This window comes from Schistocerca gregaria, chromosome 1 (genome assembly GCF_023897955.1).
Source record: "Schistocerca gregaria isolate iqSchGreg1 chromosome 1, iqSchGreg1.2, whole genome shotgun sequence".
Taxonomy (NCBI): Eukaryota; Metazoa; Arthropoda; class Insecta; order Orthoptera; family Acrididae; genus Schistocerca; species Schistocerca gregaria.
In genome coordinates, this window is record NC_064920.1 from 291,165,968 (window position 1) to 291,389,776 (window position 223,809).

The window sequence follows — 223,809 nt, forward strand, 5'->3', positions numbered from 1 at the left end:
GTGCGTGAGAGGGCATGTAATTAATTTATCACTTTTTTATCAGGCTGAAAGGCCATTATATTACATGACGTAATAGCAAAGTCCTTCTTATAATTAACAAAATAGTCGACTTCTCTTTATTAGTTGCAAGACAACACTACCGGTCGTAATGTGTTTATTACACCAGTTTGGGTAGTGCAGCAAATGCGTTGTTGCCTACGTAGTGGCCGTTGAGACTAGCATCTGTGAATGTCAGTAATTCCTTATAAAGAAGGAAGAAAATAACTGCTTTAGCTGTGCGACTTTGGTGAGTCTGCTGCAATACACCACTCTACGGTGTTTTGTCTGACAGATTATTCTCCCAGAAACATTCTAGTTTTTCATTAAAATTTCGTCTGGTTGAACCCTCATGAGAGCAAAGTAACTACTTACATGTAACGTAAAACCAACAGTTTTAAATTGCAAATGTAAGTAATGCCGTCAATATTTTACTCACTGCCTTCCCAGCAGTACGTAAGTGATATTTCCGTAGTTTCACCTTCGTCCTGGATTCTACCTTTAAAAATTGCTAGCTCCAGCTGAAGTAATTGATAGCTTCCAGAATGAGATTTTCACTCTGCAGCGGAGTGTGTGCTGATATGGAACTTCCTGACAGATTAAAACTGTGTGCCGGATCGGGACTCGAACTCGGGACCTTTGCCTTTCGTGGGCAAGTACTCTACCGTCTGATCGCCCCAAGCACAACTCAAGCCCCATCCTCACAGTTTTACTTCTGCCAGTATCTCGTCTCCTACCTTCAAAACTTCACAGAAGCTCTTCTGTGCGCGAAAGGCAAAGGTCCCGAGTTTGAGTCTCGGTCTGGCACACAGTTTTAATCTGCCAGGAAGTGTACTATCAGCGCACATTCCGCTGCAGAGTGAAAATCTCATTCTGGAAACATCCCAAGCCGTGTCTCCGCAATATCCTTTCTTTCAGGCGTGCTAGTTCTGCAAGGCTCGCAGAAGAGCTTCTGCGAAGTTTGGAAGGTAGGAGACGAGATACTGGCAGAAGTAAGGCTATGGTGACGGGGCGTTATTCGTGCTTGGGTAGCTCAGACAGTAGAGATCTTGCCTGTGAAAGACAAAGGTCCCGAGTTCGAGTCTCGGTCCGGCACATAGATTTAATCTGCCAGGTAGTTTCAATTGACAGCTTGCTTGTGAAAGTTCGTATTTCACTTGGCATAGTATACGTAATCGTTTCACTGGTGGCAAACATTTCCGATTACAGAATCAACCAGTATTATACTGTGTGAGAATGAGGAAAAGAGCGGTATTCCTGGAAGCAGCCTATGACTACTTGTGGTTTACCGGGAAATTTCACAAACCTTCTTGCGACAAAGTGAAACGGAAGCTTTCGCTGATTCCCTCAGACAGCATTGTATCAGAACCGCGCACTGGCCCCGACAGTCCATTCAGCGCCGGCCTGCCACCGCGTCATCCTCTGGTGTGTTACGTATGACCAGGGCCGGTCGCTGTCAGTTTCTCTGACCCTGGAACCGCTACTTCCCACTCAGGTAGACCTCAGTTGCCATCACGAGGCTGAGTAGACCATGTTCCAATCCTCCCACCAGGGACAAGTTCCTGGCAGTTCTGAGCGTAATACCTGCGTCCTCAGCTTACGAGATACGCAGATCCTGTACCTATGGAGATTGGCGAGAAAGTAGATAGCAGCACGAAAAGTTATCTATATAACAACGCATTTTGGAAATGTCTATGCCTCGATTATTCAAACCAACGTAAATTCGCAACCATGTGTCTAAAACAAGGTGAACTTACCTGAAGTTTTAAACGATTCTTAATGCGATCGTGCGCAGTAATCAGCGAGGGTGGTTGGCTAACACTGGTGAAAATAAGAGGAAAAATGTTTGTTTCGTAAACAATTCACCTTACTTATCGACGTAGTCTCCTTTGATGGATATCGACTTGGTCCAGTGATCCTCCAGCTTTTCCATCCCCCAGGAAAACAGGTTATGTCAAACTCTACAAAATTCTCGTTGGCTGCAACTATCACTTCCTCATTTGATGAAAGTTTCTTCCCAGCAAGCCGACGTTTCAAGTTAGGGAACAGTAGAGGTCACTTGGGGTTAATTCTGATGAATAGGGTGGATGGTGAACAAAGCCCAAGTCATGCACTTCGTCTTTGTTATCACTGCTGTATGGGATGGTGCATTATCCTGCTGAAAGTGCACTTTTTGCATGCCAACCTTCGTTTTATTTCAGCCAACGAAAATTTCAAACGATCGAACGATGAAACATAGTAGGGTCAATTTATGGTTCTGCCTTGTTCCAAGTAATCTATAAGGATTATTCCTTCGGAACAACAAAAAACAGTGGCCGTCACCTTACCAGCTGACAAAAGGGTTTTTGTCCTGTTCGGTGCACTTTCACCAGCATTTGTTCATTGTTTTGACTGCATTTTTGACTCTTCTGTGTAATAATGGATCCAAGTTCGATCAACAGCCGCAAATCGGCGTAAAATGTCCCACGGTTTGCGAGAAAAAGTCGCCAGATTTTGTTGAAGCGTTGTATCGGATACGCTCTTCGTCGAATTCGAGCAATCGCACACACCTTTTTGATAGTCAGTGCAGTGGATTACGCACTCACTAAGTGGAGATGCCTACAGTCTCAGCCATCTAGCGAATTTTTATTCTGTAGTCTTGCGTCACCATATCATGGATTTTGTCAATAGTTGCCTTTGTGGCGACCTCAACTGGATAGCCGGAGTGCACTTAGTCTTCAGCGCTTGTCCGAGTACGTTTACATTCATTAATCCAAAAGTAAATGGTCTTCAATGACGATGCAGAAACCCGTAAACTTTATGCAGTTCTGTTTGGATTTTTGCAGTAGTCCAACTCTTTACACGAAAATGTTTAATAACAACAAGAAACTCTGTTTTCTCCATTTTTAGTCGCAGTCGGCACACTGATCAATTCAGATGGCTGCACATTATTGAAATTCTTTCTACGATCTTGTAAATTTACCAGACTTATCAAACCAGCATCGTACGGTGTATTTCCTGTCGACGAATCTGTAGGTAAGAAACTGTTGCAGCCCTACTATTCGCTAATGTTCCTGAGACGATATCTCCGTGGCACGTCCGGGGTGGAAAGAGGAGTTCGTTTCTGCTGTTGGAGCGAAATGTGCTGTGGTAAGTCTATTTCGACACATAATTAGGCTCGAACGTTTACTGGTCTGCTGAGTCGGTTCTTTTTCAGAGAGCCAGATCTGTTACAGATAATGTGATACTGCAGCAGAACGTCGCGATATTCAAGATGAAGATTATTTATACTGTCCGAGAGCATTGTATAGTTTCTTGAAATAGCAACAAGGAAAAGGAAACGAAACGTCACTTCTTGAGTTACTAAACTTAAAAGAAAAAGGATTTATAAATAACTGGCAGCATATTTTTACTTCGATGAAAAGCAAAACAACTTTTATGTAAGCATCAACGATAGTTTGTCTCAGTTATTAAAAACTGGTGTACCTAGTTTTTCACACAGCTTCAAAACTGAAGATTTACTGAAATATTACCTACCTGAGAGTTGTCAACATGTTTTTAGGATGTTGTCTAAAACGATTTAAAGAGAAAAAGTGTTTAGTAAGCAGGTTGCATAAACATTATCGTAGAAGAATAATTTATCCATTTTACTTATTGTTGAGTTCCAAGGCTGTGGACTGCATTACTTTAAGAAATACAGCAACCAGACACATTTCCAATCTCTGTCTTCCTCTACAGTTTTTGCCCTCTACAGCTCCGTCTAGTACCATGGAAGTCATTCCCTCATGTCTTAGCAGATGTCCTATCATCATGTCCCTTCTCCTTATCAGTGTTTTCCACATATTCCTTTCATCTCCGATTCTGCGTAGAATCTCCTCATTCCTTACCTTGGATTGATAAGGTAAGGCGTCGCATCTACAAATGCGAAAATAGGAATAACAAGTAGAATAGAAAGGCAGCTGCAGCGTCCATTTTGCTGTCAATGTTTTAACGATATACTGAAGATTGAAATATGTATTACGCGAACTCAAGATGGGTGAAAGCCCGAAACGCGTGTGAACTTAAATATATATACAAAAAAAGGAACAGGCTGCTGAATTTTTTTTAAAATAACTATTATAGAAGTCTGCACGTCTGTGGAGACGTGATCCTAGGTCTTCTGTTTTAATTTTAGCTTAATGTCCAAAACGTATTTTATAAATACAATTATTCTTTTAGCTCTGGTTTTTGAAAGCATTGCACTGTGTCACGAAGGGTATGGATACATCATTACGTGAAATTTCTAAATGCATATGCAGTCAGCGATAACACAGACAACATGTAAAATAATTCTAGATTATTAAGTTGAAAAATATTAATGCGTAAGGAATACGATAGCTCCTAGAAAAGTTTTACAGTGAAGTCAACATTACTTTAATTTTTGAAGACATTTCCACTACAGTACTCTTTCATCATCCTTATTCACAGTTCCACTCCCTTCACTGTTAGAAAATAGTACTTCTTCCGGCCAGGTTCCAGTTCATATTAAAAAGGCACACTCACGTGAAGCGCGGTCATGGATTTAGGAACCATGTTCAGAAATTTGATACCAGTGTAGCTAAAGTACCATAACTTCTTTGAATAATATGCAGGAACTACGTCGCGATAAAAAATAACTTCTATCAGCTCTTGAGTTTTCTTACGTGAGGGAGCTCATACAGAGCTTTGTTGGCTTCTCAATTTTCTGGCTGTTAACTAACAGAAATCAAAGACATCAAGCTACTGTACTGGTTTTTGGCGTGCAGTACTGCCATCCTAAATGATTATACAATACTGTGTGCAGCAACACTGGTAGTAGCTACTGTTCAATATTTTGTTTTACCGGTATGTAGCTTGTAGCACTAGGTATCAATAGTATTACGATACATAAAAAGATAATTTTAATTTAAGATATGTTACATATTTCTGTCAATTCTGTTTCCGTGGACGCTTTGCTCTACGTACAAAATAGACATATACAGAGTGTTCCGAAACAGTTTGAAAAGCTTGTAAGAGTGTTACAAATTCAAGTACTTGCACGCGCCAACTTGCGGTAACGTGCAGTCTTCTGTGAGTCCGTGAATTGCTATTTGTTCAAATTCTCATTACCAGCTAAAATGTGCTTTTTTCGGAAGTGATAAGTTTTAGCTAGGGAAAATAAGCTACGTTTGTTGGGTCTGAGGAAACCATCTCTGGCAGCCCGCTTGAATTTGCGCGAATGGCTAACTTCAGTGCTAAATAACTCGGAAACGGCGCAACGTATCAATTTTTTTTTCGTAACAACATCCGACCACTTTTAAAATTTGAAAGCTACTTGTCATGTCCCTAACAGGAAGCATCAACGGACCTTAGCGAGTTTGCACTCCAACATAAGAGACGTTTCCCGACTTAAGACGATCAGTCAGTTGATTCCAGAGAGTAGTAGCGCGAGAGTCAGTCATTATCGCTGCCTGCTGGAAAGGAATCGAATTTCTGGTCATTAAGGATTGAGGAGCTAAGAGGCAAAGAAAATTTCGCAGGCAGCAGTAGATTTATATGAAAAAAATTGAATTTATTATCCATTTCAGTTTCGATTTCAAACCTAAATCTAACAGGTTTCTCACAGCAAAACACAATGTCGTGTGTGTACAGGGAGATCTAGCCAACCGTATTTTATGCGGACATTATGGACATTAATGGAGTAAAAAGTCATTCGTCGAACAGCTTGCAACGGAAGAGTGAAATAAGCTCGAAAGTACCCGTATACGTTAGAAACTTTTTGATAAAGCAGTTCTCTGGTGAGTATAAAAGTTTACGTAAGATACAATTCACCAATGCAAATGTTACGCTGTTTTCGTGTAGCAGTCACAACGTCCATCTTACGAAACGATTGCGAACACATCTTTTTCCAGGAAGGGAAACCACAGAACATTTCTCCGGAATTGCTGCACTTAACAGCTGTTAGATCGCTCCGCAGAACACGTACTTCCGCCTTTCGCGTGATACACGAGATGGAGCGACTCTATCACAATGCATTCGGTACCAACTACGTAGAACTATCACTACGAAACGGCAAAACAGCATACAGTCTATCAGACGACGAAGGCGTTTGTGTCATACGAGATAGTTGCCGCTCCGTAGACCAATTTACACCGAATGCTGGATATTCTAAGCAAGTGGTAAGTTGTGATATCCTTCTTCATATCCTTAAAACACTCATCTGAAAAATATTTCTTGACGAAGAAACTTAAGCAAAATGTAATTCCATGTGTAACAATAAAACTCTTGCAATAATGATAATACAACAGTGTTGAATGTGTGGATGCGTATACCAAGTAAAAAAGACAGAGACTTGAAGAAATATTTGTGAGTTGGATACTACTACTACTACTAATACCACTACTACCACCACCACTTTCCAGTGAATTCTTATCTATTTATTTTTTACATATCTATTTCCGAAGAACCAAATTGAGGAGCAAATCTCCATGGTCATGGAAAGTGTCAATACGTAAAATTACTACAGAAATGTAATAATAGATAAAATAAAATGTTTATGAATTCCAAAAAGACGGTAGGATATAAGTTTATATAAACGCTGTCAACAATATAACACAGGAATCAGCTTAATTTTTCAAGGAACTCCTCGACAGAATAGGAGTGACCCATGAGGAAACTCTTCAGTTTAGATTTGAAAGCACGTGGATTACTGCTAAGATTTTTGAGTATTTGTGTTAGATTATTAAAAATGAATGCTGCACAATACTGCAAGCCTTTCTGCACAAGGGTCAAGGATCTACATCTACATTTATACTCTGCAAGCCACCCAACGGTGTGTGGCGGAGGGCACTTTACGTGCTACTGTCATTACCTCCCTTTCCTGTTCCACTTGCGTATGGTTCGCGGGAAGAGCGACTGTCTGAAAGCCTCCGTGCGCTCTCTAATCTCTCTAATTTTACATTCGTGATCTCCTCGGCAGGTATAAGTAGGGGGAAGCAATATATTCGATACCTCATCCAGAAACGCACCCTCACGAAACCTGGCGAGCAAACTACACCGCGATGCAGAGCGCCTCTCTTGCAGCATCTGCCACTTGAGTTTGTTAAACATCTCTGTAACGCTATCACTGTTACCAAATAACCCTGTGACGAAACGCGCCGCTCTTCTTTGGATCTCCTCTATCTTCTCCGTCAACCCGATCTGGTACGGATCCCACACTGATGAGCAATACTCAAGTATAGGTCGAACGAGTGTTTTGTAAGCCACCTCCTTTGTTGATGGACTACATTTTCTAAGGACTGTACCAATGAATCTCAACCTGGTACCCGCCTTACCAACAATTAATTTTATATGATCATTCCACTTCAAATCGTTCCGCACGCATACTCCCAGATATTTTACAGAAGTAACTGCTACCAGTGTTTGTTCCGCTATCATATAATCATACAACAAAGGATCCTTCTTTCTATGTATTCGTAATACATTACATTTGTCTATGTTAAGGGTCAGTTGCCACTCCCTACACCAAGTGCCTATCCGCTGCAGATCTTCCTGCATTTCGCTACAATTTTGTAATGCTGCAACTTCTCTGTATACCACAATATCATCCGCGAAAAGCCGCATGGAACTTCCGACACTATCTACTAGGTCATTTATATATATTGTGAAAAGCAATGGTCCCATAACACTCCCCTGTGGCACGCCAGAGGTTACTTTAACGTCTGTAGACGTCTCTCCATTGATAACAACATGCTGTTTTCTGTTTGCTAAAAACTCTTCAATCCAACCACACAGCTGATCTGATATTCCGTAAGCTCTTACTTTGTTTATCAGGCGACAGTTCGGAACTGTATCGAACGCCTTCCGGAAGTCAAGAAAAATAGCATCTACCTGGGAGCCTGTATCTAATATTTTCTGGGTCTCATGAACAAATAAAGCGAGTTGGGTCTCACACGATCGCTGTTTCCGGAATCCATATTGATTCCTACAGAGTAGATTCTGGGTTTCTAAAACGACATGATACTCGAGGAAAAAACATGTTCTAAAATTCTACAACAGATCGACGTCAGAGATGTAGGTCTATAGTTTTGCGCATCTGCTCGACGACCCTTCTTGAACACTGGGACTATCTGTGCTCTTTTCCAATCATTTGGAACCTTCCGTTCCTCTAGAGACTTGCGGTACACGGCTGTTAGAAGGGGGGCAAGTTCTTTCGCGTACTCTGTGTAGAATCGAATTGGTATCTCGTCAGGCCCAGTGGACTTTCCTCTGTTGAGTGATTCCAGTTGCTTTTCTATCCCTTGGACATTTATTTCGATGTCAGCCATTTTTTCGTTTGTGCGAGGATTTAGAGAAGGAACTGCAGTCTTCCTCTGTGAAACAGCTTTGGAAAAAGGTGTTTAGTATTTCAAATGCAGACTGGATTTCTACCTAGTTTTAACTGAGTAAAATCAGCTAACACCTGGGAATAAGCTGCTATTATTAATAAGAAACGACATTAAACAATATGTATACCGCGAGGCCAATATCAGAATAGCCAGAATAATGAACAGGGCTCAACAAGAGGTTCGCTAACTTACACCACCCATTACCCGAACCGCCGGTTTCTGAGCTCAAAATACACTTAGAGTGTGGCAAAGAGTTATCCCAAAACATGATACCAAACGTCAAGCGAATGAAAATAAGCAAAGTAGACTACTTTTCGTGTCGAACTATCACTTACTTAAGAAACTGTTTTAACCGTCTAAATAGCAGCATTAAGTCTTTGAACAAGATACTGAACATGGGATATCCATGACAGTTTACTATCTGAATACATAGAAATTTGAACTGTTCAGTCTCACTAATCATAATCCGATTCTTCATAATTAAAAGTCAGGTTTTGTTGAATCGTGTGTTAGAAATTGTAAAAACTGAGTCGTACTATGACCTAGAGTTAATTTATTTTCTACAAGCCCTGAGCTTACGTCTTGAACTGCATTATTTGAAACAGTGCCAAAGTTGCTCACAACATTCTTTATACCAGGCTAGTGTAGTCAGCAAACAGAAATATTTTAGGTTCACCCGTAATACTAGATGGCATATCATTTACATAAATAAGGAACATGAGTGGGCGCAGCACTGATCCCTGGGCCACCCTCCTTTCAACCGTGCCCCACTTGGACCTCATGTCGTAGCCATTCGCAATACTGTGGAGAACGACCTTATCTGTCCGTAAAGTAAGATGTGAACCAAATGCAATATTTTGTGATAAACATAATCAAATGTCTTAGTTTAATCCATCCAATACCTCACATTGAAAAGAGAATATAACATTTTCAGTTAATAAACCACTTCTAAAACCAAACTGTACATCTAACAGCAAATTATATAAAACGAAATGATCCCTTGTCCTTGCATAACAGTCTTTTCAATAACTTTAGCAAACACTGCTGGCATAAAACTTAGGTCTAAAATTGAAACTTCCTGGCAGATTAAAACTGTGTGCCAGACCGAGACTCGAACTCGAGACCTTTGCCTTTCGCTGGCAGAAGTAAAGCAGTGAGAACGGGGCGCGAGTTGTGCTCGGGTAGCTCATTGGTAGACCACTTGCCCGCGAAAGGCAAAGGTCCCGAGTTCGAGTCTCGGTCCGGCACACAGTTTTAATCTTTTTGCTGATGATACAAGTATAGTAATAACATCCAAAAACCAAGAACTAAGTGATGTAATTGTAAATGATGTTTTTCACAAAATTATTAAGTGGTTCTCAGCAAACGGACTCTCTTTAAATTTTGATAAAACACAGTTTATACAGTTCCGTACAGTAAATGGCACAACTCCAGTAATAAATATAGAATTTGAACAGAAGTCTGTAGCTAAGGTAGAATTTTCAAAATTTTTAGGTGTGTCCATTGATGAGAGGTTAAACTGGAAGCAACACATTGATGGTCTGCTGAAACGTCTGAGTTCAGCTACGTATGCTATTAGGGTTATTGCAAATTTTGGTGATAAGAATCTCAGTAAATTAGCTTACTATGCCTACTTTCATTCACTGCTTTCGTATGGCATCATATTCTGGGGTAATTCATCGTTGAGTAGAAAAGTATTCATTGCACAAAAACGTGTAATCAGAATAATTGCTGGAGCCCACCCACGGTCATCCTGCAGACATCTATTTAAGGATCTAGGGATCCTCACAGTAATCTCACAGTATATATATTCCCTTATGAAATTTGTTGATAATAATCCAACCCAATTCAAATGTAATAGCATTGTGCATACCTATAACACCAGGAGAAAGGATGATCTTCACTATGCAGGGTTAAATCTGACTTTGGCACAGAAAGGGGTAAATTATGCTGCCACAAAAGTCTTTGGGCACCTACCAAACAGCATCAAAAGCCTGACAGATAGCCAACTAACATTTAAAAATAAATTAAAAGAATTTCTAGATGACAACTCCTTCTACTCATTGGCTGAATTTTTAGATATAAACTAAGTAAAAAAAAAAAAAAAACTTAATCATTAGTGTCATGCAATATTTTGTGTAATGTAATTTCTTGTACAGACATCTTTTATTAACCCGACACGTTCCACATCATTACGAAGTGTCGTATTCATGATCTATGGAACAAGTATTAATCTAATCTAATCTAATCTGCCGGGAAGTTTCATATTAGCGCACACTCCGCTGCAGAGTGAAAATCTCATTCAGGTCTAAAATTATCTGCATTATCCCTTTCTCCCTATTTATAAAGTGGCTTTATTACTGAGCACTTTAGTCGTTCAGGAAATTGAACATTCCTAAAGAAAAAATTACAAATGAGCATGAGAAATGTGTTAAGGAAAGCATCATAATTGTCATCTATGTTATCAGCACTATAGACATCCTGCCGCTCTTGTTCCTTAACAAGGTTTACAAAATTCTCTATTGCCATTGGATTTTTCTTAACAGTTTGTAGGTACATATAACATTTGTTTGAGTACGTAAGCCTTTTAGTATTAAATTTGGTGCATTTTGGTCTGAGAGGCCATTCATCCTTTTACTTACAGATGCCCATCTAATAATGAAAAATGAACGAACATATCGTTTATAGTTGTGCTACCGTTTCCCTACACCCAGCTTCGAAAAATCCACTGTTCGAGTTTTACGTTGAGTGCAATGATGACTCAATCTTTCAACAAACCTCGTAACTACATGTGTTGTCCACCACTAAAATGTTTTTTGGAGTATGGAGTGAAAGCAACGTCTGCTTTATAGTGGGACAATGTTACGATTTTGTTCTTGGCCAGTTTACTTATACAGGATGGTCAAAAACAGCCTGTAAAGCTCGTCAAGAAAATCAGAATCATGATTTCTGCTATTTTGGTCTTGTCAGTATGTTTATCAAGTCCAACGCCACCCAGCCCTTGTCACTGCTGTCCACCATACCAACTAATGTAAAATCTGTTGCAGAACTATAGAACATATTTTATGTTTAAATTACGTCGTATCTTGAGAACGAAAATCTCCTCTATAAAACTGAAGAGCAGTTCCCCAAACAAAAATCATGTGAAACCCAGCTCGCTCTGTTCCTTCATAAGGTTCATAGCGATGTAGAAAAAGGGGGTCAATCGGTCACTCAACCCTTATATTTCACTACCATTACAGTCACTCGTGTGTTTCCTGTTCCTATACCTCTGCAATGCTGGAATTTTTCTGATATTCCTGTCGGGCTCATTTCACATGTATACGGAATGGACTAATATATTGCCTGACGTTTCTAGAAGGTATGTTCTTGGAATTTTGAGAGTAAACCTCCCCATCACCTTTCTAGTAGCCTCAGATACAGGAGCTGACTGGAGAGCCATGCCCATAATGCTCCAAATGTTCTCAGTTGTGGAGCGACCCTGCTAGCAACATAGGGTTTGGCAAACACGGCTACAAGCGCTAGAAACTCTCGCCATGCGCGGGCGGGCATTACCTCGCTGAAATATAAGGCCAGGACGGCTTGCCATGTAGGGCAACAAAACGGGACGTGGAATACCGTCGCCGCGGATGACGACCAAGGGGATCGTGCTATGAAAAGAACTAACACCCTAGACCACCATTCTCCGTTGGTAAGCCATACGGTGAGCGATAGTAAGGCTGGTATCCCACTGCTGTCCGGGGCGTCTCTAGATACTCTTCGCCTGGTAATCGAGGCTCAGTCTGAAGCGGAACTCATCACTGAACACAGTTCTACTCCAGTCAATGAGATTACAGGCCGATGACGTATCTGGAGACTCCCCAGACAGCAATATCATACCAACCTGTCACTTGCCATACCACCAGACAACTAGTAGTTACGGTTTGGGGTGCCATTTATTTTCACAGCAGGACACTTTGGTTGTCATCCACCGCAACTTTACGGCATAGCGGTACGTCGACAATATGCTGCGTCCGTATGGTTGCCCTTCATGGCAAGCCAAGCAAGAACATCGGAGCCCAAGCGGTTCCCCTGCCTAGCATACCGAATGGAGGTCCCAAGTAAGCTTCACAATTTAACGCTGCGTTACACATGTCTGCTGTAGAGGGTAGCGTCAATGACGCTTCTTTCGCGTTTTCAGTCAGTCCTGAGACTACAAAAGCACGCAGTCCACTGCAAGGGACGCTTGCTGTTGCTGCTGTGCCCTGCGTGCATTTGCTGCTTAAGCACTGATTGAAAACGTCAAAGAAGCGATCATTAACAGCTGTTCACTGAAGTGGACAAGTGTACCATAGGGTTAAGCTTTAGCTAACGTAGTCTGATGCTGTAATTTGATATCATGTCTCTATGTTTCTCGTCATCTAATATATTGGCTACCCAAGAAAATGGTATTTCTGTATGTCTGTTGGTAGATGGTTAACACGTAAGTATGTAAATGATAGATTATTTTTAAAATTTTGCTAAATAATTTTGTGATTGATCATGACGGAGCAAAGTTGCATGCTTCAGTGCTAATCATAATAAAATAATAGAAATTCTTATACAAAAATATTACTATTCGGAAAAAGTAGATTGTAGACGGTAACTTGATGATAAATCATTACTGAATACATATGGGAAATTTTCAAAGCCTTAAACAGTACTTAATTTCTGTTCGAGAAATATAATACGAAAGTAATGCAAAATTAATTTGTTAATTAACAAAGAATCTAGTTTTAATGGAAGTTTACAATACAGGGTGTAACAAAAGGTGTGACCAAAATTTCAGGAAACAATCTGCACACGTAGAGTAAGAAAACATGTTGTGTGAATATTAATCTGGAAATGGTTAGTCTCCATGTTAGAGCTTAGTTTTGACAACTCTTCAAAACATTAATCATGTAAGGTGGCATGGTCTCCTGACATTCATTTCTTACATACTCTGTCCTCACAATCGTACTCTGCACATCAAGATGCTTCATTCGAACCCAAACTCGATAAGGTAGAGTCAATTTTGTATGAATTCATGTAAGCAATATGCAAATCTCATAAGTAAATTGCGCACCGAGGTAGAAAAAGTCGAGGCTGGCGTACATAACATGACAGTCACAGGAATATTCGTTCTAAAGAGGAAACCAGCCAGCTGAGAAGACCATACCTTCAGAGGGCTGGGTCAACAACATACCTACTTCGGCCAAAGCGACTGCCCAGAGAGAAGACAGCTTTTGCTGGAGCGAAGGGATAACGACCCCTGTGTTAGAATTAAAAGGAAATTTCGCTACACTATGTGGTAGCGCCCAGAAGACGCATTTTTTCACGGGCCAACTGTGTAGCTACAGAGTTCTCACAGGAGGACAGTATATGCCTAAAGGAGATGATACAGATTTCCGCATTGGTCGACATAAACGAAACGTCGTCCTCCCGTTTAAAAGAACAACGCCTGACTGGCGGAATATTTCTGATGCAAAGAGTCAGAGGAGTGAGGGAAGGCAGAAAATGATATACCTTTGCAACTTTTCTAGAAAAAGGGGCCGTTCTGTTGTCGCTCTTGGAGCAGGAACACGTAACGAGAGTGAGTGTGCTCGTACGTGTACTCAAAGAGTGAGGAACAAAGTCTCTCCTCAGTGCTTCACTGGGAGACCACCTCTGCTGTTAGCAAATCGGAGTGACACTCTATATTGAGCCGCTCCCAATTAAGCGTTGTTCACTGTGTTGGCCGCCACACTTATTGTGCGGTGTGAATACGGAGAGAGTACTAGTTAAACGCCTGCGAGTACTGAGTGGCATCGGAGTGGGCTGGTTATCTGACTGCTGTACCATGCCAATAGTTAGACTAGGGGCGGATAGGAGTCCTTGACTTTATCAAGGCGTAGGGAGAGTTTGATTGGCGAAGGTCAATCCAGATGAAAAAGTTGTGTTATTTGTCAGCAGCAAGCGACACAGGCAGCAGTGGTCGTAGCTCATGGTATTGTGCACTACAGCGTGTGCGGGCCCCATCTTTCCTCCCTAACAGTACTCTCCACTACATTTCTCACGCGAAAGCCTTGACCGTACTTAGAAAAGTTATTCAAGTTGTGTATGCTCGGCTCTCAGCCATTCCGCTGATTAAATAACACTCTTAAAGAAAAGGGAGAAAAGAACCTTTCCATACTTTGTAAAATAATAGCATTCCTGTCCATAAGAGGTAATCTACTGTTCCGAAAAGAACCCGGAAATTTATTATTATTTTATAAGAAAAAGTTTCACTTGATTTCTCAGAATTTTTTGTAATAAGTAATATTTTTCGTCGTTTAATGTTTTTCTTACACTAACTAGCAATAGTCCTGTACCCAACTATCTCACTAGTTATGTATGAATATATAGAATATTTTTGTGTCTTTTCCTTACAGTGGACGATTACAGAAGATATTTGTTGCTGAATGTTTTTCAAGCAGTTCTTGTTGATACATTAGGCGCGTCTCTCTGTTGTAGTGTGAGGTGGAAATTGTTTCTTGCTGGAGCCAAAGAGTACCTGTTGGGTCAATCCAGTGTACAACTCGACAAAATAAAACCCACACACTTACAGAAAATGGCGACCTGCTAGGATAGGTAAAACTGCCAGGATAGGTAAAATAGGTACGTTACCAAGATAGAAAAGTGTCAGAATATATGATAGTTAGGTACGGCAGGTTGCAGCATTTTCATTTTGAAAAACTTTCTTTCATGTACTAAAAGTTATTTGCAAAGATTATGGAATAGAATAGATACAAGTAGTGAGGAAAGTAGAATTGTAAGGACAAGGTCTTGTGTTATTGTGTTGGAAAATTTTGGATTTTTGAGTTTCAGTTGATAGACAAAGATGCTGAGACTCAGAGTGACGCAGTATCAAATAAGTTAGAATTAAGAAATAACATTTTTCTCCCTTTGCGAGTGCACAGGTGGAGATTGGACACTGTAGCAGTGTGAGGAATGTTTCTTGAAAGTTTGGGCATACATTTTTCTACACACTGTGTAGTCGATACCGAACTAACACATTGCATAATTTTTTGTGTGGGATAAATTACACAACGGATCTTTTAGATTAATATTAATTGAAAATTTCTTACAGAAAGCAATGACTTTTTTTAACTTTTAGAACAATATAAATGATCTCGCGGCAAGGTCCACATGGTTCTTTGATGTTCAGTTTTGTCAAAGGTGGTCACTTGATTACACTACGACTGAAATTGTGATGGATCAAATAAGACCTTGTTAATCTAATGTGAAATCTTAATCATCTAAATTATGTGAAAAAGGTGAGTACTCATTCATGATTAGAACTATGAATGTGCGTTTGTTGCTCTGGTATTGTTATCCTAATAAAATGCAGCTGCAGTTTGATTTCACATGAGAGTAACGTTGATTTTTCTTACGATTTAGTTAGAAACAGAGCGCAAATGGAACTCCTATCCCTAACTTACAACGTACGGGTTTTTTCTCGTTATCTTGACAGTTGACTTGGCTGGTTATCAAAACGTATAATGAACCAACTTATAAGACTTCATGGGACAGATCTATAATTCATTTGTTATCAGAGTTCAGTGTCATTCAGCTGTCGCAGTATATTTCCTCACGTACACATGATTTAGTACAGCTGTTTGTTTCTGTTCTGACTGTAAGGAGAAATATATGTGCAATGAGCACGTTCTAACGACATGTACTGTCGCGAGGGCTCTTTTTCGCCTGTAAACAACGTTAACTTGCTTTGTATTCCACTTTATTGTTACCATCATGACGTTCAGAACAATAACATTCAGTTCAATGAATATCATAACATAAGTCGATATTTTGATCTGGTTCCTGGTATTTTTTGGAGTATTAAAAGTTTTTATTGAGTGTTGTTCTCAATATTCTGATGTGTGGTTTCAGCTACTCAGCACACTTAGCAGTGATGTGGTGGGTATTCAAAGATACTGAACAACTTACATTGGATGAAATATTTCTGTTTTAAAAGATACTTCCACAAACAAAGGGAAACCAAACAGCAGTTTGTTTCCATTCATGAAACGATGAATATTAACACAGCAAAATGTTGCGAACCTTCTATCAGACCTCATCTATCATTCCTGTTGACGTGTCAGGAGATGAAACAAACTGTGAAGCTTTATTAATTTGGAATGAACTACACCAGTCTCGTTAATTGCTGTCCGTGCGTCGACATGGTGGACAATGAGTAAGTTGTACAGAGAGCCAGTGTTATGAAATAATGAAAACAAACAGTGAACAAAAATATCTAATTGGGTTCATATTCAGAAAATAATGGCACTGATATTGATTTTAGTTGCGATTGCACTGGGGGCAGTCCCGAAAGGCTGAAAAAGAACGAAAAGCCTCCTTGTATCTAATAACGCTTGTGAAGCAGAGAAGAGAAAGAAAATACGTATATCAGATTCACTTACCACCGGGGCTTCGACCATGACTAAGTCTCGCCTTGTGAACCAAATGTTTTGCCACAAATCTTTTAATGGCCATTAGAAAAGATGCGCCCTTGAAACGTCGAACCTCTCTGGATCTTCCGTGCAACAAACACTCCCCCTTGTAGGAGGAGCTGCCGTGGTAGGTTACATGTATCTAGTTTTTTTCGGAAAGTATTTGATACTGTAGGCAATGTTGATTTGGAACAGAGAAAATCTTGTGAAAGTACGCTTCAACTTTCTTTTGCAGATGTTAAAGTCCTTAGCTTCATCTGTACAGAGATTACTCACGAAATTCACAATACTGTCTGTGCGAAGCATCCTATAAACGGTTGTGTTAACAGTATCGATTACTCGGCAACCCATGAAGATCCGAAAGTTGTAACTACGCACCAGTGCTTCCAAAAATAGCTTATAGAAAGAGAGATTTACGAGGGAAACTTGCTAAATTGACATATCGAGGAGATTAAAGTGAAATTTGGTTGTCCGTGTGATTGGGTGCCAGTGAAATATGAGCTGCTCAACTCAGGTGTTTACAACTGCTCGCTGGGAAATACACGACACACAGTGCGCGGTTCTTAATACTCTGTTGTCGCGATAACACTCTGGAGCGTGATAATATACCATACGGTTGTTTCTCAATCGTTATTTATTTTTTTCTCTCGCCTGCTAGTAATGAGTAACGGACAGCGAACTAATCTGGATGGCTAGAAAAATTACTCTACGCGCATCGACTCGTCGACCTGTACTGCCTGTGTGTGGCGTCCAGTAGTTAACCTGCGTGTTGTTTTTAGGCTGTTATCTCCACTTTTTCCAGCATACAATTCTCTGATACCCATTAGCATCTCAAAACCACGTCGCAAATAAACAGTTAAACTATGAATACGCGCAGAACGAAGTTCACACAATTCACGGACAGGTCATGCACAGAAACTTCTTCCTCAGGGCAATTGACATTTGTGGCAAATAGGGAAGGTATCTGGCCACAGAATTTCTGCAGACTCTGTCATACGAAAGCAATGGCGAGGAAAAAGATAAAAAGAATAATAAGAAACACGGACAACCTAGACATGATGTTAAGCGATTTACTTCCGCTCTGAAAATCACATTACACGCACAGATAAGGCAGCAAAATACACAGGAGGAAGTTTACACGATTCACCGACAGATGGCACAAGCAACATTGATTAATTTAGAATAGAGTTAAATGATGCCAGGAAAGTATCCGCTCACATAATCAAGGACCAGACTCAGGATGAACGAAACTATCTGATGGAACACTTCGATATTCCTCTTAGTAGGCAGGACTTCTCGGGAGTATTAAAAGCAACACAATTAAGAACATTACTATAGCTGCCAAGCGAGGGAGGTCTGGATCTCAACGAATACAATACAACGTCATTCTTCACCAGTACACGTTTCTTGGTCACGGCACTAGTGCAATCGCAGTCGTTTGTATTCTACATCTACATACATGCTCGGCAGGTCACCGTATGGTGCGTGACGGAGGGTATCTTCTACTACTAGTCATTTTCTTTCCTGTTCCATACGTAAACAGAGCGAGGGAAAAACGACTGTATATGTACTTCCGTATACGAAATGTATGTTGGTGGCAGTGGAATCTTGCTACGTTCAGCTTCAAGCGTTTTCTGTAATCCCCTCTTACATACCTAACTTGCTCATTCCATTTCATATCGCTCTACAACGTTACCCCTAGATATTTAGTCGACGTGAATGTCTTCAGCTGCACTTTATTAATACTGTATTCGACCGTTAAGGGACTGTTTATCCTTCTCATCGGCATTAACTTACAGTTTTCTACATCTGGAGCTACGTACCATTCATCAGACCGGCTAGAAATTCTGTTCCGTAGGCCAAGGCATCATCAGCAAACAGCTGCAAATTGCTGCTGACCCTGTCCGTCAGATCACTTTTGTATATAGAGAACACCAACGGTACTATCACACTTCCCAGGGGCACTCTTGACGATACCCTTGCTTCTGGTAAGCACTCGTCGTCGAAGAGAACATACTGCGTTCTGTTACCTAAGGAGCCTTCGAACCACTTACATATCTGGGGAATGTGATCCAAATACTCGAACCTTCCTTAATAGTTTGCAGTGGGGCACCGTGTCAAAAGCTTCTCGGAAATCTGGGATATAGAATTCACCTGTTGTCTTTAGGGACCGATAATGGTTCAAATGACTCTGAGCACTATGGGACTTAACATCTGAGGTCATCAGTCCCCTAGAACTTAGAACTACTTCAACCTAACTAACCTAAGGACATCACACACATCCAGGCCCGAGTCAGGATTCGAACTTGCGACCTTAGCGGTCGCACGTTTCCAGAGTGTAGTGCCTAGAACCGCTCGGCCACTTCGGTCGGCGTGACCGATGACCTCAGCAGTTTGGTCCCATATTCCTTACTACAAATTTCCAAATTTCCTGTTGTTTTTCACGCGTGGTTCGTACGATATCACGTGAGATAAGGGCAAGCTGATTTTCGCACGAGTGAAGCTTTCTAAATCCGAGCTGATTTGCCGAGAAAAGCTTTTCCGTGTGACATAAATTTATTATATTTCAAAGGAGAATATGTACAAGAATTATGCCTTCAACATATGGAAGTGATTTGCAAATGGGAACACTGAGGGTTTTCAAGTACGAATTATTGTAAGTCTCTTTATATGCACTGTCTTCTGCTTGGTTCCAAAAGCAAATGAATTTTCGGTTGGAACCCGTTTGGACACAGTGAATATTCAATTAGATTCACTTAAATGAGTGGAGTCAGTGAGGATGGAGTAGTAGGAGTGACAACGGTGAAAACTGTTCATAAATGCTCAATCTGGAATGTGATGAATATTTGCTAATAAATGAACCCATATTTCCTCAATTTCACGGGCAATCGAACAAGCTTTCCGGGCATGACTCAAATTCTCGTTGTCACTGATGTTTTCCCTCATTTCTTTTGAAAGACACATCAGAGATTACCCTGCAAACCTTCGTATACAAAGAGCTGTTGTGGCAGAAAGCCTGGAACCACAACAGCACGACTTTAATTATGCATGTTTCAGGCAGCTCTACTTGGCATTCATTCTGTTGAGTCACCGGTTCGTGAACGTGAAGCGACGAAGGACGAGAAACACTTGTTCTTCGGGCCCGACAGTCGAACACAACAGTCCACATTAATTCGATGTCTGATGACGTTAAAATGTTCACATGTGCTGCACTCCTGGTGACAAGACACTGCAGGATATAGAAGATACTCTTTCTCTTACTGCGTGAAAAAAAAAAATATATGTAATTTTGGTATAGGTGCACAATAAAAGGATTACTGTCAAAATGGATAGGAGAAACTTGTAAATTTGAATTTGCTTGTTAATTCGTCTAGAAAATTATCGATCCATTTAGTACCTCTGACTGGTGGGTTACGATCAACTGTTCACAGAACTGTACACGAACTCAAATAGAAGTCTAAAAAAATAAAGATAATGCACATATTGACCAATTGAAATATTGTAGCCAACATTAGTGTAGCAACTGGCTACTTCAGTCGGTGCATGGTGTAGAGACTGATCCTGAACGCTGTTTTCTTTTCCACTGAATCATGTTTGCATGTCTTGGGGTATGTGATCTCGCAGAACAATCGATGTGAAGAGTCCAGAAAATTCTCATATTACATTAAGATGATGTGGAAACAGGAGCGTTGTGTGATGAGTGATGCCAGTAAGTTTTTCAGTTGTATTCAGTTGCTTATTATTACTGTAAAACCTAAATGAAAATCGAACTGCATGAAATTATCGTTTTGAGGCAGTAGACTGTCGTCACCATCTGAAAATTGCCTTTACCCCATTCACAAGCAAAATGAGACTGCTCGTGCATAGCCTCCTGACATCTATGGACGTTTAAGGAAACTACGTGCACAAACCCGACTGAAAGCTGGTGTTAGATGTCAGCAGTGTTCCTATTGCTTCTCGTGGCGATGTGCTTGTGCGTAGTCGCAAACATTTCTGGGTAACAGGTGTATCAGTGTTAGGCATATTCTCGGCGTTTAAGTTATATAATGAAAATACTGAGATTATGAAATGTCAAAACCTCTAAATTGCGGGTAAAGATTTGACCAACAATCTTAGCCACTCTAATTTTGGACATTTGAACCCAACAGAGGTAACAATGTGCACGGCAGAATCTGTTTCTGTTGATACAGTCTGCAATAGAAACTGTTACAATAATATATTTGGTGATCAACTTCGCACAGTTGCGGTTCATCATCATGTAGAATCATTTAAAGGACGTATATGCAGTGTCTGTTCTTTCGGACCTGTGTGAACGAAGAGACACCATTTTTATCCAGCAGCCACTACGAATTAAGACACAAAGGAATAACAGATATTGGCTGCACATGGGCGTTAATTTAAATCAATGGGGAAAGATGAAAATTTGTGCTCAACTGGTAGTCGAAACTAATTGGGCTTACTAGGCAGCTGATTTGACTACTGAGCCATCCAGACGCAGGGGTCACCAACGGCGCGGACTATCCTAGGACGCCGCCCCTCAGACTCGAAGGTGTCTAGGCGGGTGAAGGTAAAGTGGGCTTGGTTGTGGAAGTATGTGGCGTAGGTGTTTAAGAGGAAAACAGAGTGGGTGGCAAGGGAAATCTGTTGGAGTGTGTGGGGGCGCTGGAAGGGGTGGATGTTCTGCAGGACGCTGGTGAGGAACCAGATGATGTCTTCTGCTATAGGGGGAGGGCGGAGGGAATTGATAGGGTGGATGGGTGGTCAATGGGGCGAACGGGCACAGTGAGTTCAGGGTTGGTGGAGGGAGCTTGGCTTTGCATTTGGAGGAATAGGTGGGGAGAGGTTCATTGCAGGTGTTGCAGGACGGGGGGGGGGGGAGGCGAGGTTTGTGACACTGTTTAAGGAAGTGGGAGGCTTTACAATGGGGGCAGATGGGTGGGTTCTTGCAGTTTTGGGTGAGGTGGTCATTGTACAGAAGACAACGCTGGCAGCGGTAGGATTGAGGAGGGGAACGAGACGGGTCAACAGGGTGGTGGCGGTTGAAAATCGATGGAGGAGGCGGACTCTTTAAATATACACATGAGGAAACTGGGGCCAGAGGAGTTGTAAATACGGAAGGCGGAGCGGACTACCAGGGCGGGGTGGGCATTTATTTCCACCAACACCGCAGCCTCCGTGACCACGGGGCCTAGTTTTGCGATGATGGCGGTTGGGGCTGATGAGGTGAGTAGGATGTAAGGAATGGGGTGAGGGATGCGTGGGGCCCAAAGGCGATGCGGGGAAGGTGCTGGAGGAGATCAGTATGGAAGGACGGAGAGGGAGACTTGATGAGAACAGAGTCTCTGCGAGGGATAAGTTGGGTGACGGGTGCACTGGGGATGTACTTCCGGATTTCAAGGGTGAGGGTGCGGGCATCCAGGAATTTCGGATCAGGGTTGGCTAGGACAAAGGTATACAGGGAAGGGGCTGGAGAGGAGGGAAGTGGGGTCAGCGGGAGGTGGGGCGCGCAGTGGCTTTTTGGATGAGGGAGTAGAGGAGAGGTCGCCACTGGGCCGTTTGGAAGATTTTTTGGCGGGTGTTGCCTGGAAGGAGGGATGAGGGACTGGATGGATCGGGAGGTGGTGGGAGGCAGGGCCCTCCTGTGAGGCAGTAGTACCAGATGAGAGGGTAGGGCGCTCTGTGGCGGCTACTGTGGCGCGGCGGGTGGTGACTCAGTCAGGGGTAGCAGTGGTAGTTGTAGGGGAGAGAGGGGGAAAGTCGTCTCGGCGGGCGACAGGAGCGGGACGGGGAGTGGGAGCAGGGGCAGAGACAGGAGCAGGAGCAGCAGCAGGTGCAGTAGCAGGAGTGACGTACAGTTGGGGATACAGTGATGGAGAGGAGATAGATGGGGAGGAGACTGTGAGTAGGGGAGGTGGATGAGACGGGTCAATCCCAGAGGAAGCACTCCATGACATTACAGTGGGGGCAGGTGAAGGGGAGGTGTAGATGATGGTGGTAGTTGGGGCGTCCATTACTGCAGGCAACAGCGAACACCGAGAGACGGCGGCAGCGGCGGTGGCAGAAGCGGCGAGCACCGAGAGCCGGTGACAGAAGAAGCGGCGAGCACCGAGAGACGGCGGCAGAAGAAGCGGCGAGCACCGAGAGACGGCGGCAGAAGAAGCGGCCAGCACCGAGAGACGGCGGCAGAAGAAGCGGCGAGCACCGAGAGACGGCGGCAGAAGAAGCGGCGAGCACCGAGATACGGCGGCAGAAGAAGCGGCGAGCACCGAGAGACGGCGGCAGAAGAAGCGGCCAGCACCGAGAGACGGCGGCAGAAGAAGCGGCGAGCACCGAGAGACGGCGGCAGAAGAAGCGGCCAGCACCGAGAGACGGCGGCAGAAGAAGCGGCGAGCACCGAGAGACGGCGGCAGAAGAAGCGGCGAGCACCGAGATACGGCGGCAGAAGAAGCGGCGAGCACCGAGAGACGGCGGCAGAAGAAGCGGCGAGCACCGAGAGACGGCGGCAGAAGAAGCGGCGAGCACCGAGAGACGGCGGCAGAAGACGCGGCGAGCACCGAGAGACGGCGGCAGAAGAAGCGGCGAGCACCGAGAGACGGCGGCAGAAGAAGCGGCGAGCACCGAGAGACGGCGGCAGAAGAAGCGGCGAGCACCGAGAGACGGCGGTAGAAGAAGCGGCGAGCACCGAGAGACGACCAGGCGGCAGCGGCGGCGGCAAACACTGGGCGGCGGTGGTGGCGGCGGTGGCGGGTAGCAGTGACGGCGTGCAGACGGGCAACAACACGACAGGCACGGCTGGGGCTCTTCCACGTCGAAGATACCCCCTGAGAGTAGCTCAGGCAGTGCGAGTCCTCAATGAGGAAGTGAGGGAATCCAACCCTCGAATTGGCGGTTGTGGATTTTTTTCTTTATTGTAATTTTAAAACCTGTACAACAGGCAGGCTGTCAGCAGCGTTCTATGCTGCTCTTCAGCCATAGGATACAAAACGAGAAAAAACAGAAAGATTACACAAAGGTTACAGAACGGTGGGCAAGAAAACAGTTGACACAGAAAGGCAAACACGGAGCCGTTCACACTTGACGATAGTCCACACTTAAAACTGTTAACACGACGCACAAACACGGAAGATGGCGATGGCACAGGTGAACGATGGAGTGCGACGGTGAACACTGCACAGTAAACACGACGGCACACACGAGACACTGATGGCGATGATCTCCGGCGCGCGAAAGTCCACGTAGCGTGTGCGAGTCTGGGGACCTGCCAAGAGGGGAAGAAGGGCGGAGGGGGGGGTGGAGAGGGGAGAACAAAGACGCCAATGACTGAGGAGATGGGAGGAGGAGTAGAGGGATAGGGGAGGGGAAGCCCTGGGGAGGAGTGGCGAGAAAGGGATGAGGGAGGGAGAATGCCCAAAGGAACAGAGACAGGAATAGGGAAGGAGGATAAAAGTTGGTAGGAGGGGTATATGGAGGGAAGGAGGACATCATCAGGGAGGGGGAACTGGCGGCAGCCACCTTGGGAGAGGGTAAGGAAGGTAGAGAGATGGAGACCGGGTGGGACGTGGGAATACAGGCACAGCAACGGATGGGAGCGGGAGAGGATGGGCGAGACAAGCGGGTGAGGAGGATCGAGTTTGCGTGAGGTGTACTGGATCTGTAGCCTCTCAAGGAAAAGGAGGAGGTGGGGGAATGGAATTAGATCATACAGGATCTGCATGGGGGAGGGGAGACGGATGCGATAGGCGAGGCGGAGAGCATGGCGTTCAAGGATTTGGAGGGATTTGTAAAAGGTAGCGGGGGCGGAGATCCAGGCCGGATAGGCGTAACAAAGGATAGGGCGGATGAGGGATTTATAGGTGTGGAGTATGGTGGAGGGGTCTAGACCCCACATACGACCGGAAAGGAGATGAGGAGATGGAGACGGGAGCGTGCCTTGGCTTGGATTGTCCGGAGATGTGGGGTCCAGGAGAGTCGACGGTCGAGGGTGACACCAAGGTACTTGAGGGTGGGGGTGAGGGCGATAGGATGGCCATAGACGGTGAGATAGAAATCAAGGAGGCGGAAGGAAGGGGTGGTTTTGCCTACAATGATCACCTGGATTTTGGAGGGATTGACCTTGAGCAACCACAAGATGGGATTGGAGAAGGTGTTGGGAGCGCTGCAGGGTGGGGGCAAGGGCAAGGAAGGCGGTGTCATCGGCAAACTGGAGAAGGTGGACGGGAGGTGACGGCGGCGGCATGTCCGCCGTATATAAAAGGTACAGAAGTGGGGAGAGGACGGAGCCTTGGGGCACACCGGCGGAGGGAAAAAAGGTGTAGGAATCTGTGTTATGGATGGTGACGTAGGAAGGACGGCGGGAGAGAAAGGAGCCGATCAGACGGACGTAATTAATGGCAAGGGCGAAGGTTTGGAGCTTGAAGAGGAGACCGGAATGCCATACGTGGTCATAAGCTCGTTCGAGGTCCAGGGAGAGGAAGATTGCAGAGCAACGGGAATGAAGCTGTTCAGGAAGGAGATGAGTGAGGTGAAGGAGAAGGTCGTCGGAAGAGAAGGATGGCCGAAAGCCACACTGGGTGATGGGAAGGAGGCGGTGCTGGCAGAGATGCTGGTGGATGCGGCGGGTGAGGATAGATTCCAGGACCTTGCTGAAGACTGAGGTAAGGCTGATGGGACGGTAGGAGGAGACGGCAGATGGCGGTTTACCATGTTTAAGGAACATCAGGATACATGAGGTTTTCCACAGGTCGGGGTAGTAACCGGTGGACAGGACTACATTGTAGAGCCTGGCCAGGGTGGAGAGGAAAGAGACAGGAGCTTCACGAAGGTGACAGTAGGTGACCCGATCATGACCAGGAGCGGTGTTGCGTTTGGTGCGGAGTGTAGCAATGAGATCCTGTGTAGTGATAGGGGCATTGAGTTCTGTGTGTGCAATGTTGTCCAAGTACTGGAAACCAGGCGCTAGGGGAGGGACAGAGGTGTCAGTTCAATTGCGGACATCCGGGAAGAGGGAGTAATCGAACTGGGGATCATCGGGGATGGAAAATACATCGGAGAGGTAGGAGGCAAAGTGATTGGCCTTACTAAGGGCGTCAGGGAATAGGTGATCATCATGGAGGAGAGGATAGTAGGGGGAGGGTTTAGTTCCGGTAAGGCGACGGAAGGCTGACCAGAACTTTGATGAGTTGATAGGTAGGGTGGCATGTCTGTCGCCAGTCCCGGCGTTTCTTGGCCGCGAGCAAATTACGAATGTGTCGCTGGAGTTGCCGGTGGCGTCGGAGTGTGTCCGAGTCATGCACGGTAGAGATGACGGGATTCACGGAGGAGGAGGACGGCCTGTGGGGGTAAGGTAGGACAGTGGGGGTGGATGGCGACAGTAGGGACATGGGCCTTCACAGCCTCAGACAAGGTCTGCTGGAGAAAGGAGGCGGCATGGGTTACATCGTCAGGGTGGCAGTAGGTGAAGGTGTGGCTATCGACCTGGATGGAGAGGATATCTCGGTAGGCATTCCAGTTGGCACGGGAATAGTCATGGATATACTTTGGGGGAGGGTCATTATGAGGGTCGGGGCGGGGGCGACGACTGTCGGAAACGGTGAGGAGGACATGGAGATGGTCGCTACCAATAGGTTCCAGGACATTCACCGTTATGCGGCCAAGGAGGTTAGGGGAGGAAAGGATAACATCGGGAGTGGAGTTGGATTCGGGACGGGTGTGCTGGGGGATGGGGATGAGGTCCCCTTGAAGGGAGGAGAGGAACCGATGCCACCGCCGTAACTGGGCGGCGGAACGACTATGTATGTTGAGGTCAGTGGCGAGCACATAGGCGGAGAAGGTACGGTCAATGTAGGAGAGGAAGTTGAAGGGAATAGGGACGTTAGGGCGGACATAGATGGTGGCGCAGGTGACGGTAAGGCCAGGGAAGAAGAGACTAAGGATCAGGTGTTCGGTGGGGTTGGGAAGGAGAGGTTGTGCACAAAGAAACCGAAATGGAGCAGTTCTCTGATAAAGATTTCTGTCGAGAGGTATACAAAATCTTGTTGGCTCCAAAAATAGTTTCAGTGGCAGCTAATTTTGCTTCTGCATCTCAAAGTAGTATAGCAACCCAAATCAAATCACACAAGCCATACGTAGATAGCAGTAAACAACAACCAATTCACTCATCATCTAGTAGACGCGCAGTTTGCAGTTCAAAGAAAAATCCAATGCGAACAGTGTGGATGTGTTCAGTGTGCAAAGTACCTTTGTGTCTGAGAGCAGGCAAGAACTATTTCAAGAGATAGAAAGAAAATTAAAAACTAGTTATTTCAAAGTTCAACCACCAAATTTCGAATTTGTATACTGAAGTGGGGTGGTGGTTACCTGTAGTGACCACATTTAATGTTAATATTTTTTGTTTGTTTAAGTGAATTTTTAAAAACTCAATGTGTAAAACATATCAAGACAATAAAACAAATGTCTTACAAGTACAAGAAATTTGAAATTTGCAAGTAATTTTTCTTGCCCCACTAGGGTAAATTTTAGTGGTGTTTACCTGCCCCTCAAAGAGTTAAATATGATTCTTCTCACAATTCACATACTCGTTCAAAGAAAATCTTTACTCATGTTAGTCATCTAGAAGTCCAGAAATATATCTCAAGCACTTGGTAGTTTAACAGTTACAACATAAAAAAGTAATATGTAAAGGAACTTTCGCTTGCATTGATCAATACTGCTCTGCCACATAGGTATTTCAGTAATGATTTTAAACTTTTAATTCTGATGAAGCCTGTAGTTATTGCTATTACTATCATTATCAAATCTAAGTAAAATTAAAAATAAAGGAGGTTATATTTAAATATTTTTTCATAACACAGTTGCGATGTTACAAGTGCACTGATTATAGATAAAATATATGAAGTCTATAACTTTTCTTCCGCCTCTTCCCTTACAAATTTGAAGCTTTATTATGAAAAACGTATTGAAACTTCACGATTCATAGATGGTTTTGACCATCACGGGCTTTAATTTCTCCCATCTTTCAGGCTGTATATGCATCCCACAGTAGAAGAACTGGCAGTCTTTTGAGGAGTTCCATGTATCAAACCAATTTTGCACAGCGAGGCCTTGTGCCATTGATAAAAAAAAGAGGTGGTATTCAGAGGAAGCATTGTCTAGGGAATACAGCTGGTTTCTGCATGACTTCCTATTTCAATGTTTCCAAGTACTCGTACGTTTTGACAGGTTTTGAAATATGGGGTCGAGCATCGATTGCAAAACGGTAGAAGCAAATTTGTAGATATAATACATAGGAAATTTGATACATATATTAAGTAAAAAAAGTCCATTGGTCATATATAGTGTGCTCATCATGTCAAATAAAATGCAGACTGAGCAATAGGTACTACCTCTCGAATATGAAATACAATAGGGATAGCATACAATTATGACTATAAAACAGTACATTGCTTTTGTTGACAATTAAGATAATAAGAAAATAATAAGCCAACCTTTGATTCGTTATGCAGAAATTATTCATGAGGTCAATCCACAATGTAGTCTCAGGTCTTGGTGCTGTATAACAATCTTGGTCTTAGTAAATGACAAGAAAGAGTAGTACATCGTAAATCAAACATTGCTTCTCAAATAATATGAGGCATATCTGTTATCTACTTTAGAGTCGATGTCCATGAATCATGCATGACACAGCATCAAAATAAAGTGTAGACAGAGGTGTAGGTATTAAGTACACAAAAAGGAAGTACAAAACCAAAACAAAAAATAATTGTTATGATACAAAAAGTGATATATGTCCATCTAACGGACAGATGATTAGAATTGCAATAAATTCATGTTAGATGTAGACATCCCATGAAGATATGCTTGTTCTGTAGGAAGGTTGTATTCAGTATGACCAAGCTAGAGGATAACCAGTCCTAAGTAATTTTGCACATAGAGTTTCTGTATGGCTTGTACGTGACATTCTCTTGATCTTGCTTCATCTTTTCAAATAATATGCCTCAATTAAATTTTTATGTATAAATGAGCACTTTTACAGGTTGCAGCAGTGGACTGCTGTTAGACTGGAATGTTAGACTGTGTTGTATGGATTGTACATGACATTCTCTTGTTCTTGCTCCATCTTTTCAAATAATATGCCTGAATTAATTTTTTATGTATAAATCAGCATTTTTACAGGTTGCAGCAGTGGACTGTTTACCACAGCACCATTACACTCACCAGCAGTAATGTAAATGGTCTTTTTTGTTTGTGAGAGTTACTATGATGTGCAAATAGTTTGAACATTGGAGATTGTCGTGCAGTAATTAGTTAAGGAACCTCTGAAATATTGCTGGAGTGCTTGATATGCTACACAGTGCTGGGTAAAATTGAAGTAGTGTGTTGCTGACATTGAATGTTTGAGACCCTTCACAAGGAGAAACTGGTAGTATGTTTCACAGTGGATGTCAGATGAACACAGTTTATGATACAAAATGCATAGAGAGTGTCCACATGAAATATGTTTGGAACACCATTGTGGCTGACTGTTACACACTGAAGATAGTGAATAAATAGACTGGATGTGGGCAAGACATGGTGTACGTCTAAAACTGGAATTTTTGCTTGGGCACACCCAAGGAAAGTCGTGCTATGTTGTAAGTGAGCCCAGAAATCAGTTGTCAGTACATCTCTATGGACAAAAACGTTACTGTAGCGCCAGTATCCAATTGGAATGGTACTCAGTGGGAGCCAATGTGGAAGTCCACCTGTCATGGAATCCATACTGCATTGTATAGGAACTGTTGGGAGAGGCCTGTCCTCTAGAGTTAAATGTTGTTCTGCACTTTCATAGATTCAACAGACTAGCTTAAATAAGCATCATTTGTTACTTCTTCCAACAATTTTAGAAATTACACAGAAATATTAATTATCAGCTCTATATTATTTTATAGCAAATAATAAAAAATTATTATCACTTTAATTTGATAATAATTCGAGGTAAAATTCTGGTACTCTGTGACATCTTTTAAAATAATTTCAACACGACGAGTTATAGTACTTTAACACATAACATCACTATAGAAAGAGAACAAATATGATAGTAGTAAGTAGAAACTTTCAAGATATTCCTTATTGTGCTCATTTCCCTTAATATTTACAGGAACTGAGAGCTGAAGTAGAAAGAAAGACAATAATGCCTTAAATAAACTATGACACAAGTTATGTTTTTTAAATACTGTTGTTGAATTTTAATATCAGAGCAAAGTTAAGTAAGTAAAACACTAAAAATAAGTGCGTAATTTCTCTCCTTTTTTCAGATAAGTGTTACTTACAATTATGTTCTTGTGAATGAGATTTCCTATCAATAATCACTGGTTTAGAAAAGATACAGTAACAGGAACCTAGAAAACAATTGATGATAAAGTACTGGACGAAAAGAAGATATTTACGTAGAAGCAAAATAACACAATATGGGTGACATGTAGATTCTGCGAAGACTCATGGAAACCAAGCAATCATCATGATCATCTCCTTCCAATGATTAGGTCCTATAGTCACTTGTTTCAATCTGTCATCCTGATATCTCTTACAAGGTCTACCCCATTCATGAACAAAACAAATAATATTGGTTACGATTAGAGGCCGAAAACTGAGAGAGTACCAGAAGCAACATTTTAGAAGCATCCCACTTTATTCAGGTGAAACTAAAGGAAATAAATAAAAGCATTAAAAATGTGGAGCTACTGACGAATGGGGAAGCTAAGGTTATGAATGAAATTAGAAAGAAGATATGCTCATTGGAAGCTACTTAATATGACTACAAAGAGAGCTACATAAAATTATTCTCAAATGAGATTTTTCTCCAGAGCAGTAACATTTCCAAGTGTATTAGTACAAAACATTACTTGGAGGAAATATAGTGAAAATAAATTCAAGTAAGTATGATATATAACGATTTTATGATTGCACATATATGTTGTTCAGCATAATGATTGAAGACATACCAAATAGTGCCTCCTGTGTTTTCCTTTCTATTCAAATTTTGATTTCAAAGAGACCTCTTCATTTCATGTCGACTTGGATCTTAGGAATAACAAAACAACTGTCTCAAGTACTGAACAAGTAAATAAAAAATAAAAATATAATAAAAATAAATACAGGTAGTTCAAATAGTTCATAAAATATGCACTAATACAGTTGTTAATTAAATAATACAGAGATAGATGATCTCCATGTGTTTTAATGCAAATACTGACTGTATTCTTTGCTTCACTGTCTGCACACATTTACCATCCACTGCAATACAGTTTCCCTGTGAGCATTACTTCGTCCACTTTTTAACCCCATTTAATTTTCACCAGTGTGATGTCTAGCTGTGCTAGGAACTCTTTCAGCCAGTCAGGTAGTTTTGCAAATACAGTGAGAATTATTGTTTCTAGGAAACCAGGAGTGGCTCTTCTCTACAAAGACAGATAGAACTTGTATGCTATAACAGTAATGTTGATATCCAGTACATTAAAAACACAGAAAATAAAGCTAATGTGTAAATTTATAAGTTGTAGTTGCTTCAGTTGTAGTTGCATGAAGTACAACTGCATTACATATTATGCACCCCCTAATTTTATTTAGCTTTACTTTCAAATCAAATCATTTTATTTCTTCTTTAAATTATTACAATGCAGCTGATGCTGTCATACAGGTACATATTACATCCAGTGCGTATGAACAAGTATGTACAAAATATGTGGACATTTTATAGAAAGAACATCAACTGCAGTATGTTAATTAAAATATTTGCACATATGAACTTCATCACTTTAACATTCTAACAGATAAGAGAATTAGTACATAAGGCTATATTTACAGCATATAAAAATTGTTATAGTTTATAGAAAACTTCATTTTTTACCATTTCTTTATAACATTTTTAAAAGCAGATAATGGAACATCATATGCCTATGGAGCCAATGAATTAAAAAACTTAATATCTAAATACTGGTAGCTGTTAATGCTCATTTGAAGCCTAGTTGGAGGTATATGTTTTCTATCTGTCTTGGGTCATGCAATTGAATTGATCTACTTGGATGCATTTGTGTTCTTTTTCCTTTAAGTTCCATAAATAACTGAATATAAATAATGATGGTAAGAGCAGTATTTTCAGCTTTTAAAATGCACTCTATAAGAAGAAGTCCTACTATCAGAAATTCCTAACATGCACCTGGTGGCCCATTCTTGCTTAATAAAGATTTTCCTCACTCTTGGTGAGTTATCCCCAAGCAATAGTTCATATGTTAATGTGTATGGAAGAAAGCATGATATGAAGCAAGTAAAATATCATCACTAACTAAAATTCGAAGTTAAACCTATAAAAATGTGAATCTTGCTAGTTTTGTGAATACAAAATTCATAGGTGTCTCTCAAATTAATCTTGAGTCAAGGTGAAGACCAAGGAGTTCTGCTGATTTATTATTTGTTTCAGTGTTCCATAGACAGAAGAGAAGGATTGATTCTTGACTCATGGATTATAAACCAGTCATAAGCTGCTCTTAATTGTTCTTCACATAGTGATTTTAATGATCTCTTTCCCTGCTATTATGAATGTAGTCTCATCTACAAAAAGAAAGTGATTGGCATTTTACCACACTTCGAAGATTATTTACGTAAATGATCAATGACAAAGCTCCCAATAAAGGTCTGGGTGATAATTTGTGCACCTGATTTGAGTAAGATTCAACGAGAGAAAGCCATTTATTCTCATGCCATACTGCTATAGCTTTTGTAATAAGATTTCGTGATTCACTGAGTCAAAAGCCTTACTAAGATTCCCAAGTGTAGCAAGAGCAGATAAATTAGATTCAAGCGAGTTTAATACAAATAAAACAGGATATTCGACAGTGTTAACTGGAGACAGATCTGGCCTAAATCCTTTTTGAGATTCTGAAAAAAATATTGGAGAGAAATTGTTTGGGCTTGACATGTTACCCTTCTTGTGTAAGAGCAAACTCACTGTTCCTTTTGACAGATTGGAAAGCAATCCTTTTCAAACATGCAGTTAATAAATATGTACAGACTGGCTGCTGTTATGTCTCTTATTTTTTAACACTGTAATTGGATAAACCATAAAAACCTTAAGTTATTGAATTGCTTAATTTTGTTACATATTTCTTGGATTCTTGGACCTTAACTGTTGACCATTTATTAATTTTTGATCCTTTTTGACTATCCCAGATATATATTTGTAATATGAAAGCTTTGTTCACACTGAGAGATATCTAAACTTGAGATAGTTACATTTCAGGTATGACAAAATAATTATTAAATTCATCGGATGCAATACCAACATCAGCTGAAGACTTTTATGGTTTTTAATTTAGCCTATTTTATGCTCCATGGAAGATTTGCACATAATATGGGAACTACTAATATATTCATCCACTGCTCAACATTTGGCACATCTAATCTCTGCCCTGTATTGACGTTTTATTGTTATGTAGTTAATGTTATCTGTATGACAGTTCTTTGAATTATCATAATAAATCATGACTCAAGACCTGCGTTTTTGAAATTTAGGTGTGAGGTTGTAAAGGCTTTATGGCTGAAACTCTGACTTTTAACTACGTTGGTAATCACTGTTTAAGTCTATCAGAAAATACAGCAATAACTTTACTAAATGAATCATCAATATTAAACCATTCAGAGAGTACCACATGCAGTTTCATTTGTAAATTGGTCCTGTGGTCAGCAACATTAACAATAATTATCCTGAATTGTTCAGCCCACATGCAAACAGGATTAATATTATTAACTACAGCTTTTATTAAGATGCCATTATGGTCAAGTAAGAAGTGAGTATCAAAAACCTATACCTCAAAATTATATTTATCAGTACTGGTTATGACATTACAGACAAAGGAGTAGCATGTAGTGTTATCATTAGAACAGAATCTGCCATGTGACATTATCATATTAGGAAATTTGAGATGTTCTGAAGACATGGTTCTGATTGTTGATATTACCAAAGATAAGCATTCTATACTTAGTGTATTTTTTTTAAATTTAAGAACAATTCAATTCTAATATCTGGGGTACAATACAACCATGCAATAATACATTTAAGAGTGGCAGTGTTATAGCAGTAGGTTGACAAATATTTCTGTCATGAGTTTCATCAGTACTTTACATTACAGATCTAAGCTATTATTAATATAAATTGAAGTGCCCCCAAAATTCGGGTCTTGCATGTTTTACCCAGTAAGTAGACTGAAACAAGGTGAAATGCAAAACTACATTTGGTGCTCATGTAGCCAGTGTTCATCGGTAGTAGCTAGATTCAAAGGTTCTGGCTCACTTCCCATTTTCTAGCTCATTCAGTCGTTTCACTCATTCCTTCACTAGAAAATGAAAACTTATTAATTATTTATCTGTCTTACTTTTCGTAATTTTTAATGGATACACTTGATATTTTTCATGAAACGAATAAATACTAATGGATGGATCAATTTTATCTTATATTTTTGGAATATGCAAAATTTTCGTCTTTCTGATCAAGACCAAGACCAACATATTTATATTTCATAACTCTTTCAGGAATTTTATCCACAGGAAATAACGCAGATTTTATAACTAACAGAAAACGCTTTTGATCTTTATTTTTCACATTAATACATGCTTTTTTTTATTTTATCTTGTAATTTGATGCAAGCTGATCCTCAGTATGAATTATATGTCTTAATTCTTTGTAAATCAATGATGCTATTTAATCTCCATATTAATTTGCAAGCTTGAAAATAGCCCATTCTTGATAAAACATTTTATTTATCATTTGTAATTTTATAAATTATCTCTCTTTCATTTGTGAACTTATAGTCTTCTGTCTGGAACTGAAATTCAACAAATGTCTGCTTGTCTTCATTTGGTACTCACAAAGAAGACTGAAAGTTATTTTCAATCCACAATGTTTTCTTAGATTATCTTCTACAGTGAAGTCTTCACTGGTTGTCAGCTATGTAGCATCGTTGTCTCATAGCAACATTTCGATGAAGATGATAGAGACGTATTCCATTAATGATATATTTGTATGATCTTCACTCGACATTCGTTGTAAATGATTTTTACAACAATATTTAGAATTATTTTTCCATGTACACAAGGAATACGATTATTGCTGTATTTTTTTACCTGATATTCATTTAAACATTGTCTACACATCATTCAGTAACCATCATTTGTGTATTTCTGTGAAGTAATTTTATCGGTTGACTTTTCAGTAGTACGATATTTACAAAATTTGGATTTGACACAAGACAGCTCTGCTTGTTATTGAACCTTCTCTATTTATATGGAAAAAAATTATTGGATTTATGGAAAAATAAAATCTTATATGATTAATCTATTCTCCTACATCATAATGATTATTACTGTAAGTTTAATCAAGAATTAATAAATCACCATCAATTTGTTTTGTAATAGACTTTTTGTTCATTCTTTTAATAACTCATCTAAACATTGGACACTTAATTTGTTTTTTAAGCATTCATGTATACACTCTTTATGAAAAATTGATTACAGCTTGTTTTTTTTAAATTTTTGATTTTCATTAGTTAAGCATATAGGACATTCATGTGTTTTAGGTATTTCATAAGATTTAATAAATTTTCCTAAGAGAGCTTCTGATAGATTGTGATTTCTTAAAACTATTTTCCAATGTACTTTTTCTTTTGAATCTATTAAAAACGTTGAGATATGTGTTCTCATCTGATATTCACATCCCAATTTAATTTACCTTGAAATTCTCTCATAAAATCTTCAGACAATACTTGTTCATATGATACATAATCTGAACTTACTATATCGTGAAATTCCTTGTAAAGTATTCTGTTAATATTTGATGATTCAATATATATATATATATATATATATATATATATATATATATATCCAATGAAATTTACCATGAAATGATCTCTTGAAGTAATCAGATAATTTGTTAAGCTTTGGTATTAGATGTTTCCATTCAGGTTCACAAAATAGATTCAACTATCTCATATAATCAACAACAGTTTCATCTTATGTTTCATTTGTTAAATACAAGCCAATAACTGTTTAAAATGTAATTTTTTACACATAACATGAATCACCTTAATACGTTGTTGTTGTTTAATTTTTTAATTAATTCACTTGAAAGCACTGACAAGTCTTCATCAACATAATGGTTATAATAAGATCAAGAAGTTTTGTTTTCTTGTTTTAGAAGAACGTCTAAGTCCTAATTACTTCGCTCTACTTTCAGTTTGCTGAATTTCAGACTATTTACTATTTATTAGAAATAATTTTTTTAGATTTGTAAAAAAAATTAAATTTTTTTCAGATAGCTTTCAGATACCTGAAAATTTAACCATGTAATAAATCTACAAGACAAATATTTCAGTTTACATTTTTCTATTAAGAATATTACCAATAAATGGCAGGACCCAAAAATACTTCTAGTTTCAGAATCATTTGATAATCATGTGTAAACTATATTTGCTAAAAATAATAATCTATGGTCCAAAGTGAAGGATATTGCTGATGTATTGAATTACCAAAAAAGAAAGATGTAGTTTTTAATAATGTTAGTGTTAAAGGTAAGAAAAGTTATAGTTAATTGAAAAATATCTGAAGTATTGTTAAATATATGCATCCTCACACTGTATAAGTAGCAAAATTGGTTTAACTAGGTTGAGACAGAGATGTAGAACAGTTATTTCAGGAAGAGAAACTGATAACTTGATTAATGATTTTGATCTGAGAATAAATTAATGTTTGAGTTAAAGGAAAAAAAATTATTGGAATTATAATTAACTGTTTCAAGAATGAAAAATTTGAAACACAATTTTCTGTTGCAAAGTGCTAGATTGATTTACATTTTCAGAATACAGAACTGCAGATGAATAAGATGAAAATGACAATCAAAATAGAAATACAACAGAAGGAATTAAAACGCAGCCATTTATAAAAGAGCAACTGAATTTTAGATTTATTCGATTTAATCTTACTTAGAAAATGTTTAATATTTATGATGTTATCAGTAGAATACATAAAAATATCTTAAAATGAGTGAAAATAATAAAATAAAATGAAAATAAAAATTCTAATAAGTCGATTATAGATCTAATCCTCAACAAGCTTATAGATAATAATAAGCAGTTGTTAGTGATTAGTGATAAAAGAATCATCTATGGTTTTGCGCGAATCAAGGCGCAGAATTTGGGGATGTGAATGCACAGAAAATCAATTAAAGTCAATTTAAAAAAAAAAAAAAATATTACAAGACATGAATATTTCGGTAGGGTTGAAACGATCCTATCTAAATATATAGAAAATTCAACAAAATTTGTCAGTAAACGTTTCTATATTATGTATTTATGAGATTAAAATGCAGTTCATTGATGGGATTGCAAGGAAGTTCTACCATCTAAGAGAAACCATGGAGAATATAAAATGGAAGAGATAATAACTCAGTTAGAAAATTTAAATAAAATCAAAGATGAAAGGATGGATAGTTTGAGACACCTTTATGATGCATTTGGAATAATAAACGAAAGGAACAAAGAAACAAATGCATTATTACTTCATGTTGTATCTCAAACAGTTAACAAATATTTAAGGTCGACTTTCGTTCTTTTGAAATTATTTGACAATGATTGTGAACTCACTTATTATATTATTAGAACTTAGAGAGAAAATTTACAGGAATAGTTAAACAGAATCGAAGATACACAAATTGTGTAGAAATGTAATGACTTAATTACAGTCTTACTTCAGCAGAGTTATATCAACAAATGAAGGGAATGTGGCACAATCATTTTTATGTTTTGAATTATTATATTCAAGAATAATTGATTAATTATTTAATAAATATAGGCATGGAAAGCTAATTTATATATTCTACACAGATTTTCAGCAAATGTCGTCTCATTCACTAGAAAACTGAAAGATATTAAAAACCAGAGGTGTCGAGCAGCACATCTGTAAAGAAATGAGATTTTATTATTTTAAAAAAGAATCAAATAATTAACATCAAAATTTTAAAATTTTATTCATTATGGTATTTCAGGTTGTGGGAAGTTGCATCCTGAAACAACGAAAATAATTTAATTTTATGTCTTCTGTATGGAAATCCAGACAGGATGAACTTTAAGGTAGCAAAATTTTTTTAATTATATTTTATAATATATATTTTCAGTGGTCAAATATTTGACCCCCGAAAAAAATAACACCGAATAATTTATGTAAAAAGGTCAAAAGTCGAATAACATTACCACTTAATTAAGAATGAGAAATATATTAATTTTATTGAAAAAATTGATGAGCTAATAAAAGTAATTTTTAATAAATGGCACCTATTCCAAATACATCTAATGCCAATATCGCTAGTTAAGCAACAACTATGAAGAATATTTTGTAATTTATACAGAATAACAACAGTATTGTTTATCACAAGAAAGAAGTTAGTATCATAATTGATAAATGGAGTAATTTATGGTTTAAAGGGAAAGGTATTGCAGAAATTTTAGAATATAAGAGTCCCCAAGAAGCAGTTCATGACCATACTAGAGAAGAACATTGTAAGGTATACAATGTCCTAAAGGTGAACAAATTGCTCACCTTAACTCTCCATACTATTTATATTAATGAGTCAGATTTATGTTCATTAATAATGAAATCTAACATGAAGAAAACTGAAGATTTCCAAAACTGGGTAACTGAAGAAGGCTTACATTCAATTCGAAAAAATGGCCAATATAAACTACAATCAACAATTGACAATTTACAAGAATAAAGTTCGGATACACAAAGTGATAAAGAAATAGTTATGTGTGTTCTGAAGAGAAGAAGAGAAGACATTCTAAATCTAAGAGTACAGATTAATGAGAAAGATTAAATAATTAGATAAATAAAACCACCTGTAGTTACACAATCTCAATATATTTACTTGAGACATATGTCTGTTGATTTAAGAAGCACTCAATGATGAATATGATTATTATGTCACTAGAATACAAAGAAGAAATTTACAAAGACAATTATTTGAATTTGTATATGAACGTCCAAATTGTGAAGAAATGTAACAAATTGAGTTCAATCCCTACTCAATAAGTTTATACGAAGACTGAAAATTTGAGGATTGTTTGTCATCTGAACTATCTTTTAATATGGATGACTATACACAAGAACAGTTAAAGAGATACTTAGTCTGCATCAGACTTAATAAATGTAAGTCTGTTTTTAAAGCATTCATAAACAATACAAATAAATAATTCAATTTTCATCAGTTAATTAATTAATGAATATGTAGACTATATAATAATTGTCATTTGGTTAACAAAAGAATTTGCACTGTCATTTTTCCTTTCTTTTTGTTAACCAAATGACAATAATTCTACAGTATACATATTCATTAATTAATTAACTGATGAAAATGTGAATTAATATATATATATATATATATATATATATATATATATATATATATAAAAACTTAAATAAGATATTTTTAAATGTAGTTACCTGAAGATGGCGAAACTACTAAGGTTCTTTGAAGATGCAATTCAATATTTCTCAGTAAATGTAAATTTCTAATTACTTGTTTCATAATTAAATTTAAATTTGATAAGGTCCCATAACGCATCATTTAATTCTATCAACTCAAATTTAAAATCCTCACATGATTCTTAAATTAAAGCAACTTTTATTTGAGTATCAAAACATACTCTATCTTCTGTAATAGAACAGTTAGCAGAATGAATACTATAATCAACATCAAACTGATTTAAAGTTTCAATAAAAGCTTTCATTTAGATATAAAAATGATCTTTTTTTGATAATGATATGCAATCATTTGTTTTTGAACTTCTGTATTTTCTACAGTAGCTTTCAAAAAATTATCACCTAATTGCTTAATTGCTTGCTTTACTTGTTCAATAGCAACAATAACGGCTTTTCCTTTTTTTTATCATATTCAGTTCGAGGTTGGTTTTTCCAAAGCTTGAATTCTTGTTCCAATCCTTCAGTTATGTTTCAATTCCATTTAGCCTTTTTAACAACCTCTGAGCTGTAGTTTGCAAACATTTATTAGAGATGAACTTACCTTCATTTGGTTTCTAGTCATGTATATAAAAAAAAACCAAATTGATCATTGCATCATTTACTACACTTTTTGAAAATTAAGAACTTTAAATCACCACCAATGAACTCATGATAAATATGATTTAAATTTGTCTCATCTTATCTGAAAATAATTAAAATTTAAGATTACCTATAACTAATTTATTGTAATTTTTGAATAAGTTTATATTCCTTCATGTCTTCCTCTAGTAAAATATTCTCTACCTATAACCTGGGTTTCAAGAATGAAGTCATCAATTACTACTACTGTATTATCTAGTCACCGCTCTAATGGAATAATTTCTTCATTATTTTCAATAAAAGCAGTATTTTTTTGTTGTGTTTATCTTCAATTATTTCACATTTTTATAATGTCTTCATATTTTGGTTGATCTACACGTTTTGAATAAACATACAAATGATTAATTTTATTCCAATTTAGCCACCCTAGTGCTAGAACATAATTGTCGATTAATAATGTAGTTTTTCTGCAACCACTTGGTACTATGATTGCACATGGAATAGAATTTGGCAAAAGTTTACCATGTTTATTTTTTGATTTCTTTTCTGGAATTCTTATTTTCAGTTCCCAATCTGTGGGAGTGCTAAAGCAGTCTTGACTAAGTCTCATTTATTTAAAGTCATCTATTCTTAAAAAACATTAACTGTAAAATGTATTACTAGTTGGTTTTATTCTACTTTTTTTAACACCAAATATTACATGAAAAAGTGATTAAAGTTACTGTGATGCAGACACAAAAAGTTTATCAATACAAATTCCTGTTGGTCAATACTGTTTGAAAAATTTAGAAAACTTAATTCTATCGAAAAAGGTAAATATTGGTATTATTTTAAATAGAGTTTTTTGAAAGTGATGTTAAATTATTTAGGAATAAAGACGATCACATTGGTCAAAATTTAGGATTTAACAATCAAATTTTTAAGCCAATTAAAAACTGTCGCTAAAGATGTTTACAAAACTATTCCATTCGAATTCATTATTATAAATTTTAATTTGGCTGATGGAATCTTTCTTAAAGATACCGATCATTTTTATAGAGAAACTAACATTATTGCTTCATTTAAACCTAATGCTGAATTTGGAAGACCAATAATTTATGAACCACATTATCCTGTAGATATACCTGTTTTTGATTCTATTCAAGATTTAGAAATTTCTGTAGCTGATGAAATTGATAATGTGATAGACTGTAATGGTCCTTATGTAACAGTTTTTTAAAAAGGTCTTAATGAATTTTATCCTTAATACAGCAGAACAAAATCGAGAGTTCTCAGTTTTACACATACACTGTGAATGACAAAACAAAAAATAATTCCAGTGCACCTAACAGAGGTACAGAGATTGAAATAAATGTTGGTGATGGATTGCTACATCCGAATAATGCACAATTTTACATGAACATTAGAACTGTTATAGCTAATCCTGATGAATCAGAATCAGGTTATCTAACATACGATGGAAAATCTAATAAAACATTAATCTATTATTATGTGACAAAACTGTTTGTGTTTGTGACCACAAAGCAAGGAAATAATATTTTATCTAGAATGGAACATCCTTTTATTTCATCAAAAGCTATGTTATATTTGGCTATAAAATAAACTTAGAAGGACATATTCCTAATAATGGAAAAAAATAAAGAATAAGAATACTGTATCCATTAGCAATTTTTGTTGTTTTTAAACATTAAAAAGAAATTATGCAGGAAAAATAATTAACAGCAATTTTTACTATGTCTTCTAGTTCTGGAGATGCAGTTCTTAGATGGTCTGAATATAATGATGCAGGAATTGAATTTAAAATATACTTCCTAAGGAAGGAAAAATTGTAATAAAATCGATGACCAATTTGGGTACCAATTATTAAATATGAACCAATATATGAGTTAGCACAAGGGGAAAATATACTGAAAAATCCAAAATTCTGATATCGTTTTATGAACTATATGCTGTGGAAGATGCAGGTTTGAGTGGTAGGAAAAATTTCGAAAAAAGGTATCATGAGTTACTATAACTCAGTGGATTCTGAAATACCATAATTTATAATCAAAGTATCCACGGGTGTAAAACTCAAGAAACTCAAGAATCACACCATATTTTATGTTTGTTACATTACGAACATATCTTAAAAATAATCAGTTATTTGACTCTTCATTATCTGACCATGTTAATCCACAGAATATATGCATGAAAAATGGAAGAAACGAAATTTTCCCACAGGAAATGTGGAATATTAATCATCCAAATAAGCTGAACATTTTTAGCTCTATATATGAATAAAAAATTAGAAAAAGTTAAAGAAATCTGTACAGCTTTTTTGCATTTCATTTTGAAATACTTACAGAAAGGAAGAGAATATAAAAACTTAAAAATCTAATGTCACTTAGAAAATGATCACAATCCTCATATATCTAAGTAGCTCTTTTTATGCAGACGGACAGCTAGATTACAACTTGTAATTATGTTGCAACATGTGGCCTCTAGATAAAGATATTGCAACAGTTTTTGTCTGCGCAAGGAAGGTTGTGTGATGTGTGAGTTTATATAAACATTTTCTTGCGCTGTTTGCGGAAGAGCATTCTCTCGTGCCAAACTAAGCAATTCATAACTTCATTCAAAGATGGCAGTGATGTACGATCCATAGAAAATAATAGGGAAACATATTTCACCTTTAACACGAGTTAATTTTTTAAAATTTTTCAGTATTCACACTAAATTTTACATTTAATTCATTTTGCAACACCTCAAATAAAATATTCAAATGTTAAGAAAATAATTTCTTTATTTCGAAATAAACTGATGAAAGTAGTGCTTTTATAAAGTGCTTTGTCACTCATATAACAACTATATATACAATCTTAGAGGATCTTTATGGTGTCAAAACTCTATGCTCTGTATGAACACTGAAGGATTTTGGCCCTTACCTGACAAAATCTTCGAAACAAATAAACAAAGCAGCAAATTCAGAACTTGGTCTTCCTATAGCACTGTGTACATAGGTTCAGAGGAGTCCAAAAAAGGACAAGATGATGGTTGTTTTGTGGCTTTTAAAATGACTTTTTGTGTTTCCTATTTTAGCAATCTTTAAATAAACAATACCAAACAGCTGAAGCACTTTGGTTGTACGTAGCCTGTTCATAGACTATCAATGCTATAGGCTGTGTTAATATCGCTGACAGGACTCTGCGCTCTTGGCATGAGATTCTGTGTTTGCACGGTCAACCTGTTAGCATGTGGATAGAGAAGTGTATGTACATGTTTTTTTGATGGAGTCTCTGTGTTGGTAGGACAACAATGTAAAGTGAGATAATATTTATTACACATAAATATGCAAGGAATGATATGATACTGGAGGTATAATTAATAATGTTTGGTAGTGGAATTATTGACAACTATATAACTGGGTGCCACATGAATGAGGTAAAATTTTCTAAATACGTTGTTTGCTCTTCGACAAAATCTTTCTTCTGCTAACCATATGCCTCCTAGTAGTTACAGAGTCTACAATAATAAGAATCTTTTTATTTAGCTGGCTGTTGTTGCTACTTGCTGCAATTACTTAAGTTAATGTTATGAAGATTTTGTGAAGTAAGTGGCTTATGGAAAACAATGGCGATTCCACCAGTGGGAAACGTGATTGAAATGAGTTTAGACAATTAACAGAGTTGGAGATAGTATCATATTTCTTTAATTTGGATTTATATTACTGTTAAGATTTCTTGCACTTCAGGACTATGCTTCTGTGTTAATTATTGGAAGTCATTATGTCCATGTATAGCAGTCAGAGTGCGTTGGGGTTGTATATTGTGGGTAATAAATGAATATGTTTATTTTGAGTTGTCTTTGTCAGGGAAAATTCTATTGGTAGAGTGCTTAGTAAAAAAATAATTAAAGAGTTAGTTTCATGGTAGTGCCAAGAGAAATGAGGATATTATTGAATTTTATAAAGAGAATCACCGAAAAGGTGGCTATTGTTGGGTTTGAAAGTAATGTCAAATATTACCTAGAAACTTAAGTTACTTGTGAATGAGGTAGAACTGCAAACAAGCCTTCTTATAAAAAATATTATCTCCAATTCATAAAAAACTTATGACTGCTCAAGAAGAAAGAATTAGGAAAATATTGGATAAGCAATAGATATGTTACCTTACCATAATTCATACTATTTATTTTCTTACATTCACCTCCTATAAAAAATATTAAATTTTATTTTCTTACAAACTTTTTATAAAGAATATTAAATTTCATTCCCTTATGTATGAAAAATAATTATGTTGAAAACTGGTGAATGTGATATGAAAAAATATTCATTTTTTAAATTCTTCTAAGTGGATTATATTAGCTTGATTTGGTAGGTTCTGGGGATGTTTTCATTTGCTAGTGAAGGAACGAGTGAATCGAGTGAGTAAGGTAGGAAGTGGAAAGTGAACCAGAATGTACTGAATATAGCTACTGTTGATACTTCAAATACATTTATTTCCTTCTATTTGTGTTAAAGCCATAGTGTGTATGGATCTTTCATTTCTGCTGTTTCCTTTTTAATTCATTTTTGTATGGAGAGTTATGAATGTGAACTACATTACATGATTTCAGACACCTATATTGTTTTCTTCATGATATGTTTGAAAACGTTTACCTTCATTTTCTGATATATATTGTTGGCAGTTACTGGATTAGATGAGATGTGTTATAATTTCTCTGAATGCTTAGGAAGTGAGAGCACATGATGAGTAATATGAGCCTAATTATAGCAATAATTATAACCAGTCACATATTACCATCTTTAAGTATGTTTATCCAGTGAACTAATTTTTCAAGCCTGAGCAGGTTCAGAGTTGATGATGGTAACAAAACTGAACAATGAAAATTTGCAGAAGCTTTAACATTAAACTGATGGAACACAACTCTTGCTATAAAGTTAAATACCTTTTTATGGAGAATGTCATATTTATATATGACATTCTGCATAAAAAGGTATTTAACTTTAACTATATGAATCTGAGTGTGGATGACAAAAAAAATCTCATAGATATGCAAAAGATAATGTGAAACTACTTCTCTAAAATTTAGCTCTATAAACAAATATACACACTGAATTATCTGCATGTATTGCTTACTAATGTTACTGATAATAAATAGAGAATTCAAAAACGTTACATTGCTGATGAGTAGAGTAATAATGTTAAAGTTCTGTCCAGGTAGAGCAGTATAGTTTCAAATTTTGTGTGAAATATCATGTATGAAGTAGGATCCATAGTCAGTATTCAATTACAGGTGAGACGAAGGCCAAGCATGCTACCTCTTACAGGACTATTCATATTCAAGTACTGCAATACTTAAATGACCTTCTGGTTAAATACAGGTTCACGATTTTACTATAGTCTTATGAACGATTTTAAAGCAACAAATTCTATCACAGAGTTCTTAAAAATACAGTGTAATATTTAATACAAAGATCTGTTCTTGTTAAATAAACCCTGAAGCACAAGATTTCTGAAGTGAAAAAGAAGGCTAGCAGCACTGAAATTTCTTACATTGCTTTCCAACAAAGTAACAGTGCACATAATACAAAATAGAGCAAATTAAATTACAATGATAAAGTTTAAGAAGATTTTAAATGTTTTGACAATAAAGAATTAATATTTACATACATTAAGTATTTGTGTAGAAGAAGACAGATGTAATATGATTGTAATCATGTAGTAAAGAGGCTACATCAACAAATCCAGGTTTTTAAACTAACATCAATGAGATGGAATGTGCTACACTCCACAGCAATGAAAACAACCGAACTTCTCAGTAGAAAAACTTTCTATTGACAGATAGTGAACCAAAACAAGATGTAGTTAATAAATATGTATACCTCCAGAATAAGATCCCATAAAATCCCATATAATTCTTTAACTTGGACATCCCATGTAATCCACTCAAAATTTCAAACTACAGATGTGACAAAATTACTAGAAAACATCACAATATAATTGAGGAAAGGTGTACATTCCCGACTGACTTTCTACAAATTTTTGAAGAGGTAATTAACTGCTTTAAAACAGGTATTCCTCCATCATTTGTTAATGAACTATACACAACAAGAAACCAGAAGGATGTAATCAAAGTAAGACAGAGGAATGTACTCAGGCATAGAAAGTTGAGAAGCCCTGGGATTTGTCCACTTACCAGGACAATTTAGTTACTTTTACAGAAATACAAGTCACTGAGGAATGAAACAGATAGGAAGTGCAGGGAAGTTAAAGCGAAATGGCTGCATAAAAAATGTGAAGAAATCAAAAAATAAATGACTGTGAGAAGGAATGTCTCAGTACTATACAAATGTCAAAACAACCTTCGGTGAGATTAATAACAAAGTTGTGACATTAAGAGTGCAACGGGAGTTTGACTGTTAAATGCAAAGGAAAGGGCGGATAGGTGGAAAGAGTACACTGAAAACCTATATGAGCGGGAAGATTTGTCTGATGTTTTAGAAGAAGAAACAGGAGCCAAATTAGAAGAGATAGGGGATCCACTATTAGAGTCAGAATTTAAAAGAGCTTTCGAGAAGTTATGATGAAATAATGTGAAAAGTATAGATAACATTCCATCAGGATTTCTAAAATCATTGGGGGAAACGGAAACAAAATGACTATTTACATTGGTGTATAGAATGTGTGTGTCTGGCGACATGCTATCTGACTTTCGCAAAAACTTTACATATTCACATACACCTTTTCCTTTAACCCAAATAAATACAGACTCATTTACAGATATTTTCCTCCTGTTACGACTATATAACGACAAAGAAGAGGGCGACACATATGCTGATTTACCAAAATCCTTATTAGCTAGTTCGGAAATATGGTACGTGCAAAAAGCAATAATGTCTTTGTCCACAAAACTTTCAAGTCATGGAACATTTGGTACTCCTGTACCTCCACGAACAATGGCTACAGTTAACCATCCGTTACCATGACCAAATGAATCATTTATAACTAAACTAAAATTAAGTCTGCAACTGCAGAAAACAGCAGGACCATCCAGCAGGGCTTGGGCAGCGACAGACTTAACTGGAATACGATTCTTCTTGTCTCCAGCTGTTGTAGCAAATTCGATGTTCTCGATGGTCTTGTAGACTGTCTGTTTAGATCGGCGGCGATATCTTCTGTCCACAAAACTTCCAAGTCCTGGAACATTTGGTACTCCTGTACCTCCTCGAACAATGGCTACAGTAAACCATCCGTTGCCATGAGCAAATGAATCATTTATATCTAAACTGAAATTAAGTCTGCAACTGCAGAAGACAGCAGGTCCATCCAGCTGGGCTTGAGCAGCGACAGTCTTAACTGGAATACGATTCTTCTTGTCTCCAGCTGTTGTAGCAAATTCGATGTTCTCGATGGTCTTGTAGACTGTCTGCTTCGAACGGCGGCCACACAATTCCGAAAACTGTATGAGGTGACACATGCGAGAATTATAAAACAATCAGTTTAGAAGCTCATTCATACAAGGTGCTGGCAAGAATAATATACGGAAAATGGAAAAGAAAGCTGAGTATATGTTAGATGACGATCAATTTGGCTTTATGAAAGGTAAAGGCACCAGAGAGGCAATTATCACATTGCGGTTGATAATGGAAGCAAGGTTAAAGCAAATAAAGACAAAACATTCATAGGATTTGTCGACTTGGAAAAAGCATTGGACAATGTAAAATGTTGCAAGATGTTCGCAATTTTGAAAAAAGTAGGGGTATGCTGTACTATCTGACTTTCGCAAAAATATCAGCCACACAATTCCGAACAATGTAAGAGGTGACAATGCGAGAATTATCAAACAATCAGTTTAGCAGCTCATTCATAAAAGATGCTGGCAAGAATAATATACGTAAGAATGGAAAAGAAAGCTGAGAATATGTTAGATGACGATCGATTTGGCTTTAGGAAAGGTAAAGGTGCCAGAGAGGCAATTATCACGTTGCGGTTGATAATGGAAGCAAGGTTAAAGCAAATAAAGATAAAACATTCATAGGACATCCACTACGTGTTGAGGATAACAGGCAAACTGGGGACCAGATACATTAACACAAGGGGTCAAATTTCCTAAATTAACGAGGTCATTCATTTCCTTACACAGTCCGAAGCTGGAAGTAAAAGAATTAGTACAAATATTCAAATACCTCTCTTACATGCTTGAACATTGAGATAGACGCACTGAGGGCACGTCTTCTCACTTATCCGTCTTCTGTAACACTCGTAGAATATGGCGGGCACCCAGAGGTCTTCCTGGGCCCCAGTGGAGGGGGTGGTCGAACCACTTGGCAGTGACCAACCTCTCCACCCCAAATCTTGTGACAATGGAAAGTCTTTGACTTTTACCTGCCTGTGCTGTCTCTCTGATCCCCTACCCAGGAGTAAGGTTGGCACTACTATACTACAGAACTACTTCCCAACAAAGATTTGGCCACACTTTACGGAAAGATGTGAGGAGGATTAGGAAAGTTCATGTGCAGATTCACATTCACATACAAGAAATGCATAATACACGACACATGTAAATACGTATTATGAAGCCTGACACATTTCCTTCCACCCGTGCACATGGGTTCTGTTTCACCCGCTGCCGGCCGCGTCGTGTAATAAAATTGGCTGTGGAGCCGCCCTGTTTCTATTTCCCGGTGTGAGCGAGCAGCGAAACCTGCTGCTTATAGAGCGGAAACTACTGTACCGTTACAAACGTAACACTGTCAAATGTTGATATAATCTTTTAGCTCCTTTTGCGATGAAGGCTAGTCTATTGCACTTACGCTGCAGAAGCAGCTGAAAGACATTGTTTAGTAGTCAGTACGACGCTAGAGCTTTAACGTCTAGATAGGCAGCTACACTTACGACGTTAATGTTCTGCGTGCGCTAGATTACATCTGAATTATTGATCAAGTCCAGTAATGGTACACTTTCCAAAGTTTTTGACAGTCTCTTTTTCTCCTACATTTACTACATTAACGCTGGTACTTCCTCTATTGTGTGTATGTCATCCTTTTTTGTTTTTGTTACAATTTGGTATGTATGACTTAAGAGGAGCGTTCAATAAATAATGCAACACATTTTTTCTCTGTCAGTTTCGGTTGAAAAAATGTTGAATTTGTTGCGGGACATCATGGAATATTCCATATTCCAGCTCCAGCCCCTACAGTTTCATGAAGTTCCGATGGGTGGCATCGCTATACGTAGCATTCGCAATGGCGTCTGTAACGGAGGTGTATTCCAAGTAGACAGCTGCCATTAAGTTTCTATTTGCGGAAAACCAGAGCACCGCAGATATTCATAGGCGCTTGCAAAATCTGTACGGAGACATGTCAGTGAACAAAAGCATGGCGAGTTGTCGGCCGAGGTGTCTGTCATCATCGCAACAAGATCGCGCAAACCTGTCCCATATCCCGCATGCCGGCTGGCCACACACTGCCATAACTCCTGCAATGCTGGAATGTGCAGACACTGTCATTCAATGTAATCGACGGAGCACAATCAAACATTTCGCCACTCAACTGGATGTCTGTGGATGTAGTGCTGCTTACCCGACTGGAAATCAGAAAATTTCATTGGACTGTTCTTCCTCATCCATCCTACAGCCTGGATCTCGCACCTTCTGACTTTCATCTGTTTGGCCCAATGAAGGCCGAACTCTGCGGCAAGCAGTACGTGCGGAGATTATGTTGAAAATAGGGTTTTCTAGGAGAAAGAGTAGGAAATAATTTTTTCTATACATAGTTCATTTGTTACCGAAATCAGCACGGCAGGCCGCTCTAGAACTGTTGTTGTCTTTAGCCAAATCTCAATGAAGAAAAATGGTTCAAATGGCACTAAGCACTATGGGACTTACCATCTGAAGTCATCAGTCCCATAGACTTAAACCTAACTATACTAAGGACATCACACACATCCATGCCCGAGGCAGGATTCGAACCTGCGACCGTAGCAGCCTCGTGTTCCACAGTGAAGAGCCTAGAACCGCTCGGCCACAGCGACCGGCTCTCAGTGAAGAGTTTCGGCATTCGTGAGGATACTCGAAAGTGTGTCAATGCGTTAGAAGGAATAAAGTCGTTGATTTACTTAATCCATATCGGAAATAACCCATTTCTTAGGTGAACTATTTTTACTGTGTAACTGCGTCGGTATCTGACCATAGCTATGTCATACCACTTAACTGGCTGCATATCATCAACATTAGAATATAGAGCAACAAAGTCTTCTTCAATGAGAACCTAACATAAAATTTTCTTGACTCTTCTTCCGTTTCAAATATGGGTTATCTACAGCGCTCCTTTCATTCTGTTCTGTAGCAGCTACAAACAATAAAACTTTCTAATAGATGAAAACTAAGGCAGAGCTAGATTCAGACAAGGAACCACTACTTTTAAGGGCATTACATTAACTATTGTCCGTAAAGGGCAAAGTCTTGGTTAGAGTCCCACTCAAGTTCATTGTTTCAGTCTGAGATAATTTTACTACATGTCTCACACCACTAGAGAGTAAAATAAGACTTTCATTTCTGTCAACTAAAATAAATCGAGTGACCCAAAATTACGGCGAGGAATGTCCTACTTGAAGATGTGCCGTGTATGATGCCCTTATTTTGCGAGGGTAGACGTGATAAATCAAGAATACTGTAGATACTGGGATAATGAATATCACAATAGACAGTTCAGTTGAAGAGGAATGGACATCTTCGAAAAGTCTTCAGGCCGTAAGTGGCCCATCCGACCGCCGTGTCATCCTCAGGGAGGATGCGGATAGGAGTGGTGTGTGGTCAGCACACCGCTCTCCCGGTTCGTAAGATGGTTTTCTTTGACCAGAGCCGCTACTATTGAGTCGAGTAGCTCCTCAATTAGCATCACGAGGCTGAGTGCGCCCCGAAAAATTCAATTTTTGGAGAGGTTCTTAATGAATCATTACTTACTATGTAATTTCTGAACAGCAGCCATCAAAATTGCATTTCAGTTGCGGTTAGATTATGTAAGATGGTGTGTCTGTGACTGTTCTGTTACATATTTATGGTGAGGTAGCAATTCCAGCTTGTTTTATGGATCATACTAGTTCATACTTCTCTGTGTAACTTAACAGTTCAAGGCTTTGAGTAACTGGCTGTGGTAGTAGCTCAGTTTTTACCACAACACACACACACACACACACACACACACACACACACACACACACACACACACACACTCATGGTGAGTGACAAAGAGAGAGTGAGAGAGAAAGATTAAACTTTCTTAACTGAAATTAAAATGAAACCGCCAACATTAAGAGTGATAAAGGAACTGCATTGTTAAACGCAGAGGAGAGCGGTTGAAGGAATGAGTACATTGGAAGTCTTTACGTGAGCGAAGAACTGTCTGACTTCCCTAAATAGCTTGACGTAAGTGCCGGGATTGTTCCTTTGAAATTTGATGGACGATTTCCCTCCCTGTCCGTCCACATTGTGAAGTTGGCATTGGCAGATCACCAAATATTTCGCTTCCTTCCTTCTTTCAAAACCAAACATCTTTATCCAACGTAATTTCAGTTTCCTTTTTCACTCACTTGTGTGTTATTATCAGCCACTTGGATGCTTTTGCCGTCAATCTGAGTGTACCAGGGTTTTTACACATATCTTTTGCTGCTGTTTTATGGGTTGGACAGGAATAACAATCTTACAGAATTTCGATGGTACACCTCCAACCTCATGTATTCTAGACACGAGCTTAAGAAATTACTTGGGTCTTAAGTCTTCCAACAGTTTTTAAATTCTGAAGGACTGTTATCGATCCTACCTGCCTTGTTTGGTAGCAAGTAATAATAAAAATAGATCGACAATTTTAACTTTACAGTAATTCAAAACATTCTTCTGGTACTCTTTGGGATTTCTTCAACGTCATTCCAATGTTATGCAGTGCAGTTTTTCCTTCTACCTGTGTTTGCATACGATATTGCCTTTGAATCTGAGATTTTTTTACTGAATGTTATTGTTTGACAGAACATATGGTAACGGAAACAGTTGGTAAGTACATATTGCAAGAAACGGAATACGTCTATCAGAGGTCCAAAATTGCATGCTATGGTTGACAAGTATGGGAGATAGTGTGTAGGACAGAGATTTCCTAACTGGGTGTACCTAAACACCAGAATGTTGAACAGTAGCATTAAAATCGTCACGAGACTACTAAATTCAGAACGTATAAAAATGAAAAAAAAAATGTGATAAAATAATGCAGAACATCCTTCCCTTCGTGATGTATAACCATACCATCCAACACATACAAAACGAAAACTGGGCGTATTGAATTCCAGTAGTTTGTTTACGTAACTTCCAATTAAGAAATTAATGTCTCATTTCTGCTCCAGTACAATAGCGCTCTCTATCAGTCCATGTCTCAACAAATCCATCGACGTGTCGTTGTTTCACTTCTTACAAAGAGATATAATTTACAAAAGTCATCATAAATACATCTACATGACTACTCTGCAATTCACATTTAAATGCTTGGCAGAGGGTTCATCGAACCACAATCATACTATCTCTCTACCATTCCACTCCCTAACAGCGCGCGGGAAAAACGAATACCTAAACCTTTCTGTTCGAGCTCTGATTTCTCTTATTTTATTTTGATGATCATTCCTACCTATGTAGGTTGGGCTCAACCAAATATTTTCGCATTCGGAAGAGAAAGTTGGTGACTGAAATTTCGTAAAAAGATCTCGCCGCGACGAAAAGCGTCTTTGCTGTAATGACTTCCATCCCAATTCGCGTATCATATCTGTCACTCTCCCTCCCCTATTACGTGATAATACAAAACGAGCTGCCATTTTTTGCACCCTTTCGATGTCCTCCGTCAATCCCACCCGGTAATGATCCCACACCATGCAGCAATATTCTAACAGAGGACGAATGAGTGTAGTGTAAGCTGTCTCTTTAGTGGACTTGTTGCATCTTCTAAGTGTCCTGCCAATGAAAAGCAACCTTTGGCTCGCCTTCCCCACAATATTATCTATGTGGTCTTTCCAACTGAAGTTGATCGTAATTTTTAACAACCAGGTACTTAATTGAATTGACATCCTTGAGAATTGTACTATTTATCGAGTAATCGAATTCCATCGGACTTCTTTTGGAACTCATGTGGATCACCTCACACTTTTCGTTATTTAGCGTCAACTGCCACTTGCCACACCATACAGCAATCTTTTCAAAATCGCTTTGCAACTGATACTGGTCTTTGGATGACCTTACTAGACGGTAAATTACAGCATCATCTGCGAACAGCCTAAGAGAGCTGCTCAGATTGTCACCCATGTCATTTATATAGATCAGGAACAGCAGAGGCCCCAGGACGCTTCCCTGGGGAACACCTGATATCACTTCAGTTTTACTCGATGATTTGCCGTCTATTACTACGAACTGCGACCTTCCCGACAGGAAATCACAAATCCAGTCGCACAACTGAGACGATATCCCATAGGCCCGCAGCTTGATTAGAAGTCTCTTGTGAGGAACGGTGTCAAAAGCTTTCCGGAAATCTAGAAACATGGAATCAGCTTGAGATCCCCTGTCGATAGCGGCCATTACTTCATGCGAATAAAGAGCTAGCTGCTTTGCACAAGAGCGATGTTTTCTGAAACCATAGATATATATATTTAGATAAATTTATTGTTAGAATGAGATCTGTGGAAGTTTGTGAAACATCAGATGCGGAGCAACAGTCAAGAAAAGAGTCTAGAACTTCAATAGATACAGAACAAAAATCAAGTAATGTGTCTCAAAGCGCTATTTGTTCCACGCCATTACGTAGTAGCAATAATACAAAAATGAAAAATACTTAAAAATCGAGTTCACATTGTGTAGAGAGGAAGGACGTCCTATGTCAGAATGTGTAGTAAATGCAGGAAAACTTTCCAGTGTAAGTATGGCACCGAATTAATCGCTGCTCCGTAACTCAACAAAACACAAACATTTACAAGGTATAGGTTTGACTGTTTCAAAGAAACTCTAAGAGAGGAGAATCAGTAGAGTTCTCAGAATGACATATGAAACCTTCCAGGGTTGTGAGTGAAGCTCGGGTATTTCAGTTGATAACTTTAATCTGCTCCTTCTTACAGAAGTCCATTGACTAGCTACCCAGTGGAGGAATACTTAGTAGTGTTTGATCTGAAGGATGCATTGCTGGTTTGTGCAAGAAAACAAAATCGAGTTTCTGGTTGCATTAAAAGACGAGCTCTGGAGCACACATATATCTTTCCTTTCTGATTTGGTTGAAATACTCAATCAGATAAATGCTAATCTGCAAGGTAAGGATGCAAACCTCCTTGTCACCTAAGACAAAATGTGAACGTTATTGACGTATGACTGAGGAAACGCAAAATAAAGCAGTTTTGGAATGTTTCCATTGATATCTAAACGTGCATTTAGTAATAAAATTTAACCATTGATTCATGACCATTTAGTGTAACTGACAGAGATCAATATTTCGCAGCACCAGGTGTAAACCAACAACACTGGATAAAAAAACTATTTCGCTCTTCTCTGTGCTTGTGAACTTCAACTTGTTGTAGAGGAAGATTTCGCAGACCTGACGAACAAAAAACCTAAGTATTAAGAATCAGATATACGCAATGCCTGTATGTCAGTTCACCAAGTTTCTCTCACCTATGTAAAAGAGCATTCATGGCTTAGCCGCGGTTTTCCACAACATATTGGTGTGAAAGTGTATTTCATATCAAGACTAATATAAAAACAGTTAAATGTGGAAATCTAAGAAAGTTAGGTGTGAATTTGTCCTACATTCGTGATAACATAAGACAGATTTGCAATGCACGTCAGGCTCACCTGAGTCACTGAATTGATAATAGTGTTCAACTGTTCTGTGTTTTGGAAAGGAGTTTAATTCTTAATTATACTGTATTTGGTGATGAAATATAAAAATTACTTTTTCTTTAAAATACCATTTATCACAATAGAACCTCTTTTATTAACATGCATGAAAGGATGAAGCGTGACATCACATGTATTAGAAGAGCATCGCTGTGAGGCAGTTTGGAAAGCAAGCGTTTATCATCAACGGAAATTTATCGATTTCAGAGAGGAGTGCTTCTGTAGGACAGTACTACAGTCTGTGATCAATGGTGGTCAGTGGGAAAAAACTTACAAAATGAAACTCGAAGCATTTGAAATGAAGAGGTACAGAAGAATGCTTAATTTTGGGTGCACAAATGAAACTCCAAAATAATACATGAAAATAAAAGTCTAGGGAAAATCCAGAACGAATGAAAAGGGGGAGGTACACATCGAAGAGTATTAGGACAGGACAGAGAGCTACTGAAAATGACTTTCGACTGCAATTTTTTTTTCTCCCAAGGTATATGCCCAAATAATGTTTGCCTGTGCATTTGTACAGAACATTTGTTTCAAAATAAATTCAAATATTGACAGTATAGGATTATTAAATGAGTGTTCATAAATGGTCTGATGCGTAAAGACCGAAGACACATGTGAGAGTAGTTTCTGTTTTGTATTTGTATTCGACTTCCGATTTCAAAGAGACTTTTGCACAATCAGTCTTCTTGGTCAGCAGTACATGTATCTCAGAAAGAGCGAAACAAGAAATATATTAGTAAATAAAAGACAACATTAAATTAAAAATTTTATAGTACATTTAACAGAAGTATTTCACATATGTAATAGGAAGTACATAGTGATACATATGACTTGATAATCGAGTGATGTTATTGATAGATGTTTTCTGTGTCTCCACGCCAAGTACTGATGGGACCCTGTGCTCCTTTGGCTGGACACCCTTCTCAATCCAGCTCACAATGTTCTTCCTGCAGATGTTGTGTCGACAACTTTCTTATCCACATATTATTTTTATTATCGTCACGACTATCTGGGTTAGGATCTCTCTCAGCCAGTCTGGTACGTTGGCAGCTACCGTCATTATTATTGTTGGTATGAAACCAGGCATGTGGACTCTCTGAAATGAAAGAGATGAAAGCAAATAAGCAGAAACATGCCAAACAGTATTATGTAATGGTGCATTTGCTACTAAGTATGGCTGCTATTTTTCGAATTAAAAATCGATGTAAACACACTAACGTCATGCAACTATTGTGGATGTGATGCGCCACTGAATCGGCATTTTCTGTTTCCGGTCTGAATTCTACTTCATATCCTTCTTCTGGATAAATTAGTTAGTCTCAGATCCAATTAATCGTTTGCTGGATAAATCGTAACGAGTTATTTCAACTATACGTCACAAATTATTTTGTAAATAAACCTACAAGCTGATCATTGACTAGATGTTTATTTATTTAATGAATTAGTCATTTATTTTAAATAAAAAAGAAGACTTGGAGGTGTCAGTAATTCCTACCCACCACCTTTTACATATTACAATAACAGAAATTTTTCTACGAAACACAAGGAGTTTTCGAGGTGAAACTTTTTCAGTTTATTTTCAAATTTTACTTTGCTGTCAGACATTTTAAAACATTGGGTAAGTGAACAAATATTTTTGATTGCAACGTTATTCGCCTTTTTGTTTGTTAAAGATAACTGTCGTGTGCTGCAATGAATGTCATTTTCTCTTCTGGTATTGTAATTAAAGTATGTGCATCATTGTTCGTTTTGAACTCCTCAGTATCAGATTTCAAGAGGGAATAAATATAGTGTGAAGTAGTAGTCAAAATGTGTAACCCCTTGAAAGAGATGCCTATAAGATGTTCTTGGGTGAACACCACATGTTATTCTTACAGCACGATTTGGACAATGAATTTACACAGAACATTATTCGATATGAGAGTACTGAATGAAAATATGCAAAATATGTCAACTTAGTAATTTGTCACTCCCCAAGATTTGCACTGACTGTCAGTGCAAATGTGACTAAACTAATTTGTTTTAGGAATTCGAGAATGTGCTTTATCCAGTTTAAATTCTTATCAGTGTGGCTACCTCAACATTTTTAATTGTCTATCCCATTTATTATTTTCTCACCATGTGCTACACTTGCTATTCGTTTAGTACCCTTATATAAGCACAACTTGATATGTTGTGTCTTTTTTAAGTTGAGGATGAGACCATCTACTGAAAATCAGTAAACACTAGTGTCACCTGCAAAAAGAACTAAATTTGCTTGTTATATATTAGAGGAGAAATCGTTTACATATATGGGGAACAATACTGGACCTAAGATTGATGCTTAGAGATCGCCATACGTGATTTTTTTCCCACTCAGGATAATATCCCCGGAATACCTTGGTTGATTTATTAAGCACAACTTTCTGCATTCTTTTGGCCAGATATGACATCCATTAGTAAGCTACACCATCAGTTCCACAAACCCTCAGCTTATCTAGGAAAATGTTGATTCATGCCTTAGATATGATACAGAAAACACCAACCAGCGATATATTTTTAATTAATGCTTGTAAAACTTTATGACTGAACATGTAAATGGCATTCTCAGTGGCGTAACACTTCAGAAATCCAAACTGTGATTTTGTGAGAACATGATTGTTGCTCAGGGGAGTATTCTAAAATACATTATTTTCGCAAAAGTTTTTAAAATGATGCCAGTAGTGAGAAAGGTCGGTAGTTATTGACATGTCTCTTACCATCTTTCTTAAAGACAGGTTTAGCAACGGCATATTTCAGTCTTTCTGTAAAAAAATGCTTTGAGTTAGTGATGCGTTACAAATTTCAGATAAGAGAGGGTTATTTTATGAGAACAAATTTTTAATACTCAATTGGAAACACCACAAAGTCCCGATGAGCTTTTCTTCTTGAGAGAACATACAATGTTCTTAATTTGAGAAGGAGAATATGTTGATACATCCATAGGAATGCATTTTATGAAAGTTGTTTTTTCCAACATACTGCTGTGATTTTTCTCTTAAACTGTTTTCCTTTATAATTTCCGCTATATTCAAGAAAGGATTATTAAATATGTTTGCTACCTGTGGCTCATCACTTATAGTCCTTCAGTTCAGTTTAGTAGTGACATTATCATTTCTGTGGCTGAAGACTTACCAACTTGTGTATCTGTAGATGTATTTTATGGTTCAGTAGATCTATCATTCTACCTCAAGAAGCTATATTGTTTTACTCTTCATGCCACTTAAAAAAAACTTTTTACACATGATTCAGGTATTTTTAGTGATTGTTTCTGTTTTAAATGAGATATTATCATATCTCTGTGACATTAACAAATGGGACTGATTTACACAGAGAAACAAAGCTACAGTGTTTTTAGCCCGCTGTTGCCTGTACCAAAACGGTTTTTGGCTCTGAGCACTATGGGACTTAACATCTGAGGTCATAAGTCGCCTAGAACTTAGAACTACTTAAACCTAAGGACATCACACACATCCATGCCGGAGGCAGGATTCTATCCTGCGATTGTAGCGGTCACGCGGTTCCAGTCAGAAGCGCCTAAAACAACTTCAAAACGGTTTACTATGTGGTTTCCCCATACGTCATTACAGTAAAGCAATCTTTATTAGACACAATTTCTTCAGGATAAAATGATTGAAATATTCTGTTTCTTTTACCATTCAATGCTTCGCACTGGATGATTAAATGTCTTGTGATTTCATGATCCTCACCACGCAGTCTACACTTGCGGGCTTCTTCCCCTAGGCTCACCGTGTGTAAGTGTTTTCTGAAGTTCTCATAGCCAGTCGTAAGTCTTGCCGTGTGTTTAACCTGTCTACTTTTCAAGATCATGATTGCAGAACTTCTCTTACAACATGGCTTCATCCTGATTAGCTTCCCATGTTTAGTTTTTCGATCTTATTCCAGCGTTCTGCTTGCTGCCTCCTTAACCAGCAACGTAATTTTGATTTTACCATCACTGTAGTGATGAAATGAGTAATCATATGGCACTGATGGACAGGTGTCCACGCTGGGGAAGTTCGGCCGTCAAGTTGCAAGTTTTTTCAGTTGACGACACGCTGAACGACTCGCGTGTCGATGATGATGAAATGATGATGAGGACAACACAACGTCCACTCTTCAAATGGAGAAAATTCCAAAGCGGCCAGGAATGGAACCCAGGTTCTCTGCATGGCTGTCAGACGCGGTGATCACGCAGCTAATCTTAGTGATGGATAAAAGAGAGGGTCAGCCAATAAATAGAGTTGTCGCTGGTGGTCCTGGCCAGTCTATCAGCTTTTTCATTGAACTGATTCGTGAGTGGCCAGGAGCCCAAGTCAATTTCATTCTGTTTCTTTCCGGTAACCTCACAAAGGATTAATGAGATTCCGCAATGATCTTTGTTCAAGTTGCAGAACTGATAGAGATTTGAGAGCTGCTTGGTTGTCTGAATGAATGTAGATGCCTGACGTCTGCAGCACCTACTTAGATTCTCCTCCGCGCACGCTCTTGGAAGCAGATGTGTCCCAATTTAGGTGTATCCATTCTTGCTGTGTTGGATGGCAGGACAGCAGCCGAAATCCACATAATAAATATTTAAAAAGCTGTCAGCTGTAAATCCATTGCCAGTTTATTTTACAGCTACCAGTTCCAGCGATATAATACGCCATCATCAAACCCTAAACAACAAATTTATAGTAGTATTAACAATATGTATGACATAGAATGAGGTTAATATCTATATATACATGAGACCATATTTGTCACTGATCAGTAAGATATAAGTAGGTTTGTAATACGAAGACACCATATCCGAAGGTTCCACGGGATATGTTTACTATTTAGACATAAAAAATGAGCATTCCGAAGTGTTTAAACTACTAGTAAAGTGTATGTGCTAATTATGCCACCAGAAGGTAAAAATGACAACAAAATGAGTAAACTAAAAGATGGAAGACTAGGCTCACTTTTAGTACATCCTAAACATCGGTTGGCCAATTTTCAAAAATTGAAAACCTATGACTACAAATATGCAATTCATATTGCTTATTCTTTTTCAAAAACGGAGTAAAATCAGTGTCAGAAATTGGAAAGAAGGAAAGGACCTTTACGTTTGAACCATATGTTTTGTTAAAAATGGTTCAAATGCCTCTGAGCAGAATGGGACTTAACAGTGAAGGTCATCAGTCCCCTAGAACTTAGAACTACTTAAACCTAACTAACCTAAGGACATCACACACATCAATGCCCGAGGCAGGATTTGAACCTGTGACCGTAGCACTCGCGCGGTTCCAGACTGAAGCGCCTAGAGCCACTCGGTCACAAAGGCCGGCTTTTGTTAAAAGTGGCAGTCTTCATAGTGATATGGTGTGAAATCAGTAGGGTGCAATTGGTGTAAGGTACAGTATGTTACAGACGGATTTAATAAGAACGATGATTACCATAGGGTATTGTGTACAGTACTCATATGAAGTAAGGAAATAGAACTAAGTAAATTGCCAACAGTATTGCATTTGAAGAAATGCTATACATCGCAGGACTTGTGTTATAGAAGAGATGTAAATGCACATAACCACTATGCAACCAAATAAACAACCGGCTCATGAGGACAATAACACCTATAATGAAACACCAAAACTGGCCCAGTTAGAGAACACTACACTGGGCAAATATAGACCTCATGCCTGGATTAAGTATCTAATTAGTCGGCCGCAGTGGATACACCGGTTCCCTTCAGTTAAACGCTGTCAGGTGTGGCCGGCACTTGGATGGGTGACCATCCAGGCAGCCATATGATGTTGCCATTTTTCTGGGTACACTCAGCCTCGTGACGCCAATTGAGGAGCTACTCGAGCGAATAGTAGAGGGCTCCCATCAAAGAAACCCATCATAACGACCGGGAGAGTGGCGTGCTGACCACACGCCCCTCCTATCCGCATCCTCAGCTGAGAATGACACGGCGGTCGGATGGTCCCGATGGGCCACTTGTGGCCTGATGACGCAGTGCTTGAATCTAATGTGCAAGCTGACAGTCGTATAACTGGGAATCACTACTCAAACCTCATGTTAACTGCAGCAGGTTATGATATATAAAATTAATATAAATCACATAAGATAATAAAACAGTGGCCACTATTTAGTTCAAACTAGCTGTAATATTCAAGGAATGTAAGAGAGCAGTCCAATCCCACAAACAAGGAGCGTCATATGATGATGAGTATGTACATATCTTTCTTTACTAAATATTAACAAAAGAAGATATTCTACCTGTGCATCTATAAGAATTAAAAGTATCAAAGGGGGCACATTATCAGATTACTGGAGTATATCGGTATATTGTATTATTGGTATAATTAACGTAGTGACTCCTATTTCTCTACACTTACTTCATGTGCGGCGTCTTTATCAGGCAGCAGTTGTATTCTTGCTGTTGACGTGTGATAAAGTCGTACATACATACGCAGGTAACGTATGTGCTTGTGCATTAACTTACTACAATGAGAGGCGCAGCACTCTAACTAAACTGTTTTATAAGTTCAATGACTGCAGGAGCCGTTTATGTTTACTGGGCAGCGAAGGAGTATGGTGTGGCAGCAAAATGCTGTGGCAAAGAAACAGCGGCTGGAGGTGACAACTCTCCTGTTGATGCAAGTCGGGAGTCAGCACCATAATGCAATGAGCTTATAGCTGGACTACCGTACACTGTATGGACTCCCCAAGGTGGCTGCAGTCGGTGCAGACGCTTGAGTTGAAGCCAGTACTCTCTTAGAATTACAGGACTGCCAGGTGGTGCCACCCAACGAGATGCCCTGCCTCAGTGGGACTGGTTCAAAGACTAGAACTATCAGGGCTATCTGACAGCTTATAGGCCAGAGGCTTCGCCTACATAACGTTAAGTTCTATGGCGTGAGTGGTTGGGAGACCATGAAGGGCAGGTTCAACCACCTTACAGGAAATGCTACCCTATCCTTTGCGACAGCAGCCACTGTTCCTATGCGAAGTATGATAACTGTGTACATAAATGTATCCATTAAGTGGAGGTGATTGTGATATGTGTGTGTGTCTGTGCGGGAGTGTAGTTTAGTGTCATGTTCGTACTGAAAGTTTAGTATCATGTTCGTACTGGACATTATGAGAAAAGGCACATAGCCTACTCTTTTTGAAGAGCGCCAAGGTACCCTCAGCTCAACGTCCCATCCGACAGATGGAGCACCATGAACAGTTGTAAGTAGGCTGTTTAGGTTTTCTTATTGGTAACGCCACATAGCGCTCTGTATGAAAAATCACTGGCTGTGCTGTGAGCAGTCTGTGGGTAGTTTGCATTGTTGTCTGCCATTGCAGTGTTGGGCAGTTGGATGTGAACAGCACGTAGCGTTGCACAGTTGAGGTGAGCCACCAGCAGTGGTGGATGTGGGGAGAGAGATGGCGGAGTTTTGAAATTTGTAAGACTGGATGTCATGAACTGCTATACATATTATGACTTTTGATGATATTAAGGTAAATACATTGTTTGTTCCCTATTAAAATCTTTCATTTGCTGACTATCCGTATCAGTAATTAGTGCGTTTCGTAGTTTGAATCTTTTATTTAGCTGGCAGTAGTGGCGCTCGCTGTATTGCAGTAGTTCGAGTAACCAAGATTTTTGTGAGGTAAGTGATTTGTAAAACGTATAAGTTAATGTTAGTCAGGGCCATTCTTTTGTTGGGATTTTTGAAAGTCAGATTGCGTTGCGCTAAAAATATTGTGTGTCAGTTTAAGCACAGTCATGTATAATTTTTCTAAGGGGACCCTTAGCTGAGGATACCTCACTGGAATCTTCTGATTTTTTCTTGTAGTTTGTGTAATTAGCGTAGTTTTTGTTTATTGCTAGCGCGTAATTATAGAAAGAGTCTCCTTTGTAGTTGCAGTTTTTCATTGTTGTACAGTAAAACAGTTGTGGCGCGCATGTAGACTTGCACCAAGTCTTTCGCAGCTGCGCTTGCAATTAACTAGATACTATTTTCAGTTCGATGGTAATGTGTTCTCCTATTTTTGCCCTTCAAATTGTGCTTTTCTGTGTTGTCGTGTGAAATATTGTGACAATAATGACGTGTGAAAAACGTAATACTAGGCTACAAAGTAAACTGAGAAATGACAGTGAAGACGAAAGCAGTGTGTTAGCGCCACCTTGTAATGAATTAACTAATGTTCAAAGTAGTAATTTGGTAATTGTGCATAGGGAAATGGAGCGGGCTGCAAATAAAGTTGTAGGCAAGGAAACAATTAGTGAACAGGGAAGCATTATCGATCGATCGGTCGGCAACAGCTCCTCTAGGAATCCGAAATGACAGAACACAATATTGCAAATACTGTAGACTTAGGTTTTGGGTCCTCACCGTTTTCTCAAATGAGTCAAGACACATTTTCTGCTTGTCGAAATGTGAATGTTGCCGGTGAAAATGCACTGCCAAAAAGCATAGAGAAACAGATTCCAGACACTAATACATTATTATTGCAATTAATGCAACAAATGGAACAAAATCAGTGACAAATACAGCAAAAGATTCAAAAGATAGACACAATGGAACAAAATCAGATACAAACACAGCAAAAGCTTTAAAAGTTAGACACAATGGAACAAAATCAGAGACAAACACAGCAAAAGCTTTAAAGGTTAGACACAATGGAACAAAATCAGAGACAAACACAGCAAAAGCTTCAAAAGTTAGACACCACACTTGAACAAACACGTGAAGATTTAACTACTGAGTTACATAACATTGAATCGAAATGTCAAAAAGTCTGTAATGACGTAAAAACACATATTTGTGAGCATTTTCAACCTATTTTTTCGCGGCATGAAAATGCATTACAGAATCACGAAGCAGCCATAAAAGAACTGCAAACTATTGTTCATGAAAATCATGAGACCTTGCAAGCTAAAATTGACTCAGTTGCATCTACCGATTCCGTTACGCAACTTGCAAAAACTCAAGAAAACTTAAAGGACACAGTAGATACTCTGAAAATTGGTACAGAAAGACATATGGAGGAAATTACTTCATTATCAGAGAAAGTTGAACTTTCGGATCAGCTAAATAATTTATCTACGAAGGTAGATGAGAATCTGAATGACACAAAACCGGTAGTCTTTAATGACACAGAAGAGTGCGAACAAATTAGGAAATTCAAACAAAATTAGAATCAAATTAACACGCAACACCAAAGAGAAATCCGGGAAGTACAAGATCAGCTGACACCGGTAATACAAGAATTACATATTTCAGAGGACACTCGCCCTCCAATACAGGAAGAGGGACATAGAAATACGGAATAGCCACAAAATAATAACACAGGGCACTTCGGAAATTATGAAAGAAATTGGCAAGGTACACCGAATTTTGAGATGGAACCGCCGAAACGACCTAACAATGACCGACATGCAACTCGCCGACATGATGATTTTGCCTATAAGCTGTTTACTACACGTAAATTCAAAACATTTAAGAATTCTGGCAGCGACATTCATCCACAAGTGTGGCTTCATCAATTCTCTCATTGTTTTCCTCCCAACTGGTCATTAGAACACAGATTAGAATTTATGTGTGGCTACTTAGAGAATGAACCAGCTGTAAGAATGCGATCGGTGCCACAGTGGAGGAGAATTTTACCATTCCTTCCTCTCAGCATATTGGTCTCAAGTCACACAAGACCGAGTAAAACATGGCATCATAATGATGAAACATTTCGAGCAATCTGAATTTCTCAGTCTTGTGAAATATTTTGAAGACATGTTGCACAAGAATCAGTACCTGTCAAACCCATACAGCCCCTCAGAACTCATCCACATTTGCTTAATCAAATTACCTGAACATTTACGGCATATAATTTTGGCAGGACGTTGCAAAGACGACATTGAAGCTTTTCAGGGACTCTTACAAGAATTAGAAATTGACACTGACAATCGCGGAACGCGAAAACAGGAACACAACAATTACAGGTCACATCCGTCGCAATTCCGCGATGAAAGAAACTATGAAATCTACCGACATGACGACAGACGATATGATCGTAACGACATACCTGAATTGCATCAGAACTGGCGGGATCCAAACAGAGGAGGGCCCTCTCGACAATGTGAATTTGTAGAAGTTAGGTCTCCAAATCCCAATAACGACGCGCGCCCACAAAGAGACAATAGGCAATGACTCATACCGCTGGCAGCCACAAAACGTAAGTATGAAACTGACGACGCAGCTGCCGTAGCTAGTAATTACGTAAAAATGGAAGACATTAGGGACATCTTACTCCAGGAACACGACGTAAAACATAACAACAGTGCATATCCTGTGATTCCCATTACAGTAAATGACGTAAAATTTACTGCAGTACTTGACTCTGGCAGTCTCATTTCACTAATTAGTGAAACAGTCTTTAGCAAATGCAACAAATCGACCGATTACCCCACACTTCCGTTATGTCAGATTAAATTACAAGGTGCAATCGTTGGAAAAAGTGTAGATGTACGCCAACAAACCAACTTAGAATTCTTTTGTCAAAGCCACAGCTTCTCTATGAACTTTCTTATTGTTCCATTATTGTCGACGGAAATTATATTGGTAGTAGACTTTTTGAATGAACACAAAGCAATCTTAAACATTCACGATGCTGAAATAAGTTTAGAGAAAGAAGGTAAGTCAATAGCTTTGAAATTTGAAGATTGGCTCTCAAATCATGACGAGGAAATTAATCGGCTTTACCTTCTGTTAGACAACAGTTCGGAATTTTCTACGGAACTAGAAACTAACAATCACTCTGCAAGTACTGACAGGTGTGGCGATACCTGTAAGACACCGCTAGCCCACGCCTCTCGCGGTGTGCGTTTAACCCCATTTAAATGACGCGCCAAGCGCGCGCCCAGCGGCTGTACGATTAATTAAATAATCGGTGTGCACATCACAGTTGAAATCTCTGGTCCAGAGGGACGTGAGGAGGCTGTGGTCCAGAGAGAGAGTAGAGTCAGTCGAGTCTTGTTCAGTCTTAAGAGTCAGTCGAGCTAGAAAGTGTCTTGTGAAACGATTTATTTTATATGTGTTGTGTTGTCTTCTTCGATGAGTAAAAAAAAAAAAAAAAAAAAAAAAAGGTAAAATAAATTTTTGTGATGTCCATCAATAAGTTCATTCCAGTAAAAATAGAACCACTTCCCTTCACCTTTATTCACCCTTTTTTCTTTCTTTCCTTAAAACAAAACGAAAAACAAAAAATTAGGCGACCGTTTACAGGACGCCAATCTTCGGATTTTACTGGAATGAACTTAACAAGGGCAAATTAACGTAAAATCATACGTGTAGTAATATTTATTGTCTTGTACATTGGCTAAAAAACTGTAATTTTCTCTTTCATGCCCAATATGAAAACGAGAGCTAACGTTGTTTCAAGATTAACAAGATTTCTGCAAGCTTCAACGCAGCGCGGTGAGTAGTGCAAAAGCTTTTGTTCTGCTATGCCATTGTCCAGCGTGCGCCTCCCGCCTATGCTAACTTTTATTCCCATTTCCCATGCCTTTCCCTAAACAAGAATCATACCCTTTGTCAATGGAATTTCTATTATTGTAACATTGAAATTCAACAGTAAGATATGCAGAAGACATTGATATGAGTCAATCCTGTTTGTTACGTCATGTCACCACTTTCAGATTAGCTACGCGAATGCGGTTACAACCACAATAATAATTCAGACATTTTTGGAAATTCTATCAAGTAATAGTTATTACCGTCTAACTATTTAAATTTTATTTATCTTTTGTACTTTGCAAGCCATCGCCATTCTGGGTGTACTATTTGTATCTTTCACGTTTGTTAATTATTGGCAAAAATGGAACAACAGCAACAGCAAACTGATAACGGTGATGCTACTGTATCATCAGCATCCCCTTTCCTAGGCTTTTCCAGCCCAGAATCTATGGAATTTACTGCAGGTGTATCACATCAAATAATACTAAGTAACGAAAGTAATTCATCAGGTGACACACCCAATAATCCTGACCCTATGGAAAACGATAGTAGACGTGGCCAACTAGGGATTTCCTACTCCGATCCTAATTTGCACAACTCTAGTGAAAGGAACAATGATCCAAACATTGATCCGAATCAGTACGGAATTTTAATACAACTTCTTACGCGAAGTATGGATAGCATCCTTAATGAAAGGTTTGATAAACGGGACACTAGATTTGATAAACAGGAGCAGAGTACAAAAGAATTAAACAGCAAAATCGATCAATTGTCTTCTGAGGTAACATCTACTCTGGAAAAACAGGCTAACCAAATCTCAGAACTTAATTCAAAAACGACACAATTGACCGAAAGTTTCAACGAATTGTCATGTCGTGTAAACACTCACGAAAATTCCTTTGTTAAATATCAAACAGTGACAAATTCCGAAATGCAGTCATGTAAAACCAAGTTGGATCAGGTCACGAACGCTCAGGCTCAGGTCAATGATCTAGTTCAGAATTTCGTGCAAAATCAAACCACCTCACAAAATAAAATTTCGATGGATATCGAAGGTATTACTCAACAAGTTAGCGTAGTATGCTTACAACAATTAGAAATGAAAGAAAAAATTTCCCATTTGGAGGAAAAAACAGAATCGCTTTCTTTAGAGTGTAACGCAAACATTGCAGAAAAATTAGTGCACGAATGTGGTATTTGCAACAAGCTCATTGAGCAAAGGGTAGAAACCGCTACAAAAGAGATTTTACACCAGGCCATGTCGCAGGTGCAAACCGAGACCAACACTTTAAAAAACCAAATTTCTCAGTTATTAACTCCCGATTCTAACGTAGTTACTGTTCCGCCTACAACCCCACTCACAACGAGTTCACCGCCTAATTTCACTGTGCAGTTTGTTCCACAGTCTAACAGCGAATCCCTTGCGAGCGAAAAACATCAAACAGAGCCGCTCTCAGTGATCGCACAAAACAGTAATTCTCAACCACCCTTGTGCCATGAAGTTTCACCAGGGAACAATAGTTCAGGCCCTATAGTGCCTGCCGGTATTGTTGACGGTAACATGATTAAACATGCCTATTTTCCAACGTTCAGTTCCGATGATACCCAAGCGGTGCACCCGATTGTTTTGACGGAATGTTTCCGCACAACTGGTCAGATGCGGAAAAGATTTCTTTTGTAAGTATTCTGTTGAGGGGGCGAGCATCCAGATGGGGAGCTGAAATAAAAAGGCAAAATTTAACTTTCAAGCAATTTGAAGAGGCTTTTCTGCAGGAATTCTGGTCAGAACATGAGCAAAAACAACTTCGACGTGAAGTTCACAATCCCGAACCATACAACCCTCGTAAAGAAACTTTGCGTCAATATTTTGAAAGATACCTGGACAAAACACTTTATTGGTCAAAACCGGCCGATCTTGCCGATGTGATTAACACCTTAAAAAGTCATTTACCCCTGCATTACCGGACACAATTAATTGGTGTTCCGGAAACTAACATCAAGAAATTTCTAGATTATTTGAATGAAGTAGACCTTGTGTTTAGAGGAGATTCAGGGAACACTCCACATATTTATAATGCTAATTCCAACTCTCGCCAAAACAATTGCCATAATTTCAATCAAAATAACAACAGCGGTAACATGTGGAATGCAAACCCGCTTCCTCAAAATCAGGGGCAAAAATCACAACAGCCCAACTTCACACAATATTCGCAGCAATCTTGCGATCCCCGATTCCAAAATTCCAACAATTACAACAGTTTTGGTAATGGTCAATTTTACCGAAAAAGTAATAGTAATGGCAACAGACGCAATGGTAGTCTCAACAACAATCAGTACTCCAGAGGCAACAACAACCGTAACCGAAACAACAACAATCAAAACAGACGTCAGGATGGAAGATACAACCCTGGTTATTTTGAGAGAAATTCGCCATATCAGCAGAATAATTCAAATTATCAAAATTCTAGAGTCAGTTATCCACCCCCGCAGTGGGGAAACCCGAACTATACACCACACAACTACAATTATATGATTCCGAATGCACGACACTTTGTACCAACAAACAATGCTAATAATCAGGACTGCGGTAATCAAACTCCACCGAATACCAAACATGTCCATGAACAAAGGATAAATATTATTGAGGTAAGTGATGACCAAAATGCGTCGCCTAATAACGCGGCGGAAAACATGAGCAGACCGGCGTAAGCGCCCAACCCCCGGTCGAGAACGTGAGCACGGCGCAAATAATCTTGCAAATTGTTTTTTGAGATTCCAAGACGGACACACTATGGAACATGACCTTCTTGCTGAGAATAATAAGTCTAGTAATAACGACAAAGTAAAGGTAACGATTCAGGCAACTGCTGTTTTATCGTTAGAGAAATCCATTGTAGAAGTGTTATTCGACACTGGAGCGTCAGCAAGCGTGATTTCTAGTTCCCTGTACTTGGATCTAGATAAAGGTTCTAAACTTCCGACGTTTCCAGTGCAGAACTGCCGAATCATCGGTGCCACTGGAAACAAATCAAAAAATGTCAAATTACAAGCTCTTCTAACTTTTGTTGTTTCCAACGTGCATGTTCGTTATCATTTCCTTGTTGTGGATAATTTAACAGTTCCATGTCTTTTCGGCATCGATTTCTTAAATCAGTATCGAGCCACCCTGGATGTTATTTATTAGCATACCCTACAACACAGAAAGTTAAAGGACTTTACGCCCACCACCACTTAAAGCAGTATGTAAAGTAAGAGAAAGAGAAAGGATGTGCTAGTTACAGCTAAAATGTTAGTGTTAATTGTTAGTCAATGCAAAGAATCATAACGCATTAAACTATAGCAAATCTACGTTAAACATTACATGCAATCCAAGAACTATTTAATCTACGTTATATTTACTATGCTACGAATAATTTGACTACTAGCTAAGGACAACGAAGTTAGCGACCAAACTTACTCCTTAAACAGGCATTTTCTAGAACAGGAAACTATGTACAAGAAAAAAGATTTTATTATGTTAATAACTGTGATGAATTTGAGAGCCACCAGAATGCTATACTATACGCCAGCATGAGTGAATGATTGTGCTTAAATGAGTGTGAAAGAATGAATGTGAATTTTAGTTTATAAGGTAGTTTTTATGATGATGATGAGGATTTCGTTGTGTGTGAGCCAATGATGCCACCACGTAGTATTATTTGATGATTTGCGATTTATATTGAAGCTGTTCTATGAGAAGAAAGGTGAATATTAATTATATGAAGCTGTATGACTGAAAACGATACGTGTGTATGAATACTGATAGATGTTAATGAGAAATGATTCGCCGTGTAGGCAATAAAAAAGGAGAAAGAAAAACTTATTTGGCATGTGCCCTATTGAAAAAACCATTATCTCACGCTTGGCATAAAGAGTTTGTGTGCTCTCCATCGTAACAAACGTAAATTTTGTACATAGGTCATTGTGGAGGAAAAATGTTTATCAGCCACAGCGAAATAAATAATCTGCTTACGTAGCGAATAAAAATTGCTGTCGTTATAGAATCTCATTCTTTACACAGGCTAATTGTGTAGTACCATGCATGCAGGCTGCCTTCGTAAGATTCGTATTCTACATTTACGAAGGTCGTGTTTAATGGTTACGAACTTATGAACTCACTAACATTAACACTATTTAAAAAAATGTTTTTATCCTGTGAAGTAATTTAGGTGAAATCTAGCACTCATTACTTGATACTGTGAGGACATGGACATATGTATTTGTGTAAGTGGGATAGTATATAAGTTATGCAATTTTATGTCGTTCTGTCTGGACCAGAGTTAAGAAAATGCGACTCTCATAAAACAATTGCTAGGATACGAAGTCTCCCGCTCTCTGCTCATGTTCTCGACCAGGAAACAAAAACTACACGACTACCGGTACGATGTACAATTCACGATTACAAGAAAACATACTTTAGTGTATGAGATTTTTCTTTCTCTTTCAGCAAAGTGGATAAGTTTTTGAAGATTTGTGTGTGAAGCAGTACGACGCAGCTGTCTTCGTGGACACAGCGATTTTCTTGTCTTTATGGAAACTAAAGCGCATTCATTTTCCTTTACCTACAGGAAATTCACATATTTATTTTACTACGTGATACTCACTAAAGTACACCTCTTATGGAAGGATCCTATAGTCATTTATTAGTACGTTTACTGACCGAATTTTTTTCAGGAATATAAATTACCGTGTCATTAAGCGCGTATTTACCTAAACATGACTGATTCAACGAGTGAATTAAACCATATACGGTACTCACATTGATTCTTGCAAAAATCTTTGACTGATTTACAGGAAGTGACTGACAATGATCATTGAATCTCTTTTTGCTTAAACAGCAATTCGGATCAACTTTAAAGGATGAAACTGAATACAACATGAATTGGCTTAAAGTCAGTGACACTTGCGCAATGGCAAAGTTTATGATGCATACGTTACGCAAACAGATACACTATTCGTCGCACACATGTGTGAAAACACTACTGTATTGATGAAGATTTTGTAAATATGAATATAACCCAATCCTTCTATCTTGATCCTACTCCCACCTCCTTGCCCACTGCTGGACGATGGATAGTGGGGTAGTGAGGTTTTTGCACTATTCTTTTGTATATTTTGTCCATTCATAATTTGCAGCACTTAGGGTATCTCGTCGAGTTTTGCAGAATTCTTGATGGCAGATGCCATACATTTCAATATTCTGTAAAGAAGGAGATAGTACTCCGTTAGTGCACATGCACAGCAAGAAATAGATGGCACAACCTGAATTTCGTGTACATAAATATATCATGTCATGTCTAATTGTAAAATTTTGTAAATGTAAACAACTAGCAATCTCAATATAAATCTGAATTTTGTAAAGTTTCACAGGACACGACTAGCAAAACATGTCTAATTGTAAGTTTTTGAAGATGTAAACAACTACTATTCTCTATATAAATATGAATTTTGGGAGAGTTTCACAGGTCACGACTAGCAAAGTATTTCAATGTCTATGTAGCAACTTAGCTACGAAGAAGTTCATTTGTATTATGTATATTGAATTTCATGTCTATAGTTGGTAATCATTTTATGTATATGTACATGTCCATTTTTTCTATGTAATTTTGAACTTGTCTATTCAAAACTTAAATGTCCTCTTGTGAAGGCTACACACAAAACAGTCTTACTATGTGCACCTAATATAAAAGGAGAAAAGATGCAAAGTGTAATTTTGCTCAAAAGTGAAGTGTCTGTGAAAATGTGTTCTCAGAAGGAACAGGACGTCGAACCTCCCTTCTGAACAGTGTAAAAAAAAATCAAATAGTGTTGATAAAGAGAAATCAACCAGTCAGGAGTAAAAATATGATAGAAAAGTGTTTTCCGTACAAAGTGATAAATTTAATCTCAAATTCTACGATAAAGTGCAATGATGCGTATCACAGTGATCCCTACCTTGGAAAGTGCTTGGAAGTCTGCGTTGTACGGTCTTCGGATGCGGCTACCAGTACTGTCGTGTCCGTCGTAAGGGGTGGCGCCGCCAGACGTGTCACCGCCTATTATACCTCAACAGCGGACCCGAGCACGAGGCTGTACGCAGTGCCGCGGTGCGTGGTGGATGGACCACTTTATCAAAATTACTGCACTCGTGCATGCACAGCCACTCTTAAACACCAACAATACTGACATGAACTTTGTTGTCATCGACAACTTAAAACCAAATTGTATGACCTTTTGTGTTCTTTTGTCGTAAGCAGATTCATTATCTATTGTCCTGATGTGCAAACTGTAAAGTAAACAAAGTTGTGGTGCTGTGACTTTTACTGTGCTTCGCACGACGCACCACACTGAACTGAGGCAAAGCATAGTGCTCACTGGTCGACACAATAAGAACTGTGAATACGGGGTAGCAGCTATTGTTTTAATAACAGGACTGCCAACGGTGCAGGCATCTCTCTAAAAAAAATGAATCATCCATTGATCAATTTCAAAGTGGCTATTTTGTAATGTGCAACAATTTATGTATATTTACTTAAACTTTGTACTTTAGGCTATAATTCTTTATATATGTATGTACTTGTCATACGTTTGAAAATGTTGTATAATGCTGGTGCAAACACTGCACAACCTTGTTCGTCAACTCAAATCTGGTACTGCCGCGAAGTTTGAAAAACTTACGTACCAGTAGAGGGGGCCGTGTGGCGATACCTGTAAGACACCGCTAGCCCACGCCTCTCGCGGAGTGCGTTTAACCCCATTTAAATGACGCGCCAAGCGCGCGCCCAGCGGCTGTACGATTAATTAAATAATCGGTGTGCACATCACAGTTGAAATCTCTCGTCCAGAGGGACGTGAGGAGGCTGTGGTCCAGAGAGAGAGTAGAGTCAGTCGAGTCTTGTACAGTCTTAAGAGTCAGTCGAGCTAGAAAGTGTCTTGTGAAACGATTTCTTTTATATGTGTTGTGTTGTCTTCTTCGATGAGTAAAAAAAAAAAATATAGGTAAAATAAATTTTTGTGATGTCCATCAATAAGTTCATTCCAGTAAAAATAGAACCACTTCCCTTCACCTTTATTCACCCTTTTTTCTTTCTTTCCTTAAAACAAAACGAAAACAAAAAATTACCACCCTCCCTTTTTTTTTTAATTCCGGACATCACACAGGTATGATATCGACGACATATTTGATACCAATGAGTTAATTCAGAATAAAATTCAAACAAATGAGAATTGTAATGACACTTATAGACAAGACCTTTTTGAGATTTTACAAGAAAATTCCACAGTTTTTACTCACAAAACAGGAACAATCAAGGGATTTCAATACCAATTTCGTGTTCGTGAGCGTACTAAATTTTGTGTTAGACCATAGGTAATTCCGGCGCATTATAGGGACCGTGTTAGAACAGAAATACAATCTATGCTTAACGAGGGCATTATTGAGCCTGCAGTAAGCTCATACAACAATCAATTACATGTTGTTGAGAAGAAAAATGGATCGATCAGGCTTGTCTTAGATTCGAGACAAATCAATACTATCATCGTTTCTGAACCAGACAAGCCGCAAACGATGGAAGAACTTCTTCAAAATTTTAATGGTGTAAAAGTGTTGTCTTCTATTGATCTCAGATCCAGCTTTTATCAGATCGAACTTCATCCAGAATGTAGAAAATACACAGCTTTTCTTTGTTTCGGCGTTTGTTATCAATTTCGGAAACTTCCTTTTGGTTTGAACATTTCTTCGGCAGCGTTCATTCGCGGGTTAAACTCCATATTACCTGAGTTCTTAAAACGTCACATCACCTTATATGTGGACGATATTCTGATAGCAGAAGCCTCATGGGAACAACATAATCGCATCCTCAACAGCGTGTTACATATTTTTGCAGAATCTGGAATTACAGTTAACTTGGAAAAATCTGAATTCGGTAGGACAAAGGTGAAGTTTTTGGGACATATTATTTCTTCTGAAGGCATTCAGCTGGATCCTGAAAAGTTAGAAGCAATCAGAGCCATTCCAGTTCCATCCACAAAAAGCAAGTCCAAAGTCTTCTAGGTCTCGTAAATTTTTACCGTCGTTTTCTGAATATGCAAATTCTAGTTACACCAAAACTTTGTTCTCTCACTGGATCAAAATACTATTTGGAACTGGTACGAACAAGCACAGTTGTAATTCAATTCTTTGAAAGAAGCGTTACTTAACGCGCCAATACTAGCTCATCCAGATCTGTCACAAGATTTCTGCCTTAACACGGATTCTTCTAAAGTCGGTCTTGGTGCCCATTTATTTCAAGAAGCCATAGAAAATGACACTACTGTTCAGAAAACTATTGCATTTGCGAGCCGAGTGCTAACAAAATCTGAAAAAAATTATTCCGTTACTGAATTAGAAGCTTTAGCTATCGTTTGGGCATTTAACAAATTCAGTTTCTTTCTTTCTAGTAAGCACGTAAAAGTATACAGTGATCATCGTGCATTACAATTTCTCATGTCTTCAAAATTAAATCATGACAGGTTAAAACGTTGGGCATTGTTTCTGCAAGAATTCCACTTCACAATAGTCTACATTCCCGGCAAGGAGAACATTGTTGCGGACGCACTGTCAGGCGCACCGGCTGGGCTTGAGAAAAGTAACACAGAAAGCAACCTCGAGAAAAATTTCAGTATTCTTTCCATTCAGAAAGTCGTCTTTGAAAACTTCATCACCACATCTTTAAAGGACATTGCTCATGAACAAGATAAAGATCCGATTTGGAAAGACATCAAAAGTAAATGGCATGAAAAGCCGCACACTCAGATTCGGCATTATTATCTGGTTAGAAACAACATACTGTTCAAACGCTGCACTGTTGATGACAAGCTATAGGTACTTTGCATTCCAGACGATTTTGTTAATAAGCTCATTTGGTACATTCATTTCAGCTACGCACATTTTGGTCCACGAAAATGTTATCATATTCTTCAAACGACTTTTTATTTTAACAATATTGAAAAGAGAATTCGAAGAGTCTTGTCTGTTTGTAAACTTTGTCAAAAGGCGAAACCATCTACTATCTCACATCGTGCTCCGTTGTTTCCTATCATTCCTTTTAAATTAAAAGAATTTGCTGGGTTGATCTCTTGGGATCCCTTGTCAGAACATCGAATGGATTTTCGTACGTTCTAGTCGCTCTTGAACTTACTTCAAAATTTGTTTCTTTCACTCCGTTACGTAAAGCCACTGGACGGTCTGTATCCAACGCCTTTGTTAAAAATTTCTTACGTGAAGTTGGACACGTTAGTAAAGTCATTTCAGATAACGGACCGCAAATCAGATCTGCTGTTTGGTCACGCATGCTTCGGAATCATAAAATCAAACCTGTTTTTATTTCATTGTACTCACCACGTTGTAACCCGTCTGAACGGATTATGAAAGAAATCAATAAGCTTTGTAGACTTTATTGTCACAGAAAGCATCAGCATTGGGACAGATATTTACACTTATTTCAAAACGTTCTGAATGAAATGCCTCACGACTCAACTGCTTTACCACCTACTCTTGTACTAAAGAATGAAGAACCACCGAACAGAATCAGAGAGCTTGTACCTTTTCCGAATACACGCAAACTTCGACACAAAGACATAATTGATTTAGCTACTAAAAAATAGACAAAGGGAGAAAACTACACGATAAAGCAAACGCAATGAAATTATATACTGGTCAGAAAGTTCCCATTAAAGCTCATTCATTGAGTCACAAATTCTTTCTAGTTTACAATGGACCTTACAGAATCCGACGTACACCGCATGATAGTTGCGTTGAAGTTGAAACTCTGCGTACTAGGAAGAGTAAAGGTTTACATGTAAAACCGTTTATTGAAAGATAATCTGCTTTTTAACTTTGTCTTTGCCATAAATCTTTTCACTTCACATTTCTAGTATGCTTTGTCAGACTTAAAAAACTGTTAACATGCAACAATGTTTGAAGTTAAATTTCCAGTCTAGAATCTAGGGAACATTTTTAAACAGAAATTACGAATGCATTGTTATAGTGAACAGACGACACAGTGTTGTATTTGTACATTTTTGCCTGTTAGTTGCACGATTACGTAACGACTATCAGGCTTACATACTTAGGACATATACTGGCACTGCTAATGAATTTTAATGCAACATTTTGGTTTACTTGAAGATACATTCTCGATTTAAAGTACTTTCTGTGAGATACCAGATGACACAGTGGTTAGTTTATGCGACAACTACGCGATTTTATCACGACGCTACTAATGAGTGACAATTTACAATGTTGCTTTTGCGGTGTATCTGTTTTATATCTGCACAGTTTTTCTGAATTGTTCTGGAAAGTAAAACATGTTTTAGTAGTAACTTTTGTGGTATAGCTACAATGAGACAGCCTTTTCCGTAGCACAACAATACGTTACAGCACAGTACTTTCTTCATCACGGCAATTTTGTACTTGAAACATTTATTTTTAAAGATTTTTGAATTACAATGATACAAAGGTTTTCCCTGGTACATTTCATTCCATTGCTGTAATCTGTAACACCTGAGGGCATAATTACATTAATCCTCAGGGGGTACAAGCTTACTTTGTGTACCATGTGTGTAGCAAGCACAATGAGCCCTAGCTAATGTGGTATTTAACTGAGAGAGACAAACATTTATTTTACTACATCAGTGACAGATGTTTACGTAATTACACCGTTGGATAACTTCACACTTACGAAATTGCATTTTGTCTGTACTTTGTGAACTGTTTATTTATTTATTTATGCATTTATTTTACCTGGCAAGATTAGGGCCTTCAGACCCTCTCTTACACCTAACCAGGCATACTCAGATTGAATGAGTTACAGTTTCTACATAACATTAAGGACATATAATGTATTATGCAGTATTGATGTTAAAGAAAAAAATAAGAGATTATAGCAGTAGTACAATGATAATTATAACAATAAAAAATAATTATAATAATCAAGAATAATAATGTTAATAATAATAATAATAATAATAATAATAGTAATGGATATGTATATGAAAGTAAACATACTTTTCTTTTGTGTATGTCAGTCCCATTGTTAGTTGGGAACTTTCTCGTTATGTTCTTGCAGCTTGTGAGTTATTCTCATAGAGCAGAGTCATAAGACGATAGAATGGGGTGAAAGAGATATATAAGAGGTAGATAGGTTAGAGGAAGAGAAATAGAATGGTAAAATTCGAAGCTGTGATGGAGAGGAGAAAGAAAGAGATGGGAGGGGCACAAGAATGGTGGCTATACCGTCCCTAATATGTAAGTTTTGAGTTCCCTCTTGAATGTTGAGTAGTTCTGTATAAGACGCAGATCACAGGGGGGCGCGTTCCATAGTCGTATGGCTGAGATGGAGAATGACACGGAGAAAGATTTTGTGTTATGTAAAGGTACAGCCAAGATGATAGACGTATCCGATCTGGTATTGCGATCGTGGAATGATGATAGGTGTTTAATGTGAGAAGATAAGTATTGGAGGCACCAGTGGCTAAGAAATCGATGAAGTAAGCACATCGTGTGGAGATCGCGTGCCTTATGTGGGCGTATCTAACCTAGCTGGGAGTATGAAGGACTGATATGATCATACAATCGAATATTGCACACGTATCTAACGCAAGCATTCATCACTAGCTCGAGGCATCTAGAATTTTCACTATTTGTGCTGTGTTGAACTACATTGCAGTAGTAAAGATTAGGCAAGACTAGTGTTTGGACTAATTTTTGTTTAACATGGGTTGGAAATATTTTCCTAAATTTTTGAATTGCATGTAGGGAGGAGAGCGATTTCTGGCAAGCTGTGACTGTTTGTTCTTCCCAGTTTAGGTGTTCATCCAAGATTATTCCAAGGTCTTTTACTGTTTTTTGGTATGGTAGTTGGGTACCATTGAGGAGTATTTTAGGGACTGTCTTGCGAAAGTACCGGCTGATTAACTTTGGATGAGATATAAGTATGACCTGGGATTTCTTGGGGTTTAGTTTCAGCCCTAGGTTCTGTGCCCATCGAGAAATAGAGCAAAGATCTGCGTTTATACTCGCTACTGCTCCAGCAATGTTTTTGGGGCTTGCACTTATGTACAGTTGGATGTCGTCGGCATAAAGATGGTAGTTGCAGGAGTGAGTCACTGAACAAATATCATTAATGTACAGTGAGAAGTGTAGTGGACCAAGGACGGAGCCTTGGGGAACTCCAGAGCGCACGCTTTTCCATGATGACTTTTCCGACCCACAAATGACTTGTTGACTTCTGTTTTTGAGGTAGCTGTCGAACCAGTGTATTGCGCTGTTGGAGAAATTCAACTGTTTCATTTTAATTAGTAATATATCGAAGTCAACTGTGTCAAAAGCCTTGCTAAAGTCAAGCAGTGTTAGGATAGTAGCTTCACGTCTATCCATAGCATGTTTAATGTCATCAGTTACTTTGATTAATGCAGTTGCTGTACTATGGTGCTTTCGAAAGCCTGACTGATATTCGTCATGGATGTTATGAGTTTTGAGGTAATCTGTCAGCTGTTCATGGACGATGTATTCTAGGGCTTTAGATATTGCAGGTAGTATGCTAATCGGCCTGTAGTCACCTGGCGACTTAGGGTTGTCAGTCTTGGGTGTAGGCTGAATTAAACTTTGCTTCCACTCGGTAGGATATGTACTACTGACAAGAGACAGGTTGAATATGTCTGTGATAACTGGAATAATAGTGTCTACGACGTTCTTAATCATGCCAATGCTCACTCCATCATATCATACTGTTCATATTTTTTTGGAACCATTGTGATACTATGAGAGCTTTGAATGATGTATTTGGTATGAGATCATGATTTTTAAAGTACGTTTGAGGTAGATGACACTATTTAAATGAGCAGAGAATTTTTTTAGGTTTTGAAATTATTGGAGGAAGCTACGACGATTTTGAGAATTGACTGAGATGTTATGATATTATTACGACGACGATGTGTATTATGCTGTTGAGGTATGTTTATGATCAATAAGATGATGCTACTGTATATGAGGAATTTGATTAGGCTACGTATTTCTTATGATGAAATATTGAAGAAGTGTAGATGAATATGTATATGTATAATAAGGTAAGGAATAATGAGTAGTGGTTAGGGACTCTGATTTGTGGAAAAGGATGTTGGAAACCAAGAATCGTACTTTCAGAATTATGAAATGTATGTATATGCGTAAATGTATCACAAAGCTGACGAAAATTTTTTGGACACTGATGTATTTAGAGGATTTTGTTTCTACACATTTGTAACGCAAATTCTCGACCTGTGAAATTTTTTATGTCACTTTAGTGCAAACTGGTGTCGTAAATATTTCGGTGAGAAAGTTAAGTGACCACCTTCACGTAATGCGTCGTGGGCACCCAGCTGCGCGACAGTCGCCTGGAAAAAAGCCATTAGTGTGTGCCTTTCAGAGACACAGGTGGAAAAAAAGAGGCCATTATCCTGGCTATTGGCATTTCTTTGCAGAAAGCGTCGCAAATACGACACCCTCAAACTTGAAAACATATGATTACACTTTGGAGCTCTTAATTTATGATATTTACTAAAATGCTTAATGAAATGATGAGAAACATTTTTACATCTATTGTCTTTCTAGCTGAGAGATTGCTCAATTTGTATAATATCTAGTTTCAAGCTGCCCTGCAGCATTGGTTAAAATAAAATCTTATAGATATACTAATATAAATATTTTATGCCTACAGACTCAGTAAAGAATAACTTTATGATGTACTTAAAAAAAACGAAGCAGCACAAAAAGACATTTCCCTTGACAGGAATTGCATACAGAATTTCCTTTACAAGTACTTGGTAATTTCTTTTGTAGAATAAATTGTGATGCATCACCCTAGTGTTAAGATGTGACATAGGTATTAAACATGGCCATTTTTACTGTAATATTTTTTCTGCTTGAGCAGTGTCATATTTAGATATAAGTTATTGCATTTGCTGCTGCTGTTTGCTGGGCATAATGTTACTGAATTTGACTTTGTATTACTCTGTTAAGGCAGTTTTACTATGGATTTATTTTTCTTGTTTGCTGTGCATTGCCTTATATTAGTTGTAATATTGTATTTGCTGCTTGCTTTGCCAATTAGCATTTTTAATCATTGCTGTTTGTGTTAATTGTTTTGCGGTGCTGCATTACCTCATCCCTTAGTTTAGCATATGAGCTCAGTAGATTTAAGTTAGCTTAAGATGGGGTAGGCTATATAAGAGAACGAGTTGCGATGAATTGGAAGAAATGCATTGAGAAGCTATAAGAAAATGGTTTGGCCAAAAAAGTATTTTGAAAGAGGAGATGAGTAAAAAAGGAACGATTTAGGGACAACAGGTTTAGGTCGGATTTTCTTGGAAATAAATGACGACGTAAGATGATGGAAAATAAATAATGAGGTAAGAAATATGTGAACATATAAATACAGAAAGCAAGCTTGAATTGGATTTTTTTGATGGAAACAAATGTCGAAATAAGACCAAAGATCTATGGAAACGAACCCTGTCTTTCCTTTTGTATTATTCCGTTTTGTGTTTATTTATTATTGTGTATTTGTCTTTTTCCTGTCTTTAGGCGTTTAGCTAATAAGATTTATGTTGTAGAATTTTTCAAATACTATATTATTTACTTTGTAAAGAAGTTTAGACATTATTAATTCTGTACTGTTTCAATGCTCATGTGTGAAATTAATGTTTCAAAACTATTCTCATTATTTTATATATTTACTTATTTCATAATTCCTATAACACTGATGTATATGTTTATTTCTATTCTTTTGTAAAGTCTGTGCTGTTACAAATGTTATCTGTACTGTTATGTTCTTTAATAAGTATTTTGTACCTTTGTTATTGTATTCTTACGTTATAAAATTATAATTGACACCAGTTCATCAAATTATTAACTAGTAAGTTACATTTCACTCCACATGTTTTTGTTGGTCATAGTATATGGACTGATAGTGTTTGTACGTGTGTTAATAATTCAGCAAGGGACTGGTTAACAGCATTGCTCGTTCTAAGGACAATTCCAAAAACTTTCTAAATGCACAAGTGGTGGTTTATGGACTTGTTATATTCTCCGAAAGACTCTTTGATGGTGATTGTGCACCTGCACAGTCACAGCAGATGGCTGCTGGCCATCTCTACGAGGACTGCAGTGGGTCTGCACCTTTGATGACCCACCAATACCATTATTTCTACAAGGACTACAGTGGGTCTACACCTTTGATGACCCACCAATACCATTATTTCTACGAGGACAGCAGTGGGTCTGCAACTCTGATGGCCCACCAATACCGTAATCTCTACCAGGACTACAGTGGGTCTACTCTGTGATGACCTACCTACCAATAGTCTTCAAAACTTTGACTGACTCTGCTGTGGGTTTGCTCTGTTGTGGCCCATTACCTGCCTGCATGTCAAGAGTCAGCACTGTCTTTCTGTTGGAAGGACAACATTACTTCTTCAAGATGGCATGGAAATCCACTACTTCTGTGTGCATTCTCTTCTGCTACACAGACTTTGAGAAAAAAAACACTGTAATTTTACTGTGATGAATGATCAGGACTGTCTTTAGGGGACTGTGAGAAAATTTTAGCTTTTGACCAAACCTGTGTGCATTTGATATCTTTGTTAATGTAATTAAGAAAATTTTTATCAAATCATTATTGGCCACTGCCAAAACAATTTGTAAGATTTTTTGTGGGGAGCATGGGGGCTATGTAAGTAGGCTGTTTAGGTTTTCTTATTGGTAACTCAACGTAGTGCTCTATATGAAAAATCACTGGCTGTGCTGTGAGCAGTCTGTGGGTAGTTTGCATTGTTGTCTGCCATTGTAGTGTTGGGCAGATGGATGTGAACAGCACGTAACGTTGCGCACTTGGAGGTGAGTCGCCAGCAGTGGTAGATGTGGGAAGAGAAATGGCGAGGTTTTGAAATTTGTAAGACTGGATGTCATCAACTGCTATATATATTATGGCTTTTGATGATATTAAGGTAAATACATTGTTTGTTCCCTTTTAAAATCTTTCATTTGCTAACTATCCCTATCAGTAGTTAGTGCCTTCCGTAGTTTGAATCTTTTATTTAGCTGGCAGTAGTGGCGCTTGCTGTATTGCAGTAGTTCGAGTAACCAAGATTTTTGTGAGGTAAGTGATTTGTGAAACGTATAGGTTAATGTTAGTCAGGGCCATTCTTTTGTAGGGATTTTTGAAAGTCAGATTGCATTGCGCTAAAAATATTGTGTGTCAGTATAAGCACAGTAATTCATTAATTGTTCAAAGGGGACGTTTCACAGTGTCACATGCACTCACTTCCTGAACGCTACAGGTATGTTTGGAACTGAAACCGAGAGACGTAGCCCAAAGACTGGTGATCGGAGACTCCATATGACCACATCTCCTGTCCCTTCCATCGTAAAGGTAAATGGGGAAAATGTCAACAGCATGCAGCGTACCTGGATGGTCACCCATTCAATTAATGCCTGTGCTAGACAGTGCTGATCTGACAGGAACCAATATATCCATTGCACTTTGCCTAGGTGATGATGCAGCTCAGTGAGCCTGAAGCTGTTAGGCCACACGTTCGACTACTGACCAGCGCCAAGATGGTATTGCTACTACTGCCTGAGGTTGGAGTCAATGTAACTGCCCTGGGCCAGTTTGTTATGATAGTAGGTATACTCACAGCATGTGAGGGATTGTGATGTTTCACTGTACTATAGCATGTAGCAATCTAGTCCACTGATGCTGGTAGAGCTCTGTGTTACAGAATGCTACACCAGCATATTGCAGCACTCAACCTGCAGAATAATATATGTGGCTGACCTCGACATTTCTTATTTCTGCATCTGTTCCCTTGAGATGCAGCTCCATTTCGCATGACCCCGCAACTATTTGGACCACAATGTTTTGGCATCCCATAACGAACTCCAGAGTTGGCACAACTCTACTGCTGCTATAAACATTTGGCTGTTCATGTACGGCGTTAAGTACACCCAATGAAATCTTAGTTCCTGAAAATATGGGTGGGTTTTAAGGTGATCCTGACGCTTCCGCCGGAGGGAGATACTAGAACAATTCTTTGAGAGAATTCCACGCTCCTACTGGTGTGTGTGTGTGTGGGGGGGGGGGGGGGTTGGATTGTTTGGGGGAAGAGACCAAACAGCGAGGTCATCGGTCTCATCGGATTGGGAAATACGGGGAAGGAAGTCGGCCGTGCTCTTTTCAAAGGAACCATCCCGGCATTTGCCTGGAGCGATTTAGGGAAATCACGGAAAACCTAAATCAGAATGGCCAGACGCGGGATTGAACTGTCGTCCTCCCGAATGCGAGTCCAGTGTGCTAACCACTGCGCCACCTCGCTCGGTACGCTCCTACTGAACCTGTGAATTCATAAAATCAAAGGTACTTACGTGTCTACCTTTTTTCCCTTACACCTTCTCTCTCTCACACCACTATTTGCACTTAACACGTTGTCCGCTCTTCTTCCCTACATCCATCGTCACATGCTGTCTGGCAACTGGTAAACCCATAAGGTTCCGTCACATCAGGTTAACCTTGTGATCGGTCCTCTGGATTGGTAGACAGTGGCACTGGACTGGAAGTCTGGTGGACGGTTGGCTCTTCACCGATGATGGGCACAAGCCACGCAAGTCACGACCAGAATCAAGAAAGTTCCTGAGAACGAAATTTCCATTAGCCTCATTTGGTGCTGATACCTACTGGGGAATTGCTGAATGTGGTGGATCAACTGTTCTTGTAGCTGTAACTATACACAGAGTGTTAGAGTCAGCAGCTGTACTTAGGTTGGCTAGTATTTCGAAAGGATCATTGAGTAGATACAACAGAGGATACGTTAGGTTCAGTGCTGCGTTTCCTTTTATTGTGGTTGGTAGCTGAAAACCTGATCCTGAGTAGCCGCATTCAGCTATTTAGCAGTATCTCACTTTCCTGTAATTCCAATCGTTCTGTTCCCCATGTGCGTCCTTGCCTGTAACATGTGATGATACCTTTGACTGTATCATACACTGAATACAACCACAAAGACTTACTTCCTGAAAACATGGTTGTGGTTTAAGGAGGTCCTGTCGCAATCCTCCAGAATCTGCTCCCTTGCTCCATTTTGCACGTCCCTGCAACTGTAAACTGGATCATTCTGGTCTGCCAACCCATAACTTACTCCGGAGTCAGCAAGGCTCTACTGCTACCACCAACACTTGACTCTTCATATATGGCATAACTAGCAGAATCATCGTTTTCCAGATATGCACAAATACATACCATAGCGTTTACGTCTGCTGTTGGCACCAACTCCTTCAATCATCCTTATCTCTTCACTGTGTCAGCCTAACTCCTGATCTTAACCGTTATAGCAAAGCAGAAACTTCACACGAGCACCTTCTTCACTTCGTTGTGCTACTTTTTTACTTTATTCCTCTCTCGCACCATTTTTGGGGCAGATGCCGGTAATGGCAGTAAAGTCTCTGATGCCCCCTGAACAGATCGCATATCGCATATGCCCAATGTGGACGACTGTTGTTCGAATCAAGAAACGTAATTTCACATTTACTGGGGTCACATCCATCACTTAGAATGGACCTTGATATATATATATATATATATATATATATATATATATATATATATATATATATATATCCTGTCATACACAGTATACGAGCATCTTGGCGTTACATTGTTCATTCGCTGTTATCGTTCCAGGGACATTGTATTAGCTATCTACACTTGGTACCATAAAGCCCATAAGGTCTTTACATAATTCTGCAATGATGCATCGTTTTCCCACACTCTGGGTTTCACTGTCTTAAGGGATGATGGCATCTTTGGTCCATACAGTAGCTGATATGTTTGCAGACCTGTACTCTCATGAAATTTTCAAGTGTAAACTGCCATAATGTATGCTAATAAGATATTCCAATCATTATGGCGACATGACACCTTGTCTATTGTACTGTGGACACGTTCTGTTCTGCCATTTACTTGCAGGTCTAGAGTGTTTGATTTTAATTTACAGGGCCTTAACAATCTACAATGTTGCTTTGTCAGCTCGAACATGAAGTCAGTACCGAGGTGTTTAATGAACATCCCCGGAGCACTGACTTTTACCAACCAATTATTAACCATGAGTTGCACCACAGCGAAAGCTTGTTGATTCGGAATAGCTAACATTTCTATGTACCGCAACTAGGTGATATATTATCGTTAACACATAATCATTCCCTACTAGAGTCTCCCAAATATTTCAGTACAGCTGGCACCACAATAAGATGCCCAAGTTTTGTTAGTCTACATAACACTCCATCAAGCATCATGAATTATCGTTGCTTTGAAATTATCTTGCAGTTTTCGTAGCTGCTTGCACTTTGTGACATTTTGCAGCAGTGGAACCTACTCGTTATACTGCATACACTACCTGCTCCGCATTTCTATGTGACCTGTGAAGTCGAAGAATTACTTGAAATCAAATTTACTGAGTTTTAGTGACCAGCACATCAACCTGCTTGATGGGTTTTTGAAACCTAAGAGCCATCTCAGCACTGAATGATCCGTTATGACTTTAAATTTCCTTCAGCATAAATAAGATCGGACATCCGTTATGCTATAGATGAGTTTCAATGACCTATTCTCCACTGTAAAGAAGTTCTTTTCCTCTCTGTTCAGCTGACGCAATGCAGAGATGACTAGGCGCTCGACCCAGTTTAGTAAGGGCAGTATTCGTGGGCGTTTTGACTTGATAGCACGTTGCAGTTCCTGCAAAGTGTCTTCATAGCGCTGCACACTGATTGTGGTTCCAAGCTTGAGAAATGAGAAACTCGACTACAGAGAGTCCCCGAGGTCGAAAAAGGTCATCGTGACCTTACCGGAACTTGCGTGAACAGCTTCGGATTTCTTTGGCGGAGGAGACGTGCGATGTTTCTACTGTTGCGTTTGCTGTTTGCCCTCGAGCTGACGGAATGGTGTCTGACAGAATAGTCCTTCCCCATTTTTCCAATGCCAATGGGACGAAAGCTACGTTTCTGTGAGATTTTCACATCTTTGGCGAGCTGAAGAAAGACGTGTGTGGACGTCGGTTTCAGTCAATCGAGGAAGTGCAAGACTGGTTGCAGTTGTGGATCCATCACCGGCCAACAGAGTTCTACGAAACAGAAATTGATCTTCTCGTCTCTCAGTGGGATATATGTCTTAACTCATGTGACGATTACTTTTGAATAGACCCATTTCATTGTCCCATTGTGGAGGGTGTTAGGTTTTCATTTGACAGCCCATTATATTTTCTTACTCAATACAGAGTCAAACGCATGATTATTCACAGCTCATTATTGCACAAATTCCTTTTCATGATTTGGATAACCATTATTGGTCCAGTTCCTTTATACGATTGAATACGTCTTCACATGAGTGAATCTTCTCCACAACCAAGAATAACAGCAACTCTGTGTGTAATGCTAGAAACCTCTGCACGGCTTTTTGTATCCTGGGTCTGTCTGGACTCCCTCACGATTTTTTATTTGCCATAGATACTGCTCTAGTGTGAAGCAACACATTTCTAAAGTCAGTGTTAGGTGTGCTGCGCTCAACCACTTATACTTCCCTTAGCCCCAATACACGCTCCTCCGTGTTCTTCACACAGACTGTTATGCCATCTAAACACATTGTGTAGGTTTGAATGCCAGCAGCTCCATCCAAGTAGTGAAATGTAGCATGTGCGTTGTCCAATCCAAACGGCGTATACCGATACAGAAGGGACAAAATATGCTGTCTTTGGCCTATTTCTAATGTTGATAACCATTTTGCAGATCTGTGGTAGAAAAATATCAGCACTACCCCACATTATCCAAAGTTTCCATTATATTCTTGATTGGATACGCATGTTTAACTGTGCACTTGTTAAGGTACCAATAATCACATCAAACTGATTCACTTTCGTGCAGCTGATCTTTTCTCTGGCACGACATCACTGGTGCTCTACAGTGATAGATCCTTTCGTCAATAATATAAACTATCTGTTAATAGATACACCCAAAGCTGACAGCAAGTAATGCAACTAAACTGGCAGCTTGATTAAGCTAGGGTGTATCCAAATTGTCTTCGCGCAAAATCTCCCAGCTGGTAACTGTCAGTATCTTTGATAATTTCATGCCCTCTGTCACAGAATTATCTATTCCAAAAGGCACTTTCTGTTGACTAGCTACCTCCTGTAAGCTTACAATGATCCCGTGTGCAAAATACCATGCTATATCTAATTTCTCATTTACCTCCTGTTCTCCACAGACACCTACGACCCCTTGCCAAAAAACACCTATGTTTCCTTCCAACCACCATACTATGTAAGCAAAATTCCGCCACTGTACACTTCTTGCTTGGGCTTATATTCACTGGGAGCGCCGACCAATGGCTCCAGAGCCCCATTGTCGTGTAACTGTGAGTTATTATTCTTACCCTGTGTCCATCTATCACGCCTTCTGTGAGGTTTTATCTGTATCTTGTTACAGGCGGCTTACTCGTCTGTCGTCTGAATTTCTTGCACTGCGCTTCATGGCATTCCCGCGATATGTGGCCCGTTCGTCCACCCTCGTGACATTTAACTCCCACAATGAATAATCTCTTTCTATCGTTTTTTCGGGTCCCTGTGTCAATCTCTTGTAACGCAGCCGCTATGGTTTTAGCTATTGTTAGAGCGGCCGGCTTTCTTTTTACTCCTCCAGCATTGCAGATTATCAACCAAAAGGAAGCAAGAATTATATTTCCTGCCACAGAACACTTATAATTCTTACACTCCTGGAAATTGAAATAAGAACACCGTGAATTCATTGTCCTAGGAAGGGGAAACTTTATTGACACATTCCTGGGGTCAGATACATCACATGATCACACTGACAGAACCACAGGCACATAGACACAGGCAACAGAGCATGCACAATGTCGGCACTAGTACAGTGTATATCCACCTTTCGCAGCAATGCAGGCTGCTATTCTCCATGGAGACGATCGTAGAGATGCTGGATGTAGTCCTGTGGAACGACTTACCATGCCATTTCCACCTGGCGCCTCAGTTGGACCAGTGTTCGTGCTGGACGTGCAGACCGCGTGAGACGACGCCTCATCCAGTCCCAAACATGCTCAATGGGGGACAGATCTGGAGATCTGGCTGGCCAGGGTAGTTGACTTACACCTTCTAGAGCACGTTGGGTGGCACGGGAAACATGCGGACGTGCATTGTCCTGTTGGAACAGCAAGTTCCCTTGCCGGTCTAGGAATGGTAGAACGATGGGTTCGATGACGGTTTGGATGAACCGTGCACTATTCAGTGTCCCCTCGACGATCACCAGAGGTGTACGGCCAGTGTAGGAGATCGCTCCCCACACCATGACGCCGGGTGTTGGCCCTGTGTGCCTCGGTCGTATGCAGTCCTCATTGTGGCGCTCACCTGCACGGCGCCAAACACGCATACGACCATCATTGGCACCAAGGCAGAAGCGATTCTCATCGCTGAAGACGACACGTCTCCATTCGTCCCTCCATTCACGCCTGTCGCGACACCACTGGAGGCGGGCTGCACGATGTTGGGGCGTGAGCGGAAGACGGCCTAACGGTGTGCGGGACCGTAGCCCAGCTTCATGGAGACGGTTGCGAATGAATGGTCCTCGCCGATACCCCAGGAGCAACAGTGTCCCTAATTTGCTGGGAAGTGGCGGTGCGGTCCCCTACGGCACTGCGTAGGATCCTACGGTATTGGCGTGCATCCGTGCGTCGCTGCGGTCCGGTCTCAGGTCGACGGGCACGTGCACCTTCCGCCGACCACTGGCGACAACATCGATGTACTGTGGAGACCTCACGCCCCACGTGTTGAGCAATTCGGCGGTACATCCACCCGGCCTCCCGCATGCCCACTATACGCCCTCGCTCAAAGTCCGTCAACTGCACATACGGTTCACGTCCACGCTGTCGCGGCATGCTACCAGTGTTAAAGACTGCGATGGAGCTCCGTATGCCACGGCAAACTGGCTGACACTGACGGCGGCGGTGCACAAATGCTGCGCAGCTAGCGCCATTCGACGGCCAACACCGCGGTTCCTGGTGTGTCCGCTGTGCCGTGCGTGTGATCATTGCTTGTACAGCCCTCTCGCAGTGTCCGGAGCAAGTATGGTGGGTCTGACACACCGGTGTCAATGTGTTCTTTTTTCCATTTCGAGGAGTGTACATATGAGATAACCGTCACTCTGTACATTCCCTGGATGGTGCCCAGGCTTCCTATTCAGTTAGACATTACGTGCCCAGCCATACATGTCCCATGGAAAGCGGCTCCTTTTCTCTTGCCACGTTAGAGTGACGCCACAGATTGCTTCACAATAATTTTCGTAGATACTGACTCTTCTGACTCCAAAATATAGTTATGTCGTTGTTGTGCTATGACCACTATGCTGACTTGAGTGCTGCAAGATGTTTCCACTCGTCTCCAAAGTGGTGTGTGCAGGGAGCTGTGGTATGGGACTTTCCAGTATTGCTGCGTGCATGCTTACTCGACAACAAAATTCTTTGTTACTCGATGCTTCGATATAGCAGATCGATGGCTGCAGGATATGACTGTCGGATAGCAAGTGAGTATGGTGTGGCAGTAGAATAGCGGCTAGAGGCTACGGTGCTCTTGTTGATGCAAGTTAGTAGTCAACTCAACAGTGCAGTGAGCTTATGGCTGGATGACATTAGCAACACGTGGTCCACAGCGGCTGACAGAGGTGTGCAGACGGCCAGAGTTGAGCCCAGGACCCACAGAGACTGGGCGCAGCATAGGAAATGGAACGCAACGAACGGCCTCAACCCAGAGGACTGAGTTTGAAGCCCAGTACCATTAGAGCAAGCTAAAGGCTCTTAGACCTGTGAGTTCCCCTGACTGCTGACGCTGATGAAGCTATAGCTGCTAGGCCATACATTCGACCAATGATTACTTGGGGATGGTGCCAGTCGAATACAGGGCACTGATGGTATCCACTACTGCCAACTGAGCTCTGAGCCCATATGTGAGCGACGTTCCGATAGTAAGTTTCGTCATCGCTTATCACAAGGAAACTATGGTTCCAAAAACAAACATACCATGGCATCGTGTACTATTTTATGACATATTCACCACCGACATTGAGTCATTTGTCGTGAAGTTCTGTCAGTTTGAAGAAACAACTGTGGTAAAACTCAATGCCCTGTGGTGCAAGAGATTGTCACACAGCTTGCTCCACCTCTGTCTTGGTTTGGAAGTGAAATCCTGAGAGTATGGCTTTCAATGCAGAGAACAGGTGAAAATCCGATGGGGCTAGGTTGGGGCTGTAGGCTGAGTGATCCAATCTCGTCCATCCAAAGCGACGAATGTGATCCTGCGTGAATCTTGCTGTTTTGCGTTGTCGTCCAAGAGCACAACACCTCCACTAAAGAACCCTGATCTCTTTCGTCGAATGGCGGACCTGAGTTTGGTGAGGGTGTCACAGTAGTGTGCTGCACTGATGATCCTTTGCCGGAGGAAATCAAGGAGAATCATACATTTCGCATTCCAGAACACTGTGGCAATAACCTTTCCTTAAAATGTTGTTTGTCCGGTTTTGTGTTTGTTCATAAACCCATTTTTTCTCAGGATCACAATTGCATTCTTCCTGCAGCTGCTAGTAATTTCCTATTTATTCGTGTGCTTGTCTGTTTGGCGTAGTATTTGTTCTGCACACGTTCGTTTTGGCACATCATCTCATTTAGGCCTAAATACAGAATGTGAACCACCTGTTAAGAATGTTTTTCAGTCATGTTTTTGTGCTTAGGATGTTGTTTCTGAGCCACATGCGCTTTGTGATAATTTAGACATGGAATAGCTCACAGTCGTGCTTTAGCTACCAATTTTGACAGATGTGTGTGTGTGTGTGTGTGTGTGTGTGTGTGTGTGTTTGTGGACGCACCGCGAAAGTATTATCCAAATTGGACGGGGTTCGGTAGATGTGACGTGTATACAGACAAACAAATGATTAGAAATTCAGAAATGTTGAACGGTTTATTCAAGAGAAGGAGCTTCACCAATTAGTCATGTCAGTAACGCAGTGGTCCACCTCTGGTCCTTATGCAAGCAATTATTTGGTTTGGCAAAGATTGACAGGGTTGTTGGATATGCTCCTGAGAGTATCGTTCCAAATTATGTTCAGTGGGAAAGTTTTTGTTTTCTCATCGGTCTTGTGACTGGTATGATGCGGCCCGCCACGAATTATTCTCCTGTGACAACCTACTCATCTCTAAGTGGCACTTCCGACCTACGTCCACAATTATCTGCTGGTTGTATTCCCATCTCTGTCTTCCTATACAGTTTTTACTCTCTACAGCGCAACTTCAAGTACCACGCAAGTTATTCCCTGATGTCATAACAGATGTCCTATCATCCTGTCCCTTGTTCTTGTCAGTGTTTTCCACATATTCCGTTCCTCTCCGATTCTGCGCTGAACCTCCTCATTCTTTAACTTATCAGTCCACCTAACTTTCAATGCTTCGATTCTGACGCGCAGAGTGGCCCGCGCGGTTTGTGGCGCCATGTCGCGGTTTGTGCGGCACCTCCCGCTGTAGGTTCGAGTCCTCCCTCGGGCATTGGTAAGTGTGTTGTTCTTAGCATAAGTTATTTTAGGTTAGTTTAAGTAGTGTGTAAGTCTAGGGACCGATGACCTCAGCTGTTTGGTCCTTTAGGAATTCACACAAATTTGAACATTTTGAGTTTCAGTTCTCTTCTGTTCCTGCTTTCCCACCATGCAATGCTGTTCTCAAAATGTTCATTCTCAGAAAATTCTTCCTCAACTTAAGGCCTATGTTTGACACTAGTAGACTTCTCTTCGCCAGGAGTGTCCCCTTTGCCAGTGATAGTCTGCTTTTTATGTGCTCCTTGCTACGTCCATCATTGGTTATTTTGCTGCCTAGGCAGTGAATCTCCTTAACATTATCTACGCTGCGACAATCAATCCTAATATTAAGTTTATCGCTGTTCTCATTTCTGATACTTCTCATTACTTCCGTCTTTCTTCGATTTCCTCTCAAGCAGTATTCTGTACTGATTAGACTGTTCGTTCTATTCAATAAACCAAGTGATTCTTCTTCACTTTCACTCAGGATAGCAATGTCATCAGCGAGTCATCCTTTCACCTTGAGTTTTAATTCCACTTCTTAAGCTTTCTTTACTTCAATAACTACTTCTTCGATGTACTGATCGAAAGACCACATCCCTATCTTACCTCCTTTTTAATACGAACACATAGTTCATGATCTTCCATTCTTATTGTTCCAACTTCGCTCTTGTCTATATTGTATGTTACCGTTCTCTCCGTATAGCTTACCCCTATTTTTCTTAGAATTTCGAGCATCTTGCATCATTTGAAACTTTTGAACGCTTTTTTCAAGTTGACAAACGTTATGAACGTATCTTTATCGTTCTTTACTATTGCTTCCGTTGTCAACAGCTGCGTTATACTTGCCTCTCTAGAGTCTTTACCTTTCCTAGAGCCAAACTGATCGTCATCTAACACATCCTCAATTTTCTTTTCCGTCCTTCTGTATATTATTCTTATCAACAACTTGGGTGCATGAGTTGTTAAGCTGATTATGCATTAATTTTCGTACTTTTCGACTCTTGCAGTCCTCTGAATTGTGTGGATGATACTTTTCCGACAGTCAGATGGAATATCGCCACACTTATACACTTTGCATACCAACGTGGATAGACGTTTTGTTGCCACTTCACCTCTTGATTTTTGATATTCTGATGGAATGCGGTCTATCCCTTCTGCCTTATCTTAAGTCTTCCAAAAACTCTTTTAAGCTCTGATACCAGTACTGTATCCTTATCTCTTCTAAATCGACTCCGTTTCCTTTTCTATCACATCAGACAATCTTCCCCCTCGTAGAGGCCTTCAGTGTACTCTTTTCATCTGTCCGCTCTCTGCTCTGCGACAGTGGATTTCCCGTAGCGCTCTTAGAGTTACAACCATTGTTTGTAATTTCAACGAAATGGTTTTGAATTTTCTTTATGCTAACTCAGGCCTTGCGACAAACATTTCTTTTTCGATTCATTCAAATTTTTCATGCACCCGTTTCCAAGCTTCCATGTAATTCCTATTTATTTCGTTACTCAGCGGCTTGAGTTTCTGTATCACTGAATTCCACTGAACATTTTTGTACTTCTTTCATCGATTAACGGAAGTATTTGCTCTGTTATCCATGATTTCCTCTCAGTTACCTTCTTTGTACCTGTGTTTTCTTTGTAACTTCTGTGATTGTCCTTTTTAGAAATGTCCACTCTTATTCAGCTGAACTGCTTATTGATCTATTTACTATCGTAATATCCATAGGTATCCTTAGAGAACTTCAAGCCTATCTCTTCATTCCTTAGTACTTCCATATCCCACTTCTTTGCGTATTGATTTGCATTGTTTGGAACTGGGGACCTAGAAGCGACAGAGCGGCTTCGTCCCCGTCGTAACACTCAGTGGTTCACAATCCCACAACAGGCTACAGCACTCCACTCACCCCACCGCCGCCCCACACCGAAACGAACCCAGAGATGTTGTGCGTTTTGGCCCCAAGTGGATACCCCCGACCCCCCACCCCCCAGGAACGTCTCACACCAGACGAGTGTAACCCCAATGTTTGCGTGGTACTGTAATGATAGTGTACGCGTACGTGATGAAACTGTTTGCGCAGCAATCGCCGACATAGTGTGACTGAGGCGGAATAAGGGGAAGCAGCCCGCATTCGCCGAGGCAGATGGAAAACCGCCTTAAAAACCATCCACAGACTGGCCGCCACATCGGACGTCGACACTAATTCGCCGGGCGGATTCGTGCCAGGGACCAGCACGCCATCCCACCTGGAAAGCATTGCATTAGATTGCACTGGCAACCTGGCGGGCTGCGTATTTATTCTTCCTGACTAACGTCTTAAACTTCAGCCTATTCTTCAGAGGTCATCTAAGTCCATATCTGCTCCTGGGTACGCCTTAGAATGCACTATCTGATTTCAGACTCTCTGTATCACCACGACGTAGTATAACTAAAATCTTCCTGTAGCTTCCGGCCTTTGCCAAGTATACCTCCCCCTCTTGTGATTCTTTAACAGAGTATTCGCCACTTCTAGCCGAATTTCATTACAGAACTGAATTAGTCTTTCTCCTCTCTCATTCCTAGTACCAAGGCCATATTGTCCTGTAACTCTTTCTTCTATCCCTTCCCTTACAACCGCATTCTGAAACGTCCCCTTAGAAAAATTATACAAGTCCGTGTTGAAACTGACACACAATATTTTTAGCGCAACGCAATCTGACTTTCAAAAATCCCTACAAAAGAATGGCCCTGACTATACGTTTCACAAATCACTTACCTAAAAAAAAATCTTCGTTACTCGAACTACTGCAATACAGCGAGCGCCACTAGTGCCAGCTAAATAAAAGATTCAAACTACGGAAGGCACTAACTACTGATACGCATAGTTAGCAAATGAAAGATTTTAATAAAGAGCAAACAATGTGTTTACCTTAATAGTCATCAAAAGCCATAATATATATACCAGTTCATGACATCCAGTCTTACAAATTTCAAAACTCCGCCATCTCTCTCCCCACACCCACCACTGCTGGCGGCTCACCTCCAACTGCGCAACGCTACGCGCTGTTAACATCCAGCTGCCCAGCACTACAATGGCAGACAACAATGCAAACTACACAGACTGCACACAGCACAGCCAGTGATTTTTCATACAGAAGACTACGTGGCGTTACCAATAAGAAAACCTAAATAGCCTACTTACAATTCCAGTCTCCTATGACTATCTGGTTTTCATCTCCCTTTACGTACTGAATTAATCGTTCAATATCGTCATCAACTTTCTCTGTCTCTTCATCTTCAGCCTGAGATGTCGGGAAGTATACCTGAACTACAGTAATCAGTGTTTATTTGCTGTCGATTCTGATGAGAACAACCCTATCACTAAACTGTTCACAGTAACACATTCTTTGCCCTACCTCCTTATTCATAAAGAATCCTATTCCCATTCATTTTCTGCTATTGTTGATATTACTCGATACTCATGTGACCAGAAATCCTTGTCTTTCTTCCATTTCACTTCATTGACCCCCCCCCCCCCCTCCATCTAGACTGAACCTTCGCATTTTGTTTTTCAGATTATCTAGGTTCTGTAGCACGTTCAAGCTTCTGACATTCCACGCCACGACTCGCTGAATGTTATCCTTTCGTTGGAGAAAGACTTTGTATTCAGTTTTTTTCTGATGGTCACTTCTCCTTAGCAGATCCGTCCCGGAGATCCATAGTGGGACTATTCCCCAAATCTGTTGCCAATAGAGAGATCATTATGACACTTTTTCATCTACAGGCTTGACGTCTGTGGGCGCACATTATGTGCCTTAAACACTGTGGTTTCCATATCATCCTGCATCCACATGCAGTTGATCATTGCTGGTTACTCCGCCTTTAGGGGCAGATTCCATCCGAAGGGCAAGACAGTGCCCCTGGACCTCTGTCGGTTCCTCCGCCCCCTTTGTCAAAGGGTGACTTCTTATACCAGAAGTCTTCGGCTGCCAATGTTGATTTTTATTTAAAACTCAAGAGGTGGCGACGTTCTCACACAAAACGAGGACGTTTTGATTACTAATCAGAGACATTACTGCTACACCACGGGTACAGAGCGTGTTAGACTGTCAAAATCCCAAGATGGTTGGGGGGTCTTGTTCACAATGTTCCAAATGTTCTCAATTAGGGGGAAACTAGTGACCTTGCTGACCAAGGTAGGGCTCGGAAAACACAAAAACAAGCCGGAGAATCTCTCGACATGCGTGGCCGGGAATTATCTTTCTGAAATATAAAAAATGGTTCAAATGGCTCTGAGCACTGTGGGACTTAACATCTGAGGTCATCAGTCCCCTAGGACTTAGAACTACTTAAACCTAACTCACCTAAAGACATCACACACACCCATGCCCGAGGCAGGATTCGAACCTGCGACCGTAGCGGACGCGCGGTTCCAGACTGTAGCGCCTAGAACCGCTCGGCCACCCCAGCCGGCTCTGAAGTATAAGTCCAGGTTGGGGAGTAGAATATCGTCGACGTACCGCTATGCTTAAGGGTGGGGCGGACAACCAAAGGAGTCCTGCTATGAAATGAAATGACATCCGAGGCCATTACTCCTGGTTGTCAGGCCATGTAACGGGTGACAATGAAGTTGGTACTCTATCACTGTACAGAGCATTTACAGACATGTATTTGTTGGTCATCAGGACTCAACTAGAGGCTGGACTCATCACTGAAGATAACTCCATTTCTTTCACTGAGATTCCAGGCCTCGGTGACCAGGAAGACTTGTCTGGGCATGTCACGGACAGTGGTGGGATAATAACTTGATTGCCACCCACTATACGGTCTGAAAACCAGGCATGATTGTCTGATGCACCATTTAATCTCATGGCAGGGCCCCTTTGGTTGTCATCTGCGGCACCCTTACAGCACATCCACACGTCGACGGTATTTGCTGCCCTTCCTGGCAAGCGATCCTGGGCTTACATTTAAGCAAGATAAAGCCCTTCCGCATGCGACGAGAGTTTTCGCTGCTTGTTTTTGTGTTTTGCAAACCCCGCGTTTGCCAGCGGGGCCTCCGGATCTCTCCCCAGATGAGAAAATTTGTAGCATTATGGGCAGATCTTGCCAACCTGTTTTGCAGTTTTTTCGATCTAACGCTCAATTTGACAGAATTTGGCACGATATGTCCGTCAGGAGGACACCCAACAAATGTAAACAACCCTACCAATCAATGCCAAACCTAATAAGTGTACTTGAAAGGAGCAGAGCTGGACCAACATTCTATAGACTTGCTCAGGTTGTGAAGCTCTTTCTCTTGAATAAATCACGAATTTTTCTGAAATTGTAATCATTTTTTTTTTTGTGCAGCTGTGCGTCACATCTATCGATTTCCGACCCATTTGGACAATTCCTTCGTGGTGCTTTCTTTTTTCATTGTCTTAGAGTGTGTATTACGCTTGAAAATATGGAAAGTTATACCATTTGCACAATTTTTTTGAATAAATTTTTTTGAATATGACTCAAAACATTCAAAGCGTTCGAGTGCTTTATAACATGGCACAAACTATCTGAGTGTTTAAGATTTTCGAACATGGTCCTATTTTCAGGTCATTTGGATACTTTTGAATATGGTACAAATATCAGATAATTTGGATATTTTCGAACATGGCACCATAATACACACCATCACAAGTGAGATAATTCTGGTATCTTCGGTGTTTTTAAACTTTCAAAGATTTTTATCTGGTATTATTTTTTTTATTTTCCCACCATATTGAATTTTTTAGTTTGCTGCCAACATCATCATGCATTTTTTAATTTCCTGCCTACGCCATTTTGGATTTGTGGATTTACCACCGTCTGACGTCTTAGGATTTTAGTTTCCCTGCCACTGCCTGCGACTTCAGCGCTATGACTGCATGTGAGACTAGTGGCTGCTGTTTGAACTGTGTGCTGGAGCCCACACAGCCGTATGACTCACCAAGTAAGACATTCATTCTTTTCCTCTTCAAGAGTAATGTAACTTTCTGAGACACGTATTCGCTATTATGTTGATTAGAACAGCACGTGTCTTTCCGTACAACAGGTCGTGAAGATAAATTAACGACTTTTTTATTATTCAGCGTGAGTACAGTAACAGAAGATGTTTTTCTACAGTAATATTAATGTGGTGACCGTGTAGCACGGCCCGGGATGCGCAGTATGGGACCTCCTGTACTAGGTAATTTTGACACATTATCACACGGTCACAATCGATAGTGAAATAGCTAGCTAGAAAACAAGAACAAACAACCAGGAAAACACGGCCGGTTTGACCACAGCAGTAAAGATCAAACATATTATTTTGATGTGAATTTTGTGGCGGCGTCTGTCTTGCAAGAGTCATGAGTTTTAGTACAGATAGCTGTGCTGGAAAATGTCATTGGGCTTGTGCACTACCTTTAGCTCCATTGGAAAGGATTTTGAGAATGCTGATATCCTCAAGTACAAACCTGTACATCTCGGCCGACGCAGGCTATCACCATCTCGTCAATGACCTCTGAGATGTTTTTGAAGGCGAACCACTTGGACCCTCTGAGAAGTACCTGGTAGGACAGACAATGTATTAGTTTTCAGATTAAAACAGTGAAAAATAAACAGCTGCAGAAAGATAGGTATAATTTTTCTAGCCGATGCGTAGTACATGGTAAAGCGGAGGTTCCAGGAATAAGTCCGGAGCGTCACACAATTTTAACATTACGTAAACATTTTGATCATTTGGTATTGTTGGATGGTCTACTGCCAAAAGTAGGTTTATCTGCCTAATTGGAAACCATTTGTTGTTTTTGGTGCACTCGGACGTCTTCTTTCCTTTGCCTAGTATGAGTGTTTCGTATGTATTAACCGAAGATGATGTGATGAGGTGTGTGGTTGTTCTAGTGATGTGTTTGCGTTGACAATCAAAAGACTGAAATTCATGATGGTATATAGTCGAATCTCCTGCCCAATAGCCCCAAAAGTGGACGCAGATCGTAATGTCTCCATTTGAAGGACAAATCGAAATCAGGAATGCTAATGCCTTCACTCCATTAGACACTGTAGAGAAGCGACCTCTACAAAAGGAGAAATGTTGCCAGAAATAAAACCACTAACACGAGAAGTTATTCCTGTGAGTAGGTTGCAGTAATTATGCATAAATGAAGAGGCTTGCACGGGGTAGATTAAATTGAGAGCTGCATAAAACCAATCTTCAGAGTACAGATCACGACAACAGCAACACTCAGATGATGACCTAGTTTAGTTATTTCCAAACTTTTTATGGTCACATCTAAACGCTTGCAAGTAATTTCTTCGAACTCTCTCGGATGGAATACTCGATTCTATGGGTTCCTAGTCCCACTCGGATCTTCGTTGGCTCATTTCGCAAGGCAGACACGTCTGCAATGCATATTGTTTCAGTAATTACTAATCAGAGTCCCTCAACCTGACGTCACCCAAAGCACGTTTAGCAAAGGTTTGGAGACATTCGGCCATCAGATATAGATCTTGGCGCCAAAATTACCTACCTAATGTTCTTACACGTCGCCGGTCGTTGACACATGCTTGTGTTGTGACCGTCCACAAAGAGCTGACCATTTTAAATCCTGATGCTGGAGCAAATTTTCATCGTCAGCACATCTCTGCCAAAAGGAGGGTGGCAGGATATGTGGCGAACTTCTCATGCAGTACGTTATTTATTTATGTACTTATTCCGAACTAGTTTTTCAGCCTGTTATCCAATGAAGATTGTACATCGCATATTTCAGTTGTAAATTTAATACGAATGATGAATTCATAAAACCATTACATAGTTTTTGCTATTTGTATTACATCATAAAACTTTAAATACATGTGCCATGTTTACAGGAATTATTATCTGATTTTCTGGAGATAATGGTGCTCTTACAATCGATCGGCACTGAACTAAACGATGACACACATCAGAACTACAGACTACTTTGCTACAATAAGACTGATGTTAAATTTTTCCACTGCAAGTCACATATACAGTCCACTTGAAGTTATACAGTCAAAAGATCGTTTTCATTGTTTGAGACGAACTGAGTGATTTCAAGAAAGATACCTGACATCGTGTCGGTGGCCACACCCCTCAAAATGCCTCACAAGACTTCCAGTGCTACGACACCAATGTTGGTCATCGGACTCCTCAGGAGACCACTCTCCTGAAACGCCCAGGGAGACCAAGCAACTGAACGCCCGGCCCTGTCTTTTCAATGAACCTGTTTAATGTAGTCATAACTTCTCCCTCTACAATTTTAACCTTACCACCCCCTCCCCCTCCCGCAACTCCCATTCATTATCAAACTGAAGATTCTTTCATGTCTTTTCTCCCTATTGCCGTTGAATACCCAATCTATCATTCTTCCATACCATTACATTTCATAATCTTCTATTCTCTGACATCTTAGTAGTTCACGTTTCGCTTCCGTACAAGGCTACATACACTGAATAAAAAACGAAATGTGCGTAAAGAATATCTTGGAAGTCGTCTTTCTGGGAGTTTGGACGCCTCGTGCAAGCCTTTTTCTTTGACGCCACTTCGACGATTTACGTGTCGATGATGAAGAGATGGTGAAGAGGATGACACAAAACCCAGCTACTTCCTATCACTGATAGGTAACAAATTACTTTTTCAGAAACGTTTTCTTGCTATTGCCAGTCTTCCATCTTCAGGGTTTTTTGTTACTGAATAGCCAAACACTGCTACTATAAGGTGCGATCACAAAGTTTCCCTTCGAAGGCCATACAGTCCAGCATCGGTATGTCAATGAGGCAAAATCGCTGTGGGCACCGTAGCAATCATCCCATTGATGCACAACGATGAAGATATCCGTTTGCTAAAACACTACGTTATGCCGCATGAAGAAGTCCGTAACTGCCTGCTGCACACCCGCGTACCACAAGAATCGATGACCATTCAAGGCATTTTTTAAGGGACCGGAGGTGTGATAATCGCGTGGGTTCATCAGAACTATAGGGTGGATGCTCATGTGTCTCCCACCTGAGTTGGCGTAAATTCTGCGTTACGACATTTGCGATATTTGGAAGAATTTCACACAGTGATGAAAGACAGAAGTCGAAACAAGACACCTGGAGTAAACGACGTGCCCTCAGAATTATTGAGATCCTTGAGACAGCCAACTACGACAAAATGTTCCGTTTGGTATGCAAGTTATACAGTTATCAAAAACACCCGCAGACTTCAAGAAGAACATAATAACTATATCAAAGGTAAGCATCCTGTGGCACGATTTTTCACAACGGTGACTTTCGGCAGGCATGCTGCCCTATAGAAATTCCTCATTCTCCACTGGATTTCTGCCGGTGTGTGCCCTTCGACAGCCAAGAAAGGAATCCTATCTGGACATATTTGGTAATAACGTCGCTATAGTCGACTTTCCCACACTTACTTTCCCACATTAACCCCTTGGCTACGTGTCGATGCTTGTCCTGTATACTTACATCGGAGTCGCGTTGCATACACATGGAAGCAATGTTCTCAATCGAAAACGTTTTGATCGTCCCTTGTATTTTCAGTGTCTCATTTCCCTGATTTAACTCGACTAATTTCTATTACCCTTGTTTTACTTGTACATTTGTTGACATTCACGTTATAATGTCTTTCCAAGAAACTGTTCATCATCTCTGCAAAAATCGTCAGTGCCAAATCTGTAATATTTTTTTTCATTCAACTTTAATTTCCTTTCCAAATATTTCTTTCGTTACCTTAAGTGGTGTCTCATATTACATATTCAATAACTCTGGGATTAGACTGTCTAACTCGCTCCTCAGGGTCCTCCTACTCATATCACTACAATCTGTACAAGCAGTGGACAACTTTTAGCTGTCTATGTTTTGTACCTACTACAATGGGGGTTCAAAGAGTGTGTTGCAGTCAGCATTCTTAAAAGGGTTCTCTAAAACTACAGATGCTATACCGTAGGTTTACCTTCCTTCAACTTATCGTCGGTCATAGGGTTAGTATAGCCTCGCATGTTCCTACATTCCTCTGGAATCCAGAATGATCTTTCCTGAGGTGAACATCGACCAGCAGTTCCATTCTTCTGTAAATAATATGTATCAGGGTTTTGCAACCATGACTTATTAGGCTGACAGTTCGGTGACATTCACGCGAATAAGCACTTACCTTTGATATAATTACCATGTTCTTCTTAAAGTTGAGGGTATTTTGGTAGTCCTGCATATCTTGCATACCACGTGAAATGTTTAGTGGTAGTGGACTGTCTCAAGGGTCTCAATAATTGTGAGGCAATGTCGTGTACTCCAGGTGCTTGTTTCGACTTTTAGCTTTCAGCACCATAAAAAATTCTTCTTACAGTATCACTTACTCCATAGCTTGTTCACCTACTTTTTCTTCATGCTTTTCATAATTTTATATTCAAATTCGTTTGCTTTGTATATCCAATCTCTATATACCTTCCACCTTTCAGTTTTTCCTTCTTTGCTTAGATTCCTTCCCATCGGAGTGTTTGATGTTCAGAAAGCTCTTCCCTAATTCTACGATTGTTTCTTAATTTTGGTATACGTCGCATCTATCTTTCCAGCAGTCATGCATGCGTCAACACCTTTTCGTTTCTCCTCTAGACATTCCTGTAGACCCTGAACAAAAATTATGGGAACAGTCGACTTCTAAAGTGCACTGTAAGAATCTGCAGCCCTGTGAAATCGTTGAGTGTCTGTTTTCGGCAGCTTACATACGTAAATTAGTTACGGAGAGAAAGATCATAGTGCAGGTTTCAGATGCACTAATGCCTGGAAGCTACAGATTGAAAAAAATCTACTGTTTAGTCTAATATTTCACGGAGAGAAATTGACATGCTACTGCTGACATCGTTAAACTGCTGGATATCGCACACTTAGCACACGCATTTGTTCAGTTCTAACCGTTTGTTTTCACCATTTGTTCCATCGTAGGTTACATCGCAGCAGTGCGGAAATATTTACCGACGTTTCTCAAGGATGCAGAGACGAGAGTAAGTATTTCCTAGCACAGCTCGCGTTGACAATTTCAAGTGATCATCTAAAGTTAGGTTTAAGGTCTCCACCGTTTTCTAATACGCTAAAGTTTTCGCTGAATTTGGGACTTTCTGACTTCTGCTGAGAAACTAAATCTAGTTGCGACATCTTCTTATTTAGTTTAGGTCCAGGTTTTTCGCCCATATGAACTCTGAAGACCGGTCGTCGTTTATACGAGGGTCAGTCAAAAAGTAATGCCTCCTATTTTTTTTTTTTCTACGTTTAATTGTCAGGAAATTTAAATGCAATTACATAGGTTGAAAACCACAACATTGAGGATCATTTTGTCATTTTTCAATGTAATCTCCGCCCATCTCTACAGTTTTGGTCGATCTTTGAACAAGGGCATGTATCCCAGCATGGTAAAAATCACAGCTCTGCTTCCTAAGCCATTGACGCACGGATGTTTTGACGGCCTCCTCATCTTCATAATAAATCCCACGATGAGCTTCTTTTCGTGGCCCGAACAGATGGAAGTCTGATGGTGCCAGGTCAGGGCTGTATGGGGTCACCACGAATGATGTCATCAACTTGCTGAATGTTGTGTGGAGTCACTGCACTCACCGGCCTGCCGCTCCGCTTTTCGTCAGTCAACGGTGTTTGCCCTTCCTTACAACGACGAACCCATCGTCTAACAGTGCTGACATCCACTGTCACAACACCATACACCTTCTTCAGTCTTTCATGAATGCGTATGGGCGTTTCACCTTCTGCATTCAAGAATTCAATCACACAACGCTGTCTCAAACGAACATCGATGTCGGCCATCTTACAAACTTCTGCTGTGCTGCCACCTGTTGACACAGAAAGTTACTACTGCAGTGGATTGCAGAAGAAGGTTTGAGGAATGGCGCCAAATTCAAATTTTTCACTTAACTTAATTTTTTTAAGTAGAAAAAAAATGGGAGGCATTACTTTTTGACCGACCCTCGTACTACCCATAGCAGTAATGACATCTGCATGTCTGACGCTCAAGTAATGCTGAATGTCAGAGTTTTTGTCTAATACTAAACGTCGGTATTTGTGGTAAAGTAATAGACAGTAGTATGCTGCTCACAATCCGATAACGATCTAGAAGCAGAATTTTCCCTAGAAGCAGTGTAATCCTGTCGTCTACAAAAGAAAATGATGTGAGTTTGCTGAAAGCCCCAACCTCTGATCAACAAAGCATAAAAGGAAGATTAGGAACAAACTTCCTGGTGATAGCGATGTCATTTGAGACAAAGCACCAAGTCGTGGTGATAAAAGTACCAGTATGCATTTGGAAAATGCGTATGTCCTTTTCGAAGGATCCATCACGATATTTGCATTAAGCAGTTTAGATAAATAATGAAAAACCTGAAATTCGGTAGCCACTTGAAAATTTAAGCCATGGTCGCTTCCAAAAGCGAGTCCATTGTCTTAATAACCGCGTCTCTTGCCTGTGGGATGAGCCTGATTGCCTGAGTATCAGTTCGTTAATAATCGCAGCAGTTTCTATTCAACATGTAATAGGAACAGTGGAAACAAATCCCGCGTTCGGTGTGTCACATGTTAGCAAAAACGCTAAAGACTGTATTAGTAGGAAACGGATGCCTACAAGTTATTAATTTCACGTTTCGTGTCTTTGAATCAGCAACAGTGAGGATTCTAAGACTTCTGGTGATAGGGTAAATTACACAAAATGCAGGTCAGCTTACCTCACAATTCTTTCTTGCCACCTGTCGAATGTCATCAGGCAGAGTCTTCTCAGTATTTTCAAAGTACTTCGCCTGCAAGCACTCTACGTCAGCCATAGGAGTTCTGTAAGAAACCAACTAGGAAACGAAAATAAGTACTAGCTATCCCAAAATAACATAAAAAAGAGAAAATCTATGCTGGAAAATAAGACGCCATTTCAGGAAATATGCAGTATGTGACTGTATAAAGAAAATTGGATTTCATGGTGCATTTACATTCTTGTTGTTTGTGTTTTATAGCTGTATTGAATCTTTTCTTTCACAGTATACAATGTTCAAATGTGTGTAAATTCCTAACGGACCAAACTGCTGAGGTCATCGGTCCCTGGACTTACACACTACTTTGCTAAAAACAACACACACACACACACACACACACACAGCCATGCCCTAGGGTGGACTCGAACCTCTGGTGAGGGAGGGGGGGGGGGGGGCACAATCCGTGACATGGATGTGTGTGATGTCGTTAGGTTAGTTAGGTTTAAGTTGTTCTAAGTTCTAGGGGACTGATGACCTCAGAAGTTAAGTCCCATAGTGCTCAGAGCCATCTGAACCATTTGTAGTAAAGTGGCGAACTTATGAGAAGGCAGATGATGGAAAGATACGTAGTGGCAGACACATCTAATGGAGCGACGAACCAGACCATTCATTAGTCTTGAACAGGTTTGAAGTGTGGGCTGAACATCAACGATGATTTTCGTTTGAACTGCGTTTAATGACTCCTGCATTGTTGTGGTGGTATTATAAGGAGAAGAGGGCCCCGTCGCTGTCGTTGGCAGCCATATTTTGTTCATTTCCGTCGGAAGCCTGGGTAACCGTGGAATTGAATGGGTTGTACCCTCATTCCTTCACTGCTTGACCATCAAATCTGATTAGGTCTGCGGACAGCAATGAAGTCCACATTTCTGAAATTGCTTAAGGATCGCAAAACCATATCGTAGGGAAATATTGTACCATTCTTTGTATTTAAATAATGACATTAGCTACGCTACTTTAGGAGTAGAGATGAAATGAATATGGGACCACGTTTTTTCGTGTTATTTTTTTGCTTTTTTCGAGGTCTTAAAACATCATAATTCACTGCATCGTATGGTGATGGAATGCTGCTTTAGTTTACCACTCGAAGGATTACTGAGTCTTTAAACCTTTGATCGTGTAGAGACGTTAGGGAGCCACTCCTTAGGTGATGTGAATAAACGAGTTCTTAGCTGGCTGCTGGTGGGGTTTCGGGTTCCGCTGGATAGGTCAGGAGTCCACTACACACAGCAGGCGGTTACACGGATAGCAGGGGTTGTGTGGCGTGGACTGGGCGGTTTCTTAGGTTAGATGGCCTCGGGCAAGTACAGAAGGGGCAACAGCCTCAAAGCGTGCGAGGAAAAGTCAGCACATGCGGGGACCAAGCAGCAATCGGTATTGTAATTGTAAACTGTCGAAGCTGCACTGGTAAAGTACCGGAACTTCAAGCGCTGATAGAAAGCACTGAAGCTGGAATCGTTATAGGTACAGAAAGCTGGCTGAAGCCAGAGATAAATTCTGCCGAAATTTTTACAAAGGCACAGACGGTGCTTAGAAATGATAGATTGCATGCAACCGGTGGTGGCGCGTTTGTCGCTGTTAGTAGTAGTTTATCCTGTAGTGAAGTAGACGTCCTGTGAATTATTATGGGTGGAGGTTACAATCAACAACCGAGCTAGGTTAATAGTTGGCTCCTTTTACCGACCTCCCGACTCAGCAGCATTAGTGGCAGAACAACTGAGAGAAAATTTGTAATACATTTCACATAAATTTTCTCAGCATGTTATAGTCTTAATTGGAGATTTCAATTTACCAGATATAGACTGGGACACTCTGATGTTTAGGACGTGTGGAAGGGACAGAGCATCGAGTGACATTATACTGAGTCCACTATTAGAAAATTACCTCGAGCAATTAAACAGAGAACCGACTCGTGGAGATAACATCTTGGACCTACTGATAACAAACAGACCCGAACTTTTCGACTCTGTAAATGCAGAAGAGGGAATCAGTGATCATAAGGCCGTTGCAGCACCCTTGAATATGGAAGTAAATAGGAATATAAAAAAAGGGAGGAAGGTTTATCTGTTTAGCAAGAGTAATAGGAGGCAGATTTCAGACTACCTAACAGATCAAAACGAAAATTTCTGTTCCGACACTGACAATGTGGGGTGTTTATGGAAAACGTTCGAGGCAATCGTAAAATGCGTTTTAGACAGGTACGTGCCCAGTAAAACTGTGAGGGACGGGAAGAACCCACCGTGGTTCAACAACAGAGTTAGGAACTACTGCGAAAGCAAAGAGAGCTTCGCTGCAAATTTAAAAGCAGTCAAAATCTCTCAGACTAACAGAAGCTAAACGATGTCAAAGTTAGCGTAAGGAGGTCTATACGTGAAGAGTTCAGTGAATTCGAAAGTAAAATTGTATGTACCGACTTGAAAATCCTAGGAAGTTCTGGTCTTATGTTAAAGTGTTTAGTGTGGGAAGTTTCATGTGGCTTTTTACGGATGATGCTGTAGTATACAGAGAAGTTGCAGCATTAGAAAATTGTAGCGAAATGCAGGAAGATGTGCAGCGGATAGGAACTTGGTGCAGGGAGTGGCAACTGACCCTTAACATAGACAAATGTAATGTATTGCGAGTAGATAGAAAGAAGGATCCTTTATTGTATGATTACATGATAGCGGAACAAACATTGGTAGCAGTTACCTCTGTAAAATATCTGGGACTATGCGTGCGGAATGATTTGAAGTGGAATGATCATATAAAATTAATTGTTGGTAAGGCGTGTGCCAGGTTGAGATTCATTGGGAGAGTCCTTAGAAAATGTATTCCATCAACAAAGGAGATGACTTACGAAACACTCGTTCGACCTATACTTGAGTATTGCTCATTAGTGTGGGGTCTGTACCAGGTCGGGTTGACAGAGGAGATAGAGAAGATCCAAAGAAGAGCGGTGCGTTTCGTTACAGGGTTATTTGGTAAGCGTGATAGTGTTACGGAGATGTTTAGCAAACCCAAGTGGCAGACTCTGCAAGAGAGGCGCTCTGCATCACGGTGTAGCTTGCTGTCCAAGTTTCGAGAGGGTGCGTTTCTGGATGAGGTATTGAATATATTGCTTCCCCCTACTTATACCTCCCGAGGAGATCACGAATGTAATATTAGAGAGATTCGAGCGCGCACGTAGGCTTTCAGACAGTCGTTCTTCCCGCGAACCATACGCGACTGGAACAGGGAAGGGAGGTAATGACAGTGGCACGTAAAGTGCCACACACCGTTGGGTGACTTGCGGAGTATACATTTAGATGTAGGTAAATACCTTCCAGTTGGTTGGTAGTATATGTTGCGATACAGTAGGATGAATTCGAGGATATTCTGCCTTTTTAAATGTTCCTTCTTCAACAAGAAGATGTGTGCGCCATGTAGTAGAACAGCAAGGGAGTAGGAACTCAGGAAATCAGAGAATGCTTGACACCGCCAATATCCACAAATCAGGAGCACGGTTTGGCCCTGCAGGGTGATCAGAAATTGTCCGAAAAGCTTGTAAGGGTGTTACAGGGAAGGCTCCAAGAGTGTGGAGCGGTGGCAAGCAGTGTGATCAACCTACGGAAATCACTCTACATGTGGGACGCGGTATGGCTGCAGAACTGAATGTGCCCCTGACAAAGACCCCAATGGTCAAATATTCTGGGATATTGTTCCATGGACAAATACAACGTAAGGCGGCCTTTACGTTTTTTAATGTCTTTCAAGGCCTACGCACACAGTTGCGCCTCAACACATTTAGATCGTTGGACATTTTGCAGCGAGGTTAGTACATCAATGTGCACAGGACTTTTCAACTTAACTATTATGCCCACGTATTACCGATGACAGATACGATGGCTTCTAGGATACAGGTTGTGTGCAGACACGTGGTGAATACTGGTGGAGCGTTTAGGATACAGTTTGTTCCTCTTACTTTACCCTTCCACAAAGGAGGTGACGGACTCACGTCAAGCACAGAGCATTGGCGCTGTACCTTCGCTCAGTGCGGCGACTCTGACTTTCACCAACAGACAATCTTCCTGGCATCCTGATAGCAGAGGGGGTCTCACACACGCTGGGACCACTGGTACCTGTTGGACATTTATTTCCCTCGTTATCGCATATTAGGACGTTTCTCGTGGAACACATATGTTGGTAGTTATACCAAAGACACGAAATCTGACAGCAAATATTTATTGTAGTGTTCTCCAACGTTGGAATTTGGCTAAAGGTTGTATGACGATACCCAAAGGTCGACGGGGCGCGGGTTTGGCGAGCCTTTACTGTCCGCTTTAGTGTGGTTGGCGTGGAGTGTAGTCAGTAACGAGAAATTTTCGAACCGACGAAGGCTACATGCCATTCACCTAATGACTATCCCATGCGCTCCCGTTGCATGATGGTAGTAGATACGGACGAACACAGACTGAACTCTTTCATCCAGACGCCGTCTATTTCCTGATGATCCAGATGAATATGGCCAATTGGGTAAAAGGAATGGCGACTCACTACATGAGCCGCGACGGCGAATATGAAGTCCTCGATTTGTGGCAATATTGAACGGGCGAGTTCATGGTCCTAACGAACAAAATGCAGTGCTGGAGCCTGTTTACTAGCTATCTGGGGTCGTCTTTCACGGACACACCGCTCAGCTGTGGTTCGCCAGATGTGAGAAGAAACTGACTCCACGATCCCGACAAGGTAAAAGAGACAGCGTCTGTCTGTTTGCATCGGCCCCGGACACTCCGACGATTGAGACTTGTGATGCCTGTTTGAATGACGACATCCTTTTACTGGCCGCCCAGGAGGAGGGAGACATCATTGCCAGTCCTCGGAATTCGAACCCTGCCCGCCTTGGCTATTCCAGCCGGCCGCTGACTGTGCCCCTCATCAAAAATAAATAAATAAATAAATAAATAAATTAAAAAATAATAAATAAATAAATAAACTTGTTAGGCTGCGGCACTCGTGGAATATCTGCACCGCATGTCATGAGTCCTTGAAGTGTTCCTTTGTGTGTTTCTTCATCGAAAAAAAAGGTCGGTGCACTAAAAAAAAATGGTCATGTGTACCCACTGGCAATTTGTTGAGCTCGGTACGATTCCTGTCACTGCTGAAAGGTCTCTGTGTACTGCATCACTATAACAATATTTAAATTACCTAATTGATCACATGCAAGCCCTAAATTAAATTTACACTGAATATATTTTATGCTCCTAGACTTCTCATTACCGTCTTCGTGAAAGTGCATACGAATGTATTTTTCGTGTTTCCATTGGTAGCTAGTAGTATGGAACTGCTGCCTGCTGTGGTCATTCTGGCCAATATTCGGTGTTCAGTAAAATCAAAGACGTCTGTGGCTTCTAAGTCGTCTTTATCGACAGTGGGTATGTTGGTACCGGTCTGTTCTAGTTACCTGTGGGGATTCGTTGTTCTCGGGGGTGGTTAAGCACTTGAAGCCGGGCAGTCGGTGGGTGTGGTCGGTAGCTTAACACTGAGCTTAGAGTGAGATGTGTAAGTCTTCAGGCTAGCTGAAGTAGTATAGGTCACTTTTTATTACAGCCATAGGTTCATTACATGATCCACAGTTTTCGCAGGATAGGCTATGGTGCAATTTACCAATTTTAATAAGTGTCTTCTGGTTCTGTCTTTGTGCTACCAGAACTTCTTGTGTGCAAAGGCTTCCCATCTAGTGACGCTGTCATTACGTTAGAGTAAATTTTCCTAACTGTATAGGCGTGCATGGTTACATTCTGGTGTGAATATTTTCATTTATTATTGCAGTTTTAATTCTTTCGGTTTCACCTCTGATTTGATAAATTTGCCTTTATGCTTTGCACCAAATGATGCGAACTTGTCTTCTGTGTTGTTCAGGGTAATCAATCGTGCTCACTGCAGTGAATTTAAGTTGTGTTGAATGTTCTATGTACTTAATGAAATCTCAAATGGTGATGACGTTCCATACCTTGTCATCTACTCGGGGATTCATCGTTCATCAATCAGTTTCTGTAAACGCTTATAACAGTAGCACGCGAACAACTACATAGCTTCAACATTTCCAAGATTCTTGTTCTCACGCTCCGGTTCACAACAATTTGTCCTTTTTCAAAATTGCTTATATCAATGGATATCCCATTTGCGGTTTGCATCGTCGCTAGAATCATTTCCCATTCGTCTTTGCTTCATTTATACACTTTCATTACTGCATCACATATTCACTATGCTACCAGGAGGCATTAGATCTTGTGGTCGGCAGAGGTCATAGTGATTTCTTCTCAGTGCATTTTCTCCGCATACCGCTGTTTAGTACGTGACAGAGGATGCGTCCTGTTCGGTTCCGCTGCTGAGGGTAGAAAGAAACATGCAAATACATAAGTGAAACAACTTCCTAAAAAGTAGCATATACTACATTTGTATCGCTACTTACTGCTAACACTGTCATAATCTTCGTTAAACATATTGAGTGATGCACTGACGGAGAAAATCAAGCAGCAAGAAATAATTAATGTAGACTAATGAACTTTCTGGAATATGTTTATCTAGGAGACATTTTAAGTGATTAACGTTACAAAATGACAGGTTAATGTAAGAGCGAGAAAAGCCATTGGCAAAGTGAAATGCTGGTACATTAATGACCGGTGTAATCTCTAGAATGTTAATTGCAAGCCTGTAAACGTTAATGCGTTGTGTTTTAACGCTGCCGGATGTAAATTTGTTGGATGGTGTTCTACGCCTGTTGCACTTGTACGGTCGGTACAAGGTCGGTTGAGGCTGTTTGTGGATAACGTTTGAGTTGTCAGATCATGTCCCATATGACCTCGATTGGAGACAGATCTGGTGATCGAACAGGCCAAGGCAACAAAAGAATGGTTCAAATGGCTCTGAGCACTATGAGACTTAACATCTGAGGTCATCAGTCCCCTAGACTTAGAACTACTTAAACCTAACTAACCTAAGGACATCACACACATCTATGCCCGAGGCAGGATTCGAACCTGCGACCGTAGGAGCAGCGCAGTTCCGGACTGAAGCGCCTAGAACCACTCGGCTCCAAGGCAACATGTCAACACTCTGTACAGGCATACTGGATTACGACAAAGGTATACGGACAAGCTTTATCCTGTTGGAAAACACTCCTTAGAATGCTATTCACGAATTGCAGTTCAATGGTCGAATCACCAGACTGACGTACAAATTTGCAGTTAAGGTGCGTCATACCAAATCGCACCCCACACCATCCCTCCAGATGTAGGTCTAGTGTGCCTAGCACACAGAGAGATTATGTGCGCGTTCTCAAGTGGTCTACATCTTACCAACACACGGCCATCACTGGCACCGAGTCAGAACCGACTTTCATTAGAAAACACATTAGATCTCCAATCCGCCGTCCAATAAGCTCTCGCTTGACACCACTGAAATAGCAAACGGCGGTATTTTGGGGAACTGAAATGCACGCTAGAAGGCGTGTGGCTTCGAGCTGTCCTTGAAGCAACCGATCTGTAACAGTTCACTGTGGTACTGTGGTGCCACCTGCTGCCCAGGTTGCTGCTGCAGATACAGTACGATGCGCCAGAGCCATACACTGATGGTCTTACCTCTCGGTAGTGCCACGGGGCTGTCCGCAGCGAAATCTTCTCTCGACTGTACCTTCAGGTGACCACTGTACAGTGGCTACATTCCTGCCAAGTCCTTCTGCAATATCCTAGAAGTAACCTCCAGCATCTCGTAGCCCTATTATACGACCTCCTTGAAACTCGATGATGGCCGGCCGTGGTAGCCGTGCGGTTCTAGGCGCTTCAGTCCGGAACCGCGGGTCTGCTACGGTCGCAGGTTCGAATCCTGCTTCGGGCATGGATGTGTGTGATGTCCTTAGGTTAGGTAGGTTTAAGTAGTTCTAAGTTTTAGGGGACTGATGTCCTCAGGTGTTAAGTCCATAGTGCTCAGAGCCATTTGAACCATTTTTCAAACTCGATGAGGTCTTCGTCGTCTTGAAGGCATTCCTGACTAACAAAACTTACTACGTCCAATCTGAGAGCTAACTAACGCCCACGACAACTACAGCGCGCATTTAAAGCTAACCTGGTTTGCGTAATCACAGTGGCGCTACTAGCGCCACTCTCTTGTGGCCGGTACGAAATTTGAATAGACATTAACTTTCGTTTATCTCCTTTTTAGTGTTGGGTTTATTCGTCGGTGTATTCAAGAAATTGTCAGATGTCTGCTGTTGAGTTTGTGCCACCATACATAAAGCGAAACAACAAATTTCAGTGAAATTCTCAAATACATCTATACAACTAAACAATAAAGTTCAGCTTGGAAAAGCTGGTTAGTAACAGAAATTTACTTATAACTAATAAATACTAACTTTTCTCTGCTTTTATTGACACCGTCCGTTATCTTTTAAGGATGATCGTTTTGACATTAGTGACTTTGCACATCGAGGAAGACCTTCGGCAGTTGACGAAGATCGTTGAAACGCGTTAATCCACAATGATCCACGACAGTGTACGAGAACTGGCAAATGAGATTAACTGTGATCATTCTACCAGTGCAATATTTGCATGCAATGGGGAAGGTTCAAAAATCGGGTGTATCAGTACTACATGCTCTAAACCAAAATCACAAAAATCGGTAGGTGAGCCTATGTGTATCTCTGCTTGTGCGTCATCCATTGGTTCGAAAACAACACAAATAATTTCTATCCTGTATAGCTGCTGGTGACGAGAAATGGTGTCTTTACGCTAACACAAGGAAAATAAAGGAATGACTGAGCCCAAACAAAGTAGCAACTTCCCGTACAAAGATCAGCGCACATCTATAAAACATAATGTTATGCATCTGGTGAAACAGCGACTATGTGGTCTATAACGAATTGCTTCCCCGAGGTCTGATTATCACTGCTGTCATTTATTGTCAACAGCCTGAAATGTCTTAGAGACGCAGTCAAAGAACAACGACCAGGAGACTACGTGAAGTGATGTTACTCCAACATAACTCTCACCCACATTCTAGCAGAATGATAGAATGACAAAAAAACGTTATACAGGAGTTGGGTTGGGAAGTCCTTCCACACACACCTTATTCACCTGATCTTGCACGCTCAAAATTTGAGCCTCTCCAGTCTCTACTGAATGACCTTCACGGAACTTCCTGCGCTACGAAGATGGCTTGACGAGTTCTTCGCCTCAGCACCATGTGTTTTCTACAGTCGCGGAATCAAGATGTTACCCCAGAGTTGGAAGACTGTTGTAAATAGTGGAGAAGAGTATATTATTGATGAATAAATTTTCTGTTGTGTGTATATGTTGTATTTTAAACTTATGGAAAAACGCTCGATGCTATTTACCAACCCAACTAATCATCTCTACCATTTTAATTATCTATATGTAGCTCTACAATATACTCAAATTGTGCAGTCACAATCTATGGTCTTGCGAATGCGACCATACGTAGCGTACAACCTGGATATCATTATCGACAAAAATTTGATAATTTAAGAACAGTGTAAAGAGGATAGACAGCGTCCATTTATCAGTAATGGGTTAACACACTTGGCTCGATACACATTATTTCCTGTTTAATACACAGGAAAACTTGCATATGGTACGTATCGTAATGTACTCACGCGTAGAAAGACGGTTGGACAGAACAGACCGTGATGGACCATTTCTTCATTTCCATTCTCAGCATGTCGGTAAACGATATCAGTGCGCTTTTGGAAAGGCAGTATGCACTCAGCATTGGGATTGGTACTCTGCCTGTAACGTCACAAATTTCGTCTTAAAGTCATCGTTCATCTTTGTTTCGTTGTTATTACTGTGTTATTACTGTTACAAGTTAACTAAGTTAGTAGTCACCTACTAATTTCGCCAATTTCTTGTAGATATAATACACTACTGGCCAATAAATTTGTTACACCACGAAGATGACGTGCTACAGACGCGAAATTTAACCGATAGGAAGAAGATGCTGAGATATGGAAATGATTAGCTTTTCAGAGCATTCACACAAGGTTGGCTCCAGTGGGGACACCTACAACGTGCTGATGTGAGGAAAGTGTCTAACCGATTTCTCGTACACAAACAGCAGTTGACCGGCGTTGCCTGGTGAAACGTTGTTGTGAAGCCTCGTGTAAGGAGGAGAAATGCGTACCATCACGTTTCGGACTTTCATAAAGGTCGGATGGTAGCCTATCGCGATTGCGGTTTATCGTATCGCGACATTGCTGCTCGCGTTGGTCGAGATCCAATGACTGTTAGCAGAATATGGAATCGGTGGATTCAGGAGGGTAATAAGGAACGCCGTGCTGAATCCCAACGGCCTCGTATCACTGGCAGTCGAGATGACAGCCATCTTATCCACATCGATGTAACGTATCGTGCAGCCAAGTCTCGACCCATTCGTCAACAGATGGGGACGTTTGCAAGACAACAACCACCTGCACGAACAGTTCAACGACATTTGCAGCAGCATGGACTATCAGCACGGAGGCCATGGCTGCGGTTTCCCTTGACGCTGTATCACAGACAGGAGCGCCTGCGATGGTGTAAATAACGACGAACCTGGGTGCACGAATGGCAAAACGTCATTTTTTCCGATGAATCCAGGTTCTGTTTACAGCATCATGATGGTCGCTTCCGTGTTTGGCGACATCGAGGTGGACGCACATTAGAAGCGTGTATTCGTCATCACCATATTAGCGTATCACCTGGCGTGATGGTATGGGGTGCCACTGGTTACACGCCTCGGTCACCTCTTATTCGCATTGACGGCACTTTGAACAGTGGACGTTACATTTCAGATGTGTTACGACCCGTAGCTTTACCCTTCGTTCGATCCTTGCGAAACCCTACGTTTCAGCAGGATAATGCACGACCGCATGTTGCAGGTCCTGTACAGACCTTTCTGGATACAGGAAATGCTCGACTGCTGCCCTGGCCAGCACATTCTCCAGATCTATCACCAATTGAAAACGTCTGGTCCATGGTGGCCGAGCAACTGGCTCGTCACAATACGCCAGTCACTACTCTTGACGAACTGTGGTATCGTGTTGAAGTTGCACGGACAGCTGTACCTCTCCACGCCATCCAAGCTCCGTTTGACTCAATACCAAGGCGTATCAAAGCCCTATTACGGCCAGAGGTGGTTGTTCTGGGTACTGATTTCTCAGGATCTATGCACCCAATCTGCGTGAAAATGTAATCTCATGTCAGTTCTAGTATAATATATTTGTCCAATGAATACCCGTTTATCATCTGTATTTCTTTTTGGTGTAGCAATTTTGATGGCCAGTAGTATATATTCGGAACAGTACTGACATGTTAATGTCGATTGCGTACTACAACTTTTACTTTTAAGCTTTTGCATATCTTTTTGCGAATAAAACTACTTAATTGGGTAGAGAAAAAATGTACTCACCATGCGGCGGCAGAACACACACATAAGACTGCTGTGATTCGCAAGCTTTCGGAGCGAGTGGCTCCTTCTTCAGGCAGAACAGCGGAAGCGGAAGGAAGAAGAGTGAAGGAAAAGAACTGAAGAGGGCTAGGGAGCGGAGTAGGTTTTGGGAAAGAACCGCGGGGGTAAGGGGGGGGGGGGGGAAGACTGATTGTTAGAGGCTGCATCGGATGAGATTTGAAAACCTGAGAGCTTAAAGGTGGAAGACCAGGTAATATGCAAGACAGGTTACTACTAAAACATCGTGCACGAGTTAATAAGAGTGAGAAGTTAAGTGCATTGTACGTAATAGAGGTGGGAGGGGCGGTGAAAAATAGACGGGAAAGACTATGAAAGATGTGGAAAACTAAAACAGAGTAAAGCAATAAGCAGTTACAGTGAAGAAAAGCTGAGACGGAAGTAATTAACGTAAATTGAGGTCAGGTGGGTTGCGAGAACCAAGGACATGTTGTAGTGTTAGTTCTCACCTGCGGAGTTCTGAGAATCTGGTTTCTGGGGGAAGAATCCAGATGGCGCGTGTGGTGAAACACGCGCCGAGGTCACGAATGTCATGTTGTAGAGCATGCTCTGCAACAGGATATTGCGAGTTGCCTATTCACATTCATCCTAATTGATAATTTGGTAGCAGTAATGCCGATGTAGAAGGCTGAACATTGTTTACATAATAGCTGGTATACGACAAGCGTCGTTTCGCAGGTGGCTCTCCTACCTAACTATATGTAGAACGATAAAGTTTTGGTTTAACATATGTTAGTTTTAGGCTATCAAACAGTTCACGTCGCGTTTCTTATGTATTTATTTATTTACAGGTCAAGTTCCGAGAGATCAAATTGAGGAGCAAATCTCCAAGGTCATGGAACGTGTCAGTAAATGAAATTACAACAAAAGTAATAACAGATAAAAATAAAATGTTTCTGAACCCAAAAAAGTCAAGCCGTAGGTTTAAGTAACTGTAATCAACAATAATAACTAATTACTTAGTTTGTTGGTATCTGCATTTCCTTTCATTTGGTCTGGGGATCGCACTACCACTTCATTTCCGAAACATACGTACATTTTTATATTCACAGCTTTTTCTTTCACACAGTTCACCACGTTTATCCTTATTTTTGTGGTGCACTATTACTCTTCTGCCACTACTTATAGATATTTGTTCGAACACTGTGCTTTTAAATACCAAGTATTACAGGAGGAAACACATAATGCAGCAAGAAAAGGCGATTTTATTTACAAATCCAATATCTCTGTACATTCGTTGAGGTGAACCCAAAGGTTCCGATCATTACGAACACCAACAACACGACACCACACGTTACTGATGTCGACACAACCATCACCGTACACAGCTTTCATTCTTCTGTGGATTTCAACTGGAGGCAAGTTTTCTGCGATTAGAAACTTGGTCACGGCATGTTGTTTTGCACACAGCGACATAGCTACGTGAACGATTAATACAAAGAACCCCAGCTGCATCGTTATACATTTATTGTTTTATGACCTGTTTCGTTCCGTGAACTTCTTCAGGTTCCCGGATTTTGCTGAAGTCGTGAGATAAATGGTATGTTTCTCCTAAACAATGCTTTGGCCTTAGCATTACCTGCGCTAACCGGAGGATTTTTTCCGGCAACCTGAAGATGTGTAACGTATGAAACCGGTCGTATCACAATAAATGCGTAATGTTACAGAGAAAATTGTTTTCATTAATCATTTACATTGTCAGTCATTGTAATCAAAATGACCAAGATTATACAGTTACGTTCAGTGGAGGCTGGAGAGCTGTAGAAGAAGGGCAGCACGTCTGTCGTACCAGTCCCATGCAACTTTTCCCTCTTCAGGACATTTCTTGAATGGGTAAAATATAGTATTTTGTGTATTAACACATGATTTAGTTTATTAACACGTGACATAATTTGAACCTTCATCCAACACAATTTTTTATTCCGATACAAAAAATATAAATCGACATAAAAATTTTCTGAGTGTTGGTGTATTGTATAAAACTACTGCTGGTGAAAGCCAACGTTTCGTCCACAGTGGCAGCGACCTTCTTCTGGGTCTACTCGTGCGTTCTAGCTATGCAGTGTCCCTTATGCAGGGTGGTCCATTGATCGTGACGGCCAAATATCTCACGAAATAAGCGTCAAACGGAAAAACTACAAAGAACGAAACTTGTTAGCTTGAAGGGGGAAACCAGATGGCGCTCTGGTTGACCCGCTAGATGGCGCTGCCATAGATCAAACGAATATCTACTGCGTTTTTTTAAAAATAGGAACCCCCATTTTTATTACATATTTGTATAGTACGTAAAGGAATATGAACGTTTTAGTTGCACCACTTTTATCGCTTTGTAATAGATGGCGCTGTAATAGTCACAAACATATGGCTCAGCAAATGAGATATTCACTCTGCAGCGGAGTGTGCGCTGACATGAAACTTCCTGGCAGATTAAAACTGTGTGCCGGACCGAGACTCGAACTCAGGACCTTTGCCTTTCGAGGGCTAGGTCCAGAATTCGAGTCTCGGTCCGGCACACAGTTTTATTCTCTCAGGAAGTTTCATATCAGCGCACACTCCGCCGCAGAGTGAAAATCTCATTCTAGAAACATCCCCCAGGCTGTGGCTAAGCCACTTCTCCGCAATATCCTTTCTTCCAGGAGTGCTAGTCGTGCATGGTTTCGCAGGAGAGCTTCTGTAAAGTTTGGAAGGTAGGAGACGAGGTACTGGCCGAAGTAAAGCTGTGAGGACGGGGCGTGAGTCGTGTTTGGGTAGCTCAGTTGGTAGAGCACTTGCCCGTGAAAGGTCCCGAGTTAGAGTCTCGGTCCGGCACACAGTTTTAATCTGCCAGGAAGTTTCATATGGCTCACAATTTTAGACGAAGAGTTGGTAACATGCAATTTTTTTAAAAATTGAAATACGGAACGTAGGTACGTTTGAACATTTTATTTTAGTTGTTCCAATGTGATACATGTACCTTTGTGAACTTATCACTTCTGAGAACGCATGCTGTTACAGCGTGATTACCTGTAAATACCACATTAATGCTATAAATGCTCAAAATGATATGCATCAACCTCAATGCATTTGGCAATACGTGTAACGACATTCCTCTCAACAGTGAGTAGTTCGCATTCCGTAGTGTTCGCACATGCATTGACAATGCGCTGACACAAGTTGTCAGGCGTTGTCGGTGGATCACGATAGCAAATATCCTTCAGCTTTCCCCACAGAAAGAAATCCGGGGACGTCAGATCCGGTGAACGTGCGGGCCATGGTATGGTGCTTCAACGACCAATCCACCTGTCATGAAATATGCTATTCAATACCGCTTCAACCGCACGCGAGCTGTGTGCCGGACATCCATCATGTTGGAAGTACATGGCCATTCTGTCATGCAGTGTAACGTTTTGTAGTAACATCGATAGAACGTTACGTAGGAAATCAGCATACTTTGCACCATTTAGATTGCCATCGAGAAAATGGGAGACAATTATCCTTCCTCCCACAATGCCTCACCATACAATAACCCGCCGAGGTCGCTGATGTTCCACTTGTCACAGCCATCGTGGATTTTCTGTTGCCCAATAGTGCATATTATGCCGGTTTACGTTATCGCCGTTGGTGAATGATGCTTCGTCGCTAAGTAGAACGCATGCAAAAAAATCTGTCATCGTCCCGTAGTTCCTCTTGTGCCCAGTGGTAGAACTGTACACGACGTTCAAAGTCGTCGCCATGCAATTCTGGTGCATAGAAATATGGTACGGGTGCAATAGATGTTGATGTAGCATTCTCAACACCGACGTCTTGGAGATTCCCGATTCTAGCGCAATTTGTCTGCTACTGATGTGCGGATTAGCCGCGACACCAGCTGAAACACCTACTTGGGCATCATCATTTGTTGCAGGTCGTGGTTCACGTTTCACATGTGGCTGAACACTTCATGTTTCCTTAAATAACGTAACTAAATGGCGAACGCTCGGGACACTTGGATGATGTTGTCCAGAATACCGAGCAGCATACATAGCACACGCCCGTTGAGCATTTTGATCACAATGGCCATACATCAACACGATATTGACCTTTTCCGCAATTGGTAAACGGTGCATTTTAACACGGGTAATGTATCACGAAGCAAATACCGTCCGCACTGGCGGAATGTTACGTGATACAACGTACTTACACGTTTGTGATTATTACTGCGCCATCTACCACAAAGCGAAAAAAGTGGTGCAACTAAAACATTCATATTTCTTTACGTACTACACGAATATGTAATAAAAAATGGGGTTTCCTATTTTTTTAAAAAAACGCAGTTGATATCCGTTTTACCTATGGAAGCACCATCTAGCGGGCCAACCATAGCGCCCACTGGTTTCCCCCTTCGAGCTAGACAAGTTTTGTTCTTTGTAGTTTTCTCGTTTGACACTTATTTCGTGAGATATTTGTCCCAGTCACGATCAATGGACCACCCTGTATAATTATAAACTATGTAGAAAAGTTAATCCAATGGCAAACGAGAAATTTTAAAACCTCGTTAAGGAACTAGAGTGGCAGGATGATTATAGTTCCAATAAAGTAGATGACAAATATAATGCTTTCCTGTAGAGCATTCTAAATGATGCCCTCCTCCCCTCCATATACCCCTCCTACTAACTTTGAACCTCCATCCCTCTTCCTGTGTTTGTTCCTTTGGGCACCCTCCCTCCCTCCTCCATTTCTCCCCACTCTTCCCCTGGGCTTCCCCTCTCCTGTCCATCTACTCATCCTCCCATCTCCTCAGCCATTGGCATCTTTGCGCTCCCCTCTCCATCCTCTCCACCCCCCCCCCTCACCCTTCTTCCCCTCTTGGCAGGTCCCCGGACTCGCACACGCTACATGGACTTTCGCGCGCCAGAGATCATCGCTATCAGTGTCTCGTGTGTGCCGTCGTGTTTAGTGTTCAGTGTTCACCGTCGCACTCCATCGTTCACCTGTGCCATCGCCATCTTCAGTGTTTGTGCGTCGTGTCAACAGTTTGCAGTTTGGATTATCGTCGAGTGTGAACGGCTCCGTGTTTGTCTTTATGTGTAAACTGTTTTATTGCCCGCTGTTCTGTAACTTAAGGGTATTCTTTCTGTTTTTTCTCATTGTGTATTCTATGGCTGAAGAGCAGTGTAGAATGCTGCTGACAGCCTGCCTGTTGTACATGTTTTAAAATAACAATAAATAAAAAAAGCATTGTAAACAGTGCACAAACAGTAAAAGGCAGCCTGTGTAGCTAACTAGTGGGATAAGGGTATCATGTAGAACAAAGTGGGAACTATACCAAAATGTTAGTAGTCACAGTCAGGCTGCAGCAGCCCATTACAGACTACAGTACGGTGCTTAAAAATGTAATTAGGAAGGCAAAAAGTGTATTGTACTCAAACAGAATTGCTAATTCTCAGGATAAAATGAAAACCGTAAGGTCAGTTGTGAGGGAGTGTCTGGTCAGCAGCACAAGGTCAACGACATAAAGTCAGTTCATAGTAAAAATATTTCTGTTACTGATAGTCAGATAAATGTTCAGTATATAACAATCACTTTCTGAGCACTGCTGGTAAATTAATTAAAAACTTAGTTTCTACAGGGAATCAGATAACTGTCTTGGCAAATGCCTTTCCGAGACTGTCGCCTGAATTACTCCTCTGTGATACTGACAAGTGGGAGATTGAGTCAGTAATTAAATCACTGAAGACTACGGGCTGTCATGGTTATGATGCAGTACATAGAAGATTATTAAAGTACTGTGCTGCACACGTTAGTCCTGTTTTTACGCATATTTGTAATTTTTCCTTGGAAAATGATCAGTTTTCTGAATGATTCCTCAGGAGAAAAGCCACTTTATGAAAAAGGAGAAAGAGATAATGTAGATAAGTTTAGACCTCTTTGTATGCCATCAGCGTTTTCTAAAGTTAATTGGAAAAGCTGTGTATGTATGTATAACTGATCATTTTATTTCACATAATTTGCTATCAGATGTACGTGGTGGTTTAACAACTGAAAATGGTATATTCTCTTTTCTTTGTGAGGCAATGGAAGGATTAAACAAAAAGTTCTGGACGCTAGGAATCGTTTTTAATTTAACTAAGACGTTTGATTGTGTTGATCATAAAATATTGCTCCAGAAGTTGGACCATTGCGGAATACTGGAAGTGGCACACAACTGGTTCACCTCTTACTTTAACAACTGCAAAAGGTCATTATCCACAGTGTTGAGAATGGCTGCGATGTGGGGTCTGAGTGGGGCACAGTCAAATGGGGGCGCCCCAGGGATCAGTGCCGAGGTTACACCTGTTCCTCATTTATACAGATGATATGCCCTCTAGCATTACAGGTGATTCTAAAATATTTCTATTTGCTGATTGCACTAGGTTGGTGGTAAAGAATTTTCTGTGTAACATTGGCTCTGTTGCCAATAATAAAGTTCATGACATAAGTTCATGGCTTTAGTGTGGGAAGTTTCATGCGGCTTTTTGCGGATGATGCTGTAGTATACAGAGAAGTTGCAGCATTAGAAAATTGTAGCGAAATGCAGGAAGATGTGCAGCGGATAGGAAGTTGGTGCAGGGAGTGGCAACTGACCCTTAACATAGACAAATATAATGTATTGCGAATAGATAGAAAGAGGGATCCTTTATTGTATGATTACATGACAGCGGAACAAACATTGGTAGCAGTTGCTTCTGTAAAATATCTGGGAGTATGCGTGTGGACCGATTTGAAGTGGAATGATCATATAAAATTAATTGTTGGTAACGTGGGTTCCAGGTTGAGATTCATTGGGTGAGTCCTTAGAAAATGTAGCCCATCAACAAAGGAGGTGGCTTACAAAACACTCGTTCGACCTATACTTGAGTATTGCTCATCAGTGTGGGATCCGTACCAGATGGGTTTGACAGAGGAGATAGAGAAGATCCAAAGAAGAGCGGCGCGTTTCAAAATGGCTCTGAGCAGTATGGGACTCAACTTCTCAGGTCATTAGTCCCCTAGAACTTAGAACTAGTTAAACCTAACTAACCTAAGGACATCACACACATCAATGCCCGAGGCAGGATTCGAACCTGCGACTGTAGCGGTCTCGCGGTTCCAGACTGCAGCGCCTAGAAGCGCACGGCCACTTCGGCCGGCCGGCGCGTTTCGTCACAGGGTTATTTGGTAAGCGTGATAGCGTTACGGAGATGTTTAGCAAACTCAAGTGGCAGACTCTGCGGTGTAGCTTGCTGTCCAGGATTCGAGAGGGTGCGTTTCCGGATGAGATATTGAATATATTGCTTTCTCGTACTTATACCTCCCATGGAGATCACGAATGTATAGAGAGATTCGAGGGCGCACGGAGGCTTTCCGGCAGTCGTTCTTCCCGCGAACCATACGCTACTGCAACAGAAAAGGGGGGTAATGACAGAGGCACGTAAAGTGCCACCGTTGGGTGGCTTGAGGAGTATAAATGTAAATGTAAATGTAAAATAAACTAACGCTGAATCACAGTAAGACTCAGTTTTTACAGTTTCTAACACACAATTCAACAAAACCCGACATTTCAATTTCACAGCATGGGCATATGATTTCTGAAACTGAAGAGTTCAAATTTCTATGTGTTTGCATTTATAGTAAACCGTCGTGCAAAGTCCAAATTCAGGATCTTGTTGAAAGACTTAATGCTTCCATTTCTACTATTCGTACGGTATCTGAAGGAAGTGACAGTTCGACATGAAAAATAATCCACTTTGTTAAATTTTATTCGCTTATGATGCATGGTATTATATTATGGGATAATTCTCGTTGTCAAAGGATATTTTTGGCACAGAAACAGGCGGTTCTAACAATAAGTGGCGTAATTTCGGGAACATCTTGTCGACCCCTGTACATTAGTCTGGGTATTCGGACATTGACCTCTCAATGTATATACTGAAGAGCCAAAGAAACTGGTAATGCCGTGTAGGGCTCCCGAGAGCACGCAGAAGTGCTGCAACACGTCGTTGCATAGACTCCACTAATATCTGAAGTAGTGCTGGAGGGAACTTACAATATGAATCCTGCACGGCTGTCCATAAATCCGTAAGAGCACGAGAGTGTGGAAATTTCTTTTGAACAGCACGCTGCAAGCCATCCCAGATACGCTCAATAATATTCATGTCTGGGGACTTTGGTGGATAGAGGAAGTGTTTAAACTAAGAAGAGTGTTCCTGGAGCCACTCTATAACAATTATGAACGTGTGGGGTGTAGCATTGTCCTTTTGGAATTGCCCAAGTCCGTCGGAATGCACAATGGACATGAATGGATGCAGGTGATTAGACAGGATGCTTACGCACGTGTCACGTGATAGAGTCGTATCTGGGCGTACCGGGGTTTCATATCACTCAAACCGAACACGCCCCACACTGTTACAAAACATCCACCAGCTTCAACAATTCCCTGCTTACATGCAGTGTCCTTATATTTATGAGGTTGTCTCAATGCCCGTACAGAGTCGTATCTAGAGGTATCACGGGTCCCATATCACTCCAACTGCACACGTTCCACACCATCACAGATTCTCCACCACCTACTGACATGCAGGTCCATGGATTCATGAGGTCGTCCCCATACCTGTACACGTCCATCCACTCGATACAATATGAAACGAAACTCGTCCGACCAGGCATGATGTTTCCAGTCATGAACAGTCCAATTTCGGTTTGACTGGTCCAGGCGAGGCTGCCATAGAAACTGGTACACCTGCCTAATACCGTGCAGGGTGTGTCGCGCAGCCATCAAGGGTACACGAGTGGGCCTTCGGCTCCGAAACCCCTTATCGATGATGTTTATTACGGTATATTGATAATTTTTATTATGGACCGTCTGACAGCAACTGAATAAAACACAATTTTAGTGCCATACGCGTTTCGACTTTATTTTCTGCAAGGCATCATCAGTGGCAGGTTGCGTGGACAATTTCTTACATATTACGCTCCTGTTGCATTTTTGGTGTAGTTCTTCATCTTATGAACGCCAATTTGCGGTTTTTTCCACATTCCACAGCACTATGCACTGAACGCTTGTTGTAAAGAATTAGCAGTTTTCATTCAGTTAATACAAGGCAGAAATCCAGTCTGGATTTGTATCGCACTACTATGTACTGACATGTTCCATGGCCTTGGAGATTTGATCGTTAGTTTGGTTCTACAGAACTGGACGTGTAAAATAAAAAAAAGAAATAAATAAAAGAAGAAGGAATATTAGTGTCTAAAGTTCTTTGATATCGGCGTCATTAGAGACTAAGCACACATCAGATTAAGGAAGGATGGCAATGGAAATCGGTCGTTGTCATTTCAAAGAAACCATCGCTGCAGCGGCCTTAAGCAGTTTAGGGGAATCAAGGAAAACCTAAATCAGGATGGCTAGACGGGATATTTCTGCCCTCGTTCTCCGGATTGCAACTTCAGTATGCTAATCATTGCTCTATCTCGCTCGGTCGGCAAGACACAATCTCATCAGAACATGTGTGTACATAAAACCAATCAAATTTTCTGTACTTCGTTTGTACTAGTCTCTCTTTTTACGAGTTCTGAGTCTAATTCGTCACAACAGTTATTTGATCAATGTACTTACCACAAGGACTGTTAACGTTGATGAGTCGGCCCTTGGACTTTTTGAGAAGCGGCAGGAACGCCTTGGAGACCCTTATGGCCCCCACCGTGTTTACGTCCAGAACCTGCTTGAATTTATCCAGCGGCGTGACGTCCGTTTCGCCGATGTCGGCAATTCCTGCGTTGTTTAGCACCGCCCACAACTCTAGAATAAGAACGAATATATCACTCACGTGATTCTATTTTTTCAGTATCACCACAAGGAAAGTTTAGCTGTTATGAACCGTAATTGCAACCATGCCCAAATAAGTTATTCAACACACAGTCGTCAGAAGGTAATACCGTAAGGTAAAATACGATGGAATGTTTTATTATTCTTCTGAACAAACCTTATTTGAACACAAAAATTAATGTTTTCACCTACTTTATCCCTTACCTAAACACTTTTTCTATCTACCAGACTATCCAGTCATGACACAACAGCAGAACAACAAACCTCCCCACAAATTTCGCCCCATCGTCGCCAAGACGGCCCTAAGAACACAGAACTTCCTGTGTGATAATGTCACACGCCTGTTCCCTACGTAAACTTGCTATAACATACCGTCATTCCCAGTGAGATCGTCTGTACTTAAACCTTACAGTCAGCCAGCGACCTACTCCTGAGTATTGCTGTGTAATGTATGTGCATTATATCTGGTTGGATTGAGAGACGAGACCGAAAGAATTCAAAAGCACTTTGCTGCAGTTACAACATGCTGGTTCTAACAGTTACAGAATGTTACGGACATGCTGAGGAAGATTACAGGAGAATCTTTGCAAGAAATCCGACTTTCTTTTTATCTAAGGCTTTTTGGTGAGTTTGGAGAGACGATAATTGAGGCATAAATCAAACAATTACAATGCCTCTGACACACACCTCACGTGTTAACCTACGTTCGTTGCGGTCGAGCGGTTCTAGGCGCTTGAATCTGGAACCACGCGGCTGCTACGGTCTCAGGTTCGAATCCTGCCTCCGGCATGGATATGTTTTTGTCCTTAGGTTAGATAGGTTTAAGTAGTTGTAAGTCTAGAGGACTGATAACCTCGGATGTTAAGTCCCATAGTACTTGGAGCCATTGAACGTTTTAACCATAACAACGGCGTGAGGATCCTTGTGAAGGCACCCTTTGCTAGTGGGAAAAGAAATAAAGTTACCAACAACGGTGTCAAGTATCGTACGCCATCTACTGATGAGAGTCATACGGCGAATACACACGGTCCAATCACATTTATGAGACCACCGCCTTTGTTCGATGAGCCGGTTCTAGGCGCTACAGTCCGGAACCGCGGGACTGCTACTGTCGCAGGTTCGAACCCTGCCTCGGGCATGGATGTGTGTGATGTCCTTAGGTTAGTTAGGTTTAAGTAGTTCTAAGTTCTAGGGGACTGATGACGTAAGATGTTAAGTCCCGTAGTGCTCAGAGCCATTTGAACCATTTTTTTGTTCGATGACGTGCAAGTGCCAGTCACAGGCGGCAAGTGGCAGCACTAGCAGTGCAATGTATATGACGTGTGTGGGGGGGATGCGGAAACCAGTGCAGTCGTTGTAATGCGGAAATGGAGCGATTTATCTGGCGTCCAAAAGAGCATGATCCGTGGCATTCGGGCCAAGTGTGGAAGCATTACAACAAACTTTGTAAACTGGTGGCGTGTTGCCCTGGTTAAATTATACCGTGCACGGCAAAATGGCGCTATCCAAAACTGGAACCGAGGCAACTGTGGTGCAACATGGGCCGTAGGCGACAAAGGTGGACGACAGTTGCGGGTGAATACTCGTGCAACTGTTGAGCAACTGACCGCCCAAGATGAACCAAGGGCCTACCAACAATCTCCTCAATGACTGTTCGGTGGACGCTATTGTCTAGAGGCTTCCGCAACAGGCTCTTGTTTCATGCAGCCGCGCTGATTGCTGTTCATCGGCGACGAGGGCTGGAATTTTCACGCCATTTCCGTAACTGGACGTACACTGATTGGCAACAAATGACATATTCAGAGGAATCACGTTTTATGCTCCATTACATTCAGTTCTTGTCCAGAAATGAAAGTGACCAAAGCGGGAGTTCCAGATGGCCAAACGTACAAGAGAAATTGCATTTCTGGCTCGGGTCTATCGAGACATGAGCCGTTTATGTCAGCGTAGTTTTGCATGCAGTGGTTGACGCAGGATAAAGAATACAGGCCAGTAAGCCGGGTCATGGGGCCATGTCCGTGTGGAGAGACTTTTTTTTAATTTTGAGTTTTTGATCTTCAGTATTTACGTTAAATGAAGAGTGACCCCCCCCCCCCCCACTACTTCCCCTCGATAGTCGACTTATTGGACCAAGTCAACTCATTCGTCACAAACAAACGTAAACACTGATACGACTTTCGCTAGTTTCTCGTGTATTTAACTTTCAGTTTGACTGTGTTCTTAAGTTTTTATCGTGGAACTTTCTGATGTGGTCAGATCGCTTCCCGTCAAAAAAATGTAAACCATAATCCAGCGCCGTACTGAGTCGTTGCTTCGTCACTTCGCTGTGGATAGTGTCATCGTATGGCTCCTGTTCTACTACGCATGCTACAGGAGCATCAATAATTGTATTTGTACTGTCAGATACTTTAGGTCGATGCGATATTTTTCACAATATTCTGACTGTGTTTTCACAATATACTCGTGAAATTCACGTTACTGTAGCCGCACCGGCACGGGAAACCCCTTGTTCCCATACAGGTACCAAGAGCTGCTCGAGAGCCAAAATGAAACTAACGGAATATCAAGTCCTGCACGCTTTAATTACAATCCCTTCTTGTAAAATTATTTGCAGAGGTCCCGAGGGCGATGTAAGTACAATCCTTTCTTGGAATTTTTTTTGTAGTCCCTAATTTTCCTTTGTAGTATCTTTCATGCCTTTTATGAACATGTTAATAAACACAGTATACTGAACATTGTGTCGATTTATTCGTAGTGTAAGTGAGCCGTACATGGCTCATGTTCATGCCACCTATCAAGTAACTTCTTGTTTTATAGTACGGCCACCTCGTCATTTTAAATTTCAGTTACTCGTATCACTGAATTACTGTCTTGCTTGCCCTTGAGTGGCAGCAGCAGCGTGTATCGATATATGCCCTGCCGTATTATCTTTACTGGACGGCTATTACTTCCCGGTCGGGATGAGAGAGATCGGAACTGGAGCGGTTTGAGTCGGAACGCTGCAGGAGTGCAGTCGGGACGTAGCAGCAGTCGCGGACTTAGTGCTAGGAGGCGCCGACAGCCAGTACTCGCCGACCGGTCGCGACGCAGGATGAACTGTCTGACGGACGGAGATGGCAGCAGGATCGTCCGTTGGTCTGTCGTTCAGTTGGTCTCTTCTTTTCGCGACGTGTGTTTGGTCTTTTGACCGTTTCTAAGCCTCGTCACTGGGTCATCTTGCTGGACGTGGATCGGTTCCTTCTTGTGCCCAGACGTCGTGGCCAACGGGCAAGAGGTACCACTGCATGATTGGGCCAGAGCCAGTGTGCCCGGGTCGCCGTGTCTCCCAGTTCTCGACGGACAGCGGACACACATGGTTTGAGTGCCAACGACCTCGGTTGGTTGTTGGTCGGTCGTCTGGTCAGACGTCGTGTGTTTCGTCACCGACCGTCCATAGGGTTTGTGTTGTGTGTCCGCCGGTGATTAGCTCTAGTTGTTCATCAGTGATTCGTTTTACGAGTGTTCGAGTTTCTTGCGGCAGTGTTTCGTTGCACACTGTGTACCCTGTGTCAGTTCGACTGAGCAATGCCTTAAATGCTGTAATGCAGTCTGCGTACTGCAGCAGCCAGTTGGTCGGCTGCGACAGAGCAGCGAGTGAGTGTTTTGTTACCGTGTTGATGCTATCCGCCACGGCGTGTAGCTCCACAGCCGTTGCGATGTTCATGTATGTCAGTAGTTATTGTGCCTTGGCTTATTAACAAACCAATATTTGAACACGAGTGTTACTGCCTCGCAGGCATTTTGGTTCTAGCGTGTTTGGTCTGGTGACCGAAATCCGGTAGTTGGTTGGTTCGTCGGCTGTCTGTCGGTTAGGTGACCTTAGAGATTGTTGGTCCGGCTGTCTGTCTCGCCTAAACGGGCGTTAGTGTTACAATTCCAGGCCGACCCTTGGAAACTTCTGGGTGCCGTTACGCATCTGTTACATAGTAACTTCCCTGTTTGAATTGTAGTTGTTTGGTTGATGTGTGGCGTTCACCCGAGTTTTTTATATATCCTGAGTTAATGTTCCTGTCTTGCCCTTTAGACGTAAGATTGTTATTCCTTATATGGGGCTTTCAGTCGAACATTACATTAAATCTTTTAAGGCCTTAAGCCGTTAAATTATTGTACTCATGTACGGCCTTAATCCGAGTATTAATATCTCTTAAATGATTGTCCTTGTCTTGCCCTTAAGGCATGAGATTGTTTTTATTTTATATGAAATGTTTTAAGATAAGGCCTTCCGCCTTTTGATTGAAACTCCTCTTATTGCTTAATATGCGACCTTCAGCCTAGTTTCATTAAAATTAAATTGCTAAGGCCTTCAGCCGATTAGATTGAATATCTAGAATATATTCTTGTGTGAAACCTCCAGAAGAAGCTTGTATTTCAATTTTGCTTAGCCCTTCTCTCTTGGATTTTGAATGTGGCCTTCAGCAGATCTCAAGTTAATCACAGGAGGTCGATTAAAGTTTTGTAATATTGTGTGTAGATAAATAAAGTTCGTATGTTGAGTGCAACTGACAGGAACTCATTTTGGCCCCTTTCCACAACCTAATCCGCTTTGTCCTGCTAGCCCAGGCATTTCAGTAAGTAACGTAAAAGTTGAAAATAGAAAAATGAGACCTTCGTATTACTGTTCTCCTCTCTTTCCGCTACGCCAACCGATGCCCAGAAGCTATGCAAAGATAAATGACTCATACCCCGCCCGACGGCGCCAGGAAATGCCAAGATTTCTGAACGATTGACCATCTGGAGCTAACATTTGTGTCAGTTTCATTTCTGGCCAAGCCCTGCATTCACCACATATTTGTACGAAATCGGTGATAACGGTGGTAGGCGCATTCACCTTGTAAGTACTGCTGACGAATGTAATAGTTCGGCATATGATGAGACAGAAATTCTTTAACTCTCGTACTGGCCATCAGATTGGTATTTAGCGCGTAAGACACCCAGTCCATGCGGTTACGCACACATTGATTTTCTCAGATGTCAAGTGTGTACCACGAATGGGTGGATTTGGGAAAAACCACTGCCGCCAACTTCCATTGTCGTGACGACAACACGTTGATGGTAAGCTTCAATGACGATTATAGCGAATTATTACAGTGAATAATTTGAACAGATATCAGGGTTATTGAAGCTTCAAAATCCATTAAATAATGACAGTAATTGAGAAGGAAGTGAGAGGAGATAGTAGCCTGTGCCTGATGTTACTCGGTCTGTACAGCGAGCTAGCTGTGGAGGAATCAAAGGAGGAATTTGGAAAGGGAATTAAAGTTCACGATGAAGATATAAAAACTCAGAGGTTTGCCGCTTGTTATTTTAGTTAACAGTACATTTGTAGTAGTTACAACAGGATGGACAGTGACTTAAAAACATATTAAAAATGAACGTTAACAAAACAGATCAAGGAAATCAGATATTCAAAGTAGTAGGGTTTTGTTGTTTTAGGAACGACATCGTGCCATAGTGCCAGTAGTGTCAGTGTCGCCCTAACCGCCGTCTGCTTCACGTCTGCTGTGCAGCGAGCTACCTTAATTTAAGTATTATCTGTATTTTTCTTACTTGTCACTTCTTCTTCCGTGTATTTTTGCTTTTAGGGAGCTTTAATTGTCGAGTGCTATTAATAGTGTTCCATAGATTTCGTGTTTGTTTTGAATACAGTCAACCATAGTGCCAGTAGTGGTACTCGTAGTGTTTGTTTTCAATACAGTCCAGTGACAGGTAGTGCTATTTTCATTGTTTTCTACAAGAAGTGGTTAGCAATCACAGTTTAGTCATTAATCAGCCGCCTTTAGTGAATTAGCAGTCTACTTACAAGTTGATTAAGTCTCTTCAGTAAATTGATTCATTAGGATGGATAAGATGTGTGACTGCTGTGTACGGACGCAGGAGGAGCTGGCCACTCTTCGCGAACAGCTGAGCGTGTTGATGGCCGCGGTCAGCCGTCTTCAGGCTGCTGCCTCGGAGTGTAGCGGCAGTGGGGAGTCTGGTGCGTCGCAAGGTACACCCCCAGGTGTTACATGCTTCACCCACTGTCCCTGCTGTCGAGACATCTTCGCGGGTACCGGGAGTGGATGGGCCACCCGCTCCCCAAGGGGAGTGGCGGGTTCAGCGGCGTTCGCGGCGCAAGAGGCAGAGGGTCAATGTGGAGGCTGGCCGTGTGGCATCACCCGCTCTGCCCGTGAGTGGACATGTGGCCGCTCCTTCAGCAAGGTCCGAGCAGGCACACGGGGGGAAGGGTTTATTAGTTATTGGGAGCTCCAACGTTAGGCGGGTGATGGAGCCCCTTAGGGAAATAGCGGAAAGGTCGGGGAAGGTGGCCAGTGTTCACTCTGTCTGCTTGCCGGGGGGTCTCATCCGAGATGTGGAGGAGGCCCTACTGGCGGCGATAGAAGGCACTGGGTGCACCCGACTGCAAATTGTTGCTCATGTCGGCACCAATGACTCCTGCCGTCTGGGTTCAGAGGTCATCCTCTGTTCGTACAGGCGGTTGGCGGAATTGGTGAAGGCGGAAAGCCTCGCTCGTGGGGTGGAATCAGAGCTAACTATTTGTAGTATCGTTCCCAGAACCGATCGCGGTCCTCTGGTTTGGAGCCGAGTGGAAGGCTTAAACCAGAGGCTCCGACGATTCTGCGAAGAGCTGTGGTGCAAATTTCTCGACCTCCGCTGTCGGGTGGAGAAATGTAGGATCCCCCTGAATAGGTCAGGCGTGCACTACACGCCGGAAGCGGCTACAAGGGTAGCGGAGTACGTGTGGAGTGCACATGGGGGTTTTTTAGGTTAGAGAATTCCCTCCCTACGCCCGATAAGACGCCTCCTGAGACCCGGCAAGGTAGGAGTAGGCAAAATGCAACAGGAAATAACAATATTAACGTGCTAATAGTAAACTGCAGGGGCGTCTATAGAAAGGTCCCAGAACTGCTCTCATTAATAAACGGTCACAACGCCCATATAGTACTAGGGACAGAAAGTTGGCTAAACCAGACGTAAACAGTAATGAAATCCTAAACTCAGATTGGAATGTATACCGCAGAGACAGGCTGGAGAGTGAAGGGGGAGGCGTGTTTATAGCGATAAGAAGTGCAATAGTATCGAAGGAAATTGACGGAGATCCGAATTGCGAAATGATTTGGGTGAAGGTCACGGTTAAAGCAGGCTCAGACATGGTAATTGGATGTCTCTATAGGCCTCCGGGCTCAGCAGCTGTTGTGGCTGAGCACCTGAAGAATAATTTGGAAAATATTTCGAGTAGATTTCCCCACCATGTTATAGTTCTGGGTGGAGATTTCAATTTGCCGAATATAGACTGGGAGACTCAAACGTTCATAACGGGCGGCAGGGAAAAAGATTCCAGTGAATTTTTTTAAAATGCTTTATCTGAAAACTACCTTGAGCAGTTAAACAGAGAACCGACTCGTGGCGATAACATATTAGACCTTCTGGTGACAAACAGACCCGAACTATTTGAATCAGTTAATGCAGAAGAGGGAATCAGCGATCATAAAGCGGTTACTGCATCGATGATTTCAACCGTAAATAGAAATATTAAAAAAGGTAGGAAGATTTTCCTGTTTAGCAAAAGTGACAAAAAGCAGATTTCAGAGTACTTGCTGGCTCAACCAAAAAGTTTTGTCCCAAGTACAGATAGTGTTGAGGATCAGTGGACAAAGTTCAAAACCATCGTACAATATGCGTTAGATGAGTATGTGCCAAGCAAGATCGTAAGAGATGGAAAAGAGCCACCGTGGTACAACAACCGAGTTAGAAAACTGCTGCGGAAGCAAAGGGAACTTCACAGCAAACATAAACATAGCCAAAGCCTTGCAGACAAACAAAAATTACGCGAAGCGAAATGTAGTGTGAGGAGGGCTATGCGAGAGGCGTTCAATGAATTCGAAAGTAAAGTTCTATGTACTGACTTGGCAGAAAATCCTAAGAAATTTTGGTCCTATGTCAAAGTGGTAGGTGGATCAAAACAAAATGGCCAGACACTCTGTGACCAAAATGGTACTGAAACAGAGGATGACAGACTAAAGGCCGAAATACTAAATGTCTTCTTCCAAACCTGTTTCACAGAGGAAGACTGCACTGTAGTTCCTTCTCTAGATTGTCGCACAGATGACAAAATGGTAGATATCGAAATAGACGACAGAGGGATAGAGAAACAATTAAAATCGCTCAAAACAGGAAAGGCCGCTGGACCTGATGGGATACCAGTTCGATTTTACACAGAGTACGCGAAGGAACTTGTCCCCCTTCTTGCAGCGGTGTACCGTAGGTCTCTAGAAGAGCGAAGCGTTCCAAAGGATTGGAAAAGGGCACAGGTCATCCTCGTTTCCAAGAAGGGACGTCGAACAGATGTGCAAAACTATAGACCTATATCTCTAACGTCGATCAGTTGTAGAATTTTGGGACAGGTATTATGTTCGAGTATAATGACTTTTCTGGAGACTAGAAATCTACTCTCAAACTGGCAATACCAAGAAGAGCATATTTTGAAACACGAAATTTGTTAACATGAATATAAATTGAATCTCTAGGAAGTATTTTCCGAAGGTACTTGTGTGGAGCATAACTTTGAACGGGAGTAAAACGTGAACTATAAACAGATCTCTTGCAAACCAACATTGTTGTGCAATGTATTCTTCTTATAGTGACAGTCTGGTGACTATGCATTCTCCTTATTCTCTGTTGGTCGTTATTCGCCTGGGCTGCTATGTTCTGGTCTGCTACAACAACTACTGCTATCTGTGTCGGTAGTATTTTCTGTGTTGTCGTTCGTCGCCTGTGCTCATTGCCACCTGATCTCTCGTCGCTGCAAGTACTATCTGTGTAGCGCTCTGGATATTCTTTCTGAAGAGCCTTTGAGATCGGTCCGCAATGACTGAGATCAAATTGACTTTGTGATGTCGAGTTATGTTGTAGTGTGCATTTGCTAGCCGTCTTCCCTGCAGCGAACGGTCACAGTATCTGTTCTAAAACTCCATCTGTCTCCAAGTGCACAGGCAGCCTTCTGACCAGGGTTAGCATACAGCAAATGGCTGGGGCATCGCTCGTGGCCAGTTAAGAAATGAGCATATCGCGGTTGGTCCTGATAGGTTTCATCCTCATCTACTCCCTTTCCACGAAGTCGGAGAGCTGCTTCACAATAGTGTTCTGAAAGAAGGCCACAAAACACGTTAGAGCGAGAGCACGGACGACACCATAGTGCTGAACCATTAAGTGCTGAACAACAACAAGTAGCCGTGCGGGGTAGCCGTGCGGTCTAAGGCGTCTTGTCACGGTTCGTGCGGCTCCTCCCATTGTGGTGCACTACAGTTGCTGCTGTTCCGGTTTTGGTTAGTGCCATTTTGCCAAGCACGGTATATTTTTATCATGGTGGCATGAGAGCAACTTACTAGCTTAGCCACTTCAGAAATGCTTTCACTCTTGGCTCGAAAGCCAAATTTGTACTTCAGACATATCACTCTGTTCCCACATTACGACAATGTCTGCACTGCTTCAGAATTCTCTCCTCCCCCTCCACTCGATAAGCTTTTTTATACTCGCCACTACTACTGCTGCTACCTGCCGTCTGCAGGCGGGTATTGCACGTTGACGTCGAAATACAGGCGATGATACGTTGATGTGAATGGACATTGTAAAATCTAATTTGCTGCCAGTCTGTTTCGTGCATATTGTCAGTTGTTTATTTGAGATGTGCTGCAACAGTAGCAGGAGACTGTACTTCTTGCTTTGTTTGGAAGCTAAGAGATTAAAAAAAAGGAATACATTGTTTTTAATGCCCATTGTTTTACACTTTCGGATGTGTAATACAGCGATTACCACGCAGCGTTCGTGAGGCTGAAGCCATCTGTGCTTTTAAATTTGGTCATAGTTGGTGAAAAACAGTAAAAACATCTGGTTTGATCACCTCAGGGCTTTAGCAGTCATAGTCCTATTGGAGATGGGATGCCATTGCCTAACCGCGACCTTTGAACTGAATCACCCAGCCAGTTATTGGCGTACTTACAGTTTAACATGGACTCCGAACCATGGTGCGACTTAGCAACTTTCACGTAAGAAATACTGGCAGAGGTACAAAAAAGTAAACGTCATGTTAAAATCTTATTACTGACCTCGAGTCGAACCCGAGGCCTTCGGATCCATAGTGTTGCACATAATCATGGTTCTTATATGGTGATTTGTAATCCCGTTTTAGAATTAATGTCTGGTATGAGTTGGCTATCGAACAAAAACACTGTTGCACTGGAAGGGTGAATCATTCTCAGCGATATTACCAATACTTTGGTTCAAAATGGTTGCCTCGCGGGATTAGGCGAGCGGTGTAGGGCACTGCAGTCATAAACTGTGCGGCTGGTCCCGGCGGAGGTTCGAGTCCTCCCTCGGGCATGGGTGTGTGTGTTTGTCCTTAGGATAATTTCGGTTAAGTAGTGTGTGAGCTTAGAGACTGATGACCTTAGCAGTTAAGTCCCATAAGATTTCTCACACATTTGTACATTTTTTTTTTCTTTCAGAATGGTTCAAATGGCTCTGAGCACTATCGGACATCAGTCTCCTAGAACTTAGAACTACTTAAACCTTACTAACATAAGGACATCACACACATGCATGCCCGAGGCCGGACTCGAACCTGCGACCGTGGCGGTCATGCGGTTCCAGAGTGCAGCGTCTAGAACCGGTTTTCTTCTCTCTCTCTCTCATTTTGTTCCTTTTCGTTCGTTGTATCTGCTCTGGGCGGACGTCGAAAGACACCAATTTCAGTTCGTTGTTCATCCATTAACTCAGTTTTTTTTTATTACAGAGGGCTGCCAACCCTCTGACCGAACACGCTGAGCTACCGTGCCGGCTGGAAGGCTCGGCCACTCCTACCAAGACATTCACGAAGTCACTGGTGACAGAACCCCAGGGATCGGTTGGAAAGGTCCCAGTAGCTTGTCTCATTTTTAAAACAAACAAAATGTATATCTGACAGAGAACAGGGAGATTTTGTGCACATTTTGAAGTTCACGGGTTGAGAGTGGCGGTTCTTGGTCTGAACAGTTGCAATGAGCTCAAGTGGTTAATAGAAACCACGAATTATTCTTTTCCAACTATTACTTTCTTTCCTCAAAGTTCACTGTTTAGAAATGTTTACCATCTGCTTAACTGCGATCGTAAAGTGGGACACCCGACGCAGATTGGTTTGTTTTACTTCTTTGTGATTTTGCTGTATATACAGCAGAATGCAATTGCTCTAAAACAGTATATGATTTTAAAATAGTCTTGTTAAACACAGGTAATTAACATGAAGGAAGTGTTATTGATTTAAACAGGTTTCTGGGTGCAGCACTGATTACTTCTAAGTGGTCATTGCGGCATCGATGGTAGATGGGGTGACTTTATTAATACTTCTGTAAACTACTGGAAGAAGACGATATTCTTTTTAATGCCAGCTTATTTCATATGGTGACAATGTTTATTTTCAGAAGACTTGGAAGCAACAAAATGTTAAAATTTCAATCACAATCGATATTTTCAAGAGTCGTAAGTGGAATGCATTAATTCAATAACTTGGGTAAGTGAGGAACAACTCTAGGTAAACATCTGAATAGAGTGTGATCAGGAGAAGATAACTAAGAAGCTAATGAAAGAGGTTGTACGAAAGAATTGTTCCGTGGGCTGGCGTAATGAGACAGGATCTGATTGTACTTGTCATTGAGATTTGGTGAGGTAGTATTAGAGATACCATACATGATACGTTCGCAGCTCGTGTTCTAGTGACTAGTGTTGCCTCTGGATCACGGGGTCCTGGAATTTGTATGAGCGCTGATGACAACGCAGTTAAGCGCCCCACAAACCGAACATCATCATCAAATACATGATACAATGTACGTGCGATGTGACAAGAATAGCTAAGTGGGAGACAGTGAAATGTTTGTAGACTGGATGCTACTGGACTGGGTTATAAAATCTCTCTGCGATGTAGTGCTATAAGAAAAGTCAGCATTTTAAAATCTTACCCATATATGACAGGTCCTTGGCAAATATATTAATTACTATAAATAAAATTCCCCTTTTGCCACAACGTGGTTCAGAATATACTACTAATTTATGGAGATTCACTCTAAATATTCAGTAACTTAATAGTGGAAAATTACAATCACGTAACAAGGTATAAGCTATCAGCTTCAAAATTTATTTTAGACGTGGCAGCAGGTACAAGGATCGTAGGCAGCTTATACTTCGCCGGACTGCGGTAATTTTCTACCATGACTATGAAATCCCTAAAGATGGGGCATTAATCCTTTGAGATTAGTAGCATTTAATAAAGGGCACTCTCGGAGAAGTAGAATCTTGTGGGTTGAATTTAAAAGTATTTCATATTTGCAATGCATTCCCGTCGTTTCTTCATACCTGTGCCTGAAGCGTCCGCGAGTGCCGCCTGCACAGAGACGACGGCGTCAGCCACCTGCTGGTCTGAGGTGACATCTAGCGGCAGTACACGCAACCTGGAGGAGCAGTCTGCGGCGAGTCTGCGCGCACCGGGGCCGTCAGGGAGCAAGCAGCCCGAGAACACCGGCACCCCCAACGCGTCCAGGCGGCGCGCCAGTTCGTGCCCGAAGCCAGAGTCGCAGCCTGCGAAGCACATAAGAACTACAAAATATGCGGCTCCTGACTGCCAATATTTACATTTACCGACATTTAATAACTAATCTGAATGAAATTTTCACTCTGCAGCGGGGCGTGCGCTGTTATTAAATTTCCTGGCATGTCAAACTGTGTGTCGCACCAAGGCTCAGGACCTATGCCTTTGCCAGTGTTAATCTGCCAGGAAGTTTTATAATAGCGCGCACTCTGCTGAAGTGTGAACATTCAACCTGGAAACATCCTACAGGCTGTGGATAAGCCATGTCTCCGCAATATCCTTCCATCCAGGAATGATAACTCTACAAGGGGAACTTTTGTAAAGTTTGGAATGTAGGAAACGAGGTACTGGTGAAGGAGAGTTATGAGGATGGGTGGTGAGTCGGCAGAAGTGTTGCCTGCGAAAGATAAAGGTCCCTAGTTGGAGTCTCGGTCCAGCACACAGTTTTAATCTGCCAGAAAGTTTCATTTCGTAACTTTTTGCCGTTGCCGTCTTTATGGTAAACTGTGCATTCCTGTTGGAATATAGTCGTTCCCTCTCTTTTATCACTTCCCGTAGGGTGTACGGCAAAACTCATCTCATCGATACTCCTGCAATGCTGACCAACACAAATTCTGATTGCCTTCACGAAACTCAAACGACTCACCGAAAACATAAAATCACATGCGCACTCTGATCTAAGCCTATGCCTTGTCAATACAAAGATGGGCAACGCATGTCTGTCTGGTTACCATAGAACCTGACCTCGCTAGACATGGTGGCCTGGCACTGTGTAGCTGGAAAGAATATTAACTTCTTCCGGCGCTGTTGGACATGCGAATTGGAATGTCGTTCATTCGTCTGCAGTGTGCGAAATCGCTTCCAGTGTGGCCCTCCAAAGCAATAAAATGTCAGGCCATAGCTTGTGATGGCTTTAGGATTGACTTTCTTATTAAATCAAGGAGAGCTGCTCTAGTCAACCTTCAAAGAATCACATTCTCTATCACAATAAACCTTGCCAATCAGTCAGACAGGCTTGGACCAAACTTGTTTGGTAACGAGTGATGTGAGTGGTAAAAGCGTACAATACATTTTTCAGCGACCATAAAGCTTCGAAACTTCTCACTACTGTTAACGTAGAACAAACAAAAAATATACTAAAGATAAAAATGCAACAATTTCCATTAGAATATCGTAAACCACATTAACTTATTATTGAATAGTTAAGATTTATCTCCTGTCAAGGAAACTGGAAGGTTGAATATACATATCAACAAAAAGTATTGCAGCATTTTGATAGTGTCGTCTCTCTGAAGGTAGTAAATATTAGAGCAAAGAGAATATATAACCATATGTAAGCTCTACAAGTAAATGAAAGATATCTGACACATTACAAAAAATGAAATGGGTAAATAAAAGAAAGCAGATAAGACTCTAATCTTGTTATACACACAAAAAAGTTAGAGTCCAGTGGAACAGCAAACACATTCAACAGCTACTTCACTGAAAAGCTCAAAATTTAATAAAAACGAATTTCAATAAGAATTAGCAGCGAATGGAAAACAAGAGCAACTCTTGAAATTTTCAATGTTTGTTGGGAATGTTGATCTGGAGGAAACAGTCAAGGTAGCCAAAAACTGAAAGCCACTTGCTCATTACGAATTGTTGGAACGTTATGAAGCATTTTGCACCCATGAGCCGTGGTAAAAGTTGCTCTTTTGAAGAGCGCGCCGCAGCGCGTAGTGTGTAGCAAGCGCCCTCCGTTTCTGCGGTGGCGCCGCTGTGGCAGTCGCAGCTTTGGTGTCTCCCTCTGGGTGGAAAGGGGAAAGGTTTCCTGTTCACGGTCATTTAAGGGTCGCTGTAACCTCGCCAGGGCATCTAGACGGTTGGATCCCCTCCTTCGAAAGCGTCAGATTGCAAAGCCTGGGCTACTCTCAGGATGGAATCTCGGTCTTCGAAGATTGTGTCTGTCTGTCTGCCCGCCGCTTGCTGCTGTCGCTGTTAGTCCGTCCGCCTGCCTGCTCGCTGTCCATCGCCGTCGTCGTAACCGCTGCCGCCGCCGTCGCCGCCGCCGCTGCTGCCTGCTGTCGTTGGTCGCCGCCCATCGCCGCCGCCGCCGCCTGCTTCCCGTCCGCCTGTCCGTCGCCGTTCGCCTTCAATGAGTACTCCCACCTCCACTGTCATCTACACCTCCCCCTTCCCCTCTCCCACAGTCACTTCCTGGAGTGCCGCCCCTGGCCTCCCTCCTTACACCTCCCCTTCCCTTCCCCCACTCACCCATCCCCCTATCTCCTCCCCTGCTGTATACCCTCCAGCCTCCACACTCTCAACAGCTCCCACTCCTACCCTCGCCCTCACGTACGCCTTTGTTGCCGCCTCTGCTGCTACCCCTCATGTGGTCAGCTTCCCCTCTCTCGACCACCCCGTCGCTTCGTCATCTGCATCTCCTGCACACGTCACGTCGCGCCGAGCCACCGTCGCCACCACTGAACCGGCTGCTTCTCCCAGCCCTCCACTACGCCACAGGGATCTGCCACCCGCAACCTCCCTCTCCTCCCTGTCCCTCTCCCTTCCTCCCAGCCTCCAAAAAACCCCAAAAGCGCGTCATTACTGACTCTGCTCCCGCCAATTCCCACAAAAAGTCAACACCAACTCCCCTTTCCCTTGCCGTCTCCATGGACACCACCCCTCCTCCTGCCACCCACACCTCCGCCCCCACCCTCCACACCTTTGTCCTGTAAACTACCGAACCTAAGTTCCTCGACACTTGTACCCTCACCGTTGAGATACAAAAGTACTTACCTGGTGCTCCCATCTCCCAACTCATTCCCTGCAGGGACTCAGTCCTAATCCAGTCCCCATCCCCATCCTTTCACACAGACCTCCTGCGAAAACTCCCACGAGTTATGTTTGGCCCCCACGCCTCTCTGACACCCTTCCTTTCCTCTTCCACTCCTCGTCAGCCCAGCCTCCCCGTCGCCCCCCAACCTACACCGCGGTGATCACCGAGCTCAACCTGGTGATCACAGAGGATGAAGTGTTGGCAGAACTGAACTCCCACCCAGACTTGGAAATCTGCTCTGCCCGCCGTATCAACAATGCCTCTGGTCCCACCTACCTCGTGCTGGTATTCTCTGAGTCCGCTCCATCCATTGACCATCTCCTCACCCAGGGTGCCCTGATATACCACTGTCGCCACCCTGTCGAGTTCTCCAAATCCTCTCCCCAATCCTACCGTTGCCAGTGGTGCCTTATATACAATGACAACCTGACTCCCAACTGCAAACCCCCCCACCTGTCCCCATTGCAAGGCCTCCCACTTTCTTAAGAACTGCCCCAACCTCTCTGCTCCTCCTGCCTGTAATACCTGCAATGGCCCCCATCCCATCTACTCCCACAAGTGTAAAGCTAAACCCCCTCCAGCCACCCCTGAGCTTACAGTCCCAGTTTGTCCTGTTGATCCCCCTGTCCATCCCAACAATTCCCTCCGTCCACCCCCACGGCCGAGAACTTCATTCGGTTCCTTACTGTTGTATTCCAAAACATTCACCCTTTTCAGTGCCCCCATACCATCCAACAAATCTCCCTTGCTGCTCGCTCTCTTTTCCACCTGAACACCTTCGCCACTTACTCCCACAACCAAGCCCACTTCACCTTCACCCGCCTTGACACCCTAGTTTAAGTCTCTTCCCTTCCCTCTCTTCCCCCCCTCCTTCCCGCCATGGCGCGGCACGAGTATCGCATCCTCTTCCAGAACATTCGCTCCTTCCGCTCCAAGAAATACCTGCTCATGCACACCCTCTCCCACCACCAGGTCGACACCTTCCTCTTGAACGAAACCTTTCTCCAGTGCCACCATTCTATCCGCACCTCTCCCTATATCGTCCACCGCACTGGCGCTCCTGGTCCTCGTGCACAGGGTGGAGTCATGATTGGCCACCTTAAGAATATCCCCATCCAGCCACAACCTCTCCTCAATGACCCCACTGAACACCTTATCCTTAGCGTCTTCTTCTCCTCCCTCACCATTACCTGTGCCACCATCTATGTCCACTCCACTGCTTCTCTTCCTTATGACTTCATCTCACACATTGACCACACCTTCTCCATCTATGTGATTGCCGCCGATCTCAACATCCATAGCCGCACTCCTGCTGCCCTTCAGCAGTTCCTCTCCACAATCCAAGGTGACCTTGTTCCCCTTCCCCAGCACACCCGACCTGAAAGTGACACCACCCCCGATGTTGTCATTGCCTTCACCAACCTCCTTGGGCGTATCACTGTCGCTGTCCTTGACCCTACAGGTAGCGATCACCTCCCTGTCCTTATCATCATAACGTCTGCTCACCGCCCCCCTCCGGCTCTGCATCCTGCACCCCCTCCCAAGGTCGTCCATGACTATTGCCGTGCCAACTGGGATGCTTACTGTAACTCTATCTCCACCCAGGTCGAAAGCCACCCTCTTACCTATCGCCATCCTGAAGACATCATCCACGCCTCGTCCTTCCTTCAGAAGGTAATTACTGACTCTGTGGAGGCCCATGTTCCTACTAAAACCATCCACCCACACCGTCCCACTCTCCCTCCGCGGGCTGTCCTCCTCCTCCGTGAAGCCCGCCGCCTCTATCGCTCCTTCCTGCGCACTCGTGACAGGGATACACTCCAACGCCACCGGCAAATACAGCGACATGTACGGAACCTTATTACAGCAACAAAACGCCGAGATTGGCGCCAGACCTGCACACGACTCAACGCCACCCTCTCTATCAACTCCTCCAAGTACTGGTCTGCGTTCCATCGTCTTACTGGTTTCCTTTCGGCTCCCCACTACCCCCTTCACCATAACGATCGCCCCCTTCCTGACAACCTCAGTACGGCCAACCACTTCGCTTCCCACTTTTCCGAGGTCTTCTCCATCCCCGACTATCCCCACTTTGATTATTCTCTTTTACCCACCATCATGGAACGTGCTGATACCTCGGTCGCTCCACTTGCTTCTAGTGTCCAGTACTTGGGGCAGTTGCCCCCCTCTGACATAAACGCTCCCATCGCAGCACAAGACATTAAACTTATCCTCTGGTCCAAATGCAACATGGCCCCTGGTCATGACTGTGTCACCTACCGTCATCTTTGAGAAAGCCCTTTTCCTTCCTGACTGTCCTTGCCCATCTCTACAGTGTCATCCTCTCTACTGGTTTCTACCCTGACCTGTGGAAGACCTCCCGCGTCCTCTTATTCCTCAAACCCAACAAACCCCCTTCTGACGCCTCTTCCTATCATCCCATCTGGCTCACCTCCATGTTCAGTAAGGTCTTTGAATCCATCCTCTCCCATCGTATCCATCAGCACCTTGCTCAACACCACCTCTTCCTCCTTGCCCATTGTGGCTTTCGACCCTCCTTCTCTGCTGAAGACCAACTCCGCAACCTTGTTCTCCTTCTGTCCCTCCAGCTCAACACCCGTCGCTCTGCCATTTTTGTTTCCCTTGACTTCCAAAATGCCTATGACCGTGTATGGCATCCCGGTCTCCTCTTTAAACTCCAAACCTATGCCCTGACTATCAATTTCGTCCGTCTGGTCACTTCCTTCCTCTCGCACTGTCCCTCCTATATCACCCTCCACAACACCAACTCCCGTATCTTTTATCCCACTGCTGGTGTCCCCATGGGTTCTGTCCTCTCCCCTCTCCTTTATCTCTTGTATACAGCTGATATGCCCAAGCCACCCCCACCAGTCCACCTTATCCAGTATGCTGATGACACCGCCTTCCTGGCTCTCTATCCTACCCTTCAACGGTCTCAACGTACCCTCCAAACCCACCTTAACCAGTTCACCACTTGGTGTAACCAGTGGTTCCTCCATCTCACCCCCTCCAAAATCCAGCCAATCATCATAGGCCGCACCTCTCGCTCCTTTCACCTCCATTATTTCTATCTCACCCTTTATGGTCGTTCCATCCAGCTCATCCACACCCTGAAATACCTTGGCCTCACTCTCGACCGACACCTCACCTGGACCCCTCATCTCCTGACCATCCAGCAGAAACCCCATTCCTGCCTCCACCTTCTGAAACTCCTGTCTGGCCGGACATGGGGATTGCATCCTTCTACCATCCCGTGGTCTAGGGGTAGCGTCTTTGATTCATAATCAAAAACGTCTTCGGTCCTGGGTTCGATCCCCACCACTGCCTAAATTTTGATAAATTATCAGCATTGGTGGCTGAAGACTTCCGGCATAGGAAGTCAGCCTCATTCTGCCAACAGCCCTGTCAAAGAGGGTGGAGGCGGATAGAGGTTCAGGGCACTCTCTTGTCCTATGGGTGGGAAATTGCCCCTATAGGCGGAAGAATCAGCAATGATCAACGACATGAGGATGCAGAAGGCAATGGAAACCACTGCATTAAAGACACGTAACGTGTGTCCACAGGACATGTGGCCTGTAGTTGAAGAAGAGTCATGATGATCTCTCCATTGGCAAAAGATTCCATAATAGTCCCCCCATTCAGATCTCCGGGAGGGGACTGCCAAGGGGGAGGTTACCATGAGAAAAAGATTGAATAATCAATGAAAGGATAACTTTCTTCGAGTGGGCGCGTGGAATGTCAGAAGCTTGAACGTGGTAGGGAAACTAGAAAATGCAAAGGCTTAATCTAGATATAGTAGGGGTCAGTGAAGTGGAAGGAAGACAAGGATTTCTGGTCAGATGAGTATCGGGTAATATCAACAGCAGCAGAAAATGGTATAACAGGTGTAGGATTCGTTATGAATAGGAAGGTAGGGCAGAGGGTGTATTACGGTGAACAGTTCAGTGACCGGGTTGTTCTAATCAGAATCGACAGCAGACCAACACCGACAACGATAGTTCAGGTATACATGCCGACGTCGCAAACTGAAGATGAACAGATAGAGAAAGTGTATGAGGATATTGAAAGGGTAGTGCAGTATGTAAAGGGGGACGAAAATCTAATAGTCATGGGCGACTGGAATGCAGTTGTAGGGGCAGGAGTAGAAGAAAAGGTTACAGGAGAATATGGGCTTGGGACAAGGAATGAAAGAGGAGAATGACTAATTGAGTTCTGTAACAAGTTTCAGCTAGTAATAGCGAATACCCTGTTCAAGAATTACAAGAGGAGGAGGTATACTTGGAAAAGGCCAGGAGATACGGGAAGATTTCAATTAGATTACATCATGGTCAGACAGAGATTCCGAAATCAGATACTGGATTGTAAGGTGTACCCAGGAGCAGATGTAGACTCAGATCACAATATAGTAGTGATGAAGAGTAGGCTGAAGTTTAAGACATTAGTCAGGACGAAGTGGGATATGGAAATTCTAAGGAATGATGAGATAAGTTTGAAGTTCTCTAACTCTATAGATACAGCAATAAGCAATAGCGCAGTAGTCAGTACAGTTGAAGAGGAATGGACATCTCTAAAAAGGGCCATCACAGAAGTTGGGAAGAAAAACATAGGTACAAAGAAGGTAGCTGCGAAGAAACAATGGGTAACAGAAGAAATACTTCAGTTGATTGATGAAAGGAGGAAGTACAAACATGTTCCGGGAAAATCAGGAATACAGAAATACAAGTCGCTGAGGAATGAAATAAATAGGAAGTGCAGGGAATCTAAGACGAAATGGCTGCAGGAAAAATGTGAAGACATCGAAAAAGATATGATTGTCGGAAGGACAGAATCAGTATACAGGAAAGTCAAAACAACCTTTGGTGACATTAAAAGCAACGGTGGTAACATTAAGAGTGTAACGGGAATTCCACTGTTAAATGCAGAGGAGAGAGCAGATAGGTGGAAAGAATACACTGAAAGCCTCTATGAGGGTGAAGATTTGTCTGATGTGATAGAAGAAGAAATAGGAGTCGATTTAGAAGAGATAGGGGATCCAGTATTAGAATCGGAATTTAAAAGAGCTTTGGAGGACTTACGGTCGAGTAAGGCAGAAGGGATGGATATCATTCCATCACAATTTCTAAAATCATTAGGGGAAGTGGCAACAAAACGACTATTCACGTTGGTGTGTAGAATATATGAGTCTGGCGACATACCATCTGACTTTCGGAAAAGCATCATCCACACAATTCCGAAGACGGCAAGAGCTGACAAGTGCGAGAATTATCGCACAATCAGCTTAACAGCTCATGCATCGAAGCTGCTTACAAGAATAATATACAGAAGAATGGAAAAGAAAATTGAGAATGCGCTAGGTGACGATCAGTTTGGCTTTAGGAAAAGTAAAGGCACGAGAGAGGCAATTCTGACGTTACGGCTAATAATGGAAGCAAGGCTAAAGAAAAATCAAGACACGTTCATAGGATTTGTCGACCTGGAAAAAGCGTTCGACAATATAAAATGGTGTAAGCTGTTCGAGATACTGAAAAAAGTTAGGGTAAGCTATAGGGAGAGACGGGTCATGTACAATATGTACAACCACCAAGAGGGAATAATAAGAGTGGACTATCAAGAACGAAGTGCTCGTATTAAGAAGGGTGTAAGACAAGGCTGTAGCCTTTCGTCTCTACTCTTCAATCTGTACATCGAGGAAGCAATGATGGAAATAAAAGAAAGGTTCAGGAGTGGCATTAAAATACAAAGGATATCAGTGATACGATTCGCTGATGATATTGCTATTCTGAGTGAAATTGAAGAAAAATTAAATGATCTGCTGAACGGAATGAACAGACTAATGAGTACACAGTATGGTTTGAGAGTAAATCGGAGAAAGACGAAGGTAATGAGAAGTAGTAGAAATGAGAACAGCGAGAAACTTAACATCAGGATTGATGGTCTCAAAGTCAATGAAGTTAAGGAATTCTGCTACCTAGGCAGTAAAGTAACCAATGACGGACGGCGCAAGGAGGACATCAAAAGCAGACTCGCTATGGCAAAAAAGGCATTTCTGGCCAAGAGAAGTCTACTAATATCAAATACTGGCATTAATTTGAGGAAGAAATTTCTGAGGATGTACGTCTGGAGTACAGCATTGTATGGTAGTGAAACATGGACTGTGGGAAAACCGGAACAGAAGAGAATCGAAGCATTTGAGATGTGGTGCTGTAGACGAATGTTGAAAATTAGGTGGACTGATAAGGTAAGGAATGAGGCGGTACTATGCAGAATCGGAGAGGAAAGGAATATGTGGAAAACACTGATAAGGATAAGGGACAGGATGATAGGACATCTGCTAAGACATGAGGGAATGACTTCCATGGTACTAGAGGGAGCTGTAGAGAGCAAAAACTGTAGAGGAAGACAGAGATTGGAATACATCCAGCAAATAATTGAGGATGTAGGTTGCAAGTGCTACTCTGAGATGAAGAGGTTGGCACAGGAAAGGAATTCGTGGCGGGCCGCATCAAACCAGTCAGTAGACTGATGACAAAAAAAAAAAAAGCCATCCTCCACACCTACAAATCCCTCATCAGTCCTATCCTCTGTTATGCCAGCGTTGCCTGGATCTCCGCTCCCACCTGCTTTTACAAGGCCCTCAAATCCTTGAACGCCATGCACTCCGCCTTGCCTTCCGTATCCCTTTTCCTTCCCCCACACGGCTCCTGTATGAACTGATCCCCTGCCACCACCTCCTCCTATTCCTCCAACATCTCCGTGTCCTTTACATTGTCCACAGGCTTGATGCCTCCCACACTCTGGTTTCCTCCTTCCTCTCCACCCCCCGCCCATTGCCGCGCCTCTATCGCTGTATCCCTCCCTCTCTGCACCTCCACCCCCTCCAGCTCCTTCATCAGGGCAATTTCCACCGCCTCCCCCTCCCAGATGACGAACTTCGCTGTGACATCTACCCTTCCTCCAAACTATAACCTGACCTTGTTTCCCTCCCCCCCTCCCCAGGTCCCCCTTTTTCCTCTACCCTCCTTCTCCCAGAGCGGATTCTCCTCCATCCCCCCCCCTCCCCTGAGACCCTGCACCCCATACTTGCCTCTTTCCTTCCCACATCCGTCCATACCTGGCCCTCTTCGGCGCGCCCCCCGCTCATCTCCCCCATCTCTTCCCCTCCCTCCCTTCTTCAGGTCTCCCTCATCTCCTAGCGCCTGGCAGATCCTCAGTTTTGATCATCATTAGTGTGCCACATCAGTGATGTGCCTCAAGAGGTATGATTGTAATTGTATACTGCCTTGAGGTTCGCTGTCAGTGTACGTTATGTGCTACGCCATCTGTTGATACTTTTATGCTCCAGTTATACTGTGCCTTGTGATTTTTTAATCGTCTCAGTGTGTGGCTTTTTGTGTGTGCTACTTTTAAACAGTTTTTTATCTCCTTTTTACAGTCTCCCCGTTTTTTGTCTATTGCCATCCCCTTTTTTTATAGCTCTGTTCACCATATTCTCTCCTTTGTTATTTTTAAATGTCTTCTATTGTTTGTTCTATGTCTTTCGGCTGAAGATCAGCGCATATGCTGCTGCCAGCCCGCCCCAATGGGGAATTGAAATACAATAAAGAAAAAAAAGAAAAAAAACTCGCCAGGGGTCAGTCTGTCAGTCTCGGCGAGTATAGGCAGTTGGTCAGTCGGGGTGAGGCTAGGTCAGTCTCGTGTCACCAGTTGCTTGTCTGTCTCTCGTTTGCATTTGTGCTGCAGTTAGTGTCTGTCTGTCGTCGGTGTGCTAGTATGTCTGTCTTTTGGATCAAACTTTAAAGCCAGAAAATCAGAGTCTTGCCACTCCGCCAGTAACAGAACTCAGCTAGTGGTCGCCCAGTCGGGGCTGAGTTCCTGCATCTGAGTCTGCGCGATAGGCCACTAGTCTGCTAGAGTTGCTCTGGCAACGGTCATTGGCGGTTGGATCGATCGGCTGGACGGTCGCGCACTGAGACACGAGATGACTTTTCCGCCTTGAGCGTCGGCGCGTGTGAGGTCCCCACGTGAGTTCAGTGGGCAGCGCCGTATAGAAAGGGGTAGTGACTTCGCGGTTCACACGAGAGTAACAGGAGCGAAACCACGACATCGGACTGGCTGGGGCGAGCTGCGACGCCGTGAGACGGGAGATCGGCGCGCCTTCCTGCGTCCGTTGAAGCGGCTGGCAGAGGACGGTTCGGGAGAGCGTTGGGGGTTGCTGCCCCAGGCCTTTGCCAGAAATCGCAGTTTATTAGAAGTTATGTCATTGGAGATATGTTGTTTCATTTACTTGTTAAATTCTACTTATTTTCTTGGTGAGGTCACCAGTCGCTTTGTTTTGGGGACGTCCCACCATTCTTCTCCGTTTGTCCTCCCGCGGGAAGGTGGTTATTTGTGAATTGGGTGGTCCGTGTTTCCCTTGTGGAATTGGGGAGGTTTAGAGCAATCTGCGGTTAGGATTGTTTAGTAACTTTCCCCCTCCCCCCCACCCCCCTGTCAATCTGCCATACGTTAATAGCTGCCTCTGTCATGTTTATCGGATTCGGTGTTAACGAATTTATTGCTTAAAGGCCGAATTCTTTATCTTGCCCATCATCTTGCGAGGTGGTGTACGTGTAATGTAGAGCATGTTGTACATTTTATGTAAGTCTGCATTTTATGGGTTTTATTTAAATAGTCATTTTACGTTATAAGGTTGCCACCCTTCCACCGTAAGAGTCCCTTAAAAATGCACTTTCGGTGACAAATAATTTGAGAGTTGTACCATTTCCATCCCTCTTACGGGGTGCATAGTTTACGTGTTTGTGAGAGTTTTTAAAAAAAATTAGTTTAAAGTAATCTGGTGTGTTGCAGATTTGCACCAGTGTACTCTTTCAGAGGTTGTTGTGAGCGGTCATGACTACGGCCGTGTTGAAAGGGAGCAGGCAAGCTTCTCAGCCTGAAGGCTCATACTGTTAATATTGTTCTGTCTGCATCTAAATAAAATTGTAACTTGATATTTCGAGGGTGCTTTTCTGCTTATAATTTTGAATCTGTTTTGAGAAAGCTTTAGGAATAAAATTCACATTTGTTAAAAGTAATTGCATGTTCCGTCAGTTACACCGTGCCAACTACTTCCACGCTCACCTAGTGTGATTAAATGTGTTCTTGATGAATCGCTAGTAAATAAAGTAAATTCTTTAAGAAAAGATTTTGAAAGTAAATTTACGGTTCACCCTACCTCCCCAAAATGTAACTGAGCTTTTCACTAATCTATGTAACTGGTCACTGAAATGAGGCATCTTTCCAGAAGTGTTAAGAACAAAGGAAAAATCGTAAGGAGATTGTGGACTGTGATATGGTTCCAGATACAATATTGTCTGTTGTAGCATTAGAGAAATGCCTAAAACACACACACACACACACACACACACACACACACACACACACACACACACACACACACACACATCAAAGACATTATGACCCAAACAATCGTGTTACACAATTTTTATCCGCAGTGTGAAAAAGCATACAATTTTTTTCTTTTTTCATATTTTTTTTTAGGAGCCATGGCTAGAAGTTATTTCATGAATGTTTCGCAGTCCTGGTTCTACAGGAGGTATCTGAAGCCAGTAACATGGCTGATGAATTGATTAAACGAACAGTCAGGAGCCCAGAAGAGTAGCACAGAATCACACCACAAAACAACTGTCAGTATCACTGTTTGTTCCATCAACTTTTACTTTAAATAATTACATTCCAAGTCAGTCTGTCTTAGTATTCATAAATGCGCAGGACAAACTGAGTCATGCACGCACCTTGATATCGATTCTGGTACTCGAACCTCTTAGGTTTCGCAGGCTTCCCTGCCGTTGACTTTAGCAGCAACGTGAGGACTTCCAGTGTATATTACAGAATACATACAATTTCTGTACTGAGTTCGCCGAAACAGGCAGTAATACCTTTTCGTAATTTGCAAGGCTGTAGTCTAGTGTAACGGGCTCTGTTTACTTACAATAAGTCAGAACTTTATTCATCTTTATTACCATTCACTCGCTATGTAAATCTGTTCCAGAAGCTCTTCTGAATCAACCAATCACCTGTACCCCTAAAAGCAATGCTCTTGTTACTAGTTGATAGGTTTCAGTTCTATTGCATCATTCTGCTCCGTCCACTTCATGAACAGGCTTAGTTTGTTTTTCTATAAAATTTTCTTATTAACATCCTGGTTGTCTACTTCAGACGTGTGCGGTTTGTTTCTTTTTTAAGCGTTTGATTGTATTACCTGTTTGTTTTAGTATTGATCGGAGAGCGTTCTACTTTGGCTACTTTACAGACGCGTATAAAAGTTTCTCTTTTTAAACCTTTAACGGTTTCAGGCGTGTGCTTCGGTAAGTTATGAACGCACTGTTGTGTCTGCTTGACAAACAGGCGCAATTTTTCGCGCTTAAAAATTATTTTGGGTTTATGACTTCACTGACTGCTTCACAGACACATATAGGACTTTAAGTGTCTGTTACTGTTTATTACGGGATCTGTTGCTAAAATCTTTGTTAAATTCTTTTAAATTTATCGTAATATGAAGATTTGTTTTCAGCTGGTAGATTCTTACAATCAAATGTTCGCCCGTTATGTCAAAACAGTTTTAGTTATTTTGATACTTGATAAATATGCCTCTATGATAAATAAATAATTATTTTTTCAATAATTTTATTTACGCTCAGCACCGTGCCACTCCCAGACCTGGACTCCCTACCAATTCACAAACACTGGAATGTAATTTAGGATTGCAATATTAATTATAACAACGCCGACCAACAGGAAATGCCTTTTACTGATGACGACTATTCATACCAGTAACAAAAATGTTCGGGTAAAGGACACGATGATAAAGCATCCATTCACATTACCTTCTTGTCATACCTTCTAATTCTGATTTGACTTGCTATCCAATTACACTGTTTTAAGCGTGCTGCAATGTGGATACCACAGGGCCGCGGGATGTGGTGTGGGTCAAGCAACGACAAACAACATGCTTGTGTTTTGTTTGTATGCATGGTGTTACTCTGCACACCAAAAATGCATATTTAACGGCCTGTATTTATTAGAATATCATCCCTGATGTCTATAAGGAGTGCGTGGTACAATTCCCAACCTAACAGCAGAGTCCAACACTGACAACCGTATGAAAGAACGTGATAATGTTACCCTAGCATGGAGGGTTGCCATAATGTATGGATGACTTTGACAGCGTTTTAAGTAAAACTAAGACGCATACTTTGATAAGATAATACGTTTAATCTAGACTTAGGTGCACAGTCCCGCACTTTTGCACCTTCATTAGTAGCAAACGTCTCAGAACACATTATTTCATACGAGCACGCCAAAAGAACGAGTGTGTGTAATTAATTTCGAAGTTAAGTTTGTGATCCATTTGTATCGCTTTGTGTTTATGGAATCACACCACTTAACAAGGCATTTGAATATTTTGACAATACGTGCGTTTTAGTGTTGGCTTTGGCACTTAGTGTTATGTGGGCTAACATTTGGATGGAGTACAATTTGTAGTCACACTGGTTGGAATGGGACTATGTATCACAGATGGACGGTAAAAAAATAGCAACGTATAGACTATGGAAAATATGAAAAAACGTAAAAGTAGAAAAAATATGGAGAAAAACGAAAAAATGGAACAAAAAGGTGGAGAAATATGGAAAGACCACAAAAAAAGGAAAAAAATACGGTAGAAACCGGATATGGCATGGTCGTAGAGGGTATATTTAGTTATCATTAGGAAGTAGTCGAATTTTGTGGCATAAGCACTAGACCAAAGTATCTATAGATCTCTCAGATACTTTCCTAGAAAGCTGCAACTTTGTACGAAGGAACAGAACTATTAGAATCAGAATACAACCTGCTTACATAATGTCCGAGATTAGTAGTAAAGGTTGAGAGATGTCACTGGCTTCCATTGAAAAAGATATGTGGAGTTCGTTTATACAGAGGAACAGAGAGACGTGACGTCACACACATATGCTTAGAAACAATAGAACATTGTACACATGGACAGAGGCTGTAGTTTCTTGATGTAACGGCTAGAAATAAGTGAAGGACTGTTAATGCAGAGCCATGGTGACAAGACGAAACTCCCATACTCCTATTGGTTCTGTGTGCATGAGAATCCGTAAAGTTTTATTATTTGGATTCCGAATCCTTTGTATTCCTCCCAATATATGCGAGTTGCAAGTCATATATATTTGGAATCGTAAAATATTTGGATGCAGTTTAAACTGCATAAACGATAAGCAGCATACATGGATCACGTATTGACACTACAGTAGATGAAATTACGAGAAGCTTGCTTATAGAGGATAGAAGGCCTCTGTGCACATTTTATTTACATGTCTTAGATTAGTTAATAATACACACACCAAAAAAAGTTTTGCATCACCCCGATTCCCAGAACTCCTGAAGATAGACGTCGACTGTGGATATTGTATCACAGACACGGTCCCATTGACTTTTCAGAGAAGTCACTAAACCCGCCCAAAGATTTAAACAACCATGCATGAGAAGCGAACATTAGACGGAGGCGTTCAGACAGTCAATCAGTTCCAGTCGTTCCATCAGGAAGGAGGTACAGGGCTCGTGTTGTCTGTAGTTCAACCCTTCCTATACGGTCAATACCGCGGTTCGATCGCGTCCACATTGTTACTTTGTGCCAGGATGGACTCTCAACAAGGGAAGTGTCCAGGCGTTTCGAAGTGAACCAAACAGATGTTGTTCGGACATACAGAGATACAGAGAAACAGAAACTGTCGGACATCCCTCGCTCAGGCCGCCCAAAGGCTAATACTGGAGTGGATGACCGCCACCTATGGATTATGGCTCTGAAAAACATGAACCCTATCGAACATGCCTGGATAGATTGAAAAGGGCTGTTTATGGACGACGTGCCCCACCAACCACTCTGAGGGATGTACGCCGAAACGCAGTTGAGAAGTGGGACAATCTGAACCAATAGCGCCTTGATGAACTTGTGGATAGCATGCCACGACGGATACAGGTTCAAATGGTTCAAGTGGCTCTGAGCACTATGAGACTTAACATCTGAAGTCATCAGTCCCCTTACGTAAACCTAACTAACTTAAGGACATCACACACATCCATGCCCGAGGGAGGATTCGAACCTGCGACCGTAGCGGTCGCGCGGTTCCAGGCTGACGCGCCTAGAATCGCTCGACCACAACGGCCGGCACGGATGTAGACATGCATCAATGCAAGAGGACGTGCTATTGGGTATTAGAGGTACCGGTGTGTACAGGAAACTAGACCACCAACTATGAAGGTCTCGCTGTATGGTGGTACAACATTCAATGTGAGGTTTTCATGAGCAACAAAAAGGGCGGAAATTATCTTTACGTTGATCTCTATTCCAAATTTCTGTATAGGTTACAGAGGTGATGGAAAACTTTTTTGATTTGTGTACTAATGCTCGGCATTTGTCTAATTTTTTAACGATTTAATTTACTTTTAACCATTTTTTGGTTGTTCTCTTAAGCTGTATCAGTTATGATATATAGACTGCTTTCGACACACGTGCATAGGGCTGTTTTGAAGGGAAGCTATCACACACTGGAAACAAAGGAGTCTGAGGGTGCTCTCAGCCCGATGATGTTCATATCTCTAATCGCTATGGCGAGGAAGGTTATGCCCACAATTGTTCAGTTGCTAAGGTCTCTCGATAGCTGTAACTGCCACCCTGCAAGCTCCTGTCGTGGTCCTACTGTTTTTCAATGTTTAACATTTTAATATCATACATTATTAATTTTTTTTAAAAATAAGCAATTACGCTCTTGTTATAAAGCGGCTCTGGACGACAGTTAAGAAATGATCTTCCGGCATTAGTGTGCGTTCTGATGTTTGAGTAATACTAAGCATGCAAGGAATTCACGTCCACCCTCCCCGTAGCCCTCGGGTATCCACGTCGCACTACACACACAGAATAGTGTAACTACATTCAGACTTGTATTATATGACCGAAAATCCTGTTGTTCTGGGTCTTTGCTCCGAGGTTTTTGCTATAGATACAAATTATTGAGTAAACTGTGTTTGAAATGTGGTAATCTCATGCAAAATCCCTCTGTTTGTAATTTAAACTTGCAGTTTAAAACACTGTGCCAGGTTAAGACTGGAGCTTAGGAACTTTGTCTTCCAGGGGCAATAGCTCTACCAAATGAGCTAGTCAAGCATGACCCACAAACCATCCTCAGGATGTACTTCCGTCAATACCTCATCTCCTATTTTTCAAATTCCACACTATTTTTCCTGTGAAACTTGCGTGACTAGCACTACTGGAAAAAAGGAGATTAGATTAGATTAGATTAGATTAGATTAATAAATGTTCCATAGATCATGAATACGACACTTCGTAATGATGTGGAACGTGTCAGAGAGACATGGACATGGCTTAGCCACAGCCAGTGGGATATTTCCGGAGATAGTTTTGGCTTCGCCCGCAAAAGGCAAATGTCCTGACTGCCAGTCTGGGTCCGGTGTGCAGTTTTAATCTCGTGGACTGGGTGTGGTGTTGTCCTATTCATCATTTCATCCTCACCACCGGCACGCGAGTCGCCCAGAGTGGCGTCGAATGTAATAAGACCCGCACTCGGCCACCGAACTTCCCTAGATGGGGCCTCCGGTCCGGCAATGCCGTACGATTATTTCATTTCATTTCATATGTCAGAAAGTTTCATATGAGCACTCCGCCGCAGAGTGAAAACTTCATTCTATACTTCAAATTACTTGACGTGGAAATCGGTTACATAAACTTATGCTCCTGGCGTTCTCGAATAAAATAGTACACTATGTGATCAAAAGTATCCGAACACCCAAAAAAAACATATTTTTCATATTACATGAATTGTGCTGCTACCTACTGCCAGGTACTCCTAATCAGCGCCCTCAGAAGTCATTAGACAAGGTGAGAGAGCAGAGTGGGGCACTCTGCGCAGCTCACGGACGTGGTCAGGTGATTGGGTGTCACTTGTGTCATACGTCTGTAAGTGAGATTTCCACACTCCTGAACATCACTAGGTCCACTGTTTCCGACGTGATAGTGAAGTGGAAACGTGAAGGGACATGTACAGCACAAAAGCGTACAGACCGACCTCATCTGTTGAGCGACAGACACCACCGACAGTTGAAAAGGATCGTTATGTGTAATAGGCAAATATCACACAGGAATTCCAAACTGTATCAGGACCCACTGCAAGTACTATGAGAGTTAGGTGGGAGACAAGAAAACTTGGCTTTCATGGTCGACCGGCTGCTCATAATCCACACAACACGCCGGTAAAGGCCAAACAACGTCTAGCTTGGTGTAAGGAGAGTAAACAATGGACTATTGAACAGTAGAAAAAACGTGTTGTGGAGTGACGGATCACGGTACACAATGTGGCGATCCGATGGAAGGGTGTGGGTATGTTGAATGCCTGGTGAACGTCATCTGGCAGCGTGGGTAGTGCCAACAGTAAAATTCGCAGACAGTGGTGTTATGCTGCGGTCGTGTTTTTCGTGGAGGGGGCTTTCACTCATTGTTGTTTTGCGTGGCACTATCACAGCACAGGCCTACATTGATGTTTTGATCACCTTCTTGCTTCCCACTGTTGACGAGGATTTCGGGGATGGCGACTGCATCTTTCAACATGAACGAGGACCTGTTCATAATGCACGGCCTGTGGCAGAATAATTAAGCGACAATAACATCCCTGTAATGGACTGGCCTGCACAGAGTCCTCACCGGAACCCTGTAGGACACCCCTGGGATGTTTTGGAACGCCGACTTTGTGCCAGGCCTCACCGACCGACATCGATATCTCTCCTCAGTGCAGCACTCCGTGAAGAATGGACAGCCATTCCCCAAGGAACCTTCCAGCAACTGACTGAACGTAAATGCCTGCGAGAGTGGAAGTTGTCATAAAGACTAAGGGTGGGCCGGCACTATACTGAATTCCAGCATTAACGAGGGAGGGCGCCACGAACTTTTAGGTCATTTTCAGCCAGGTGTCCGGATACTTTTGAACACTTTTGAAGACTTTTACGACTACAGAAGGTGCATAAGTGCAGGACTGTTAGGTTCAAACGGCTTTGAGCACTATGTAACTTAACATCTGAGGTCATCAGTCCTCTCAAACTTAGAACTACTGAAACCTAACTAACCTAAGGACATCACACTCATCCATGACCGAGGCAGGATTCGAACCTGCGACCGTAGCGGTCTCGCTGCTCCAGACTGAGGCGCTTAGAACCGCTCGGTCACTCCGGCTGGTAGGACTGTAAGCCTAAGTATAATTGTGTGTATCTTTTTTTTATCAAAATATGGGTCTTAGTTCTATTTAAAACATGTCAAAGTCATCCATACATTACGACGACCCTCCATGGTGAGGTAACCTCACGTTTTTCCATGCGATTTTCGGGGTTGCGCTCTGCTGTTAGCTTGAGAATGGTACCTCGCATTTTGCATGTACTTCGAATACTGCTGCGTGGAGTGGGATTCTTACCAGGCAGGGTGGACGGATACATCGAAGAAGTTTTGTATCACCGCGAAACATGGGAGACAGTGTCACAGAAATGATACAGGATTGGGTCTGGAAATCATTAAAAGAAAGGCGTTGTTTGTTGCAAACGGAATCTTCTCACGATTTTCCAATTACCAACTTTCTCCTCTGAATGCAAAATATTTTGTTGGAGCTGACCTACATAGGGAGAAACGATCACCATGATAAAATAAGGGAAATCGGAGTTGATACGGAAAGATATAGGTGTTCGTTCTTTCCATGCGTTGTACGAGATTGGAATAATAGAGAATTGTGAAGGTGTTTAGATGAACCCTATGCCAGGTACTTAAATGTAATTTGCAATGTATCCATGTAGATGTAGATTTAGATTTAGATTCTGGCAACTCATATCTCTACAACTTGTATTCTGTCACTCTTTCTAAGCAAAAATACTTCGCTGCCTTTCTTACCATTCATTGTAAAACCAGTGATCATAGTTCTTATCACAGTCTTGTGGTGTCTAATACCTTCTTCTTCGTTAACTGATTGATGAGTTCAGGTCTATTTGTGGCTATGGAGGTGTAAGACCTTACTTTCACGCACTGGTTCTCTAATTACCTGCTCGAAGTAGTTTTCGAACAAGACGTATTCTGGCACCAGTTTTAATAACATGACTTTTCCAATCTATAACTGCCAAGTTGAAATCACCTCATATTACATTGGCGTGATCAGGAAAATCATTAAACGATATTCTGCGAGTTCTCCCTGTAACGCTCTACCGCTATAGCTCCTGACTCAGGCGACTATGAAAGCAGTTGATTATCATTTTTGGTCAACCATAGACACTTCGCTTCATTCAGATTAATTCACATTTGGACTCCGTGATAATGTCGATGGATAATATAGAACTCCTTAGTGCAAAATATACGCCGCCACCATTGGTGACTAACCTATCCTTACGGTGAATATTCCAGTTTTAGGATTTCGTTACTACTCGCTTCTGGTTTGAACCAACTTTTAGCTCCTAATAATGTCTGAGCATTTACCCTTAAATTAGCGAAACTAATCCTATAATTGTGAGATAATTACTATATCCCATCTGTGACGACTGGCAATCTCTTATCTCTATCTAGGCGCTACAGTCTGGAGCCAAGCGGCCGCTACGGTCGGAGCTTCGAATCCTGCCTCGGACATGGATGTGTGTGATGTCCTTGGGTTAGTTAGGTTTCAGTAGTTCTAAGTTCTAGGCGACTGTTGACCTCAGAAGTTAAGTCGCATTGTGCTCAGAGCCATTTGAACCATCTTATCTCGTTGTGGCTAATGCAGCTTCTATTTCTGAGGGCATCCGCCTCTGATCCCAAAGGGGGAGGGTTCACTAACCTTAAAAAAAAATATGGATGCCACATTTACCCCGCTATCCTAGTAGCCGCTTCTTGCGTTTAGTGGACACCTGTCGTGTTAATGAGAACCCTGCAAACTAGACCCTAAAGTGGAGGTCGAGAAATTCTCATCTTAAGCCTTAATTTTTCCCGAGGGCATGCAGCTTTACCTCTTGGGTAAAATATTCCAGTGGTAAAATAGTCCCCCACTCGGATACCCGGGCGGGGGCTACTCAGGAGGACGTCGTTTTCAGGAGAAAGAAAACTGGCGTTCAACGGATCTGAGCGTGGAATGGCAGATCCATTAATCGGGAAGTAGGTTAGAAAATTTAAAAAGAGAAATGGATAGGTTAAAGCTAGATATACTGGGAATTAGTGAGGTTCAGTGGCAGGGCGAACAAGACTTCTAGTCAGGTGGATACAGGGCTATAAATACAAAATCAAATAGGGGTAATGAGGGAGCAGGTATAATAATAAATAAAAAAATAGGAGCGCGGTTAAGCTACTACAGACAGTATAGTGAACGCATTATTGTAGCAAAGATAGATACGAAGCCCACGCTTACCACAGCAGTGCAAGTTTATATGCCAACTAGCTCCGCAGGTGACGAAGGGTTTGATGAAATGTATGATGAGATAAAAGAAATTATTCAGATAGTGAAGGAAGACGAAAATGTGATAGTCCTGGGTGACTGGAATTCGTTAGTAGAAAAAGAAAGAGAAGGAAAAGTAGTAGGTGGGTATGGAACGGGGGTAAGGAATAAAAGAGGAAGCCACCTGGTAGGATTTTGCACACAGCATAACTTAATAATAGCTAACACTTGGTTCAAGAGTCATGAAAGAACATTGTATACATGGAAGAGGGCTGGAGACACTGGAAAGTTTCAGATAGATTATATGTTGGTAAGACAGGGATTTAGGAACCAGGTTTTAAATTGTTAGACATTTCTAGGGCAGATGTGGCCTCTGACCACAATCTATTGGTTATGAACTGTAGACTAAAACTGAAGAAACTCCAAAAAGGTGGGAATTTAAGGAGATGGGACCTGGATTAACTGAAAGAACCAGAGGTTGTAGAGAGTTTCAGAGAGAGCATTAGGGAACGACTGATAAGAACAGGGGAAAGAAATACAGTAGAAGAAGTATGGGTAGCTTTGAGAGATGAAATAGTGACGGCAGCAGAGTATCAAGTAGGTAAAAAGACGAGTGTTGGTAGAAATCCTTGGGTAACAGAAGAAATATTGAATTTAATTGATGAAAAATATAACAGTCCAATTAATGAAGCAGGCAAAGAGGAATACAAACGACTCAAAAATGAGATCGACAGGAAGTGCAAAATGGCTAAACAGGGATGGCTAGTGGACAAATGCAAGGATGTAGACGCATATATTACTAGGGGTAAAATAGATATTGCCTACACGAAAATTAAAGAGGCCTTTGGCTAAAAGAGAACCACTTGCACAAATATCAAGAGTTCTGATGGAAACCCAGTTCTAAGCAAAGAAGGGAAAGCAAAAAGTTGGAAGGAGTATATGGAAGGTCTATACAAGGGCGATGTACTTGACGACATTATTACGGAAATGGAAGAGGACGTAGACGAAGATGAAATGGGAGATATGATACTGCGTGAAGAGTTTGACAAAGCACTGAAAGATCTAAGTCGAAACAAGGCCCCGGGAGTAGAGAACATTCTATTAGAACTACTGACTGCCTTGGGAGACCCAGCCCTGACAAAACTCTATCATCTGGCGAGCAAGATGTATGAGACAGGTGAAATACCCTCAGACTTCAAGAAGAATATAATAATTCCAATCCTGAAGAAAGTAGGTGTTTACAGATGTGGAAATTACCGAACTATCAGTTTACTAAGTCGCCGCTGAAAAATACTAACACGAATTCCTTACAGACGAATGGAAAAACTGGTAGAAGTCGACCTCGGGGAAAATCAGTTTGGATTCCGTAGAAGTGCTGGAACACGTGAGGTAATACTGACGCTACGACTTATCATAGAAAATACATCTACATCTACATGATTACTCTGCAGGTCACATTTAAGTGCTTGGCAGAGGGTTCATCGAACCACAATCATACTCTCTACCATTCCCCTCCCGAACAGCGCACGGAAAAAACGAACACCTAAACCTTTTTGTTCGAGCTCTGATTTCTCTTATTTTATTTTGATGATCATTCCTACCTATGTAGGTTGGGCTCAACAAAATATTTTCGCATTCGGAAGAGAAAGTTGGGGGCTGAAATTTCGCAAATATATCTCGCCGCGACAAAAAACGTCTTTGCTTTAATGACTTCCATCCCAACTCGCGTATCATATCTGCCACACTCTCTCCCCTATTACGTGATAATACAAAACGAGCTGCCCTTCTTTGCACCATTTCGATGTCCTCCGTCAATCCCACCTGGTAAGGATCCCACACCGCGCAGCAACATTCTAACAGAGGACGAACGAGTGTAGTGTAAGCTGTATCTTTAGTGGACTTGTTGCATCTTCTAAGTGTCCTGCCAATGAAACGCAACCTTTGGCTCGTCTTCCCCACAATATTATCGATGTGGTCTTTCCAACTGAAGTTGTTCGTAATTTTAACGCCGAGGTACTTAGTTGAATTGACAGCCTTGAGAATTGTACTATTTATCGAGTAATCGAATTCCAACGGATTTCTTTTGGAACTCATGTGGATTACCTCACGCGTTTCGTTATTTAGCGTCAACTGCCACCTGCCACACCATACAGCAATCTTTTCTAAATCGCTTTGCAACTGATACTGGTGTCGGATGAGCTTACTAGACGGTAAATTACAACATAATCCGCGAACAACCTAAGAGAACTGCTCAGATTGTCACCCAGATCATTATATAGATCAGGAACAGCAGAGGTCCCATGACGCTTCCCTGGGGAACACCTGATATCACTTCAATTTTACTCGATGATTTCCCGTCTATTACTATGAACTGCGACCTTCCTGACAGGAAATCACGAATCCAGTCGCACGACTAAGACGATACCCCATTGGCCCACAGCTTGATTGGAAGTCGCTTGTGAGGAACGGTGTCAAAAGCTTTCCGGAAATCTAGAAATACGGAATCAACTTGAGATCCTTTGTCGATAGCGGCCATTACTTCGTACGAATAAAGAGCTAGCTGCGTTGCACAAGAACGATGTTTTCTTAAACTATGCTGATTACGTATCAATAGGTGATTCATAATGTTTGAATACAGTATATGCTCCAAAACCCTACTGCAAACCGACGTCAGTGATATAGGTCTGTAGTTCGATGGATTACTCCTACTACCCTTCTTAAACATTGGTGCGACCTGCGCAATTTTCCAATCTGTAGGTACAGATCTATCGGTGAACGAGCAGTTGCATATGATTGCTAAGTAGGGAGCTATTGTATTAGCGTAATCTGAAAGGAACCTAATCGGTATACAGTCTGTACCTGAAGACTTGCTCGTATCAAGCGATTTGAGTTGCTTCGCAACCCCTAAGGTATCTACTTATAAGAAACTCATGCTAGCAGCTGTTGGTGTTTCAAATTCTGGAATATTCTATTCGTCTTCCCTGGTGAAGGAAATTCGGAAAACAGCGTTCAATAACTCCGCTTTAGCGGCACAGTCGTCGGTAACAGTATCATCGGCACTGCGCAGCGAAGGTATTGACTGCGTCTTGCCGCTTGTGTACTTTACATACGACCAGAATTTCTTCGGATTTTCTACCAAATTTTGAAACAATGTTTCGTTGTGGAACCTATTAAAGGCATCTCGCATTGAAGTCAGTGCCAAATTTCGCGCGTCTGTGAATTTTAGGCAATCTTCGGGATTTTGCGTTCTTCTGAACTTCGCATGCTTTTTCCGTTGCCTCTGCAACAGCGTTCGGACCTGTTTTGTGTACCATGAGGGATCAGCTCCATCTCTTACCAATTTATGAGGTATGAAACTCTCAATATCCATATCTATGTTTTTGAATTTGAGTCACATCTGGTCTACATTTGCATAGTCAGTTCGGAAGGAATGGAGATTGTCTCTTAGGAAGGCTTCTAGTGACACTTTATCCGCTTTTTTAAATAAAATTATTTTACGTTTGTTTCTGGTGGATTTGGAAGAAACGATTTTGAGCCTAGCTATAACGACCTTGTGATCACTAATCCCTGTATCAGTCATGATGCTCTCTATTAGCTCTGGATTGTTTGTGGCTAAGAGGTCAAGTGTGTTTTCGCAACCATTTACAATTCGCGTGGGTTCGTGGACTAACTACTCGAAATAATTTTCGGAGAAAGCATTTAGGACAATCTCGGAAGATGTTTTCTGCCTACCACCGGTTTTGAACAAGTATTTTTGCCAACATATCGAGGGAAGGTTGAAGTCCCCACCAATTATGACCGTATGAGTGGGGTGTTTATTTGTTACGAGACTCAAATTTTCTCTGAACTGTTCAGCAACTATATCATCGGAATCTGGGGGTTGGTAGAAGGAGGCAATTGTTAACTTAGTTCGGCTGTTAAGTATAACCTCCACCCATACCAATTCGCACGGAGTATCTACTTCGACTTCACTACAAGATAAACCACTACTGACAGACACAAACACTCCACCACCAATTCTGTCTAATCTATGTTTCCTGAACACCGTCGGAGACTTCGTAAAAATTTCTGCAGAACTTATTTCAGGCTTTAGCCAGCTTTCTGTACCTGTAACGATTTCAGCTTCTGTGCTTTCTATTAGCGCTTGAAGCTCAGGAACTTTCCCAGCACAACTACAACAATTTACAACTACAATTCCGACTGTTCCTTGATCCAAGCACGTCCTGTATTTGCCATGCACCCTTTGAGATTACAGCCCACCCCGTACTTTCCCGAGGCCTTCTAACCTAAAAAACCGCCCAGTCCACGCCACACAGCCTCCGCTACCCGTGTAGCCGCCAGTTGAGTGTAGTGAACTCCTGACCTATTCAGCGGAACCCGAAACCCCACCACCCTATGGCGCAAGTCAAGGAATCTGCAGCCAACACGGTCTCAAAACCTGAGCCTCTGATTCAGACCCTCCATCAGGCTCTGCACCAAAGGTCCGCAGTCGATTCTGCAACGATGCTGCAGATGATGAGCTCTACCTTCATCTCGTAAGCAAGACCGGCAGGCTTCACCAAATCAGATAGCCGCTGGAATCCAGAGAGATAGATGAAAGAAAGGCAAACCTAACTTTCTACATTTGTAGACATGGAGAATGCTTGTGACAATGTTGACTGGAATACTCTCTTTCAAATTCTGACGGTAGCAAGGGTAAAATACAGGGAGCGAAAGGCTGTTTACAATTTGTGCAGAAACCAGATGGCAGTTATAAGAGTCAAGTGACATGAAAGGGAAATGGGTGAGACACGGTTGTAGTCTTTCCCCGATGTTATTCAATCTGTATATTGAGCAAGCAGGAAAGGAAACAAAAGAAAAATTCGAAGTAGGAAATAAAATCCGTGGAGATGAAATAAAAACTTTGAGGTTTGCCTATGCCATTGTAATTCTGTCAGAGACAGCAAAGGACCTGGAAGAGCAGTTGAACAGAATGTACAGTGTCTTGAAAGGAGGATATAAGATGAAAATCAACAAAAGCAAACCGGGGATATTGGAATGTAGTCGAATTAAGTTCAGTGATACTGAGGGAATTAGCTGAGGAAATGAGACACTTAAAGTAGTAGATGAGTTTTGCTATTTGGGGAGCAAATTGACTGGTCGAAATAGACAAGATATAAAATCTAGACTGGCAGTGGCAAGGAAAGCGTTTCTATAGAAGAGAAATTTGTTAACATCGAGTATAGATTTATGTGTCAGGAAGTCGTTTCTGAAAGTATTTGTATGGAGTGTAGCCATGTATGGAAGTAAAACATGGACGATAAATAGTTTAGACAAGAAGAGAATAGAAGCTTTCGAAATGTGGTGCTACAGAAGAATGCTGAAGATTAAATGGGTAGAAGAATTGGTGAGAAGAGAAATTTGTGGCACAACTTGACTAGAAGAAGGGATTGGTTGGTAGGACATGTTCTGAGACGTCAAGGGATCACCAATTTAGTAGCCGGTCGGGATGGCCGAGCGGTTCTAGGAGCTACAGTCTGGAACCGCGCGACCGCGACGGTCGCAGGTTCCAATCCTGCCTCAGGCATGGATGTGTGTGATGTCCTTAGGTTAGTTAGGTTTAAGTAGTTGTAAGTTCTAGGGGACTGATGACCTCAGAGTTTACGTACCATAGTGTTCAGAGCCATTTGAACTAGTTTAGTACTGGAGGGAAGGGTGGAGGCTAAAAATCGTAGAGGGAGACCGAGAGATGAATACATTAAGCAGATTCAGAAGGGTGTAGGTTGCAGTAGTTACGGTGAGATGAAGAAGCTTCCACAGTATAGAGTAGCATGGAGAACTGCATCAAACCAGTCTCTGGAGTGAAGACCACAATAAAAACATACCGTCGGGGGGTCCCCTGTCAACTCTGATCCGAGCCTGACGACCGCGGTCGACCCTGGGCAACATGTCACAAACCGTCAGGTTTGCCTGCACCGTATATGCAAGGCTAGTTGCGTTTATCACTTCAGCCAGGCTTTATTAATTCCGAGATGTGTTACAATTTGCAACCAGTTGCACCCAGTGCGTTTGGTGGCTGCCGGCAGAATCTCCTCCACGTCACGGACGAGACCCCCAGCAAACAAACCGAGTGCACGCTGTTAATCTTTCCCGCCCGATGTGGTATTCCCTTAGGTGTGGAAGACGATTCACGCGGTTACACTGGACACAGCCGTCCGATCCACATGGTGCATCACGGTCAATGGTAAACAGGTCACCCGATCACGCCTCCACAAGATAAACACGGCGGAATCGCCTCTATGCGTAGACTGCGGGATACCAGACACGGACGAACACCGTCTCACATGTGGTGCGGAAGAAGACGTATGGCGCTTGGTGCGACAAATTTTGTCGTATTTTATACGAGTGACTCCGGAACACGTTACACCTCGGTTTCTACTATATCCGGATCAACAGTATTTCCCGCGCGCCAAGACCAACGCTGTTACGTGGATCCGTGCGCATGCGGTACAGTACTTATTTCACAATGGACCTAAAGGTGTATTCGACTTTTGGAACTACCTACAAGAACGTCATTGCAAGATCGTACGGAACCCAAAATACAGACAGTATTTTTCTAATTACTTAGGGAGTGCCCTACGCGACCCTCCACGCATCATCAGGTAGGAGAAGACACCCACTGAGTGAGCTGACAAGACTATGTCCGATTATCGGTGGAATAACATACGACATACGTAAAGACGTACCTGGACGATGAAGCTAAGGAGAGTAGCGATACAACCTTCTGCATCCTGTATGAAGCACTTTTTTTTCGTTTTCCCCATATACATTACCTCGGTGTAGGAACGTGCCGAGATATTGTTTTCTTTACTCAGAGCGCGATGCAGTGCTAGATACATTTATTTTTGTTGTGGTATAAAGTAAAACAACACGAAGAATGTTTTAAAACAGTATATAAAAATAAATAAATAAATAATAATCCCCACAAAAGATTTCCCCTTCCCATTCCTGATTCCTTGACGGACGAGGGGTACACTGTGACCAGGCCTCGGGCTACGACCCCTGATCGCTCTGCCTTCCCCACCTCCTTTAAAAATAAAAAAAATATGGATAGAGCGTATAAAAAAGTGGTAAACGTGAAAAAAGAAAAAAAGTTGGTAGAGCACGTGCCCAAGAAAGGCAAAGGTCCCGAGTTCGAGTCTCACTCCCGCACACAGTTTTAATCTACCAGGAAGTTTCATGCTACTAATTCATACCAATTTAGTTTTCTAAAGACATGGGGATCGACAAAATCGGATGAAGCGTTTATATTTTGGAAATTCGTTGCTGGGCGATACTTGTATAATTTATTCAGATACTAAACTTTAAAATCTGACTACACCATCAGAATCGTCGTGCAAATAATAGTAACGTACATGTTTCTTTTAGGTATCATGATTCATTTGGCTACTATTAGTTTCTATACAGACTGTGAAATGTCTGCCATTAAGGTTTCACAAATTCCGCCACCTTTGGCACCCCCGGAATAGACACCCCGTTCACCGACACAAAGCACTATCCTCGCCACAGTGTGGACATGGACCGGTCGCTTGCTAAGCTAACGTCCGGGACCACGTGATGGCTGCCGAGCGGCCTGCCCGGGCAGTCCGGTCGCCGTGGCCACGGCCTCCTCAGAACTAAGAATAGTTTCAGGGCGCGACGACTCGCCCGCTACCTCACAAGGCGATACGAATGACGGAAGTCACAGAATGAAAAGTGCAAGCTGCTGTATAAACTCTAACTCACTGAACGCAACTGCTCAGCACGCAGCCAGACAACGAACTGCTGAAGGCACGGTGGCCAGATAGTGGTGTGGTGTTTGCAACCATCCACGCACGACTAGTGTGAGGTTGCAAACGCAGCAATAAAGGCCTGGCCGGACAGAAAGCGGTCTGTCGGTGCGATAGACGCTGCGGCGTTTGGCAGCGGCGAGGGAAGCCACACATGGAGCGGATGATGGCGGTACATGAGAGATATGATTTTTCCGTGTTTCTTGCTGTAAAAAATATTGTATGTAAACGAAGCAAAGCTATGTCAACTTCTGGATTTAGCTTTTCGGTAAAGATTCACCTTTTCTTTTAAAAAATTAAAATTCACTTCTTTCGGTTTTGTGCGTTTTCTTCGCTATAAAGCACTTCTCATTCGATTCTGAGGAAACTGACTGGCATAAAAAGTTGATTTTTTTCATACGTTATAGTTTCACATTATAGCTCGGTGATGAAAAGTCTGTTTTGTCGATACTGATCATACTCATTGTGAGACTATTTTCCAAGTACTCTGTAGCATAAATTTTGAAGGGTTTGTAATGAAAAATATGGTCGCTGACTGCTTTATGTTTCTTTCGTTTTAGGTGATATGTTGCTGCGAACTAAATGTAGCTAATACACTCCTGGAAATGGAAAAGAGAACACATTGACACCGGTGTGTCAGACCCACCATACTTGCTCCGGACACTGCGAGAGGGCTGTACAAGCTATGATCACACGCACGGCACAGCGGACACACCAGGAACCGCGGTGTTGGCCGTCGAATGGCGCTAGCTGCGCAGCATTTGTGCACCGCCGCCGTCAGTGTCAGCCAGTTTGCCGTGGCATACGGAGCTCCATCGCAGTCTTTAACACTGGTAGCATGCCGCGACAGCGTGGAAGTGAACCGTATGTGCAGTTGACGGACTTTGAGCGAGGGCGTATAGTGGGCATGCGGGAGGCCGGGTGGACGTACCGCCGAATTGCTCAACACGTGGGGCGTGAGGTCTCCACAGTACATCGATGTTGTCGCCAGTGGTCGGCGGAAGGTGCACGTGCCCGTCGACCTGGGACCGGACCGCAGCGACGCACGTATGCACGCCAAGACCGTAGGATCCTACGCAGTGCCGTAGGGGAACGCACCGCCACTTCCCAGCAAATTAGGGACACTGTTGCTCCTGGGGTATCCTCGAGGACCATTCGCAACCGTCTCCATGAAGCTGGGCTACGGTCCCGCACACCGTTAGGCCGTCTTCCGCTCACGCCCCAACATCGTGCAGCCCGCCTCCAGTGGTGTCGCGACAGGAGTGAATGGAGGGACGAATAGAGACGTGTCGTCTTCAGCGATGAGAGTCGCTTCTGCCTTGGTGCCAATGATGGTCGTATGCGTGTTGGGCGCCGTGCAGGTGATCGCACAATCAGGACTGCATACGACCGAGGCACACAGGGCCAACACCCGGCATCATGGTGTGGGGAGCGACCTCCTACACTGGCCGTACACTTCTGGTGATCGTCGAGGGGACACTGAATAGTGCACGGTACATCCAAACTGTCATCGAACCCATCGTTCTACCATTCCTAGACCGGCAAGGGAACTTGCTGTTCCAACAGGACAATGCACGTCCGCATGTATCCCGTACCACCCAACGTGCTCTAGAAGGTGTAAGTCAACTACCCTGGCCAGCAAGATCTCCGGATCTGTCCCCCATTGAGCATGTTTGGGACTGGATGAAGCGTCGTCTCACGCGGTCTGCACGTCCAGCACGAACGCTGGTCCAACTGAGGCTCCAGGTGGAAATGGCATGGCAAGCCGTTCCACAGGACTACATCCAGCATCTGTACGATTGTCTCCATTGAAAATAGCAGCGTGCATTGCTGCGAAAGGTGGATATACACTGTACTAGTGCCGACATTGTGCATGCTCTGTTGCCTGTGTCTATGTGCCTGTGGTTCTGTCAGTGTGATCATGTGATGTATCTGACCCCAGGAATGTGTCAATAAAGTTTCCCCTTCCTGGGACAATGAATTCACGGTGTTCTTATTTCAGTTTCCAGGAGTGTATATCGAAATTGTTTTTAAAGTTGTAACAAAAGGCATATCTCACTACACCTTGGAGAAAATAGAAATCAAGTTACTTTATTTGTGCGCGCAGGCGTCGAGCGCGCCACTGGCCAGTGCCGTAGCCTGCAGCTCACTCGTGACCATATCGTGGATAAACACCCACCTTTCTCAAATTAGTGACCGCGAATTATTGTTGTACTTGCTGCTGGAAGAAAATGATGAAGAACGGACATTCTACTCCAACACTTGCATAATGGAAAGGCTGAAACACATCCTATCTTTAAAACAATGCTTGACAAAATTTCGTTTTCTATCCACATCAATCGCCATTTATTAAACGAAGACAAAATCCTGTGAGTTCTTCAGGTTAAATATTTTCCAATTTAACTGTTTCTTGGATCAGGCCAAAGAAGCTTTCGGAAATCATTCATCAAACAGATATTTGTATCTAATTAAGCCATAACGCTAAAGCAAGAAAAGTCAAAATACTTTGAAGACTACAGTGGTAAAAATGGCTCCGAGCACTATGGAACTTAACATCTGAGTTAATCAGTCCCCTAAAACTTAGAACTACTTAAACCTAACTAACCTAAGGACACCACACACATCCATGCCCGAGGCAGGATTCAAAGCTGCGACCGTAGCGGTCGCACGGTTCCAGACTGAAGCACCTAGAATCGCTTGGCCACACCGGCCGGCACCACAGTAGTAAATGGAAATTTGTGGTAAGGTCTTATGGGACCAAACTGCTGAGGTCATCGGTCCTTAAGTCTACACACTACTTAATCTAACGTAAACTAACTTACGCTATGAAAAACACACACACCCATGCCCGAGTGAAGACTCGAACCTCTGACGGGGGGAGCCGCATGGGTCGTCACAAGGCGCCCGAGACCACACGGCTGCCCCCCCCCCCCCTTCCCCCCACTCCCCCCCAGACACTACTGTAGTTAATTTATCATTAATTTTGTTGTAAATGTTGTTTTTCCATGTACCTCGCAAATGCGAACAAAAGCAGAACAGTCGCATTTTCAGTTCAGGCCGAATATTCTATCGTTTTCACGACAGTAAGACAACTTTGCATTAGAATTCGCCACCTGAACACAACTACACAACAAATTCTCTGAACTGCGTCAACACTTATCAAGCTTGTCGTAGCTACAGATACAATCTCTCTAGTATCTCATAACGCAGTTAGCTGCAGAGTTAGCTGTGCTGTATTCTCAGTAAAGGGCAGTTTCGTTGACTACTACAGTATTAGACTACAATAAATGAATGTCTTTAAAGGAAAGATAACCAAGCGATAACTCTGCGAAACTATATGCAAGGTCTAATTTCTTTTTTTGTGTATCCAGACAAAATTCTTCATCTTTCCCTATATTCTGGAACTGCTGTCCAGTGTATGGGAGTGGGTATGTCCTATTGTACCAGCTGTAAGGGCTTTTTCCCGTTCCATTCACATATGGAACGCGCGAAAAGTGACTGTTTAAATGCCTCTGTATATGCTCTAATTATTGTAACCTCGTACACACGATCCACATGAGAACTATACGTAAGATTTTGTACTGTATTCCTAGAGTCATTATTTAACTTTTGCAAGTAAGGTTTCTCGGGCTAGTTCGTGTCTGTTTTCAAGTACCAGCATTTCAGTTCTTTCATCATCTCAGTGACACTGTCCCTTTGGTCATTAGTGCTGTCCTTATCTGTATACGTTCAAAGTCACCTGATTCTCCTGTTTGGTATGGCTCTCGCACATGGGCCAGACGAATGATTTTTAAGCAGTAACCTTTGTAGATTGACGAGATTTCCCCAGTATTCTACCAAAAAACCAAACTCTGATGCCTGACCTCCCCTACTCATAACAGCGCCTATGTGGTCGTTCCATCTCATATCCCTATAAAGTTTTGTAACCAGGAATATGTACGATTTGGTTGATTCCTACTGTAACTTGTTGATATTGCAGTCACAGGATACTACGTTTTTTTCGTTTTGTGTGGGTCAAAGTTTTAAATTTCTGAACGTTATGGCAAGTTACCAATGTGTGCACACATAGAGATTTTAGTAATATCTGAATGAATATTTGCGCAGCTTCTTTCAGACAGTACTTCACAACAGATCTGCATAAATCCGAGGTTACTATTAATATTGTCCGCAAGATCATAAATACACAACATGAACAGCAAGGGTCTCAACACACTACCTGGGGTACATCTGATATTACGTAGACGTCTGTTGACGGCTCTCCCGCACAGATGCAGGGTGACAATTATTGAACTACATGAAAAACAGAAACGTAAATTAGTTACAAATTATGGCGTGCGCACACTTCATTCAACATGTAAGCGTTACTACAGATATTCGGATTTAGGTTACGGCATGTTCGATATGAAAGCCATCATTGGCGATGATGTGGCGCAGACGGATAGCAAAATTCATGATCCGCTGAAGTTTCGGAATATCGATGCTGTCGATGACATCTTGAATGGCTGTTTTCAGCTCAGCAATGGTTTTGAGGTTATTGGTGTACACCTTGTCTTTAATATAGCCTCACGGAAAAGAGTCACATATGTTAAGATCTGGAGAATATGGCGACCAATCAAGTCCCATGCCAGTGGCCTCTGGGTACTCCACAGCCATAATGGAGTCCCCAGAGTGCTTCTCCAGGATATCAAACGTTCCTGCTTTGACGGGGTCGAGCTCCGTCTTACATGCAACACATCTTGTCGAAATCAGGGTCACTTTGGGTAACGAAGACGAAATCACCTTCCAAAGCCTTCACGTACCGTTCGGTAGTCAAAGTGCCATCAAGAAATATGATACCGATTATTCCGTGACTGGACACTGCACGCCGCATTGTCACCCATTGAGGGTGAAGAGACTTCTCGACTGCGAAATGCGGAGTCCTCCAAATGTGCCAATTTTCCTTTTTGACAGTCACATCCAAATGAAAGTGGGCTTCGTCGTTAAGCCAGACTGTGCATGCACATACTAATTCCCATCATGAACTGCGGCCAACCGTGTAGTTTCAACGTCCTAATGCAAACCGTTCAACAGTTACGACGATCTTATTTCATATAGTTCAATATTTCGCACCCTGGAGTTTGCTGTAACTAACAAATACGCCTCAAACCAACCACAAATTTCAGTTGATACGTGTCACAGTCGTATTTTTGGTAGTAAGCATAGGTACGATACTAAGTCAAATGCTTTTCGGAAATCGAAAAATGCTACTTCCACCTGACTGCCTTTATTTATGGTTTTCAGTATGTCATATGAGGAAATTCCGAGTTAGTTTTCACACAGTCGATGTTTTCGAAATCCTTGCTGGTTGATATGGAGGAGGTCATTCTCTTCGAGATACCTCATCACATTTGAGCTCAAAATGTGTTCTAAGATACAAAAAATTTGCGTGAAGGTTATTAGGCGGTAGTTTTGTGGATCAGTTCTGCTATCCTTCTTACAAACGGGTGTGACCCATGCTTTCTTCAAGTTATTGGGCACAGCTTTTGGTTCGAGGTGTCTATGATTCATTGTAGTTAATAGAGGGGCTAACTCAGCTACAGTATAAAATTTAATATGGATTCCATCGGGCCCTGAGGCTTTGCTCAGTTTTAACGAGTACGTAAACTCTTTACAGACTGCAAGTGTTAAACATACAACTTCTCGTAAGACAGGAGGTATTGTTTTATTTATATTATAAAACAACTGAGTGGAATAACATCTTCGGTTGCTTGTGCGAGAAACAAGCAAGGAAATAATTCGATTTGACATCGGAAGTGCCATGTACGGCTCGACAATTTTAGTTTGAATGAGACACGCAATTGGCCTATATGAAGATCGATTTTCTACATGTTGCATTCCGTTTTGATCACAAGGTTGCTCATACACTTGTTGTAAAGAGTTTCAGATGTTTTGAGATGCAATACACACTGATTTCCAGGACTCAACATTGTACTGTACTTCATTTTATGCAACCTATTGCATTTGTGAAAATAAGTTTTTGCTCTGCATTCTATGACCGGGAGGCCTTTTCGGGCAGTTCGGTCTCATTCTGCTGTTGTTACTCATTTAGCACCAACCAAGAGGCACGTGTGACCTAGGGTATATCACGGACGCGAGTAACCCTTTTCAACTTATAAATTTATGAACGACCAGCCGTAACCTCAAGGAAATTCATATATGCTGATGACATCTGTTTGGTAACCCAGAGCACCAGTTTCACCACTGCTGAAAGCACGTTAACTGCCGACATGGAAATCCTGGACACATACTTCAGGAGATGGTGCCTCCGCCTAAACCCTCAGAAAACTATTACTTCAGCATTCCACCTAGGGAACAGACACTCCGACAATAAACCAGAAGTTAAACTTCGAGGACAAACCTTGAAGTACTGCAGCACACCGAAGTACCTTGGAATAGCACTCGATAGGTCCCTAACTTTCCGACAACATCTCTCCAATGTGGCCGCAAAAGTGAAGACCCGTAATAATATCATTCAGACGCTTGCTGGTACAAGGTAAATTCAAGTTATAAGGCCTCCGATTTTTTTTCCCCGGACTGGAAAGAGATAGAAACATGCGCATTGTTTTAAAATGAGGCCGCGTTCATTGTCAATACGTCCCAGAGATGGCAGCAGCGTACGACAGATGGAACTTTACCGCCAGCGGCGAGAATGAGAACTGTTTTAAATACTAAAAATGACTACGTTTTCCTTACTTGAACAGCGTGCAATCATTCGTTTTCTGAGGTTGCGTGGTGTGAAACCAATTGAAATACATCGACAGTTGAAGGAGACATGTGGTGATGGACCATATCTGTCGAAAGTGCGTTCGTGGGTGCGACAGTTTAATGAAGGCAGGCCGGCCGCGGTGGTCTCGCGGTTCTAGGCGCGCAGTCCGGAACCGTGCGACTGCTACGGTCGCAGGTTCGAATCCTGCCTCGGGCATGGATGTGTGTGATGTCCTTAGGTTAGTTAGGTTTAAGTAGTTCTAAGTTCTAGGGGACTGATGACCACAGCAGTTGAGTCCCATAGTGCTCAGAGCCATTTGAACCATTTTTTTTAATGAAGGCAGAACATCGTGTGACAACAAACTGAAACAACCTCGGGCTCGCACAAGCCAGTCTGACGACCTGATCGAGAAAGTGGAGAGATTTGTTTGGGGGGATCGCCGAATTACTGTTGAACAGATCGCCTCCAGAATTGGCATTTCTCTGGGTTCTGTGCACACAATCCTGCATGACGACCTGAAAATGCGAAAAGTGTCATCCAGGTGGGTGCCACGAATGCTGACGGACGACCACATGGTTGCCCATGTGGCATGTTGCCAAACAATGTTGACACGCAACGACAGCATGAATGGGACTTTCTTTTCGTCGGTTGTGACAATGGATGAGACGTGGATGCCATTTTTCAATCCAGAAACAAAGCGCCAGTCAGCTCAATGGAAGCACACAGATTCACCGGCACCAAAAAAATTTCGGGTAGCCGCCAGTGTGCTGAAAAAATGATGGCGTCCATGTTCTGGGACAGCGAGGGTGTAATCCTTACCCATTGCGTTCCAAAGGGCACTACGGTAACAGGTGCATCCTACGAAAATGTTTTGAAGAACAGATTCCTTCCTGCACTGCAACAAAAACGTCCGGGAAGGGCTGCGCGTGTGCTGTTTCACCAAGACAACGCACCCGCACATCGAGCTAACGTTACGCAACAGTTTCTTCGTGATAACAACTTTGAAGTGATTCCTCATGCTCCCCACTCACCTGACCTGGCTCCTAGTGACTTTTGGTTTTTTCCAACAATGAAAGACCTCACCGTGGCCGTTCATTCACCAGCCGTGCTGCTATTGCCTCAGCGATTTTCCAGTGGTCGAAACAGACTCCTAAAGAAGCCTTCGCCGCTGCCATGGAATCATGGCGTCAGCGTTGTGAAAAATGTGTACGTCTGCAGGGCGATTACGTCGAGAAGTAACGCCAGTTTCATCAATTATGGGTTAATATTTGATTAGAGAAAAATAGGAGGCCTTAGAACTTGAATGCACCTCGTATCTCTGGTATTGCAGCGCTCAAAACCTGAGATCAACTGCTTTGGCACTATCATACTCTGTCGCCGAATACTGTTGTCCCACTTGGATGAAAAGCGCTCACTGTAGCAAGATATATGTGAAACTCAACCAGACAATGCGGCTTATCACAGGCTACGTACGTAGCACTCAAACAGCATGGCTACCAGTTTTAAGTAACCCAACCTCCAGCTCTACGAAGATCAGATGCACGCCTGAAGATCTGGAGAAATATTCAGAAGAACCCCCAGCTACCCATACACAGCGATATATTAATAGCAGAGCATAGCGTCTGAAATCAAGAAAACCAACTTGGCGAAATGCACATCTTGAAGCCCCCAACTTTAATATCAACGAAGTATGGAGAAGTCAGTGGGAAGAATCGCCAGTGTTCAACGGTCATCTGGTTGAAAAGCCTTCCATGCGAGTTCCAGGTTTCACACTCTCCAGACGCCAATGGAGAACCATCAACCGCATCCGAACAGGACAAGGGAACTGCGGATATCTAAAGCACAAATGCGGCTGGGCAACATCTCCAGATTGTGACTGTGGAGCTGACCTGCAAACAACTAATCACATTGTTGGTGAATGCCCAAAACGAGCCTTCAGGGGATCAATAAATGACGTCCACCATGCATCACCTGAAGGGCTCAACTGGATCAACAGATTGGACTTAGAAATCGAAGAACTTGTGTAATGTGTACATTGAACCATGGATTTAATCTTCAAAGAATGTTCTTAAAATTTTATTTTGTTTACTAGCGATTCGTCAAGAACATTAACACATTTAATCACACTGTGGAAGCATGGGAGTAGTTGCCAGAGAGTAACTGATGAAATCATAATCAAAATGCTTTTAACAAATGGGAATTTTACTCCTAAACCGTTTTTGGTTTAGTTTTTTTGTTTTAAGAAACAGATTTAAAGCTGAAAGCACCCTCTAAATATCAAGTTACAATTTATTCAGAGGCAGAAAGAAACAAATTTTTGAATGTATGAGCTTTCCGGCTAAAGCTCTTGCCACTTCATTTTGACACGGTCGTAGACACGACCGCTCACAATAACCTCTGAAAGACTATACTGGTGCAGATCTGCAACACGTCAGATCACTTTAAACTAAAAGTTTTAACAAATCACACAAACACACAAACTATGCACCCCGTAGGAGGGATGGAAATGGCACAAAACACTAAAATTAAAAGATTAACTTGCCACTGAAGGTGCAACTTGATTTCAGCTTCTAAAAAAAGTCTTACGGTGGCATGGTGGCTATTTTATATACTAAAATGACCATTTAAATAAAAGCCCATGAAATGCAATCTTATATAAAATTATACAAGGTTGGCCAAACGAATTAACATGCTCTACAGTACACATATACCGCCTCTGAAGATGATAGGCAAGATAAAAACATATTTCAGGAAGTAGGCCGTTACACTCGATGCAATAAATTCGTTAACACACCGAATCCGACAAACATGACAGAGGCAGCTCCGAACGATAGACATACTAGCACTCCGACTGAGAATCTGACCGATTTCCAACTGTCAGATCCAACTGCACAAACAATAGAGAATATCGGCCGATGTCAAGTAAACCAAGATGCCTACACTTTCTAACTCGGCCTCACCAAGATCAAGGCATCAAATACCACTCAAGACAAGTTTAAAAGAATACAGAAAACACAAGTCACAACTGTCAAACCACTGCGGAAGAAGGCTGCGGGTTCTAGACAACAACACACACCATATGTTATCACACGCGTGAATGGCTGAGGAAACAACAAACCACAAACAATGAACAAATTGTAACAGTCGAGATTGCAAAAGAAGTAACTAATTACTCAACTTGAGGATCCTGCTTCGGAGGAAAGCGAAAAGTCGCTCTCGCAGCTAGTGCCTCCAAATGCAACAGCGCGTGCCCGCCACCAAAAGCCTCAGCCTGGCTTTGCGCTGTGGAGGCTACGTCGCTGCTCAGTTCCAACGAACCAACAAGGTCCAGCCACATCCCGTCTCGGAAAATGGTGTTCATCCTGAGGATCCAAGAAGTCGTCGGCTATGACAACCAGCCGAGCACACGACCATTGGCAGCCCGCTTTCGCCGACAGCAGTTCCGGTGAATACTACACCATACGGATCCGACTGCTGCTGGCAGCCAACTCTTCCTGACTAATACTGCTGTCAATGCTCAGCAGACCACATGTTGCCATCTGACGGCCCGCCGACCGATCGAAGAACTGCCATCCGTCTGCGTCAACCACGGTCCCGGCACGTACTTGCACCGTGCGGACTTGCCTGCTGCTGACTGCAAACTCGTCCAACAGCGCAGTAACGACGAACCCATCTCACTCCACAACCCAACAGCGACTGAGACTTAGAGCCGATTGTCTAACATGCGAGTGTCTGCCTTCTGACTGACTCTGTCGACTCACTGAACCAACTCCCAGACTCCCTGGCGAGCTCATAGCGCCCCTTAAATACACGTGAACAGGCTAGCTTTCCCCTTTCCCACCAGAGCGAGACACCATAGCTGCTATTGCCACAGCGGCGCCACCGCCTGAAATGGAGGGCGACTGCCTCACACTACGCGCTGCGGCGCGCTCTTCAAAACAGCAACTTTTACCATGGCTCAACATAATTTAGCTTACATAATGATTTGGACATTTGATTCTGTACCTGTATTTTGCTTGTCATTTCTCACACTGTACACTCTTAAAATTATGTATTGTGTCCGAGCTCTGTATCATCATACGATAAATAAATAAAATAAAACAAATTATTTGCGGAAACATTTACCATTTCCAATCAGTTTAGTAGCTATTCATCGGCCTTCTCGAAAATATTCCTTTTGGGACAGACGCGCCCGCCGGGGCGGGAAGACCACCTTTGTGTGCCCGACACAATTTCAAGGACGCGGGCAGCCCGCCGCGACTCGAGGTCGCAGACCGCGCTCTGTATGGCCAGGGCTTCAAGTGCCGCACCTGTATGGGTGTGGCGGGCGGCTCCCCTGATTGTGGTTGTACCCAGAGTGACCACAAAAGGAAAGCGTGCCATGCGCCGACGGTGTCTCGCTGTTCGACAACTGCCGCAACCATAACTACGCTGAGGTGACGCAATTCATGGAATAGCAATGTGCACTTACACAGATGACGTTAGTATCATGTGTACGTGGTATAAAAGGGCAGTGCATTGGAAGAGCTATCATTTGTACTCAGGTGACTAATGTAAAAAGGTTTCCGACGTGATTATGGCCGCACGATGGGAATTAACAGATTTGAGCACGGTATGGCAGTTGGAGGTAGACACACTGGACATTCCATTTCGGAAATCGTTAGGAAATGCAACATACCGAGATCTATATTGTCAATTTAAGGCGCTACCTCTCACCACAGACAACACAGTGGTAAACGGCCTTCACTTCACGACCGAGAGCAGCACAGTTTGTGTAGAGCTGTCAGTGCTAACAGACAAGCAACACCGAACAAAAAATAATTGCAGATATCAATGTGGGACGTACGAAGAACGCATCCATTAGGACATTGCGACGAAATTTGGTGTTAATGGGCGATGGTAGTGGACGACTGATTGGAGTGCCTTTGGTAAAACCTCCTGCAACGGTTCTCCTGGGTTTGTGACCATATCGGTTGGACCATAGACGACTCGAAAACCTTGGCCTGATCAGATGAGTCCTGATTTCAGTTGGTGATAGCTGATGGTAGAGACTCTAGTTGTGAACAAGGTACTGTGGAAACTTTTGGTTGCTCCTCAATGGTGTAGGCTGTATTTACATGGAATGGACTGGATCCTCTAGGTTCTCCGGTCCAAATGAACCGACCGTACCGGTCATTGACTGGAAGTGATTATGTTCGGATACTTGGAGACCATTTACAACCATTGATGGACTCAATTTTCCCAAACAACGATGGAATTTCTATTGATGACAACGCGGCATGTCACCGAGTCACAACTGTTCGCGATTCACTTGAAGAACATTCTGGACATTAACGCGAATGATTTGGCTACGCCACGCGGAGTGGCCGCTCGGTTTAAGGCGTCCTCCTGCAGGAGGTTCGAGTCCTCCTTCGGGCATGGGTGTGTTTATTGTTCTTAGCATAAGTTACTTTAACTTAGTCTAAGTAGTGTGTAAGTCTAGGGACCGATGACCTATGCTGTTTGATCCCTTAGGAATTCACACACATTTGAATATTTGATTTGGCTTCCCAAATCGCCCGATAGTAATCTCATCCAACATTTACGGGCCGTAATCGAGAGGTCAGTTGTGCATAAAATTCTGCACCGGCAATACTTTCGCAGTTATGGACGGCTGTAGAGACAGCATGGATCGCTGTTTCTGCAGGGGACTTCCAACGATTTATCGAGCCCACGCCATGTTGTGTTACTGCACATCGTCGGGCAAAAGGAGGTCCTATACTAGGAAGTATCCAATGACTTTTGTCACGTCATTGTATATTGTTAGGTATCTCCAGAGACATTTGGATAAAATTGACCATATATGCACTGTGTGGAAGGGGTCTCGGCTTCGATTCCCGACCAGGTTGGGGATTTTCTCTGACCGAGGACTGGCTGTTTGTGTCGTTCTCATCATTTCATCTTCATCATCATCATTCGTGACGGTGGCTAGATTGGACAGTGTAAAAATTGGGACTTTCTACGAGTTCTGATGACCGCGCAGTTGAGCGCCCCACAAACCAAACATCACTGTCTGGAAGGTGAAAATAAATTCTAACAAATGCAAAACAATTCTGTTCATTACGAATTTCAGTCATGTAAACAACCAGCGGAAAATACTCCTATTGGAGAGAAAACAAAGCTAATATGTTTCTGTTTATTTAAAAGATTCGGAGTGAAAACTGGTGTATTAGCTGCCTCACTCTGTCTTTCTCAGCACCTTTAAAAAAGTTCCCAAAAATGTTGACAATTAAACATGTTCGTACTCTTTTTATCATGCAGCTCATTTCCCTCTCCCACTACACCTCTGCCACACCCACTACTTCATCGCTGTAAGTTGCTGTCACTTTCTCCTGTGTCATAGCCACAGTATCTTTCGGTCTGTTCCACTTTTACTGTTTCCTGTCTCTATCGCTGTCGCTCTCTTGCTGCTACTATTTCATTCATTTATTCATTCTCACAGCCACTGTTTCTTCTCGCTGTCACTATCTCTCTCTCTTCCCGTTTTTCATTGTCATAGACTCTGTCTCTCATTATCACTGGCTATCAACCAGATCCAATCTCTCCTTATTTTTATTCATGTACCACTGTCACCTTCACTCTTTCCCTAGAACTTTCCGTCACTGTCAACTACGAATACTTTCCACTACCTGGTGTCCCTCTCTGTCTCTGACACAGCCGTTATCTCCTTTGCTCTTTCTGCAGCACAACGACTGTCTACTATTTTCCAATATTTATTACTTTCCCTTCTCTTTCCCGTTGCCACTGTCTCCGAGCAAAGAAGCACCAATATGTTTTGAGGAAATTTTTGAAGGTGCTGACTAAGGTGGATTCAAGTAACTCATACCCCACTTTTCAGTCAGAGCGAAACAGGAGCCTATTCGCACTATTATTTCTTCGATATTAGCAGTTTCCGCTGGTTTCCTTCTTCTCCCTGCTGCAAAAGGTCATGTCACTTATATGAGAAGAAATGTATTGGTTAGTAAAATTTGAAAATTTACTTACATGAAAAGGAAATAACACAAAAATCATTTTACACCTCAGTCCAGATTTTAAGTGCAAAATGTCTCGCATGTGGTTCACTACTACAATATGGGCTTCCTAGAAATCTTATGACAGTAACGGAGAAACTTTACAGCATATTTTTCCGTGCGACGTCACTATAAAAAACGTTTTCGCTTCACACAGGAATATACGTGCATATTTTTGGTGCATAAGTAAGGTAAATTAGGACCTCTGTATCACGGCAGCGGATAAAAACATAAAGAAATTTTTTAAGTTTCTTCAATATCTGAATCTGAGGAATGCATCGTAAAAATTTCATCCATTTGCTGTGCACAGCCTTTTTGTAATCCGCCGTTCGATTTTGATATGAAGACCGGTAGAAAACTTCTTTCCATGTTTCCTCAGGAACCGCCCATGAAGTAACGGTGCGTCCACAGACCCCCTAAGGACCACCGTAGACCACATGATTAGTAAAGACAATCAACTGATTAGTTTCGTATGCCTAAGCTGGAGGAAGTGTATAATCTTCTTACTTTGACCCTGTACTGTAAGATAGTGACACTAAGACGATCCTTCTGTTGCGTATACATATAGTCCCCAACCCAAGAGACACACAAAACACATGACTGTATCTTTCTACAGACTGAACTCGAGGTGTGAGCCCTGGAAAAATTCCGTTTTTGTGCGCAACGTATTAGAACATATTAGTATGCTATTCCAAGAGTACGAATTGATGGCACGTCCATGACTTGGTGCGACTCACTCAAATAAGTTCGACTTAATACATCCAAAACAGGCTGTCAACTGGGATGTCGTGCATAACCAGTGCAGTCAGCAAGGGTTATGGTCTATTATATCTATTTTTTTAGTAACGTTATCAATGTGACTGGGCCGGCCGGAGTGTCCGTGCAGTTCTAAGCGCTGCAGTCTGGAGCCGAGCGACCGCTACGATCACAGGTTCCAATTCTGCCTCGGGCATGGATGTGTGTGATGTCCTTAGGTTAGCTAGGTTTAATTAGTTCTAAGTTCTAGGCGACTGATGACCTCAGAAATTAAGTCGCATAGTGCTCAAAGCCAATCTGACTGGTTTGATGGTTTGATGCCGGCTTCGCCCTCCCCCCCCCCCCCCCGCCCCCCCTCCACTAAGACTTGATCTAAGAGTAGCGCTTGCAGCAACCTCTAGTACAATGGAAGTTTTCTCTCCTTCTTATAAGTGTTTGCCAGCTTATTTCCCGCATCAGTTCTGCTATGAACCACCTTGTTTTTTTCTCTTATCAGTCCATCTAATTTTCAGCATTCTTGTGTGGCACCACATCTCAAGCGCTTCAATTATCTTTTTTCTCCGGCTCCTCAAAGGACGGTGGCTCACTTGCAGACGTACATTCTTGGAAGGTTCTTTCCAAATTAAAGCCGCTGTTTGATACAAGCAGACTTATTTTGGGCACGAATATAGTCTTTGACTCTGTAAGTCTGCTTTTTATATCCTTCTTGCTCCGTTCTACATACGTTATTTTTCTTCCAAGATAACAGAATACCCTCACCTCTCCTACTTGGTTGCCCCCAATTTGGTAGGGGTGCATCTCACTTGGATGCAAGGTGTATTAGATAAGAAACTTCCTGGCAGAGTAAAACTGTGTGCTGGACCGTGACTCGAACTCGGGACTTTTGCCTTTCGCGGGCAAGTACTCGTGTGTTAGATATCCAGTTTTCTGACAAGAATATTACACAGACGACGGCAAATACATCCGGCTGAATTCACGTAATTTATTTGAGGAGGTTCAAATGGCTCTGAGCACTATGGGACTCAACTTCTGACTTCTGATGTCATCCGCCCCCTAGAACTTAGAACTACTTAAACCTAACTAACCTAAAGACATCACACACATCCATGCCCGAGGCAGGATTCGAACCTCCGACCGTAGCGGACGCGCGGTTCCAGACTGTAGCACCTAGAACCGCTCGGCCACCCCGGCCGGCATTTGAGGAGGATCTGTTACTTGATCACTTTGGCTTTAGAAAATGTAAAGGTACCAGAGAGGCTGTTCTAACCTTGAACGCGAAACTTCTGTGCGCCGTCATATTTCCGGCCATTTTGTTTGACTAGCAGCTGTTAGTAACGAAAGCTTAAACATCTGCAGACACTACGAAAATTAAGTGCTCCTACTTATAGTCAACGCACCCCTCTATTCTGCCAACACACGCATAGGTAACACTTACCTGAACCATCAGTCTGCCATACCACTTAACCAAAGTTCTTAAAATTTCGTTCAGAAACGAATTCTTCTAACCATACAGTCATAAATTCATTACGGCGAGACCGCGAAAACTCTCTTCGCAAATTCCGCAAGATGAGCCGTGTGTGCCATGAATTCTGAAAACAGTTATCGCATATTCACAGCATACGGTCAGCTGGAGCTTCGACCAACATCATCAGAAGAAATATACACTCCTGGAAATGGAAAAAAAGAACACATTGACACCGGTGTGTCAGACCCACCATACTTGCTCCGGACACTGCGAGAGGGCTGTACAAGCAATGATCACACGCACGGCACAGCGGACACACCAGGAACCGTGGTGTTTGCCGTCGAATGGCGCTAGCTGCGCAGCATTTGTGCACCGCCGCCGTCAGTGTCAGCCAGTTTGCCGGGGCATACGGAGCTCCATCGCAGTCTTTAACACTGGTAGCATGCCGCGACAGCGTGGAAGTGAACCGTATGTGCAGTTGTCGGACTTTGAGCGACGGCGTATAGTGGGCATGCGGGAGGCCGGGTGGACGTACCGCCGAATTGCTCTCAACACGTGGGGCGTGAGGTCTCCTCAGTACATCGATGTTGTCGCCAGTGGTCGGCGGAAGGTTCACGTGCCCGTCGACCTGGGACCGGACCGCAGCGACGTACGGATGCACGCCAAGACCGTAGGATCCTACGCAGTGCCGTAGGGGACCGCACCGCCACTTCCCAGCAAATTAGGGACACTGTTGCTCCTGGGGTATCGGCGAGGACCTTTCGCAACCGTCTCCATGAAGCTGGGCTACGGTCCCGCACACCGTTAGGCCGTCTTTCGCTCACGCCCCAACATCGTGCAGCCCGCCTCCAGTGGTGTCGCGACAGGCGTGAATGGAGGGACGAATGGAGACGTGTCGTCTTCAGCGATGAGAGTCGCTTCTGCCTTGGTGCCAATGATGGTCGTATGCGTGTTTGGTGCCGTGCAGGTGAGCGCCACAATCAGGACTGCATACGACCGAGGCACACAGGGCCAACATCCGGCATCATGGTGTGGGGAGTGATCTCCTACACTGGCCGTACACCTCTTGTGATCGTCGAGGGGACACTGAATAGTGCACGGTACATGCAAACCGTCATCGAACCCATCGTTCTACCATTCCTAGACCGGCAAGGGAACTTGCTGTTCCAACAGGACAATGCACGTCCGCATGTATCCCGTGCCACCCAACGTGCTCTAGAAGGTGTAAGTCAACTACCCTGGCCAGCAAGATCTCCGGATCTGTCCCCCATTGAGCATGTTTGGGACTGGATGAAGCGTCGTCTCACGCGGTCTGCACATCCAGCACGAACGCTGGTCCAACTGAGGCGCCAGGTGGAAATGGCATGGCAAGCCGTTCCACAGGACTACATCCAGCATCTCTACGATCGTCTCCATGCGAGAATAGCAGCCTGCATTGCTGCGAAAGGTGGATATACACTGTACTAGTGCCGACATTGTGCATGCTCTGTTGCCTGTGTCTATGTGCCTGTGGTTCTGTCAGTGTGATCATGTGATGTATCTGACCCGAGGAATGTGTCAATAAAGTTTCCCCTTCCTGTGACAATGAATTGACGGTGTTCTTATTTCAATTTCCAGGAGTGTATTAATTTTAGTCTATAACAGCAACTTTTATCTTGTCTGCTTCTCAGTAGCGAAAATAAAAATTGTGAATATAGACTGAAGAAGTTTTAACAGTTACCCGATTGTGGAATTTGTTTTCTCTTGGACAGTTGTTGGGCAGTTCTCTTGTGATTGGTATGGGCATTCGAGCTGTAGACTTGACTTCCTTGGGACATTTCTACACCAAGTTTCTTTTTAGTCTGTGACGACTGCGTTGATGCCGTTCATAGCTTGCCATCTTGTAATAGCGACAGTGGCGTCTCGTTTTCTTAGTGTGTTCACTGGCCCCACTACGTTTGCTCGCCTTGTCTGTCCATGAGGTGCAGCAGCAGCACATATCGATAGCACGTACGTAGTACCATCTTTGGAGCGGCCCCTAGTATTTCCGGGTCGTCATGTGTTGAGCTAGGGGAGTGGAGTTGGGACGGAGCAGTGAGGTTCGTAAAGCCACTACTTGCCCGACCGCTGGCGACACACATGCACTGTCCGACAGAAGGATGCGGTCGCGAGAGTGCACGACAACATCAAGGACCGGATTCAGCGAGTTTTAGTTGAATGGACCGCGATATTGGAGTAGTGAGACTGGTGTGTGTGTGTGTGTGTGTGTGTGTGTGTGTGTGTGTGTGTGTGTGTGTGTGTCCGCCCGTCAAAGTGACCTTATGGAAATAAGTTGTCAGTCCACGATCTATTCTGGGACCTTTCGCGTGCCTGACTTGAGTGGGAACGACCGTTGGTTGGTCGTCACAGCAAACGACGTGCATTTGGTCTTCCGACCGCTTCTGGATCTCTGTGTTTGTGCCGACTTAAAATTCTTCCGTGTTGGTTCGTAGTATTGTGAGTAGATGGTGGAATTGTTTTCCCGGATCCGTGTGTATCTTGTGGTTTTGAATGAGCAGTTATTGTAATGCTGTCTGCGAACTGCATTTTGTGTGTAGTTGCAAGCGGACATCAGTTTGGTTGGGACTCAGCAGCGAGCAGGTCAGTGCAGTGTGAGGGCAAGCCGGGGCCGCAGGCGGTGTGCTGCCACTGCTGAATCGAGGAGGGGTAGCTGCGAGAGCGACGACTTCGTTACACACCGAACCCTGGACGATTTAGTTGAGTGAAGAGTCGACTGCTAATACAACCTCGACTATTCTGAGATCTCGACTTTGGTTGGCGGGTCGTTGCCGCCAGGGCCGCTGAGCCTGGCGGCAACGAGTTAAGTGTTTCGAGGCGGTGAAATATCGCAGCCGTGTTTCTCTATTTAATTTAGTATTATTCTTATTAGTGAAGTGCAACCCTCGGTATTTTCTGCGTTGTGGCAGCTAACGCCCTAGCTACCTGCCCTGGAGGTTAGCGCACTTTTCCGGCAATGTACCTTTCCTCTTCGTGTTGATGCTGTCCGACACGGCGTGCAGTTTGGCAGCCTCTTGTATTGTGTTGTGCATATTTTTTGGGAGGTCTACCTTGGTTCTAGTGTTTCCTTCAGCCTTGGATGTTTTCTGAAGACGTAGTGCTGTCTGCCTCTTCACCCCTTCCTTAAAATACTCCATCGCCGTACTAGTGATCTGAAGTTAGGTGAATTGGTTAGGCTGTCGGACGGCGCTTCAGCTGCCCCTAGTTTCAGTTGCCATCCTGTTACGTGAGTACAACTCTTGGCTGCCTGCCTCATCTTACCTTATGTATGAGTTACCTTCTCAGGCCGACTCTTGGACCACTTGCTGAGAACCACTTGTCCTGACTCCTTAGATAGTGATGATTTTCTAATTATTGTAGATATGGCCTTCAGCTGAGCAATAATTTTACTTCTTTTGGGATCAGACCTTCAGCCGTGTTACAGTAAGTTTTTTAAGCAAACTTGTTTTAAAAGCAAGGTATATATTTTAAAGTTCCTGTTTGGAATTTTTCTTTGACTTCTAATCCAAGCCTTCAGCCGTTTTATGATTTGAAGTTGTGTGTGGCCTTCAGCCGAACAATAATTTTACTTCTTTCATAATAAGGCCTTCAGCCGTGTTACAATAAGTTTTTTTAAAGCAAACTTGTTTTAAAAGCAAGGTATTTGTTGAGATGTGTGCTATTTGGAATTGTTTAACTGACTTCTAATTCAGGCCTTCAGCCGTTTGTTGTCTGAGGTTACTGTTGGAATTGTGGATTTTTTTTCTGTGATAAGGCCTTCAGCCGTAGTACAGTCAATTGTGTTTTTTTAGAGGTAGTTTTAAAATTTTAATTTCTTGTGCAACCAAGAGTAACTGATTACAGCCTCAACCACAATCGTAACCTTATCCTGCTCTCAGTGTCATTATAATGAACTGTGTTTTTATATGCTTGAAAATTAGCATCTAGTAAACGAACACTCCTATTGGCACAGCAACCTCTTCTCTTAGTTGCAATACTGTGTTTCATGTTGCCTCTTTGAAAGTTATCTTTTTACTGTTATGTACATCACGACATCTATAAATTTTCTCGCTGACGATTTGAGAAACAATTTGACAGATGGACCAGACTGAAAAGAAGTACAAATACGTTCAGCGTGCTCTGGAAATGTAGCTGAAAGGTGAACTACGGTCTTCTTGCAGGAAGTTATATCTCTATTACAGGGTTGTCAATGAAGAAAGCAGCTTAACAGCGTACAGAACGGGATTATCGTGCATGAAACCGACAATGAAGGTCGTCCATTATCTCGAAAGAATTTGCGAAGCTTCTGATGTATGTCGGACCGGAAACCGATCCTTGGACCTTTGACATTCGCGGGTTAAGTGCGCTACTGACAGAGCTATCGAGCCGCCTTCACAACTCCGCTTCCGCCAGTATCCCTCGGACGCGTTGCAGATTCCACAGAAATATTCCTGAATTCCTTGCGGAACTGAACATTCTGGATGTAAGGATGTAACAGAGAAATGATTAGCCACAGGGGAAGGGGCTGTTTCCAGGAGGAATTTTCACTCGGCCGTGGAGTGCGCACTGATCTGAAACTTCCTGGAAGATTAAAATTGTCAAATGGACCGGGACTCAAAGCTGTCCCGGGATAGAGCTCTACCGACGGAGCTGTAAAAGCACGATTCATGACCCGCCAACACAGCTCCGCTTCCGCTACTGCCTCTAGCGGTAGCTTTGGCGGCAGAGCAGTTGTCCACGAAAGGCAAAGATCCCATGTTTCAGTCTCGGCCGACACATAGTTTTAATCTGCCAGGAAGTTTAAAAACACCGCGGAGAAAAAATTCATCCTGGAAAATAGTTAATAAAAAATTAATAAAAATTGCTGCGGGCACACGTATATACAAAGTACACTGATCAGCCAGAACACTACGACCACTTAGCTAATAGCCGGTATGTCTATCTTTGGGACGGGTAACAGTGTCGACGCTTCTTGGCATGAAAGCAATGGGGCCTTGGCAGGTCGCACAGCTGCACACAAAGGTTACTTAATTGCCATAAATTCCGGAAGGGGCGGAGGGGGGTAATGAGGTCTGACGCCACATTGAACCACATCCCAGTTGTGTCCGATAGGGTTCAGATCTGGCGAGTTGGGGGCCAAGCACATCAACTGAAACACGCCACTGTGTTCCTCAAACAACTCCATCACACACTTGGCCTCTTCAATGGCGCATTCTGTTGTTGAAAAATGCCACTGCTTTCGGGTTCAAATGGCTCTAAGCACTATGGGACTTAACATCTGAGGTCATCAGTTCCCTAGACGTAGAACTACTTAAACCTAACTAACTTACGGCCATCAGACACATCCATGCCCGAGGCAGAATTCGAACCTGCGACCGTAGCAGCCGCGTGGTTCCGGACTGATGCGTCTAGAACCGCTCGGCCACAGTAACCTTCTTCACTGCTTTCGGGAAACATAATCGTCAAGAAGGTGTGTACGTGGTTTGCAACAAGTGTACAATATTCTTTGGCCATCAAGATGCGTTGCAGGAGCTCCGCTGGCCCCATGGATGCCCACGTGTGTGTTCCCCAGCGTATAATGGAACGCCGGCAGCTTCTCTCCGTCCCACATTACAGATGTCAAGGGGCTGTTCCCCTGGAAGACGACAGATTCGCTCCCTCCCATCGGAATTCATCAGATGATGCAACGCTCTACCATTACGCCAACGTCCAGTGTCGATGGTTACGTGCGTATTTCAGTCGTTGTTGCCAATGTCGTGGTGTTAACACTGGGACATGCATGTGTCGTCGGCTGTGGAGACTCATCACTAGGAGTGTTCGGTGCACCGTGTGTTCAGACCACTTGTACTCTGTCCATCATTAAAGTCTTATGCAAGTTTCGCGACAATTCGCCGCCTGTCCTCTTTTACAAGGCTGTCCAGCCTACGACGTCCGACGTCTGTAACGAGGGGTGGCCGTCCCACCCCGCGACGTCTGGACGACGTTTTACCTTGGTTTCCTCACGTGTTGAAGACACCACAATACTCCTGGAACACCAAACCCGAAACGCTCGTGCCGAGCCTCTGGGTCATCACAATCTGCCTTCGGTCAAACTCAGACAGACTGCGCACCTTCCCCGTCCTACAAACGAACAGCACGCTCACTGATAGTACATGTACTGTGCCTGTGTCTGACTGGCAGCTGCGGGAAATAGCTGCGCGGTCTAGGGCGCCATGTCAGGGATTGCACAGCCCTTGCTACCGGAGGTTTGAGTCCTCCTTCAGGCATGGATGTGTGTGTTGTTCTTAGCTTACGTTTTGTTCAAGTAGTCGTCCGCCCCCGGTAGCTGAATGGTCAGCGTGACGGATTGTCAATCCTCTGGGCCCGGGTTCGATTCCCGACTGCGTCAGGGAATTTTCTCCGCCCAGAGACTGGGTGCTGTCCTCATCATCATCCTAACATCCTCATCGACTGCAGCTCGCCGAAGTGGCGTCAAATTGAAAGACCAGCACCTGGCGAATGGTCTGCCCGACGGGGGGCCTAGCCATACGATTAAATAAAATAAATAAGTGCAAGTAGTATGTGCGTCTAGGGACCGATGACCTCAGCAGTTTGGTCCCGTAGGAATTCATACACATTTGAACATTTGACTGGCAGTTATCCCTCACTGGGTTACACTGCTATCCCCTGGAAGGGTTTATTTTGATGATAGGTTCCGTGGCTACAATGTTATGGCTGGTCAGAGTATGTACAACTACAGTCTAAGAAATAATGCCGTTAGGTGAGTTCGTTGCTGACCTGTGATGAGGACGGCGCGCGACGGCAGCCGGTCGAGCAGCCGCAGCGGCCTCAGTTTGTCCAGGGCGACACCGACCAGCCACACCATCAGCGACGCCAGCACCACGGCGCCCACCCACTGGCACACCGCCGCCAGTGCTGCCAACATCTCCCCTCCTACTCCTGCTACAACAGGGAGAACATGAGAACACCGTCGCCGTTTGCGGCATTGAGCTGCTACACGCAGCAAGACTAATGCTAAAGGGAGAGCGTTACGCGAAAAAAAAAAGAAAAAAAAGTCGGTGGCCCTACCAGTTCAAATGGTTCAATTGGCTCTGAGCACTATGGGACTTAACTTCTGAGGTCATCAGTGACCTAGAACTTAGAACAACTTAAACTTAACTAACCTAAGGACATCACACACATCCATGCCCGAGGCAGGATTCGAACCTGCGACCGTAGCGGTGGCTCGGTTCCAGACTGTAGCGGCCCGACCAGTGTGGCAGCACCATCGTCTTGACGCCACAGAAACAGGGAGGGGAAGCAGTAACAGCGTACACTCTAATATCCTTAGCAGTGGACCGCTGTCACACGCTATACGTCTACACGACGATGTCTGAGTAGCGCTCCGGTTAAACACTAAAAGTCATTGTTGTGCGACTGTGCTCCTCGTACACAATCAGCCATAATTTGACGTGTGTGAATCCAGGCTTCGCTTGAATAAACCACACATTGCTTTCTCTACAATACTTAATTTTTCGTAAAAATCGATTACGCGATAAGTCACACAAATCTTAAGGTTGTAAATTCAACTAAATACTTAGGGATTACAATTACAAATAACCTAAATTGGAACGATCACATAGATAATATTATAGATAGAGCAAACCAAAGACTGCGATTCATTGGCAGAACACTTAGAAGGTGCAACAGGTCTGCTAAAGAGATTGCTTACACCACACTTGTCCGCCCTATTCTGGACTACTGCTGTGCCGTGTGGGATCCGCATCAGGTGGGACTGACGGATTACATCGGAAACGTACAATGAAGGGCAGCTCGTTTTGCATTACCGGGAAGTATCTCCCCGATAGTGCCACAGACATGATACGTGAGTGGCAGTATCAATCATTAAAACAAAGGCATTTTTCGTTGCGACAGGATACTATCATGAAATTTCAATCACCAGTTTTCTCCTCCGATTGCAAAAACATTCTGTTGGCACCCACCTACATAAGGAGAAATAATCACCACGATAAAATAAGAGAAATTAGGGATCGCACAGAAAAATTTAAGTGTTCATTTTTCCCGCGCGCCGTTCGAGAGTGAAACGGTTGACAGACAGCTTGACGGTGGTTCACCGAACTCTCTGCCAGGCACTTCATTTTAAATAGCAGAGTAATCTCGAAGATGTAGAAGTAGATGCAACGTGGCTTTCTAGAAACTACATAGTCATGTTCAGATACATGATGACTCGTTTACTGGTGTAATTTCTAAAACGAAGTCCCAAAGACAGAACTTTCTTTTTAGGCCGGTTCTGTGGAACAAGAACTGTGAAGTTCACAAAAAGTTTGCACTATTTGAACCGTTCATTATAGCGCATACATTACTACCTAATGACATATTTATCCATGTTGCCAATGGGATATTTATTTTGTACACTTTGCTTTTACATGCCTGAATACCACTCCGCTGCTGCAATGTTCACACCATCTACTTAATTTTAACATTTTACGGTCACATACAGTCGCCTTTTACATCCTTTCGTCATTACCAAAACACTAAATGACTTTCACAGAAAGTCATGACGACAACTCGCGAAAGCATTTCCAGCGTTCGTTTTCCGTGTTTACACTGCGACCTATCTTCTTTTCTTCTTCTGACACTGCCTTTATCCCACATTGTGTGCAAGGTCGGCAGGGTTAAGTACGGATTTGGCACGGTGAACTATAAGGGGTGGCCGGATGCCCTTCTTGCTGCCACCCCATAACGCCAAAAGGGAGGTGACCATGAGAAAAGACAGAATAATCAACGAAAAGATAACGTTTACGAGTCTGGGAATGGAATGTTAGAAGCTTGAATGTGGCAGGGAAACTAAAAAATCTAGATACAGTAAAGGTCAGTGAAGTGAAACGGAAAAAAAGACGACGATTTCTGGTCAGGTGAGTATAGCGTAATATCAACAGCAGCATAAAATGGTATAACGGGTGTAGGATTCGCTATGAACAGGAAGGTAGAGCAGAGAGTGTGTTACAGTGAACAGTTCAGTGATATGGTTGTTCTCGTTAGAATCGACAGCAAGCCAACAACGACAACGATAGTTTAGGTATACATGCTGATGTCGCAAGCTGAAGATGAAGAGATACAGAAAGTATATGAGGATATTGCAAGGGTTTTATTGTGTGTATTAAACCGGGGACCTAGAAACGTCGTAGCGGCTTCGTCCTGCCATGGCCCTCAGGGGTTCTCAACCCCACACCAGGCCACAGCAGTCCACCCACCCCACCGCCGACACACACCGAACCCAGGGCTATACACAGGGCTACACACACACCACGGTTCCGAGAGTTCAGGCACCTGTATGGAAAATAGGCATAGAGATAATCATAAACATCATTTCCGCGCTTTCTATTGCTCATGGAAACCACATATTGCATGTTGTACCACCATACAGCGAGACCTTCAGAGGTAGTGGTCCAGATTGCTGTACACACCGGTACCGCTAATACCCAGTAGCACGTCCTCTTGCATTGATGCATGCCTGTCTTCGTCGTGGCATACTATCCACAAGTTCATTAAGGCACTGTTGGTTCAGATTGTCCCACTCCTCAACGGCGATTCGACGTAGTTCCCTCAGAGAGGTTGGTGGGTCACGTCATACATAAATAGCCGTTTTCACCTGTCCCAGGCATGTTCACTAGGGTTCATGCTGGCCACTCTAATCGAGTGATGTCGTTATTCTGAAGGAAGTCATTCGCAATATGTCCACGATGGGGGCGCGAATTGTCGTCCTTGAAGACGAATGCCCCGCCAATATGCTGCCGATATGGTTGCACTATCGATCGGAGGAAGGCACTCACGTATCATACAGCCGATACGGCGCCTTCCATGACCACCAGCGGCGTACGTCAGCCCCACATAATGCCACCCCAAAACATCAGGTAACCTTCACCTTGTTGCACTCGCTGGACTTGGTGCGAAACCACCATTTAGGTACATACACTACTGGCCATTAAAGTTGCTGTACCACCAAGATGACGTGCTACAGACGCGAAATTAAACCGACAGGAAGAAGATGCTGTGATATGCTAATGATTAGCTTTTCAGGGCATTCACACAAGGTTGGCGCCGGTGGTGACGCCTACAACGTGCTGACATGAGGAAAGTTTCCATCCGATTTCTCATGCACAAATAAAAGAAAAAAAAAAGAAAAAATATTATGAAATCTTATGGGACTTAACTGCTAAGGTCATCAGTCCTTAAGCTCACACACTACTTAACCTAAATCATCCTAAAGACAAACACACATACCCATGCCCGAGGGAGGACTCGAACCTCCGCCGGGAACCACAAACAGCAGTTGGCCAGCTTTGCCTGGTGAAGCGTTACTGTGATGCCTCGCGTAAGGAGAAGAAATGCGTACCATAACATTCCCGACTTTGATAAAGGTCATATTGTAGCGTATCGCGATTGCGGTTTATCGTATCGCGACATTGCTGCTCGCGTTGGTCGAGATCCAATGACTGTTAGCAAAATATGGAATCGGTGGGTTCAGGAGGGTTACGGAACGCCGTCCTGGATCCCAAAGGCCTCGTATCACTAGCAGTCGAAATGACAGGCATATTATCCGCATGGCTGTAACGGATCGTGCAGCCACGTCTAGATCCCTGAGTCAACAGATGCGGACGTTTGCAAGACAACAACCATCTGCACGAACAGCTCGACACCGTTTGCAGCAGCATGGACTATCAGCTCGGAGACCATGGCTGCAGTTACCCTTGACGCTGCATCACAGACAGGAGCGCCTACGATGGTGTACTCAACGACGAACCTGGTTGCACGAATGGCAAAACGTCCTTTTTCCGGATGAATCCAGGTTATGTTTACAGCATCATGATGGTCGCATTCGTGTTTGGCGACATCGCGGTGAACGCACATTGGAAGCGTGTATTCGTCATTGTCATACTGGCGTATCACCCGGCGTGATGGTATGGGGTGCCATTGGTTACATGTCTCGGTCACCTCTTGTTCGTATTGACGGCACTTTGAACAGTGGACGTTAAATTTAAGATGTGTTACGACCCGCGGCTCTACCCTTCATTCGATCCCTGCGAAACCCTACATTTCAGCAGGATAATGCACGACCGCATGTTGCAGGTCCTGTACGGGCCTTTCTGGATACAGAAAATGTTCAACTGCTGCCCTGTCCTGCACATTCTCCAGATGTCTCACCAATTGTAAACGTCTGGTTAATGGTGGCCGAGCAACTGGCTTGTCACAATACACCGGTCACTACTCTTAATGAACTGTGGTATCGTGTTGAAGCTACATGGGCAGCTGTACCTTTACACGCCACCCAAGCTCTGTTTGACTCAATGCCCAGGCGTATCAAGGCCATTATTACGGCCAGATGTGGTTGTTTTGGGTACTGATTTTTCAGGATCTATGTACCCAAATTGCGTGAAAATGTAATGACATGTCAGTTCTGGTATAATATATTTGTCCATTGAATACCCGTTGATCATCTGCATTTCTTCTTGGTGTAGCATTTTTAATGGCCAGTAGTGTATAAATAATACGCTTGGTGAGCGACCTATTAATGAAATGAACCGGCCACTGTCTCAGTAGATAGCGAATCGTTTACATTCTTAGGAAGAAAAATTAATCTGAACTGAATAGCGCGTAATGAGAGGAGTCTGCTTGTCTGGTGGTGGGCATTCTCATTAACGCCGATTGGCTGGACTTGAAAGCTGAGCGGTTACAGGTCGGTGGACGTGACACCTTCTGAAATGCTTAAAATATCAGTTTGCTTCGAGATGTACCTCTGGCGAGACAGAAATTGTATTGCTCACTTAGGTTCTGTACCTAGAATACAACATGACAAGTATTCGATTCTAGAGCGTAGTATCCCACGTGGAGGCTACTTCAGAGCGATAGAATAGTTACGATACTTAACTCAGTATTTAATGATGTTCAGCGTGCTTTGTGATGGTGTACAGTGGATTAAATTGTCACTTAACGTTCATACTCGAAAAATGCTAGGGACTCTAAGAAATATACTAGGCAGTGTACTATAGCTTTAACCCCATTTGTTGGCATGTGTTTTAACATCGTTATTTTAATGTGTCTCTAGGAACGAATGACTTGTAATTAATTTCTGATTTAATGAGCGATGGCACGTTATTTGATAATACGTACTGATTAACAAGTGTTGCGGTGTGAGTTAACCTGCATCTGATTTAATATGCACTTACTGTCTAGGTTTTAACCCTTAGTGCCTTTTATTAATGGATTAATGTTGATGTGGTACATTCCATTTTAACTTCGTTTCCTTGCCACAGGGTCCCGAAAAAGTATAGCTTTAGTGCATATGGTGTAAGTAAAAGGGTAAATCAAGTACTACACACCGCGATACAACCTAACAGTACACGCCATCACATTATACCCCGTCGTCGAGGGGTGGCATCTATGCCTAGTTCCCAAAACGATTTGAGTCCTGGGTTCGAATCTCGACAGTGCTTAAATTTTGAATAAAAATCGTCAGCAATGGCGGCAGACTAAATCCTGCGTAAGAATTCATCCTCATTCTCCCAATGATCATGTCATGGAGGTTGGAGGAGGGGACAGAGGTTCAGGGAATAATCTTACATGTGGGGCGGGAAACTGCCCCTACAAAAGCGGAAGAATCAACAATGATCAACGACATGCGGACGCAGAAGGCAAATGGAAACCACTGCATTAAGAAAACGTAAGGTATACCCACGGGACATGTGGTTTGTAACTGAAAAGTGTTACGATAATCTCTCCTTAGGCAAAGGATTCCGGACTAGTCCCCACTTCGGCTCTCCGGGAGGGGACTCCCATCTACAGGTCGGGGCGTGGAATGTCAAAAGTTTAAACGTGGTAGGGAAGCCCGAAAACCTGAAAAGTAAATGTTAAAGCTCAGTCCGAATGTAGTGGGGTTAGTGAAACGGAAAGAAGACAGTGATTTCTGATCATGCGAGTACAGGGTAATAGCAACAGCAGCAGAAAATGGTATAGCGGGAGTAGGTTTCGTTATGAATAGGAATGTAGGGTAGAGAGTGAGTTATTGTGAACAGTTCAGTTATAGTGTTGTTCTCATCAGAATCTACAGCAAACCAATACCGACAACAGTAGTTCAGGTATACATGCCGACGTCGCAAGCTAAAGGGGAAGAAATAGAGAGAGCATCAAGAATATTGAATGGATAATTCGGTACATAAAGGAGAAGAAAATCTAATAGTCGTTGGAGCCTGGAATGGGGTTGTAGGGGTAGGAGTAGAAGTAAGTGTTATAGGAGAATCTGATCTTGGTAGTAGCAGTGAGAAAGGTGAAAGATTGATTGAGTTCTGCAATAAATTTCATTTCGTAGTAGCGAATAATCTGCTCACGATTCACAAGAGGAGGAGGAATACTTGGAAACGGCCAGGAGATACAGGAAGATTCGAGCTAAATTACATCATGGGCAGGAAGAGATTCCGTAATCATATAGTAGTCTGTAGAGCAAACCCAAGAGCAGATAAAGACTTATATCACAGTTTAGTAATGATGAAGAGAAGTCTGAAGTTTGAGACTAGTCAGGAAGAATCAATGTGCAAAGAAGTGGGATACGGATGTACTTAGGAATGAAGAGATACGCTTCAAGTCCTCTGAGGCTATAGATACTAATTATCAGCTCAGTAGATAGTTCGGTTGAAGAATATTGGAAGTCTCTAAAAAGTGCAGTCGTGGAAGTTGGAAAGAAAAACATAGTTACGACTTATGTAACAAGGATGACACTATGGGTAACGAAAGATATACTTGAGTTGATCAGTGAAAGATTGAAGTAAAACATTTTCATGGAAATTTAGGAATATAGAAACACAAGGACTAAAGAATGAAATAAATACGAAGTACATGGAAGCTTAGAGAAATGATTGCATGAAAATTGTGCAGAAATCAAAACACAAAAGGTTGTCGGAAGAACTGATTTGGGATATAGTAAAGTCAAAACACACTTCGATGATATTAAAAGCAAGGTCGGTAACATTAAGAGTGCTGCGGAAATTCCACTGTTAAATGCAAAGAAGAGAGCGGATAGATGGAAAGAATAAATTCAAACTCTCTACGAGAGGGAGAGGAAATTGTCAGATAGCGTGATGTGTGATATAAGAAGAAACCAAGAGTCGATAGGGAAGAGGCGGGGAATCCAATGTTAGAGTCAGAATTTGAAAGAGCTTCGGAAGAATTAAGATCAAATAAGACAAAGGGATAGATAATATTCAGTCGGAACGTGTAAAATCATTGGGGGAAGTTTCTGCAAGACGACTATTAATGTTGGTGTGTAGAATATATGAAGCTGCAGATACACCATTGGACTTTGGGAACCCATCATCCACACAATTCCAGAGATCGCAACGGCCAAAAATTTCGAGAATGGTCGCACAGTTAGCTTAACACTCAAGCATCGAAGATGCTGACAAGGATAATATGCAGAAGAATGGAAAAGAAAATTGTGGATGTGTTAGATGACGAACAGATTGCCTATAGGAAAGGAAAAGGCACCAAAGAGGCAATTTTGACGCTGCAGTTGATAATGGAAGCGAGACTAAGGAAAAATCTTGACACATTCATAGGCTTTATCGATCTGGAAAAAGCATACGACAGTATAAACTTATCTTGACTTTTATCCATATGTATTCCTCCCCTGTGTGTAAGAGTACTATCTGCCAAAGTTTCTAGTCACTATCCCACTATGTAGTAGTATAATTACATCTCTCAGTCCAAAGCACGACACATACCGTGCCGTCGTCCTCACAAATCAAACTGTTCAGTTAAGTGAACTATTGGATAATTTTCGCTTTGGTGTCTGAACGCTTGCAAAGAAGGCTAAAGGCGACCTGTGGTACCCTCATATCTCTCCCAGAACTCAGTAAAAGAAAGAAAGCAAAGGAAGTTACGTTAGAGCTTAGCGTCCCGTCATCAAGAACGAGAAAATCGAATACGTTTTTATTTCACGAATCATAACCGCATTTGCCACATTTTATTTGAGTAAGCCACGTAAAACGTAGGTGAAGAGGATCAGATGGGAATTTAATATGCCTTTGTGATCATGATCCCCTTGCCTTGACAGTTGTACCACCTTGCTGCATGGCAGGCTCATAAATCTGTGCATGTCCCTTGTGACTTGACAACAAAGTTTTTAATTAGATGCTGTATCGAAATAAGCGTTTTACTTACCTTCGATTAGCTGAGAAAATCCTGGGACACAGCGGATTCCCGGCCACCGCGTTTGTGTAACGTGTCCTGCTGTTAACCGGCCGAAGTCAGAGGATGCACTAAAGTCCATAGTGCCGCTCCCTCTTTCACAACACGTAAAACCGGATTGCGTAGTCATGCGGATAGACTTTAGTTCCCACATCTCACCGACTGTATGTTTTGGCAACAGTTGCAAGTCACTCATTAGCACTTTCTGGAGAATGAACGGCCACTACACGAGATGGAAAGCTACTGCTGCACCGCGCGGGATAAGCCGAGCGGTCTCAGGCGCTGCAGTCATGGACTGTGCATCTGATCCTGGCGAAGGTTCGAGTCCTCCCTCGGGCATGGGTGTGTGTGTTTGTCCTTAGGATAATTTAGGTAAGTAGTGTGTAAGCTTAGGGACTGCTGACCTTAGCAATTAAGTCCCATAAGATTTCACACACATTTGAACATTTTTACTGCTGTTTCATGCCTTGAAATTAACCGTTTAAATGAACGTGTTGTTTAGTACTGTATTGCCGCGTCGAAAATGTTTTATGCGGATGGAGTAAAGATCGCAGTTGACGGAAAAGTAGGCTATGGAATACACAGCCCTGTAGAAAATCTTCAGGCTTTATTTTACCTGTCTAACGAGATATAAACAATAAGCTGTGCACATTATACTGCGATTAGGTAGCAGTAAAATTTTATATCTCTAGCACACGTATTATCATTTTCTAATCATGTTGAAGAGCATCCAGAGAAATAACTAAAAAAAAAAAACTCTTCGAAATTACTGACATGCTACAGAAGTTACTACGAATACTCAAGAACATAAGTTAATTCTGGTGGATTCCATGGAATAGTAGAGTATTTCGTAATGAAACAGTTGGTAGTTCAGTAAAAAAAGCCTTAATATCACAAGGAATCTTAAATGACGGGCTTCCGTATCTAGAAACTCTGAGCTTAATAATAAATTGATCTACTGGAAAATACAAAGGCATTCAACGAAAGTAATGAAAGAAATGCATTACGATAAGCCATTTTTTTAAAAAAAAACCTCAGTTTATGATTCCTAATATAACATGATTAAGCGTCTGCGAGCGAACCATACGTGGTCGTGCGCTAGCGTTCTCGCTTCCCACGCGCGGGTTCGAGGGTTCGATTCCCGGCGGGGTCAGGGATTTTCTCTGCCTCGTGATAACTGGGTGTTGTGTGATGTCCTTAGATTAGTTAGGTTTCAATAGTTCTAAGTTCTAGGGGACTGATGACCATAGATGTTAAGTCCCATAGTGCTCAGAGCCATTTGAACCATTTTGAGTGAACCATAGTAAATTTCGGACTTCTCTGTTACGGGTAGGACTGAAGGCATCTTCAACAAGCGATTCGTACAATGAAGAAATATATATAATATTTTCACATTTTCGTGTTCGATGCAAGAATCTCTGTAAATGATTAGTTAGTTCAAAGATTCATATTCTGTCATCGGCTGCAGTCTGGCTTTCATCCAATGAGAAACAACTTATATTTAATATGATGTTTAATCGTTTAAAGATGTTTGATCTGACTCGTACACAGGGTGTTCCTGGAGGAATGGTCAGTCTTCTGTCAATAAAACAGAGAAGATCATTCGAAACAATGTAGTCTAGTAAACATGTGCTCTATAATGCATACCTTAAGACTTATGAACACTTGTTCATCTTCGCTACTGCGAAACACACAGGTTTTACTGAACAAGTACTCATCGCTCTTAAGGTAATGTGTTATAGAGCGGATGTTTATTACACTTCTTTGCTTGAAATGATCGATCCTGTCATATCCCTGAATATTGACCAATCCTCCTGGATAACCTGTGTTAAGGATTTGCAACAACTTCCTGGCAGATTAAAACTGTGTGCCCGACCGAGACTCGAACTCGGGACCTTTGTCTTTCGCGGGCAAGTGCTCTACCATCTGAGCTACCGAAGCACGACTCACGCCCGGTACTCACAGCTTTACTTCTGCCAGTATCCGTCTCCTACCTTCCAAACTTTACAGAAGCTCTCCTGCGAAACTTGCAGAACTAGCACTCTTGAAAGAAAGGATATTGCGGAGACATGGCTTAGCCACAGCCTAGGGGATGTTTCCAGAATGCAGAGTGCAAATCTCATTCTGGATTTGCAACAAGTTTGTAGGATGACTATTATTATGTGTTGCTCTCTCATTAGGTGTTGTTGTGCATTCATTACTTGGCTCTGTACATATATTCAGAAATTATCAGTGCTGTGTAAGAGCTGTAGCAACAAGTAAGAGTGTTGTAGGGTTGTATGACGACGGACAAACGTGCAAAAAAGAGAAAGAAAACCTGGAAAGTGAATGAAATTTTCAGCGTAGTGGTTCAATGAAAAGGCACGTAAATTACAACGATGACATTCGTACACAGTTTGGTTACAAGTCATCTACACTCCTGGAAATGGAAAAAAGAACACATTGACACCGGTGTGTCAGACCCACCATAATTGCTCCGGACACTGCGAGAGGGCTGTACAAGCAATGATCACACGCACGGCACAGCGGACACACCAGGAACCGCGGTGTTGGCCGTCGAATGGCGCTAACTGCGCAGCATTTGTGCTCCGCCGCCGTCAGTGTCAGCCAATTCGCCGTGGCATACGGAGCTCCATCGCAGTGTTTAACACTGGTAGCATGTCGCGACAGCGTGGACGTGAACCGTATGTGCAGTTGACGGACTTTGAGCGAGGGCGTATAGTGGGCATGCGGGAGGCCGGGTGGACGTACCGCCGAATTGCTCAACACGTGGGGCGTGAGGTCTCCACAGTACATCGATGTTGTCGCCAGTGGTCGGCGGAAGGTGCACGTGCCCGTCGACCTGGGACCGGACTGCAGCGACGCACGGATGCACGCCAAGACCGTAGGATCCTACGCAGTGCCGTAGGGGACCGCACCGCCACTTCCCAGCAAATTTGGGACACTGTTGCTCCTGGGGTATCGGCGAGGACCATTCGCAACCGTCTCCATGAAGCTGGGCTACGGTCCCCCACACCGTTAGGCAGTCTTCCGCTCACGCCCCAACATCGTGCAGCCCGCCTCCAGTGGTGTCGCGACAGGCGTGAATGGAGGGACGAATGGAGACGTGTCGTCTTCAGCGATGAGAGTCGCTTCTGCCTTGGTGCCAATGATGGTCGTATGCGTGTTTGGCGCCGTGCAGGTGAGCGCCACAATCAGGACTGCATACGACCGAGCCACACAGGGCCAACACCCGGCATCATGGTGTGGGGAGCGATCTCCTACACTGGCCGTACACCTCTGGTGATCGTCGAGGGGACACTGAATAGTGCACGGTACATCCAAACCGTCATCGAACCCATCGTTCTACCATTCCTAGACCGGAAAGGGAACTTGCTGTTCCAACAGGACAATGCACGTCCGCATGTATCCCGTGCCACCCAACGTGCTCTAGAAGGTGTAAGTCAACTACCCTGGCAAGCCGTTCCACAGGACTACATCCAGCATCTCTACGATCGTCTCCATGGGAGAATAGCAGCCTGCATTGCTGCGAAAGGTGGATATACACTGTACTAGTGCCGACATTGTGCATGCTCTGTTGCCTGTGTCTATGTGCCTGTGGTTCTGTCAGTGTGATCATGTGATGTATCTGACCCAAGGAATGTGTCAATAAAGTTTCCCCTTCCTGGGACAATGAATTGACGGTGTTCTTATTTCAATTTCCAGGAGTGTATTTCTATGCTCTGAATAACGAATTATTATTACTTTTCATTCCAGCTTCGTCTTGTGAGAGACATTTTGAAACGTAAGGAAAGAAGGAAAACTGTCAGCAAAATATAAAATATATCTGCAGTGATACGTAGGTTAGTACCTCCTGCTTGCCGTGAACAATCTTTATACTTAAAGAGGATGAAAACATCAACGCGGAACTGATGTGTGCGTAATCCATAAAGCGAAATAAGTAAGATAATTAACTGCAAGAAATACCAGTTTCATGCACAGGTTAGATGATTTTGCATAGAGTCTTGTACCCGAAATCTTTGAGCAGAGTTGTGAAAGCCTTCGACTTCTTCCACCCGTTACTGGTTGATTTTCTGGTGCAGAATGACCACACATTATGGTAAACCCGTTCCAGTACAGCTGACTTCTACTTTTCAAAACAGAGAAGTCTTTTTTGTTTTGTTTTTTGGTGTTCATTCTCTGACTGTTTTGATGCGGGCCGCCACAAATACCTTGCAACCTTTGTCCTCTATTATTAGCTAGATGTATTCCACTCTCTGTCTACCTCTACATTTTTTGCCCACTACAGCTCCCTCTAGCACCATGGAAGTCATTCCCTCATGTCGTAGCAGATATCCTTTCATCCTGCCACTTCTCCTTATCCGTGTTTTCGAATTATTCCGTTCCTCTCCGATTCTGCGCAGAATCTCCTCATTCCTTACCTTAACAGCCCACCTAATTTTCAACATTCGTCTATAGCACCACATCTCAAATGCTTCGATTCTCTTCTGTTCCGGTTTACCCAAGGTCCATGTTTCACTACCATACAATGCTGTATTCCAGATGTTCATTCTCAGACATTTCTTCCGCAAATTAAGGCCGATATTTGATATTCTCAGACTTCTCTTGGCCAGAAATGCCCTTGTTGCTATTACTAGCCTGTTTTTGATGTCCTCCTTGCTCCGTCCGTCATTGCTTATTTTACTGCCTAGGTATCAGATCTCCATAAGTTCATCTACTTCTTGATTATCAATCCTGATGTTAAGTTTCTCGCTGTTCTCATTTCTACTACGTCTCATTACCTTCGTCTTTCTTCGATTTACTCTCAACCCATACTCTGTGCTCATTAGACTGTTCATTCCTTTCAGCAGATCATGTAATTCTTCTTCACTTTCACTTAGGATAACCATGTCATCAGCGAATCGTATCATTGATACGCTTTCACACTGAATTTTTATTCCTCTCATAAACCTTCCTTTTATTTCCATCATCGCTTCCTCGATGCACAGGTTGAACAGCAGGAGCGAAAGGCTACATCCTTGTCTTACACCCTTTTTAATACGAACACTTCGTTCTTGATCGTCCACTCTTATTATTCCCTCTTGGCTGTTGTACATATTGTATGTGACCCGTCCCTCCCTACAGCTTACCCCCACTTTTCTCAGAATTTCGAACATCTTGCACCATTTTACATTGTCGATCGGTTTTTCCAGGTCAACAAATCCTATGAACGTGTCTTGATTTTTCTTTAGTCTTGCTTCCATTATTGACCACAACGTCAGAATTGCCTCTCTCGAGCCTTTCCCTTTCCTAAAGTCAAACTGATCGTCATCTAGCGCATCCTCAATTTTCTTGTCTGTTCTTCTGCATATTATACTTTTAAGCAACTTGGACGAATAAGCTCTTAAGCTGATTGTCCGATAATTCTCGCACTTGTCAGCTCTTACCGTCTTCGGAATTGTGTGGATGGTACTTTTCCGAAAGTCAGATGGTATATCGCCGGGCTCATACATTCTACACACTGACGTGAAAAGTGCCACTTCCCCCAATGATTTAGGAAATTATGATGGAATATTATCTATTCCTTCTGCCTTATTTGATCATAAGTCCCTCAAAGCTCTTTCAAATTCTGATTCTAATAATGGGTGCCCCATCTCTTGTAAATCGATTCGTGTTTCTTCTTCTATCACATCAGACAAACCTTCCCCCCCCCCCCCCCCCCCCCATAGACGCTTTCAGTGTATTCTTTCCACCTATCTGCTCTCTCCTCTGCATTTAGCAGTGGAATTCCCGTTGCACTCTTAATGTTATCACCCTTACTTATAATTTCACCGAAGGTTGTTTTGAGTCTCCTGTATGCTGAGTCTGTCCTTCCAACAATCATTTCTTTTCCGATTTCTTTTCATTTTTCATGCAGCAATTTCGTCTCAGCTTCCCAGTACTTCCTATTTATTTCGTTCCTCAGCGACTTGTATTTTTGCACTTCCTCCTTTCATCGATCAACTGAAGTATTTATTCTGTTACCCATAGTTTCTTCGCAGTTACCTTCTTTGTACCTATGTTTTTCTTTCCAGCTTCTGTGACGGCCCTTTTTAGAGATGTCCATTGCTCTTCAACTGTACTACTCGTGTCTGCTTAGCTTTTCCTTACTGCTGTATCTATAGCCTTAGAAAACTTCAAGCATGTCTCGTCATTGCTTAGTACTTCCGTATCCCACTTATTTGTGTACTGATTCTTCCTGACTAATGTTTTAAACTTCAGCCTGCTCTTCATCACTACTATATTGTGATCGGAGTCTATATCTGCCATAGGGTACGCCTTACAATCCAGTATCTGATTTCGGAATCTCTGTCTGACCAAGACGTAATCTAAGTGAAATCTTCCCGTATCCCCCGGCCTTTTCCAAGTGTAGGCTACCTCCTCCTCTTGTGATTCTTGAACAGAGCTTGTTGCAGAACTCAATTAATCTTTCTCCTCTCTCATGCCTTGTCCCAAGCCTTTTCTTCTACTCCTTCCCCTACAACTGCATTCCGATCTCCCATGACTATTAGATTTTCATCCCCCTTTACATACTGTATTACCCTTTCAATATCCTTCTCTATCTCTTCATCTTCAGCTTGCGACGTCGGCATATACATGAACTTTCGTTGTCGGTGTTGGTTTGCTGTCGATTCTGATAAGAACAATCCTGTCACTGAACTGTCCACAGTAACACACTCTATGCCTTACCTTCTCATTCATGACAAATCCTACTCCCGTTATACCATTTTCTACTGTTGTTGATATTACCCTATACTCAACTGACCTGACGTATTTGTCTTCTTTTCACTTAACATCACTGACCCCTTTTATAGCTAGACTGAGATTTTGCAGTTCCCTTTTTCAGATTTTCTAGTTTCCCCGCCACGTTCTAGATTATGATATTTCATGTCTCGACTCGTAGAACGTTATCCTTTCGTTCATTATTCAATATTTTTCTCATGGCAACCTCCCCCTTGACAGTCTCTTCCCGGAGATTCCAATGGAGGGATCATTATTACACTTCTTCAGTTACAAGTCACATGTCCTGTGGATACACGTTACGTGTCTTTAATGCAGTGGTTTCCATTGCCTTCTGCATCCTGATGCTGGTGATCATTGCTAATTCATCTGCCTTTAGGGGCAGTTTGACACCCCTTGTACAAGAGAGGGCCCTGAACCTCTGATCACCCCTCCGCCCTCTTTGACAAGGCCGTTGGCAGAATGAGAGTGACTTATTATGAGAGAAGTCTTCGGCCGCCAATGCTGATTATTAAGCAAAATTTAAGCAGTGGCGGGATTCGAACCCGGGTCCGAAGACGTTACCGTAGAACACGGGTACAAACTCAACAGGGAAGTAACTATCTGTATTTTTCATCATTCTTATACTCAGATAAATCTTTTTCTTCTTCTTCTTCTTCTGTACTTCATCAGTTAGAGTATATTGCCTCTTCCGGCTTCAAAATATACCTGAACATCGTTTTCTTGGTCTTCCCAAGCATCTTGTTCCCTTAGGCCTGTAGTACAACACTCTTTTTGGAATCCTCTCCTTCGACATTCTGTCAACTTGCTTTTTACAACGGCTGGTCCCAGCGGAGGTACGAGTCCTCCCTCGGGTATGGGTGTGTTTGTTTGTCGTTACGACAATTTATGTTAAGTAGTATGTAAGCTTAGGGACTGATGTCCTTAGCAATTAAGTCGCATAAGATTTCGCCCACATTTGAACATTTGTGTGAGGTTTTTACAATCATTTTGTAGTATACAATTTCTTCTTCCAAAAAGTTTATTCCTGATACTTCCCTCATTTTTCCATTCTAAATTTCATCTAAAAGTAACTATCCTTTGACAGTCAAGAATGTCATTTCGGCCGCTTGTCTTGTTTTTAACAGCTTTTGTGAATGTCCATGATTCAGATCCATGGGGGAAAGCAGGCACAGCCATTAATCTTTAGAAATTCATACGTGTTTCTTTATTAATTTTAGTTTTTGGGCTTCTATTTATCGTACCACATGTTTCTGGAACTTGGGTAATTTGTTTTTAAAATCCTTTTCATATTTGAATCGGTGAGTGCAGAAACCACTTCAGTCACAAAATGCGAAAAATCGTTTGCGATGAAAAGATGCTTAGAAAGGCAAGACGTATGTTGAGTGCAAGAAACACGTTAGTCTGTTGAGTAGATCCGTAGATACAGGGTGTTTTTTTCGAACGCTGAGCGCATAAATAACATTAGTCAGTGACTGACGTGGTTTCTGCTCCTACCGCTAGATAGCATGCCTCTTTTAACCAGCATGTGCCATGTGTTTACCAGGCTAAACAGCTGATTTTATTGAAGCATTTGTTTTGTTGATTGTTTTCAACGTGTTCCAAAATCGTGCTTAGCATTGCCTGTTCTATGTTCAATAAGTCTGTGAGTACCACAAGCAGTGAAAGTGACCATGAAACAGCTCCTAAGAAGAGGAGCAGAAATAAAGAAAAACATCGAAGAAACGTCACTAGAACCTCCAAAGTTCGTAGGGTTGAACACATCAACTGGAAAGGGTGTCTCATCCCATCTAGAACAACAGGTGCTGCTTGTAAGTGTAAATTACTATGCTTTACTAAGTTTTGGGATGATGAAAAATCTGAAGTTGTTGCTAATTTGAATCAGTTGAAATCAAAAGACGAGCAAGATATTTTCTTACAATAACTGATTGAAAAACACACCATTAAGCACCGTAGGTCTCGTTCTGAACAGCCTAGAGAAACAGCAACCAATTTTGAATATTTCCTACTATACAGAGGAGTAAAGAAAAGGGTATGTAAGAAAGTGTTTATTTCATTCTAAGGCATTACTGAGGGCAGGGTTCGAAGGCTTACTGATCTTCTAATAAAGGGTAAATCACCTCAAGATAAACGAGGTAAAAATCTCAAGGAGAACACAATTTCTGCCAAAGTTTGTTCTAAAATACATGAGCATATTTCATCATTCCCCACCAAGATTACCCACTATGACACCAAAGATATCAGTTATCTTGATGCCCGCCTTGATGTTAAAAAATTCATTCCTTGTTTAAAGAAAAGTACCCTCATTTGGATGCAAAATATGAGTTTTTTCTTACAAATTTTCATGACAACTTTTTATAACAGTTCTGACGTCCGCAGGTACATACCTGCATAAAATGTGAAGAACTTGAGGCAAAAATCAAGAGCTCCTCTATAGGTGATACAGCTAAAAGGACTGCTTTTGCTGAACTTACTATCCACAAAAGACGAGCCAAGAAATTTTACAATAAACTTCGAAGCGTCACCAAGTTAAGTGCGGAATGTGAAGACACAGTCGCACTTTCATTTTATTTTATGCAAAATCTCCCCCTTCCAGCGATCCCAGTTCAGGACATATTTTACTTGAGGCAAATTTGAGTGAACTGTTTTGGAATAATAAACCTAAAATCAATGAAATCTGAAATATTCCTTTACCACGAAGGAGTAGCCCACAAAGGAGCTAATGAGATATGCAGCACGCTATTGAAATACACTCCTGGAAATTGAAATAAGAACACCGTCAATTCATTGTCCCAGGAAGGGGAAACTTTATTGACACATTCCTCGGTTCAGATACATCACATGATCACACTGACAGAACCACAGGCACATAGACACAGGCAACAGAGCATGCACAATGTCGGCACTAGTACAGTGTACATCCACCTTTCGCAGCAATGCAGGCTGCTATTCTCCCATGGAGACGATCGTAGAGATGCTGGATGTAGTCCTGTGGAACGGCTTGCCATGCCATTTCCACCTGGCGCCTCAGTTGGACCAGCGTTCGTGCTGGACGTGCAGACCGCGTGAGACGACGCTTCATCCAGTCCCAAACATGCTCAATGGGGGACGGATCCGGAGATCTTGCTGGCCAGGGTAGTTGACTTACACCTTCTAGAGCACATTGGGTGGCACGGGATACATGCAGACGTGCATTGTCCTGTTGGAACAGCAAGTTCCCTTGCCGGTCTAGGAATGGTAGAACGATGTGTTCGATGATGGTTTGGATGTACCGTGCACTATTCAGTGTCCCCTCGACGATCACCAGAGGTGTACGGCCAGTGTAGGAGATCGCTCCCCACACCATGATGCCGGGTATTGGCCCTGTGTGCCTCGGTCGTATGCAGTCCTGATTGTGGCGCTCACCTGCACGGCGCCAAACACGCATACGACCATCATTGGCACCAAGGCAGAAGCGACTCTCATCGCTGAAGACGACACGTCTACATTCGTCCCTCCATTCACGCCTGTCGCGACAGCACTGGAGGCGGGCTGCACGATGTTGGGGCGTGAGCGGAAGACGGCCTAACGGTGTGCGGGACCGTAGCCCAGCTTCATGGAAACGGTTGCGAATGGTCCTCGCCGATACCCCAGGAGTAACAGTGTCCCAGATTTGCTGGGAAGTGGCGGTGCGGTCCCCTACGGCACTGCGTAGGATCCTACGGTCTTGGCGTGCATCCGTGTGGCTCTACGGTCCCAGGTCGACGGGCACGTGCACCTTCCGCCGACCACTGGCGACAGAATCGATGTACTGTGGAGACCTCACGCCCCACGTGTTGAGCAATTCGGCGGTACGTCCACCCGGCCTCCCGCATGCCCACTATACGCCCTCGCTCAAAGTCCGTCAACTGCACATACGGTTCACGTCCACGCTGTCGCGGCATGCTACCAGTGTTAAAGACTGCGATGGAGCTCCGTATGCCACGGCAAACTGGCTGACACTGACGGCGGCGGTGCACAAATGCTGCGCAGCTAGCGCCATTCAACGGCCAACACCGCGGTTCCTGGTGTGTCCGCTGTGCCGTGCGTGTGATCATTGCTTTTACAGCCCTCTCGCAGTGTCCGGAGCAAGTATGGTGGGTCTGACACACCGGTGTCAATATGTTCTTTTTTCCATTTCCAGGAGTGTACATTGACACTAATATTCCATCAAATGTTAAAATTAGTATTTCTTTTCCGATGGCACCTGCGGACAGAATCGGAATCACACCATGATAAGATTCCTGCTTGCTCTTGCAGATACAGGGCGGTTTGAACAAAGGTTTCATTATTTTCCGGTTCGAAGGCATTCATATCGTCCAAACGATCAAGATTTTGGTCCTATTAAGAGAATGATACGTAAAAATGATCGGATACACAGGCCTGATGAAAATGAAGACTTGTGTGCTGAAGCCAGTAACAACTTTCAAAACACCAAGCTTCTCACCACTGACGTAAAAGTATTTGATGGTTGGTGGAAGGATTATTACACAAAAGACCCATTACCCAGAGGACGCCGAGGGAGGAGTGTGCCAAAAGAAGCAAAATTCCAGTTTGGTCCCACTCGATGTACTGAGTTGTGCTATAACTCTAAAGAAAAAGGGGTAATCGCAGCATACACTTCCACTGATGGATTAGAAAAGCACAGCTATCAGCCGCTGAAACTTGCTTCCCGGAACGTAGGTATTGGTTTTCCTTCAAGTATTGCAGCCTACCCATCAGGAAAAATTCCAGTCAACATCAAGAACACAGAAGACATCAAGTACATGATAATTCATATTCCTGAAAATTTCAAAGTTTTTTATGATACATTATTTACCTGGCCAACCACTGCACATGACAATCATACATTGGTCGAGAATGATCTATTTTAAGAGCGTTTTGCTTTATTATATTCTTGCTTTCTGATAACTTTGCAATACTGTAACTTAATTTTGTTTTAATATGAAAACATATAGACTTTAAATGAATGATTCCTTTTTTTTCAAGTTTCCAGCTGTCTATAAAAACCAATTGACTGCAGAAACAGCATTAGTCTGGATCAAATTTTAAATTTTCCTGAGCCTAATTTATGTTGAAATTAGGAAATTTCTGTATGACAGCAGCGTAAATGAATGCTACAACAGAGGAAAAAAAGGTTAAAATATTTGATTGTTTGGAGGAGCTATGAAGTTTTTTTTTCCCTCTCCCCAAAAATTTCCATTTTGTGAATGAAGTGGTTTCTGCATTCACCGATACGTTTATAACTGACGTATGACCCTAAGTAATTAAAACCTCTAAGTTGTTCTAATACAGTCACACTAATTACAACTGAATCAGTGAGTTTGAGAAGGAGTCATGTGCCAGAAAGTAAATTTTTCAGATGACAAGAAAAATTTGTTTTACTAAGCAGTGGGTTTAAGCTTTGTGTCGTGGTGGAGTTGCCATGTAGTAGTTGGCTCCAGCCTGAAACAGTATACACCTTTAAAACAGATTTTAGCCATCGAGTGTGTTCAGAAATACAGTTTGAATGTCCTGGCGATGACCCCTTTTCGAACCTATGATTTTGATGAGGCAACCAGCATACTGTTTGCATGGGACTAACTGTGTCACGCAAGTTTATATCATTCATATTAATTACAGCAATAAAAGAGTATACAGGTTCATTCACAATGTATTCAAAACACAACCACAAGCAAATTACAGCAAAACAGACAATGATGAGATGCTCCAATCTTCGCTGGCCACAGGCAGATACTGTTATAAAACTGTTCCTCCTCATCAGGTATCTGTTGCAGGATTTTCTTTACGTAATCCAGTGTCTGCTTTTCCATTGAAACAGGTCCACTACAACAGGTTGTTTGTGTGTCCATCCTCTGCAGAAAGCATAGAAATACTTTTTTGTAAATAAAACCGCCGTATCTTGCTGCCATTTAATTTATTTTTCCCAGACGTGTTTCGTCTTTTTTTTTGTTCTAAACCATCATCAGTGGAATCTATAACGATACAGTTTTGTGATTTTTACGTTATCAAACAGTACATGTCGTGATTTTTTATGTAAAAAAGGTAATTATTTACGATTTGCTGATATGCGTTTCTTCTCATCTGGTCGCACTACCAATTTATTACCAACATATAAGTACAATTTTGAGTTCTGGCCTTTTCACATTGTTCACCATCTTACTCCTTCTTTTTGTGGTGTACCATTGTTCTTTGGCCACTCGATATAACTATTTCTTCGATCAGTGATTTAACAACCTAAATATTGGAACTTCATTACGTGTTTCCTCCTCTTTGGTGTGTTTACCTACTTGTTGCCAACCTAACGAAGTATGTGCTCAAAACTAACCTATTCATAATGTTTATATCGTGTGTGTTTGTGTGTGAGAGAGAGTGAGCTGAAGAGTGTGCAAGTAGTTTTTTCTGTATGTTTGTTTTGGGGATGGGCTGGTAGTTTGAATTGTATGGTGTTGAATATGAAAGCACTAGCTGTTAGCGAGTGGCTGAAAGCTTTGGGGACAGCTGATTTGACTTTTCTTTTCAATGTTTTGTGGAGGCGTTCATGGGTAAGTGAGTGTAAAGATGTTAGGTGGTATTATTATTATATTGGATGCTATTATTATATTAATCCTCCTTGAGAGCGTTGTTCTATTATTTTTTCTATTAGTGTAAACAATGGATTGCTTGGCATGTGTACTTGATCATTCAGCAGGGGTTTCCTTTCAGCTTTGGTTTTCTGTATGTGGTAATTTTCTCGTAGGATTAGGAGGGGCTTTTTATGTTGATTCTAATTATTTTTATGTCTTCTTCTCTAGTAGTAGGTTTGTGGCCATGTTCGCTTCAGTGTTCTGCAAATGTGAAGTGGTTTTTCGCATTTTTCCAGGCTCTCATGTGTTCTTTTTATCTGACATTAAATGTTCTACCTGTTGGTCCTATGTATGTGCCTTCAGAAGTGTTACACTGTAGTTGATATATACCTGATTTCTGATATATGTCTCTGCTTTTTGTCAGTTTTGGGCTGTATTTTTGTATAGAATTGTCTGTTGTGCATGCTAAGTTTATTCCCTGCCTTTTGAAAATAGTGTCGGAAGAAATAGTTATATCGAGTGGCAAAAGAACAATAGTACATCACAGAAAGGAAAGAGAAACGTGATGAACAGTGTGAAAAAGGTCAGAACTCAAAATTGTACTTATATTGCGGTAATAAAGCAGTAGTGCGACTGCCAGACCAGATGAGAGGAAACGCAGATCAGCAAATTGTAAGTAATTACTTTTTACATAAAAAATCGAGATGTGAACTGTTCAATAATCTAAAAATAACAAAAACGTACCGTTATAGATCCCACTGTTGATGCCTTAGAACAACAAAAAGGCGAAACACATCTGGGAAAAATAATTATTTACTAAACAAGTAAGTCCACTATACACTTGTTTATACAGACTCGGCCCCTTTTTCTCAGCACTCTTCAAACAAGTACTTCTGTTGTTGGTACATGACCCCTTGTTATACCAAACGATGCGTACAAATATGAAGATCAGATACTTCCCGTAAACGTGATTTGAAAAAGAAAAAGAAAACGAATGTCACTCCTTTTCCAGTTCATCGATTCAATTCTGGTTCTAACAGTGTATTTACGCAAATTTAAAAATTATGATTCTTAAATAACTTCTCTTTACTCTTTGAAGCTCATCTTCAGTTTTACATATTACAATCTGATCATCACTCAAAAGCATTGTATTTTGTGTAAAATTTGCTGTAGTACAAATACCTCTGTTAATTTAATACGAGTACATCCATTCTCTAATCAGATCGTCTACGTTAAGTGTAAACAAAATAGAAGACAAGCTACAACCCTACCATACACCTTATTTTATATGTATCGTATTACTATATTATCCGTTTCCAAAATGCACGCTGATGGTTGTGCCATTATCTATATCCATTTTAATACTTTAAAGATGTGATTCGGATATCGTCTTAACTTCATGAATTTCCATAATTTTTCCATACTTACCCAGCTGAACGCTTTTTCATAATCAATAAAAATTATATGAATTTCAAGGTTATATTCCCTTTCCTTTTCTGTTATATGCGTCACTATAAAAGTGGAATATGTGCGCGATTGTCCCTTTCTTATTCGCCTAGCAATAATACGTATGTGACGGCTCGTACTCTTTTACTTTATATCCTTGCACGTGTTTTATATCCTGTATTCAGAGCACTTATTCTTCTATAATTTTCACAAATATTTAGCAAATTTTTTAAACACAAGCATAGCTTAAGCATGTGACCAGGATCTTGAAATATGAGATCCATTCCAACATCTGTTACATAGATTCAAATATCTCTGATTTAGTACTGGACCCCTATATTTCAATAATTCCGCGTTTATGCCATCTTCTCCTATAGCCTTCCTATTCTTCATATCTTTTAATGTTTTTTGCAATTCCTCTAAGATAATGGGATCTACATTTCTTTAAATAGACCCATCGCTTTGTTCCTCTTTTTCTGGGAAGTTGTTAGAACACAAATTTCTATAACTGTTCTTCTTCCATTACATTTACGTTTGCTACATCTCTTCCTTCACTAGCTAGATGATTAAGCATTCTATAATTCTTGGTATGCTTTCCTTCAAACATTTTTCGCTTCATCCCATTTTTCCTTATATATTGCTTCTTCTGTTTGTTTCTGTAAAGCTTGTAGATGAGCTAATTGTTTTTCTTTTATTGAGTTTGCAATTGTTTCATTCCATATCCTTAATCCTTTTTTCTTCCAGTGTTTTCTTTTCTTACCTAACACTACGTTAGCTATAGTTCCTGCAGCTTATATGGCACATTCCATTCCTCATTAATATATTGGATAATTCCTTGTTCTTGTAGGTTGAAGATAATCGTCTTGGTTGTATAGTTTTTACATTATCTTTTTGTTATAGTATGTTTTAAACAGCTATTGATTCATTATTTTGTGGCTTCTGATTTTCTTCCACCTTGTTAGGAGGTGCATTTCTGATATGAGCAAATAGTGATCCGTTGATGTATCACTTCTTAAAATGGACTCTTACGTCTTTTAATTGCGGTGAAAATCTTTTATTCGTAGTGACTTAGTCAATTAGCGACGTATGTCCCCTTACACACCAAGTAAAGTTATGAACTTCTTTTCTCCTAAGGAAAGTATTCGTTAACCTTTATTTGTTAAACACTGTAAACTGTATCAGCTATTTTTAAAATCATTTCGGTTACTTGACTGGTAAGCGCCATCAAGTTATTCATGACACGAATGTCAAGATTTTTGAACTAGGAGTAACTGAATGCATACAGCACTTAAACTGTTATATTAAATGTTACGTACGATAATTGTACACAAGAGAGTGGCCATGATTAAATATTTTAAGCTTCTGAGCAGGAGAAACAGATTAAGAAATATGTCACTTGCTTCCCGGTACACAAAATAGCCTACAACAGGTTAAACCAAGATTAGAAAAAAAACACTTTATCAAACAAATTCGTAAAATATAACAATGGCAGCATATGTATGACAAGGAGAAATTTAATAGCGATACAAATCACCTGAAGTTACTGCTCGGGACTGGGCTAGCCTACCAATCACTCCCTCTTCCTGGTCTATTCAAAATGTTGCGATCGTGTTAATGACAAGACCACAGTTGTTGTAAATCCGGAGGAGAGAACGTATGTCACTAGAAACAGAAGCAACCACCATCACCTAAACGTGTGACTTACTGAAATCAACAGCAGTCCTTTATTGACGCATGGTGCCAACCGCACAATCTACCCTGCTGGACTCACGGCAGACAAGCAGCTACCTTTTCCCTCCCTCCGCTCTCAACCATGGAGCGATCCGCTTCTCGCTCCCTGCCGTTTCCCAACTCTCGTCTTCATCGCGACGGGGCCTAGCTCTTATTTTCTCCTCAATCGCCGCCAGAGCGCACTAACACCCGTCTACCACCCATTCACGGACAAACCACGCATCTAGGAGAATCGATAAGCAGGGAGCCGCAACGTCTCAGAAGAAAACCTCGATTAAAAATAGTGCAAATCTGCAGACAGTAAGCTAATTACTAAAAAGCTTTATAAAAATAAACCGGATGGATAACAACTAAGATGACTGGGCAAGAAAAAGAAGAACGTCTGTGGAATAGAGCATAAACTGCTCTTGGGAATTTTGAATGTTTATGATTTTTCTGACAAGGAAACAGGTCTAATTAAAGAATTAAAGGACACAAAATCTAATATAATTTTTCTAACAGAAACGAAAAATAAACTCAAAGGAATTCAGTATGTAGGAGACTACACATTATTTAGTAAATAACAAAGAGCAGCTAGTGGAGTTGCAGAAATTATTGATAAGAAGTGGCCCAATAAGCCACAATATTACACTTTCGTAAATGAAAGAATACCAAGTGTTACTTTTAAAATACATAGAGGTCACGTGGTTGTAATAGGAGAATATGTCCATGAAGAAATAGAAATAGGAAAATAATGAAGACGTCTATGACCAACTAAATAAATAAATATGTAAAGAGAGATTACCTTATGTTATGTGGTGTTTTGAATTCCCGAGTTGGTAAAATACCAAATATAGATGTTGTACATACGTTTGATTCACAAGGATCTGAGCACTATGGGACTCAACTGCTGTGGTCATCAGTCCCCTAGAACTTAGAACTACTTAAACCTAACTAACCTAAGGACATCACACACATCCATGCCCGAGGCAGGATTCGAACATGCGACCGTAGCAGTCGCACGGTACATACGTTTGGTGAAGATACTTTGAATGATAATGGAGTGAAGCTGAAACATTCATGAAATGCATATTTGATCAGCAGCTGTTTCACTGAAAATCTTAAGCATCAACAGGTTTCTCTCTGAGACCATCACCAACTGATATAAATTAAAAACATTTGAAGTAAATAAATCTCTCAACTCATTATTTGACAGTGGATACATCTCTGGTTTTATAACATGTAATGAACTCCAGTACAGCAAGTTCTACACTGGACATAACACCAAAGATATATCCATTATTAAATAATGACAATGTATGTATTTCAACTATTTTCTTACCTTATATTGCTTGATAAAGGTCCAAGACCGAAAATAGGTTGATGCTTAAAGGTTTCAATAAATCGTCAAAGGTCATGTAAGTAATATGGTTCTTACGTGTACATGGGTAAGCTGAGAAGTTCCATACCTTCTTTTGCATGTCTCCTCTCATTTTCATCAATTTTATTGATGTTCTATGTCATTGCACGGTAGTAACAGACTGAATAAGGTTATTGTAATGAGAGTATTTGCACTGAGAGCTCATAAAATACTTTTCACTTGATTCCTAAACCTGTTTTAGTTCTGTGGGTGGCCTGGGTGAGGCGAGCATCGGAGGACGCAGCACACTACGTTTCTGGTTGGGGGCTGCACTTACCTGAATTCTGAGGGGTTCGTACAATAGGCTTAAGTGCCTCGCGGAACGACTGACGTCGGACGAGTTTCGCCTATTGTATGCAGGGCGAAATGGCATGCTAGACGTCTGAGTGTCGCCTCAGGTTATGTGTTTACTGAATCCCTCAGCAGCGCGCGCGCTCGCTTTGCTACAAGTCCACCTTGCTTGTTTCTCCATATGATCCCATTTGAGCTCTCACCACTAATTGTGATACTGCTATATATACGGTAGATTACTATTCGATTCATTAGGACCTCCAGTCATTATCGTCAATCTATTGCATCACAGAGATTAGGAGCCCCTTGTTCTCGAGCCAACTCTTATTCTCATAATATTTCAGTATAGCCTATCCTTTAACCTACTGTGTGTGTCGGCAATCATGTGCATTTATGTTCTGCTGTATAATAAATCTCATTGTAATATTTAATCCGCATATCATTTCGTAGATATAGGCAGCATCCCATTTCCTGTTGTTTATTATGATAAAGTTCTCTTTTTTGAGTAGATTACAATTTTTATTAAATTATTGTGAGTGTGCACTCCTTATTTTACCAACTAGCAGGATCCAGCATCATTTCCTTCCAGTACCGTTGTGCTCATAATTAATTAGCTGGTAGATAAGGAGGAGGTCGAGTGCATGTCTCGTTCTCATGCCAAATTCGTCCGAACCAGAGAGTTACAAACTCTTCTCCACCCCGGCAGCTCGCAAAGCACATACTGAATCTCAGGTTTTCGTTTGAATCTGCGATCGGTTATAAGTCAGCGCGACAAGGAGGCCTAAAGTGCTGAAACCTGCGATACATTGTCCGTCCAGTGAGTTCGTGTTACACTTGATCTTCCTATCCTATATTTAACGTTGTTATTTCAGTGTACTGATCGGTGGTTTGTATGCGAGGTAGTAACGTCACGGTTAGCTTTGGCCTAGCCCGGACTGGTGGCTGCACACCACGTGACTAACTTCCTCTATGCATTTTCTTCCCTGTTTGGTCTTTCTTCGCTGGCCGAATGGAATTTGACTGCGACGCAGACTAGTTGTGCCCGCGCTAGAGGTTCCGTGATCCAGTGCTGGGTCGCAAAACTTGATACTAAGCCACGCCGTATGGTCCGGAAGTTCTGGGATGAAAGTTAAGTTGCTTACCGACTCTTTTTCAGATATTTAGGCATCAGCCATTGGAAACCAAGCACCCCTAGAGTTTGCTTGTCCTACAGTATCAAGAGATCAATTAATTACTTAGGCCATTAGTTTGTAAGACTGTGGTCCAGTCCTTCCCGAAATTCCTGGTGGTCATCTTTCACCTTTCCTAGAGAAGTTGCCTTCAGTGAGGTATCGAACAAATCTTTATCCCATATTGAAAGTAATCGAGCTTATGATTAATAAATTAAAACATTACTGAAATGGAATTCACTCAAACTGTCAATTCTTACTTGCTGATCACCTCGATCATAAGTATGGGTAGTGCATACTTTATTTCGTCAGCTTCCGCGGACCATTTGGCAGACAGGCTGTCTTCGTGTTTACCGTGGCTCGTCCATATGCGATTGATTGGTATATGGTATGGGGGGGGGGGGGGAGGGTAGACTTTCTTTGCGTGAGGGCTTTGAGTATCTGAGTATCGACTGCAGCAAAAGTTAGAAATCATACTAGACTACAGACGCCATCACCCGAGGCTGACATATAATGTTCATTGGCTAAACCAATTTCCACAGTCATGTCATTCTCAATAGCCCATATAACTTCTTAGCCGTGGCCGTACAGGTCTCCTCACGAGACACAGGCTCCTACCACACACTAGGCGTTGTACGGACTATTGAGAATGACTTAACTGTCGAAATCTGTTTAGTCAATAAACAATATACCTGAGCGTTGAATGATAATCTCATTAGTCAAATTTAGTGTGCGCATTAATGGTCTGTGCCAATAACATGACGAATGTCAACGTAGAAATCGTATTTCTCCCCTGTTGCCCAAATTCATGATCATCGTGTTGCGTCCATAACTTCAGGGTGGTCCATTGATAGTGATCGGGCCAAATATCTCACGAAATAAGCATCAAACGAAATAACTACAAAGAACGAAACTCGTCTAGCTTGAAGGGGGAAATCAGATGGCGTTATGGTTGGCCCGCTAGATGGCACTACCATAGGTCAAACGGATATCAACTGCCTTTTTTTTTTCAAATAGGAACCCACATTTTTTATTACGTATTCCATATTCGTGTAGTACGTAAAGAAATATGAACGTTTTAGTTGGACCACTTTCTTCGCATTGTGATAGATGGCGCTTTAATAGTCCAAAACGTATAAGTACGTGGTATCACGTAACATTCCGTCATTGCGGACGGTATTTGCTTCGTGATACATTACTCGTGTTAAAATGGACCGTTTACCAATTTCTAAAAACATCGATATCGTGTTCATGTATGGCTGTTGTGATCAAAATGGCCAACAAGCGTGTAGTATGTATGCTGCTCGATATCCTGAACGACATCATCCAAGTGTCCGAACCGTTCGCCGGATAGTTACGTTATTTAAAGAATCAGGAAGTGTTGAGCCACATGTGAAACGTGAACCACGACCTGCAACAAATGATGATGCCTAAGTTGGTGTTTTAGCTGCTGTCCGCACATTAGTAGCAGAGAAACTGCGCGAGAATCGGCAATCTCAAAAACGTCGGAGTTGAGAACGCTACATCAACATCGATTGCACTCGTACCATATTTCTATCCACCAGGAAATACATGGAGACGACTTTGAACGTCGTGCACAGTTCTTCCACTGGGCACAAGAGAAATTACGGGACGATGACAGATTTTTTTCAAACGGTCTATTTAGCGACGAAGCGTCACGTAAACCGGCATAATATGCAATAATGGGCAACGGAAAATCCACGATGGCTGCAACAAGTGGAACTTAAACGACCTTGGTCGGTTACTGTATGGTGCGGCATTATGGGAGGAAGAATAATTGGCCCCCATCTAAATGGTGCAATGTATGCTGATTTCCTACGTAATATTCTACCTATGTTACTACATGATGTTTCACTGCATGTCAGAATGGCAATGTACTTCCAACATGATGGATGTTGGCACATAGCTCGCGTGCGGTTGAAGCGGTATTGAACAGCATATTTCATGACAGGTGGATTGGTCGCCGAAGCACCATACCATGGCCCGCACGTTTACCGAATCTGACGCCCACGGATTTCTTTCTGTGGGGAAAGTTGAAGAATATTTGCTATCGTGATCCACCGACAACGTCAGACAACATGCGTCAGCGCATTGTCAATGCATGTGTGAACATTACGGAAGGCGAACTACTCGCTGTTGAAAGGAATGTCGTTACACGTATTGCCAAATGCATTGAAGTTGACGGACATAATTTTCAGCATTTATTGCATTAATGTGGTATTTTTTTTTTTTTTACAGGTAATCACGCTGTAACAGGATGTTGTTGTGGTCTTTAGTCCTGAGACTGGTTTGATGCAGCTCTCCATGCTACTCTACCCTGTGCAAGCTTCTTCATCTCCCAGTACCTACTGCAACCTACATCCTTCTGAATCTGCTTAGTGTATTCATCTCTTGGTCTCCCTCTACTATTTTTACCCTCCACGCTGTCCTCCAATACTAAATTGGTGATCCCTTGATGCCTCAGAAAATGTCCTACCAACCGATCCCTTCTTCTGGTCAAGTTGTTCCACAAACTTCTCTTCTCCCCAATCCTATTCAGTACTTCCTCATTAGTTATGTGATCTACCCATCTAATCTTCAGCATTCTTCTGTAGCACCACATTTCGAAAGCTTCTATTCTCTTCTTGTCCAAACTATTTATCGTCCATGTGTCACTTCCATACATGGCTACACTCCATACAAATACTTTTAGAAATGACTTCCTGGCACTTAAATGTATACTCGATGTTAACAAATTTCTCTTATTCAGAAACGGTTTCCTTGACATTGCCAGTCTACATTTTATATCCTCTTTACTTCGACCATCATCAGTTATTTTGCTCCCCAAATAGCAAAACTCCTTTACTGCTTTAAGTGTCTCATTTCCTTATCTAATTCCCTCAGCATCACCCGACTTAATTCGACTACATTCCATTATCCTCGTTTTGCTTTTGTTGATGTTCATCTTATATCCTCCTTTCAAGACGCTATACATTCCATTCAACTACTCTTCCAAGTCCTTTGCTGTCTCTGACAGAATTACAATGTCATCGGCGAACCTCAAATTTTTTATTTCTTCTCCATGGATTTTAATACCTACTCCGAATTATTATTTGTTTCCTCTATTGATTACTCAATATACAGATTGAATAACATCGGGGAGAGGCTACAGCCCTGTCTTACTCCCTTCCCAACAACTGCTTCCCTTTCATGTCCCTCGACTCTTATAATTGCCATCTGGTTTCTGTAAAAATTGTAAATAACGTTTCACTCCCTGTATTTTACCCCTGCCACCTTTAGAATTTGAAAGAGAGTATTCCAGTCAACATTTTCAAAAGCTCTAAGTCTACAAATGCTAGAAACGTAGGTTTGCCTGTCCTTAATCTTTCTTCTAAGATAAGTCGTAAGGTCAGTATTGCCTCACGTGTTCCAACATTTCTACGGAATCCAAACTGATCATCCCCGAGATCGGCTTCTACTAGTTTTCCATTTGTCTGTAAATAATTCGTGTTAGTATTTTGCAGCTGTGGCTTATTAAACTGATTGTTCGGTAATTTTCACATCTGTCAACACCTGTTTTCTTTGGGATTGCAATTATTATATTCTTCTTGAAGTCTGAGGGTATTTCGCCTGTTTCATACATCTTGCTCATCAGATGGTAGAGTTCTGTCAGGACTGGCTCTCCCAAGGCTGTGAGTAGTTCCAATGGAATGTTGTCTACTCGGGGAGCCTTGTTTCGACTCAGATCTTTCAGTGCTCAGTCAAACTCTTCACGCAGTATCGTACCTCCCATTTCATCTTCATCTACATCCTCTTCCATTTCCATAATATTGTACTCAAGTACATCGCCCTTGTACAGACCCTCTATATACTCCTTCCACCTTTCTGCTTTCCCTTCTTTGCTTAGAACTGGGTTTCCATCTGCGCTCTTGATGTTCATACAAGTGGTTCTCTTATCTCCAAAGGTCTCTTTAATTTTCCTGTAGGCAGTATCTATCTTACCCCTAGTGAGATAAGCCTCTACATCCTTACATTTGTCCTCTAGCCATCCCTGCTTAGCCATTTTGCACTTCCTGTCGATCTCATTTTTCAGGCGTTTGTATTCCTTTTTGCCTGCTTCATTTACTGCATTTTTATATTTTCTCCTTTCATCAATTAAATTCAATATTTCTTCTGTTACCCAAGGATTTCTACTAGCCCTCGTCTTTTTACCTACTTGATCCTCTGCTGCCTTCACTACTTCATCCCTCAAAGCTACCCATTCTTCTTCTACTGTATTTCTTTTCCCCATTCCTGTTAATTGTTCCCTTATGCTCTCCCTGAAACTCCGTACAACCTCTGGTTTAGTCAGTTTATCCAGGTCCCATCTCCTTAAGTTTCCACCTTTTTGCAGTTTCTTCAGTTTTAATCTACAGGTCATAACCAGTAGATTGTGGTCAGTGTCCACATCTGCCCCTGGATATGTCTTACAATTTCAAACCTGGTTCCTAAATCTCTGTCTTACCATTATATTATCTATCTGATACCTTTTAGTATCTCCAGGGTTCTTCCATGCATACAACCTTCTTTCATGATTCTGAAACCAAGTGTTAGCTATCATTAAGTTGTGCTGTGTGCGGCTTCCTCTTTCATTTCTTAGCCCCAATCCATATTCACCTACTATGTTTCCTTCTCTCCCTTTTCCTACTACCGAATTCCAGTTACCCATGACTATTAACTTTTCGTCACCCTTCAATATCTTAATAATTTCTTTTATTTCATCATACATTTCTTCAATTTCTTCGTCATCTGCAGAGCTAGTTGGCATATAAACTTGTACTACTTTAGTAGGTGTAGGCTTCGTATCTATCTTGGCAACAATAATGCGTTCACTATGCTGTTTGTAGTAGCCTACCCGCATTCCTATATTCCTATTCATTGTTAAACCTACTCCTGCATTACCCCTATTTGATTTTGTGTTTATAATCCTGTAGTCACCTGACCAGAAGTCTTGTTCCTCCTGCCACCGAACTTCACTAATTCAGACTATATCTAACTTTGACCTATCCATTTCCCTTGTTAAGTTTTCTAACCTACCTGCCCGATTAAGTGATCTGATATTCCACGCTCCGATCCGTAGAACGCCAGTTTTCTTTCTCCTGATAACGACATCCTCTTGAGTAATCCCCGCCCGGATATCTGAATGGGGGACTATTTTA

The 223,809-nt window shown here is 42.0% G+C and overlaps 2 protein-coding genes across 2 annotated transcripts; one reads left to right on the plus strand and one right to left on the minus strand.

Moving 5' to 3' along the window:
- The first annotated feature begins 19,455 nt into the window (after positions 1-19,455).
- LOC126343066 (uncharacterized) lies at positions 19,456-29,086 on the plus strand. Its single transcript, XM_050001913.1, has 3 exons — positions 19,456-19,520; positions 22,884-23,724; positions 29,036-29,086. The coding sequence occupies exons 1-3, from the start codon at positions 19,456-19,458 to the stop codon at positions 29,084-29,086; spliced, it is 957 nt and encodes a 318-aa protein (XP_049857870.1).
- Positions 29,087-55,678: 26,592 nt separating this feature from the next.
- Positions 55,679-199,289, minus strand: LOC126341493 (estradiol 17-beta-dehydrogenase 2-like). Its single transcript, XM_050001777.1, has 8 exons — positions 199,206-199,289; positions 190,770-190,934; positions 138,575-138,796; positions 125,945-126,127; positions 114,506-114,638; positions 104,803-104,905; positions 98,539-98,631; positions 55,679-55,997 (listed from the first exon to the last, which is right to left on the minus strand). Exons 2-8 carry the CDS (start codon positions 190,915-190,917, stop codon positions 55,875-55,877), a joined length of 1,005 nt encoding a protein of 334 aa, XP_049857734.1. The 5' UTR covers positions 190,918-190,934; positions 199,206-199,289; the 3' UTR covers positions 55,679-55,874.
- Positions 199,290-223,809: the final 24,520 nt, after the last annotated feature.

What these genes read in the sequence shown, in the direction of transcription:
- LOC126343066 (XM_050001913.1), top strand. Translation starts at nt 19,456, where the DNA reads ATGCCTTCAACATATGGAAGTGATTTGCAAATGGGAACACTGAGGGTT. An exon ending in GTTTTCAAGTACGAATTATT is followed by an intron (nt 19,521 to 22,883) that starts GTAAGTCTCTTT and finishes CCATTACTGCAG; the next exon opens with GCAACAGCGAACACCGAGAG. An exon ending in TGCGAGTCCTCAATGAGGAA is followed by an intron (nt 23,725 to 29,035) that starts GTGAGGGAATCC and finishes GCATTTTTACAG; the next exon opens with GTTGCAGCAGTGGACTGTTT.
- LOC126341493 (XM_050001777.1), bottom strand. Translation starts at nt 190,917, where the DNA reads ATGTTGGCAGCACTGGCGGCGGTGTGCCAGTGGGTGGGCGCCGTGGTG. An exon ending in GCGCGCCGTCCTCATCACAG is followed by an intron (nt 138,797 to 190,769) that starts GTCAGCAACGAA and finishes TGTGCTTCGCAG; the next exon opens with GCTGCGACTCTGGCTTCGGG. An exon ending in CGCGGACGCTTCAGGCACAG is followed by an intron (nt 126,128 to 138,574) that starts GTATGAAGAAAC and finishes TTCTTATTCTAG; the next exon opens with AGTTGTGGGCGGTGCTAAAC.